Here is a 264,868-nt window from a genome sequence, read left to right as displayed (position 1 = left end):
CTAGGCTTAGCCTCTCCTGGTAACTTAGGAATTGTATAAAAAAGCAAAACAAAACAAAACAAAACAAAACCAGCAGAATTTCAACCCTTCTCTCCTAAAGTCTGAGCTGAAGGGATGGAGGTGCCCATCCCCAGTGCAGCCCCTGCCGTGGGGTTAGGCCAGCCTGGTGCCAGCTGCCCCCGTGCCATCCTGCTGTCCTTTCACCTGCAGCCCCTGCCAGCCCCATCCAGCACCTCCTTCCCCCCAGGCCCTCCTCTCTGGCCTCCCATCGCCCTCCCCAGTGTCCCCTGTCCTGATGCATCGGCTCCAGGCTGGAGAAGCTGCTGCTGTGCAGCATCCCCAGCTGAGGGCTGAGCTTGCAAGCCCTGCCATCTGCTCTCAGGTCTTGGTGTCTGCCTGTCTTGTCACTGTGTCAGGACTTTCTACCACCCACATAAAGACTGCAGGATGCCTGCTGCTCCTTGTGTCCCTTAACTTCTGCCCTGGACCCTCCTCCTTTCCCCATCACCTCATAAAACCACGCATCAGCGTGATATCCCACCTTTTGGGTTTGCTGGAGCCTTTATCCACCCCTCAAGGAAATATGGTTGGGAGGGGTCTCTGCAGGTCACCTCACGCAGCTCCCCCACACTCATGCCAATGCACACACCTATATGGGTTCCTCTCCCCACCACGCAGAGCTGGGGACAGCCACGGTGCTGCACCTTGCTCCTGGCTCATTGCAACTTGGCATTCACATCATGCAAAGCCACTTGTGGAGAGGGCTTGGGGAACCTGCTCTGGGAAAGGAGCTGATCCAGAGGCCAGCCCTTCCCTCTGAGGACAGGAGACGGAAACCCTGGCTTGGGCTTGGCAGCAAATAACCCCCGTCACGTCCCACAGCAGCCGTCAGGACTTTCACACCTTTTTAGATGTCTCCAGAGGGACTTTTATTCCAACTTGCACACTTGAGAACTGCTCTTGGCTCCTTTGGGAGCCCACTTGCACCCTTGGGAACCTGGTAAAGCAGTTTTCTTTTCTAGTCACACCCGATATTACTCCAAGCTACCAACAAGCCACCTCTGAAGCCTTTAATTCACAGCTGACCGTGCCGGGTTTCGCTGTGTCAGTAACAAGTGAGGCTCTGCGAGCTCCGTGTACCTGGAGGTGGCAGCCTGGGCTTGCAGAGCACCCGTGGAGCCCTGCACGAAGCTGCCCGTCTCAGCGCCGCACCCACGCCTGCTTTGTGCCAGCTTTGTGCAGGTTTGCAGGGGTCAGATCCACTCCGTGGATGGTGTTAACAGATGGCGAACTCGGCTTTGTGTTTCCTAATACGATTCCTGTCTGATCACATACCAGCTCAGTCTGCCAGGAAAGGCTGTATTCCCAAACCACTTTCTCTCTCTGCTTTTAGCACAGCCATTTAGCATCGTGTCCAAGCAAATTACTCAGGATAACATGAAGCAAGATAGAAATACCCTCTGTGGATGCCATTTTAACCCTCAGAAGGGTCACAGGTTAAGCTCTACATTGACTTTAAAGTGTCTCTTCGGTCACATCTGGGTTGGAAAGCACCGTGGAGGAGTGGGACAGCAGCACAGGGATCTGGGACTGGCCCCAGCACCATGTACCTGGCCTGGGATGTTTTTTTGTTTGTTTGTTTGTTTTCTGTGCAGAATGTGAACAGGATCCTCAGTTCTGCACCCTTGGCAGCTTAAGGGTCTCATAGCCAACAAGCCAGGCACTATTACACCTGCTTTGCTGAGCAGGCTGTCAGTATCAACCAGGTTCAGGAAAACAAGAGTCTTTCAAGTTTCCTGGTTAAAATCCCCTGGCAGTCGTGTCTTGGGAAATCCCAGGACAGAGTTACTGCGTCTCTGGCCTATGCAGTCCTTCCAGAAGGGAATTGCAGACCACTTGCAGGTAGGTGCCGGAAAGATTTCTGCATACAAAGCTGGCAACACTTCCTTTACACAAACCGCTGTTTATTCCTGAAATTAAAATAAATAAACAAATAGATCACTGAGTTTAAAAAGTTGCACACGACATAGGAAATTTCTGAAGAGGGTAAAGGCCTTGAAACTTGTTGATTCTGACAATCAGCCACGGCACATTGTAGATTCTCATTTTACTGACACTGAAAATGAATTATTCCCCAGCATTCACTGGCATCTTCCTCAGCCAAGAGCCTTTCACTCCTGTAGATTTCTTGTTACTCCCTGCTTTACCACCTTCCCCCAACAAATTGTCCAGAAAAGTGGCCCTTGAAGGGGCAGACAGTGGGATGGAGGGTGTGGGTGGGGTGGCACCCAGTGACTAAATGGGAAGCAATCCTGTAAATTCACTGCTTGCAGCACCAAGGAGAGGGTTTGCAGCTGAGCAGTGGTGGAGGCCTGGGAGCAGTCGGCAGCTAGCGAGTGAGTCCTAGTGCTGGGCTCTAAATCTGTTATCAAAAGATGAGGTTCCTCAGTGCAATTCCTTTTTTTCTCTCACATTCAGAGCTGCCAGTGAAGGGTCAGCAGCACTTACGAAATTTTCAACTCTCGCAGGTTTTGAATTTACATGTTTTTTCTTTTTTTTTTTCTTTTTTGTGTCTGAGATGGAAGAAGATTATGAATAAAAGATTAAAATTTGAGGTCTCCCAATCATTTAAGAGCAATGCAATGAGTGTTTATTATGGGAATGATCACGAGCCAAAAAACTGCTGCATGCATATCAAAAATTAGCAGCCAGCTTTGAACAGGGCCCAAGCAAAAGGCCCCCCAGCTGTGAACAGCGAGGACGTGCCACATCCCTGGAGAGGTCTGAAGGGAAGGTGGTGCTATGGGACAAACCATGGCAGGTGCCAGCCAGTCTGTCTGTGATGGAGACAGCCCCACCACGAGCGTGGTGCTGGGCAGAACAACCCTCAGGTCCCTTCTGCCCGCCCGTGAAATGTCCAGGCGCTGAAATGTCTTGAGACAGAGAAACCTCATCAATAAAAGTTCTGCATCAATTGCTGAAGTGTTACGGCTCAGCTTGCTGAGACATTTCCAGCCTTTCATCTTCTTTTACTTGGTCATGAGCTTCTCAGGACCATCCAGGGCCCTGCAGTGCGTGTGCCTGGCCCCATCCTGCGGCTCCTTCCCCCTCCTGGAGCCGCTGTGGGTTTCAGCCTGACCCGCCAGAGGACAGCAAGCACGGAGCAGTTTCCATAAGCCTGTTTCTGCAGGCTTTATGGAAATAGATGACAGCTGGAGAAGGAGCGTGTGATGTAGCAGTGCCCCCACAGACAAGATGGCGGCAGCCCCAGCTTGCACATACACATGTCCAGAAGGAGGCACGAAGGAGGGATCTGTGACAGCTCCCTGTACAAAAAGCTTTCCTCCAGGCTCACAACGAGCCCTGAGACACCATCCTGAATGAATGTGCTGGGTTTCAGCTCCCTGCTCACGTGCTGGGGCAGTGCCAGGGGGGACAGCTACAGTGGGACGATGCTCTTTGAATTTCCCTGCACACACATCCCGGGGAGCCAGGAGGGCGCTGATCTGGGGAGCCTGCATTTTGTTTCCTCTGCAGAGCAGCTGTCAGAGATGCCCAGATGCAGGCAGATGGGATGGATGGATGGACGGATGGACGTGGCTGGGCTGAGTGATGCTCATGGCATCACAGGGAGAGCTCCCTGTGCTTTGACAAGTCCTCTGGCGTCGGTGCTGACAGCCACAGCCGCTGATTCTGCCCTCTCAAAGCAGCGCCTTCACCTCGATCCTCTCCCAGGGCTGCTGCCATCACTGACAAAATCTATTCCTCAGCTTTTATGCTCTTTTGTGTCCTCACTTTAGCAGGAAAGCCCCTGACACTGCTCCTCTGGCAAGGGGACTTGGTCCTGCCCTTGGGGAGAGCCCTCCTGCTGCCCACCTTGCTCTCCTTAAGCATCACGCTGCTGATCCTGCTCTGTCCCAGGGCTTTGGTGCAACCTGGTAAAAACTTTGTTCTCTCAGAATACATTTCTGGGACGAGGGTTCTCTGTCAGAGGATGACAGGCAGCTGGGGGTGATGAGCATGTTGTTAGTAACAAAAAGATAAATCCTGAGGATGAGCCATGGCTGGTCCATCCCCGTGTCTCCACCAGCCTGGCTTCTGTAAAGACAAGTGGGTCTGTGCTGGGTGCTCTGCAGTGTCCTGCAGCCTTTTGTTTTCACACAATTTGCCAGGCCTACCACCATATCTATATTCAGGTTTACTTTTCAAGCCTTGCTAAAATCCAAGTGCCTTGCACAAACTGAAGTGTGAAATTTGAGAGTGCTTGGTGGAAACCACAGCACCACAGGCTGCTGGAGGCACATGGGGCTGGCACCTGGGACTGGCTTGCAAGGGTCAGGATTACAGCTGGGGTGGTATTTCCTATATTTTTAAAGATGTTTAGCATCCATTCAAGGCATTTATGATGACTGCCCAAGGCTCTTACTTCTCCCAGGTGGCTGGTGTAGGTGCTGGCATCTGAAGCATACGACAAGATCCAGGCAGAAGTGCCATGCGTCTGTAGATGCTCTGCAGGGAATTGCAAGCATTTTGGCTTGTTTGTCCCAAATCCTTTTCCCTGTTGTGATTTCAGCATCTTCCCATGCAGTGTGAGCCTGCAGACTCGGGGGGCAGGACAGGTCCAACCCTGCTTCGTTCCCAGGAGGTGGGGTCTGCCCTCGGGGAGCCCCTTGCTACAGCAGGTTAAATTTGGGGGGGCTGCTCCGTGGGTGCAGGTCCCTCCTCGTGCACAGGTCCCATCCTGTGCCCAGCTGCCCGCTCAGATATCCTGGCCCTGGCAGGAGGGTGAGGAGTGCCACAGCCTCGTGGCATTCCCTGATCATCCCCAGCCTTGTCAGCCGCTGTTCCCAGTTCTTCATTTACTCTTTCTCTGCTGGGACATTGTTTCTGCACAATTTGGTTATCCCTACCTGGGGGAAACTGTCAGCTTTCCTGGTCAGTGCTAAGCCCACGGATTAGCTTTATTCCTGCCTCCACTGCCTCCTGGGGCAGGAGACCCCACAACAGCTGGGTCTTTGGCATCCCTTACAAAGACAAAGCCCTTGAAGAGCCACTTCTGGGGGCAAGGAGCAGCCACCCTGAAGCCAGGCATCAGGAAAAGCCTCCAGCAGGCACGGAGGATCCTGAGCAGAGCCCCGTGCAGCTCGCTGCTCTGCTGACCCCCAGAAGCCAGAACCTGAGAGCAGGTGAGTGCTGACTTCATCTTCCCTGGGATCCTGCAGACTCCTTGGAAAGACTCAGCCAAGCTCCCTGTGCCAGCCCATCCTCGATGCAGCCCTCGGTTTCTCCCCTCCGTGCTCTTCGGGTTCCCACCCTTGCTGGGCAGGGCTCCCCCACCTTTTGCACTGGGCTTTATCTCGCCGAAGTGGAACAAAGCATGAAATATGAATGAGCCGCTGTGGCCTGTCGCGTGCTGCTGGGCTGTACCCTGATTCGATTAGCGCTGATGTTTCTTTCATGAGCAAGAGGCTTTCTCCTCCGCGGAGCTCTTTGCTGCAAACGCCGAGCTCAGTCACGGAAGCAGACGGCTGATTAACCACCCGCTGCCTGCCGCGGCTCCTGCCTGCTGCTCCTGCCTGCCTGCTGGCCATCCGCTCCCTCCCTCCTGTCCCCGTCCCCGTCCCTGCCCGCTGCCATCCCCTGCCACCTCCTGCTGCTCTGGAGCAAGCCCCGCTCCCTGCAGCCTGCTCTCGCTGCTGCTGCCAGCATCTGGCTTTCTTCCTCTTCCTAGCCCGGTGTTTGCTCTCTGATGCCAAAGGTGTTTTCGTGACGTGGTGGTGTGATGGGGCTGGACGTGGAGCAGCAGCGTGAAGGGAAAGGGTGATGGGACCCTGCCTGGTGCAGGGGTTACGGGACAGGGCGCACGGCCAGGCACCTCCTGTATCGATGACACAGCATCTGCTCCCGCTCTGGGTACACAGGGTCAGCTCCCAAATCCTGATCCGGCTGATAAATGTTCTCTCTTTAGCACGATCTTGATGATTTTCCTAATGACCAGGCCTGAGAAATAAGCCTGGCTCCTGAGAATTCAGCTGGGCTATTTCAGGCAGTTAATTGTACCTAGCAAGGACATTCCTACTGTTCACATTTTTTCAGTTATCTGGGACGATGCGAGTGCTAACGGGCTTCCCCTGAGCTGCTCTGTGGGGCAGGGAGAAGGGGACACAGCAGAGACCACGGTGTCTCTGTCTCTCTCTGTCCCTGTGCTGTAAGGTAACCTTGAAGCTGGCGTGTACCATCGGATATAAAACTTTGTGCATAACAACGTCCCTCGGCTTCCTTTGTGCAAGAACCATTCCTCCCTGGCTCCATCCACACGGATAGATGAGCACGTGGCTGACGCTTGGCAGGAGCTTGGTTGCCTCTTTCCCACAGGAACAGTTGCAGGAGGCATCAAAGGCACCAACATTTTGCACAATTAAATGCTTGAGTACCTGGAAAAAGCCTGGCCGAGCTCATGGCTGAAAACTTTGCCTCTGCCTTTTGCGTCTCTGAACTGTATCCACGCTGTTAATTATGTGTATGCAGTACAGGTGGGGGCTAAACAATATCCTCCTGTGAAGACTTTCAGCACTCGGTTGTCCAAGGACAACCTGATTTTGACTTTGCAGTCAGCCGTGCTTGGAGCTGGGGGCTGCACTGTCAGCCCCTGGAGAGCCCTTCCAAACTTCGGCTGAGCCTAGCTCCGTGACAGCACTGGCTGCTCAGACACGAGGGGCTGTGCTTTCACATCCTTCCCCTGCTGGAACAATCCTCTGTGCTGTTGCTTTGCCTGACCTTCCTTACGTGTTGATTTTGATCACAGCCATGCACCAACTGCACCGCTCCCTGCCAGAGCCTCGCTGACCTGCTGGAGGTGCGGTGCAGCTGGCTGCATCGGTATCCCAGGTGCAATTAACTCCAGAGCTAATTTCTCTGTCTGCCCACGTGCGGTGTGACTCAGGCACTGTTAATTGGGTGGACTGCATTAGCCGTGCCTCCCCTGCTCTGCCCAGTGCAGCAGGTGCTGCTTCCAGACCCTTTCTGCAGCTCTGCCCTCGCCTCCAGCAGCGAGCAGCGATCCCACGGCCCCGGGGAGCGCTCGACACGCGAATCCTCTCGCGCAGACAGCGCTTTACACGCTATTGCTGGCACAACACAGCAAGCAGCCAGGGGTTTCTCTGACACACACGCTCCTCCCCGCAGCGCCACGGGCCCATCCTTGCTCCCACCATCACGCCAAAGCCAGCAGCTGCTGCTCTGGCAGCGTGAGTAATCCTCGCCCTGCCTCTGCTGCCTTTGCTCTGCTGTCCTCCCCGTTCTGCTCCTTGCTGCCCCAGGACACCGTGCATCCCCTCTGAGGAAGGGGATGGCTCTTCCAGTGCGCTCTCCGCTGGACTGGAGTCACTGGTGGGCGATGCTGGGCCAGCTGAACGTTCACCCATGCCATAGCAAGCAAATAACACCCACCCCACCCACATGGTACAGTTAATTGATTTTTTTTTCCAGTTGGATTTATTGTTCTTGGATTTTCTGGTTGATCTTCATGGTCCAGTCTTCTCCCAGTTCCAGTTGCCAGTAGCTGTGTGCCTGCCCTGGGAGGTCCCCGGCAGTGAGGGTGGCCTCTGACCACAAGCCGAGGTCCCTCCGGGTGACTCAGTTCCAGCTTCGCCTCCTCAGGGCCCTCCTCAGCCCTGCTGTGTCTCACTCCTTGGTGAGCAGGAGGCTGCGTGTGCAGGACTTTCCTGCTGTGTCACCAGATGTCACTTTGCTCCTGCGTCTGGGTGCCTGGAAGCATCCCAGGGGCTTCTTCCTGCCTAAGGGGGGCTCAGACCCTACGTCAATCAAGGGATGGTGACACCCCCAGATTTTTCTAAATCCTGTGCCATTTCTCCAGATCATGCAGTCTAGTTTAGGGCCATTTAAATGTACAGAAGGCTCTACGTGTTTGCACAGAGGTTTGGACAGCTCTGTACATGGAGGAGGAGGATGAAGGATGTCTGGGCTGCTGCTGCTGATATACAGCTACCCAGATTTATGCTGCCAGCTTGTCGGAGCCGTGGGACTCTGAAAGAGGGCTCAACTCAGGAGTGAGGACAACACCAGGCTCCCCTTCTGCTAACCTGTGGGGTATCTGGTTCTGGCATCACCCTGCGGGGAGCTGGGGCCAGCAGCAGGCTGTGTTTCACTGCTGTGGCTTATGGCTTCTGACCAGGTAGAGACAGAGCAGCAGGGACAACCTCGGGACCCTGAAAAGTTCAGTGTGACACGGAGATGGCCCAGAAGGTCCTACCCAGGTGGGAAATCCAGGCTCTGAGGAACAGGGAGTATCCTCACCGTCCTGTACTGCTGCAGTCTGTACGGCAAGGGTTGGCTTAACCTGGGCATGAGGACGGTGAGGGGCTGCGATGGCTCCTGCTGGGACTGCCAGGCTGAGGTGGAGGCCGTCGGCGTGTGCTTCTTCTGGACTTTGGGCTTTGGACTCCATCTGCTGTAATAAAAGTGGAATTTCCCCAGCTGGCACCAAGCTGACTGCACAGTGCTGCCGGCGCGCAGCGGTGAGCGGGATGAAACTAGGGCACGCAGGGAAAAACTAGGACGTGGCTGCAGCCTTTGGGAATCCCGGGTGTTTCCCGAGGAAGCTGAGACCTCCGCTCAGCTTGGTTAGAAAAGATGCCAGGAGTGGTCTAGCTCAGCAGCAAGAGGACGTGGGCTATTCCAGCTGGTCCTTCTAGCAATGCTCGTGTGATTCGGGGCTTTTGGGGATGTCCCCGTGATACGGGGGAACTGCCTGTGCATTTGTGCTGCCCAGCACTGGGGCAGAGATGTCCCACACCAGTTTCCCAACTGGGAGGGCTCCATCAGGACCTGCCCAGCACCCTGCTGCTGTGGGGCAGGACCAGGCTGTGCCTCATGCTGGGGGCACGATGTGGGGAGAGGAAGGCTGGTGCTCGGGCATCTGTGGGGCAGGAGAGGGCATCTGATGGATGGCCAGGGGGGCACAGGTTTGTGTGGTTACACACACAGCAAAAAGCTGCTTTTGCAGAGCCAAAAGTGTCTCCAAATGAGAGGATCCTGCTGGTACCGTGCCCAGGGCTGGGTCTCTGCCTGCCCATGCCCCTCCGGCACCCCGTGGCGCCCATACAAAGGGGGAGAGCAGCACCCTGGGGAGAGCAGCACCCCGTGCTGTGCTGGAGCCAGCAGTGACGGGGAGGTGTGGGCTGCTCCTGCCCATCTGTGTGTGAGGAAGACGAAAATACAGACCGGTGATTTTCTCTGGGGGGGCTGAGCACAGATCAATCTCACTGAGCGCTGTGAAGCCTAAAGGGCACCTTGAAAACTTCTGTGCTTTTGTCAGGAAAGAAGCTGATTTCTCTCTTCCCGGGGCTCCTTGGGGACTTCCCCACAGATTTTCAGCATCAGAGAGAGCAAATTCCCTACGCCCACCCCGCTTGGCTCTGCGCCTTCCCCTGGCACCTCGGGGCAGGTTGTGCCTGGGGGCTGCCGCAGACCCCCGGACACGGCCCCCCCAGGATGGGATGGGGCACAACAGGCACCACGGATCCATTGCCATGGATGCCTGTTTTCCCTCAACAGCAGTCTCTGGTCTCTGCTGCTCTTGCTTAAGAGACCTCAGCTCTCCAGGTGGGCAGCATGGACCCGTCTGTGACCCCCAGCCTGGGGAGAGAGCTTCACCCCAGCCCCACGGATCCTGTCACAGCGGCAGAGCTGAGCCTCCTGTGCTCTCTCCCTCTCTGGCTGAGCTGCACAGGATCAGGCATTTGCTCCTAGATGGCTAAAAGTGGTGGGGGCATCCCCCCCACTCATCCATCCCACAGGCCAAGGGAGTTGTGGGGTGGCAGACCAGGTCAGGGCATCGGTGGCATCCTCGCAGCTGGTGTCAGACCCCGCACACGGGGCAGATTCAAGATGTTTCCATCCAACAAGAGCTTTTCCTCCTCCCTTCCCATCATTGCTACAACCTCTTGTCCCTGCTGACTTGTCCAGGTCCCAGGCCTGGCTGTGCCTCAGCCTCTTTTCTTGGCACAACAGAGGGGACAGACGTCCCTGTGATGAGACGGGAGCAGAGTTTTGGAAATGTTGTTGGTTTTGGGGCAGCAAAAACTTCAGAGACCCCCCCCTTCCCTTTCCCTGCCCCAGCTGCTTATGGCAGGGCCAAGCTAGGAATGAAAAGGTGACAGGACAAATCTTCATGAAGGCCATAAGCAGCACTCCAGATCTTCCAAGAAAAGCCTCCACCACCCCGTGCCCCAACCCCACGGCAAACTAGGGTCACCCCTACCCTTACCTTGCTCCAGGTGGGAAAGCTCTCCACACGAGTGGAAATGTCCCCGTGTCCCATAAGCTCCAGTCAGGGCTCCTTGCCTTGATACTGTAATTTAGCAACATGCAAACAGTTGTGTTCTGAAATTAAGCATACGAGGAGCTCTCCTTAAGCCAGAAGAATTATTTCCACATCATTTCAAATTTTCTGCTCTATTAATTTCCCTCTAGCCTGTCATTTTCTTCATTTGTCCCAAGGCTCCTGGGGTTCAGCAGAGCCAGCACCAGGCATGACGTGCAGCCCCTTCTCCTCTGGCCACGTCCTAGTAGCTGTTGGGGCAACTTTTGGGGATCCCCAAAGGTTCATCCCGGTCCTGGTCTTGCAGGAAGGCTCCCACCTTCACCCCAAGGGTGGAGGTGGCTGGGACCAGGCTGCCTGGCCTTTCTGCAGGGATGCTGGCAGTGGTGGGGGCTGCTGCCATCTCTTGTCCCCTCTTAACACTGCACCTGGTGGGATGATGCTGGCAGGAGGGTGTCAGTGCCCTGGCACCATCTCCCTCTGCCACAGCCCAGCTGGGAGCAGCTCAGGAGCACAGCCCCGTGTTTCACCCACCTCCGGACTAAAGGCTTCCAGAGGCCCCTCTGGTTCCTGCTTGGAGCCAGTCAGCCGGCTCTAAACTGCACGCTGTGATTTCCCAGTGAAGCAGCAGCTCACAACAGCTCTAATTTAACCTCCTGGACTGGCAGCTCCACCTTCATGGGTCCTGCTCGCAGCGCTGTCACTGCAGAGGGTCTGGAGATGGGTGGAAGAACAGAGGCAGCACAGCACACACCTGCTGCTCACCTCATCCCCAGGCTTTTTCTAGTTTCTAGTGACTCTTGAAAACATCTTACTTCAGGTCTAATGACCCACTGGGCTGGACAGCTCTGCTTCTGTGCTGCAGGTGAGCTCTGGAAGCGGGATGCTCTCTAGCACTTGGGGCTGGATTAATCCCCCTTCTCCCCAGTCTTCATATATTTACTCCCCCGTGGTGGTCTCTCATTAGCATCCCACGGCTGTCCTCCAGCTGCTCTCCCTGTTTACACCATTTCCAAGACCATGGTAGGACTTTATGAATCATTTATCTTAAGCAGCAATTATTGTACAAACAACTTATTAATACCGTGGCTATCAGCTTGCTCTCGACATCAGAGGCAAAGCGTGAGGCATAAACATTGCAGAACGGTGATTGAGAGAAGGATTGTTTCAATTATGTGAGCCCCCCCATGCTCTCCCCCCTCACACAAGCAATTTCAGGGATACCTTCAGGGTACCGGGCTGCAGCAGCTCTCCAGCATTGGACTCGAAGGCAGGAATAAGGCAGCAGTGAGCAGGAAAGGCAGCTGAGCATGATGCCAGGTCATACGTGCTGGAGTTTTGCAGGCAGGGCCAGGAAAGGAGACTGCGTCTGCACTGCTGCTCGCAGGGGCGATGGGCGAGGAGGCTTCAGAAGTCATCGCATGGGGTCTGGGAGGGTGATGCCAGCATGGCCACGTTCTGGATAAACTTGCAAGCAACCCAAAAAAGGAAGCACCAAGGTGTCTGCAAAATGATGCCTTCCTGCACAGGATAAACAACACAGCCCTCTGCCTTTGGTCAGTGGGGAAAACTTCAAAGCTAAAGACAAAGTGAGTTTAGTCACAGCTGTGAATCCTGCTAGGACCAATTGCGTTTGCACAACCTCCATTATTTCGGTTAATTTGCAATATAATGTGCAAGGCTTCCTGGTGACAACTGGCACAGCAGCTTTGCTCTGTCCCATCCAGCATCCATCAGCCAGAATCCCATCTGAGCTCTGGAGAGCTCAGGAGTGCTCCGAAATGTCCCTGGAAGCAGCAGGCACCCTATGGGAACACCCTGGGGCTGGCCTGTGCTTTGCTGGGGGCAAGGAGATGCTCCAGCCCTTGGCACCGGTCAGCTTTGCTCTGGCCGTGCTGGATGAAGCAGCCCACTTTGGGGGAGAGCTTTGGCACAGGAAAATATTTCAGGGGCAGGGTTCAGACGGGGCAGGGTTCATTGCAGGGGCAGGGTTTGGGCTGTAGAGAGAGGCACGTGCAATGTGCAGGGTGAGCAAGGGGCTTCGCCTCACCTTGCACGGAGCAGGCAGGGAGTTGAAGCTGCAGGAACGCAGGCTGCGCTGGGGTTTGCAGTCACGGGACTGGCACGAAAGCTTTTTTAGAGACTTCTTCAAAGCTGGCGTGTTTGAGGCTGGGGTCACGGCGAGGCCATTCCCTGTCGCTTCTCCACGAGCTCTTTCCCCGAACACACAGAGCTGTTTTCAAATGAATTAAAATGAATCACCTCTACTCCACCGACAAACTTTTCTCCTCCACGTTCTCCTTTGAAGATGCTCAAAACATGTTAGACTTATCAAGAGTAATTTTAGAGAAAAACAGAAAAAAAATATGCAAACTACAGACTCAGGCCCCTGAAGACTAAAGCACTGTCTAAGAGCTCTTCTAAGGCGTGCGGATGCAATAAGGCTGCCTTATCTCGGAGTCAGTGCTAGAGTAGAGAGCCACGTAACGAGGGACTATTTCCCATCTGCTGCATAAATCTAAAGTTACTTCAGGCAGAATGAGGAATCAGAAGGTACTTCAAAGGCATTTTAGCTCTGTATCTGTGTCAAACTGCAGCTCTAAGCACTCTGTGTTGCCCTCCTATTAAAGATGAACTTTTGTACTCTGTTAGACATCTTAAAAAGCATAAAACATAAGTTCATTTGCTTTTCAAGTACTCCCCCCACCCACCCCCTGCTCGGCTCCTTTGCAAGATACGAGACTGTTAGGGTATTTGTGAACAAACAACCTTGGTTTTGCTGCCGAGTTTTCATCTCTCTGCCAGCACAGGCGGGCTGGGCTGGGTGCAGCTGAAGTTCTCCGGGCTGCCTGGCCCCAAGAGGAAATTGGTGGCACTTTGGTGGCACGGCAGAAGTGGCTGTCCCAGGACCAAGTGCTTGTTGCCCACCAGTGTGTCCCCAGCTTCTCCTGGGCTGAAAATATTTTGGCCAGGGGAGAGGCAGCTGTGCCTGGGAGGCACCGGGAGAGTTCAGTCCGGGAGGAGAGCGGATGGAGCTGACTGTCCCAATCCTTTTCCTTGCAGAGTTTGTGGCTTTATTAGCATTTCCTACAAAAGCTGATGACTTATGGAGGCTTTTCGGCTGTGAAAATGAGATCACTCTAAGCTGGCACTAAGGCCCATGGCCTAGGTGGCACCCCGTGGCGAGGCATCCCCGTGCACCCCCCTGCAGCACCATGGGGCGTGCTGCCTGGGCAGTGGGGAAGGGAGAATAAAGTTTATGTTACTGAAACAAAAGAAAGGGCTTTGTTTGTTGTATCCCAGTCCTTTTCCCACTTTGGAGGGGAAGAAGGGGGGATCTGAGAGGCCACAGCCACCTGCCCAGCCTGTCTTGCACAAGCAGGGGTGCAGAGCAAGCCCAGGGCCAGCACATGATGTTGACCGTATCATCCTTCTCCATGTCCTTTTTGACTTGATCAAAGATTCAAAGATTTCTCCAAGGTCTGAGAGACCTGAATACTCTTTACGTAATGTCTTAGGACTTTCTTAATAAATTATATTTATCCAGGTGTCTATTAAGTCTGTTCGTCACTCTAGTTTGGACCAATTGCTTGATGTGGCATTCAGACCTGATGGCCATGTGCTTTCCAGATGGCCACAGAGCTTTTTCCATGGATTGCTGTCACATCTGTCACCTTTCACACCAGTTTAAGCAATACATTGGAGATTGTTGCTGATTTGATTTCTTCTAGAAAACTGTGTGAGTCCCACATGGTCCTGGCCATTCGTAACTATGCAGGTGCTCACTTTGCTCTAAAAACACTCCTCTGACGCCTTCCTTTGAGGCAATTTCTCAGATTTATACCCTGAAAGAAGCCCTTATGGTGTGGGACATTCCTCGATGGGAGGTGTGCAGAATGCCACTGCAAAATTTAATTTCATTTTTCTGTAAATCTGTCTGTTCCTCCTGTCCTCGTTTTATGCACTGTCATCTCTCATCCCCACCAGCCTCCTGATGATATGGGCTCATAAAGTGTAGGAAAAATGGCATTCCTAAATTTTAAGCTGCTAGCAATTTGTTCTTCAAAAACATTTAATCTGATTCATTATTGTTTTGCACTTAATTTGCCGGGGTCTGTGCACTTTTCTGTTTTTCTCATTTGGACAGTAGTTTCTTTTTGTTTCTAAGATACGTTCACTTTGCAATTAAATCACAGTAGCATTTTAAAACCTAACAATTCTGCTGTACAGTGCTTAAAAGAGCATTTCTACTATTCCTCCAGCTCAATATACAGCTAATAGCAATGCGGAGGTTTCACAGATTTTTAAACACTACTATTTTTATTTTTATTTTTATTTTTATTTTTATTTTTATTTTTATTTTTATTTTTATTTTTATTTTTATTTTTATTTTTATTTTTATTTTTATTTTTATTTTTTGTATTTTATTTTATTTTATTTTATTTTATTTTTATTTTATTTTATTTTTATTTTTATCTTTATTTTTTCAAAATGCTTCAGTCTTTTAGTCTGCCCTAAAAGTATAGTTTATCATATTAGAAGGTAGCAGACGCAGTTATGGACTAACAAGTGTGACCAAGACCCCCAAATGGATTTACCTCATTTGAGAGGCTTTTCCATTAATTTGTTTCACTCCAGGCAAATTATATGTGCCTCTCAAATTGGGCTTAGTGAAGATCTTAGTCACAAACAATTGGTCTCAAACCTCAGAGATCAAGGGTAGTTGATATCTCTTTTTTCCTGTAATCTAATTTGATTCCCAATAGTCTGTGGCTAATGCGGGCATACAATGCACCAGACGAAGCGTTTGCAGCAGAGACAGGGACGTACAAGGCAGTGTTAAGATCTTACTTACATTATTATGTACAGCTCAGCTAAGCACAGCCAGGAAGGGATGACAGTTGCGACAAACGCTGGGAGGATTTGGGGAGCGGAGGCATTGCTTTGCACAGAGAGCTTGGCCTGACACAAGCAGGGCTGAGAAAGGAGATCGCAATCTTTGAAATATGCTTTGGGTGATAAATAATGAGAAGAGAAAGGAATTATCTGATTTCAGTGACGATTCTTTTATCATCTAAAATCTGCATAAACTGCCTGTGACCATGTTGACACGGAAAATTAAGAGATTCATAAACGCACAAAGAGGAATGGTTTCCCAAGCAGGGGGAAGGGGACAAAGAGGCTTGAGATTAATACCATAACGAAGGGTCAAGGCAGAAGTGAGCCGGGTGTTAGAAATGCAAGTACTCATGCAGCCAGAATAACAGCATCCCCCCAGAGAGGTCCATCACTGTCTGCTCGCATCTCTTTGTCAGCGTGGTTGTCCTTGCCTCAGTCCTGCTGACCACCTGCAGAGCCAGAAAGGATTTTTCTCCTTAATACTTTTTCCCATAACTCCATCTTTTGATTCTCTTCTCTGCAGAAGCACTGAAACAGCTGGAATAACCTACAGGATAAGACCAGCCAGGCCTTACTTGTCCATCAGCATAACTGGGGTCAGGAAGGAAGCTTCCCCAGCCAGAGAGGCTGACTTTTTTCTCTCTGTACCGTAGGTTTTATCCTCTTTCTCCTAGGATTAGCCGGAGTTTTCTCCAGAGATACTGCCTGCTCTCAGTTCTCTTCCTTGATACCTGCACAGAATTGCAATAGCAGCCTGTCTTTGCCTTCATGTGCTGTAAGTTTTGGGAATGTGCAGTGAATGTGCTTCAGAGCTAAGGCGCGCCGTTATCGTGCCTGTAGGGAGCTGAGTTTGACTCTGATTGTCCAGTCCCTCTTGGGCCCCCTGGCCTGGGTTTGTTGCTTTCTGCTGACAGCTTAGTTTCTGATGGAGGAATCTCTGAGGGCAAAGGGTGACTTGAATGCCTTGTGCATCAGTAGCAAAGAACTGAGTGAAGAGTTGAGCCTTAAAGGCATTATGATCAGCCTCTAGCCTGGGCTGTGTGGATATACATGTATATAATCTTTACATATAGATATTTTTCACATATATATAATTATATATATAATTTTACATATATATAATTTACAAATACAGACAGTATTTGCTGTGGTCTCTGCTGAAGAAAGATTGCAGAGGGATTTTTTGTCCATCTATATTCTGCACCAAGCACAGGTCAAGGCCACAGATTGTGCCCATGGAGATTGCTGAAGGCCTGGGTGAACCTGAACCTTTCTTCTCACCCATGGACAAGGGGCTACTGTGCTGGGAAGGGTCCCCTAGGGTTTAGAGAAGCTGATCTAAAGCAACATTGTGCCAATTACATCCTGCAAAGGATGTGGAAATCCTAAGAGGGGGCTGAGACAGGCTCATGGCAGCTGGTGGAAGTGGGGGAGATGCATTGCAATTCAGCACTTCTTTTCAAATTCTTAATTTAGCAGCACCCAAATCCTAACAAATCCTATCAAAAACTACAGACAGCAGTTCTGAAATGAGGGCATAGGTGGGATATTGGGGTAAGGAACCACACATCACCTCTCCTGCAGAGTTTGCCCCTACAACCTGAACCAGAGACAGTTTGAAGCATGGAGAAAGATGCTCAGATTCACTTGGATCACTGCAAACACGGCAGCACCTGCCAGTGCATGGCAGAGGGAAGTACTGCAGTTTTCCAGGAGTGCATAACAGTCAGGTAGCAGGACCCAGAGGCGTGTGGATAGTCATGGAGACCCCACCACCTGTCCATGACTGGCCACATGCCAATGTTGGCTCCCAGGTGTTTCTGACTGCTTCTGTTCCAGCAAAAAAAAAAAAAACCTGCAGAACCTGAGGAATAGATGTGCAGCCTCCATCCTGTTAGAAGCAGTCCATCATGCACCATTCTGGACCATCCTTTAGAGGCAAAGCACCTGGAAAAGGTGCAGTGGTACAGCTTGGGCTGTCCATTTGCATTCTGTGCTCCAAGATCCACAGCTCAGCCCACTGCAAAATCCCCATGGGGATGCCAGCAACCGTGGAGGGACCCAAGACTTTTGTGAGGACCAGCCAGTCTTTTCTGATTACCAGCAGATGGAGGATGCACACAGAGATAATTAATTAATTTCAACTTTCCCAGTCTCCAGACTTTGGTTTCTATTGATCTCAGTTTTATCTGGAGTAATAGAGACAATTAGGAGGGAACACAGCAGCAGAAGTTAATTACCAATGGAATGGAAACTGTGCCTTTCAATTTATTAAACTTTTATCACAAAGCAGCACTGCTGCAGAGGCACTGGGAGAGGCCGTGTGCCTCCCTGCATCCTCCGAGCCACGCAAGGCGCTCCCCACACTTGACGATCAATAATAAATGATAAACTCATCCTCCTCGTCAGCGGGGCCGGGGCTCCCACGCCAAGCTCCGGGGGGACCAAGCCCTCAGAGGAGAGCATCTGGGCTGCTTGGACAGGCAGTGCTCCCTCCTGATGGGAGCCTGGAGGCTGATGCAGCGCGCTGCTGCCAGCCCCACTGCGCCCCGCCGTGCTGACGGCTCCTGCAGGCAGAAGCGGCTCTGCGGGGACCAGGAATAAAACTCATTGCTATTCCTGTCCTGAGCCTTCGGTGGAAGGCAGCGCTGCCTGCCCACGGCATCGGCACGCTGCAGTGTGCTGGAGATGGAGAGAACGGTGGCCGTGAAGAGAGGAAGCAGCACGGGGTGAGAGAGGAGGAATTGGCCCAGCTCAGAGAGCTTCGCGGCTGGGTTTAGATGAGCTTGCAGGTGTGGGTTTCAGGCAGTCTCAGGAACACATCTCCCAGCTCTCCTTGCTGAGATATGTGTTGCCTCTTATCAAATAGAGCAGGGCTGGTGCTTCTGCTCCAGAGGCGCAGCTCTGCTGCCTCTGGGGAGCCCCTTCCCTTGACAAGAGGCTTGGGTGCCCCGCAAGGACCAAAGATGACCTTCCCTTCCTTCTGCACTGGCCCAGCTTCATCCTGCACTTCCCTCTGCACCTTCTTCTGCATGTCCTGGCAGTACAGCTTAGAAAATGCAAAAAAGACCAGTTCATGTACCTTGAAGAGATTCTGAACCATCACGGCTGCCCCAAAGGCTCACCCCACCACGAGCTGTGTGCCTGCCACAGCCACTAGCATCTGCCAGGTCAGGGATGCTGTGCCAATTCCTCTGTCACCTTCTGCCCCTGTGGCACAGCGTGGTGAGCATCCCGACCACCTCCCCAGAGCCAATCTGTGAGCTGCAGAGCAGGATCTGGCTCGGAAGATGAGCTCTCTCAACCCTTTCCAAGAAACATAGGGGAAAAAATGATTTGTAAATTATTGCAGAAGTTTCTGAGGGTGGTCGGCCAAGCAATGTGACATAAGGGGTCTGCCTCGGGCTTGGTTTTAACTATACCAGCCTACAAAAGGCCATGCCATCTTCATGCCTGGTCAGAGTGCCCCCACATACCTGCTGTCCCAGTGAACTCCCACACCTTTGTCTCCAGGGCATTATATTTCAATGACTGTGCAAGCAAGTCTCTGCTGATCGTGCACAAGCAGTAATTATGCTGCTGGTTTGCTCTTGCCTCTCTTTGCAACACTTCCCAGTACTGCTTTTGTTCCTGCTGAGTACAGAGCCGGAGCTGCCCAAGAGCCTTTACAGGGGCTCCAAGACCTCACCTGTATCCCACGAGCAGCTAACTGGGGCTGTAAAGGTGGAGTTACTGCCTCCCAAACACAGTGATAAAGTCAGATCACATTGCTGAGTGTCTTGTCCAGTTGAGTTCTGAAAACTTCCAAGGGTGGAGATCCCACAAACTCCCTGAGCTCTTGTCCTGAGGACGCACCATTCTCATAGGGAAGTTTTTGATTACGTCCCACTGAACTGAGTGCCACCTTTGTACCCCCTGTCCTCTCACTCTACACTTCCATCTCTAACTCCTTTAAAAATCTGCACTTAAGGGAGTGAAAGATGCAACATCTCCCCCATCTCTCCCTTGAGGTGGAACAGGAGTTCCCTTGGTGTCTTTTTTATGTCCCCTGCTCCAGCCTTTGACCATTTTGGTGGCCTCGGTTGGACTTGTCATCTGCCATGCAGTAGGGTGGCCAAAACTTCACACAGTGCTCCACTGAACGCAGAGTAGAGGGAATAATAACTTTCCTGGATGTGCCAGCTATTTTTTTGCTGATGTAGACCAGCCTCGGGACAGCTTCTGGTGCGGTGCCAGCTCAGTTTGGCCTGACCTGGCTCACACAGCATTGGCCAAAAACAGAGATTTCTGCATCACCAGAAAACTTTCTTGGGTCCTTTATGAACACATTGAATGCTCCCATCCCAGAATGCACCCAAACTCTATTTGTGATGCAAAGTTCCTGTTTATTAACATTTATTTAAGATGGCTCAGTTTCTACAGGAGTCTGTTTTGAAGCATTATGTCAAAAGGGTTTTTTTGTGCATCGTATCCCCTCGCTCAGCAGTACCACTGACTATTTCACAGAGGTTACAAATTTCAGATTCTTAATATGAGTCAACATTGGACTGGGTTGCAAAGGGAAAGGCACTCTGGAGCATCTAACTTGCTGATGGCTGTGTGTGCATGCTCTTAAAAACTAAGCATCTATGGGGCCTGACCAATATTTGACTAGGTTATAAAGATTTTAAATCCCTGATATGGTAGGCACAAGCTAATTAGTCATGTTTAAATACATGGGAGATTGCTGGAGCCCCAAGCCTGGGTGAGCTGTAAGACTTATTTCTACCCTGCTACTGAACTGATTTGCAGGAAAAATAGGGGAGGAGATATTTTCTCAAGGTGAAATAGATGTTCTTGGAGGATATGAGGTTTTAATACACGGCAGATTAACCCTCACAGCCTTGATTAGCCCTACACAGGGATTCACAGGTGAAGCAAATATGAAAAACACAAAGAAAACCATCTACAGTTAGAGAGATTTGGAGTATACAACTTTTTTTTAGCAGCTCTTAACCAGTTCTGGTGATGCTGCAGTCAGCTTATAGCAAAAAGGAACACGACTTTGGAGCCAAGGCAGAGGCAGAGCAGAGGCTAAGCCCTGAGCATCCTGGTAAAGCCAGTGTCTGGCTGCTGCAGGAGCCTGATGCAGGTGGCCAAGCTAGCAGAACTGACAGCCTCACCCTGCTCTGGTTCAGGGCCTTGGCTGGATGCCCCAGGCTCAGCACCTCGGTGCCAGGGCTCTTGCAGCATTGCCTGCCCATTTTTCTAACACTTTTCTTGGCCCTTCCTTGGGAATCTGCTCAGCAGTTGTGTCCCTCCTGACCCAACAAGCACTGGGTCAGCCTTCATTTACATGTCACTTGGCACATCCTTCTGCTCGCCCGAGAATCCTAAATTCAATCTGATTTCAGTCTGATTACTTTCCCCTCCACTTGAGAGAATTAATTAATCTCCGGCTCTGCTCCGGGCTTTTTTCCCAGTCGATGAAAGGAGGAAGGAAAGGGTGGTGTATATGTCATTAATCATCATTACATTAGTGACTCCAGAATTAGCTTGCCTTGAAAGCCAACACTTGTGCAGCAGAGGAACTCTGCCACATCCCTGTACAGTGAGATCTGGACCTCTGCAGAGTTTGTCCAGAGGGAAACCAAGGTGTGGGAGAGGAGTGACCTTCATGTGGATGCCACACAAGGGAAGGGAGGCAGAACCTCCTCGCTGTCAGAGGGACTACACCGCCGTGAAGCATCTCTATATGGATCAGTACTTACAACTCCAGGCACATCTAGTCAATGCTCAAGTCAAGCCAGAGCTTCATGGTCCTTGATCAGCATCACCAAACCTCCCCTGAGGTGGCCAACCTCATGCCCAGTGCTGCCTCCATGCTCCAATGCCCACACAAAATTTTCCTTCCACTCTGCATGGCACGTGGCCTCTATGTGCAGACGGAAGATGAAGGATTAAGAAGGCATTTCCCTGTAGCAAGCCTTGCCATCCAGGCATCTTATTTACCTTCAACTTCCATTTTCCTGAAGGAATAGTACGAGGAGGTCTTCAAGGTTCATCGTGGTTCCTCTGAGTACAAAGCCTGTGCACATCCTGCAGGGAGTGCTGAGTGCCTTTGTAGAGCAAGGGGAAAGGTCCCACCTCTAACAGGCTGTGCAGGCTGTGATTCTTGGTGACAGCCCTATCTGGCTTCATTCAGGGATTTAGATTAAATATATTAAAATATTACATATATTAAATTTATCTAAAGATAAGTATATCTATATTTGCATCCTATGGTTTGTTTTCCTGAGCACATTTTAGCTCCAGGTCATTGTGCCTCTTCCTGTCTGCCTTTTGCTCCAAACTCTGATAAATGAGCGTCTCCTTAGCTTCCAGAACCCAGACACAGGTTCTGTTTTGCTCTCCCATGCCCACTCCTCAATTCTGAACGAGCCAGTGGCCACATCACATCTTTGCAAGGGCTTGGACAGGCAGGCAGGGAGGTTGTGTCCCTCTGCTGCTCCCCTCCACACCTCAGCACCCCTCCACCTTGCTCACACCAGCTCTGCGTTTGCCCCCATAGCCACAGCACTGCTCTGATGGTGCCCCTGCCTGCTACGACCTCCAGTCTTCTCCCAAGGGCACTGCTTCCCAGGATACAGACCCCATCTGATAAATGTGACCTTCCTGCCTCAGCCTTTGATATGTGACCTTGCAACTGGCCTTGTTAAAATGTATGTCTCTGAAATGAGCCCACCTTAGCCAGGATGCAGCATTACACTGTCATTACTGATTGCACGTCTTGCTTTCTCTCTGTCTCCCTGTAAATAATGTATCTTAATAACCAAGCATGCAGAGCAGGCTTCCTTTAACAGACATTGCCCAGAGTAACCGTGCTGAGGAAGCACATTCACTCACGCTATGCCTCAAAGCACTTCATTAGTACATCAGAAAAGGCCAGAAAAACAATGCAAATATTCTGATCAGCCAGCGCTTTCAGAAGGATTTACTGTCCCCGCCTGGCTGTGCTGAGTCCAGAGCATCTCCTCGCACCCAGCTCTGCTGCAGCCTGCCTGGGATAAGGCATCTTGACAGAAGGCTTTTTGGGCACGAAATCTCCTTCCAGGAGCTGCTGGCCTGGAAGTGTGACATGAAACCCTGCTGCTGCTTTCCACAACCCTGCCCCAGCAGCAGGCAAGAAGTGTTCCCAGAGCTGCCATGCCCTGCGGGCAGGCCTGCCATTACATTTTCTCTCCACAACTTGCAAGCCATCATCAAAACTTGCTCTCCTTAGCTGTGGCCCTGTTGGCAGAGAAGCAAGAAACGGTGAGCTGACTGAAAATATACCTGTGCCAAACCTACCCACTGTCACAGGCACATTTTCCCCGGTGTAAATCTTTTTACGGAGCCTTCGCAGGGTTAGTGTCAGGGGTGAAGTGCACACTGTGTTAAGTCACCCCCTCTTTGCAAAAATAAAAAAGAAGGCTGTGCCTCTGGTGCAGTCCCTGAACAGAGAGCTGGGCAAAGCTCTAAGACTGGAAGAGGTCCAGGTGTGGCACTCGCCTCCCAGTGAAGGGAAAATCTGAGCTATCCCTGGCTACTGGGTCACAGCGAGCACCTCGGTGACTCAAGGCACCCTGCCCACTCTCAGGAAAGACAGAAGAAAGAGAAGTTGCCCAGAGAAACCGTGGGTGCCCTATCGCTGGAAGTGTTCAAGGCCAGGTTGGATGGGTCTTGGGAGCAACCTGGTCTGGTCCCATAGCAGGGGAGTGGAACTGGATGGTCGTTCAGCTCCCTTCCAACCCAAACCATTCGGTGATTCTACGAAACTTTGTGAGATGTGAAGGCTGATAACCAGCAGAGCCACCAGCACCACCAGGGTCAGGCCCCTGAGCCCAGCACAGCCAGTGCTTCGATGAACACTGACTGCATCGATGAGCAGTCCTGAAGCTGCACTTGCACAGCCAGTGTGCTCCTTTGTACAAGCTCCTTCCCCTGGAAAGACCCTTGCTTGCACCAAGTGGTTAACACCAGATGAATTTGCTGTGATTCAAGGTGTTATTACAATGAATGTGAGCGTGAATTAATAATGGCACTTTGAAGCCACTCTCTGTGCTCGCCTCAATCCCTCCTGCTGCATGAGCAGCTCAGTGCTGCCGAGGAGCTGCAAACACGCTGCTTCATTTTGCAATAATAACAGCCTTGCGCTAAGAGAGATAAACAGCATGCGGAGGTTTTGCTGGCAAAACACAATCCTAAATGAACTGCTAAAAATGGTTCGCAAAAGGCTATTTCCAGCTACTCCACCCAGCTGGAGCTGCCTCTCCGCCCTGTCTTGGAGGGGAGCTGTTGCCATCGCAGAGGATGTGTCCCTGTCCATTGCAGGGGGGTCACTGCCCTGGGAAAGGCAGGGAGAAAAGAGAGATGCATGCAGGAGCTTGGTGTGTAGGTACGGTAACTGGTCTGAATGTTTTTGTGGGGTGTAATGGGAGCAGTACTAAAAGTCCTGTTCCACGATAACTTCAGCTCTGGAGAAAAGCAAGGTCTCCAGGGATGGAAGTAGAGGACTGGAGCCAACCTAAGGCTGCACCTGTCCTAAGGCTGTGCCGGGAGCCCCACTGTGCAATGCAATGAGGGAAGATGATTTGCAGAGTCAGGACTTGGTGTAATGATGTGCCTGGATGTGCCTGCACAGCATTTTGTTGCCAATTGTATGTAAGCTGCTACAGCTTTTAGTGGGGGTCTCTCTCATTTTCCTAATGGAGGAGGGTTCTCATGATCATGACTAGCTTCAGTAAAACTTTGGAAATTTGCCCTTAGGTCCTGCTCCTTCTCAGTCAGGGAATGTCCCAAGTCACTTTTGTGACAGATCCCCAGGAAAAGCAGGTTGCAGCAGCTCGTCCCCTGGCTGCTGCTGCTGTTCGCTCACTCTCATCGAAATGCAGAGCATCCTTTACCTCTGGCCAGCTTACAGTAAGCAGTTGTCAGACACTTCTATAATCCCAGGTATAATAAACCTTCCCTGGCTGCCTGATTCCTATATCTGTCATGTGAGCCAGCTGTGCGTGAGGGAAACACTTTGCATGCAGATTATTTATCCATTCTCAGTCTGATCCAAACAACCGCCCCCAAAGCACAATCAGACAGCAACATTTCCTCCTTTCCAGAGCCTGGTTTTAGGGCACTGGACTGAGAGTTCGCCCTTAGTGGGGACATCCCACAAAGGTCCATTTAGGTCCTGTTCCTCTGCACAGCTTTCCAGCCACTCTGCCCCCAGCCTGTAGCGCTGCATGGGGTTGCTGTGCCCCAAGTGCAGGACCTGGCCCTTGGCCATGTTGAACCTCAATCCCATGGCCTCTGCCCATCGACCCATCCTGCCCAGGTCCCTCTGCTGGGCCTTCCTGCCCTCTGGCACATCGACACGTCCCCCCAGCTTGGTGTCATCTGCAAACTTACTGGGGGTGCACTCAATTCCCTCATCCAAGTCATCAATAAAGATATTTAAGAGAATGAACCCTAATATCAACCCCTGGGGAACTCCACTGGTGACCAGTTGGATTTCACTCCATTCATCACCACTCTCTGGGCCCGGCTGCCCAGCCAGTTTGTAACCCAGTAGTGTGCCTGTCCCAGCCATGGGCTGCCAGCTTCTCCAGGAGAATGCTGTGGGAAACTATGTCCGAAGGTTTTGCTGAAGTCCTGGTCACAGGAGGAGATGAGGTTGCTCAGGCAGGATTTGCCTTTCCTGAACCACCCAAGTCAGGTGTCTTAAATATAAGACAAAACTTTTTCCCAGTGAGGGTGATGGGGCACTGGGACAGGCTGCCCAGGGGGTTGTGGAGTCTCCTTCTCTGGAGACAATCAAAACCTGCCTGGATGCGTTCCTGTGTGACCTGATCTAGCTGTTCCTGCTCCAGCAGGAGGATTGGACTAGACGATCTTTCAAGGTCCCTTCCCAAATCCCTAACATTCTGTGATTCTGTGATTCTATCCACAAGTCTGTTTCTTACTCCTCTATCTCCCAGCTGCTGCCTTTCACTTTTTTTTTTTTTTTTTTTTTTCTTTTTTTTTCCCCTTTCTTAAATACGCTCTCACAGAGATGAAAACAACATCACTTATTATCTCAGCTCTGGCCAGCAGCAGTCCCCTTATCTAACATGGGGCAGCTTCTGGATTCTTCCCACAGAAGCCACCCCTATGCCCCCCTGCTACACAAACCTTGCCACATAAACCCACTACACATGTCCAGAAGGATGGCATGCAACATGTTTGCACCCCATGTGCTCCATCACCCTTGCAGCAGTGAGGAAACCACTTTGCAGGGTCCTGAAGTGCAATTTGTTGCCCGGTTTGCACAGCTGTTCTTTGCAAAGCCTGCTTTTCATCAGCCCTAGATACTGGTATGCATTGCTTCCGTGGTTGCACAGAGACACCCTGGGTTTAAATTCAGGAAGGTGCCCTGTCTAGCACAAGGTGTGAATTGTCAGTAAACAATTTCTGAAAGGTGACCTCTGGATCTGAAGGAAGCAGGCAAGGGGAAAGCAAGGAGGATCAGTGCCCACATCCCCACTGCACAGCCAAGGATGCTGAAGGACCAAAGCACGATGATATAGCCAGCTAGCTATCATCAATCACGGGGCCTTAGCAGAGGCTTCTGAGTATTTAAATCATTAATTAAGATTAATGAAATGCACTTATGCAGTTTATCTAAGTGCATGTTCCGAAACTGAAACCCAGTCATTAATTAGTGAGTGAGACAATTTGAAGGGCTCAGTAAAATCCCCTCTTAAGCCCCAGCAAGACACAACAGCATGGCTCCATGTACAAGGATATGGTTTTACCCAGGAGACGTTACACCAAACGGGATAGTCACAGCTTGAGAAGAGACACGGACTATTTTCCACCAATCCTACCAGTGTGCATTTTTAGTGGATTTGGGAGTCTGCCCAGCTCAGGACTGGGAACAGGAGACACAACGTACTAAACTTGTACAGTTGCAGCAAATGTGAGGCTCCATTTGGCTTCCTCAGATAAATTAATTTGAAAAGCTCAGGGCTTACCAGGATTAGAGCTACCAGGAAATATTGTTGCCTGATCTGCCCATCCCCAGGATCCTGAAACCAGGAGGTAGGACGGCAGCACCTCCCCATGAAGATTAATGTGGATAAATACATCCAATTACAGGATGAATCTGAACTGTAAATAGCAACATCTGTTCCACATCATGCAAAATGCCCAGCTATAGGGTCTTACATGTGTTGGATTGTGCTCGTCCTCGTGCTAGGGAATCTGTGTTCACCAGGCTCAGCTCTACAAGACCAAGGCCCACTGCCCAAGGCCCTCTACCAGGCCATGCTCCCCCCGGTGCCATGTGTGGGTCCCTGGTACCTCCTGTGTGAACATTTTGGTGGTAGGGCACAAGACCGCAGTCTTCTTCTGTCTCCTGGTACAAACTTCTACCCAGATACAGAGCCTGGAGATGAGTTTCAGGACATGTCTTACAGCCACTCACTAGGGCATTCGAGAAAATAGTGTTACAGAATGACTTTCTTCACAGCGCAATAAAATAGATAGGTTGGCAGTAAATTGCATCAATTACGGGGAGCTCAGTAATTAATTAGAAGCCAGGAGTCTTCCCATCCCTCAGTGCAACTCTGAAATTAAGAGCTCGAGTGAAGAATAACTTCCAGGCCAGACCATCCGTGCCGGGCCCACACGATGGCCTCCCACGCAGGCTCACCGAGGAGTGCAATCGCATCCTGGAAGATGCCAATCGATTTGTTTCTGAGCAAGGACACAGGTCTGACCTCTGCCTGCAGAGAGGGGGAAGAGGACTCGAGCAATGCCTGTGGGAGGGGATCCAGAACACTTAATACAATTTCAGGTGAAAAAGTGGCCTCCTGGGCCGGGAAGGGGCCCTCTCCTCATCGGAAAGCAATGGGGGTAGTCGAGCAGAGGAGGGGGGGAGCACAGCAGAAGCAGAGAGGCTGGGGTCTGCCTGCAAAGGCTAACGAGCTGTCAAGCTAATGAAAGAGCCTTACAGGGTTCAACACACGAGGATCACACTGGTGCTGCTATGCCCAGGGAGCCAGAGCCCAGATAGAAACAAAGAATAAACCAGAATAAAGCTCTGTGTCTGCTGCAGAAGAGCTCAGTTGTGGCCCAGAGAGGACAATGACAAAGAGGCATCCCTCCAGCCCATCATAGGCTGCTTTGAAAATACCAGGCCATGCTCTGCCCTGCCCTGCTGTGGCTTGGTCGGGATATTCCTCAGCAAATCTGCTAAGCCGGAGTTTTGCTAATGGTGCCTGCAAGGCACCAGCCGGGGTCCCACCAGCCAGAAGCAAAAGCAATCAAAGCCTCCGAAGCAGCAATCAGACGCCCTCCAAATTGAGCAGACGTGAGAAGTGAGTTTGTAACTTCAGATCGATCCAGCAGCCAAGGTCACTTAGAAGGAAGCTGAGCTCCTGGAGAAGCTACCGTAGTAAGCGAGTTGTAATAGAAATAAGTTGTAATAGCCTCCAGCTGGCAGGGACCTCCAGCTGCCGCTGACCCAGTTAATACTAACACTAGCCTGCAGGAAACTTCCACTCCATTTTCGAGGCATTATGTTAGGGAAGCCAGACACTGGCATAGAAAGGAGCCTGGGAAGGGCACACAGTATTTTGCTGTGTGGGCAGCAGAGCTTGTGGCAGCAGCGGTGTCTGGCTGCGCACAGGGAGCAGAGGGGTGCAAGGAAAGGTGCCACTGCAAGTGTCACTGCAAGCAGGTGCATGGCGATCCCCATTCCTCTGGGACAAAATTTCTGTGCCTGGTATATTTTCAGACACTGTCAGACTCGCCCAGGCATCGCCCTCCACTCAGGGCACATCAGGCTTTGCAAGAGCCAGACAAGCACCTGACATTTCCCTGCCTTCATCTCTCTGCAGCAGGTTGTGGAAGGATTCAGGATGGTCCTGCCTTAGACTGACAGCCCCAAAGAGTGCAAAACCCACATAGTCAGGACTGGGGAATCAAAACAAAGCCCAGAGACAAGGACACAGTGCCCCCTCCCACACACCCCTCCCTTATGTCCATCACTTTGGATTTGGAAGGGAACATCACGCTGTCCAGTGAGTCTCCGAGAGAGCCTTGTCTCCTGAGTCCATAGCATCAAGCCAACAGCTGAAACAAGGAAGGAAGGACTAGGGTTTGTATTTCTCAAGCCAGTTTTTAAATCCTTGAGGATGTTTAGAAGGGCTGTGGGCTCTCTCTTCTTGGCCTACACTAAGCACTGCCTTCTGCACATGGGGTGGGAAAAACCCCAGACTACAAGCTGGGAAATCATTGCTGGAGCAGGGAAGGGTTGGTGTGGGAAGCAGTGGACACCAGGCTGAATGTGAGCAAACCACAGATAAGACAAACTGCACTTTGGGCTACATTAGGAGGGTTGTGGCCAGTAGGTCAAGGGAAATTATTAGTCCTTATTACCAACAGGGGGGTGGGAGGTTGGCGGGGCACCCCTCCTGGGTTGTAGCCAGCCAGATGAGGTGGAGGATAAGGTGGGATATAACCACAGCTGAAGCTACCTGGGAGCAATTGCAAGAAAGATGGAGCCAAACACTCCACATCAGTGCTAAATAATGTAGCAATGAGCAGTGGCCACAAATTGGATCTTAAAAGATCCAGGGTGGACATTAGGAAACAATTCCTCACTGCTGTGTGGTTCAGCCTTGAGACATGTGTCCAGAGAGGTGGGTGATTTCTGTCCTTGCAGGGTTTTAAAGAATTAGGTAGGCAAAGCAATGATCACCTTGATTTAGTGTTGGAAATATTCCTGCCATGAGCAAGCAGCTGGAAATGAGATCTCTCAGGTCCTTTCACAAACCTTAATGGGACTTATAGCACTATGCCTGGTGAACATGTGTGCATAATTCTCATCATGCCAGGCTAACCAGCCCTCTTCAGAGACCAGTGCAAGTAATGCTGGGTCAGAGGCCAGCTCCCACCATTTTGCTTCATCAATTTTCCCTTTGTCTCTGGGGAACCAGCCCCAAAGCAATGCTAGCCCTGCCAGTCACACTTTGGCACTGCAAAGCAGGTACTCCTGTTGCATGCCCTGGGGCTCCTGGCGTGTTGACAGTATAGCTCTGGGCACCCTCCTCTGATCCCATCTTATTTATGGCACATCCTGCCCGTCTTCTCCCAGCTATTAGTGCCTGAAACGTCGTAATTTAGATTCTGGCTGTGTTTGATTGCAAACTCTTCCAATCTACAAATTTCAGTGACAAGCACTAGAGCAGCTCATTTACATGCCAAAGTGCTCAGTCTGAAACTGCTTGTTACACAAGTGAATAAATAAATAATAGATACATTAAAGATTGGTAAACAATCAGACAAATTATCCAGTAGAGGTCTAGTAATGGAAAACGCTGATCCATAGCATAGACCAAGAAGAGGAGGGATGGGACAAGCTTTCCCAGCATTGCCCAGGGCAGCTCAGCATTGATCTATCTCCCCTCATCCCATGAGCCAACTAGGATGTGCAACAATGCCAGGAGAAAAGCAGCAAGGGCTAGAGCATGAAATTCTGGCATTTAAAGGCTATACCTGTCTTTGTCCCTCACATGTGCTCTGTGTAAAGCAATCTGTCATGTTCTCCTGGAACAGCACTTGTTACACATTGAGTGTCGAGTACCCGTGCAGCCTGACTTTCAGCTGGCATCTCAGGAAATCCTTCCAGGGCACCTGAACCATTTCAGCTTATTTTTTTTCATTGTTTGAAACGTGGGACACTTCTGAATCCACGCCAACCTCGTAACACCTTGCAGGAAGTTTATCTGGTGGTCAGCAGGGCTGGGCATTTTGGGACAGGCCAGCTCAATGACAGCAAAATCACAGCTTTCCAGTGAAAGGGGCTCGGTTATTCAGGCATTGTGAAGCCATCAGTGGCTGCAGACACACAGATGCTCTGAGCAGTCCCACGCTCCCGGCGGGTGTGGGAGGCAGATCGGGATGCCAGTGACTGAAAGTGGTGATGTGTGCGGTACCTGGCAGCGCTAGTGATTGCCCACCACCTGTCTTTGTCACTGCCTCCTGCACAGTGACAGGTAGGTGCTAGCTACCTGATTTATCTTCCTCCAAGAGCTCCTGCCCATCACTGCTCAGCGCTGCGGGGGATCCCCAGCAGGGAAGGCAGCAGAGGAGCATCTCTCCCTGTTGTCTGCTGTCAGGCAACTCGTGTGCTTGCCAGCACTGGGAACACAGAGAGGAGGCTTTGCAGGGGTCATTTTTCTTCCGTGAAGAGCTGCAAGGGTGGGCTGGCACTGCCCTATCTTGCCTGGCACCACCAGACAAGAGGGCAGCAAGAAGGCAAAGGGGGGCACAGATCTGTCCTCTCTGGGGTTGGGTGTGGGATCACCAAGTGCCCTGCAGAGCATTTTCATCCTCTAGTTTCTCCCATGTACACCTATTTTCCTGTCTGCCTTGGGCATGGAGCCGTTTCATGTCCCCTGGGGTTTCCCTCTGTTATCCCAGCCCCTTCTGCATGCCAGAGTCTGTTGGCAGTGGTGCTACACCACCCACACGAGGCTTCTTGTCACTCCAGAAATAACCTGCCAGGGCTTTGCTACCCCTCACAGCTCCCACTGGCCTGGCCCTCACTGAAGGAAAAACACTTTGGGGGTGCCAAACTGCTCCCAGTCTCAGGGAAATGCATTTGTGGACCTACCAGGGAGCTGCTTTATTCTGGCTCTCGAGCTGTGATTTATCGGTGCTTATCCCAGACGTGCAGTCGGACATCCTGAGATGTGGTCTGTGGGATCTCGGGCATCTCCGGGGCTACGCCGCCACGCGTGGCTGAGACAGCACTGCCACCTCGTGGCTTGCTGAAGCCACCAGGACTCAGCCATTCGGTGGCCACCAGAGCCTGCAGCTCCTCTGGGCCACGGGTGTCCCAGATGCAGATCAAGAGGAGAGAGGCGCTCAGAAGATGGGCAAGGAAGACCTGGCTTAGCCACAAAATACCCCAAACTCAAGCGAATGGGGCTAAGCACTGCTCAGGGGGCTCAAGGACCTGGAGGAGGTGCTGTCAGGCCCAACACCAGCTTCCACGAGATGCTGGAAATCCATGTCCAGTCCCTTGTAATTCAGCATTTAAGTGAGGTTAAGGGGACAGTCAGGGACAGAGGACACATGAGCACCAGGACATCCATCAACCCTGGACGAAATGATGGAGTGGTCTCATTTTGGCTGTATATTAACAAAGGGCAATAGGGCAGAAATACAATTACTGTCCAGAAACACCATTTTTTGTAAGGCAGGTGTTTTCAAACTCACCTGTCATCTTTTCTTGACACAATTACAGGCCTACTTGACAGAGGAACTATGTTGATAGAATAAAATTGCTTTTTCTTCTGGGCATCTGATTTATTATGGGCTTGACATTTTGATTAAAAATGTGTATTATATTGCATTAAGAGGGGATGTGAATTAAAGACCAGCTCAGTGATAGATCTCCAAAGGTAATTATTAATGGAGATATACTGATGAGCAAAGTTTTGTGTGCACGAGTCTCCATGGTTGATTTTTTTACTAGAACAGCATAGCATAGCACAAAACAGTTCAGGTGGAAGAAGCCTACAAAGATCATTGAGTCCACCTGCCTGACCACTTCAGGGCTAACCAAAAGGTAAAACATATTATTGAGGGTGTTACCCAAATGCCTCTTGAATACTTACAGGCATGGGACATCAACAACCTTACTAGGAAGCCTGTTTCAGTGTTCGACCATTCTCAAGGCAAAGAATTTCTTCCTAACCTCTTCTGGCACAGCTTTGTGTTATTCCCATGCATCTGCCATCCAGAGGGATCTGGACAAGCTTGAGAAGTGGGCCCAGGTGAATCTAGTGAAGTTCAACAAGTCCAAGTGCAAGGAGCTGCACCTGGGTCGTGGCAATCCCAGGCATGAGCACAGACTGAGAGAACTCATTGAGAGCAGCCCTTCAGAGAAGGACTTGGAGGTTCTGGTGGAAAAAAAGCTCGACATGAGCCAGCTGCATCCTGAGTTGCATCAACAGAGGGGTGGGCAGCAGGGGAGGGAGGGGATTGTGCCCCTCAGCTCTGCTCTCGTGAGGCCCCCCTTAGAGCCCTGTGTCCAGGTCTGGGGCACAAGAAGGATGTGGAGCAGTTAGAGCAGGTTCAGAGGAAGGCCATGAAAACAGTCAGAGGGCTGGAGCATCTCTCCTGTGAAGAAAGGCTGAGAATACTGGGGATGTTCAGCATGGAGAAGAGAAGACTCTGGGGTGACCTCAGTGCAGGTTTTCAATACTTAAAAGGGGCTTATAAATGGAGAGCAACTTTTTGCTAGGGCAGATAATGACAGGACAAGGGGAATGGTTTTAAATTAAGCTAGAGGAGATTTTGATTAGAGGTTAGGAGGAAATTCTTCACTCAGATGGTGGTGAGGCACTGGCACTGGCTGCCCAGAGAAACTGTGGATGCCCCATCCCTGGAGCTGTTCAGGACCAGGTTAGATGAGGCCCTGAGCAACCTGATCTAGAGGGTGGCATCCCTGCCCATGGTGGGGGGTTGGAACTGGATGACCTTTAAAGTCCCTTCCAACACAAGCTGTTCTCTGATTCTGTGATCCTACCATTGGTGAGCAGAGAGAGGAGACCCCCTCTATTTCTCCTCAGGAAGTTGTAGAGAGCCATGAGTTCACTTCTCAGCCTTTTTTTCCTCCAAATTAGACACACAACATGTCCTCAGACTCTATTCATAAGACATGCCCTCCAGCCTTTTTATCAGACTGGGTACCACTGGATGGATGCCACCATACACCATATCCTGACCACCTGAAGGGGATGGCAGTGCCAGCAGCAGGCAGCACACCTCATCTCTATCAGGCCAAGCCAGCAGGAAAAGGAACAGGACTGCAAAAAGGCAGAGAAGCATTATCCTGAACAGGCTGGGGGAGAAGATGCTGGATCACATCCAGGGGGAACCCAGGGAAGTGCTGGCAAGAGAGGAGAGGCTGGGCATCAGGCAGCCGTGCTCTGCCTGCCGTCCTGAGGGGGGCATCCCTTGCGTGAGCAGCCACCTCCTGCAGCAGCAGGGCTTTGCCCTGCCTTTGGGCCTCCTCCACCTTGGTGTTTCCCCATGCTGCTGGACTTCTCTGAGGTCCCAGAAGGCGCCAGCACTTCTGCTGACCAGGCTGTTCCCTGACTGTGACCGGCACAGCCAGGGTCGAGGGCAGAAAAGAAACTGTGGAAAGAAGTGAAACTTGGCACTTCTGCAACCGTGTAAACCTCTGTGCATGCAAGGACATCCCGCCCTCCCTGCTGCTCTTCCCCCTTGCTCCTGAGGAAGAGCTGCCAGCAAACAGAGCTGCCGATTCTCACTGCTCCCTTCTCACCCCTGCCAGGAGGTAAGTCATCCTGGACAGCTGGGGACACATGCCTCTTCTGCCACCTCTCTCCCGTCTTTGCTCCTTCTTCCACTTGCCCCCCAGCCTCCATGGGCATCTGAAGTAGGAAAAGGGGGAGGAGGTGACGCAGAGGGGTAAATCTGTTCTCACTCCACCATGTGGATGTGGACACTGCTGGGTTCTGCAGGCCATTCCCAGACCGATTATCCCAGGCTTTGGTGTGTGTTCAGGACATCCTTCCCCTCCTCCAGGTCTGCGTGTTGGGGATCTGCATCCCTCGTGCTTTTTTATCCCTTTACTGCTTATTCCTTTCCTGTTTCTCTCTCCTCCACTGTGTCTCTTTACACCCTTTCCTCACCTGTGCTCTCCATCCCATGGGAGTGCTTACTCCCCAAACACGGGAGGAGACAATCTCTTCATGCACCAGAGGCTTTATGCCCTGCCCTGTGTCCCAGGCTCTCCCACAGCCCTGCCATGGGCACGCGTCAGGGCTTTTCAGTAACATCAATGATTTCAGATCACGCAATGAAACAGGGAAATTATTTTCAACATTCCAGCGTGGTGTCTGGCTACCTGAATTAGACAACACGTAGGTGGCGTAGTGGGTCTGTGCATGCACACTTGTGTCTGTGCACTGCACATCTCCACAGGTCTGGATGAAAACCCACGTTTATACTTGCATGTCCGTGTCCAAGGTGCATCTGTCACTGCATGCACCACGTGCATGTTTGCTGTGATCTTGCCTCCACCCCAAATTCCCCCTCTCCTGTGCTTGCAGGGACTGCAGGATGCGTCTCGGCCTTTGGCTGGCAGCCAGCGCCCTAGCAGCAGTGCTGGGCACAGCCCTGCCTGAGGAGCAGGTGTGTCGGGCACCGGATGGCAAAGACGGATTCCCTGGGGTCCCTGGCCTCAATGGGAGGCCAGGGCAGAAGGGTGACGTGGGAGAACCAGGTAAGGGGCAGCCAGGGACGCGCAGTGTGGGTGGCCTGGGAGCCTCGAGCCTCTTGGCAGGAGCAGAGCGGGCTGCACGAGCCGCTCGGGTGATGCCAGCCATGCCAGCTACTGCATGAACATCACCTCAATGTCTCTCCCCAGGGAAACCAGCACCAAGGACAGGCATCCGCGGACCCAAAGGGGATGAAGGTGAGCCAGGGCCTCCTGGCAACCCAGGAAACCGGGGCTTCCATGGTCCACCCGGCCCCCGTGGGATGCCAGGGCAGCCAGGACCGAGAGGGGCCAAGGGGAAGGCTGGCAATATCCTGGAGCAGCCACGTCCTGCCTTCTCTGCCTCACGGAAGTCCCAGACGAACCGGGGCAGCACGGTGGTGTTCGACAACATCATCACCAACCAGGAGAACTCCTACAGCACCCAGAGCGGGGAGTTCACCTGCCGCATCCCCGGGCTCTACTACTTTGCTTTTCAAGTGGTCTCCATCGGAGACCTCTGCCTGAGCATCACCAAGAACAGGGAGCACGTGGTCAGCTTCTGCGACAACAACAGCCGCAACATCCTGCAGGTGAACTCGGGCAGCAGCGTGCTGAGCCTGGCCGTGGGTGACCAGGTCTCAGTGAGCTTTGACCCCGTGAAGGGCAGCCAGATTTACAGCGGCTCCGAGGCAGACAGCGTCTTCAGCGGCTTCATGCTCTTCCCACAGACGGGCTGACGGGCCGTCAGCCTCAGGACTTGCCAGCCCATAGCTAAGCTGCTTAGTGTCAGAGCACTGCTGTGTGTGTGTCTCCGTGTCTTTGAGCCCTGCGAGCGTGTAGGATGGCCTTATAGCACAGCAAAGGCCTCAGCAATGGCCTCAAATTTAACAGCAAGCCAGGCCCTGTGCTTCTGCCAGAATCACCAAGCAGCCAGGCCGCAGTGACCACTGCAGTGCTGAGACCTCCCCAGCAGTTCCCTCCAGGCTGTGATGAGCCTGCTCTTGTCTGTGGGATGCAGGCAGGCCGTCCCGCTGCCTCCTGGAGGCCCCGGTAGCCCTTTCTGCTCCCAACTGCTCAGACCCTACACCAAAGGGGATCAGTTGTCACCGGGGCTGTTCTCTGGTGCTGTTCCCAAGTGTAAAATCACCATGTGCCACTGCTTTTGCTACACTAACCACTGTAAATGCCTTTCTGGTGCAAGGCCACTGTTATCTCTCACATCGTCCACATTAGTACAAATAAACCTCTTCTTCCCTGACAACTGCTCGTGGTTTCTTTCCTACTTGCAGCAAACTGTTGATGTCCTGGGCTGTCCCAAGCTGCCCAGGGAGAGAAGTGATCCCAGCTTGTCTCTAGATAAGACAGGAGGGACCTGAGTGTATGAGCAGAGCCTTCACTTATGGGGAAGATCGGGGGAAGTCTCTGGGCCCGGCCGCCCAGCCAGTTTGTAACCCAGCAGGGTGCCTGTCCCAGCCATGGGCTGCCAGCTTCTCCAGGAGAATGCTGTGGGAATCTATGTCCAAAGGTTTTGCTGAAGGCTAGGCAGACCATGCCAACAGCCTTTCCCTCATCCACCAGGAGGGTCACCCGAAGAGATGAGGTTGGTCAGGCAGGACTTGCCTTTCCTGAACCCGTGCTGGCTGGGCCTGATCCCTCGATTGTACCACGTACATTGCGTGGTTGCATTCAAGATGACCTGTTCCATCACCTCTCCTGGCACCAAGGTCAGGCTGACAGGCCTGTAGTTTCCTGGATCCTCCTTATGACCCTTCTTATAGCTGGGCGCCACGTTAGCAAGTCTCCAGTCATCAGGGACCTCTCCAGATGACCATGACCACTGATAGATGATGGAAAACAGCCCAGCAATCACATCCACCAGCTCCCTCTGCACCCTCGGGTGGATTCACTATGGCCCCATGGACTTGTGACAGTCCAGGTGAAGCAGCAGGTCTCTGTTTCCACCTAAAATGTGTGGGGTTTCTTCTGCTTCCTATCCCAGACTTCCAGGTCAGGAGGCTGAGTACCCCGAGTATAAGTGGTCTGGCTAGTAAAGACAGATGTAAAGACATCATTAAGAATCTCCGCCTTTTCCTTATCCTCATCAGTCATGTTCCCCCTTGCATCCAGGAAAGGATGGAGATTCTCCTTGGCCCTCCTCTTACTATTAATACATGTATATTTGTAAAAACATTTTTTTGTTGTTGTCTTTAACCACAGTGGCCAGGTTGTGCTCATGCTGGGCTTTAGCCTTTCTGATTTTCTTTCTGCATATGCTGGCAACTTCCTTGTACTCTCCCCGAATTGCCCGTCCCTTCTTCCACTGAACATGAACTCTCCTTTTCTCCTGGAGACTCAGCAAAAGTTCCCTGTCCAGCCACGCCGGTACTTCTGTTCTTCCAGCCCCTGCTGCTGTGGTGACAAGGCCTGGCACAAGCACAGGTCTTGCAGGACAGCCAGGGAAATGCTTGCTCAGAGAAAATAACCAGGCAGGAGGATGTGAAACTTGGATGGGGGCCAGCCAGGGGCTGAGTGTCCCTATCGGGCTCTTTCCTAACTGTGTGACTTCCTCCGGGAGGGTGTCGCAGAGGGAGACGCAGGTCGCGCAGAGCCAGCAGGCAGTGCCCTCGGCACACAGGGCTCCACAGCGCAGGATCCCACACCCTGCTGGAGGTAAGAGGTGCTGTACAGTTCCTTTGGGGTGGGCTGCACGGGTCCAGCAGCACAGCACAGTGCTGGGTGCTGTGGAGGAGGCAGGAGCACTGCCAGGCACTCCAGCAGCTCACGTCTCGTGGGGGCATGCATGCCTCTCCTTCCCGGGGGAAGACGCATTCCCCTGGGCCAGGCACTGTGCTGGGAGATCCCCAGCGGATGGGAACTCGATCCCGTTGTGCAGAAGTCAGGCTGCTGCTGGAGGATGGGTGAGATCAGCTCGGTGCAGCCTGGAGCTCCAGCCTCGGGGCAGCGTGGTGCACGGCTCTGCAGTGCTGTGCATGTCTGCAGGGGGCTTGGGGTGCTGAGCCAGCAGAGCTTGGGGCTGGCAGCGGATACCCCAAGTCCTCATGGCTCTGTCCAGACTGAAATTCTAACCCACCAGCAGCTGCCCTGGGGTTGGTGATGATACCAGGCTCTTTTTTCACATATCGGCCTCCCCACCACCCAGCAATGGGCATGGGGAAGGTAATATTGAAGGCTCCAGCTGCTGTGACCCTCATAGCACTGAGCCTCCTTTGCTTCATGGACTGAAAGCCACCCTGCCATGGCACCTCATCCCAGTGCTTTCTTTCCCTTTTCCACCATCCAGAGCTCCAAAATGAGGCAGAGCTTTTGGGAGCAGTTCTGTCTGGCCTTCACTCTCCTACCTCTGCACCTGGGGTCTGCAGTGACCGGAGATCCCTCCCACAGCTGCTATGGGGCTCCAGGCCTGCCAGGCATGCCGGGTGTGCCAGGCAGGGATGGCCGAGATGGGCTGAAGGGAGCCAAAGGAGAGCCAGGTGAGTGAGCAAGGAGGGGAACCATGAAGGCTGTCAAACCACAGGCACTGAGCCTGCCTTAGTTGCCGGTCATGGAGAGCAACATCCCTGCACTTGGAGAAGTGCTTGATGTTCCCAGAATCTGCAGATGGGGCAGAAGGAGAGGAAACAACCTTCTTCTGTCTGATGGAAAGGGTCTGGGGGAGTCTCTCCCCATGTCCTTTCATTGTGGCTAACTCCTTCCCTCCTCACCGCTCCACAGGCATCCCAGCCATTCCTGCTACACGAGGTCCCAAGGGTATGAAAGGGGAGCCGGGCACTCCTGGTTTGCCAGGCAAGACGGGCCCCGCCGGTCCCCCCGGTCCCCCTGGAGACCCCGGGGAGATGGGCAGTGCTGGAGAGCCAGGCATGCCAGGCAGCTACAAGCAGAAGCACCAGTCGGCATTTTCGGTGACAAGGCAGACGGCTGAGCACCCCTTAAAGAACATCCCCGTGATCTTCAACCACGTCATCACCAACACCAACAACGACTACAACACCACCACCGGCAAGTTCACCTGCAAGCTCCCCGGCCTCTACTACTTCGTCTTCCACAGCTCACAGACGGCCAACCTCTGCGTCCTGCTGTTCAAGAACATGAGAAAGATGGCCAGCTTCTGCGACCACAAGACCAACACCATGCAGGTCAGTTCAGGTGGCATCCTCCTCCACCTGCAGGCTGGGAACGAGGTCTGGCTGGAGGTGAATGACTACAACGGCATGGTAGGCATCGGTGGCTCCGACAGCATCTTCTCAGGGTTCCTGCTCTTCCCAGATTAGAGGAGCATCAGAGCTCAGCCCAGCACACCAAGCCCTTTGCCCTGCCCTGCAAATTCTGTTGCTCACTGCCAGGCTGTTGCTCATGCCCCAGGTTTCTCTGCTGGGTGGGAAGCCCCAGCAAGAGAGTCCGCCCCAGCCACAATCCCCTGGCTTGGGGTTTGCGTACAGACAGTCCCTGAGCAAGGGGGCCGGGCACATCCAACTGGATCTGTGCCTGCAGTGACAGCACCAAGCCCCTGGAGTCCTGCTGGCACTGCCTCATGCAGCAAAACATCTCCACCTCCCACACACTGCCCTGATAACACCCCGTTACCTTGTGCTGCTGGAGCCAGGGCTCAAGGGTCTTTCTGTGTCTCTCCCCTTCCCACACTGGATGCACCAGGGACAGTCAGGGGTCCTGGAGCAGGCTGGAAGCAACAGCTTTGCCATGAGCTAGCTGTGGAAAGTGTCAATAAATCCTTCCCCAGTACTCCTGGCTGAGCATCTTTTTTTTTCTTCGTGATTTGCCTTTCTGCAGGTGGAGCCCATGTGTGGCTGGCTGGCTGTGGCACGCACAGCAGCGCGTGTGTATGTGAACTGGCTGCTTGCCTGCACCACGTCTGGACGTCCCTGAGCCCTCGCTGGCTGGGCTGTGCTCAGCACCAGCCTCACAAACCATTCACAGCGCTGGCTTTGCTCACTCAGTAGGGTCCCCAGCTGCACTGACAGCAGGAAGGGGACCCTCCCCTTGAGCAGTGCTCACTTAACAGGGACAAGACACCCCCAGGAAGGGGCTCTGATATTCCCCTTCCCACCCAAGTGGATGCAATTCAGCTGCCCACACAGCAAGCCTTGTAGCCAGGTGTCAGGCAGCTGGGACATCCCCAGGGACCCTGCCTCACCAGGCACTTACCCCCTCCCCATTTTCAGATGACAGCCAGAGGGCTCCGCCACCTCCGCACGCACAGTGCAGGCACCAGAAATTTATCTGGGGACAAAGACGTCGCTGCTAACTGGGAAGAAATGGCCAAGGGGTGCCCGAGGGTGTTGCATGATAGCAACAGGGAATAGCAGGGGGTTGGCAAAGACCAAACTCAGCCTTGGGCTGAACCCAAGAAACTCCTTCAGAGGGGCCGTGGTTTTCACAGCAAAAAGGTGCAGGGCAGCCAGCTCTTGGCCAAAAGGGGCTGAGTGGACGTGGTTTTGGGAAACAGCTCTTCCCTGGTGACTTCTGCTGTCACCCTCAGTGACCGCTCAGCACTGCAGTGACCCTCTGGGGAAGGGATCTGAGCCACATCCAAGGCCATGTGCCACCCCCACCCGGTGTGGTAGGACAACAGTGAGAGCTGCCCCACTGCAGCAGGCTGGTGTGTGGCTTGGTGCCACCAAGCAAGGCTTCCACGAGGGGTAGTAAAGCCCAGAGGTGCAGGGTTAGCTCTGCAGGGACCTGGACCAGGATGGGTGTTACCCATAGGGGACATGGAAGGACAGGGCAGGGGAAGCACAAGAGGCCTCCCAGAGATAGAGAGAAGGAGCTGATGTTTGTGGAGGCTACAGAACCACCAAAACCCAACAGAGCTTTTTCTTGGTGGCACGCTGCACACTGGAGCAGGAGAGCTCTTCTCCTCCCAATTGTCTCCACTTCACCTCCACAGGGCATCAACAGAGAGTGGAATTGGAAATACTTTTATTGCAGGGCAAAATCACTTCCCATTCACAACATTTAGGAGAACCTGGGGGCCAGATTCAAGGTGATAGATGCTCAGGCCATGTCACACCCTCTGGGCTGGTGTCTCCTCCCAGCAGAGCTGGGTATGTGCAGAGAAGCCTGAATGAAGCCAGCAAAGTGAGCGTGCAATGCTCCTCTCTCCCGAGGGACTGCCCTGAATTTGCATCAAGCTCATGGCAGTGTTCCCCAGAGCAAGCAGAGCTGAGCAAGGCACGGAGACCCCCCAGGGCATGGCGAACATCTCCCTGCTCCCCAGGGCGAAAGCTGTTCACCTGAGGGACCCCGGGTCGCTGTTTGAGGACTTCACGTTCTGCTGAGCTGGCAGATGGCATTCATAAGGGATATGAAAGTGACAATGAACTAAAGATAAAAAAAAAAAAGGATGTGGCCAGATTCTTTCACAACAATCCTTGCAGCAAACTTCTGCTTCCCTGCAGGGTCATTTCCAAGCAGGACGCTGGTGTGTCCTGCTCTGCTTCCCGGTCTGTGCAACGAGAAGCTCGGGGTAAGAGCAAGCTGCCTGGAAGGCTGAGAACCAGCTCCCTCCTGCAGGTAGGAGCACATGGGGGACCCAAAAGCACAAAGGGGGGCAACCAGTCCTTGTGTCACTGGCACTTCTCTGTGCCCGGTGCTTACCCCAGCCCTGGCTGCACCAGGAGCTGGGGGAAGGAGCCGAGCTGTGGGATGCAGGGAGGGCACAAGGAAGATGAGACCCCAGGGAAGCCCAGGTGACTGTCCCATTTAGGCTAGTTAGATACAGAAATACTTCTGGGATGGAGCAAGCAGGACAGAAGGGGAAGCCACGGGGGTTAGGAGGGCAAGCTGGGTGATATCTGTTCTATCTGCAAAGACTGAAGGTGTTCCTCAGACATAGTGGTGGAAAGCAAGGGCTTGAAACTGCTCTGGCCTGGGGAAGGATTTGGCCCTGCACTTTGTGGTCCTAAGCTGGGATGAAGAATCTCTCCCCTGAGGGAGCAGCAGGGCTCGGAGCAGGGAGCTGCAGGACATACCTGTGTGTCCCTCCTGTGCAGCACGGCTGTCTCAGGCATAGACTCCTGGCAGCAGCACAACGAGGCTGGGCATCAGTCCTCTGGGATGGGCTAACTTGTGTGGATGTGGCTGGAGCTCTGGACACTTGTTGAAGTGGAAAGAGACTGAGAATCCTTCCCAACCTGCCCAGAGGGGTTGTTTGCTCCAAGGTGATAAGAAGAGTGGAATTAGATCCACAACAAGATGCTTTCCCTTATTTGTGGTTATCACCCAGGAGTGCTTCTAGGCATCTTCCTCCAGAGCAGCACAGAGGGGCTTCCCCATCCCTCCCACTGCCTGGGGCTACGTAGCACCTCAGCATCCTTTTGTGCTCCAGCAGGGAAGACAAGATGCAGACCATGTGGGTGATGTTGATCTGCTTAGCCGGAGGGCAGCTGGCGTGTGCCACACTCTGCAAGACTTACGGCACCATCCCGGGCATCCCAGGGGCACCCGGCCAGCCTGGCAGCAATGGCAGAGATGGACAGAATGGCCCAAAGGGTGATCGAGGTAAGGGGTAGGGGCTGCAGGTGTGGAAAACATCATCTTACAAACACCAAGAGGAGAAAAAAAAAAAAAAAACGTGGTGAAAAGCACACGGCTGGGGGGAAAGTGGTGCAGCAGAAACCACTTTATACAAGGCCCTTTGAGGTGTTATCAGGCACGGGTGATGCTCAGGGACAGCAGGGGATGGGCAGACAGGAACACCATGAAGAAAACACCGTGAGGGACCTGGGGATGGAGGGTGTACATGGGCAGAGAGCAAGGGGAGCCATGCCTGCTTGGTGGGCAGGGGTCTCCCCTCACCCACTGCCCAGCACAGGTCCCTGTGGTTTCCTTCACAGCATCCCCTCTGCAGACCCACGGGGCTCAGCTGTGACCACAACACCTCTTCCTCCTGCTTTTTAGGTCCCCCTGGCCAGGCAGAGGACGAAGGAGAAACTGGGGAGAAGGGAGACCCAGGAGCACCGGGGTACCCGGGGAAGATTGGCCCCAGGGGTCCCATGGGTTCAAAGGGACTGCAGGGCCCCACGGGACCCCCCGGCCCCCAGGGAGACTCTGGGGACTACAAGGCCACCCTCAAGTCCGCCTTCTCAGCGGCCAGGACGATCAGCATCTTCCCTCGCCGGGAGCAGCCCATCCGCTTCGACCGTGTCATCACGAACGAGAAGGGTCACTACGAGAACCGCTACGGCCGCTTCACCTGCCGCGTGCCGGGCATCTACTACTTCACCTACCACGTCACGTCCAAGGGCAGCCTGTGCCTCAGATTGAAAAAGGGCCGGGGTGGCAGCAAGGGCGACGTGGTGCTGACCTTCTGCGACTACGTGCACAGCAGCTACCAGATCACCACCGGCGGCGTGGTGCTCAAGATGGCAATGAACGACTCCGTCTGGCTGGAGCCAACGGAGAAGAACGCCATCGTGGGGATCGAAGGGTCTGACAGCATCTTTTCCGGCTTCCTGATCTTCCCTGAGGCTTAGCCTGCTGAAGACATCTCCCCAGACGCTCTCTGCAGCCCTTGCCCTACCGCTGGCTTCCCCTGCCAAGGAGTAAGGACTCCCCTGGAGATGACTCTTTGCTCCAGATTCGGTGCCCTCAGTCTTTTGTTGCCAGTCTTGCACATTAAATGGCAGCGCGTGCTGCTGCTGGTCCCCTCCTGCCTGGGGTTTGCTTCTTTCCCTGTCTTTGAGCCTTTCCCAGCCCTTGGGTTTGGTGTGGGAGGAGGGGACGGGGAAAGCAACCTCGAAAATCACACAGCACACCCACTGGCCCAGGGACCTAACAGGCAGGACTGGGGCCACAGGGCACCCATGTCAAAGCTGGGGTGCAAAATGGGCACTCTGTTTGCTGGGACACAACGGGTTGGGTCCAGGGGGACTGCAGGCAGGGCCCTCACCCTGCTCTGAGCAGGAGGCTCCAGGTGAAGCTGTGCCTGGCCTCCAGCAGGCATCCTGCTGCTGCACCACAAAGCTGACACCTCACACAGCACCCAAATACCCAGGCCAGCCCCACTGCTTCCCAGGAGGCTGCTCCCTGCGCCCCAAGGTGCAGCCTGCACTCATTAGCATCTCACGGCTGGTCAATTAATGCTGCAGACCACACTGCCTCCTTACGGAGGCCTGCAAATTCCCTGCCCAGGGTTAAGAAAAGCGAGGAAGCCTGGTTCCCTGGGCAGAGATGTGCCTGTAAAAGTGGGTTGCCTGCAGCCCCCAGGCCAGTCACGCCATGCAGCGACTCGCTCAGGATGTGTTTTGGGGGGGTTCTGTGTGATTTGAAAGGGGCTGGATGTAGGGGAGGGTGTGAAGGGGTCTCACGTGGGAGGGGGATATAGATGAAGCGTTGCTACTGAGATTTTAGGGCTTGGTTTTAGGGCCCCACAGCTCTGGTCTGAGCGGATCTGAGAAGAAGGAGCTGCCTGCTCCAGCCCCAGCACAAGACGATGCCTCCCGGGCCCACACGGTGCCGCTGCCACCGATTTGAAGGCTCCCATTTCTGTCCGAGGTAACGAAACAGCAAGTGGCACCGGAGGCTGGTGCCCCACAACCACATCCCTGTCCCACTGGCTGCAGGGGCAAAGCCTGTAGGGACCGGGCAGAAGTGTGAGGCTCAGCTCTGTCTTGCCTTGTCTTCCCCACGACAAAGTCGGGGCAGAGGTGTTCAGTGCTGCAGCCCAAATCTCCCTTTGTCAGGCTGCTTTTAAAACGCAGCTGGGATGCACATGGCATATTGCAGCTGGAGACTCAGCAACCCAAACAGAAGCAGCCTTACAGGCTGGGTCAAGGCACCTGCAGCTAGCAGCATGGGTGGAGGTAAAAGGGTCAGTATTCACCCCAAAACACAGGCATGGCAGTGTACACCTACCACATCTCCTGAACCTTCAGCAGAATACACCAAACACCAAGGAGCAACCAATATACTGGAGGACAGAGCTGCCATTCATAGAGGCTTGACAGGCTGGAGAAATGAGCTGCCACGAACCTACTGACATTTAACAGAGACAAATGCAAAGTCCTTTATCTGGCTTGGGATGACCCCAATGCAATAGGACAAGCAGGGGGCAGGAGGAAGCTTTGCAGGAAAGGATCTGGGATGCTGATGGACAAGAAGTTGAAACTTTCTGCCTTTCTGTATAATTGATATAATCCAATAGGACTTTTGAAAAGGTCTTTGTCCGGGCCCCTCTGGAATGGAGCTATTTTTCTTTTAAAAAGTAATGTCAGACCTAAACCCAGCATCAGCCAAATGGTTTCTGAGATCTGGGCTGTAACCAGAGAGGGTTAGAGGACCGTGCAGACACCAACTATCTCTAAAATGAAGCTCTGTGCTTATGTGGTTGGAAAATAGTTGCAGAGGGCTATGCTTCCTCCTGTGGGTCTCAGCCAGCAGCAGCCCAGCTTTCATCAATGCCACCTTAGGAATTAGCTTCTCGGGAGGACCGTGTGCTGCCTTCTCCCCATCGGCTGCCTCAGCACCTCCCTCAGGCATGCAGTTCTGCTTAGTGCTGAGAAAAGAGGGTTGGGGACCCATAGTAGCCAGGGTGGGCTGTGGGCTGTGCAGTGACACTGCTCAGTTCATCTAGGGCCATCCAGTAGGTTTATGACCCTGCAGAAAGCCCTAAAGCCACAGAGAGAGTTACCACCCCGGGGCAGCTGGAGAGGACCCCTTCTCTGTAGTTATCCCAGTGCCCCCCTAGGCAGGAGCTGCAATGCAGGTACCCCTTTCCTAGGGGATCCTCCCACAGCAAGAGTCTAGATCACTATCCTGTGGGCAAAGACCTCTGTAAGACCTCTGAAAGATGTAAGTGGCACTCAGGCCACAGCAAAAAGCTAAATAAATAAAACAAAACAAACAAACAAACAAAAAAGTAGCTAAGCACTGCATTGCTCATTGCTGACTTGATATCAGACGTCACCCAGTAAAGGCAGGACTGCTACAGCTGTGCTGACAGCCCTACCTGCACACACACACACCAGTAATAATTAATTATGTAATTAATTATTCCATGCAAAACAAATGGACCTTGGAACAACAGGACAATTAGCAGGAGAGCTGGAGAGAAACCCGGTGCAGGGCCAGGTGCAGCCTGCTGGTGGGGATGCCCACAAGGGCAGCTCCACTTTCAGAGTCTCACAGGGAACGGCCAGCTCGCACCTGTGATTAATTCTGTGATTAATTTAGGGGAGCCTGTCACACAACACATTTTAACCCAGCCACTTCTGCACTGAATGCATTGCAGGGCTTGTTCTCACCTCGGAGCTGACAGAGCCATCCTAGTGCCCTGTACCTGTGCTCACGCTCTGCTCACACCTGTCTGTGCACACTCACACTGCTTTGTGCATGCTCACAACATTTTTTTTCACGGCACCAGATATAAAACTGGGGCAGCAGCATCTCCTCGTGGCCAAGCCAGAGCTTAGGCCGTGGAGCTGCACCAGGTGGAGCTGTGGCCCTCGCCTATGGAGGCTGCGCAGCCCGGCCTGCAGCGAGGCCTGGTGCCTTTCCAGGCAGGTGCCCGGCAGATTCCCCCTTCAAAGCCGAAGCAGGAGGGAATTTTAGGCGACTTCAGAGCAGGAGTGTTAGGGATATAAGTGTCATAAGTGTTCAGGGACACCAAAAGGCACCCAAAAGCACTAAGGTCACTTTCTGGGGACTCCCTGCTGCCAGGTACCTGTCTGAGCCAAAGCTCAGTGGAGCAAATGTACTGATGAGCAAAGACGCTGACAAAACACTGGCAGGATTTTAAACTAAAATCTCCCTATTTTGCGGCACATAGCAGCAGGGATCAGAAAGAATATCATGTTTTTGTTTTGTTTTGTTTTCCTTCATTGTCCAGGAGTAAGCAGGCCTCTGGCAGGGTATGATGTTGTGCAGCATGCTAGGAGCCTACCAGATACATGGAAAGTGAAGCTAAGCTAGAAAGATCAAAGCACATCACAGGTTGTGTTTAATGTGGGAACTGTGGCTGCGCTCTCTGTCAGTAAGACTGTGCCAGGGATGTTAGTCCTGCAGCCTGGCCAGGTGTCGAACTTCCCCAGTGAACACTGTGCAATTTTAAACATGTTGATTCCTTTGCATTGAACCCAGTCAGTCGCAGGAGCCTCGCAATCAAGGAGGCACATGAGGTGCACAGGCAGCAGACAAGCACGAGGGTCCAGCACCCTGTGCCAGCCCCACTTCTGGCAAGGTTTCTGCCAGCTCCTCGTTGACCCTGTGCTGTGCACTGAGGCACGTGGCGGGAATAGACCATGCTCTCCAGCTGTCCCACTCAATTCCCATTCCTAACCCACACTCAGTTCACCCCAGTCCTTGCTGGAAACATCATAAACCATGGATGTGCTGCTTGGAAGAGCCTTCTGGAGTCCACAAAGTGAAACCTCCCATGCACATCCTGCATAACAGCCATTCTCCCACCCAGCTCATGGCTCTGCTCCTAGACACAGGGATGCATTTTCCCTGAGAGCAGTGCCCTCCTGAGCAGCCCCCAAGCATTTCCTTCCCTTCAGCCTCCCAGCTGCAAAGGAAAGTCACTGGCACCAGTCTGGTGGCTGATCTCCTTTGTCTCTTCTGCTTTTGGGCAGGTTTGTGTCTCACCGAGCTGTGCCTGTTGCCAGCATTGCCAGATTCGGATGGGACACAACGAGATCAGCTCACATTAGGTGGACATGGAGGCCACACACAGACCTTCCCTGCCAGCATGGTAGGAGCCATCTGAAGGGCCGGGGCTCTGTGGGGCTCAGTCTTCACCCCGCCACGGGTCTGCTGGGCTCCCCTGTAGGACAGACATTGCTTGCAGCCTCAGTGGGCCTCCTGCAGGGAATGTGATACAGCACTCAGCAGCACGAGGCAGGGAAGTGAGGGCAGAGAACAGCTCCCATCCCAAATCTAACCTTGGGGTGTCTGAAAAGTTTTTTTTTTTTTCCCTATCCTTATTCAGGCTTTTATTTGGGTATAAATGGGAAGGAGCAATTGCTTCTTTTGGATCAGTTGCTTCTTTTGCCTGGAACAACACCGACTGGCTTGCCTCCTGCTTGGAGCTGCCCAGGGAGCTCCCACTTCTCCCGGCCCCTTTGCAGGAACTGGGAGCTGTGGAGGCTCTGTTCTGGGCTGGCCACCAAAGGGTTAAGTCCCAGCCCCTTTTTTCTGCTCTGCCTCCTTATGAGGAACAGCCTTCGAAGGGCTGCAGAAAGGCTCTTTCTTTCCCCAGCAGATCTCTGGGAATGAAAAGTCTGTGTTCCAGATATTAAATTACTCATAAAATAGTTGGCCTGTCCCCGAGGCGGCTCAGCAACCCCCAGCCCCGCCGCCCGCTCTGGCGGGCTGCTGATGTGCATCTGCATGTCACCTCCTGCTACAAGGTCAATCTCTCCAATTTAAAGCAGCAACGTTGGAAAGCAAACCAGATTTCAGCCGGAATTAGCTTCAAATGGAGCATTCAGGGAACTCATGCTGGGAAGGGAGCACAGGAGGGAAGGACCAAGGGAGCGGGGGCCGAGAGGTGATGCAGCACAGCCTCTGAGCACCCCTGGCATGGCAAGGCACCCTGATGGGTGCAGGTCGTGCTGCCTGGCCCTCATCGAGCCCAGGGAGGATGCTCAGCAGGCAGGGAGCTGGCTGGAAAGGGCTCACCCTCCAGGCCCACAGCAGCTCTGGGCTGCGGAGACACAGCGTGTCAGTGTGGGTCTGGGAGAGCCTCACGTTGCTCTGCTCTCCTGTCTGGAGGTTTTCTGAGTTTTGTGAGAAAAAGGAAAGGTAGTGCTTCTTATTTCTTCCACTATTGCCTCCTGAGGGTGGCCAGGGGCCAATCAGTGACCCCCCGAATGCCTCAGTTTCCCCACTAGTAGCAGACCCTGCTATGTCACATAGCCTGTCCTACCCACCTTGCTGCAGAGGTCTGGGGGGTTCGGTCCTCATTTTTCAGTATGTACCAGGAAGATGAGCCATGATCTCAGCTGTGAAGTAAGACTGAAGCCCCATCCTTGTCATATATACAGCCATGTGCCTCACATGACATGAGGCTAGAGGTGAGCACTTGTGAATTAATACACAGGGCACGTAGCAGGCACATGCACCAAATGCAAGCCACACAAACACCATGCAAAGCAAAACACGCTTTCAGCACGCAGCATGAGAGCAAGGCATGGCCAGGCTGAGTGATCTGTACTGGGCCAGACGAGTCCAGCAGCGATCTCCACAACCTCCTGCTGTCCTAAATCTTGCGTTTACACGCAGAGAAAAAATATGCCAGACAGCTAGGAATACACTGTGCAGCAAGACACTACCATGTGCAGCCTTGCGAGGGCTGCTAAGCCACAGAAAGGTCCCCGGGGAAATGTGTGTAACACACATGGGCACATACCTGAAATACCCATCTGGTTTTTGAACTGGAATTATCTGTGAGTCCACAGTCCTGGCTGAAAGAGTAGGGCTGAAAGCTGGGGGGGGGGGGGACTGCAGAGCAGCCCCCAGGCTGAGCACTACGAAAGCAGCCCCGAGGGCTGAATGCCGCTGCCCAGCACTCCCTCTGTTCCCATTATGTGCCAGGAGAGCTTTTGTCTGGGGATGCTGGCATGTGCAGTCACCAAGGAGACGGGAACAGCGGCAGGTCAGCAGCAAGCTTGCAGACAAGCTGGGAGAGAGCTGGACAGCCTGCGCAGCCCAGTGTCCTCTGCTGGGGCAGGAGCGGGTCCTGTGTGGGTCCTTTCTGCAGCCTGGGGCAGCTGGAGGTCAGGCCCTGGGAGCACGAGGGTTTTGGAGACTGTCTGTGAGAGTGCAGCAAACGACATGAGGCACCAGCAAGAGGAAACACCAGCATCCACTGAGACCTGGATTTTCCAGGCCCTTTTCAGCCCTGGGGTGGTCTGAAGCTGGGAAGCCCGGAGCAGGCAGGCCTCTCTTTCTCTAACATCCCTGCAGATCCACCACAACCACTCCAATGCTGTCCTCAGGCTCAGGATGAGTCCTGACAATTCCCTCTCAGTCCTTTGGTCTCCGTTTCCAACGTGTTTGTCCCAAGCCTTGCTGGAAAGCAGGTCCTGGGAGCTCCAGCTGCAGGCCTAATGCAAACATTATTTTGCAAAGAGCATTTTCACACCTAGTTTGTTTGATTCAGAGAAGGGCCTGTTTCCTGGGTGAGCAGAGGGAGAGGGGAACAAAAAGCCTTTCTGAAGGACAAACAAATGCTAGTGGGGTTTGTGAAACGCCGCAGCACTCCCCTGCCTTCCCAGCCCCAACAAGCAGCCACAAGCAAGTCTCCTAAATGGCAGTGGAAACAGCAGCTCCTGTCACCAGCCAGGCTGGGAACAGTAGGATGTAGAGAACAAGTGAGAAGGAAAAGGTGGGCTGGGGGATATCCAGGAGCCTTGTCCTCCTCCTCCAAACTTCTTCATTGTCCTACAGCTCCCAGCAGGGTTTGGGGTCATTCCATCTAAATTTACAGCCTCTTCCCTTGTATTTTTGTTTTGTTTTGTTTTTAAAAGTAAAACGTATTACAGAAAAATCAGAAGTGTCTGAATATTGGGCTTTCATGACCCCAAGAACCTTTGCATTCAAGCAGCCTGAGCCCAGGCAGACTGAAGCATCACACATTTATTATTAACGAGTTTGGGTGTTTGTGATTCTAGATTTAATATATATATATTTTTCCAAATCAGCTTCTGTTCTGCATCTTGCTTACTTTTTCCTGCCAGCACTAAAATGTGGATGCTGTCAAATAACCATAATTTCCCCAAGTTGCATTTCTTCTTAAATGTCCTTGAGTCTAGTTTTGCTGCAACATCACTTGTGCTAGGAGCACTCAGCGAGACTGAAGTAAGCGTCACAGGAGACAGGCAGTGGGCCCCAGATTTCCTCCAGCAATTTGCAGCCTTGGAAGAGCCACTGCCAGCCAAACAAACTGGGTTCAGCTGCAAGTCTGGCTGCTTGCAGTGTGTCACAACCACTTGGCACAGGCTCACATCACAGCCTCGGGGAGGTGGTAGAGTCACAGCCCTGGGGGGGGGTTAAGGAAAGGTTGGACACGGCGCTTAGGGACGTGGTTTAGTGGGTGACATTGGTGGTAGGGGGATGGCTGGACCAGATGATTTTGGAGTTTTTTTCAAACCTTAATGATTCTAGGATTCAGCAGAGGCTACAGATGCTCTGACTCTGCACAGGACCACTGAAATGCCCATCTTCACCCTCACTTCTGATCTCACACGCCTGATGCATCTGCAGGCCCATCTTTCCTGCGTACCCCTTCTGCCAAGTCAGGGTGATCTGCTGCAGGCTTAGTGGCCTCTTGTGGCCTAGGACACAGTCCAGCAGCTATCAGCAGCACACGGTACAAAGATTTTTCCCCCAGACCCTGCAGCTTTTCTTTCCTAAGCAGACTTTTAATCCCAAAGCTGCTGGTGGGGTGTCTCTAAATGAAGAACAGAAGCGATGTTCCCAAAATGAGCCTGGAGCATGGCCCAGAGAGCATTAGCTATGAGATCCCTTAAGGTTACTCAGGAAATAAACAAGTCAATAAGTTACATTCCTTAAACGGATAATTCTACAATTAAATTTTGATCCAAATGATTTCCTCTGACCACAAAGAAAATGAACGTGCCTCGGTATAGTTAGGTTCCTGCAAGTTCTGTAGCAGAGTGTGTCAGGTAAAGGACAGAGGGAGTGTTAATGCAAGGAGTGTCTGCACTCCAGGCTTACAGGTTACCAGTCTTCAGAGTCCCCATGGACAAGGGCCCTTTAGGAAAGGCTCCAGCCTGAGCCCGTGACAGTCACCGAGTGGTGTGGATGCCCTGGTGTGCAGTAAGTCAGAAATTGCACTGAAACCTTATAGTGGAGACTAACAATTCACCATTTAGTGCACACTCTCCAGAGTGGATTTTCCATCATCTAGTAAAGTATTGGAGGTCTTGCTGTCACCTTAACTTAGTTTGGTTAAAAAATGAGCAGCCAAGGCTGTTAGTCAGTGCCCCAGCCAGTCTGTTCTCCCCATGCCCACAGGCTGTCCCCTGAACATCCCTCTCCAGTGAGCCCCCATCTCAGGCAGAGCTGTACCCACAGCGTCAGCATTGCCAGAGATGCAGCACAGCATCCCACGGGAGCAGTGCTCGGGGCAGGCAGCTCTGCTGTAGTTAAACTCTAAGCAAATAAAACGTTTCACAAGACCTGAAGGCAGACACCCCACAGGTAATGGGCCTGGCTGTGCAATTTGTGCTGGAGGGTGCTGTGCAGACGTGCTCTTGCACTGGGGATGGTGCCAGGCAGGGCAGAGGTGCAACCCCAGCTTCAGTTTCCACTTGGCCATTCCTCTGCTTGCTCTGCTGGCAGCATGGCCTTGCTCAGCACTGAAGACGCATGCAGTGAGCCCTGACAGGACTGTGCATGCTTGGAGGACACCTTACCTTGGGCAAGATGCCCTGCTAGCTCCCTTACCACCGCGTTTTGTGGTGCACGGCCACTTCGCCTCGTACCCCTGAACGTGTTTTTCTGCTCGGTGAGACACAGTGCACGCACTACACTCGATTGGAAATAATCTTGGGCCTGACAGGGATGTCACACTGCTTCCTCTGAGCGGCGGGCAAGCCGCCAAGGAGGGCACGTTGGAGCACGAAGGGCTGCAGGTATGCTCGTGCGTACTTCCAGCCCAGACGCACGCTTCAGGGCCCTGTTCCATGCCCTGAAAATGCAGCCACGGCACCGGGGCTACACACATTTCAGCGAGGGTGGACTGCTAGACATCCCAGAGCTGCCAGGGCTATTGTGCAGCAGGATTTTTTTTTTTTTTTTTTTTTTTTTTTGCCTCCCTGCTAATCGGGGACCGTCTGCTCTGTAAAAGGCCGGAACACAAAGGGCAAAATGCCGCAGCAGGAGATGACTGCGCCCGGGCCAGGAAAACCCGTCCGACATTTTCTTTCTTCCCCGCCTTTACCACTAGATGTCAGAGGAAAGGCAACGATGCGGCCCCGCTCGGCTCCGGGTGGGGATGCGGGGCCACCAGCCCCGTGTCCCCCCCTCCTTGGTCCCCCCCCCCCCCCAGGGCCGGTCCCAGCCTCCGCCTCGGTGGCCCCGGCTGCGCTTTGTCTGGCTGCAGAGCCCCTGAAAAAACCTAGCGCCTTGGGACTCTGGGGGTTCAATGGGCATTGAAATGCAACTGAAACCTTTTTTTTTTTTTTTTTTTTTTTCCCAGCGCCTGGCTAAGCCGCCCGCGGACCCTCCCAGGAGGGAGCCGCCCGTGTCCCCCCCCCCTCTCCGGGCTCAAAGGGGGCGACGCCGTCCCGCCGGGACCCGTGGCACCTACAGCAATATGGTCCCTTCAGACCGAGTCGGACAAACAAGGCCTTTATAGGCACTTTCTTTTCTTCTGGAGGGGAAGGGGAGAGAGCCGGGGGAGAGCTCGGGGGGCGTCCCAGCGCAGCGGAGCAGCACACAAAGGCGTGCAATGAAAGGGGCGCCAGCAAATCCTCTTATAGGGCCTGCGCTGCGGGCGCATTCACAGCCCGGCCCCATCTGCTGGGGGGGATCCCCGGGCTCGGGGGGGGGGGGTGAGGGGAGAGGGGCTCTCCCTGCCCTGCGCCGCCAAAGCAAGCAAAGCGCATTCAGGAGCTGAGAAAAGGGATGAAAAGGAAGAAAGGCTGGGCCACGCCGCGCAATGCAGCTCTGCGGCGCGGGGAGGGGGCTGCAGAATGGGGGGAGCGGCTCATGGGGGCCGTGCGACCACTGCCCCGGCCTTGGGGATGAGGTGGGAGCTGGGGGAGCCTTCCCAGGGGGGGAAATGATCAATATCAGCACCCACCGGCTCCCTGGGCACCCGGAATGCCCTCCAGGGACCTCCACGGGACCCTCCGTGAGCTTAACGCACAGTCTGGCTGGTGGGACTTGGTGGGAACCTGTGGGGCTGCAAAATACTCAGTGCTTCCCATGGGAAGCCAGTCTGGTCGTGATGCCCAGTCCCATACCTGGGGTAGTGGGTGCACAGCTCCCAGGACATTAGGGAGCTTGGCAGGGCTCAGGGCAGGGACATTGGTGTCCAGCATCACACAAACCTCAGGAACTGGAGGAGTGGCATGTTTTGTGCAGATGAGGTCAGAAGGATTAGGTCCTGCCAGCCATGTCACCATCACAGGGTGAACAGCGTGGTGCTTCCTCAAAGCCAACAGCTGGCAGGGCCAGACGAACTGTGGGACCACAGCAGAAGGTGGACAGCAGCTTCCAGAACCTAGAACCATGGGCACTCATGTAGAGCAAGGACATCTCCCCATCTCTCAAGGCAGTGCTCATGTTCACTGGGGCTTTCAGCTCCTAAAGAGACCAGGCAAAGCTAAAAGGACTGTATTTCTGTATGAAGCAGGAAGAAGCCAGGGCTACTTTTAGTCCACTGTGTGGAAACCATCTGTTCCTCCCCAGAAGCAGTTGATGGTGACTCAGTAAACAACTCACAACGATACAGTGATACCCGCTTCTAAATGCTTCAGGACAGCAAACATCTCATCTCCCATGGATGGACTCACACGCATTGGGCCTCTGCTTTTTCCTGCCCATCCTGCAGTCTCAACTATCAGCGTTGTGCAGTGGTGAGCACAAGAATGTGTCAAAACAGGGTCAGTCTACACCAGGGATTTGCTCTCTGCTTCCCCAGGCTCAGGGCAGGCGTGGGTGAGCAGACCAGGAAGGTTCTTCTTGACCTCCAGAAGAACATGGAGCTTCTCCAGAAGAGCATGGGTTCTTCTGGAGATGCTGCCCAGAGGAGCCCAGAGCTTGGATAGAAGCAACCTAACCCCATTCGAAGTCTTCAGCCGCTTTTGGGAAGGACTGTACAGTAATGCCAGTGGCTTGCATATACTGCAGCAGTATGGAAAGAGTGGGGGAGATGTGATGTTCTCTCTCATATGGGCTGAGGATTTATTTAATTACTGCAGCTAAGGCAGCTTGCGTCTCTTTCTAGCCTGGCGCTGGTCCAGTCCAGGGAGTGGTCCTTCCTCTCTGGTGGCCTGGAGCCAGTGCTCCAGGAGCCCTTCCAAATCTGTCATGATGTGGTTGGGTCATGCACGGGGAGAACATCTCTTTCCTGCAGCTGGGTGGAGATGTCAGGGAAAGGGAACAAAGTGCTGGAGAAGCAAAGAGGATCAGGGCACCCACGTTCCATTAGGCTTTTCGAGAGATGGTGGGGCAGAGAGATGTGGGGCTGAGGTCAGGTTATTACTGTTTTGGACGATGGAGGAGCCCCTGGTGGAGCAGGTGGCTGTGGCCTGGAGGAGGCCACGGCCTGTGGAGAGCCCCCGCAGGAGCAGGCCCCGGGCTGGAGCTGCAGCCATGGAGAGGAGCCCACGGGGAGCAGGGGCAGAGAGGGACCGTGGAGGAGCCGCAGGTGGTGAAGTCTTAGGGACTGACCCCAGCCCCCATTCCCCGTTCCCCTGCATTGCTTTTGGGGAGAGGAAATGGTAGAGGGTGTGTGTGTGGGGAGTGGTGGTGTAAGGTGTTTTTGTTTGCTTTTAGTTCTTACTGCTCTAGTCTCTTATCAATAGGCAATAAATTACATTTATCTCCTTTATTGGTGGTTGGTGAGTGATCTCCCTGCCCTTATCTCAACTCATGAGCCTTTCTTCATTGTATTTTCTCCCCCTTTCCCTTCTAGGAGGGGGGGTAAGAGATAAGCTTTGTGGTGTGGCTGCCCATCAGCGTGAAACCACCACAAGCATGCGTATCCTTGGTTTGTAGCAGCACCTCTCAGACCCTGGGGACTGCCTGTGTGGCTGCCCTGCTAACCAGCTGCTTCACCAGCACAGCCTGCTCCATTCAAGTTGTGGAAGGAAAGGAGAAGAGAAGGAGAAGAAGAACTGGCAGTGCTCTATTTAGCCACTGAACATGACCATCAGATGACCTGGCCTGGATGCATTTGGAAGAGCCAGCTGGAGCAGTTCTTTCCCACGTGGAAGAATACATCAATTTTGTCCAGCCTTTTAGTCCAAAGATGGTGTTTGAGGCATGTGAGAGGAGGAGTGGGTACAAGAACATTGCTGGCGTCTCTTTGTGCTGAGGATCCAACATCATCCAACTTCAACGGGCCCGGTAAAGTGAAGTGAGTGAAATCAGAAAGAAACAAAACAAAACAAAACAAAAAAACACATGAGGTATTCAACTATAACAAGGCCACTTGTTAAGCTGCAGATAGAGAAAATAAGTGTTTTCTTTTCTCCATCTAGCAGTGACAATGAGAGACACCTCGCAGATAAAAGTCCATTGATCCAGGAGTCCTGGGGAGTGAGCAGGGAGGGAAAGTCTATCCCACCTCTGCTGCTGTCCGAGTTCAAGACAAGCCAGCCCTGACCACTCCAGAGCTCTCTGCTCCTCCTTCCCCACTGCTGCAATGCAATCCTGGGCTTCCCTCTGTAATAACACAGACTTAAAACACACCTCCTCTGATCCCCTGCTCAATTCCCTATCTTACCTACTGAACCTGAACTTATCTTTCTTAAATTACTGATCATTTAGTTACTACAATCTCTGGAATACCTTGCCTTGATAGCCTGCGTGGTGCTGAGCAGCTCTTTCAGAGGAGCTCTCCTTTGAGAACCAGAATTGCTGGAGATGACTGAATGGGAAATTTACATTTCTTCAAGACTTAGGCTCAAAATGAGGAACCCTTCTCAAAAGGCAAGAGACGTTTCATTGCAGGTGCTCACAAACACTTGTGAGCAGTGTCTGGGGCCAGGTTCATGTGAAGGTGCTGACTGCCTGCGGGAGCAGACAGAGACAAGCATTGATCAGGGAGGGAATGATAAAAAAGGAAAAGAGGAATGCATGGAAATGGCCCTATTTCAGTGTGTCTGGCTGTCTCCAGTTATCTACCATACTTGTCCCCCTCACCACAGCTTCCTCAGCAGGTAAGATTTGTGATGCCTATGAAGTGTAACCACATATTTATGAAAAATACCACCGGGAATTTATTTTCCAGTGTAGGGTCCATTTTCCATGTAGGTGTCCAGGGAAGCCTCCTTATTGCAGAGCTGTAGGACTGTGAGTACTTTGCTGGTGCTAATTCCTTGGGAACACGTTGGTCAGATGTACACGTGCCTGATGCACGCTGCACTCTGCAGAGGATGGTGTTAAGTGCTTCGGAGTGGTACAGTTTTTGGCACAACCCATTGCCAGGGGCAGTTTCCAGCCTGTCAGCCTAGGTACAAGTCCTTACCACACGGGCAAAGAGGTTCAACACTCATCACAGGTCAGGGTTGTTTCTTCTTTTTGCCTATGATGGAAAGAAGGGTCTACACAGTTTTTTTGTTTGTTTGTTTGGTTGGTTGGTTGGTTGGTTTTTTCACTTCTATTATTCTGAAGAGAACACCATGGGTGTCCACCAAATGCAGACACACTTCTGCAGGTCCTGCAGTGCTCATATCCAGGGGCAGCAAGTTCCCTGGGCAATCTCACAGGGGTATGAAAGCACATCCCTGATGAAAAGGACCAGAGATTGCATCAGAAGGCCTGCAAAGCCTCCGTTCCCCTCCCAGAGGCCAGCAAAGCCTCCATGAGAGTGAAAAATGTTGATGATTGTGTCCTATATTTGATTCTAGCAGGACGTGGGAGGCTGAGCACTGGCCAGCACACCAGGTGCAGTGCTCACTGACACACACGCATGGCAGGCACCGCTTCCCCCAGGCAGGATCGGAACGGGGCGCGTAAATCTGAGCCGGTTGCTGAACGCGAATTGCCTGATGTTTTCCGACAATCCCCCTTGCTGCCCTCGTTGCAGACAGTATCTGTCTCCCCCTTCACCCTGCAGCTCTCACAGCCTCCTTTCTGGCTGTTGCTTGGATTTCTCATCCTCGCTCTCCTCCCTTTCCTCCTCCAGGCCTGGCTCTGCTGGGAGGGGCAGCGCCTTCCCGAGCCCCCCAAAGGCCAGGGATGGGCTCCTGGAAGCAGAGCCAGGGCTCTTGGCTGCCGAGCGATGCTCTCTTTCCACACAGGGATGGACGCAGAGCGGGGGCCGACGAGCAGCAGGACCTGCCAACCTGCCTTGGCTGCAAGGCAGGAGCCCTGGGAGCCTGCGGGGCTGGGAGGCTGCAATCTGCCTCCGATCTGCTGGTATCCACGCCGCATTCAGGCCAGGCTTGCAGCAGCTCACTCTTGGCAGTGCTCCTACGCAGGGCTCTGGGGCTGCACTGTTTGCTTATCTAGTGCCGTGATTTAACACAGACGCAGGAACTCACACACTCTTTCCCAGTCTCCTTCAAATTACTTTATTGCTTCCTGTCAACTAGCCGAGCATATCCTGTTAATATACAATCCCCAATGAGCGGTTTTCACAGCATAATCCCCCTTTGTCAGATAACGCAGCTCCCCTCCCAAAGGACGGCCCGGTGCTGGGCATCTAAGGATGCAGGATCCCAGGACAAGGTGGGTATTTTTCAGTTGAAGATAAATCCCAGTGCCGCAAAAAGACTCTGGCTGGCCGCCAGTTTTGTTTTATTTCCAGGGCTCCATCCATAGGTGACTCTCAGTGTATGCCAGCGCTGAGTGCTGTGATAGCAGGGAGGGCCCTGCTGCTGGAGCCTTCCTCCCAGCTCTCGCATCCCTGCTGGGAGAAGTGTCTGCACCCCGAGCAGAGGGGCAACAGTGACTCCAGGCACTGCAATCTTGGAGCTGATGGCACCCTACCACCTGCTCTGAGGACTGCGGAGCTCCCAGCAGCATTCAGTGATGTCCAGCCAGCATATCTGCCAAAGATTGTTGTTTTCTGGGCACCTTCTGTGTTCCTCCTCCATGCCTCAAATCCTCTATCCATCATGCTTGGGTCCCATGCGAGGACATCCCCGTCTCCAGGCTTTGCATCTGCAGAATGGTCGCACTGCTCTGCCCTGCCTGGTCTTCTGTAACCTCCGTGTGGGCTTTCTCCATAACCTCGATGTCCAGCTGATGTGCCACTTGAGACCATGCCACTCTTTTCTCCTTGATGTAAGACTGGGGAGGTCCCTTTCAGGGAACACCCTAGTGATTTTTTTGATTCCGTGAAGCGAAAGCCTCCTGAAGACCAGGTCACTGCAAAGCCAGCATGTCACCTTTGCCTTCCCCGTGCCTGTGCATCCCCTCTGTTCTTGTGGCAGGTGGCACCGAGGCCCAGCTGCTCCTGGGCTGCCTGCTCTGCAGCGTGGCAAGCAGGCAGCGCTGCTGCAATGCAGAGGACAGATGGAGGAGCTGGCTGGGCCCTCCGCAGCCGAGGGACGGAGCACAGCGCTGGTGAATGCAGGTGCAGCCGGGCTTGGTGCTCCAAAGGCAAACAAAGCGGGGAGGTGATAAATCTGCCTTCGGGGCTAGTCCTAAAGTTGTTCACCTACAGCACTTCTGACACTGCCAAAGGGTCACGGCTGAGGGCAAATGGGGGTACGTAGCCCAGGCCCTAACATCTCGTTTTTCCTAGGGAGCAGATGCCTCCGCTAACACTGCTTGGCATAATCCACCAGATCTTTTCTTGGGGCCATTTCTTCAGCAAACTTTGGTATTTCAGGGCTCTGGAGTCTGTTCCCAGTAGATCATTTGTACTCTGCAGGCTGAAAGTCGCTGTTTGTGTCTGCTCCAAACGTGCCCCTTGTCATCAGACTTCCCCTTTGGCCCGAGGACAGGGAACACACGCAGCAATGTAATGCAGCTGTAGCAGCACATGCTGACTTATTTTTGTGGTTGTATTTCCCAAGTTTCTCCTTGATCCTGGCCCTAGGACAGTTTCGTTCTCTGAAGTCATTCCTGGAAGTTGGGGACAATAGTGGTACTAGTTGTTGTTTTTACTAGCAGCTGGATCTGCCCTCGAGGCCACCCCATGAAGTAATCGTGATGCTCTATACACTTAACACCTCTGTAGCTGGAACATCCTCTTACAGAGCACAGTTCTGCTTGTCACAAAAGGAAAATCCCGTCTGACCAAAGAGCAACACAGGTCACTTACATCAGTGACATCTGAATAGACAGTCCTGGAAATAGACTCCAAATTAAAAAAACAGATGAAAAGGAGTATCTGTCCTCCCAGGTAAATCAGAAGCTGATTTATTTCCTCTCTAACATGCCTGCTGAGTAATGTAGTCAACACAGAGCCAGCCCAACACACCCCAAGTTTGGAGGACTCTGCTATCACTCTGCCTCCAGGGGATGGAGCAGCCACCTGCCCCTGCCCCTGCTTCTGCTCCTTTGCTCCAGCACCCTGCACTCGCTGTCCTCTTGAAGCCCACAGCCTGGCACCTATGCAGCAGCTCTGGCTCTTGGTACCCACAGCTCTCCAGACAAAATGCAAAGTACCTCAAGAAAGCAAAAAAGCAAAGAGCTTTTTTAATTAAAACCAAATTAAAGACCTATCTGATAGCAGCCTGGAGATGAGTAATGGGATGCAGCAGCCTTTGTCTCATGAGCTGAGCTCGGAGCAAATGGGGCCAGCAGCCAGGCAGCGGGGACGTGCTGGAAGTCCCCATCCACCCGCCGGTGCCTCCTGGTGCCAGGGAACGTCTGCTGCTGATCAGCCTGGAGGCTGGGGTCATCTGGTGCAAACCTGCTGCATCCACAGCTTCTCCAGGGCCCAGGAAGGGTTTTAATCACAGAAAGGAGACAAACTGGGGCTACTTGAACCCTGAGAGACCTGTATTGAGGACTTCCCAATTCTTCATTTCCATGGGCTTCCTGGTGTGTTATATACACCCAGATCCCTGTTTCAAGAACTTGCCCCATCTCCACTTGAATCCCTTTGAATTTCTTGTGTCCACAGCACCCTCTGCAAAGGAGTTCCACAGTTCGTCTCCCACCCAGGTGGAGAGTTACCTCCCTCTGAACACCACCAGTCTTTTCTAATCTGACCCTGAGCCTCATACAGGTTTCATTTGACAACCTTGGCTTGTTTACAGGAAAAGACAGAGAGCAGCCAGCTTGTTGCTGTGCGTGTGAGGTTGTCATTGTTGTCCCCATGTGCATTGTTTATCCTTTGTCACCTCTCTATTTGTCCCTGTTCCTGTCACTTTGGGCCTGTTGAAAAGTATGGGTCCCAGTCCAGACCCTGCAGGACTTCTCCACTTGCATCCCCTACTGCTTGCTCCAACTCCCTGCTGCTCTCTCTAAATCAGTTAAAAAGACAAGGAGCTTTCACCGTACTGCTTGGTTGCTTATTTTCCTTAAAAATACCTTTGGCAAGAGACTTAATGGAAAGACTTTGGGAACTCTAGCAGCTGACCTGCACACCAATCTGCACGTGCTTGGCCTCTGTAAACCACTCCAAGGGGCTGTGAAGCAGGACTCCCCTTTGCAGAAGCCCTGTAGTGTTTCCCCTAGCAGTTAGCTCTTAACCAAGCATCTTTACCTCTGTCCATTATTACAACCCCTGTCTTGTACAAGCTTCAGGCTGCAATTCTCTAGTTCTTTGTGCTTTCCCAGGACTTCTCACAAAGGCTGGCATCATGCTAGCCACCACAGCATCCCTCAAGACACCTGTTCCTCACACTTTCCTTGGGTGAAGCAGGGGTCAGCATCCCCATGTGCTCACAACAGGCCCCTGAGGGCACATTCAAGGAGCAGAAGTTTCTCAGAGACCAGCCAGGATGCTGATGCCAACTGGCCAAGGGGGTCTCAGCACTTCCAGGCCCAGTGTCGAAAAAAAGCAATGTGCCTCCTCCATCAGCAACGTTGAAGGGCTCAGTGAGAGGATGGAGAGCGTGCCATGGCCCTCCTGAGCATCGCAGCCCACCGGGTGTGTGGCAGGGACCCATGCAGCAGCCTCTCAACCAGCTCTGCTCCATCCCAGTGGAGCCGTGGCAGCATTTAAAGGGGAGGGGAGTCCCCCGAGTGCTGTTTTGCTGGTGGATCCCTCGTGTCGCCAGGGCAGCAGCCCAAAGAGCAGATGGATGGGCTGTTCCAGGGGCAGCCGTGCTCCATCCGTCTTTGCTAATTGGGCAGCGTTTCCTCTTGCTCTTTGCCAGATCCATCTCCTGTTGGCGGACAAACGCAGAGCAGGTATCTGTTTCTGCACCAGGGCCAGTGCTTCTTGAGTCTGCCGGGATGCCTCCTCTCACTCTGCCCTGAATGGACCCTGACATTTCTGAATTTTCAATGTGAGCCCCTGCCTCTCCTTCCTCGAGGATGCGCTCTGCCTCCCCACCGCATCCACTGTGCTGGCCCAACACGAACATTGCGCTGCTCTCCTGTGCTGTGTGCTTCACCTCACCTTCATCTCCCAGGGCCAGAGCTGTCCCTGAGCAGGAGTGGATTAACTCATCATTAGAGCTTATTCCTCTGATGAGTCTTACAAGAAAAAAAAAAAAAAAAAAAAAAAAGAAAGAGTAAGCAAGTTAAGTGTTAGAATGAAAAGCGTGCACATAAATTTGCCAGGGAACAGGGGCACCCAGCAGCTCTCTCGCTTGCAGGACTTGCTCCGGCTCCGTCACATTTCAGCCAAAACCTTACGGAGTGGATATTCCTGCAGCCAAAGAGAAAATGTGAAATGCCTGTTATACAACATGCGGCGCTGCTCCTCCTCGTGCCTGACCTTTTGTCTGCAGACCTTGGAGGGCTTTTGTCTGCACACCACACCGCTTGTTCCATGCTGCTGCCTCACCATTAGCTTGCTCCTCCTTGGAAAGACCCAGGCAACCCGTTTCTTTTCCACCCTCCTGCTGTGAAAGATGTGGCTGCCTCCTTCAGGTCTGTGCTTTTATAGTAAGCACCTCTTAGGAGAAAAGAGCCATTTCACAACACGCCGGTGTCTTTGATCCTATATGTGCTTTTTCGTCAACCTACGATGTCTCAGGGCACCGGAGAATTTTGCTCATGAGAGCCTTGAGCATAACACATAATATTGCATTTTTTTTTCCATAGTGTACGTAAGCATTTGCAAAACTCCTATTTTTAACACTGACAATGACAAGAAACAGGTAGTTTTCTCCCCAGTTTCCTATTAAATGCCATTTCAGCATTTTCAATTTCAAGGATGCCACCCTGTAATTTTATAGTATTAAACAGAGACCCGAGTTTGACTTTCCAGCTTTTCTAGTTTCCTTCAAACAACTCCAAAACTATTTTCCAGAAGAATTCTGGACTGTGGTTGCCCTGCCACAGAATAGCATGGGTTACATCCTTTATTTTTACAAATCTCTAAAAATTACAGCAATTAAATGTTGCGTCCTTTTATGTCATTTCCTCTGCCAATATGCAAGGCCTGGCAGTTTTGTTATCAGAGATTAACTACTGGGCAGTTTTGTTCACTAACATAGCTCTTTCTGGTTAACTGTAAAATAATCAAGGGTTGAAAAGAAAATATTTTCCAGAATACAAAAACTACCTTCTGCCAATCATGACTCATGGTTGTAAAATCTTCTGGATTAGATTTACATACATAACATTATATTCTGGCGATGGCTCCACCCGTTCTTTGCTGTGTATCTCAATCCCCTTTTTTATTTATGTATTTTTAAAAACTTAAAGTAATAACTTATAATCTTGATCACTGAATTTCTCTACATTCTGGGAAATTAGGGGTTCCTTGTTAATTCTATGTTTTTATTTAATTTGGCCTTCTTCTATCTAAGTTTTTTTCTTCCTACCTCTGTAAAATCCTACTCATTTATGATGCCCACTTTTCCAAGAAGACTCGACATATTTGTAGCCCTAAAGGAGCTTTATTCTTCCAAAAGTTTCTTTTAACTCTGCAGCCAGTTAACATGCAACCACAATCAGATCATTTCTACAATATCTAACCTGAGCTTTGCATGCCCATGTTTGTCTCTGACTGTCATAATTTGGTGTCAAATTAGCTGTTGAACAAAATATCCAATTTTTCTGCCCAATTCTAGATTTCTAAATCTGTTTTAAATGCTTCAAAAGTGCCTCTTCTCTTTAATTTGTTCCCATGGATACCATTCAAAAGTTACATTCATTTTCGGAGTGCAATGCTCTTCAAATCTTTAGAGCAATCTACCAGTTGACTTTTGCTTCCTAATTTAGCTGAAGGCTCTGAAAATCTAAGACTTCAGATATTGCAACGGCAACAAAAATAAAGCTACCTTTCACTCCTCGCTCCTCTCTGCAGCCACACTTGTCTCCCTGTAGAGATAAAATCCTTGCCTGAAGCTTTTCTAGAGCTCTGCAGCATTCCTGGGGGTCCTGGCACGGGGCGATGTTTGCATGACCCGTGCCATCCACTTGCCTTCCTCCTTGCTGCTTCTCTGTCTCAGCCCCGCTCCTGGCTCCAGGTAGCATCAAAGTGCACGGCAGGCAGGAATCTTTCATTTACCAGCGGAGGAGCTCAGAAATGCTGGAGGAAAGAGCTGGAGGGGAGAGGGAGCTGCTGCTCCCTCCGTTAGGACCCTGTAACAAGCTGAACGGGTCGAGCAAGGAAGGCTCCGAGTGTCACATTTCAGCACGAGCCACCCAGGGCCAGGTATCTATCTGCACAAAGCGTAAGGGGATGCAAAAAAGCCTTATCTTGATGCAGCTCTGCAGAGAGAAACCTCCCTCCCCACAGCCCCAGCGGGGCGGGGGTGGCTGCGCTTGGCAGCCTGGCCACCTCCTTTGGTTTGGCGGCCGTAGTCTGGTAAATCTGGGGAAAAATGTGGCCTGCTCTGGGGGAAGGATGGAGAAGGAAAGGGGTCTGAGCACCCTGAATAATGCTCCTTTCCCATATGGATTGGGAAGTGGGGATCTTCCTCGCAGAGGTGCTGGGTAGCCCTGGGGCATCCCTATTGCTCCCTGATCTCCTCCCCAGGGACCCCGCATGGTTCTCCGGCAGCCTTTTGGGCACTGGGGCGAGGAGAAAAGGCAGGGAAGGACAGAGAAGGGGCTCTGCTCGGGGTCTTGTGTCAGGCTACAGCCATGTCCCGCTGTGGGGTCTCTTGCTGGTCACACGCCCTTGACTGAGGCTAGGAAAAAATGCTATTGGGAACAGTTCCTGCATCCCTGCTGAGCTGGGGAACATTAAGTAGGTGATAATAAGTGGCCCCTGAGCAGGAGGGCCTGCTCTCCTTTGGATAGTGCTGCCCAAGACAATTTATCATTCAGACAAAGTATTCGGGGAAAAAGGGTTAAACACTGCCCAGCCTCCCCAACCAGCAGTGACTTGGGTTATCTGCAGCATGGCTGCAGGGCTACATGGTGCCTGTACATGTTCGGGGATCAAGAGTTAAGTGTTTAAATGATAAGTGATATCTTAAAAACATAAGTTTAGCAACGAGTCTTTGCCGACAATACTACACTATTAGTTAATAGGCAGAATTAACTTACTGGCCTGGGGCCAAGCCCGTCACAGCCAGAGCCAGAACAGCTGAAGCTGCTTTTCACTTGGGTTTTGCTTTTATGGGATTTGCTGCTGCAGGGAGACTCCAATTTCTGTAAAAATATGCTAGTGTTTTCTTCCTCCCAACCTGCCCCTGGAAGCTCAAGGCTCCACAGAGCCCGAGGGACTCAGCCGGGAGCTGGAAAGCTTTCCTTACACATGCAGGGACGTGAGCAAGGGTGCTGATTTCCCGCAGGGCGCCTTGCCACAGGCCCCGACCAGCCGCCTGCCTGCGCTCGGTGGGTCCTCACAGGCAGATTTACTGCTCCAAGTGCCACCAGGGGACTCGTTCCCCATCCTCGCCACCCAAACGAACATCTCTCTTCCTCTTTTGGGGGCCTGAGTGTGATTAAGTAGCACTGGGGGAAAGGGTTTCCCTGGGCTGTGAGAGGAAGCTTCTCCTGGGTCCTCGTGGTGGCCAGGACTCCTTGGTAGGTGCCACCTCTGGCTCTGGCACGGCCCCACTGAGCTTAGAGCCCACGCACGACAGCTCCACAACACCCACTGCACAGAGCAAGGAGCAGGTTTGCTCCCACCAAGCTGGCAGAGCAGAGGTGGATCCCTCCCTCCCGTAGCAGCCACATCAGTCACTGCAGCCACGAGGCCCTGCACAGTGCCCCGAAGAGCCTGCAGGACCTGCGATCACCCTACCAGCAGGCTGGAGAGGGCTTCGCCTGCCCCATCACCTCCCACAGCATCTCCCTCAGCTCCTGTCGGCCTCCTGCTGCTGCGCCTCTTTAACCTCGCAGGGAGAGACACGAAGCCACTTCCTCCAGGTGTGATGAGCCAAGGGCTTCATGTGCAAATACAACCTGTTCTTCCTGCACCAGGAGCTGTGGTGAGTCACCATCAAACCCGTTTTAATGTCCTCTAGATGCCATCTCTTATGGCTCTGCCTGGGAACCAGCGCGCAGTCGAAGCTGTCCCATTTCTGTCACCCCAGCGCTGCTGCTTTCCCAGACTAAGCTTCACCTAGCGCTCCTTGCAGCGGGGTTTAAGGATCCCTGGGCGGTGCTGCACGGGCATTAGTGCCCCCTGTTCTGTGTCCTTCATTTATGGAGGCCGCCGAAATGGACTTGGGGTGGAATGAGAGGAAAGGACACTGGGGGAGGTCTGGTGTCCATCCCCATGGGGTGGCATTTCACGGCACTTGCGAGACCACTGGGAGCTGCTGGCTTGCTCGTGGGTTGCAGGACAGAGGGTGGAGGCTGGTGGCACCCCTTGTGCAGACTGCAAACTCCTGAGAGGCCTTGAGAGGCCATTCCATGAACGGCACAGGGATATGACAGTCACTGAAGGCCCTTCCTGGGAGAAGAGAGAAGACATGAGACGGGACCAGAGCTCAACAGTTCATGACTGACTCTGAAGAGCATTTTCTGGGGACAAAAGAGACTCCAAAGAGTACATGTGAGCTTCAAAGTCACTGCAGCGGTCAGACAATAAATATGTTTGGTCCAAAATCCAGTCTCTAGGAGTCTAAGGGGATGCTCAGAGAAGGAGCTGAAGAAGACAGAAGGTCTCCAGAAGACAGAAGGCTCCTCTGGGACAAAATCCCCACCACCCCTGATGGTGCAGGCCTGGAGAGCTGTAAGAAAATCCTGAGGGTCTCAGACTCCAGGCTTGTGGGGTTAACTCTGGAGATCTGTGGTGGATCCTCAGGGACATACCTGAGGGCATCGCACTGCACAACACCAGGAGAGGTTGAGGATATGGTCTGAAGAGTTTGGAAATGAACAGACCATTTCCTACCCGATGGGAAATGTTGGGTGCTCCGGAGCCACGGGGAGCGAGGGGTGCACTACAGAGCCTGGGAGCAGACAACACGTGAGGAAACCCGGACAAGTCCCTGAGGACAACACGATGGAGCTGGCCCACAGAATCCTCAGAAGGCTGCTGCGTTGAGCTTGGTGCCAACCTCCAGATGTAGGATCTCCCAAAGGGGACTGCCCTTGGTCATGTTGAGTTAGGGGAGGTCATCTGGCTGACGCACATGCCTTTGGCCGCCACCACCGGGGAGCCTTGACCTTCTCCAAACACAGCTGCAGCTGGCAGGAAACGAGTTACCTGGAACCGGTCAGGGAATTCAAGAGGCTCCAGCTTAGACATTTTGGTGGCTTTGGCTCACGAGGTTCCCCGTGGGCAGATTCGGCTTCCAGGCGCATGGGGAAGTTGGGGATGTCGCGTGTCGCGACGGAGACACGGAGCTGGGCCTCATCTCACAGCTTTAAGGAAAATCTCACTTGCCCCAACCCTCTACGAGGGCTTGTGACCAGCTCCCAACCCCCCCAGCCTCGAAATGGGGGAATCCCTGCTCACGCCCCAGTGGGGTCGCTGACCCCTGAGGGTCTCCGGGTCAAAGCCAGGCTGAGCCAGCCGGTAACGAGGCGCTGCTTTGGGGCCGGCTCCGTTTCCACGTCCCTCCAGACGCTTTCCTTTGGCTGCCCGGGGGTGCAGGGGCCCGGCCCCACGGCGTGGGGGGGGGGCTCGGGGCGGGGATGCCTCCCCCGGCAGCACCTCGGCGGAGCCCCGTGCGGCGCCCAGACCGGAGCAGAGCGCATCTGTGCGGAGGGGGGGACGGACGGACAGACAGACCTCGCCTCCCCCCCCCCCCCCCCACACCCCCCTTTCCACTTTCTCAAGCGCTCGGTCAACCCCGCCGGGAAGATTTGGGCTGAAATCACGGCTTTCTCTGCATGATCGACAGCTCCGGGACAAACCATCGGCGGCCGGGGGGGAGCCTCCTCCCTCCTCCTCCGCTCCTCCACCATCTCCCGCACCTCCTCCGCTCCCCGCCGCCCCCATCCCCGCCGCCCCCTCCCCAAAATCTCCGCCGCCCGCCGCCCGCCGCCCCCCGCCGGCTGCGCGGAGCCCGGGGCCGGGGCGGGGGGCGCTGGGGGGCTCTCCCCGGAGAACGCCGGCGGTGGGCTCGGCCCGGCCGCGACGGCGGGGGCCGGCGGTGCGCTCCGTGCCCGCGGCCGTGCCCGCGCCGGCGGCGGCCCCAGCGAGGGGCTCGGCTCGGAGCTGGGCTCGGAGCTCCGCCGCCGCCGCCGCTCCCCGGCTTCCATGGAGCGCCGGCAGCGCCGCGTCTGATGCCCGGCCCGGCGCGCACCATGGGGCCGCTGTGGCTCTGCTGCCTGCCCCTCGCCTTGCTGCCCCTGCTCGCCGCCGTGGAAGGTAAAGGCGTGTGTGTGTCTGTGTCTGGTATATCGCGAGCTCCCCTCGCCCCTTTATTTCATTTTTTTTTTATTTTATTTTTTTTTAATATTTTTTTTCGGGAGGTGGCACTTCGCCCTCCCTCCCCCCCCTCTCTCTTCTTCTCTTCTCTTCTCTCCCGCCGCACCCCTTCCGTGCCGCCGGAGGGGAGGCGAAGTTTCGGGGAAGTGCTGCCCCAGGTGGAGGTGCCGCATCCGGAGCCCTTCGGTTTTGGGGTGGGTGGGGGGGTGTGGGGGCTACCCGGACCCTCCCGGTGGCTGCGTGGCTTTCTCCTGCCCCTTTTCTCCGCCGTCCCTTGTTGCCCAGGTTTGGGCATCCCTCGCCGGCACCTCCCCGGGTGCTCGCTGGGCACGGCGGAGCCTCTCCCCCCAGGGATGCCCGGCTGGCAGCTCCGCCGCACCGTGCCTGCTGCCGGGGCGCACACAGCCAGGCCTTGCCGGCATCCAGGAGCTGGGAGCCAGCTCCCCGCAGGCGTGCGCGGCTTTCCCGGCCTCCCCAAGAGGAGCCGGGCTCCCCACCGACTTCCCCAATTTCCCCCGTGCCGAGACAAAGCAGAGGCAGGCGGCAGGTGCGGGCAGAGTGCGGGGTGGGTGCGTGGAGAAGGCACCAGGCAGGAGCCCCCATCTCCCCAAAGGGGGGTTTTGGGGGTCCTGTGCCCGAGCGCATCTCAGCAGCGCCTTGGGTACACCCCAGGAAGGACCACGCCAGGCTGGGGGTGAGCTCCAGACGCCGGGCTGAAGGCTGGCCAGGCCCAACGCGTGGCTGCCCTGCATGGGAGAGCTGCGGGGAAGCCAGCGAGGGGGCTGCGGAGGACCCCCGAGGTTCGCCGGGTGCTCGCTGCTGGCCCTGGGCGTGGAGGCGCCGGGCGGTGGGAGCTGCGCGGCCGGTGTTTGTCTGGAACATGGATGAGGCACCATTTATTAAGTTGGAGTTTTGGGAGATGACTCATGGGTTGGCCAGCTATACGTCGTGATATTTACAATATGGGAGCTTGGCATAAATAGGACTATTTACGTTGCATCGGAGAGCGCTAGCCAGCTCTGCTATTCAAATGAGCCTTGTATGGTTTTAATTATGGGGGGGGGTTGGTGGTGGTGGTGGTGATGAGCATGTTTGTGGGAACATATGTGTCCACATGGGATGCGTGGCCCGATCAGCCGGCAGCATTGCCACTTACCACGGCGTTTGCTCAGCCAGCCGGGCCCGGGAGGGATCGGCCACGCCGAGGTGGTGCCGCTGACTATGGACGGGGAGGGATGCGGGTGGCCGTGCAGGGATGGGGTGACACGACGGGGTGATGCCGGGTGGTGTGGGGCTCGTTCCTGGCCCTGGGGCTGCTGTGTGCTTGCTTGAAGATGTGAGGAGCATGGGTGGCCGTGGCAGGAGCTGGGTGCACGAATGCTGGTTCCAAGGGATGGGGAGTAGGCACCTGGGGCAAGGGGACAGTGAGTGCTGGGGGGAGGTTGAGCCCACCCTGGAGATGATCGCTGTGAGATGTGTTCCCGCAGAGGTGGGGATGCTCTGGGGAGAGGGCTGCTTCTGTGCTGGGCTCCAGCAGCCATCCCCATCCGGGGCTGAACGCCTCATCTAAGGTTTGGGGGGTTCCCCTCAGTGCCCTTGCTGCTACCTTTGTCCACGTTGTGTGTATTCTGGGGTTGTGGTTGCTTGCAGCACTGGTGTGGGCAACCAGCTACCATGTCCTGGCCTTTTTCGCCTTGCAAAGCCTTCTGGAGAGCTGGTGAGGCAAAAGAGCATGGGATGCAGCCCCCGTGGTGCACTTCTGCTCCTTCCTTCCCTCTGGGAGCTGCTGTTTCAGGCAGTGGCTCATCCCGGTGTTCCGTGCCATGCATGGGCATGGTGTCCATCTGCATTTCCTGATGCTCTGGGCCCTGTTGGTGCATGCAGACTGACCCGATGGTGCCCGATGACCAAGGAGATGGTGGCTGGACCCTGCTGGGCACCTCCGCAGTGGCGATGCCCCCTGCGTGGCTGTCACTGGCTCTGGCACATTCCCCGGTGTGTCCAGGGCCAAAATGGGGAGAGCAGGGCACATTCAGGGAAAAATGAGTTCTGGTTATTTGCCCAGGGATCCTGCCTCCTGAGTCCTGTTTTCAGCTCTGCTACAGAGCTTTTCTGTAATGCCGGTAATTTCACTTGTCTCCTCTGTGCCTCAGTTTTCCTAATTACAAGGCGTAAAATAATACAAGCGTCTCTCCCAAGGGAGCTGCGAGGTTTTGTTAATGAACATGACAAAGTGCTTTGGGATCCGTGGTTGAAAGTGCACTGAGAATACAGTCTTAGTCAGTGTGTGTGTGTGTGTGGTGTTTATTTATCTACATGCTTTATATTTCTCTGTACACTATATATTCACTTGCATTTAACAAACCTTAATTAGAAACAAAGCCGATAGGGAAGGAAATATAAACAGGAGTGTGCATGAAAATTGGAAGTTGATTACTCACTGGCCAGCAGAATGCATGTCTCAGGCTCAGGAGGAAAGGCTGTTTGGTTAAAGAAGGCTCTGTTAAAAGGAAATGTGAAAAGAACGTAAAACATAAATCAATATGGAAAACAGGGAGGTGGATGACAATGTACATAAAGCAGAGGTTAAGAATTGCATACAGTTGTTAAGGCAATTGCAAGGTAACGTATCTGTGGCTGAGAAAGTTCAGGCTTATAAAAGGAAAGCTTTTTTTTTGTGTGTGTGTGTGTGTTTTTAAAGAAAGTCAAGAACAAAGGAGTCCTGGAAGGGTCTGGATCCCACACCAGTGGGTAACAGTACTGCTATCACTAACGGCTTCTCTTTGTATTCCTGCTCACATATGCTGCTTGCATGGTGTGGCATATCTGGAGTAGTGATACTTCCAAGGTATTTGGGGGGGGGAGCCGAGGATGGGAGTTATGGATTTCAAAATCAACAGCCTGGCTAACTCACATGCAAGAGAAAAAAAATGAAGGCACTCTTCACCCCTTTGGAGTTAACTTTTCATAAACCTTGCAGCGCTGGCAAGTTTCCCGAGGGCTGGAGGAAAGCCAACTGTGTACCAAAAAATGTGAAAGGAGAAACGAGATGGTCCTAATATCTACGAGGGCACAGCTAACCTGGGAGCTGCACAGAGGCCCCGGCAGCTGGGCCCACAGCAGGTTGGACCCATGCAGGCTCTGCAGGATGGGCAGCGGCAGAGTCTGGAGCGGGCGAGGGGACTTTCTGCTGCTGCTGCTGCACCCCGTAGGGCTGCTGAGCATCCTCCCGCTCCTCTGCAGGGCTGTCGCTGCTCCAAGCCTGGTATCAAGCAGCAGGAGGCTGGTGCAGGAGGGCTGTATCCTCTCCTGGAGGCATACCTGGGGCACACCGTGGCCGAGGGGCTGGGGAGAGCTGCACCTACACCCAGCTGCACGCTCCTGCGCCCGTCCTTTGAGCAAGCTGGAGATGGGACCTGCTTGTTTGTGTTTAATTTAATAACGTGTTGTAATGTACATAACATGCATTATGTATTTATTGCATTGCATACATGTGCATAATACACGGCATGTTGTGTTTTATGTATGCGGTGGAATAAGGTGTTAAAATATGGTCCTCTCTTGCACCCGCGTGGCCCAGGGGTGACTTGGTCGTGACCTGCTGCTGAGCACTCCTACCACCTCCCCCAGGCCCAGAGGCGGTGCAGGGAGATGCCAATTAACGCAGCACTCAGCCTGTGCTTCAATCTATCTGGTGCTGTCGCTTCTTCTGCTTCCCGGTCTCAGTCAAGAAAGGCTTTGCCCACCTCTCCATGGCTACGGGCTGTGCCAGGGAAGTTGCTATGCCCCAGTGCCCCAGGGTAGGGACATCTGTCCGGGCTGTGATGTGACCGCAGGAGCTGTGCCATGGTCCCGGTGATCCCACCTGCTTTTGGCTGCACTGGGGCAACCTGGAGCAGCAGGTCCTGCCGTTCAAATGTGGGACCTGCAAGGCACACACGTGCGCCTCTCCCCAGGTGGGAAGCCCATGAGGAAAACCTGGGAGCTGTCACAGAACTGATCCAGATGACCTGCTCAAACCCGTGCTGTAAATGCTGTCCTGAGACTGGGCTGATACCAAATGTTTGAAAAGTTGGGCTGGGATGCAGAGCAGAGACCTTGGTTTTGGGTCAGTCCTCTGCTCTGACACAAACCCCTCATGCTGCCTCCCTCTGGTTCAGTTTCCTGGGTTAATTTTTGATGAGATTTATTTCTTGGGCACAACTGCCCTTCCCATTGTTGGGGCAGCTAGGGCGAGAACTTCTTTTGGAGACCAAATGATTTGGTGCCCGATTTACTATCCATGTAGTTGTAGCTGCAGTCTCAGCACCTAGCACATTTGCTTCTATGCTTCTTGCAAGTGGGAACACTTGCTCCTGATCCCTGCTGTATTTCTAGATTCTCTGGCTGATACAAACCCAGGGAGTAGGTGCTGTAGGGAGATGCCATGGGGACACTGCACCATCAGCTCCTGGGGACACCCCAGGGAGGGACCTGGGGGGCAAAAGGGATATGGCTGTGTCTTGGAGAAGCGTCCGAGGGGTGTCGGTGCTGCCACACCGCGGCTTCCCCCCCGAGCTGGGAGCAGAGGTCTGCTTCGCTGATGTGCAGACGGGCAAAGGATCTGTCTGCACTAGTCGGTGGGCGGTTGCCGTTTGTGTACACATACCTGAACTGGCTGAAAAGAGGGGTGGGCACCAGCATAGCTGGGAAACCTGCCTGAGAAGCTGGGTAAATACTTGATGCTGAGATACATCCCGGGCTCTCTGGTGAGTGAGGCTAAGCTCGAGTGCTTTTGTGCAAGTGCAGCCAGAGCAGTGATAGATGAGAGGCTGAGTCCGCTGCTCCTGCCCTAACATGTGGCCGGCTGCACTGCATGTGTGTCTGAATGGGACTGTGGAGGTGGGACATGTGCATGGAGTGGGCACGCGGTTCCCTTCTTGGAGAAAGTCGATTTTTACCAAGAAAGACCCAGTGAGGTCCCATCCACTGGTTCCTGGTTTGCCGAGACACGAGAGCAAAGCACGACTGCCCGTTCCCTGTGTGAAAAACCCAGCGTGAAGGAAAGGGGGTAGGTAGGAGGGAGATCCTCGAAGGCAAAAGTTCAGCAGTTAGATAAGGGGGTAAAGATGGGGCCTCCCGTGATAACAGGCTGGCGAGCGCCCAGCGGCATGTGCAGGCGGGACCAGCAGCATCCCAGTGCTGTGCTGGGGGGGTCAGCGGGGAGGGCTGAGCCTCCTGGCACTCAGAGCAGGGAGCTGCAGGGATGCGGCCTTTCTGGAGCCGGGAGGCAGCAGAGCCCCTGCCACAAGTGTATGAGAAAGGAGGGGTGCCCCAGCGGCTTGCAGAGATACGTCGGGTATTTTATATTGATACCGTGGGTCTTGGGAATGTGCCGGACAGGAGGTTTGTGCCAGGGTGTAGGCACCTGGCACCCGAGCTGAGCAGCGTGGAGGTGAACGAGTAAGCTAGTATCATGCTGTGCCACGAGCCCCTCTCTGGATTTCCATGCTCGAAGATGAAGGGAGCAGCATTAGATCTCTGTTACCCATCTGACCTGAGTTGTGGCACTGATTGCCAAACGTTAAGGGAGGTTAAACAGGCTGCGAGGGCAGAAAACACAGCTATAATTGCAGATGGTACTTGCCTCGGTGTAAACTGGGTAAATGTCACAAAGGGGCGTTATTCAGAAATTACAGTTTTAGTGACTGTGAATAATTGCAGCTCTTCAGAGAGCCCACGAGAGGAGGATCTCTTGATTTAGTCCCGAGCAGCACTCACGGTGCCGTGCAAGGCATGAGGCCGGCTCCATGTGAGCAGCTGTACTGTAGCTCTGTCTCCAGGTGGGAAGGAAAAAGGGCTCGTGAGCTCCAAAAGTTTGTGAAGCTTTATCGGTTGGTCCCATAAATTATGTTCTTTTCACTTCAAGCCTGCACATCCATAAAATCACCAGCACTTGAAAACGCTATACAGTAACATTTTAAGTCAAGCAAGGGGAACGACATAAAAATGAAGCTAGCTGAGGGAAGCAGCTGAACTTGAAAAATACTTGCATGTCGTGTGGGAAACTCAGAATGTGCATGGCTGTTTAAAGTATGGGTTGAAAAAGACAAAAAACAGCCATCTTGATTAAACATCAGATTGAAGGAGGTCACCAGTGGTAAAAAGATGTTCTTTAGAAAACGGAAATGATGTCTAAAAGAGGAAAATAGGAAAAAAAATTATAAACTATGGCACTGTGAATGTAAACCCATATATGGCAGGCTGAGAGGAGTTTGAAGAATAGTTTGTGAAAAGAAATGAACCCTGCACCAAATAAAACAAACAAACAAAAAAACACACACAGAATCAGGAAATCAGAGAGTGCAAGGTTAAAAATAATCAGAAAGGAACACCTTGGGGAGATGAAGTCAGATTTAAATGTGTCTCCCCCAGAACGGCCATGGTCGGGGGCTCTTGTGGAGGAACTGAGACTGCCCTGCAGTGAAGTGTTAGCTTAGGAGGTCACTTTTTATACAGTAAATCAGGAAAATAGATATTGGGGCTGGAGCAAATGGGACACATGTGCTTTAAGAAGAGCTTCCTGGGTGATCTCAGCAACTCCATGCTAGTAATTTTAGAGGAATTCTTACGGTTTAAAATCTGCTCAAAGGAGTGGAAACAGCCATTTTTCCCAATGGATGGGATTCGGCATGAAGCTTGTGCTGTGCAACATATCTATAAATGCGCAAGAAAGGGGTGGGAACTCTTAAGTTTGGAGATTATACAAAATTATTCAGGATGATAAAAACAACAGTTGTCTTTAAAATATTGTAAAAGGATCTCATGACACTGGATAACCAGACTATAAAATAGCAGATTAAACGTAGTCAGTGATGAATGAAAAGGGATTCACATGGAAAAAAATTACCCTAAACCCATGCATGCACAGTGGCAGTCTTTAAATTACTTATTAGCATTTTACGAAAGAGATCTTAAAGTCATTGTGGATGGCTCTTTGAAAGCATCAACTCAGAACTGGGAAAGGCTGGGAAAGGAGGACGAAGATGGTTGTGCAGGAGAGGTAGATGAACCCAGGGGAGGGTCTTTGTGAAAGATGCAGCTTGTGGAGAAGGAGAGGTGTGCCAGACACAGGAGGTGTGAGGAAGGTGGTGATGAAGCGGTGACGATTCTTTATGTCATTTTTTTTTTTTTCACTTGGCCTTGTGTTCTCAAGGGACGGGTTTAAAATGAACAGAACCAAACGGGTTTAAAACAAGAGGCAGTGCAGGGTGGGGGCAGAAGAACAGTATGAAGCCCACCACTGTGTGTCCCGAGTCCAAAAGGACATCGGGAAGCCCTGAGTGCTCGCCTGCAGAAAGCATCCTCCTCCCTGAGTATCTATCTGCTGATTCCCTGCTGGAGGTGGCAGGGAAACCGGGAGGCCCTTTGGCTCAGCCTCGTGTGATAGATGTGGTGGCCAGGGAGAGGGCAGGGCCGGGCAAGGCTCCTTGTCCCCGCTCTGCTGGGGGATGCCTGTGCACAGCAAGGCCCTGTTGCTCTCTGCTCTCAGCTTGGCTCTCAGGACTGCCTGCAGCCACCGAGGGCTTCATGTCGCTCCGTTTTGGCCATTGCTCTGGCTGTAATCATGGACCCTTGTGGCCCTCCGTGTCTTCAAGCCTTATGCAGGGCTTGTCCTGCTCTTTGGATATCACTTTCTTTGCTGGGGAGCTTGGATGAGGCTTTGGCGGATTTGTGCCGGGTTTTCCCAGATTAACCTGGCACCGAGGCACTGGGGGGGGGGTTCCCTTGGGTGCCAGGCTTTGGATGCCCTGCTCGGCACCGAGTGCCACCTGCCAGTCCCGAGACCAGCCCAGGGTGTGCCACCAGAGCCGTTAATTCCAGTAGAGCACCTGGGCAAGGCCAAGGTACTCCGGGCGAGCAGCCGTTAGCGCTCACCTTTGCCCAGCTCGGCGTTTCAGAGGGTGAAGACGCCTGGGGATGCTCACACCCTACCAGGGCCGTTGGGGCCTTGAGGGTGGGAGGCGTTAAGCCCTGCCTGGGGCCTGCTGGGGAGCGCAGGCTGGGTTTAGGCCAGCTGCAGGAGAAGGGGGGGAAGCCCGGTGGTGGCTGGGCCGGGCTCCCTGCTGCAGGAGGAGCCAGGCCGCAATAGGGTTGCTCCCATCCTCAGAGCCCCTCTGTGGGGGCCATGCTCGTGGGAGACCCCTGGCAGGGTCAGGGCCTGGCCTCAGGGGTGATGAGGGCGGCCGAGCGTGTGAACATGCCCGAGGTGGAGGGGATGCCTCGAGCCACGCGGGCTCGTGCTCCCAAGGCCAGACAAAGGGAACAATGGGCTCAGCGGCCAGGCTCCTGGGCCCGCTGCTTGTGGCTGGCTGCCGAGGCTGTGGGGTTGGGAGGGGAGGGGGCAGCTGGCGGGCAGGCTGCGAATGGCTTGGCCTCCCTCTGCTCCCACACAGGCTTTGAGGGTCACAGGGCACCCGGCCTTCAGGAGAAACCGTGTCCCAGGGGACCTTCACGGTTATCCCACGCTGAGTGGCTTTGCTGCATGCATCCAGCCCAAAATGAGCCCATGCGAGGTGCCACCCCAGCTACAGGTGGCTGCCATGAGACAGGAGGCTTTGCAGCAATAACCCAGGACTGATCACAGCTTGGACAGGATGGGAATTCACCTCATGGGCTGCACAGCCTTGCTGCGGCTTGCAGAGACCCCTGCTCTGGTGCTGCTGCATGCAGTGAGACAGAGGAGGGGAAGAGCTGGGGGGAAAAGGGGGTGAGGAGGGTGGAGCAGGGGCCTCTTTGGATCACTTGTCCAGACCCTCTGTGAGTTTGAACAACTTCAGCAAAGGGATGCAGGAGGGAGAAGACATCTCCATTCTCCACAGCACTGATGCATGGGGGTTATAGGAGGCCTGCTGTGGATGCGAAGCCTCACATGTATCATCATGTGGCAGTGCCTGTTCTTCTTAGCCCAGAGTCTCCTGGGGCAAGGGAAGACTGTAGCACTCTGCCATGAAGCTGGGTGGTCTTTGGTCTGCAGAGAAGATCCTGCTTTTGTGTATCTGCTCTCCCTCTGCCTTTTTGAGCCTCTTAGGAGGCCACTCATTTGCACAGGGTGGCCACAGAACTGATCTCTTTAGGCTTTGGCTTGTTCGCTGAGACCAGTGTTGAGTGTGATGTCTCTGAGGACAAAGCAGGCAGGAATGCCTCAGATTTCAGATGCCTCCAGATTTGTGGTTTCTTTTGTCTAAGATGCATGCATCCAGGCCCATATCTACCTGGATCTACTCTTACCTGCTCCGTCCAGGTGTGGGCCAGTGGCTCGTGCTCCTAGGAAGGAGATGGCAGCATCCTTCACTGCTCTTGGCTCCCATGACTGTAGCTCACCCTCCCTGTGTATGGATAAGGTGCTGCCTCTGGGAATTTAGCTTCAAGCCTTTATCACACAAGATGCAGCTCGTTCTTGCAAGCTCAGCTTTTGGGGTAACAGAGCTTGTACACGCTGCAGCAGCTTTTTTGGGGTATGCTAGTGAAAAGTCCCTGGTGTTTGTGTCCAGTGTTTGAGTCCTGTGGTGGGCTGTGTTGGGTGAGGGTGATGTGAATCACCAGTCTGACCGAGACAGATGTCTCGATCCAAGAGACATGCCTGAGGATCACACAATCATCCCATATCTGCTGTCTATTCTGAGAATGGATCCAAAGAAGTTGTTTATGATCTTGAATACGAGCTAGGAGTGCTCTCGATTGACAAATGCTGGTTTGCATTTTGGTGCACATAGCAGCAAGCATGGTAGAAAGTCACAACCTCCCCCAGGCCAGGATTGGGCCACCTACACGAGGTGGTTGCAGTGGAGGGGTGCTTGAAGCATGAGGCATGAAGAGAGGCCCCGGTGCACACGTGAGAGGTTTGTGCGGTGGTGCGAGCCTGCAAATGGGCTGGCCGGCCTTCCTGGCCTGTGCACACCACATGGCCGGGTGTGAGATAGGCTGGGACACGTGAGGGGTCACATCTCGCTGTGTAGAGGTTATAGTCGCGTTTTATGATTTGCTTTGCTTGTAATCCTGTTTCCAGGCTCCACAACTGTAACTCAGAAACCTTTACCGTGAGCCTCACTTAATAAATCTTTGCCTTGTTTTGCTTTTAAGCCTATCTGGTATCAGGGGACAAAGCAAGCAGGAGAAATGCGCGAACTGGGGGCAGTGCGGATGAAATAAAACAAGGTGTACGAGCTGGCTGGAGCACGCTGCCTGCAGAGAGAGGGGGCTGGCCAGGCTGCAGAGAGTTAATTGTGGTATGCCAGCTTTGGGGAAAGCATTTCCTGCGGCGTGTCTCTCCTGCAGGATCCTGCTGTCTCCGAGGTTGCTTGTGGAGCGCCCTGTGAGCTGTGCGCAGAATGCAGGTGGCTGAGCACTACTTTTGTGCCTGTTTCCAGCCTTTGTATGCACGGCCCAGCCTGCGAGCTGCAGGCATGCACACCAAGATAGCACCTGCATGCTGAGTGTGGGCAGACACATGGCTTGCTCAGCTCCAGGAGGAAAAGCAAGCTGGTGATTTTTATTTTGATTTTTATTTTTTCTTGTGGAAGGGGAGCAGAGAGTGGCAGGTAGTCCCTCTGGAAGTGGGGCTGGCCTTGTGGTGTGTGCTCCTGGCACGACGTGGTGCTGTGGCAGCAAGGGGCAGCTCAGGGCAGGCGGAGCAGAGCAGCCCCACCACCAGTCCAAGGGGCATTTTGCAGCCAGGCTGAGCAGTGTGGCAGGACAGGCGAAGCTTGGAGTTGCCCCATCCTTGCAGACATTCGGACAAAGCCTCACTCCTTTTCCCTAACTCATGGTGTGCTTAGATAGCCCCAGTGTAACTGGGACCCTCCCGGGCTTTTCCTGTCCTTGGCACATGTTAGCACTGCTTTGGAGGCTTGGAAAGGATAAACACAAAAGTGTGCTTGATGCCGCGTGGAAATCCCTTGACAGCAGACACATAGCAGAGCAGCAGGGCCACTGGTGTGGGTTGCAGGAGCAGGCTGTGCCAGCTGCTCTGAAGGGGAAGGGGAGCCCAGCACCTCTACGAGTTGCTGTGCCTGTCTGCTCTACCCTCAGAGAACCTCAGAGAGTCCTGCACCGCGTCCTCGGACAGACGCAGAGCAGCCGGGAGCAGGGTGGGCACAGGGAAGGCGCTAATTAGGACGTTGGCAGCATTAGTAGGGGTTAGTGTCTGCCTAGTGGGAAGTGCTGACTGGGCAGTGCAGGGTCTGCTCTGTGTCGCTCTCGGCGTCAATCTCCAGGCAGCAGCAGCTAGCAAGTCTGCGGGTGGGACAAGGCCAGCTCGTGTGTGTGATGGAGCCGTGCAGGGGCAGCTGGGTGACAGTGATGTGGCACTGGTGGCCAGATCTGCTCTGAGCATCCCCTTTTCTCCTCCTCCTGGCTCCTCACCGTTCTTTCACCAAGGCTGTAGAAGAGATGGAGAGCAGCAGAGGGGAGCGCCTTCCTGGCAGAGAAGTTGCTAACGATGCTTTTTTTTTTTTCTTTTTCTTTTTCTTTTTTTTGGTCTGATGTCAAAGTCTGTGCCTTCAGATTGAATAGCTGCCATGAGATTTTGCTGTGACTGACACCTGTTCTGGCTGGAGAGCGACAGCTTTTGATAAACACAGATCCTCTGGAAACGCTGAATTTGCTGGCAGCTGCTCCCATTTGTCGTCTGGGTCTCTGTGCCTGGGTCTGGCTGATGCAGCCTTTGCGCCGTGCCGGGAGGTTGCCGATGCTCCTTCTTGCGTGGCTGGGAAGGTTTTGTGGGCTCTCCTGGTTTAAGCTGTGGCCAGGTGCAAGTAAAGCTTTGCTGGGGAGGGAGTCCAAGGTGGTTCCTTCCACCTGGCTGAGCACTGGGGCTGAGCGAGTGGCTGTCTCCATCCTGGTGGGATGCGGCTCATGGGTGCCGGGTGTGTGCACAGGGGGCAAATGGGCATGGGCCAAAAGTTTTGCCTTCCAGCTCGTCCCCACTGTTTGCTTTCATCACTCAGCATTGCAGAAGCCCATCCCTGTGTAGCCATAGGGCTGAGCGTGGTGGGAAGGAGAAGGAAAGCTGTTTCGGGCTTGGCCCCGTGGTGCTGCTTTGCTGCTCCCCGCTGCTTTGGGTCTCTGTGGCACTGTTTGAATAAGAGGCAGGGGCGTGTGGGTGGCTTCACATTTTGGACTGCACTCCTGGAAAGCAAGGGGTGCATGGGGGATGCTGCCAGGGGCTGCAAGAGGTTTGGGAGAGGTGCTTTTGAGGAATAACTGGCGACAAAGAGGGACCGGCAGAGCCTGTGCTCCCCTGTGGTGTGCCAGGCGGGGTGGCGGGGACTGCCCGTATCGTGTGGTGCCAGAGGAAGTGAAGCAGGTCACCCTCCAGTAGAAGCCTTGCCCTGTAATTTGGCTGGCCTAAATATGACCTGAGCTCCTGTCTGTGGGTGCTGAGCCCTTGGAAAGCTGACCTGGCATTTCACCATGTGTTTGGGAGGTCCTCGGTGTGTGGGCTATGCAAGGAAAAAAAAAAAAAAAGAAAAAAAAATGGGATTTACTTGGCGGCTTGGGTCTCCTGCCGATGTCAGCCCTGGGTGTGTCCTCCATGGGCCCTGTACTGCTGGGTGGCTGGGGGTGTTGAGAGGGGCTGGGCACTGCTGTGGGTCTCCTGGGCCAGCAGGGATCATGGAGCCTGGCCTGTCCCCATCCCGTCCCCCAGCAGTGTGCCTGCTCCCTGCTCCCCTCCCTTGTGCTCTCCTGGGTGTCTGGGTGGTGCCCCGTCTCCCTTGGCCACATCTGGCTTTGGGTGTGCAGCCCCAGATGTCTGAGGGTTCTCCCTCCTGCTGCTGCCTTTCCCCTCCTGTCTTTCCCCATCAGAGGACGCCTCCGCCTCCTCCAGCAGCGCGTCTGACAGCACCCAGCTGCAGGCTCCTGCCAGGGCTGTGTCCTCCCCAGCACTGCGTGGGGCTTCGCAGCTGACAGGTTGTCCCTTGTCATCTCTCATCCTCGTCCAGGACGCACTGGATGGATTTCCATCAGAGCTCCGTCTCCCTGCACGCTGCGTAGCTGGGGGTCCAGCCTGAGTGCATTGCTAGAGGGAGAAACCACGCAGATGCTAATGGCATCAGGTGATAGCATCGGAGAGCACTCCCCAGCCTCCTCCCTTTGGCTATAGGAATGTGCTGCAGGCTTGCGCCGGGCTAAAATAAAACTGCTGGCAAAGTCCCATCCCACATAAAGAGACCGGCTGTACACTGAAGGACACGTTCCTCTTTCGGCTGCTACGGGTGGGGATGTTCGAGGCAGGGTTTCTGAGGTGACCGTGTCTTTCATTTGGGTATGGTCATGCAGGAAAAGGGTTGGAAATCAGCGTGATGGTAGTGTTTAGTGCTTGGTGTGGTCTGGAGTTGTAAGTCTGAACGCCCACCTTCCACGGCCAGGGGTCAGCGGGAGATTTGGGAGCTCACCTGGTGAGCAGCGGGTGGTCCTGAGGGAGATGCCACATCATGAAAGGGAGCCGTAGCTGGGTATCATGAGGGCAACCAAACCGACGTATGAGTCAATACAGCAAAAAAAAAATGAAGTCTTTGTTCTCTTCCTTATCTATAACAATAAAACAAAACAAACATTGTGTTCAAATTGCCTAAAGACGCTGGTGCAGTGCCTGCTGGATCTTGTAGGTTCCATCTACCAGCCGCGCTGCGTTAGACCCCACTTGTCTGATGTCAAGCAGTCCTGCTCCCCATAACCCACAGGAGTGTGGAAAGCTCAGACCATGCACAATACATGATGGCAGAGGGGAGTGAGGTGAGGGGTCTGCCTTGGATTCCTACCCCTTTTCGTCTTTCCTTCTAAGCTGAGCTTAGCACAGAAGCAGAGCTTAGCACAGAAATGTTTCTGCATCGCTCACCGGTGCCCTGTGCTGAGCCCGGGCACGCTGCTGAATGGGAGGTGCCTGCTTCTCCAGTCTCTCCCCTCTGATTTTTATTTCCTTTTCAGGTGGCCAGATCAGAGCATCTTGGGGTTGGTTTGTCCCTGCTCTGGCAGAGGCACTGGGTGGCACCCGTGGGTGGCAGGACCCTGCCTGTCCCTGATGCTGTCCCTGCCTGTGCGGGACAGCAGGGACACAGCTCAGATCATCTCACCTTCGTGTGAGATTGGCCCAAAAGGCAGCTTTCTAACCTCTGAAAACATTTTGCTGTTGGATTTAGGTGGTGTCTTAGGAGGGTGACAGAGGGCCCTTTGCTGGACCTGGGGCTGCTGCTGGGAGAGGACACTGGGACACTTCTGAGTGCCTGTTTTATGCAAGAGCAGCTGCATCTCCTGTATCCAGCCTCTGGGACCCAAAAGGAGTCCTTGGGGGTGCTCATCCATTGACTCTGGACTGCAGCAGGGATAACTGTCTGCTTGAGATCAGCATGGTGACTGCCATGTAGCTTTTATTTTGGTCTCTGAGGATAGGGAAGCCTGCTGGAGGTGCGAGTGGCGATGGCCTGCGGCAGGGTTTGCAGGAGCAGCCGTGTCACTGATACGGCAGCAGGGCCCAGCGGGCTTTAATGCTTGGAATAGTTTTGCTGCTTGCATTTGCAGGGCTCCGACAGGGATGAGACTTGCTGGTCTCCATGGTTTTATGTGCCATGGGACTGTGCCAACAGTTTAATCACAGCTGAACCCTCATAGAGCAGCATAAAAAATGTTGTAGTTGGGATTAGGTTACCCATCCTTCCTATAAAAGACTCTATAAACAGTCCATCAAGCCCAAGAATTCCTCTGTTGGCTGTGAGGTCCTTTGCTCTTAATGGGTCTGGCATTTGCTTTGACTAAGTCTTTTGGCGGGGGGGAGGAGGCACGGCTTTCAAGCAGCCCCCAAAGCACGGCTTTTCTGCTTGCATTAGTGGGGGAACCCAACTGGGCTGCCTTGGCAGAGGCGGTGTTGGATGTCAGTAGGTCTGGCTGAGGAGGCAGGGGGTAAGAGGCAGTGGTGACAAGCCCAGAAGGCACTGACAGCAGCAGCTGCTCTCTCCCTATTGCTACGGGATTTTTTTCGGGATGGATTTGCCATTTGCTGGGGCACTGGGGAGTGCTGCCTATCCTTGGGGTGGGCGAGGGCCTGAGAATTTCCTTTTCACATTTTCCAGAACACCTCCGACCTGTCTTGTCCCTGCTGTAGTTTGAGCGAGTTCCCCACAGCTCCTGAAAACCCTAAAATTCAGGCTGGGCACCGAGTGGTCTCTTTTTAGCCGTAGGTGCCCTGCCACTATCACCTCCACACGTGACGCCTGCCGTTGAAGAGCCCCCAGGTTAACAGCACCTCTGAGACTTTCTTGGTGCACTGGGCACTCCTGCTCACCCCTTCCAGAGCCACGGGAAGGTGATGGATGAATGCACGTGGTGCCAAGGCTGGTTGTGGTGCCAAGGCTGGTTCCTGTCCCAGCTGCAGCATCCCCTTTCTAAAACCATTCTCATACTCCTCCTCTCAGAGCAATGGAAAGGAAGAGAGAAATCCTGGGCATCTCCTGCGTACAGCTGACAAACAGGCTGGGTTGTCAGCTGTGGTCTGCTCTGTGTCCACTTTTCCAGGTAGATGAACAGGGGGAGCCCCAGAGATAAACCCCAGGTGTTAAAGAAGACAGTGCTCGTTTGCACACCCGGATTTAGGGCTAATCCCTCACACTCCCAAGGAGGGCCCTGGCTGTGTCGGCAGGTCCTGTTGCGGACACCTGCCTGCTTGGACGAAGACCGAGGCCGTCCTGTTGTTTCATGCCCAGCGAACGTCTGTCGGGTGGGAACAGCTTCTGTCCCGCTGTGCCAGAGCTGGGCAGGGGGTGGAGGCGTGCAGGGAGGCGCTGAGCTCCCGGGTTCCCCCAGTTCACTGTCACGGAGTCACTTGGGCCATCTGGAGCTTTTCCTGGCTGGTGCCTGCATCTGCTGACCCACACCAGCAGCCCCGTCAGGGGTGTTTGCTGGAGGAGTTGAGGCTTTCCAAGGCCTTTCCCAACATAGTCTGAATTATCATCAAGGATTGTGCCCCCGGCCCTGCCCCAACTTTCCTTAGAGGATGGTTTGATCACTAGAACAGTAATGGGTTTTCTACAGTAAGCTGTTAGCAAGAACCTCTCGCACAGTATCCTGCGGAGAGCAATTCAGCTCACCTGGCTAGGATGGCAATTGTAGATCTTTTGGCTTGTCTTCAGAGGCCCATCTCTCTCTGTCGTTACTATCTGTAGAAAATTAACGACTACATTAAAGTCGAAGCATTATTTTTCCATATGGCTAATGCCAGGCGAGGTGAATCCCACAGCCTTCACCTGAGGATGCTCTGCGGGTCTGGGAGACCATTAGATATTCCAGCGTCTGTTTCCTTCATCCCTCTCCAGCAAGCTGAGCGTAAGGCGAAAAGCAACCTGGGGCCGGCTCCTGCCGAGCCCACTGAGGTCTGTGGGGGCTGGCAGCACTGGGAATTGTTACTTGAAACCTGCCTGCTAATCAGCTCTTAATCCCTTTAGCGTGTTTTCGGCGATACGGAGCAGTGCTGCTTTGTACACCCGGGCAACAGCTCGCCTGTGGCTGGCAGCGCTGGCTCTGCCTCGCTGTGCTGCCGTCACGCCTTCTGGCTTCAGCAGCCTCCTGCATGGGCACGGTTACTCTCACCAATCAAACTTGTAATCTCAGTGAAGAATGAAATCAGATTTGTTTGACAAGACGTGTTTCCCGTAGAAGTATGTTGACTGGTGCTAATTATGCTCCTGTTCTTTAATTCTTTATGATTTGAATTGCATCAGCATTTTCATTATTTTCCCAGAAGTGATTTCAGGCTAAGCGAGACCTTGAATGCCTACGGTTTTACTGCATTATAATCATAGTGCATCTACTAAACTTGATCCTTCTTGTGCACTGAGATGCTTCTGTACTATTGTCTTTAAGGACTTAGCAGCTTTCCTTAACTCTTCTTCTCCTGGGCATCCTCTCATAAAGTCTTACTTGCTGATTCTTGAAGCCTGTTGAGTCTTTGCCTGTGAAGTGATACTGTTTGATTTGTTATTTTTATTTTTTATATTTTTTTTAAGTTCTCCCTCTCCCGGTTCCAGTCCTTGAAGTATTATGAGCTCAGTCAGAAGTTGTCTCCTGCCTTGTGTTCCCCCCTGACTGGTGGGGCTCATGGTTGGCACCATCTTTTCCTCACCTTCCTGTTGCAAGTGGCCAAGATCTTTCAGAAGTCTGCTCCTGCCTTCCAGAGTGCTTCTGGGCTCATCTCTCCTCCTTTTGGCAGAGGAGACTGGGATGCTGTCTGGAAGCATGGGACTGGAATTTGCTGTGTAGGTTTGCTCCACTGCCCAGTTATTCATGCTAGTACTAGAGCCAGTCTTTGGAGCTTTCTTGTGGTTTTATTCCAATTTGATGTTCACGGCTAGTCCCAGAATTTGATTTTTCAACCTGTTGTGGACGTGTCTTACAGGAATTACATGTGGCCATGGTTCCTTGGGCTTGTTTATGAAAGTGTCAGATCGGAAATGCCCAGAAATGAAAATAAACGATGGCAGTGGCTTCTCATAGCTGCACAGGGCACCTTGTCCATGTAGAAATGAGCTGAGTTGCTTGGTCACCATGTGGTCTTGATGCATTTAGTCAGGTCTTGGCCAAAGGCTTAGTTATTTTCTAGGTGCTTGCAAATGGTGTGTGTGATTTTTAAGAGAATTACAGTCAAAGAGTCCCTAGGTCATTACTTATGTATGAGCTAAGGAATCCTTCTGCTAACAGGAGGCAGCAGTCCTGTCCTCCAGGGGCCTATGGAAATAAAATCCTACTTTCCTAATAAACACACGGACTGTGGTCATCTTTTACAAACCTTTAGAAAGAACTACAGCAGGGGAAGATCTGATTTCATATAGAGCAAAACCAAACCAAAGCAAAGCAAAACACCCTGAAGGTGGTGCAGCACTGAAGGGTGGCAGAATCTCCATCCATGGGCATTTTCAATACCCATCCAGACAAGGCTCTGAGTAACCTTGTCCGCCATGGAAATTAGCCCAGCTGAGAGTAGAAAAATGAACTAAACATTCCCCAAACAACTTTTCTTCTCTGTTTCTACAAATTCTGAAATTTTTACTTGGCATTTTGCCTTTGTGCTTACAAAAACAACACATCTTTTTCTTCATTCAGCCATGCCAGATACAGGTTTTTCAGGGGTTTTCCTTAGGAACTTGTTTCATTTCATTCCAGTCACAATAAAATAAGGGTTGCCTGCTAATTCTTCTTCCGTTTTTTTTGTATGTCGCCTTTGTATGTGCGGTTTTCACCAGAGTTTTGTTACTCTTAGGTTGGTTCTGGTTGAAGTTGCTTTCTTCATGGATTGTCAAACAGCAGCCTTAAAAATAGAAAAGGTAGTATAAACTCTCTTTGAAAACCCCTCTGATTTTCATTTGTGCTTTTTTTTGTTCTTGCTACTGGTTGACTCTGCCTGGAAATATTCTCAGATCTGGTAAATTAGTACATTCAGAGCATCTGGCCAATTTTGGGTTTGGCCTGTCCTCCCTTTCCCCAGTGCAGGCTGCGATCACCAGCGCTGGGGCAATTACTTGCTTCCAGTCCAGCGATTCAGCTCTCTTTCTGTGTCATTAGGAGGTACAAAATTGTAGACCTCGGGGTCTTTAATGGACTTCGTGCATTAAAATTATGTAACAAGCCTGTCCTCACCGATCGCAGGGCACGCTATAGTGTAATGATGACAGATATTGACAGGTACTGAAGGCAGCAGAGTTTCAAGGCAGTGTGAGAAGCAGAAACCTGATGGTGAGAGCTGGGTTGCTGGGTCTGTGTCCATCACACGTTGGCTTTCCATCGTGTGTTGTTGCCCCATTTAAAACCCTGAGCATGTTTGTGATTTATACTGGTGCGATGTTGGCTCAGCTGAACCAGTGCAAATTGAGATGTCTTCTCTGGCATCCTGTCTGGATTAACTGCCCTGTGATGAATTTGCAGTGTAGACCAGTCCTGGTCCTAGCTCTGTCTGATTGGCACGTGTACTGGTTTCATACTGGTGGCTGGCTAAACTCTCTCACTACCCCTCCTCAAAGGAACAAGAGGAGAAAATATGATAAAAAGGGCTCCTGAGTTGAGATAAGAACAGAGATCACTCTCCAATTACTGTCATGGGGAAAACAGACTCAGCACAGGCAGTTTAATACAATTTATTGTCTATTGATAACAGACCAGAGCAGTAAGAACTAAAAGCAAATAAAAACACCCTATTCCCCTTTGTTCTCCCTTGGTGTTGTGCATGCAGGGGTTAGGCATCCTCTAGGTATGCAAGTGTCTCAAATGAACAAGAGGCAGGAGTTTCAGTGCAGAGATTGTTTGGCAGCTGGTGTTTTGGGGTCAGATCTTTATGTTTCATCTGTGCCAGCCTTAGGCTTTGATGAGTAGGTGCTTGATGAGGTTGCCACCTCTCAGCTCAGAGTCATCTATGTCTCCTGAAAGCCCCCCTCTCCCCAGGGCATCTGGGAGCATGGAGAGGAGAGTCTGAGACTCCCCCAGCTTCAGGAAAGGCAAAGGATTAGGAGAAGTGAATGGGATGCTTTGGGACTGAAGAAAGACCACTGGTGGCTGGATTTGAGAAGACATGCAGTGGTAACCTCTACTTTGTGACCAAGAAGTAACCTTTGTTACCCTATTTTGCTGATGGGGAAGGAAGGACCATCAGCAAAAAACAGCCAAAACCAGCTTTCAGACGAGGAGTCCTGCCTAGATATTTGGTGGTGTCTCACCAGGGAGAGTCTGTTGGTTTTGGGCTGTGAGAGTTCAGTTGTCTTGATGTACTGCTGCTGGTTAAGGAAAATGAGTAACTTTGGCATCTGCTGAAAGGTGGGCGAGCCTCTGAATTTGCAAGACAGATGCCAAGGCACAGAGACTCACACTCATAGCCGTGAGCCTGTTGTTAGGCTAGGAGACCCCGTGTTATTCATGCCTCACTGACTTTGTGCATCTACTGGATTTTTGCTTTCACAACACAATAAAGAGAAAGCAATTTTTTTTTCCCCCCACTAAGTTGTAATACTAAACAGATGGCCACTGTGGAGTAGGCAGAAAGGATTGTGTTGTCAGTGGGATGGGGTGGCTCCTACATCCTTGGATGGTTAAAGTGGAGATAGGTCTTGATGACATAGGAGAGTGTTTCCCAGACCGTATTTCCAGCCAAAAACTCAGAATTGTGCATTGTAGCTCAGCTTGTCAGAAGAAAAGGACATTGGGGTGGCATACTGGGCTCTGGATGAGACAGTGGCGTGCATCATTATGTGGGGAGACATTGTACTGGGGAAGTGATTGGAAATTACATTTGCTTACCTTCTAGGAGACAAAAGTTTTTCAATGCCATCAGTAAAACAGGGCATCTCTGACTTTGATCAGAGTAGGAAATGTTTTCCAGCTGCGGTGAACCCAGTTCCTGAGGGTTTCAGTTTATTTTTTTCCAGTTTTCTGACTGGGGACCCCTGCCCCATTCAAAACAGCGATCAGGATGCCTGTGGATTTGTCCAGTCAAGTCCTGAAAACCTCTAGTGCTGAAGATCCGCCACCTCTTTGGTGGCCTGCCTCAGGTCTGTACTGCCCTCCTGAGGAAGCGATATCCTAAATAATCCTTTAATATCCAACCTGCACCTCCCAAGTCACAATTTATATTTTGAAAAGATCTCTCAGGGGTCAAAGATGCTCCTGCTGGTGTCACCTGCTGTTCTCATTTTACGGGATGACATTAGTCACTGTTGTCACTTTATGATATCATATACCTTCAGTGTAGCAGGGGATCTGTCAAAACCGTGTTTTCCCTTCTTTCCTTTCTCCCTGTTCTTCAGTAAACCGGATCTGTCCAGGAACAGCCAGGTTTGTGGTTTAAACCATGTCTTTGTATGTTCTTCTGTTACTCTGCCCCACATGATGATGGTACATAAAATGCATTGACCAATGGATTTGGCCATGATCTTCAGGGCCCTGGGGACCCTGTGCTGGGTGTCTGAGAAATGAAGCTCCTAGGAGGTGGGAGAGGAGCTAGCCCACGAGTAGCTTTGTCTGTAAGGCATGGTACAACACTCCTGCTGTGCACGAACTATAAAAGTCTTCAGACATCTATGAGACTTTGTAGGAGTGGTGCTGAACTAAATACCAACTGTGTTCCAGAGTTTCTCTTTCCTTTTAGGAATAATTTGCAATCATACCAGAGCTTCAAAAAGCATCTGAGTCAGATATGGGTGAATTATTTGCAGACAGCAGAGCTGTTTTCTCCTGCACAGCAACAGCTTGAATAGTCTGGAGAGGGAGGTTTTGCTTCTTGCAAGTGGAGGATGCAGCACCATGCTCCAGAAAAGGGCTGCTGGCTGTCTCGGTGAGACACCCAGATGTGCCCAAGCCCTACCCGAGCAAGCACAGCCGGACCTGAAGGGTCCTGAAGAAATGCTCCCCCCATCCCTGTTCCCACCTAGCACGCTGGCCCCTTCCCATCAGCTGCAGTGGCTTTTTAATAGCCGTTTCCCTGTGAAATCGGAAGGATTGCTGGCTGTGAAATACAAACGGTATGTACTAAATGCTGTGTAATGGATTCCTCTTGAATCATTTTGTGCCTGCGTGTTTCTAATAAAAGGTTTCGGGAGCGGGGTGGTTTTGCTGGCTGCCAACAAGGCTGAGCAGTGAGGAGGCTGGGTCCTGCTGTAGGGACAGCAAGTGGACGACCCAGCCCCTGGATGAGCACTGGATGTCTGCAAGCCAGCCAGCTCTGAAATGCTGTGGGGGCGATGCCCTTTGATGGGGGCCGTCAGTACTCTGCTTTGCTAGGGAAAGAGTGCTCTTTGAGGGAAAAGGGCAGCAACAGGATTTGCTTTTCATTATTGTGGCACACAAAGCTACCCATGAGGACGTACCCCATCTCCTTTTGCTCAGGCTGGCAGTAACAATGCAGAGATCATGGGGATGTGCGGCACGGTCCTTTAGTGTGGAGGAAAGTACGTGGGCAGCACACGGTGCTTTCAAACTGAGGGGCAGATGAGTCACCCTAAGAGTTTTTACAGAGGTAAATGGGGTTTTCAAGCCATTTATGTGTAATTCAGCATCATTATGTGTATGGGGGGAGGTTCCCATGGTATTACAGCAAAAAAAGGATTTTATAGGCCTTAGTGCAGCATTTGCTGAAGGGGCTTAAAGCTGGCTGGTCAGAGGAAAATACCATAAGTGGGTCATCAGCACTTTTTGGGCAGCACTTCTAATGAGATCCCTGTCTGCAGCAAGTACCAATGTTGCAAGAGTAGTAAAGATTGGAGAGGATAGATTAGTTACACCCAAGGCAGTTTGGTGCGTCATGGGAACAGAAGTGTGTCTGAATCCATCCGAGCCCCACTGTGTGCCTGGGAGCAGAAAGTACAGCCCTTGTCTGTGGGGTAGAAGATGCTAACTGGGATGTCTCAGGCTCTGGAAGGACTTCTGAAAAGTGTTTTCTTGGTCTGAAAGAGCTGATCAGATACTTGCTTGATAATGCAGGACATATCAGGGAGTGCTTTCTTTGTGAAATGGAGGCTAGACCTGGGTCTGTTTCTGGTATTTGCGTTCAAAGGAGAATCCAAATGAAAACAAAACAAAACAAAATACCTGCAGTCATGACTCAAGGACTCAAGGTGTGGAAAGCCTGCCCATCATTTGCTTTATCCATCAGATTCAGGAGTGTCTTCTGCCTTGTCTGCTGGTCCCGGCCTGGAGGAACGGTTGTTAATAGTGAAGGTCTGCGTAATTTAGCAGGGCAGGACTCTGTGGCTTGGAAGCTGGACTAATTCAGATGAGTAGAGGAGCATGTTTTTAATAACGTGCCTAATTAACTGTGCAGCAGTTCACCCAGGGATGTAGTCGATTCGCTATTGCTGGTAATCTGTAGATCAAAGGTGACTGATTTCTCATAAACAGTCTTTGACCCCCATGGCTCTTCCCTCTGGCTAATACCCCTCTGTCTCCAGTGTCCTCAGGCATGTGCTGGGCCGGATGGCCATGCAGACAGCCTGACCAGTCCTTTTTCTGTCTTTGAAATGTGTAAGCCTATGTTCAGGGGCAGCAAAAGCCCCTTCCTTTTGTTAAAGCTCCTCTGGAACTGTTCAATGGAGGTGTGTGCTGCGTTGCCTCTGCTCACCCCAGCCTGTTGGGTGCTGCACGGAGGGGAGTGGGGCCACAGGGAGCAAACATTTCCCTGATAATATGTACCCTACAGCAGATTCAGTCTGCAGGGATTCGGTAATAAAAACAAAGATGGCTGGACGCAAACCTAGAGAGCTGCTAACAGCCTTCGGTCAGGGTTACCCTGCCGTGTGACAGCTCAGAAGGCCAAGGGGGGACATCTCCTGTGTGCCGTGGCCTTGTTCCTTCATGGGAAGAGCACCCTGACAGCCCAAAGGGAGCTGACAGGACACAGTGTGGTGCTGTCCGTGGCTGTGGATTTCCAGACAGGGCCCAAAACGAGCTCCTGCACTGCCTGTGGTTCTGCGCCTTGCTGCCCTCGTTCCCCTCAGCGGATGCCCACAGCCAGGCTCTGTGCAGGGCCTCCAGCAGCACTTAGATGCCTGAGGCGGGTGGCACAGGTCTCCAGCCACATCCACAGCCCCGTCACGAAGCAGGCCGGGGACGGCTTTCCGAGCGGGGAACCTTTTAAAAACACTATCGGGTGCTTCTTCCTGAAAGGCTCATCCTTGTCTAGATAAATGTAGGGAAGTCCTTCGGCCCATGCTGGGCAGTGTTGGACCAGATGTTCGTGCTTCACCCAGCTGACCTCCGGATCGATGGAGCCGGGAACTCTTCTTTGTTTGCCTGCTGCCACGCTTGGACGCCCGCTGCCATGTCTGTGACGGCTGGCTTGGCCTCAGACAGCCACCGGCCCGCAGGGCTGGCGTGGGGGCCCTTCTGCCCCCAGGAATTGGGATTTTTAGTGCGTGGCGGGGTGTTCCTCGCTCAGCCCTCCCCAAAAAGGGGTCAAAGCATTAATTGCAGGCATTCGGTGTCGTGTTTTCCAGGGCTGGATGTTCCCTTGCTGTATGCAGAGCAGAAACAGCATGTCTTTTAGGGGGACAGCCAAAGCAGGAGCTGCCCCAATGCATTACGTGTCTGTTTGCAAGGACTGTGCCATCCCTGTAGTGAGCACAGCCGTGCTGTGCTCCCCAGCATGTCACTGAGCGCTCTGCCCTGTTCCTGGTGCCATCTCAGAGAAGCTGAAGGTGCCACGTGTTTGGTGGTGGCCGAGTGGTGTAGGTGCTCTGCTGTCACCCGCTCCTCTGCAGTGTAAAACCTGGCTGTCCCTGAGGCCTTTGCTGAGCTGGGCACGCTGGGCGGCTCATTTCACAAGGTAGGGATTGTTTCAGCACTGAGCAATTGGAGGGCTTTTTCACGTGAGTAACCCCATCAAGCAAATTTGTGATATTTGAAGAAAGAAAAGTTATCAGAGGGAATCCCAGAACTGTAGGGGTTGGAAGGGACCTCCAGGGATCATCAGGTCCAGCCCCCCTGCCAAAGCAGGTTCCCTAGAGCAGGTTGCCCAGGTCCAGATGGGCCTTGAATATCTCCAGAGAAGGAGACCCCACAGCCTCCCTGGGCAGCCTGTCCCAGTGCTCCGTCACCCTCACCGTGAAGAAATTATTTTGTATGTTGGTGCGGAACTGCCTGAGCTCCATTTTGTGGCCGTTGCCCCTTGTCCTGTCCTCACAGCCCACTGAAAAGAGGTTGTCCAAATCTGTCTGTCTCCCACATTTCAGGTATTTATAAATAATAAAACACCAGGTTTAAGGACAGCTTTACCAAGTTCTTCAAATCCATGTACCGTGAGCCAGAACTGCATCAAGAGTTAATTATTTTCTCTGAGAGGAGTAAACAAAAGGTCAGCCAACAGATTTTTATTCATCTATAAATCTCCGGCAGTGTGAGCAGATAGAGGGGGTGAGCAGCCCTGTGCATCCGCCAACGTCCATGCAGCAGCCCCGGGGCCTCTGCTCTCCAGGCAGGATACATCAGGAAATGACAGAGGAGCATTGTGTCCTTCCCTGGTGGGAGGCAAGGGAAGGTATTCCCTTGTGAATCAAGGTATTTTTCTCTCGAAGGAGACATTTTTCACTCCAGAGCTGGCCACTTCTCTTAGCTCCTGGCTCCTGCGTGCACTGGGGTTTGTTCACACACAAGAGCACAGGTACTGGTGTGAGCTGCAGCTGCCCACACATGCACAGGTCTCCTTGTGTATGTGCACGTGTGAGCTTGTGTCTACATGTGTGAGCTTGTGTCTATGTGTGTGAGTGTGTGCTGCACTGGGTGCTGGGCCCTGGGCATGCTCCTGCAGAGCTGGCACCATCTTACCCCAATTGCTGCCCTCCAGGACACAGGGACAGATCCTGGGCCACTTGTCTCACACATTGATTTCACACTGGGAGGGCAGCGTCCGGGCTGCAGATGTTGATGATGAACAGCCAGGTACGTGCCATGACAAGAAGGAGCTTACTGGAGCAGGCAGCACCTGGCTGTGGGTACAAGGGAGATCTGGAGAGGGGTTTCCAGCAGGGTGGGAAGAGCACAGAGCCCTGTGAGGCTGCCCATGGCGGCAGGCTGTCCACGGCGCTGTGCTGCCCTACAGCTCTGCTGTGCTGGGGATAGCAGGAGCCTGGCAGTCACCTGAGCTTGAAGACCTGCAGCCAGGGCTCTCTGCTCCGTGGGAGGATGTCAGGAGCTCTGCTGCAGCTTGCTGCCCCTTTCCCTCTTGCTGGCAGCTCTGCCTGTCTCACTCCATGTCCTGCAAGGGGGAAGAAAACCCAGCTACCCGAGCCCTCCAGGTGATGAGGGGGTAAGAGGGAGCTGCAAAGCCCTGGCTGGTGCTCCAAAGCACTGCAAGGGAATGATTCATGGTGAGATGGGCCTGAGATGGGTGAGATGCGGTGGCTCAGCAGCCTCCAGGCTCCCCATGGCACTGGTAGCTGGAGGTAGCTGGGAGCAGCCTCCCTGGTGTGCAGCAGCATGCTGAGGCACGCCGGGGTCCCAGGTGCTCCCGAGGAGATGCTCTGGCCATGCACAGAGCTGTGTGTGCGAGCTCACGCTCTGGCTCACAGGCAAGTCTGGTCTTGAGGGTATTTGAGGCTGCCCTGGGCCCAGACTGCACATGTGCCCACTGAAACATGCTGTCTGTTGTAACTTCCCTGCATGTCCCAGTCTGGCAGCCCAATCTCCTCCACTGTCAGCGAGGGGATGGCAGCAAGACCTGGTAGTCTGCGGTGGCTGCAGCTCCTGAAAGGGCTTTGCAGGTGGGTGAGGCAATGGGGATGACAGAGGAATGAGTACAGTGTTGGGAAGAGGGAAAAGAGCAGAGTCCTCTTCATGTTGTGCTCTTGTGGGTCTGGTGCATCCCTCAGCAGGAGATGGGACTCAGGCCCTCCAGGGATCCCTTCCCATCACACTTGTGGGATTCAAGGATCATCTGCAGTGCAACAGCAAGGGGAGGATGAACTTGCTGCTCCCTCATGTGTCTTCCTGCTGCAGACATTGATTTATAAAGTCTGCTTTGTGCTGAGTTCGGGGAATTCAGGGGATGGTGCATTCTCTGCACAACACTTTTCGCCTGATTTCCCGTGTCAAGGCTGAGGAGGCTGTCAGGTAACGCCTCGGTCACTCTGTACACTAAATTTCGGAATTGTGTTGCTTTTAGGAGGCTCAGGCAGCAAGTGGTAAGCTCTGCGAGTGTGTGTGTTTTGGCTGGAAAGTGCCACGGGTACGGCCCTGAGGACACTGCTTCCTCACTTCATTGTCATGTGGAGGTCCAGAGGTGTCGATCAGTGTCAGGCCAAAACCAACCTCTAAATTCGCCAGGCACTGCTGCTCCCACCATACCATCCGTCCTGCTGCTCTCCTGGCCCCTCAACTTTTTTTTCTGTGCTGTGCCTCCCTCAAGCGTGATCACCCAGTGAGCTCAGGTGTTGTAAGGGGCCAAGGTGCTCGATGCTCACTGATTTTCTCTGAACCAGCCCTCTCCTGGGGCAGGTGGTGAGGAGGGCTCCCTGCTTCCAGCCGTAGGAGAGGAGCAATACCTCATCCTGGTGCAGGAGCTCTGGGGGAGCTGAGCAGTGCTGCGAGGTGTGTGTGTGAGGAAAGGGAGTGAAACAGAGACCTTCCCTGCTGGAGATCCTGGGGCTGCACTTCTGGGATGAAGCAGTGTGTGCTGCTTCAGAGGCACAGCTCCAGGATGTCTGTCCTTCAGGGATGTTTGTCCTTCCCCACCCCAACTCCTGCCCATGGGTTGGTCCATGTGGCTTGTGCTGTCCCATCCTGCTGTATACAGTGGCTGCACACAGGCTGTGTCCTGCTCAGTGCACTGTGAGTTTCCAGGCTGGATTTGACACTTAGGTAATGCTTGTGAATACCTGTGCCGATAACTCTTTTTTTTCTTTTATCCTCAAAGCTTTTTTGGGGACAGGGATCCCATTGCTGCACCCACTTTACAAGGCATCTGAGACATAGAACAAGTGGAGAGCACCGGGCTGAGCTGCTGGGCTCCTTCTTTTTGGTCTGCAGAGCTCTCAGCCCCCCGTCCTCTCCCTCCCTGATGCTTGCCGTATTGTCCTACTTCCCGGCTGCTCAGCTGATGCCTCAGGCGTCTCTCTGGCGTGCTGCTGTGAGGCCGCTTTGGTTTGACTCGTCTCATGCCAGGTCCCTGTATTACTTTACAGACCTCACCCCTGCAGGTCTCCCTGGCTCAGCTCAGCAAAGCCCTTGCGGCCCCGGTCTCGTGTTGGGGCTGAGGTTGGACCAACAGCCCAGGCTTCCTTTCAATAAGCCCCGTGGGATGCTATGACAATTTTCCCAGATCTTGGACTGCTCTGTCCCTGCTTGATGCCTGGCTTCGTTATAGCAAAAGATGTCAAAGGAGAGAGGAGTGCTCTCAGTGCTGGGGGCCGTCCTCTCCCCACAGGTCTGCAGGGGATGTGCTGATGACACGAGGGGCTCCTTGAGAGCAAACATTTGCCCTGTGCACCGTGGCGCTGCCAAGAACCTCCTCCAAACTTGCTAATAAGGCCCTGACACCATCACTCCTGGTTGGGGCAGGGTCACAGCGACCTTGGAGCAGCATTTAGGGCAGCAGGGAAATCCCACAGCACAGGAGCTGGGTCCCCCGCTGCCCCCCCGGGCACAGGCAGTGGGGTGCGCCAGGAGCTGGTGCCTTTCCTGCAGGAGTTCACACTCAGGTGTCTCTGTGAACTTCCTTCTCCGTAGCTCTGATATCTTTTGCTTTTGATGTATTTGAAAATTCCCCTTTCTCTCCTTTACCTTCGCCGACAGTGTATTTTTCACTGATACGTTAACTTCCTCTAGCAACCGTCTGCATTTTATAGCTGCTAATTTACTGCTGCCAACTTCCCCCTTTTTTATTTATACAATATGTTTATTTTTACTGCATTTTTTTCTTTTATTCAAAGCCAAGACAATTTTTAACTAAGGACGCCTTCTTTTATAATTGCAGATTTACGAGATTTTGGCCAAGCCTTCTTAAGCTAGCTGTAATTACTCTTCATTGTTTATGTTTACGTTTTCTCCCTAATCAATTTTTGCTAATAATCCCTTTCAACTTTTGGAAATTGCCCCTTTTCCACCTCCAAGTGTGTTTCTTATTGGTGGGTGCAAAAATCTGTTCCCACATATGTGTGATCAGATTCTGTTTGCCTGTACCTAGGCAACTGCTCATCTTTGGTTCATTGATCTGCTCGTCTTCAGCTGTCAAAATGAGGTCTGCGTTGTGATTGCCCACATTGATTGCGGGTTTTCTGTGTGTTGGAAAGGAGCCTCTTTAAGCAGTAGTCTCCAGGAAGGGGAGGGAAGCCTTGTGGGACGTGAGCACAGCCCCTGGTGCCAGGAGGCTGCTTGGAGCAGCCCAGACAGAGGCCAGCGCCTGGGGGCAGCGGGGACCCAAGCAGGACAGAGAGAGGCCGAGGAGGAGGATGGAGGAGGAGGAAGGAGGCACTGGATGGGGCTGGCAAGGACCTGAGGGTGAGCTCCTGGGTGTCATCTATGCTGTCCCTGTGATTCAGACATGCTGGACTGAATCAACGTGCTCTTTTCCTGGGCAGGTAGAAGACGATGCTCTGCCTGCTCATCCACAGGTGCTGCTGCTGGCTGAGAGCATCCAGGGAGCACTGTGCTCAGAGAGCAGTGGCTCAGAGAGAGAAAAGGAGTGCTGGTGAAGCGAAGACGAGGCTTTTCTACGAACGGTGTCCATGCTCCCCATCCCGTTTGCTCTGCTGTCTCCTGCCCATGCAGGACCAGCACCAGCCTCGTGCCATCCGCTGGCGGGGTGGCCCCTTGGTTCAACGCACTGACAAGGGAGGTTAGACGAGTGTGTAATGAATTACCCGTGCATGAAAGAGGAATCCCTCTCCGTGGTGAGGTATTGAAGATAGAGTTTTCCCCGCGGAGGAAACATTTGCAGCTCACTAAAAATACCCACTGTTAACAGCTGCCGTCTCCATCGCAGCTTTAGCTGTGGTGTGGGGCCTGCGGAGATGCGGGGTTCACATTTCTGGTGTGGCTGAGCGCTAGCCCCCAGGGACACCAGGGGGGCTGCAGAGAGATGCTGCCTTATTCTCTAGCCTCAGGACCTGCTAGAAGGAGCTCAGACGGAGCGCTGTGCCAACCCCTTGCCAAGGATTTTGGAAGCTCCTGCGTCTGTCCTGGGGAGAGGCTCCCCGTGGTTTGGGAGCCCAGCCCGGAGGCCCCTGCTGTCGCAGCCAGCTGGGGGGCACGGCGCACCCCTCTGCAGCTTGGCACAGACGAGCCTGCAGCTGGCCATGTGGTTCCTCTTAAGCTGTTCCCACTTGGGGCTGCCAACCAGAAGCAAATTTACAGCCTGTCAGTAAAAACAGTGAAAAGCAGGAACGCTTGGCTGGCAGGTAGGCGCACGGCGCCAAACATGCGTCGGAGAGCATCCCCGCTCAGCTGCATGCCCTGTGCTTCGGCTGGCTGGGGCTGGGAAAAGGCCCGGGACCCCCTCATCACCCAGGCCTTTGGGCTCCGTGCGGATGGCCCTGGCAGTGCTGGAGGAGTGGGAGCGCCCGCAGGTGCCAGTTTTTGGGTGCTCAGGCACAAGTCAGGTGCCTTTGGGTGTTCCTTCTTTGCTGGGGGGCTCTCCAGCCCTGCTATCCGTGCTGCTGTCCCGGGCAGAAGCAAGAAGAGGTGCGTGTGTTGTGGGCATTGCACTGCAGCTCTGCTGGTCCCCTTGCTCCTAGTTGCTGCTGCCAGGATGTGGGGAGCATGGCAGGTTTCTCCTTTCCAGGCTGTGTGCTCTCGGGAGCAACTCCTCACTGTGTCTGGGCTCATCCTGCCCGCTGTAGGTGGCTGGTGGGGGTCCGTGGGTGCTCAGAGCCAGCTGGACCCCTCAGACAGGGGCTGGCTCTGCTGGGATGGGACCACCAACGCATCCCCTCCAGCTCTGGGCAGCAGCACTGCAAGGAGAGGATTGCTGTGGGCACCCCCTGACATCATTTGGCAGGATCTGGTCGGGAAAGAAGCTAACCAGGTTAATGTGCTGGCACTGCCAGGCTTGCTGGCACACACCAGGGTCTAGGCTTGGTCTTCAGCTCTCACTCACTGGGTCCTGGTCTCCTTTCCCCACTTTCCTTGCCCCCGGCGTGCCTGTGCTCAGTGTGGCCCTGCCTTTACAAGCCAGGCACGGGGCTGTGCAGCTGCGTGTCACTGTGTGCTGCTGGGGCTCTTGCTGGAGCTTTGGCTGTCTTTGGAGATGATATCTTTTCTCCTGTAAATGTTATTACCCTGTATATGTTCGGGTGGGGGGGAGGAGGGGTGACCATCTGTGTTTTCCAATAAAAGCAAATTAAAATTGAAGCCCATTAAGGACAGCTCAATCGGGATGCTGAGCAGGGCTCCGCAGCCTGCTGGGAAGGAGCTGCTTCCAGCCTGCACCACCTTTTGTCATCCTGGGTGGGTGACAAAACCTCGTTTAGTGCCAGGGGTGCTGGGAGGTGGGATGGGGATCACCGCACGCACCTGAGCCGTGCGCTCCCCCCGCTCTGCGTAGGGCGATCGGGGCACGGCCCCATGGGGACGAGGAACCAGAGCTATGCAAAATCCATGCCCCGTGCTCATGCTGCTCCTCCTGGTCCTGTCAACACTCGTTGATTCAGATGATGAACGAGGTTGGTGAGGAAAAGGGATGGATGTCGTGCAAAGGCCCAGCATGTGCTGCGTAGCTGGTGATACCACTCAGCCTCTGGGCTTTTTGCTTCATCCCAGATGTCCTAAGGTCCCCTCACCCCTGTGCCCAGGCACAAATGCTTGCCTGGGACGGAGGATCCTGTGGGGCCTGGGAGTCGAGGAGCAACCTGGGCAACCTGCTGCAGGGAACCTGCATTGGCAGGGGGGCTGGACCCGATGATCTCTTGAGGTCCCTTCCAACCCCTCCAGTTCTGTGATTCTGTGATGATGGTGGGAGCAGGTTATGATCTTCTAAAGCTTCCTCTAGGGCCGAGCTGCAGGAGCAGCTCATGGGCACCAGGCCTCCAGCCCCAGGGCTCTGCAGCTGCTGGTGAGGAAGAGGAGCCCAGCGCTGCTGGGGGGACATGGCCAGGCTGTGAGACCCCCAGAGGGGTCTCAGTGTCTGCTGGATCCATCCTGGCAGGGCGGATAAGGCTGGGTGCGGGTAAGGATGAGGCTTTTTTAACCCCTGGGCCTCCCTCCCGCAAGGTGTCCCGCAGACAATGGGGTTTGTGTGACTGCAGAGACTGAGTCATTAGTGCTGACAGTAGCAATGGCTGTTAAATGTCTGCATCTGTGTCTTCTCTGTGTGGCTACTGCATTCCCGGGAGCAGCAGGAGGGCCCCTGCTCGCTGGCATTTAGCATCTGCATTGTCTCTGCTCGGCAGCCTGCCCTCGGCTGAACTCAGACCACCTACAAACCCCGGCTCCTCTCGGGGCAGGCGCTGCCAGCCGGGGCTGCATTCCCTGGTGCTGCTGGGGCAGCTTTCTGGGGTCCCCCGGTGGGGTTATCGGGTTTCTGCTGACCTCTGGGGCAGCCAAAGTCGGGAAACGGAGTGGCCGGGACGCATGTGCAGTGACAGCCCGGGGCAGCGACAGCCAGGCCTAGCGTAATCCTTTCTCTCAGCCAGCCTAAACTGCATCTTCAATAGAGTCCCAAGCCTGGAAGATCACAAAATCGGAATTCTTTGTGGAGCCCCAGCCCCTCTCAGTCCTCCTAGGGGCTGGGGCCGGGCTGTTTCCCTCCTGTAAGGTGGATGGGGCAGGCAGCGCGCTCTGCCTGGCAGCGTTACTGCGTGTGGACGGGCTGATGGTCGGCTGGGTGGTTAGAAAGGAAGACACGTGCTTGGGAGACTTGCAGGACCTAGAGCTGGGCTTGATCCCTCTTTGTGCTGGTTTTAAGTGTCCTGGCAGTGCCTGTGATGGCTTCCAAACCAGGAGAAACAGGGCTGAGCTCACAGGCCCTGCTGCCATCCCTGAAGGAGCCCCTTGCAGACACTCTTCAGCCTCTTGCGTGGGGCTGAAGAGCTGGCTGCGTTCATGCTTCAATGCTGGGGAAGGAGCACAAATGATCATCGAGCAGGACAGGAGGCAGGGTCCTCGTCCCTTGCACCTTCCTGCCCACTCCTCCCCGGGGTGACGTCCGACCTAGGGTGGTCCCAGAGCTGGTCCCAGTTTGCTTTGGATGCCTGAGGCTTGAGCTCCAGTTCTCCATTAGAGCTGGGTTTTTTGTCCTCCCTCCAGTACTAGAGAGACGCAGAGGGAGCTTGCTGTGGGGCTCCTGGGTTGCAGTGTGACCTTTCCCTTCCCAGAGCTATGTAATTTCTCTGGGGTTGGGCCTCCCCCTTCTTGCCTTGTTCGCCCCCAGGAGATCAGATGTGCTCTGGAGGGTGAAGGTGCTGGACGTTGCCCCTGTTTGTAGGTCTCTCAATCTGTCTGGACCCTATTTTCCAGGCCAAGGGGTTGAACAACCGGGTACCTGTCTCCACCTGGTTTCTCACCGTGCTGGGCCTGCCGGCACAGACCGCTCCTGCAGCACGGGGTGGCCTTGGGGGCTTGGGGCTTTGGGCAGGATGCGGGCAGTTCCCATCCCAGCCCAGTCGTTGCTTCTCCTCACTCCCTATCAATCACTCTCCCTCTTGGAGTTTAAGTGGATCCCTGAGTGAAGTATCCAAAATATCCTGTAGCCGCCGGCTCACAATGCAGCGTGCTGTTACCGCGCCAGCGGGTCGGCCGGGGGGGGATTGGGTTTCAGTTTGTTCCGCTGGCCACCGGCCAGGCAAAGCAAAACTCGGTGCTGCAGGGAAAGGCCACTGGGTTTGCTCAGCCCCTCTTAGCTCTTGCTGGCAAAAATATTATAATAAGGCTCCAGTAAAGCACGGGAGGCAGAGAGGAGCCTTTCAACTGCTGGAAGGATAAATAGATCTGCAGCGAGGGCTCCGTGGGGCGGGGGACAGACGGGTTTCTCATTAACTGCCCCTCCTGCGTGGGGATGTGGTGGCTGCACCTGAGGCCGGGCTGGAAACGCCGTTCCACGAGCACATGTGCCCGTGCAGAGCCGTTGGATGTTTTGCTGGGCTCCAGCACGGAGTCTCGCTCAGCGCCAGGGTCTTCCCTCCCTTCAGTGTCACTCCAGCGTGGATTAATCTGATGAGGTGCATTTGCTGGGCTTCCAGGCCCTCCTCTGGTAATGATGCACAGCCTAACCTGTGTCTGCCTTGGCTGACTCGGGGTGACTTTGCTCCATCAGTGAGGTCTGGGTAACTTCTTGCCTGCACATCCAGCCTTGGCCACAATCATTTTAATTCTGGGTCAGCCTAGGAGCTTGTACCTTGCGTTAGTAATGTTGTACCGGGGTTAAAACACTGGCAAGTGCCCTACTCTGCGAGAGGAGCTGACATGCGAAGTGAAAGGTGAAGGGAAAAAGCTGTGGGTGGAAAAATGAGGGTGGAGGCCTCAGCTATCTGTGGGGCTATTTATTTGTCCAGCTGTTTCTTTATCTGGATGAGTTTGGAGCCTGCAAACGTCAAGGATTTGCCAGGACTTCTGAGAAACCCAGGTCCAGATGTTCTAAATTGGTCTGAATTGGCAAAACTCCATGGAAGTTATTTTTCCGGACATGGAGAAGTGTGTCTGCAGAGCGCACAGATCCCCTGCTAATCCCTTGCCCCTCCAGCCTCTCTGCCACTGTCTCCTGGTCCTGTCACTCTCCATCCCCAGCCCTGGGCATCCCGTGGTGAAGGGCCCGACCCCAACCAGCACCCACCGTGATCCTTGTCCTCTCCTCCCAGCTCCCAGGTCTCGGTCCTGACCTTCCCAGATGGACCGAGCGGGTACAGCCGAGACCCCCACACTCATTTCACCTGTGGCTGAGCAGCAAGGAGGTGAGGCAGGAACATAGGAGCCCCTCTCCCAGGTGATTGCTGTGAGCGTGGGGGCCGTGGCGTGGTGGCAGTGATAAATTTCTGCATGCCAAGGTCTCAAGCTGGGATCCAGCGTGGGGCAGAGGCCGCAGACCCCGACGTGCTCCTGTAGCAAGCTGCAGTGCCTCCCCTGGTAGGCCGTGACAGCAACGGGCCCCGGCGCTGGCAGAAAGTTGCTTATTGAAAGCATCTTCAAAGTGAAAAGGACAGGCACTTATCTCCTAACCGTCCCGCGGGGAGCAGTGCGGTTTCTGGTGGGAAGCAGGCCAGAGTTGCGTCTGCTAGTTTCGAGCAGCTGCAGGTTTATTTATAATGCTGTGGGTAGCATGTGAATCTGCAGATAAACACGCGGGAGGGAATAACACAAACAACAATATTGAGAAAATACTGCTCCGACAAGAGCATTTCACGGCGCTGCAGCTATCGCCAGCCACCAGAGATGGGCCAGGGGCCAGACACCCACCCGTGCTGATCCTGGGGGGGTTTGCTCTGCATTGACACTGTTGTTGGTGCTGGGTCGCTCTGTGTAGGGTGCTGGGGGTCCCGGAGTGCCTGGACCTGCTGCGGCACCTTCCTGCAAGCAGCCCCCAGCTCTTGGGTGTCATCTGAGCTGCCAAACCAGGAGGATGGTGTTGGGGAAGTGTCGGCAGCAGCAGCAAGCTAAGCTGCTAAATCTGCTAGCCAAAGCAGGCGACTTCCCCCCTCCGTGCTTTGCAGGGCACTAGGGGTTGGTTTTGGGGCTGCCCATCCAGAAATTGGTCCACCCATGTAGTCTGAAGGATGCTGGTACAGGAGCTGGGCCTGCTGGCTGGCTGGAGCAGGGTTTGGGTGTAGGGACAGCCTTTGGGACCAGAAGAGCTGCTGGGTTGCCTTGCCAACACACCGTGGGTCACAACGGGTGCCAGGGGCTGAGCACGCTGTGGGCTGAGCCCCGCTGGGACTGCTGCGTGTGGAGGACTTGCTTCTGGAGGACAGTAGGCTCCTGCTCTTTGGGGTGTATCACACCTTGTAGGAGTCTTTCACCTGCAGCAGGCCTGTGCACAGCTGACATCTTGGGACCTGAAGGTGAGTCACTGATCCGCTCAGAGATGTCTGTGCTGCCAGCATGAGCATAGAATATCCTGAGTTGGAAGGGACCCTTAAGGATCATCAAGTCCAACTCTTGACACCGCACAGGTCTACCCAAAAGTTCAGACCATGTGCCTAAGTTCACAGTCCAATCTCTTCTTAAATTCAGACAGGCTCGGTGCAGTGACCACTTCCCTGGGGAGCCTGTTCCAGTGTGCAACCACCCTCTCTGTGAAGAACCCCCTCCTGACGTCCAGCCTAAATTTCCCCTGCCTCAGCTTAACCCCATTCCTGCGGGTCCTGTCACTAGTGTTAATGGAGAAAAGGTCTCCTGCCTCTTGACAACCCCTTATGAGGAAGTTGTAGACTGTGAAGAGGTCTCCCCTCAGCCTCCTCTTCTCCAGGCTGAACAGGCCCAGTGACCTCAGCCGTTCCTCGTACGTCTTCCCCTCAAGGCCTTTCACCATCTTCGTAGCCCTCCTCTGGACACTTTCCAACAGTTTCATGTCCTTTTTATACTGTGGTGCCCAGAACTGCACACAGTACTCGAGGTGAGGCCGCACCAGCGCAGAGTAGAGCGGGACAATCACCTCCCTTGACCTACTAGCATCTCCCAGGTTATCACACCTTGATGGGCCAGGAGGAACCACGGTGGCCTCCTGCCCAGCTCCTGCTCCTGCAGCACGTGCTTGCCCAGATTCTGCCTCACCCGGGATGGGGAAGGACCCAAATGGTACTAGGACTGCATCTCTTGATGATTGGTTTTCAGAGGTGAATGCCTTCCCTGCTAGAACAGAATATTGTTTTCCATCTGCTTTACTGGGCTCAGCTCCCAGGCAAAGCGGTAGCTGCAATTTCCCTCATGGGCTAAGGAGCTCTGCGTGCTGCTGCTTTCTTCCAGTGTAGATCCTTACAGACCACAGTCACCTTCCAAACTCCTCTTTGGTGATCTCCCACAGACCTGCAACGGCAGAATCCCACCTAGCTGAAGGAGAAGTAAGCCCTGGCAGCACCACAGCCTTTTTCTTGAGCAGCTGAGCTGGACAGCAAGGCCTCATCTCTCCATGTTAAGCCTTCCTGGTTTATTGATCATTAGCTCACACTCAGTGCCAGCGTTTTCGGGATGAAATGACAGAGCATGGCTTGGCTGCATCTTCCCAGGGCCTTTGACCCCCCAGAGCAGTTTCTTGCCATGGAGATTTGAAGTGCTCTGAGACTGGGAGAGAGGCAGAGAGAAGCCACTGCAGATGGGGAACACACTGGGTTATTGGACACTGCTCCTGATTTAGTTGGCTGGAGAAAAAAACTAATGTGCCTAGAAATAAGCAGCTTCTGAAGGATGAGACAGTGAGCTTCCATGGAGGATTGTACAGCCTCTCCGAGCTCAGGTGGAGGGTGTGAGGAGCTTTTGTCCAGGTATACAGGTGAGATAACTTGGTGGCACGCCATTGTTAGTGTGTTTTGAGGTCAGCCAGCAATGGGTGGTGGATCTAGCCCACCACCACCCTTGAAATCCAGCCTGGCTTCACATGCACGCTTGCTGTCAGTGCAGCTAATGAGGTTTGCTCGAATTTGTGGGGACCAGTTATTTGTAATTTTACGGAATTCAGGCAACTACTGCCAAATGCTGACGTGTCAACTGATCCCATAATGCTTTCTGGACATTAGCCAGGGAGACAATTTGCTGGAAGAGATGTGTAAAAAGGGGCACAAAGAGATGTTACAGCTGTGTGCAGTGGGGACTACGGTCCTGGGGTCCACCCTAAATGAAGGTTGATAAAGAGAAGCCTCAAAGAAAAGGAGCTGTGTTAGAGTGAAAGAATAAGGGCGCTCGGTTAATCTAGTTATCTTCAGGAAGGCTGAGAGATGATTCATTTGGCACTGGTAAGCAGCACAGGAGGGAAAGGAGGTTTTGGGTAACAGAGTCTTTGTGAAAGTAAAAGGAAATCTAATAACTGGCAGCGTAAGTTCAGACTAGAAGTAATGGAAGATAGATTGTTTTAGGAGAAGATAATTGACCTTTGGAAAAACCTGCTTGAAACCTGCAGTTTTCTACTCCGTGTTAGCTTGTGTTGGACGTGGTGCTTAGGGACGTGGTTTGGGGGTGACGTTGGTGGTAGAGGGATGGTTGGACCAGATAATCTTGGAGATCTTTTCCAACCTTAATGATTAATGAAGATGAATGTCCTTGGGCCAGCTTGGGCAGATGCATGTCCCAGAGGAGATGGGAAACTCTTCGGCTGTGGGTTAGGGGCAAGGGCGAGGACTTTGGACAATGCTCTGCATTAATGTGCTGGGCACATTTCCACTGCACCAAGTTTTCATAAAAGAAAAGGCTTTTAAAAATGCAAAATATTTCAGAATATTGTTTTTATTTGGGGAATTACTTTTACTGTTTTAGAGCGTATCTTCTCTTACATGAGTCACTGCTATTAATATATTTACTATGCATCATTGTCATTGATAGTTACAATAAATTAACAAATACGGTTTTTTATTTTTATTTTTTTAAGTAATGCAGATTCTAGCTAGCACTGAGTGAAAAATGCTGTTTTCCTTCTAGATCAAAGTGCCACTGGTGTTTTAATGAAAAAGCCAGATACTTTGATAAAATAAACACTATTATTAAACTATGTAAACAAATACCCAGTTTAAAAAGAAATTTCATAAATCTGAATGACAACATTTCTATGCTAGCTATTTTCCAGAACTTTTCTGAGTGGGAAAAGGACTATTTTTGCTTTCCACTTTTGGAATAAAACCAAATTTTGAAATGCTGGTTTCCTGTGAACTGGAAACCGCTGGCTCTAACCAGGAGTAACGAACAACCCACAGCCTGAAAATGATTTACTGCTAGAAGTAGGTGCAAGTAGCATATCTATGCTGAGGCATTTTTTAGCTCACTTATGGGAAAAGAGAACTTACGTGGACTGCTCAGCAGGCTGAATAACAACCATTTTGCCATTTCTGCATCCAGCTTTGTCTGTTCAGATGATGGATTTGCACAAGGTCGGTCTTTTCTTCCTTTGTGTTCAGTGAAAGTGGAAAAGGTGGAGATGCTTGGTGGGAATCTGTGGCAGGATGCTCGTGGTTTTTGGTGGCCAGGAGCAGCAGCAGGACACGGTTGCAGCCAGAAACTCTCCAACCCTCCTTCTGCTGGGGAACAGGCACCATCTTTTGGGTCTGTAGGCTGGTGACTGGAGATCCCTACTAATGGGGTCTGTCCTGTTGGAGCGCTCTCAGCGAGCAGGCTGTGGCTGGGTGGGTGTACACCTGGCACATAAAGGGCTTTTTCTTCAGAGCCAGAGAACCCTAAAACTTCAGCGTTTCCTTGCCTGCTCCACAGTAATTGGGAGAGCAGGGGAAGGGAAGCTGCAGGCTGTATTTCATGTTCGTGTCTTGATTGTGCATGCAGTGGATGCTTTCCAGCATCCGTGCAAATGTAGTTGGCATCCCGAACGCGTGCACTCAAATCAAGAGCTGGTTCATGTTCTCCATGCAGAGCAGAGAGAGATGGTTTCTTCCGTGGCCATCACCTGGGGCTTAGCCACAGAAGCACTGGCTGGCCTCTGTCTTGTACAGTCTCTCCTGCAAGCTTTACGCTTTCCCCTGGCTGGGGAACATTCCCACACTTTACCCAAAGTATTGGCAGGGCATAACCCAAGCATCCCTTCTCTTGCCATCAGCCTGGTGTAATTATGCCAGCCAATAGCTAATTAGGATGAAAAAACCATCAGTGCAGGAGATACGACAAGTTTTAGGAAGGACGAGGAGCGTTGTCCAGAAAGTTCCCTGCCTGCGTGGCTTAGGAAGCCACCCTCTGCCTCTGTTCAGTGCTGATCAGCTGTAGCAGCATCTGCCTTACTTCTGCCCAAATTGCCTGGAAAAATGGCTTTAATATTGGTTTAATTTTTATGTATGGCAAGTCCTTGAAGTGCTGTTCCTTCCTGTCGGCTACTGCAAGGCCAAGGATTCTGCCTGCCATGCACAGTGCTGAGAAAAAACATCTCACTTTTGCAAATGGGAATGAAAGGGGATGGAGAGAACCTGTCCGGGCCAGGGCTCCTCCTCAGCCACCACTGCAGAGCTGCTCCCAGGCTGTGATTTTGGATTTTGAGGAGGAAACTGCAGCTGGACACTGCAGGGAATGAGGGAGCCAGGTCCCTGCAGAGCAGGGAGACACAGTGCTCCGGTCCCTGCTGCCTGCTCGCTGCCTGCACCTACCTGAGCGCAAGCAGAGGGGGAAAAGCAATGAAAGGGCTGGAGCAGGGGGATGGAGGGAGGGTGTGGAGCAAGCCCTGGAAGACCTCCTTTCTTCCTCCTGCCCCTTCACCATCCTCAAGCCCCAGATCAACACTGACTCCTTGTTTTTCCTTCCTCCTGCAGAGACACTGATGGACTCCACAACGGCCACAGCAGAGCTGGGCTGGACGGTGCATCCTCCCTCAGGGGTAAGTCATCCTCCTGCTGTACGGGAGCTGTGTGCCAGGGCTGTGGTCTCTGGGCTGCATTTGGGGTTGCTCAGTGAAAGGCACCTGCTGAAGTGCTTTGGCACCTATAAAAATATATAAAAAATATAAAAGAGTATAAAAACATGAAGACAATTTTAGTTTCTGGTAGCTCTCTTTCTACTTCCCCAGACTATCCCATGTTCAAGAAGGGCAGTTCTCACCTTACAGCATCAGGCTCACGTGATGTTGGAGGACTTACACTCGCTGTGAAGCTGCCCTGTAGTCAGTTAAAGAGGAGGGAGAAGGAGGAATGAAACGCGAAGGCCACCATCATTTGTCCCCAGAATCTCACGTGTTATCTTATTGCTCATCACCTGCTGCAGGACAGGATCAGGGCATTGGCCTGAGAGGTTGCACACTTTGCAATATGGCCCTGGGATAACATGGGCCCAGACAAGGCTGTTAAGAACACCCGGCAACTCACGGCAGGACCTTTGCTAGCTTGGTGTTGATTCTCTCCACTTTACTGTCACCAGGAGTCCCCTGGGCCCCATCCCAAGGCCACCCAGGACAAGCTCCTTCAAACCAGAGCTTGGCCAAGACTACATGTCTTTGGAAGAGGCCCCGGCCACCTCTGTCTCTCAGAGGGTTTGTGTGGGGCACTGAGATGCTTGGAGCATCCCTCCCCTCTCTGCCCGCGGTGGCTGGGAGCAGCTTGGGGCCGTGGTGCCCAACACCCCCTGGCTGGGGTGAAGGTGAGGCTGGCAAGGGACCCTCGCAGCACCTGAAGCCAAGCTGTGCCCCCTCACGCAGCGTTGTGCTCACCCTTGGGTCTGGCAGCTGAAGCCGAATTCCCTTCCCCACGCATGCTGAAGGCTCAGCACCCAGCCCCGGCCAGGGCCAGATGAAGACATTCCTTTGGGCCTCACCCCGGGGCTGACAGCCCTCTCCCGGAGCCAGCTTGGCAGAAGAAAAGAAACGGATGAGAAAAGCCTCTGTGGAGGAGATTAAACCCTGCGAGAGCGGCCTCCTCGGTCTGCCTGGCCGACCCGCGGTGCCGGGGCGTGGGGGGCTTTCGGCACCGGTCCCCCATCACCATGATAAAGCCCCGCACCCGCCTGCCAGCCCGACCGCCCCACCAGCTCCAGCCCGGCCGCCGAGGGGGGATGACGGGCACACAATGGGCAGGAGCAGAGGTCAAGTCTTTTTCTCTCCTCGCCCAGCCTTTCTTGTTTGCGGTTTTTCCATATGTAAAGCACGCCTTGCTTCCAGCTCGCCAGCCCCGCGGTAATGAGGCCTGGGCCTGCTGGAAGCCGTCTCTCCGTATTATTGTGCTGCCTTCTTCTTTTGAGTTCCCGGCATGTTAATTAGAGAGCGAGGAGAAAGGGAGAAGCTTCTAATTAAGCGATGAGGGGCTGATGCACAGGGGTGACTTTCTCTCCCAGCTGGGAGAAGGGAGCTCGGGAGTGGGGCGTTGCGGGATCGGCTCGGCCAGCGGTGCCAGCGGCCCCACACAGCCCCTGCTCGCTGTGCTGGGCACCTTGAGCTGGCCCTGGGCATCCTGCTCGGTTCCTCATCCCTTCTGGGAGCCTCTTAGGAAGAAGGCTTTCGGGAAGCCCAGCACGGTGCTGGTGCTGCTGGTGGGGTCGCCTCCCGTCCCCACGGATGATGCAGCTTCATTAAGATTGGGTGCAACCAGGGTCACCTGGAAGAAGCCCCTGATTGCTGCTCTGTTTAGTATTTTATTTCTGATTATTAGTAGGCTAAAAGTAGGGTTTTATTATTATTATTATTATTAGGTTTTTTTCCCTTGCTGTGGAGCTCTTGTGCTGTTCGTAGCTCTCCCTTTGCCCTGCCTCCACCATCCACCGTGAGCCTCAGGCTGCAGAGATGCCTTCCACCACCTGCTCCTCCTGCCTCGCGGTGCTGAGCTCTTCAGGCTGTGTCCTGAGCCCTCTCTGGGGCCATGCAGGAAGGGATGAGGGGCAGGTCAGGTGCTGGGCATCCCTGTGCCCAGGTACTGTCATCCCTGGTGGCTGACGTGCTGGTTTGGAGTGGTCCAGGAAAGGGAGAGCCAAGTCAAAGGCAGGGCAGGGGAAGTAATTGTTTTCTTATGTCTTGCCCTTGGTCCTTTCACCCCAGCAGTGCCCTAAAAAGCAGAGAGAGCGTGCATTTTTCCACTAGCATGCCAAATTTGTTTCTGGAAAACAAAGCAAAGGCTTCCCCTGCATTTTGAGAGGATGCTCTCCTCCCCTCCCTCCCCACAACGGGAGCAGATTTGCAGCCATGGCCAATCAGCAATGGTTGGAGCTGTTTAGGGATCTTCCCTGACAGCCTTCTGTTCAGCTGTTAGCCTTGATGTGCAAAAAGCAATCTGTCTCTCATCTCGGGAGCCTCTCTCTGCAGTCCTGAGTGCCCTTGTGAAGCTGTTTGCTGGCCACAGGGCGGGGATATGGGGACGGCTCTGCTCCCGCAGGGCTTTTACTGCAGCCCTTGGTCCTGGCACAGATGCTGGATCCGAGCACCAGGAGCATCGACTGTGTGCTGCTGTCCTGCCCTGGGTGCTGCAGTGCTGCCAGGGCAGGGCTGTGCCATGCACGGTGAATTTCGGTGGGAAACAGCTCGGTTTCCACCTGAGCAGGTTTACGGACAAGTTCACAGAGAGCTGCTCCAGCTGGCTGGGGTTGTGTCACTCTAGCTGGACCCCAATCCCTATGGTGGTTGGGCCCTTGCTCACCCTTGCTGCCATGGAGCCTTGCCAAACCCGGGACAGAAAGGGATTTTCCTCCTCCCTTCTCCTTCCCGGGGTCACCTCTCTGGTGCAATCCGCCCAGGGCATTCAGCAGCACGGTTTGGTGGGGTCCTCAGTGACAGGAATCCTGCTGGATCCCAGCGGGTAAATCCCATCTCTGACCTGCTCTGAAGTGTCTCCCCGTCCTACAAAGGATGGAGACAGCAACAAGCCCTGAAGGACTGGACAAAAGGGCAGAGACCTGGACATGGCCAGCCAGGAGTGGGTGCAGGTAAGGGTGGTGGTGTAGCTGCCCTGAGCAGAGCTGGTTGCTGCTGTTAGTCAGCTGGGACGAGCTGGGCTGACCTTCCCATGGGGAAACCCAAGATTATTTGCAGGGAAAATACACTGGCTGTGAACTGTGTTCCTGGGAAGGGACCACAAGCCGTGGGACATGCCACAGGCCCACTTTCAAGATAGAGGGCACTCCAGCTTGGGGCTGGCCCCTGTGTCACACCAAAAAAAAGTTGGTCCTTGTAGGATGAGGGCCACCAGAGGGATCGAGGCCAGCATGTCCCCTGTTCTGGATACGTGGCGAGGTCAGGCAGGCTCCCGTAAACCTTCCCACTGGCTGCTGGCCAGTCTCTTCCTGCACATCCTGAACCGTGGGCTTGGTCGAGGAGGCAGGGTGGGATCCCACGGATGGTGAAGTGCTGGAGGGGGCCCTGCACTGCCCTTTCCATCCCCAGTCCCTGGGGGGGATGCTGAGGGGTTTTGCCAGCCCGCTGGCTGCCTGCACCTTGCGCCGTGCTCCAGCTGCAGCCTGGAGGAGGTTTTGCAGTCACGTTGTGAACTCCTGAGAAAGCAGAGTCTGTCTGCCACGTTTGTAACCGTAGCGGCACTGGGGGGAATACATCTGCTAAAGGCATCGTGTTACTTTGCCGGGAGGCTCTGCAGTTGTGAGGCCTCTGCAGCGCCGCGCAGCCACTCGGGGGGAGCCCCTGCTAAAGCCATTACCGCTGCCGGCGCGCTGCGTGGCCCCACCATGCCCCGACGCACCCAGGCCATGTGCGGGGACGTTTTACCCAAAATGGTTGGGATTGGGATTGACACCGGCATGGGCACGGTGTGGCACAGCTCGTACGGAGCCAGTGTGCCCGCTCAGCGTGCGAGGGGACTGGGAAGAGGCAAAGCAGGTGGGAGCCCCATTTAATGCCGTGTCTTTTGGTTCCGTGCAGCCCACTGACTTTCTTTCTGTCCGCAGTGGGAAGAGGTGAGTGGATACGACGAGAACATGAACACAATCCGCACCTACCAGGTGTGCAACGTCTTTGAGTCCAGCCAGAACAACTGGCTCCGGACCAAGTACATCCGGAGGCGAGGAGCACACCGCATCCACGTGGAGATGAAATTTTCCGTCCGGGACTGCAGCAGCATCCCTAACGTCCCAGGCTCCTGTAAGGAGACTTTTAATCTCTACTACTACGAATCAGACTTTGACTCTGCCACCAAGACTTTTCCCAACTGGATGGAAAACCCTTGGATGAAGGTAGATACAATTGCTGCCGACGAGAGCTTCTCGCAGGTGGACTTAGGTGGGCGGGTGATGAAGATCAACACCGAGGTGCGCAGCTTTGGGCCCGTCTCCAAAAACGGTTTCTACCTGGCCTTCCAGGACTATGGAGGCTGCATGTCTCTGATCGCAGTCCGCGTCTTCTACCGCAAGTGTCCCCGTGTGATCCAGAACGGGGCTGTCTTCCAAGAAACTCTTTCAGGAGCGGAGAGCACCTCCCTGGTGGCGGCTCGGGGCACGTGCATCACCAACGCAGAGGAGGTGGATGTGCCCATCAAGCTGTACTGCAACGGGGACGGCGAGTGGCTGGTGCCCATCGGCCGCTGCATGTGCAGGGCAGGCTACGAGTCGGTGGAAAACGGGACCGTCTGCAGAGGTAACTGCTTCTGTTCTTGCTTCAGGTGCTCATTTTGCTGCCGCGGTGGGCTCTGCTGATGTAGGTGCTTGGGATTTTCAGCCGTGGTCTGCTCATCCGTCCCTTGCAGAGGCTCTGCCTTACCTCTGGGTCCTCTGAGCCTCCAAGTCCAGCGGTGCCATCAAGTCCCTGGTGCCTTTCGTGCTCCCCAGGCCTTGGAGGGACGTGTGTTCAGCTATGGTGCGTGTGCCACTGAGCTGTGCCTCTGGTCTGCAGCCCCCAAAATTCTGGGGCTAGAATGGAAGAGGGAGCAAGAGGAGGTGTTGAGGGTCTGGAGGAGAGGGAGGTTCCCCCCTGGTTGCACAGAAACAGGTACGGGGCCTTGCAGGAGGAACTGGCTGAGTTTCAGTTTTCATCCTGTGGCTCGGTGTGGGCTGAAGTGCTCCTGGGGTAAGGGGAGCAGGGCTCCAGGCATCCAAACATCGCGCAGTGTGAAGGACCCAGCTGCCTGCAGCATTCTGCTGGGGAGGTGCATACAGCCTAGGACTGGATGTGTTCATGGGGTGCTGGTGGCCAGGCTCACCTCTGCAGGCTGAACATGGCCAAACCTGGCCCCCGAGCTCCCTCTGTAGCCAGAAGATTCCTGCCTGAAGGTCAATGTCCAAGCAGATTTGGGGAGCATCTGCTTCTCCCATGGGGCTCAGATGCATCCCACGGTGCAGAGAGCCCCAGGCAGGTGCGATGGGGCTGCTCAGGGCTGGGTGGGAGAGGAAACACCCCGCACAGTCCCAGCCACTCAATCCTGCTGGCAGCTGATCTGTCCCATCTCAGTGATTATCTCTGTAGGGGTAGGGATTGGGGTGATCCTTTCCCCACTTTCTCCACCACCTTGTCTGCACCTCCTGGGAAGGGGTGCAGGACATCCACCGTGTCCTTCTAAGTGGAGGGCTCTGCTTTGATGGAAATTGGGTCATGGGCACCGAGGATGGGTGAGGAGAAAGTAGCCAAAACGATGTGCTTAGCAGTGTGCTGGGTGGGTGTGCTCCGAGCTGCTGGAGTTAGGAAGACAGGGAAGTGGGAGAGCTGCAGAAAAGGAGCAAGAAAGCAAAGCAGAGCAAACCGTGGCGTTTGGCAAACCGATTCTTTCTTCCTTGTCCCAGCCAAACATCAAAATCCCATTACAGTTTTGATAGCATCGGCACACTGAGCAGAGCTGGAATTTCTCTGAGATCAATTATAGATACGTCAGCAGGCGGTGCAGAGCCTCAGGTGCTGTGCAGGGAAGGAGCTGCTTCCCCTCCCTGCTTGCTGCAGGAAGGGACGGGTTGCAGCTCCAAGCAAGCATGGGGAAGGTGCTGATAGTGGGGAGATGGCCACGCCAGAGAAGGGGGAGAGTCTCTGGCAGCATTTGGCTGGGCCTGCAGGCTGAATAGTCACAGCAGTCCCTCTGCCATAGGACTAAAGGTGGAGTCTGGGGAGGGCATGAGGAGAAATTCAAAAATCTGGAAGTGATTTAGCAGTAGTTACTTGTTGAGGCCAAAGGTTCAGAAGTGAAGCCCTTCACGGACATCTTCATTTTGCTACGTGGCTTCTCCTAGGAATGCTCACCTGGAGGATAGAGCACCTCCACTGCTGGCCTGCTCGTGTCAAGCTACAGGTCCTGACGTGCTGGGGCATTCTTTAATTTCCTTGCTTTAAACCCCTGTCACGGGGGCACTGAGCAGCGATTCCCACCAAGCTAAGAGGAGATCAGGTGCCCTCCAGCTGTAGCAGGGACGGTGCTGGGGACGGGAGCACTGCTGCAATGTGAAAAGGGAGCCTCGATAATCCCAGCCTCAGGGGGAGGCTGGATGCTTTGCTGTGCCCAAGGGAAGCACTCACAGCAACACAAGAAAGCCAAAATGATTCACGTGAGCTTTTCCATCTCAGCCCTTTTTTATTATCATTATTTTTTGCCCAAGCAGCCCCAGCCCTGCGCAACGCTTTGCTCCGATGCAGTTTCAGTTTCTGAGCTTGTGCTGCTCCTTCAAAGCAGCTCCCCAGCCGTGGAGCCAGCCCAGCCACGGGGCTGTCCCTCTGAAGGCAGCAGGGTGCCCGGCTCCTCCATCGCAGCATCCCCTCCTGCAGCCTGGTGCAGCAGCCGGGGGCCGAGCTGGAGGGAGCGAGTAGGAGAAAAGCCGGGTTCTCCGCTTTGTCTGTGCAGCAGCAGCAGGATTTTGGGAGGTCCGGTACCTCGGCAGCTGTTTCTCCAGCCGGTGCTGGCGTGTGCGTGGCCCCACGCTCCCCACTGTCATTAATCACCTGGTGGCCGGCAGCCTGCCCTCGCCGTGGGGCAGCTGCCTGTGGGGCTGCGAGCAGGGCTGGAGGGGGCCCTGGGGGTCCTGTGGGATCGGAGCATTTCCTACAATTCCCCCACCAGCCCCAGACAGAAAAGCTGGGGTGAGCGGGGGGCAGGAGCGGAGCCGTCCCACAGAAGTGGTGGGACACAGCCATAGCATTCCTGTCTTCTTCCAGATCCTGGTGAGGCAGTGAGCAGACTGGGGAGGGGGCTGATGACCCCAGCTGGGTCAATAGGGCTGTCCTGCCCTGCTCCACGGGGTGAGGACCCACGGGGCTGCAGCCCTGTGACCCTGCCCTGCTCCCATCACATCCCGGTGCCAGCACCCACAGTGTGAGCCGTCTGGCTCGGGGGGAGCCCGCTGATACATGTGGCCGGCAGGTTTCCTTGTGTTTTCAGGGGCGGGAGGGAATCTGGGCCCTTTTCCAGCAGCAAAACAAAAGCAAATCCGAGCTGGCTTTCGGCGCGAAGTGCTCTCACACGGCTCGGTAGCCCGAGCGGGACGTGGCAAGGAGCCTGGGGGATGCGGCCCACTCGTGCTGCCTTTGGGTCTTGGTGGAAAAGGGCGCCCCGAGCAGCGGGCAGCCTGTCCCCGTGCAGCTGCAAGGGGCTGGAAGGAGCTGCTCATTTTCTCCGCCGGGCTTTTCATCTGGCCAACGCAGCGCAAGCCGGCTCGCAGCAGCAGCAGCAGCAGCGGCAGCGTACACGAGGGATATTTATGGGGGAAGTTCATGCATCTAACAGCTTAAGCTCCTTTAAGCTCGCAGCCCCAGCACAAAAGGATTTGGGGGCAGTTAACAATTCGGCGTGGTTAAGAGATTTTCATTTCGCTGGGCCTTGCTCGCCGATCCCGCAGGGCCCTGCCGGGGCTGCCTGGCCCTGCCGAGCATCGCCCCGGCTCCGTCCCGCGGCATGGGGCTTGTGCACGCTCCTGCCCTCACCACCCCCGTGCCCATCCCTGCACGTTCAGCCCCATCCTCCTGCCTCCCTGCTTCACCTTCCCCTGCTCTCCGCCTGCCTTTTTTTTCCTCCATCTCCCTGTTCTTTGTCTGGCGGCCTCCCCCCTCCTCCCCCGCCTGTCCCTCCCAAGCAGCATATTAAGCGCATTTCTGTCTCTGCCTCCCTTATTCATTGGCTCTGCTCTGCAACAGAGGAGGCAGAGCCATTGTGCTCCCTGCTCTCTCTCCTCGGGCTGGACGGCAGCTGAACGCTCCCCGTGACGGTCTCTGCCTGCTCAGGGATGGCAGCCACAGGCTGGTCCTGGCCCTTGAGCCCTGCTGCCATCTCCAGCCTCTCTTCTCCTCCAGCTTCCACTTTCACGTGCCCGGCGAAGTGGGCAGCCTCTTCTTTGTTGCATTCGTGTAGTATTGAGTGTGGGGAGCCCGAGCCTTGCCGTGGTGACGGGGTGGTTTTGGCCTGCAGGAGCTGGAGGTGGTGCTCTCATGCTGTGAGGCGCACGGCATCGCCCCTTAGGGCCACGGGCATTGCCCAGGAGAGGAGCTCAGGGCAATAGTGAGGTGGGGAGACTGGTGATGTGCTGAGGAGAGGAGAAACCTGGTCACTTAGGTGGTCTGTAGAAGATCCAGGTTGCCATCTGCCTTCTCCAGCTCAAGGTTGAGCAGCGGGCTTGGTCCCACTGTGCTGCGTTGGGTTTTGGTGTGGGGCCAGGCCTGTGCTGACGGTTTGGAGTAGAGTGCTTGGAGGGGCAGCGTCTTCCTGACGTGCCGAGGAAGGGTATGTTCTTGCTGTCTTGTGATCACGTCCCATATGTACGTGATGTTTTGAAGATATGGGGCTATTTATGGCTCCGTGCCTGTTTTGGTTCTGGGCCTCAACTGATAATGCTGGACCCAGCCAATAAATTGCAAGGCCCTAGGGGTAATTAAGTTCTTACAGGAAGCATTCCTGGTTGAGCTAGAGCAGATACAGCCAATTGTGATGTAAATGTTTCCAGAGAAGGAGAATTACCCGTTAAATGCTTCCAGTGGTTGTTCCTGCTTTCCCCCCCTTACCCATCCCTCCCCCCTTACCAGTGCCCCTCAGTCCTGACTGTGCCTGGCCCCTGGACCCCAGGTCACGCATTCCCACAACTCTGCCTCCATCCCTCTAAGAGCAATCCTCCACCCCCGAATGCCAGAGAGGATGGCACCTCCCTCCCTGTGACTTCCCTGTCCCTATTACCCCAGGTTTGCTTTAACCCTCGTGGCAATGACTTTGCAGTGGGGTGTTCTGGCAGGATCCTCGTCTGTCGTGGCAGGACCCCCAGCAGAGGAGCGGGGTGCCCTCGGTACTGAAATGCACACTGCTTGCTTGTGCCCAGCTCACCGAGGCACACGTGCATCAGTAACCCACCACCTTCACTACTTACCGCACTGCAACTCCCATGTCATCGGCTAACTTTATTAGGAACACTTTGGGCTTTCTCCTGGGTCATTGATAAAAATGCTAAATAGCCCAGAGCCACGAATCAAATCTGCTGGCTCTAGTAGAAACAGACCTGCTCTCCGCGCATTCCCTGCTTAGATCTCAGACCGTAGCAGTATCAGCTAGCCAAGTTTTAATGCATTGAATATGTCCCACGGTGTCTGCAGACCCTCTAATTTCTGAATCAAAATATCGCATGTTGCCGAGGGAAACGCTCTTCAGAAGTTTGGGTGCGTTGTGCTAACGCTGTTACCTCTCCAACCAATCTTGTAATTGCATCAAAAAACATACAAGGCTAATTTGCCTTAATCTGTTTCCCATATATGTTCATAGATTGGCACTGCTCTCACTACCTTCCTTTAATCCTTCACCGACCAAATCCCCCAGCTGGCACATCCTTATTTGACTGGTCCTGATGTTGCGGTGGCAGTCCTAAAATAGCCACGAGTGCCTCATTTAACAAATGGCTTTTTCCTACCTCTCTGAAGCATTGCACTATTTCACGGCATGTGGAAAGTGAACATTAGCTGTCAACTGGTTCATCAGCCAACTCTTTAAAAACTCTTAGGTAGATGCTATCCTGACATACTGATTTAACAATGTTTAACTTTAGTAGCTGCTATTTAACATCTTGAGTTACTGCTGGAATGGAAAGTATTTCACCATCATCCTATAAGATGATTACATCACCTGGCTTCTTCACAAGTACAAAACAGGAATTTGTCTGCCTTCTCTACAGGGCTGTTGACAATTTAAATGCTCCCAGCCTGCAGTGGCTCCATGTCATTGTGGATGCTGCTCTTTGGGCTTCTCCCTCTCCTCCCTTTCAGTCTGGGGAGCAGGAACCCAGTCCCTTCCACCTCTTTGATTCCTCTCCCTCCTTCTTGCTGACCCCCCCATGTTGTGAATCCAATTAGGGCTGTGGTGGGGCTCGCAGCTGCTCTGCATTAAATACACCGAGCCTGTTTGGTGCACCGTGGAGCCAGATGAGATGCCAGCCTGTTCTCTGTAAATTCCTGGCTTGTGTTTAGGTTTCTGGAGGTTGGAGCAGAACAAGAGGGTGTGAGATGAGGGGGCTGAGGCTTTTTTTTTTTTTCCCTGGTGGTCCCAAACTCCAGGAAATGCTGACCTGGCAGGGAGGAGCACAGGTGGCCCAGGACAGGGGAAAGACAACGCTGCTGAAGGAAGCAGGTAGACAACTCACTTGGAATAGGAAAGGCTGCTTCTGAGGGACTAGACTTCACCAGCCAGCAGCATGTAAAGGAAGTCAAAGGGAAGAAGAGGTGGGCTGAGACCTTCCACAAGAGGTCTTACTGCTCAGGGAAGAGGAACAGACTCGGTTTTCCAGCATATGAGCGTGAGCTTTGAAGGTCAGGATTGCTTCAGAGCACTCCTAGCCCTGTTGTGAAGGGGTATGAAAAGCCCCACGCTGAGCCCCAGGGCCAGAAAGTTGGGTGCAGAGGCTGGAGCCCCGGCGTAACACAGGGGCTTCCGTGGCGCTCACATCTGTGCAGATAACAAAACTCCCCCCGATTTATTTTTACACATGAAGCAGCGTTTTGGATCTAATACCACATTCCTCTTCTTGCTACACCCATGTGAGCTGGGAATAGCTGTGCTCACTCCTCTGGAAGGACCCAGGGGGAGAGCCTGATTTCTTCCTGCTTTCCCTCTCTCGCCCTCATAGACCTCAGATTTTTATTTTATTTCATTTTATTATTTTTTTTTTTCTGGGAATAGTGGTAAACATTAATAGGAACTGGAATAAACAGCTGGGATCCCAGCCCAGGCCTCCAGGATTTTAACTCATTACTAGCATAAAGTGAAGGTGTTTTTACTGGTAGCCATTAGTTTTTAGTTTGGATCGAGGTGCTGAGAGATGTGGGAGGCAAGAAGGGCGTTTTCCTGAATTTAGAAGAGTGCTGATTCTTCATTGTATGTAATCTGAGGAAAACTGGAAAAAAATGCTGCTTTTAAGGATGGTGTTCTTCATTTGAAAATTTTCTGAGTTGGGCCGAAACCAAAGGATTATTTTGAACGTTTAATTTTGGGAAATGCCTTCAGACATTCTCCCTGGAGAGAGCTGCCAATTTAAAGTCAGTGCGATGTCAGATGATCATTCTATAAGATCACGGTTATTTTATTTAATTTTAGCAATGCAAGGTAAAAAACTTACAGAAAATTTAATCTAGAAGCCATGATTAGCTTAATTAGCTCCAGGGAAACACTTTATTGTTCCCCATATGCCTTAGAAACATAGTATATCACTGGAAAGTATGCATAAAAGTCCCCATAAAGGTTAGGAAATGGAATCAAAGCGTTTCACAGCTAACACGATGGCTGTGTTTATGTAGAACAAACAACATGTAATTAGTTTGGGCCAAAGTACACATTTTTGCACGCTGTACTTTCGGAAGGAGACCTGAGGCACGGTGACACCGACCAGCAATATGCAGACCTTGTGTGAGCGGGGGCTGTGATTTCAGCACCGTGGGGAGAAGGGGCGCAAAGGACACGGTGCAAATGCCCTCATTTTTCGACATGTAAGGAATGAGTGTCAAAGAAAAGAAGAAGAAGAAAAAAAAAAAAAGCAAGCAAAAAAACACTATAATGTTTGAAAGGTGTTATAAAGAGAACAAACAGGGAGGAAGGGCTGCAGGACCTGGCCACCAGGTGCTGTGGGGCAGGAGCCCAGAGTGCTGCCATGTGCTCTGGGTGAGCTGTGACTGCACTGCAAGCACATTTGTGAGCAGAAGAGTCTCTGAACCAGCACCTCAGACCACTTCCATGCTGGAAAGCATCAGCAGAAGTCCTTCCCCAAGCACAGGGAAGCTGCAGTGCCTGCATGGCTTGGGTACTTTTCAAATCCCAGCTTTGTTCCCAATGGTGCCCACAAGAGTATGTGGCGCTGCAGGTCAGCACCCCACAGGCTTTAGCATTGTTCTTGAAGGAGTTTGTGTTTAGGATGCTGTGGAAGATCCCACATTAAGCAGTGGGAGTCATGGGTCAAACACTCTTCACCCCATTCTGTTTTTCCTGACATCCTGATCTCGGCCATCAGGACTGCACGGGGGCTGGCAGAGTGCTTGTGTCTGCCCCCAGAAATGGGGAAACTGCCCTTAGTATGCAAAAAAAAAGGTAATTTATAGTCTTACAATTGGAAAAGGAGGAAAGGGTATCATGTGAGCAGGAAACTGTAAGGCACAAGGTCTTTGAAAGCAGGGTGTGAAGGAGAGAGAACCCTACAGAGACCAGGAGCTGCCAGCTCAGTGCACTGTCCTCCTGCATCCAGAGAGCTTGTCCTTAGAAAGGTACCCGACATGGGGACCTGGTGAACACCACGTGTTCTGCAGGTAGGTGACTCCTGCAAAACCTTTCCATATCTCCGAAACGAGGTCTTCAAAGACAGAGAGCTCTTCCTTGATTTGGTGGGTTGAAACGACACCTGCCAAGCTTCAGGTTACCATCATCCTGGGGTCCTTTGCAGTAAATTGGATTTTTGGACTTTGGAGAGTTTACATCTAATTTACCTTGAAGGTAAACTGGCGTGTTAGCTCTGCTCCTGGTGTCAAAAAGCCCATGCTCATGGCTCCAGCAGGCCAAAGGGGCTCTGACCCTTGCAGCCTTTGCAGAGCAGAAAGCAGCTCTGAAGTTTTGTTTGCACCAAGTCAGTGCAATGAAATTTGTGCACTGCAGGGAGCCGTGGGGCTGCGGGGCAGTGAGGGATGCCCTCACGCTGCACCAGGCCCTACCAGCTGCAGGTGTCCGGGGCTTTATTCAGAAGCATGTGATCCTGTGTCCAAGCACATCTCATTTTTCTGACAGCTGGAATAAATTTTCAGGTGACTGCAGTGCTTCGTCCAGGGCCGGAGGTGCAGGGCTGGGGAGGAACACGAGGTGTGCGATACAACCGATGCTGTGAGATGCAACCGATGCTGTGGTCGGAGACAGATTGCTGGTGATTAATTAATGGTGCTGGGGGGTGGCTGGCATCCCCTGGCTGCAGTCACATCCAGCAGAGCCCACTCACCCCTCCAAGGGGTTCTGCAGAGGCAGACAGGGGTCGGTGGGGAGGAGGTGGGCCTGGAGGGAGCATGCAGGGCAAATCCAGAATGCCCTTTGAGGCAGGGTCTGGTTCTTCATTAGATGGGCACTGATGGTTTTCAGGGATGGCAAGCTCACGCTTGCAAAGTCTTTTTTTTTTTTTTCACTTCGAGGCTATTGTCACATTCAGAGCTCATGGAGACCCTGTGGTCAAGAAGACAGTTTTCAAGTCTGAAACCAAAGCTAGCAATTTCTTTTCAAAACATTGTGATCCCAGAAGCACCGTGGTTGTTACACCCGCAGCTGTGACAGGAGACAGGAGTAGTGAAAATATATGGGCACATGATAAAGGCTTTATTCATCTCAAACTATCAAAATGCCCAAACCCTCAAGATTATTGAGAATTAAAGTGCAGCCTGAAGTGGAGCCCATAAAATAGAGTAACATGGATGCTTTTCTCCCAATGGCAGTTCTTCCAGTCTGGATGGCATTTCAAAAGACCGTAGTGACTTCTGAAGAGGCTGTAGCAACAGATAATATTCGTCAAACAGCAAACAGCACCATCTATTAAATGCACTATATCTGCCTTTTTATGGCATCATCTCTCCAGGAGGCTTTCTGCAGAGACATGGGAATGGTCTGTGCAGCAACGCAGGCTTTCAGACACCAGCCAGTGGTTTCCATCATGCTGTTCCACCTCTCTCCCGGTCGTTCACGAGAGAAAATTGTGTCTTTTCTGTCCTGGACTGTGCAGAGCTCACAGATTCAGGCTGGTGCCCAGTGCAGTGGCCCGAAGTACCCACAGAATGAGCTTTCCTCTGTCCCCTTCTCTCTTCTCCTTTCTTTGTCCTTCCAGTCTTGCGCACAAGTGACCATTCTCCAGACACGTATCACTGTGACCATGATCAAGAGCATTGCTTGGGCACATAACCTGCCTGTTTCTTCTAGTGCTGAAGCGTGCTGTCTTCCAAATGGCTCAGGAGCCTCCGGCACAGAGTTTGGTTTGCAGGGAGGTGCGATGAGGGAGAAGGTTACAGCTCAGGCTGAGCAGCAAGAGAGATGCTGGAGCTGCTCTCTTCTGCCAGCCATCACCTGGAGGATTCCTGGAGCAGAAGGCATGAAGGTTTCCTGTAGGGAAAGCACTAAAGCTTTAGGCCCTTCCTGGTAATACTTTGTGGGGCAAGTAAAATTAATTCTGACCCTGTTGGTGTGTGTGTGCATCCCTAGTTAACAAGCCAGAAGCAGAAGATGTGGGGAAAACAGGAACAAGAGAAGCACTTGGGGAACAGCTCACACCCGGATAAGCTTCTCGTTCACCTTTACCTGCTGTGCACCCCAATTATGGACTAAAAAATGCCTTCATTTACCACTGCATCGCCTTTGCAGAGCTACCTGCAGTCCACAGCATGCCCTTCATGGTGCATGGTGCCTCACCACCCTTCCTCTTGTTCAGAGGAGGTGACTGATGCCCTTGCTGTAATTTTCAATCACCTTCACCAGCACAGTGGTTATGCCATTACTGTCGCCTCTGTCAGCTCAGACGTTGAGCCGTGCAGTAATGTTAGTGTTTTACTCTCAATTTTACACCTGTGGCATTGACTGAGGAATAAGAGATGCGGTAGCTGTTGTAAGAAAAATATCTCTGGACTTTCTCAGACATGATCTTCCATCTGTGGCTATGTGAATCCCAGCCTTCGGACCTGCAAAAGGTCTGGAAGTGGCACTGGAAGTGGCAGGGCAGGCCACTTTGCCCTCTCTTATTGCTTACACTGTTTCTTCTCATTTCTAAAAAGGATTAGGAGGCTGGAAGAGGAACTTTGTCATGCCACTGCTTAATCACGTTGCCACCATGAGTATGGTTAATTTGCAAATAGAGTGAGAAACCTAAGTGTATGTATCTACAGGATAGCCTATAATTAGAAATGGTCTTTTTTTTTTTTTTTTTTTTTTTTGCTTCTGGAAAGGTTTCTGCTGTCTGGCTCAGATGGAACCGATCCCAGTTTGTTTTTGTTTCTCTTGAATTAGAGCACGGCTGCTCTTTCCAGGATTTCCCAGGCGAAAATATATGCATGAGGACCGCGCATGGTTCTTCGTCGCGGATATGTCAAGCCGAATACACAGGCACTTCACATGCAGTCCGTGCACACTTTGATGACTTTGGGGTTCACTTGGCCCTCCAGACCTTATCAGGAGCCCTGGCAGGGATTTGCCCGTACTGCTCATATGTTCCTATGGAAACCAGAACCAGGATCTCCTGCGCACTGCAGTGCTGGAGGGGCAAAAGCAAACATGGGTGGGAGGGAAGAAACCAGCGGGGTCGTGGGCAACGTGTGCCCTCCCTTGGCACCCTCAGCGGTGTGCTGAAGCTCCCTGAGAGTGGGAGAGAGGGAAGGAGGCAATTTCAATAGCCTGAGCTTGCCTGCAGCATCCCCGCAGCTCAGAGTGGCCAGGAGCAAGGTGGGAGCTCAACAGGCATGCACAGCCGGCAGCTTGTGGGTGTGAGGTCTGCTTAGCCCAAGGTGAGCTTGCAGGGTGCCGGATACAGCACAGCAATAGCACTGCCCACCTGTGTAGCTCGCTAACGAGCAGGTTTAATTACCCTGGGAGGAGCTGTAGTGATATCCTTGTGCTTGGTCCGTAGCCTCTGCCGCACCGCCCTGCGCATCACAGCTTCCCCGAGGAGGGGGCTCCTTCAGGCAGCTGCTGGCTCCTGACACAGCCACGGATCTCAGATGTCCTACACCGTTCAGGAGCTGTGATCCCAGAGATTTCGCCCTTTTGTGCCCAGTGGGTTTGTGGCACTGCCCTGGCCGCATGCTGGCACCAGCACATCCACACCCTTTGGTCGGCGTGCCCACATCCCCGCTGTCCCGCGCCGCATTTCAACCTGTGGGCCCGGTGGTGGCTGCAGCAATGATGAGTGCTGGAGCTGCTAGCAGGCTGGGAACGTCTTTTGTCAAAGCTTGAGATGCCTCCAACCTCCTTTAATTAAAGACAATTACTGCTTTCAGCCCCTCTTCACAGCTCAGCTGGGTTGTTTGCAAACACACAGCTGCGGGAGGCTTTGTGCCCCTCTCCGAGTCCCGCTTCCCTGGAGACGCGCGGAGGTTTCCTTATTATCGGCATTACGGCTAGAGCAGCTGAAGAGGGGGGGCACCCCAGGCTCCCAGGCATCCAGGGTGTGTGGAGGTGCCTGCTGAAAAGCTTGCACGGCCTCCGCAGGGCAGCCTGGAGCAGCGCTGCCTGTCCACGTCCAGCCTTTCCTGCAAAACCTCCCGCGGGGTAAAGCGGCACGCGGCGCCGTGGTTCGCAGCGAGTGGCTTCTGACAGAGGTGTGAAGAGAAACAAAGGTGAATGACAGACGGTGGAGGCATTGGAGCTGCAGTGAAGGTGGCTTTTGCTCCAGCTTCAGAGACAGGGCTGGTGGGACCACGGCTGTGAGCTCTGAGTATCCGCTTTTACACAGCGCTCTGCTAAGTTAGCCGCGACTCTGCAGCCTCATCTCAAGAGGCTGCTTTGCCTCCCTGCAGGAACCGCACCAGGCGGGCCAGATTTGTGCTTTCTTGACTGAACTGTGCTCAGAAAAAAAAAAAATCCGAAACCTCCTGCAACCAATAACCCCTGTTTCTGTGCTTGAATAACTCAGAGGCAGCCAAGTGGAGCTTAACCAAACTTTCCAAAACAGTCAGGGCTGGCTCAAGAACAAGCAGCATCCACTGCAGTCCTCGGGGATGCTGTTTCCAAAAATATGAGCCTCAGCACAGTGGCTGTGCGTGAAGCTGTCTCATAGCCCTGGCTCTCCTATGGCTCTAGCATTGCTCTGCAGAGAAGCATCCAACCCCAGATGCCGCGGCCAAGGCCACGGCTTCTCCGTTTTCAGGTGCTAATGGTCTCCTCTGGGAGGAATCGGAGCAGGAGTTCCTAGCAGGCAGGCCACTGCACGCCTTTGAAGCATTTCGTTGTTAAATCCATCGCTGGGGCCTGAATGGTAAGTGCTCAGCATTCAGGCTCAGGGGAGCCAAGATCCTTTTTGAGCTACTAACAGCCTGACACTGCTCTGTCTTCTCGGATTCATTTTGCAGCTCTGATTCCCTGGTGAGCACTAATCACTGGGCTGAGCATGAAGGGAAACATACCCCACAAATGGGAAGCCCAGAAGCTATTTCCCCTTAAACAGCCTCTCTGTGTACATCTTTGATCTGTTTTGGGGTGGTTTCTTATTCAATAGAAGGCTCTTGAAAGCCAGCAGGAGAAATGGTGCTGAAGAGGTAGAGCAGCCTCCTGGAACAGGTTTAATGCACATGCAGGCCCCGTGCTGTGGATTTAGGATGGATGGGGGGAGATGTACGGAGTCAGACGCCTGTTGCACGTCCAAAGGTCAGGGCTTCAGAGCCAGCCTGGACTTTGTTACACACCTGTAGCTGCCGCATTCACGTCTGCGAGGTGATGGAGTTGCAGGTTCACAATCCATGGGTCCGTAGTGCTACACCGTGCCGTGGTTCCTCCTGCTGGCATGGGAGACCGTGGCTGTCCTTAGCCCACGGTCTGTGGCTCAGCAGAGCCAGGCACCTCATTTGGCAGCACCTCTACTTTCTATTCCAGCTGCTAATGTTGTTTAACTTGGTTAAAAAATTATATTTTTGGGGGTGGCAGAGCAGGAGGCCGTGCTGGATGGTGGTCTAGAGGTGGGCATCCTTCAGGCTGCGTCCCCTGGGTCTGCACATCCAGGAGGGTGGTGCGAGGGGTGCTGTGTGCTCAGCTGTGTGGTGAGCAGAGCTTTCCAGAAATGTCCTGGTGTTTATCAGTCTGTCAGCATCTGCACAGCTCTGATGGTAAGAGAAGCAAGGTGTGGACGGAGGGCTGCTGCCTCCCAGCTTCTGGCATGCCGGTGGTATTGTCGGTGCCGGTGGTGTCTTGTGGTAGTAAGTTATGCAATTTAATTATGCACCGTGTTAAAAAATACATCCTTTGTTTTATGCATGAGGGATTTTCTTTTCTCTTTTTTTTTTTTTGGACTCTGCATTCTTATATTTTAAAAAATTGAAAGCAATCATTTCTCATTCATGTCTGCTATATTACTGATGGCTTTGTGTGCCTCCCCGAGTCGGCTCTTTTCAAACGGAAGGTCCTGATTTGATAGACTCACCATATGGAAGCTGCTCTGTATCCCTAATCATTTTTATCATCTACCTCATGACCTTGTCTAAGGGTGACCACCACTGCAAACGCTGTTCAAAATGTGGCTCCATGCAGCAGCTTAATAGCGTTCCTGTTTTGTGCTGGGTTCCTTTCTTAATAATTCCTTACATTTTCTCTTTTTTTTTTTTTTTTTTTCTCTTTTTGATGATGGATGAGCTTTGAACTGGTGTTTTCAGAGAATTATCTCTGGTGCTGCCGAGATCTCCTCCCTGCATGTTAATAGCTAATTTAGTGCCCATCATTGTGTTTGTATAATTAGGGCTCTTTTTTACCCAAGTGCATTAGTTTCCTTTTGTCACCACTGAATTTCAATTGCCATATTATTGCCCAGTCACTCAGCACCCACCCTTGGAGGGTGGTAAACCTGGCTCTTTTGGGGATGTCAGGGGACAATGCCGCATCACCCTTCGCTCCCTGCTGCAGCCTGCAGGTGGGTGTCCTGCACAGGGTGCTGGGAGGGGGCTCTTTGTCCTGCCACCCCAGTGAGCAACATCCTCAGCATCTGTGTTCCTGCCCAATGCTGAGGATATGTGTGCTGGGGAGGACGTTACCCATTCATTAAGCAGTGGCTGATCACCCTTGGCTGGAGCTAGGCACAAGGAGACTTCAGTGAGGTGGAAGGAGCGGAAAGGATCTAATTGCAGCTATAGCTCTTTGCAGGACAATTAAAAGAAGATGGAGCCAAGGCCACGTTAGTAGTGCCAGATGTATGAGAAGGGACAAGCACCACAAGCTGTAGCTTGAGAGGCTCGGGGTGGACTTTGTGAAAAGCTAAGAGAGTTCCCAAGAGAGGTTGAAGGTCACCATCCATGGGGACTTGCAGGACTTGGCTGCGCACAGCCACAGCTGCCCTGGTTTATGTTTGGGCATAGCCCTTGGGTGAGCCTGAGGCTGACCCGGAGACCTCGGAGGTCTCTTCCCACCAGCCCTGCCAAGACACCCTGAAAAATCCTTCCTCGTGACGTGCAGCACTGCCACTGCACGCCAGCTGCAGCCTGCTGCCAGCTCGCCCCAGCAACACCCTGTGACAGCTGGGTCTGCTCTCCGTGGCTCAAGGGGGAGATGAGAAATAAACCTGCACAGAAACACAAACAGGGTCCTGAGAGCCCTGAAAAATGCCCTTCCACCAGAGACTTGAAAGAGCTCAATATGCTCAGCTTCTCAGAAAGAAAATTAAGAGGGGAGATGATTACCAAAAGGAAATACCAGACTCTAAAGTGCTTTTTAATCTAGCAGGGAAAGGTATAACAAGAATTGGTAGGGTTAAACTGGAGCTAGACAAATTAAAAAATTAGGCATGTGTTTCTAAGTGATTAACCACTAGAGCAAGCTAATGAGAAAAGAGGGACTTCTCCGTGTTTTGGAGGATGTAAAACAAGATGGTTCATTTTCTGGGCACTTGGCCTTAGCCAAAGACAAGCGAACAGGTTCAGCAAAGCACAGCTAGATGAAGCTCGGGAGCTCAGCTGGGCAGAGTTTATGGTCCCCAGGATGCAGAGCCCCCAGATTTGTGCCAACCCATGGAAATATCAGTCGGTGCATGGGTTTGAGAAGGCCCACCACGTCTCTGTATCCGTGAGAGCTGCAGCAGTTTCACCTCAGCAGGAGGACCGGCGTGCAGGCACTGCCTGGAGCCGTTCCTGCACCTCCTGTCCACTGCCAGCGCCGTGGGTGCTGGACTCGTGAGCTCTCAGTAGGAGAGCTGTTCCCTTAGACTGCATGAGCCACAGGACTCCTTTGGATGTGTTGTCCATTGTGTTTTACCCCAAGCCAAGCCCACAGCATCTGCCAGAGCACCTCTGAGGGTTTGCAGCCTCACCACAGTGGCAGAGAGGCTCTCACCATGGCAGGGACCCCTGCAAACCCCCCTGCAAGCCCCCCTGCTGCTGCTGCATCATGATTGCTCCCGTTGAGCTCTGCTCCTGCTGCCCTGCAGTCCCCAAAACAATTTTCCTACTGCAGGTGAGGCCCAGGGCCACGGCTCCATGGGGTGTGATGAACCTGGCTGATCACCTCCTGGATGAGCTCGGGGGCAGGGACCAACAGCTCCCGATGAGCCCCGGGCTCGGCCTCGCACACCTTGCACGCTCGAGCTCCCGGTGAGCCACCGACCCGTGGCGGAGGAGCGCGGCTCGTCGAGGCTGAGCTGCTTTCATTAACTAGATTAGCTGCTTTAATCTGCTGAAAGTGAGAAGCAGTCGGTCCTGCTTGAGGAGGCCACGGAGGGTTTTTTTTGGTGAGAGGTAAGGGCAAGCTGCGGGGCCGCGGTGGAGGCAGCTGGGAGCCAGCTGGCTGCAGAGGGACTGGCTCCCGCTGGCCTCCGCTGCCCTTCCTGCGTGCCCTTTGTGTGTGCAGATTTACCCCCTTCTCCTCCCACCTGTTCTCCACCCCTTTTCTTTGTACGGATGGAAGAGTGTGCAAGGGATTAGGCTGTTTCTGTGCCGGCCCCGAATCGATCGCCCCGTTGCAGATGCACGTGACCGTGCATACACACTTAGCCCGGACGTGTTTGCATACACGCACAGCCACCCTCCGTTTTTTTGCACTGAACAAAGAAACGTGGCAGCAAAGGAGTTTGCAGTCCTGAAAAGGAGGCTGTGGGAACGAGCCTGGCCTCCTGGCCCTCGCCAGCAGTGCAACGACCCTTCTGCAGTGCTGTGGGATAGCCAGCGCCCATCCCTGACCCCATAGCTCTGGGGTCTGTCAGGCATCACCACTCCTGCTCTCCAGCGTCCCAGCAGCCTGGCTGGCTCAGCCCCCCTGATGTCCCCCCCCAGCTCTGTTCTGCCCAGCAAAGCCAGGAGACCTTCCCTTCCAGGGCTCCTCACTGAGCCAGAGCACGGGGAGAGGTCTCCGGGCCTGGTTTAAACAGCTCAAGTGACAGAATCTCTCCCTCGCTGGATTAATTCTTTCAACCCCTCTGCCAGAAAAAAAAAAAAAAAAAAAAAAAATGCTTTCTCATCTGGCTGCATTTGTCCAGCTCCAGCAAGTGACTGTGCCACCATCCTCTGTGCACACACGCAGCTGCTGTCCCCTGGCCATGCAGGACTCTTCCAGGAGCGATGTTTTTGTGCCTTGACTGTCCCAAACTTTATACCACATATACCATAAGACAGGACGCTTGAGGCTGGTGGACCAAGTATGCTCCATCACAAAGGACGAAAGCTCCTCGCTACATTTCTCTCCAGCTGCATATAAAAAATCATCTTTCCTACGTTTCTTTGCTTTTTGTGCCCTGCTGTTACCCCTGCACTGAGCAGGGGGTGACTCGCCCAAGGACACAAAGAGTCAGGGGCAAAGTTGGGACGCCGAAGTTGAAATCCCAGCCCTGGGTTTTAGCCACTCCACCTGCTGTCTCCACTCTGCATCAGTGCTTTTTATTTCTTGGTGCACTCCGGCTTTTTGCCCAAGGAGAAAAGGATCATGCAAATGATTTGCCCCAAAGGATTTGTGGAAGCTGTTTAAGCCGGCAAATGCTGCCTTCTCCCCAGCTGTGCCATGCAACTCAGTATGCTCATGAATTTTCCCCTCCCCTAAGTGCAGGAAGGGGCTGACAGATGTTAACACACGATCAGGGTCTCAGGAGAGAGGAATTAAAGCCACACTGGACCCTTCGAAGACACACATTAGTGTCAGAAATTTCTAATCAATCAGCTCAGAGCCTCCTGGGGTCAGAAGCCTCTTTGAAACTCGAATGGGGAATGGCTCCTAATGGGTTTTATTTTCATTGCTATAAATTGATTAGCGTTAAGATAAACAAGTTTTGTTTCCTTCTGAAAGCTCTAAATATGCTCTGGGGGAGGAGAACCAGCGGCGTCTGATTGCTTCCCATTAGGACGTCTTCACTTAGCTCCTACCCCAGCACCAGTTCGCACCAGACACGAGACCCTTTTTTCTGCAGAGCTGGCTAAAGGTGATGAATGCATCACACAAAGAGGCTTCGGCATTGCTGGAGCAGGATGCAGGGTAACGTAGAAGGCGGGAGCACCCTCGTTGTTTCTTCCAGGTTGAGATGTGAAACACAGCTTGACCCTGGAGGGAACGTATTTGCGTGGTGGAAAGTGTCGCTGTGTTTGGGGAGCTTGGAGGCTGGATGGCTGCATGTTTTCGGAGCTGCCTGGCAGCTGCGATGCATTCGGGAGACACTTTGTGTGGATCAATGCTCTGCTGTCACAGAGTTTACCCTGCAGGGTAGACGAAGCCATCTGCAGTTGTGCTGAGGAGCTGGGGAACGAAGGGGGGTCGGGTGCTCAGGGCTGAATTGTGCAGGACCTGGGTGCCCAGCTCCTTGGCGGGCACAGTGAATAAGACTGCTTTGCAGGAGTGGTTCCCCTGAGTGGCTGCTCAGCACTCTGCTGAGTTAACTTTGTGCTCTCTGTGGCTTTTGGGCTCACCCTACAACCCACCTGTGCTCCCTGTGGCACTCTGTGTTCCCTATAGCTCAGTGTGTGCTGTGCACAAACAATTGTGTGCCCCCTGCAGCCCTGTGTGTGCTCCCTGCAGCCTGTACAGCCCATTTGTGCTCCCTGCTGCTCCCAGTGTATGTTCCCTATAGCCCAGCACGCTGTCTAGAGATTGCTGTGTGCTCCCTACAGTCCCACGTGGCTCTGTACACCATGATATATGCTTACTGTAGCCTGCATGCTTGCTGTCTCACAGCCTTTGCTCCCTACAGCCTGTTGGTGCTCCCTACAGCCCCGCTTGTGTTTCCTACAGCTTGTTCATGCTTCCTACAGCCTGTTCGTGCTCCCTGCAGCCTGAGCATGTTTCCTACAGCCCATTTGTGCTCTCCACAACCCACGCATGCTTCGTACAGCCTGCTTGTGCTCCCTACAGCCCCAATGGGTGCCCCCTTCAGCTCTACCTGCGCTCCCCAAAGCCTGGTCTTTGCTTCCTGTAGCCTGTGTGCTCACCCTACAGCCCTGCTGAGCTCCCTTCAGCACTGCATGCGTGCTCCCTACAGCCCAGGAGTGTGCTCCTTATGCCCCACGTTTCCTTCTGCAAAACCTGTGTGCTCCCTGCAGCCCTTGTGTGTGCTCTTGGCCCCTTGGGGAGCAGCTCTTTGCTCCTGCCGTGCCCAGCTCCCTCACACTGAGCAAACATCACACCAAGCTGCCTCGTTAGTTGTCTTGGCTTTGCTCACATGTCTTCAGTCCTGGTTCTTTCTCCCAACCAAAGGTGCAATGGTGAAATACGGGCAGAGCCATCAACGTTGTAGTGGCTTTGCTGATGGTGATATAAAGCCAGGATGGTCCTGCCCATCCCCTGCCGAGTTATGGATGTGGAAGACACTGAGTGCCAGTCTCAGTGGTAAAAATGGATGTTGTCCACCGCTGGGCTCCCTGGCTGTGGCAGGGGGATGGTGGCCAGTGATGAGGGACATGGCAGATGCTCCCAGGCGGTGCTGGGGTTTGGGGCTGCTTGCGGTGGCAGCGTCTGCGTGCTGGGTGGTGATGGCTGGCTGGTGACACAGGATGGTGACAGCACTTTGCTGTCAGTGGTGATGATGTCTCTGTTCTGGTTGCTGGCAAGGGGCTCGCTGGGGTGATGTGGACACTGGGCATTCCTCTCCTCCGAGGCGACCAAGCGGTGCTCGGCTGTGTGGTGAAGCCCAGGAGATAGGCAGTTCATATTTCTGTACTGAACAGGGAACTGACATTAATGAACAGCTAATTAACAACACAGGGCTTGATGGTTGCAGTGTCAGCGTCCCTAATTAGTCTCACACTAATCTGCTTTAATTAACTGTCCCTGTCGCAGTTTTAATTTAATTTTCAGCTCTAGACCAGAGATAGCAGTCTTGTGAGTGGGTTCCAGCACCACAGCACTGTCTGTAGTGGGGCAGACTGGCAGGGCACTGGTGGCCAGCAGAGGGGAGAAGCAAGGTGGTTGTGCACCACCTGCTGATGCTTTCCCAGGGATGTGCACACCACTGCACAACCCCATCAATCCTGGTCCCCGGGCATGCTGCTGCCACCAAGAGCCTGTGTTTTTTGGGCTACAGGTAAGCCAAAATCATCAGCAGTTGCCCCCATGCTTTTTTATGCTGCTGCATTGCCTGGATCACCCTCATTTTATGGTGCAGTGAGCTGCCAGCCCTGCTCTGTTCTGGAGCAGGGGGGACTTGGTGTTGCCCACAATGCCTGTGCCTGCTGTTGTGTTATTCATTGCTCGTTGGGGTCTGTCACCAGAGATCACAGAATTGAAGGGGTTGGAAGGGACCTCCAGGGATCATTGGGTCCAACCCCTCTGCCATAGCAGGTTCCCTAGAGCAGGTTGCCCAGGTGGGCGTCCAGATGGGAGATATTCAAGAATAATTTGTTTTGGAAGCAACCTTCAAAGTGAACTAGTCCAACCCTCTACTCAGAGCAAACCCAGTTGCATCAAGATGCTTGGATCTTTGTCTGGTTGAGTTTTCATTATCTCAAAAGCTGCAGATTATGTTGGCAACCAGTTCCAGAGTCTGATCACCTTCACGGTGAAAATGTTTTTCCTTAAATATGTAGTATCATATATGGGAGTTAAATAACAGAGGAAGTTTTGTTACAGAAATTTGTCTGTAAATTGGCAAGTGAATCATTTCCTGCACAGCACTGAAGTCTGGATCATTCAAATTCCTGAGAAACCATAAGACACCAGGTCTTAAAACCTCTCTCAGGTAAAAGCAGTGCTGCATTGTGTGAGATCTCGAGACAAGGACACAAGAAGGGACTCGGGGCAGCTGGAGGACAAACTCCCTGCCACCACCTCAGGGAGACACTGCTCTTTCCTTGGCCGATAGGTTTGGAGCACCTCGGCCTGATACCTTTTTGTTTGGCTTCAGTCTTTTCTCCACCCTTACTAGTCACTGAACACTTTCTGCCTTGTCACTTTTGTGGATTATCCCCGAAATGAGTGCTGGGCAGCAGAGCCAGCAGGAGGGTGCTGGGGACCAGCATGGGGGGGAACGGGCTCCATGCCTCCCTCTGACAAGTGCAAGTGTTGCTGAGATCCTTGTGTGTGATGGTGGGTCAGGGAGGGGAGCAAGCTGGGTAGATGCTTCATTATGGCTTCTCCTGGGAGTTGATGAAATTACAGGAACAAATTAAAGGTGAGAGAGAGCAGAAGTCTCTGGGCAGGAGGAGAGAGCTGCCTCAGCGGCCTAGAGGTGCTGCGAGGAGCCTGCAGCCAGTCGTGGCAGGACTGCCCTTTGTACAACAGAGTCCTTGCCCATGCTGTGACCTTTTCCATGGTTTTCCATGGGAAGGACCAGCAGCCCCAATGCCCCCAGGCAGTTTATTGCCCAGGGAGCTGGAGAGTGGGAGAGGGGAAAAGGCAGAGGCCTCACCCCGAGGAGCACAACAGCTTGAGTCCTGCTCACGTGGGCCCAGTAAGAGCAATTCCTTGGCACCGTCTGTAAGCCACAGCATGCACCCTGCTGGGATGAAGGACCCAACATCACACAGCATTAGTGAGGGCTGCACCAGGAGTGGGCTGGGAATTGCACCCTGTGCGGTGACCCAACTCTGCTTTCCATCTCAGGTTGGCCTCCTTCATCAGGCAGGGCATGAATCTTACCGAATGCTAACCGGTCCCCACGGGACCTTCTCAGGGGCCACATTAACCAGTAAGAGCAGTAGGGCCTTTAAAGTAAGAGTTCATGCTTGGCAGCATCCCAGAGAGCTATGCACTTATGGGTTTGGTTTGCCCGTGTAGATTAATGGGGCTCTGCCATCTGTCCTGCACGTAGGCCTGCCTGGAATTGCTCCAGATGCCTTGAGCTTCGAAGAAAACCCTTCTCCTGCCACAGCCCCTGCTCTGAATAACCCAGCTGCTTCCCACCTAGGCAGATGTGTTTTTTCCCCCCTTCTCTGCAGGCAATGGAAATCCTATCAGCCACAGCCATAGCCATGCTGTGGGCTTCGAAAGTGGCTTAACATTGGGGAAAATGCAGTGAAGGTCTTGCAGGAGAACTTTCAGGACCCCTCACAACCAAATGAGCCCTGGGCTCAGGCACTCTGCTGGCTAAGAAACCTGTATCTATCTACATGTATATTTTTATATCCTGCTGGGGCACGAGGAACCACCAGTTGGTCCTGTGCAGCTCTCACATCCTATCTGAGTCTGACCCAACGTGCTGGGTGCTCTCCAACTCCTTCCCCTGAGGACCTTCCTGATCATCTGCTGCAGCTTCCAGCTGGGATGTCGCACTCAGCCCATTCTCAGCAGCAGCCCCATGCTTTTTGGCCTGTTTGCTTCAGTGTGGCACTGCAAACTAAAGGCCGCTTTTTGCAGGACGCAGCCGGGAGGATGGTTGCTGAGCATCTCTGATCCCCCTCTGCAAAGTGATTGGTAAACCAAGTTCCTGTAAACGAAACCCTTTAATACAAAGAAAATATTTCAGGGGACTTTCTTTAGTATCGTTTCCTCCACTGACTGCCCCTGTCAGCGGTGGTGTTGTCTCGACCAAGGTCAGTGTGAAGCTAAGCATCTCTTACCCTTGAAAATCATATGCCACGATATTATTAGTTTGGCTGGTCCCCTGAAACATTCTCTCTGGGACTGGTTTAATAAACATCAGTACTCACATCACAGTTTTCCTTGGCTGACTCTTAAAGCTCTTGGGTACTTAAAGCTCTTGGGTACGATTTATCTAATCCTGCCTAGCACCGGGAGCTGATCATTGATATTCTTCCTACTTTAGGGGAGAATGGAAAGTTTTAAGGAAGTGTCAATTTCGAAATGATCCTTCTCTTTCTCTGTACACTAATATTCATTATATATCACTTCCTTTATGTGTAACAATTCACGATTTCAATGTACGTTGGGGGCAGGACATACCTTTTAACTATGGCTTCATTTTTCTTGCCTTCTTGGTTTCCACCTTCTTGCTGTTAATCTTGCCCTGTTCTTTTCACTGCCGTCTTAGCTACATTATCAACCACTTATACTTCCTTTATGTTAACTTAAAGCCAGTGCTGCCAGTTCATGATATTTTTAAAACACATTTTTACTCCTTCACTCTTATTTCTTGGCCAGAATTAATTTTTGCTGACAAATCCGTCTTTGCATTAGGAAATTGCATTTTCCTGGGGGCAACAACATACTTGAGGCAATCTTGGTTATCGTTCTTGGTGTGTTGTTTGTCCTTCCAGGCCTTGGTGGCTTTGCTGACAGCAAAACAGAGAGGTGGGGAAGACTCGTGATTTATTGACAGCTACTGTTAACTGCACGGAGGCAGGAACTGAGTTCAGCTTTCATACAGCTGAAACCATCCAGCACGCTCCCGAGCTTGTGTTTGAGCAACCTCACAATTTTCCATCTCACGTTGCTTGCAATTTCTTTTCAAGGTCTCTTCGTTTCGCAGTAAGAGTACGAAATCTGGCGGAGAAAAGCTTTCAGGCGTGGAAGGTGCATTTTGATGGATGCAGTTAAAACCCTCCCAAATAAGGGGAATTACAAGCTGTTGAAAATTACCTCTTCCTAATCTGTGTTTTCTCCACCAATTACAAACATTCTGTGATCTTGGCCTCAGGTCCTGCCATGCAACACTGCTCCTGATGGATATAGACAGATAATTATTTGGTGCTGCTTTTCCCTCATCAGAGCATCCTTACAGAGAAAGTTATCAGTGCAAGGGAAACCAGGGAACCTAGGGTTCAACCTTCTCCTTCTAAAGACTGATGTTGATCCCTTGCACCCCTCAGTACTGCACAAAAACTCCTAACAAATGGATGCATTCAATGTAGAGACAATGCCAGCAGTGGAAATTTCTCCTGGGTATTTATTCAGTTACAGGACACATTTTCATTACAGCTGTGCAAAACAGGGAGGTTTTCAAAAGGATTTTGTAGAAAATGATACGTAAGAGCCCTGCCAAGGGGATTTCTTTGCACTTCATGAAAGCAAGCACGTCAGGATAATGCTGGAGCGAGGTTGCTCAAACTGCTTTAACTCTCCTTGCATGCAGCGCTGTGCCATGTGGTGATCTTGGCATGGCCGTGCTGCTTTTTCTCAGCATCTTGCTCCATCCAGAGTACAGGATAGTCAGGGCTGTTGTCTGGAGAGACGTGGAGAGCCTCACCCGCTGGGGCCCACATTTTCCCAGTGGTTTGTCCTAAACATCTGGCAGACAACAACAACCAATGCAGAGGAGCCAGCTATGTTATTTTTCTTCTACAGGAGGAGACAAGGAGGCTGGAAATTAGAAAGGAACATTAACCGTGGGTGAAGTGAAGCTGTAGCAGATTCACATTAAGCTCGTGCTGTCTCCTGGGTTGTGTGATGACACAAGACATGTTGACCTCACATGTGTCTGTGAACACACAGCAGTCTGGGTATCCCTATCAGGCCCCAGAGCTTCCCAGGCATCTGGGGACCCTGAAGCTGGTGGCAATGCCAGCAGAGGATAATCATACCACACAGCCATCCATATTGTGTAAAACATCTATCAAATGCAGGAAAAGAGCTCTCCTAGTCAGGTTTTGCTTGCCTTGCTCTTCTCTCTCTTCCTGCTTCCCTCTCTTGTGCTCATTGATACCCCACGTGCACGCAGCTGCCTGTTCCTGCAGAAGCCAGTGTGCTCCCTCCCATGCCCTGTCTGTCCTCTGCACGTGGGGAAGAAATGGCACGTGATTGTGTGCTGCAGATGCCTTGGTGACGCACACACACGAGAGGGCTTGGGGGCTGGGGAGGGCCAGGAGGGGGTGTTTGAATTGCTTTAATCCTGCTATTTCCAAACATTCCAGCACTCAAGGCTGCGCGCTTTAAAAATTGTCTCTCCCCGTCGTGAATCTTCCTGATTAGAATACTTCATGTGCTTTATTTCACCTGCAGTGCTCAGATAGCAAGCTGACTGCTCCTAAATAATGCTTCAGCCCTACAGACAGTCCATATAAACACAGATGGATGCAGTGACAGACACCGGGGTTCCAGCCATGCCCTCTCTAGGGGAGGAGCCGTGACTCACAATCAGCCTTGCTTTCCCAACACTCATCTTTCCTCCTCCAACCCCTCAAAGCTCAAAGCTGATAATGCTGCTGTAGGGAGAGACTTTTCAGAGGCTGTCTGTAGGATTTCCTCTACTTTGGAGCATGAGGTTTCAGCTGAGGAGGCTGAGGGGTGACCTTACTAACGTTTGTAAATATGTAAAGGGTGAGTGTCAGGAGGATGGAGCCAGGCTCTTCTCAGTGACATCTGATGCTAAGACAAGGGGCAATGGGTGCGAGCTGGAACAAAGGAGGTTCTGCTTAAATAGGAGATGAAACTTTTTCACGGTGAGGGTGACAGAACAAGGAACAGGCTGCCTGGAGGGTTGTGGAGTCTCCTTCTCTGGAGACTTCCAAAACCCACATGGATGCATTCCTGTGTGACCTGATCCAGTTGTTCCTAGGGATTGGACTAGATGATCTTTCAAGGTCCCTTCCAATCCCTAAAATCTGTGATTCTGGGATTCCAGGCTGGCACCGTGGTCCACGAGGTGAGTGTGTGTGATAACAGTTCCAAGGGACTTTGCTGTGGAAAAGGGGACTGTCATTTTCAAGTGTGATTGATTTAGCAAAGCCTGTGACTTTAAGGAAAGTGAAGATGCAAGTTTGTTCCCTGCATTTCTACAAATGACTGTTTAACCTTTGCGCTCTGGTTATAAATGGCTGGTTTTGCCTTCAGGCCACCAGCGTGTTTGCATAATCCCACTCACTGTGCATGTATCCCTACAGCCAGGAAGTGGTGGTCCATTGAGCAGGGGACAGAATGAGTTTTGTGATTATTCTCACAAGTGCCAGAGTGAGGGAATCCACTGCTGCATCATTTTATCAGGGTTGCTGCTGATAATCCACCCACGTTGCTGAAGGACAGAGGAGCTTTAGGATCTTAAGTCTAGTCTCATGTCCTCTGTCTTGTTTCCTTATTCTAAAACTTGGCAATGTTTCTGATTTTCCCAGAGGAGCACACCCAGTTTTCACGTCTGAGCAGTGAGCCTGTGTTTTTCTGGTCTCATAAATGAGAAATTGCCACGAGGAAGATCGCTGGATGCTCCCAGGCTTCATTTTCTTGGGCCGTGTTGGGTTGAACTGCAGGAGGACAGGGGCACTGGGGCAGTTCCAGCTCCTGGGAACATGTTTTGGAGGAAGGCTGGTTCTCCTCAGGTTTCATACTTCATAAAAAAGCAGACTATAAGGTGTTTTTGGAAAGCAGAGGTGGATGGCGTGCAGCTGCCCTGGGTGGTGTGTGACCTCCCTCCCCATGTGGTGCTGCCTGCCTTCAGCTTCTCTGCTCACTGCAGGCTGCAAAGTTACTGTGCAACTACATCCCCCGTGATTTAAACCACCATAACTAACCATTTTTAATCAGCCCTTATGCCAGCTCCACTCAGCACCTAGTGCTGACAAAGAACAATGTTGTCATCTGGAAAGTGGCTCCTGGCACTTCACCAGCTGGCTGTATTTTAAGCTTGTCTAAACTGGGTGCTAAGCGGCGTTAAAACGTAATGATTAAATGTGCCCACTCCAGGTTTTCCTGGCCACTCCCGTCTCCACCTGGAAAAGCTTCTTGTGCCCTGGAAAGGCTCCTTTTGGGAACTGCACCTAGGCAGGGTCTGCAGAGTGCCAGCTGGAGGTGGAGAGGAGAGCACAGGGATGGGGGCCACTGCCCTGCCCCTCTTGCCATGGAGAGTGAAGGCAGATCCATTTGGAAACGGTGCTGCCAAAAATTCTGAATGCTGGCTGTGAGGGATTGAGTCAGGCAGAGATGCCCCTAAAAGCCCTTGTTTTAGGCAAAGTCTCAGGCTTTGCACCCCTGACCCTGAAACAGATTTCCTTCCTGCTCCTTCAATATCCTTAATAAGGGAGATGGGTAGGGACAGGCTGCTCACAGCACAGATATCGAACAGCCACAGATGCACTTGGAGCCTCGGGAGCTGGAGGCACACGTCGGAGGCCTGATCCTGTCTCTGCTCACATCTGGAGATGTGGAGTGACTCCGAACTGGGACCAGGCAGCACCCGCAGAGCTTGGCCAGGACCTCCACAGACCCGTCTGAGGATGCATCTCGTGGAAAGGGCTCCGGGGGGAAGATCAGCCTGGCAGGCTCCGTGCAGGCTCTCCTGGGCTCAGGCTGCTCCCCAACGGGGTGGGCAGAGGGTCCACTTGAAGGGCTCTCGTCCAGGAAAAGCTCCCTTTTTACTTTCATGTTTCCTTTAGGATTAAAGTCATTCTTCTTGAGCTCTAAACATGGAATGTTTGTCAAGTTTACGAGAGCTTTTAGAGAGGCTTTTAGAGAGTACATCCTATCCCTTCTTTTATAGGGCTGAGATAAGATTATCTTTGTTTTAACACCAATTAAAGCAGGAAGGGTTTATAGGATTAGGGGTTTTCCATCAGTGCAACTTTGATGTCACCACTTGCTTGCTCAGTTTGCTTCTTCCCTATGTTAAAAGGCTGGGAGCTGTTCCTGTTAACATACCACCCTCCGGAGGCAGAGCTCTCCCGGCAGAAGCTTTGGGAAACATTTAAACAAGACCAAACAAAGGAACAAAATGTGAAAGTCTTAAATTCTTCTGGAGACCACTTGGAGAAAACTGGCTTACTGCTTAAGCAACCACTCTGCCAGTGTGTAGCACTGCAGTGTTTACATTTATTGAAAAAGGTCATGCTTTCTGCCCTGAAAAACATTTATTTTTTTTAAATATCAAAATAAATTGCCATAGTTTAAGGAATCTACAGTAAAACCAAAACAACCCCACAGTTTTGCAGTCAGAGGCTACAATACATGCCAGTGCATTCTCTGCAGCGCGTGAAAACTGGAGGATGAATAAGGAGAACACGACATTTTGTACATCTCTGAGCACGTATCTGCACAGAAATAACTCTGTGGCTCAGTACCTCGTCTGGCCCAGGCTGGCATCACTCCATGCAAATAATCCCTCGACTCCTGGTGCGATGCTGTTTTCTACCTCAAGCTCCGGGTAGTTTGGCGCATGCCAAGCTGCTGAGACAAGGTTTTGGGGTTAAAACTGAATTACCCGGTATGACAAGGCTGGGAGCACTCCTAGACCAGCATTGTCCAATGTTCCTGCCCTGGTGGACTTCCAAGAGGCATTTGGACAATGCCCTCAATAATATGCTTTAACTTTTGGTTAGCCCTGAGGTGGTCAGGCAGGTGGACTCCGACCTCTGTAGGTCCCTTCCAACTGCACTGTTCTAAATACTCCAGCTCTGGGCAGGAGAGCACCACTAGCTGCTGAGCTCTGTCTTGCAAATATGGATTTGAATGCTCTTCACACATCTTCAGGAGCAAGGAGGCACAAAGCACTTCTGAATTTTCAACCCTCTGCTTGATTTCAGTTTCATGCGGGAAAGCTCGCCTCTGCAAGTGAGCTGTGAATTGTCTTTGGGGCTGGCCCTTGGTATTCAGTGCCCTGCAGAGCATACAGATCCTGAGAGGTTTAGGGCTGAAGCATGTCCTCTGCACAGAGGAGGCTTCTCTCGGGTGTCTGCTGAACAGCTCTAGCAGGATTCATGCTCAATTATGGTCCCTGCCATCTGTAATCTGAGGATGCTGGGAACACCCCGGTCTCTTTGTGCTCAGGCAGGGATGGAAAGCTTTCCCTTTCTCTTTAAGATCCCCCGTGACAGGTCAGGGAGGCTGAACCACCATCAGGTAAGAAATTCCAATCATTTCTCACTGACAGCTGAATCCCCTCACGACTGATGGATGCGCCTCGACTCGCAGGTGTGCATGCCCACAGGTGCGGTGGTCTAGCCAGATGCTTGAACTTCTGCACAGTGCTAGCAGGGAGATGACCTTGTGAACCCTGCAGAGGCAGAGGACTCCAGCTACAGGAGGGATTTGCTGGCAGGCACCTCCATGAACCCTGTCCGAGGCAAGGGCTTGGCCGTGTTGCTAGTGTGTGGGCACCGGGACAGAGCTGCTAGGGTGCCTTTGGATGATTTGTCCCTCGCAGGGCATTCCAGTGTGCTTCTTTGGAAAGCCTCCCAAACAGGGAATCACTCTACCCTGGCTGGGCCTCTCCGTACCTCTGTGACAGCCCATTCCCAAGGTCCCATCACACTCCCACAGTGACTCAGTGCTGCCTTCTGCACATGTCCACGGAGCCAGTGTGTGTGTCCCACTTTCACTCTTGCACACTAAGCACTGTCCCTCTGCATCTCACAGCGCCCTGGTGCTGTCCCTGGAGTGGCTGTGAAGAGGGCTGAGAGATCAGAGACAAAGGGGTGGTCCACATTCCTGTTTGTTTTGTTTGTTTGTTTGTTTGTTTTTGGCTGAATGTGTGAGGATAAGAAGTGACCTCTTGAACTGTGCACCCAGTGGTGAGCTGCAAGCATGCAGGGTGCAGCATGATGGAAGTCCTTGCTGGAGACACCTCCAAGGGAGTTGTCTGACGGTGCCCTGGGCTGAAGCTGGGAGGCAGATGAGGTTCTCAAGGGAAAATCTTGGGAGTAGTATTGTGGAGGATGTGGGTTTTGGAGTGTTGGCACCTTTGCTTGGGAGGCAGGAGCAGGAGTACTTTGGGGAGATGATGTGGTCCATCGTGATCTCCTTGAGGTGCAGGATGCCGTTCAATAACAGCATGGTGAGTTATCTAAAAGCCGTTAGCAGTGGGAAGATACTCTTGCAGGCTTGTGCTGTCAGCTTCTATTTCTGTCCTATGGAGAATGACTGGGTTAAACTGGAACATTTGCATTGTGGATTCTTCCTTTATTGACAACTCTTTAATCCACATCACAGAGGTCGGCTGGGCTCCACGTTCCTCTTCAGCTAATCTCATTTAACCCTGTTTTCCTTTTTGCATTTCTATCCTCTGCTCTCCAAGTGCTGTCACTGTCATTGCCAGTGACAGCACCTGGCAATGGTATTAATTGCTTATCTCGAGTATGAGGTAGCAGTGTGGGCTGCTAATTACATTTATCAGGAAGGAAATGGTAGGACCTCTGCAGTACGTAGAGGAAGGCTGTCCCAGGAAGGATGAGTGTTGAGAGCTGGCATCTAGAGGCTCAGGATCCTGTCGTTTTCAGAGCCAGCAGCCAATGCAAGGGGGTAGGTGATGCTGCCTGCCTTCTGCTCTGCAAGGCAGAATTGAATTCTTTTCCCTATGGCAGTAAGATTTCCAGGAAAAAACATAGGTAGATCCAAAGGCAACATTGCTCTTTTGGTTTGTTTAGAGGCCATCATTTCATTAAGGTGACAAACACTGTGAAGGCCTGAGGACAGGAACAAGCAGAGACTGGGCAACTTTTGCAGGTGAGGCAAAGAGTTTTTGTGTAGTTTGGTCCCAAGGTACAGACCCAGCTAGGGGAATGTGCATTTAGAGCTAATACACCTCTGAGGGGAACTGGGAGACCTTTGATCATGGCTCAGTGCTTTGAGCACCAAGCAGCGCATGAGAGGGCAGGAGGAAGGATGTGGCAGAGGGGACCAGTGCAGGCTCTCTGGGCCACGAAGTGCATCATCCCTATGGGGTCCTGTAGGTCGGGGGCTACAGAATCACAGGACTGTGGGGTTGGAAGGGACCTCCAGTGATCATTGGGTCCAACCCCCCTGCCAAAGCAGGTTCCCTAGAGCAGGTTGCCCACGTAGGTGTCCAGACAGGCCTTGAATATCTCTGGAGAAGGAGACCCCACAGCCTCCCTGGGCAGCCTGTCCCAGTGCTCCGTCACCCTCACCTTGAAGAAATTATTTTGCATGTTGGTGTGGAACTGCCTGGGCTCCATTTTGTGGCCATGGCCCCTTGTCCTGTCCCCACAGCCCACTGAAAAGAGGTTGGCCAAATCCCTCTGTCTCCCACCCTCAGGTATTTATACACATTGCTGAGATCCCCCCTCAGCCTTCTCTTCTCCAGGCTGAACAGCCCCAGGTCTCTCAGCCCCTCCTCACAGGGGAGATGCTCCAGGCCCCGTATCATCTCTGTGGCCCTCCGCTGGCCTCTTTCCAGCAGATTCCTGTCTGTTTTGTGCCAGGGAGCCCAGAACTGGGCACAGTGCTCCAGGAGAGCCCTGGCCAGGGCAGTAGACCAGGCAGAGGCCTGCCTATCCTCCACCCCCAGCCCTGGATGGGGACGAGAGGCAGCAGGGAGATAAGGCTGGGGATTTAAGACTCCTCAGATCCTAACTGACAGAGCCCGGGCTGCTGCTTTCCATCAGCTGTTAAAAAAGCCTTGCTTGAGTGGAAGAAGGCTGCCAGGAGAAAAAAGGCCAGGCAAAGGGAGCTGAGGAAGGCCACTCCTCAGAACCATTAGCATGGATTTAAGGTGCCATTTTAGAAACTTCTATTATAAGAGAGATGTGCTCGTGCTGAGCTGTTTGCAGAAGTGGTCTATGCAATGCTACGATGGACTCTAAAGTCCAGGGCAGTTTTCATGCAGAGGTACCTATGTGGAGCCTGTTCAGCGCACACTGAATTAGTTAAAAAGGAGGTTAGAGAGAGGCAGTGGGACTCGGGGCTTGCAGACATGGATCCCCTCTGTGGCCTGACCTGCACATTAGTCTGAAGGCTTTTTCTTCTACCCTGGCTGGGTAGGAAATGAGAACACTGGGCACTGCAAAGGTCTTTGTGCTCTTAAGAGAGCTGCAGCCCCTGTTCTTAGCAAACCTGCTGCTGTCTCATAGCCATACTCCAGAGAGGCAAACATCCATGCTGGTGTGCAGCAGACAGGCAATTAAAGGTCCATGTATTTGCCATGAACCCCTATTATCAGTCCTCCGGTTGGTGCTAGAGGTGGAGGAGCTCACCACGTGGTAAACTGCAAAGCACTCCTGCTTCAGTGATGGGCACTGTCAAGCTAATAGCACTCCAGGGATAAAGGATGTTCTGATAAATAAAGCAGTTCTGCCATAGGAATCTCTATGCTTTTCACAGTTTCTGCTCCTCTCTCCAAGCAGGAGTTTCTAGAGAGGCTCTGCCCCTAGCTCCCATTGCAAGCAGAAGGGAAAGCAGCAAATTCCACAGCTTCTGTCACTACCCAGGGCAGAAAATGGGTGACCTGACGTCTTCCAGCAAGTTAGGAGAACATCCGTTCTGTCCTAGTGGAATTCGTTTTAGCCCCTGTGTGAAGACTTGTGTTTGGATTTGCTATTTACTTTGGAAACAGGGAATTGGGTGGATTCCAAATTAAAAGCTGTTTTCTCACTCAGGAAGACCTGGAGGGAACAAAACAGTTTTGAACAAAATAATTAAATTACTTTTGGAAGGTGTCATTACTTGGCCAAAAAAAAAAAAAAAAGAAAAAGGAAAAAAAAAAGAAGCTTTGCATCAAATTTCAGTGATTTTGCTGTCTTTCAGCACGATTTCAGAACATTTCAAACAAGCCATACCAAAATGCTCTCATTTTGCAGGATTATTATGTCCCAAGTATGTAGGGAACACTTCCTGGAGAGGAAGATAGGTGCCAAAAGCAGTAACCGTGTTTTTAGGGCACATGAAAGGAATTTTAGCAGTCTACTTTGGTATGTTCTGTTGAACAATTGTTCACTCTCTGAGTTTTGCCCCACTCCAGGAGCAGCACGTGCAGAAGTGCTGATGGCAGCTGGTGGGGAGAAGCAAGGCACTCGCTTAGACCATGCAGTGTGCAGCCAGCCCTGCTGGGACCCCCAGCCTTTCACCCTATGCCAGTCCAAACCTTGGGAATGTTTTTACCTTTGTCCCTTGGGTCACTTAATCACAGCAGTGTAGGTGTCATTTTGAGGTATCCCTATCCTGATACAAAAGAAGTTGTACAGAAAAGTTGTTATTTTTAAAATAAGCCTTGGGAAGGTGAAAGAGGCCCATGTCTCAAAACTTCCTTGGTCAAATGACCCTATAATTCACCCTGAATGTCAGGCTGGAGTAATTATATGTGCTGTTTTTATCATGTTTCAAAAATTGGTATTAGTACAGGGGCCATGTTATCATTTCAGCCGCAGAGCCACCATCACTTCTCTGTAACAGAGAACTGGCACGTGCAGTCCAAATGGTCTGGTCTTGTTCAACATCTTCATCAATGACCTTGATGAGGGAATAGTGTCTGCCCTCAGCAAGTACGCCGATGACACAAAGCTGGGAGCAGTGGCTGACACGCCAGAAGGCTGTGCTGCCATTCAGCGAGACCTGGACGGGCTGGAGAGATGGACAGGAAGAAACCAAATGAGGTTTAATAAGAGTAGGTGTAGAGTCCTGCACCTGGGAAGGGACAAGCACACACATCAGTACAGGCTGGGGGCTGACCTGCTGGAGAGGAGCTCTGCGGAGAAGGACCTGGGGGTCCTGGTGGACGACAGGTTGGCCGTGAGCCAGCAGTGTGCCCTGGTGGCCAAGAAGGCCAACGGGATCCTGGTGGGCATTAAAAGGAGCGTGGCCAGCAGGTCAAGGGAGGGGATCCTCCCCCTCTGCTCTGCCCTGGCCAGGCCTCACCTGGAGCACTGTGTCCGGTTCTGTTGGTGATCTAATTGAAAACTCAAGATGATTTTGGAGGAGGGAAGATGAAAATTGGCAAGCCTTTTTTATGTTGTTTTCAAAGGAAAAAAAAAAAAAAAAAAGTACTTCTCTGTACTAACTCTTACTTACAGAAACCCCAAGTATATGTTTTTCCCAGGCTGTTTTTCTGATCTACCTCATTCCTGACAAACTTGGCAGTGAATTGAAGTAGAAGTTGGTTTAACTTGTTTCAGTGCAGAAGCCACCTGCCACCCCCCAGGCTCTTCGTTCTGCACAAGAAATTAGCAGTGGCGGAAAGCTGCAACCAAGAGTAATCACCGAGAGCCATGATGATAAATAGGTACAGCCAAGCTTTTGCATTGGCATTGGTGATCCTTTGAGTTGGAAAGGATCTTCTGGTGGTCTTTGCAGTGATATTTTTAGCCGTATGTACTGTATCTGTTAATACTGTATTTCACATTGTGGTCCAGCCTTCAGCAGCCATCTGTTGCAGGCACCACACACTCCCTGAGCCACCCTCATCCGTCATGCCTTGCTCAACACAATTTTTTTTGTGGCTGTTGCTAATGGTGCATCTTCAACAGTGGGCAGCTTAGAGGTCAGAGCCCCAGCAGGGCTAGACCCCTTCATGCTGCTGCTTGTGTGGCAGAGCCCTCTAAGCAGTGTGATGGCATGATTAGCAATGGCATTGCTAATTGCAAAAACAAGAGGAAAATAAAGAAGAGCAGAAATGGTGGGCACTAGCATGAATGTAAAATTCTTCGGAAGAGTGGAAGAGTCAGCACTGCTTTGTACAGGTCAGTTCTGCCTCCTCTAAAAGGAGGACACCACCCTCTCCCCCCCAAAGGCTGTAGAAGAAAGTCATTAGGCAGAATCCCACGCTGAGAGTGAAGATGCTCTTGTGGCAGAAAGGACTGGTTTAGAGATGGTAGCAGAGGGTAGGAGTAAGTGGCCTATTCTGGCAGCAGAGGGAGGTCTCTGGTCCATCCTGCAAGGTTTGTTCTGAGATTCATCCTCCTGAGTGTATGTGCAGAAGTGACTAACCCAAAAGTAAACAGACAAGAACTGACTGTGGAGAGCTGCAAAAGTTGCATGCCATTATGAGATGGCTTGACTGGGGAATGAGAGAACAATTGTCATCCAATTCACATGAAGTAATATCAGTGGGAGAAAACTACTCCAACTACACATACACACACTGTGACAGGTTGTGAGCTGATCTCTAAAAAAAAAGACCTTGGGACTATGATGAGTAGTCTGGGTGGTACACTGGTGGTTAAAAACAACTCAGAATTTGCTAATTTTGAGAAAAGAGTAGAGAATAAAATAGTGAATATCATGCTTCTAGCACTGGACATGACAGAGGTTTGTACAATCCTAAGGGGAGGAGGTGGATGACCACTGAGTGTGCATTGCCAATGCCAGTGTGAGTTTACATCAAACAACTCGGCAGCTTTGAAGCAGAGGACAGCAGTTCTTCACAGCACATTACTCCACGGAGCTCCTTGCTTCTGCATGTAATGGGTGCAAAAAAAATTTACGTGGAATAAAAAAGTGACTGGGTAGCTTAGTGAAAGAATGCAAAGAGCCTGCCTCTTAGGATGTCCCTGAACCTGTTGGAAGGTAGGAAGGTATTCTGGGCAATGCATGTGCCCAGCCTGTGCCATCTTCCCTGGGAGGCTGCTGTTTCAGGGAGGACTGTGGTGGCTGAAAGACACCACTCTGAATATCCTACACGACTGTGGATTAAAATCCCCTTTGTAGTGCTGAGACTCATTGAGAAGACCCCATTCTGCGCTTGCGGTTGGGAACACAGTGGGAGGGACATCTGCATGGGAACCCCATCTCTGTAGGCGGTACGAGCAGCAGTGCCTGCCTTTTCAGGGCCTTTGGACCAGCTGCTCTTTCTCCAGTTTGTTTATTTCAACTAGTCAGGTTTTGGCTTTGGACACTGCAAAGCCCCAGGGGTATTTTCTGGCAGTGTTACCAAGCTCTGGGCATCCCCGTCAGCCCTCCTTCCTTGCTGCTCACTGTTGCTCTTGGTTTCCTTCCAGGCTGCCCATCAGGGACTTTCAAGGCCAGCCAAGGGGATGAAGGATGCATCCACTGCCCGATTAACAGCCGGACAACTTCGGAAGGGGCCACCAACTGCGTTTGCCGAAATGGATATTACCGGGCAGATGCTGACCCTGTCGACATGCCATGCACCAGTATGTGGGCTCTGGGCAACTGGGGAGGGTGGCACACAGCTGGGAAAGGAGACATCAGTCAAAGCACAAAGGTCTCTGTCTCAGTGGGATTTTGGAGGAGATTTCCAGCCGGCCACTGTCTGAAAGGTCAGGGTGCTCAGAGCCCCTCCTCTGGAGTGCCCTTGCAGTGGGGGCTTTTTCTTACCATGGGCCAGTTCATGCTTGTGAACATTGCACAGGCATACAGAACAGAAATTTGGGCTGCCCTGTGCTGCTCTAGTCTGTGGGATGTCTTCAGTGTAGGGCTGCACCTGAATGCAAAGACCTGTGTGTAGGCACTCAGGAGTTCAGTGCAAAGGCTCGGAGCCAGAAACTACAAGAAATAACTGGTGAATTTTGTCACGGGCACTGTGCGGTCATACCAGCAGGGGCTGGCCTGGGTTAAGTAGGCAGGTTTTGTTCCCACTCCTGCTTTTGGCTGTTCAGTTAGCTTCACACACCTCTGACACTAAGAGAAGCAGCAAGCTGCACATTGTCTGGGTCTGGGGAAGAGGAGGTGGTGCAGGACAGACTGCGATGGCACAGGTCCTGTAGCAACGAGCAGGGTTCCGGCTCTCACACCTCTTTCTGTCTGTTCCCTTCACAGCCATCCCGTCTGCCCCCCAGGCCGTCATCTCCAGCGTGAACGAAACCTCGCTGATGCTGGAGTGGACCCCGCCGCGGGACTCGGGGGGCCGGGAGGACCTGGTGTACAACATCATCTGCAAGAGCTGCGGCGCCGGCCGCGGGGCGTGCACGCGCTGCGGGGACAACGTGCAGTTCGCCCCGCGCCAGCTGGGCTTGACGGAGCCTCGCATCTACATCAGCGACCTGCTGGCCCACACGCAGTACACCTTCGAGATCCAGGCGGTGAACGGCGTCACCGACCAGAGCCCCTTCTCCCCGCAGTTTGCGTCCGTGAACATCACCACCAACCAGGCTGGTAAGAAGCAAACCCCTGTCACCCAGCGGGACCCTCCAGGCTGAGACCCTAGGGAAGGGAAGTGGGAGGCAGAGGATGATCCCCTGGGTAAGAGGTGCTGGGTGAAAGCCTGTGTGGTGAGCAGGACTTGATGGGGAGGGAAGATGTGGCATGGTGTCTCTTGCTCTTTAAAAAATGATGATAAAAGAACACGGGCAGATGCAGTGGCCTGGCAAATCCTGGATGAATCCCAAGTCTCAGATAAGAAAAATACCCCTTATTTCAGTGAAAAGCTGGAATGTGCTCCACGGCAGAGCTGCCATCCCAGCTACCACAGCAGACCACCTCATGTCACAGTCCTCTGGTGTCTCAGCATTTCCTTCTGGCATCAGACACGTAACTGCTTCCGAGGTGGTTTCTTTGGTGCCAGCAGGTGCACACACCGTAGGTGCCTTTAATCCTGGCTGCTGGCAGCACTGCAGACACAGCAGCAGCTTTCACAGCTCCTGGCAGGCCCTGTTGGTGTTCCTGCTTCCCGAGGAGAGAAGGTAAGATCAGCTCCAGCGTTTTGACACAAGCTGCAATCTCTGCTCAGAGAAAGCACAGCCCACAGCCCAAATGCCAGCACAGGTCCTGAAAGCAGAGGATGGGGAAGAGATGAGGAGCTGGGAGCCAGGTGTACAGGATAGCTGCCTGGAAAGCTTCTCCAGGTCCTGTGCTGCTGCAAGTCACTTGCCAGTGCTCACAGGCCCCTCTCCACTGCTCGTGGTGAAGAAGACCAAGTGGCAGAGCTGGAGAGGTTTCACTCAGGGCCACCAGCTTCTGTGCTGGCCCAGGAGGCTGCTCCCCCCAGGTTTTGCTCTGGAAGGGGTGCATCTGGGTTGCTGGCAGTGTGGCATCCTAGGAGAGCCACAGGTGGCAGCTGTGCTGATGGCAGAGCGCCCCACAGGGCTGCTGGTCAGGGGCTGCTCTCCCCATCCCTCCTGGAAGCCATCTGGAGCTGGAGCACCTCTTGGGGCTGGGTCCGTACTTAATCCAATTGCACAGTGGAAGTGCACCAATATGGTACGAGCGTGTGAGGGAACAAGCAAGTTTCTGTGGCCTGTCTGAATGCTGCAGTCTGTGTGCTGGGGCTGTGACCGTGCCCCAGGCTGCCCTGGGCACTGCATCACCTTCAAGACTGTTTGGGCTGATGTAGAGCAGCAGTGGTACAGGTGGGAATCTCTCAGTTGGACACGTGGAGTGCTGAGCCAGAGAAAACAATTTTCAATATGGAATATTCAGAATACCTGAAAGCAGAATTAGCACGGCTCCAAACCATGGTTTGACTGTGAGCAGGAACAAACGCTCGTGACACGGACGGAGGAACTGGTCTGGGACTGTGACTTATCACAGCATCCTTCTCAGAGCGGGCTGTGCCTGGTGGAGATGGGGTGGGACGCAATGCGAAGTGGCTAGGAGGGGTCTCTGCACTCCCCAGCACAGACCCACCCCGCCGAGGAGTTATTTAGCACTTGCATTTCACACTTTGCAATTATGTGGTGTACTGGTTACCTCAATGTATGTATAGCCTGTGACTTCTTCCAAATTGGCACAACTGAGAGTTGAGTTGAAGGCAAATCCTCCTGCAATCCCCTGATCCTTGATCCTCCTCCTCGTGTTTTTCTTGTTTGATTCTCCTTTATTATCAGGACTCACACTTCTCAGCCTGTGTGATGTCTCTTTTAATATATCTATTCATTAGCACTAAACAGTAACTGCTTGCTAATTCCTCTGTAATTAGAGGCTCTGAATTCTTCAGCTTACACTGCCTGGCAGCCTCCATGTAGATCATTAGCAGTTGGTAACATAAGCTGCAGACACAAAGGCAGAGTTGGGACAGGAGAATGGAGGGTGTTGTACCCGTGAGAGGAGGATTTGCAGAGGGAGGGGAGGGATGAGCCTGGGAATTGTGGCTCTTTGCACGGGGAGGCTCTGGCTTGGGCAGCCAGCTGGGGCAGAGGACTGAGCAGGCGATAGGGTTTTGCTCCTGTGGCAGCCAGGTGATGCCCACCACCATCACAAGAAGCGATTTGGGGTGGGGTGGCTGTGCATGGACAGCACGTGCAAGCCGGCAACTGCACGTGAGTGAGAAGGTTGTATATTGAAAGCTGGCCTTAGAAAGCAAAGCAAAACCACCCTGGTTCACCCAGGGATAAATGGGTGACTGCTGGGGGACAGGTGCAGTACCTGGGTTTGGTGCTTTTGGGTGTGAGCAGAGATGACATAGCAGCAGCAGCATCTTTAGCCTTCAGATACCGTAAATTCTTCAGCATCCCAGGGAAAAGCTGACGTGGTGGGAAAACAACCCCTGTAGAATGGCCAGGGCACAAACACTGAGTGGGACTGGAGGAGTGAAGCTGGTGGATGTGATGGCGTGGTGACAGCTGACCCTAAAGAGAAACTTAAGATCAAAGAAGGTGACACACCATTCACCTTCCTGTTCTCCCAGAGAGAGACAGCAGCAATCATCGCTGTTATTTCTCTCCCCAATGATTAATTGCTGCCATCATTTAAAACATGCACTTTGTTTCTGGTCTGGATTTCACTGACTTCACATCAACCGAACTTATTTTGCAGTTGTCTTGTAGGACATTTCTCTTCCTGCAGACACAGACTGCGAGTAGCTTCTCTCAAGGAAAAATAAGCAATGGTACCAAGATCAATCATCCTGTCTTACTATGAGGCGGCTTTCCAGAATGTGACTTTTCCTTTAGCTCTTTGTGGACACTTTCGTATTCTCAATCATACATTTTTTTTAAATTACATATTGTACCTAGTAGCAGCACTACTACAAATAATCTACTTCCCTTTCTCCACTCACTGTTTGCTTTCCACATTCAAGGACTGTGCTGTCACACTTAGCTGTGTGATGAGCTCCTACCTCCCTGGTAGTCTCTCTGACAACATCTTGGTCCCTTCAGATGCTGCTTCCTTGGATAAAACACCCCATTCTGCAAGCAGCATCTATATTTGGGTTTCCAGACCCAAACATCACCTTATAATGGTTTTCTTGGGCTCAGCCATCAAGTTATGACTCTGTAGAGAAGCTGTCCTCAATGCTGGCATTTTGATCACTTTATGAGTAGTTCGCAAGTGAAGTTTTCACATCGTCCCCTAGATCTCTGACAGTTTAATGGAGAGTGCTGCCTGCACTCTGCTGGACACAGTGTGAGACCCCACAGAGTGACAGTCTTCCTACAATAACCTGATTTGAATCTAATTTCATGTGTTGTAAGTGATGCTGATGCTGAGCCTAGTGTCTCACGTGTTTTAATTCCACCTAATCTGCTGAACTCCTGAGTTCATGAAAAAAATCAGGACAGTCTGACAAGAGCTACTTCAACAAAGTCATGCTGCCGTTCCTGATTTGGTCCATAGCCCAGCAAGGCTTGTGGTAGGGACATCTGAAATCTCGTGATTTACCATCCTGTTTGCAGCAGGATTATCACCAGACTGGTTTTCTTGAGTTCTAAAGAACTCCACCTCTCTGGTGAACTCCCAAGGCCAACATCACCCTCCTGGAACAGATGCTTTTCATAATTTCTACCCTGTCTCTGTGGCTCATGCCTCTTGTTACATCCTCTATCCCTGCTGAGAAGAGTTGATTCCACCCTTTTTTAGCTGCTCTCCAAGCAGTTGTAACCGAGATTAAATTCACCCTTACCATCTTCATTAGCTGGGGTTTGTAAGCCCTCTGCTCCAGGCTGCTGGCTGCCTTGGTCACACTTTGCTGGATCCTCTGCAGTTCCTCCTGGTCCATGGCCTTGTGTCCCATGTTGGCTGGTGTTGATATTGTGTTAGCTGGCCTTAGATTACCCAGGTTTGCCCTTTACATAGCATTATTGTCTTTTCAGTCCCATCAGCAAAGGGGCAGAGCAGAGGGGAGCCTTGAGGGTGAAGCCATCTCTTCCTAGGAGAAGGTTGGTCGAAAGAGAGCATGTGAGAAGGCCAACATCAGCCTGTGCTGGGAGGTGGCTTGCTGCATCTTTCTCTTGCATGAGTGGCTTAAAAAGATCAAAGGTATTTAATCTGCAGAAAGTCAGGTTTTGTTAGAACAGAAAGTACAATACTTCCCTTTTTAAAACGGAGAAAATTATGAAGGACCAAAATCAGCACAAAAGAAATAAAGAGGGCTTGGAAGAAATGTTCCCTTTCCACCACTGCTTGCTCCCTGGTCTGTTACCCAGCTCAGTGGATTTACCCATTCCAGCAAACTCTGCGTGATCCCCATATTCTGTCCCCTTTGAGGCCAGGTTGTGTTTTCTCTTTGCTCTTCTCAGCAAGCTTCTTCAGGACCCCTAAGCTCCACGCTGCATTTTTGCCACAGACTGCTTGCCCTCCATTTCCCTGCCTGTTGCACCCTGCAGCCAGATGGTACCTCTCCCAAAAAGCCCAGCAGCTCTCCAAGGAGGGAGGTCCAGGACTTTCCATCTGGCACATCCACTCCTGTCCTAAAGGACCGTGATGTGCAAAAGAAAACAAACACACCGTGTTTCAGATACGTGGTGCCACAAAAAAGAACCTTTTCTCAGTCATTCCAGAGCAAGAGATCTGTGCCAAGAGAGTGGCTGAGAGGAGAGCTGAGAGCCATGCCAGCATCCTCGTAGCGAAGGAGCAGGAGGGAAGCCAGGGGTCAAGGAGCTGAGCATGGCCCAGCGCTTGGGATAATGACACTTGACTAATTGAGGACCATGCTGTGTGTCAACCCTCTCACTTGTGGTAACACACAGCCTCTGCTTGCTAATTTGTGGCTATTCTTTGGGGAGGTCTTAGGAGGGGGAAAATCTTGGTGCTGGGAGGATTTCGGTATCCATTCATGCTGTGGACAAGCTGAGTGCCCTGGGAAACTCACAGAGGGAAAGGGCTCCTTGGGCAGGGATGTCTTAAGCACATGGGAAGGGCTGCTCTCAGTATCAGGCTGTGGCTTGTGCTTGTTGAGAAGGGAGGAGAAAGCGCTGATCTCCAGATCATACAGACAAATTCAAGACCTCCCAGTGCCTGGGGGAACAAGAACATCCAGAGTTTTGAGAACGTGTCCCTTTTGTAAGGGACTCTTTTATCATGCAGGATAAGAAGGGATGATTAATTCCAGTGTCACAGGCTCCTGGCTGCAAACAGAACCCAAATGAGCTGCAATAAAGCTCTGGGACAAGTACCACACTGTGAGTACCAGCTAGTGTTTGACATCAGAAACAGATTTTTGTTCCTAATAAACTGATCTGGAGAAGCATCCACAGCAGGCAGCAGAGCTCAGTGGCCCATTCTCTCCGTTGTCGTGTGGATACAGATAACTTGTTCTGTTTATTTGCATTATTATTATGGTTAGATCAGTATGTTGTGACATGGGGCCTTTGGCTAGGGAGATGTACAGCTCGTACCAGTGCACTAGATTCATGTCAGACGTTGTTAGGGTTTAGATTTCTGCATCATGGTACATATCACTGCCCGAATGCTTGCATCCCAGCCAGGTATTGTCTATAGGACCAGGATGTCCCGTGGTGCCTGTGAGCTCGTGAAAAAGTATCAAATGCAGGACTGGACTGTACACAGCAAGGTATGGACACCAGCTGTCATGAAATCTCACTGACATTTCAAAAATCAGGGTGAAACTTCAGATGGTCATTACATATACACCTGGGTACCCACGTTCAAGAGAGCTGAACTGTGCTGGTAGCAGGTACAGAGAAAGGCCGATAAGGTGAGTGGGACACAGGAGAACTCATGTTACGGAGGAGACCAACAAGGCATTGTGTCTCTAGTCTTGGAGAAGGAGATTTAATTGCTGCCTGTAAGGATACGGTAGGCTGGAGGGACACCAAAAAGGCAGAAGAACTGTTAAATCAGAAGGACAAGCAGATGGTACAAAGTGCTTGGTGATACTGTTTAGGTAGAAAAGCAGAAATTTCCTGAGCTGTGGAGCCATCTCCCATGTAGAGGAGCCAGGGTCAAAGCCTGTTTGCCTGTGTGACAGGGCAAGCAGGAGTTTTTAGGGTTATTCCTGAGGTCACTTTCTTCTTTGGGAGGCTTCACTGTATGTGCTTCTCTGACAGCTTGGCCTGCTCCCCAAACCCAAAACCACCTGAAAGCTTGGCATCCCCATGGCTACTTCCCTTATCTGACATAAACAGCCAGATCTTATGTTCTGTATGGAACCAAGTAGCCATCTATGCTAGCCAGGCCTAAACCCTTAGCAAGAACAGGTCCTCACAATGCTCTACACCTCAAGCAGTGAGTTGGCCTGTTTGCATATACCTTGTCTTCCGTTTCTCTTTGTCTTTCCCCTTGGCACAAACAGCAATTGAACCTTCTTGTCTGTGGACACTGCCTACACAGGAATGCCTCAGTGAAAGCAAAGTTCAACCACAGCTTGTGTTGTGGCAGCAGGACCACACCACAGCCCTGCAGCCTGCTGTCTTGGCTCTCCAGTCCTTCTCCCACTGCCCTTTACTACGGGATGGCATGTCCCATACCCTCCTCTTCATCCCCAACTCCCACCTTCACCCTGGCTGTCTCAGACACGGGGCCATTGCCACTAAAATCTGATTTGGCTTGACATTTGCTGCCCACCTCTGCCACTGGAGACTGCCTGGAGCCAGGGCTCCCAGATGGTAGGAATTTTGCCAGCTACTGGCTCTTCAGGACTCCTCTTTCTGCCTCTGTGGTGGACAGTTGGAGGGTTGCTGGCAAAGCAGGGCATAAGCTGCATGGCTAGTGCTGTCCTAGCAGATGCTCTCCTCCTCCCACTAGCAGCTCTGTGGGCTCCTCTACTTGCTGACTCCCAGGTTTCCCTGTTGCATAAATTACTTTGTGAGTTTGAGGATCATTTTTTTTTTGCACACCTACCTGGGGCTTCAGAAACCTGTTCCATAGCATCTGGATCTGACTTTGTGCAGGAAACAAAAGCTCATCCGTGATGGATGGGGGTGGAAAGTCCTCTCTGATGAATCAGTGCTTCCCTCTTCTGCAACGTGCTGCCATCCCTGCCGTGTGTGAGTGCTGGGAGCCAACAGAGAGTGGCTCAGGTGCTCACCTTTTGCTTATGTGTTCAAGGGGTGATTTATCTTTACTGCTCCACTTGGCAAACAATCTTCAGTGCTAATTGCTTGCTTGCGCACAAGGCACTCAGTGCCAGCATTCATGCAAGTAGAGATACCAGAGGCAGGTATGTGAAGCTACAGACACAGGCCAGACCCAGGAGAGGTGCCACTAGCAAATATTTCAGGATCATGGTGTTTGAACAGCTGAGCATACGCTTGGGGGCAATACTGAGCAGTGGGGCATTTATGTTGACCATAATAGATGGTTGTATCAAATTGGGTTAACGTAGCCACCTGGCTGTTTGTTCCTTGGCCCATCTCAGAGTCCCTGCGATGTAGGAGTCCCCTCTGTCTGTGTGCAAGATGGTAAGTCACTGCCTGACTCAGTTCAGGCAGGAATGTCCTCACTGTGCCTGTCCCACCACTGCCTGGTCCACGGTCATCACTGCCACTGGCAAGAGTAGGGGAGGCTGCTGCATTGGTAGGGCTGGGCAGGAAATGCTCTTTCCAGAAAAAAAAAAACAGCCTGGCATTTCCAGAATTTCCCAGCACATAGAGGGAACCCAACCTGGCAGTCGGCTGTGGAAGAGAGCAACGGAACAAGTTCAGTCTCAAATTAGCAAGGCTCAGTATGTCCTAAGGGATGCACTGCTGCAGGCATCATTCTTTCAAGCTTTTATCAGGAAATATTTCTCAGGTCTGTTTTCTAGTTTTGAAATTTCAGAATTAGTAAGTTCCTAATAACAGTTTAGGCTGCATTTAGGCGCTTTCTAAGAAAATGCCATTTTACTGAAGGTTGGAGGGGCGGCTTCTTCCAGCTTGCTTGCTTTCTGCCAGCCTTGCACTGATGCCATTGCCTTGATCTGGAACAGATGATGTTTCCACACGAGGAGTGGGCCAGGGAGGTGGGGACAACCTTGGCAGTGAGTGACCCCAAACCCACTCGCTCAGGCTGCCTGACTGGATGCTGGGTCCCCTGGAGTGCCGGTGGAGTATCTCCTCCCAGAGCTGAGAGCAAAGCCCAGCCCTCCTCCACGGGCAGGTTGGCAGCATGCAGATGAAGGCTACAAACTCGATTAAACAAAGGCCATAAAGACAGCCAAAAGCCTTCTTCTGCCTGAGCCAAGCTACTGGGCTTGTGGTATTAGGAACTGCTTTAAAGGCTATAATTCACACCAAAGGCTTTGTTGATCCAGATGGGGCCAGAGCCAGGACCCAGCTTTGCCCTGCCTTGCTGTGTGTTTAAGATTTTCCAGCGTTCACAGTTACAAACTTGGGAGGCTGAGAATTGGGCTTGCGGGGACATTTTTCAGGCACTCCACACACAGACAACGTAGGTATCAGCCTGGTAGGGCTACCTTGCCAGCAACAGGCCAGGAACTTCCAAAATAAGAATCTAACAAGCTATGAAATACTGGCCTTTTACACCTCTTGTGAGTCTTGTGCATATCCCAGTCCTTGGGCTTTTGGTGGTTTGAGGGTGAGTGTTGTTAATTAAAGAGCCCTACTGCTGTTGTCCCTCAGACATTGCATCCCTTTCCCTAACTTTTGCTGGAGGTAACTGATTGCAAAAGTATGAATATTTAATAGTTTGAGCAGTAATGAACGCTTCTGGCAGGAAAGAGTCACGAACACAGTAGTGCTGGTGCAGGGACTTCTGGAGTTCTCTAGCCAGACCTGCCATGCAGAGCAGGATCACCAGGGCTGCCACTGATACCAGATCAGGAAAATCTTCCTTTCCACCCTTCCTCACCAAGGTGTTACCTCACCATGTTGCTTTCAGTGCTCGTGTCAGAGGAAGGCATCTCAAACTCAGATCTGTTCTCCAGGAGGTCTCACAAGGCCCTGTTTTGGTACTCAGAGCAGACAATGTGAAAGCTTGTGGTGTTTAAATGTCAGGAGAGAGCAGTGAAAAATGGAGAAGGTATTAAGTTTTAGGTTTAAGAAGGCAGTCACTTGCTGGGAACCACATAGGCCTGGGACATCTGGGAGCAAGGAGGGAGATTTAGATTATATTCCCCTTTGGTGATTGTGGTGGTTTTACTCAGGTGGGCAGCCGAGCTCCACCACAACCGCTCTCTCACTCCCCCTCTCCTCAAAGAGGAAGGGGGAGAAAATACAACACAGAGAACTCGAGGTTTGAGATAAGAAAGGTTTAATTAAAGGGAAAGGGAATGGGAGGAAAAAAAACAAAGACAAAAGAAGCAATCAGTCCGCGCGGAAGCACAGAGAGAGGAAAAATTATTCTCTACTTCCCATCAGCGAGCGGTGTTCGGCCACGTCCTGGGAAGCAGGGCCCCAAACGCGTAGTGGTTGTTCAGAAGGAACAGCCCCCTCCCCCACGAGAGCCCCCCCTTTTATTGCTGAGTGTGACATCAGGTGTTATGGAATATCCCTTTGGTTGGTTTAGGTCAGCTGCCCCAGCAATGTCCCCTCCCCATCACTTGCCCACCCCCAGCCTGCTGGCTCTTGGGGGCTTGGAAGGAGTCCTGATGCTGTGCCAGCACTATGCAGCAATAGACACAACACTGGAGTGATATCAGTGCTGTTCCAGCTACGAGTGCAGAGTACAGCACTGTGTAGGCTGCTGTAGGGAAAAGGTGACTCCAGCTCAGACAGACCCAACACAGTGATACTGGTGCAAGACACTCGGGTCTATGGGGAAGCACCAAGTGAGTTGTCCTGGCTTTTCACTCTGTCCCGTTTAAGAAGTATGGGTCCCTGAAAATCTCGGAAGGGAACTGAGTTAGAATGAGGGGGAATCAGCCCTAGGTCTGCTCGGCCTCCTGCATGCTTCCATCTCAATCGCAGGACAGCTATCTTTTACAGTAATTGCAGGAAGATCATCCTTCAGACTTCACCTAAGCCCTGTGGGGAGGCAGGCATGCATACATATTTTACCTGCCTGCAGCCTTGCATGGCAGCATTGTGTCTTTCTGTCATTTCAAACCTTTTTGAGTGCCGCTAGAGCCTGGATCCCAGCCTAGATGTCACCAGGCCCTGTGGCTTCACGGTTGGAGCAACCCGTGCTCCATGACTGATCACAGCACCGTCCTTGTTGCTGCATGGCATCGCCCTTTAGTCTCACCAGAGTGAGCTGCTCAAGTTGTGCAGGGCACAGAGTGAAGAAACAGATGAGGCTTCTGGGCATCCCGGGAGCCCTGTCCTGGGGAACGTGCTGCTGTGATACTACGGGGGATCCCACTCCCCACATCAGAGGGTCTGTTGGCTGTGTTGGAGCTACCTGGGTCACCCAGTAAAGTTGCAGCCCTGGGTAAATGCACTAAAAGAGAAGCTATCCCACTTTTCCCAGTAGATTTTCCAAGTGTCTGCTTTTGTCGCATTTGCAGGGCAGTTGCAGTAGTTCAGGCATCTGCTGCCAGATGCTCTGTCAGCAGCCTTCTCCCCGTCTCCCCGTTTACTGCTCCGTCCCTTGGCCTCTGGACTAGCTGGTGCCTTGCAGCATCATGGTGCATTTCCCTGCCACTCTGTCTTCAGCTGAAGGTCATGCAGTTAATCCTGACCCCAGATCACAGCCGCTTCTGCAGGCGGGTAATTGAAAATGCCAGAATTCCCTGCTGACCCTCTAATAATAAAAGCAGTTCCCTGTCCAGTAACCTGACACTTCAGGGACCAAGATCTGTCAGAAGGGCTCCAAAGAGATGCTGGAAAACTCCCAGCTGTTCACCTCTTCTCTCCCCTGGGTAATTTCAAAGTGTTGCTGGGGAGAGGCCGTGGGCTGGGTTGGCTTTGCTCTCTCTCTGTCATGAGTGTTTTCCAGAGCAAATGTTGACTCTGTCTGACATAACATGGGTTAGTGGTATTAAAGTGATCAGAGATAGCGGTTTTGCTGCCTGTAACCTGACTCTTCCAGCTAATCCAGAAGAGGAATGGAGACACTTTGATTACACCGTGGTCTCAACAGTGCTGACCCACAAACAGGCAAGGAGTGGAAGGCTGAGCCTGCAGGCCTGGCGAGTGGAAGAGGTGGGGGGCTAGCTGCAAAATGGGTGGCAGGTCAAAACTGGCAGCATTTTAAATAGATATACAGATCACGAGGGAGGAAATGTGGAAAGATCCTGATGTTCCCCACCATTCCAGAGGCTGGAGCCACACAGTCATACCAAACTCCCCCATCAAAAAGCCACAAAATGCTGCCTGAGGAGTCTGAGCCTGTAGGCAGCTCCCTGTAGCCTTGCTGTGGCTGGTGGTAGTGTCCCATCCAGTTTTATTCCCTTTACAGCAGCAACCTCCCAGCCTGCACAGTGTGACTTTCTGTAGCTTTACAGCAGTGCTGAGGCTATGCAGGCTCTGAAGTGATGCTGATTTGCTGTGGACTTCATCAGCTTTGTAGCTGGCTTTTTACGCAGTGTCACATCACTGGGAGTCAGGCCTACTGAAAACCAGTGGCAACTAGGGAAGCTGTGGGCCCTCTCCAGAAGGAAACAGGAGACCAAGTCACCTGGGGTATGGAGGATGCTGAGGTACTTGATGACTTTTTTGCCTCAGTCTTCACCAACAAGAGCTCCAGCCACATGGCCCGGGCCCCAGAAGGCAAAGGCAGGGACTGGAGGAATGATGAACTGCCCCATGTAGGAGAAGATCAGGTTCGAGACCATCTCAGGAGCCTGAAGGTGCACAAGTCCATGGGACCTGAGTAGAAACATCTGTGGGTCCTGAGGGATGGTGGATGTAGCTGCTAAGCCACTGTCCATCGTATTTGAGAAGTCATGGCAGTCTGGTGAGGTTTCTACTGACTGGGAGAGGGGAAACATAAGACCACATTTAAAAAGGAAAAAAAGAGAGGCCAGGGGAACTACAGTCTCACCTCTGTGGCTGGCAAAATGATGGAGCAGATCCTCCTGGGAACCATGTGAAGGCACATGGGAAATAAAGAGATGATTGGTGACAGCCACCATGGCTTCACTAAGGGCAGATTGTGCCTGACAAACCTGGTGGCATTCTGTGATGGGGTTACAGCAGTGGTGATAGGGGAAGAGCAACTGATATCATCTACCTGGAGTTGTGCAAGGCATTTGGCACTGTCCCTCATGATGTCCTATCCGCCTGATCTAGTGGAAGGTGTTGGAATTAGATGGTTGTTAAGGTCCTTCCAACCCAAACCATTCTATGATTCTATGCTGTCTGTAGCTAAGAGAGACAATTAGTGGCTACTGAGATCAGTTTTGAGGTTTAGATTTGAAAAGGAGTTTAACAAAATATTGGAATAGTTTCAGAAAAGAGTTATCAGATTGATATGTAAGTAGATAAATCTGTGAAGCACTCACCAAACTCTATCTACTTAGGGAATAGAAAAGAAGATGAAAATGTTTTAATGATCTTTCAATTCAATGTCATGGTGACAAAGCTAGCACAAGAAGAAAAGATCCAGCAGTTGGAAGCTGAAATCCACACATTTCAACTTGAAAATAAAATATACATTTCAGAACATGGCAAGTAACCATGAGGAGAACCTCCCAAGAGGCACGGTGGACTTACCATTTTCAACAACAAGCAGATGTCTCACCCTTCAGCCTTCACAGCTCCACTCTGCTAGGTGAGGAGGCACCTGGTTCCTCTGTCTCCTCAGTAAGGTCCCTTGAGCTTCAGCTATACACAAATAAGGCATGATAACATAGGCTAGAAACACTGCCCGGGGAGGTACCAAGCACCATGATGCCAGGTTTATTTCTTTCTCATTGGCAAACTTATTCCACAGCACAGCTATGGTACAAAACACAGAGGAAAGGAGGCCTTTCCTCACCCATTTCTCTTTTTCTAAGTTGGAGTGCTTATGCAAGATGTCTTTCAGACCCACCTTGACACTGGTGGGTCTAAGTCACAAAGACTAAGCTTTGCATATGTGTGAAGCATTGCCTTCTGTATTATTGAAGCTGCTCCACTGCTCATGTAAATGTTAAATACTCATTGGACTGAACAGCCTTGTGGTTCTGGTGCTTCTGTTGACAAATCAAGTCATGACTTTATGTTTCCGCCCCAGCAGGCGTTTGACTTTTCTTTGGAGATGGTCAGTCAAGCAGGACGTATGATCCCAATCCTTCCATGAAGGCTCCTAAGTATGCCAGTGCAGTTGTCCTGATATGCTGTGCGGTGAGAGCTCTTTGTTTGGGCTACAGTCCAGCCCACTGCTGACGAGGAATCCAGTTCAGATCCTCCATCCAGACTTTGACTCCAGTCTCAGGTATCTCCAGCCAGTAAAGGTGGAAGTGAGAGGGGCAGAGCAGTGAGGGAAGGATGTCCTGGCCTCAAGAGACACTTCACCATGGGACTGCAAGGGGCATTGCTCAAGGCAGGAGGAGCTCAGTGGTCCAGACATGCTCTTGGAGCATTAGACCAGGGTAGCTGGTGAGGACAAGGTCTGTTTAGCTGTCATTACAATGTTGGCAAAATTCAGTGATTATACCTCTCCTTCGGGGAGGTTACAGGTATGTGGCTCTGCTGTCAAGACCTGAGAGTGAAATATGTCTTGAACCCTGTCCTTCTCATGTGTTTCCTGCCTGAACTCAGGCAACTGCTTGCACTGTGTGTGGGCCATAAAAAACAAACAAACAAACAAACAACAAACAAACAAACAAACAAACAAACAAACAAACAAAAAAAAAAAAAAAAAAAAAAAAAACACCACCAGAAAAAGACCTCTGTAGATTTATCCAGGCTCTTTTACAGGCAGAGCTGCCCCTGAGCCAGGGAAGCCAGTTCAGAGCCTATTGGATTAATTGCAAAAGCTCCAAGCCCCAGCCAAGACGAGGATCTGGCTGTGCTCGGTGTTGTGTGGCAGTGCAGATGCTTGGGGTGAAGTCTGTAGAAGTATCCCTAACATTCCTCCATGCTTCTGCACCAGGGAGGTTATAACGTGAGAGGTGCTTGCTGCCTCCCCTCACAATGCACTGCAGGTTTTGTTACAGCAGGGGACAGGTCATCTGCCTTTTTACATCAGTGGATTTTCATTAAGCGTGTTTTACACTCCAGCAGTGGTTTTGGCACGGTTTATTTCTCCAGCCACGGGGCTCTGCTAAGAGGCATCCAAAGAATCTGAGGCCGTACCAGATAACGATGATGTAGGAAAGTGCCTTTCAGGGACTTGAATTATTCATTTTGCCTCACAGTGATGTGGGGTCCAAGGGTTTCAATCGAGCAAAGAAACGTTCCCTCTCCTGTAGAATTGCAGCTCTGTTTATATTTTGGATTGTTGCTGTATGCATACACCTGGAGACACCTTCAGGATAAACCTGCCCCTGCTTACAAAGTGATGGTGGCTCTGAGACCTGGGACGCTCCAAATTTGATCTGCTTTATGTGTCACAGGGCAGGTCCCTTCTGCAGCATCCACATGGATTCAAACCCCTCCCATGAGTAAGGGAGAACCTTACAATGGTTAAGGGAGTGTCTGGCACCGGGCAAAGCTTGCACCTGGAAGTGGTCACTCTGTTGTCACAAGGCAACAAAGAGAAGTCACTGTTTGTGGAACAAGGTGATGGATCCCTCCGTGACAGGTTAAGTGCTGCCATTGAATCTTTGGCATTAGCAGCTTAGCTGTGCTCTGGGCAGCACTTTGGCACAAAGTAGGCTTTGGCACAAAGCAGGCTGAAAGAACAAAAACTTTTTTTCTTTTTGTCCTTCTCCTTTTTGCAGTTTGTTTTATCTTCCCTTTGAAACACTCAGAAACCCAATGGAAGTAACCTGTGTGCAGCTGATTCAGAAACAACAGTTCAGGAAAGTCAGCTTAGATATTTTAAGTCTTTTGCCATCTTTGCTCAACCTCATAAAAAAGATCAGGAGGGACTCTGCTCAGTCAGATAATGACAGGACAAGGGGGAATGGTTTTAAACTAAATGAGGGGAGATTTAGATTAGAGGTTAGAAGGAAATTCTTCACTCAGAGGGTGGTGAGACACTGTCACAGGTTGCCCAGAGAGGTCGTGGATGCCCCATCCCTGGAGGTGTTCAAGATGAGCTTGGACGAGGCCCTGGACAACCAGATCTAGTGGGTGGCATCCTGCCCATGGCAGGGTGGTTGGAGCTGGATGATTTTTGAGGTGCCTTCCAACCCAAGCTGTTCTATGATTCTATTATACTCACCACCCATTTGGACTAGAAACCTCCAGAGGTCAATCCTGACCTAAATATTTCTGTGATTTTATTATCGGGCATTTTCCTGATGTCTCTGAGAACAAGAACAGTTACTGAGAAGATGCAATGGTGGAGGAACAATCCTGCTTATCCTGAGATGCCTTCACCCAAGGTGTAGGAAAAGAGCTGAAGTTGCTGTAGCCATTCATCTCACCTGCCTCCATCCTAAGATGTTGTGTATTTGCCTCATTAAGGCTTAATTCATGGCATCCTGCTGTTGGGTACAGTTTTTCTGTTCTTGGGTGTACTCCCATATATGCAGGAGGCCAGCACAGGGACTATGCATTGCTGTTCCCAAAACAGAGCAGAGTTAAATTTCAGGGGTGCTTTTGACACTGTATTTAAGCTTTGATTCCCCATTTGCAGCACCCTCTATCACAAGCTCCCGGGGCATTGTGTGAAGCGTCTCAAGGTGTGACAGCATTTGTGGTGCCCTTTTAGAAGTGGCTTTAAATGTCTTTTAACTGGATTAGGCAAGCACTGAGCCCCACCGTTTAACTCTGTGAGCCAGGCTAGGTGTCCTGGTTTCAACTGGGACAGAGTTAATTGTTCTCCTAGTAGCTGGCATGGTGCTGTGTTTTGGATTTGGGATGAGAACAGTGTTGGTAACACGCTGATGTTTTAGTTGTTGCTGAGCAGTGCTTACTCTAAGTGAAAGACTTTTGGTTTCCCATACCAGGCTGCCAGCGGGGGTGCTGGGGGTGCACAAGGGGCTGGGAGGAAGCACAGCCAGGACAGCTGGCCCAAACTGGCCAAAGGGATGCTCCACACCATGTGGCAGCATGCTGAGCAATAAATGGGGGAAGTTGGCTGGGGGAGTGCTGCTGCTGCTTGGGGTCTGGCTGGGCATTGATCAGCAGGTGGTGAGCAATTGCCTTGTGCATCACTTGTTTTGTACATTCTATTATTTAATTATTATTATTATTATTATTATTATTGTTATTATTATTATTATTATTATCCTTTCATTTTCTGTCCTATTAAGCAGTCTTTATCTCAACCCATTAGTTTTACATTTTTCCCCCCCAGTTCTCTCCCCCATCCCACTACAGGGGGAGTGAGCAAGCAGCGGTGTGATGCTGAGCTGCCTGCCGGGTTAAACCACAACACTAGCACATGTTCACCAAGTACTCAGGCATCTGGGCCACGGGTGGTCACAAATGATTTACACACATGCTGCTCTAGCTGTTATTGTTTTTAGTGTCCTCAGCATTGCCTGGAGAAGCAGGAGCAGCATTGCAAGAGCCATGCCTCTCCGTGTTGGCAGCGAGTGCATGGAAGTAGAAGAGCGCACCTTCCCCAGTTGCGAGGTCAACTATTGAACCTGTGTCTGATTCCTGGGGCATGGTCACCTCCTGGTTTTGTGGTGGGACAGCTCTGGGTACACATGGCTTCTGTCCTGGAAAAGCGTGTGCAACTGTGGGATCAGTCCACAGAGCACGTGCAGTTCAGATGTATGAGAGCCCATGGGCTGTGTACCCATCCCCATCAAAACCCAATCCCTGCTGTGGGGCAATCTGTAGCTTGGTCACATCTTTCCAAAGCCTTTCTCCAGCAAGAGAAGTGCTTTTCTTGGAGGTTGCAGATATCCTATGAAATCTGTGTTGTTGTGAAAAATAAGAAGTTCTGGCAACAGCTGGCAGGCCCCAGAAACGCTACCTGTGTTTTATCTGAGCACCAGCGTGAGAAACTAATCCCAGGAGTTTGTAAATGTGGGCCTTGAAGAAGGAGTGGGACTGGGGCAATAAGGAGGGAAGAAAGATGAGTATATCAGGAGAAAGAGAAGGTGTGAGATGATACAGAGAGTATCATCTCTGAGATGCATCACTAGAGACTGGTGAGCAATGAGTTTGTGTCTCAAAAGGCTTGGCTTGACCAGAAAAGGATCGAGGGGTTGGAGTTTGGGAGGTGATGCTGTGCAAGAAATGTGCTGTAGCCACGCTGGTCGAAGCAGCACAGTCCTACTATTGCTGTGAATGCACATCCTCAGCTGGCATGGTTTCGGTCACTGCTCATGATGCCAAGGAAAACCAGGCTGGAGGTGGGTGAGCTTTACTTTCTGTGCCTCTCCTCCAAGCTGTTTCTCAGAGTGGGTGTCACGTGGGTCATTCTTCCGTGAAATATTGAAAGGTTTGGACCTGGTAAAAGCACTTCTGAGTGCAAGCCTCTCTGCATCCATTTGTAACAGGCCAGGAATGTGAGTGATGGGGAAGTTTTCTCACTTCCACTTTCTAGTCCTCTCCCACCCCTGAGGCTTCCTCTCTGCCCTCAAGCTGCTGATGCAGTGAGTCTGCTCTGTCAGGCTTGCCAGGGCTGACACTGTGCTGGAAGTATCACTCTCCAAGTCCAGGTTTGCTGCATTTTGAGGTCTGGAGTAGCCTCCAGTCTAACGTCAGTGGAGGCTGTGTTGGAAGTGCCACCAGCAGTCTGGGTGCAGGGTGGGCAAGGACGCTCAGCTCACCGGTGTCAGCCACAGAAGAGGAGTCATCACAGGCAGAGAGCTGTAGGCTGGTACCTGCAATGCTGTGGTATCTCCGCAATCGACACCCAAGCTAAACAGATCTGAAGCAGTCCTGGCTGCTTGTTCACCTGCCCTGGTCCACAGCAAACAGGATCAGAATGGCTCAAATGTTCCTACCTGGCCGTGTGTGCCTGCCTGCCTCATGGGCAGTGCAGGGGTGGACAGCTGGCTGGATTGTCTGAGGAGCTGCTGGAAGGTCCCGTTGTGCTTGGTGGGAAAAGTCTCTGGGTGTACTATTTCCAGGGCATTCTGACGGGGAAGAGAACTTACCATTGTCAGCATGTCAGGTCAGGTTTATGTTGCATGCTCAGGCTGCTGTGTGCACCTCCCTTGATTGGCATGTTCAACTTGCAGACCCAGCATACCAACGAGGAGAGAAGCTGCTTGCTTCCTGCATCTGCCTGTGCCTTATAAACCTTCTCTGTGCAAATTTCAAAGTATAAAACCTCCTACTGCTCCATGGCAAGCAGGGAGGATTGCATATTGCTGGGCTTGTAGAACTTTTCTAGGGAAATAAGGCTCTGTTTGCCCCAAACCTAGGCTCATTTTGCCTGGGAGTTGTCTCTCTCCAGTTTTGCTGTTAGAGATGCTCCCCAACATGGTTTCTAATTATGAACTCCTAGTGATCAGTGGAAACCCTAACTACTCCCTTTAAACAGCAAAATTCAGGATCTGCTGACCCTTGGAGAGCCCTGCCACTGCTGGAAGAAAATTCAGTAGCTCCAAATGGCAATAACACGCCTGCCTGCATCCAGTGAAGGGATATGGGTCATATCCAGACCAGCATCTGACTGAGGCCTCTCTCTCTCTCTCTCTCTCTTCCAGCTCCTTCAGCTGTGTCTATCATGCACCAGGTCAGCCGCACCGTGGACAGCATTACCCTCTCGTGGTCTCAGCCTGACCAACCCAATGGAGTCATCCTGGATTACGAGCTGCAATATTATGAGAAGGTACTGCGGGACCTCGGCAGGGTTCAGCTGCAGGGTTTGGGGAGAGGAGGTGGTGCAAAGGGCATACCCTGGCTGCTGCATTTGTCTAACCACTACTGAGGAGGTTATTTCTCTCGCTGCAACTGGCCAGGTGGGTGGCACTGGCTGTCAACCTTTTGGAGCCCAGTGTGGTTCCAGGGGACCCTGCCTGATGCTTAGGCACTGCGTGTAAGGAACATATTGCACTGCTGATTTGATTCAGTGGGAGGCTGATGTGTAGGGTGTGTAGGGATCACACAGCTCTGAATCTTTCCTCCCTGAGGAGCATGTCCCTTCCACCTCCTCCCAGTGGAGGAGTGGTGTCCTATGGGTCTGGAGCTGTGTGGCTGCTGAGGGACCTGAAGGCCATGCTGATGTTGGTCCCAGGACCTGCCAAGCTCTGCATGGCTGGTGAACTTCATCTGTGATACCCAGGGGAAGTGGGGACTGGTAAGCAGGAGATTTCTCCTTCCAAGAGTCTGCCCCTTTGCACAAGAGCTTATAAACTATATGTTAAAAACGCAAACTAACTAATTAAAAAGCTTTATGATTAAATGGAACTGATTTTTTTCCCAGCAGTTGCTGGAAGAAATGATTAATCCCCCCCACTGCCTGCCTGTGACCTATTTTCTCATCACCAAGAGCCAGAGGGAGAATGGGGAGGTGGGGGAGCTTCTTCGTAGGCTGTTAAATAGGTCCTGACCTATATTGCATAAATCACAGCCTTTTATTTGACCCTTGGAAATGATCCCAGAATATGTGGCAAGATGGATGAGAAAGTAACAAGACAGATCTGGAAAGCAAGAGGGGTCCTTTCCCTGGGGACATGCAGAATGATCTCAAGGAGTTCTTTCTCCCAATCTTACTTTCTCTTAATCTCGTCCTCTTTCTTTTTTCCCCTTCCCCTTGGTTTTCTGGGGGAGGCTGTAAACAGAGGGAGTTTTTGACTAAAGGGGAAGCTGCTGTTCGTAGCCTCTCTTGGCAGCCAACCACAAGGTAATCGTGTATAAGGTAATCCCCCTGTTGCCAGAGATTTGGACACAGTTTGTCCCTGATCACATGGACAAGCAGCCCGAGCCACACTTGTGCAATGGTTTTCTTGGCACTCGATTCCTGGGAGGGTGCTGGCACTGGCAGAGAGGACAGCACCAGCTGCCCCACGTACTGTTGCTGCAGCTCTCTCTGCCCTGGTATTTGAACATCTTGATATATATATTTATTTATTTTTTGCCAGTGCTTTGGTTGAAGAACAAAAGTGTGTCTTTATCTCCACAAAGTTCTATGTCATTCTCAGAAGGCATGTCCCTAAACTACTCTTTGTTAGCCTTTACTCTGAAGTCCCAGTTGCACACACAAGGTTTGATCTGGTAGCAGTCAGCAGCAGCCAATGTATTGAAGTGCTTCATCTGATCAGTGCTTTGGATGCAGGATGTTTTACTACGGATCAGTTTTGGATTCACTAACTCTCCTCCTCCTTTGCCATCCCATAGTGTCCTGAGTGTTGAAGAGGCAGCTTCATTAGAGCCACAACCTCTCTGCTAACACCCAGACTGCTGCTGTCCATACAGACACTCTTTTCTCACCCCAGAAGAACCTGGGAGCTATGTGCCCCATGGATCCATCCCCAGAGTGGCCAGCAGGGCCCTCCTACCACCTCTGAGCATCCTTTCTAATAGGGCTGAAATTCAGACGTGTTATTAGTTGGTATCCTAGCTATGGGCTAGCTTTGTATGTGTGGCACTGTTTGCTTCAGGAACCACAGCAGATTGCTGCTGTTGACACGCACAGAGCAGCTGTCTGCCAGATTAAGCTGGTTGACATTTTATTTTTCTTTGCTTTCTTTTTTTTTTTTTTTTCTTGGCTGATAAAACATGAAGCCACTTCTGCAAATTCTTTGGGCATTTCACAGACTACGTGCGTTTCAAGAAACTCTTTGTAGATCAGCCTTGGGTTTCGGCTTAGATTTGGCTTAGAGGAAGGGGAATCAGATGAGGACTCAAGATCAAATCTATCAGGAAGTTAGAAGTATGTTATTTTGAATTAGGATTTCCAAGCTCAAACCAAAATCAGCAGGAAAAGCCTTGCAAAAGCAAGGTAGGAGAAACAGCCAAGGGGCTTAGCCTTTAAACCACTTGGGATGTCCTGGACATGCCAGAGAAGCTCAGAAGGGTTAAAGAGCAGTGTCTGAAGTGAACAAGCAGGTTGCTGAAGTGATGATGTCTGAGCAATATGCTGAAGGGAAAGAGTAGGTTTGATAAGAGATTTGGCAAGCCATTCTAAAGTTTTACCCAGCTAGGCTTCATGGAAGGTGCTAGGGAGGTTTGAGGAGAGTGATTATACTGGAGTTACGCTCACCCTGGTTCCAGCTATGGGACTGTGGAGACACATAAATGCTGTTTCCTTGCAAGAGGTGGATTGAAAGAGAGCACAGGCATGAACACAGCTTCCTGAGACAGACAGATGTCAGTTTCCTAGCCTATAAATCATCCTAAGCGTGCCTATGGCATTCAATTTAAAGTCCTCCAGTATGAGGGTCTGTGGGGATGAGGTTTCGTCGAACAGTTGGACAAAAGATTTTAAAACAACCACGTTAACGCCATCCAAAGGCCTGGGAGGTTTCATCCAAGCCCTTGGGCACTATAACTGTAAACACTTGCTGACCTATTTCTCTCCTCACCTCCCTGGGAAAAGGTCCAAGGGAGTGTTGAGGCCTGCTCAGGCAAACAAGGCAGTAAGTTTTCTGTGAGAAGATCTTTTTATCTAAGTACCTGTACTGGAGCTTTTCACTGTCATTAGTCTTAAGTACCAATCACCCCAGTGATACCCAAGCACCTTCAGTGCCAGGCCTACATGGATAAAACTGTTCCTGAACACTGTAAATGGTGGAGTCTCAGGCATTTGCAGAGCTGCTGTGTGTTATGCCGCAGTGATATGCCATCAGCAGTGCCAAGCCTCCAAGTTTGACTGCACACTTGGAGAAATTCATTCCTGCCAGACCACTCTCTTACCAGCTACCCACACCAGAGCACTGCTGAATCAAAAACTTAATACAAGAAGAAGTAAACTCCCTGAATGTTCTCTTTGTCTGCTTTCCAGCTATAGTCTGCACAAACCAAGGTCATGAGTGTAATCTATCTCGCAAATGCCAGTGCACTTGCAATTCTACTCCAGCATGAGCCACCAGACTCACCAATGAATGTGAAGAGGATACTGGTGCAGCAGACTGCTGTATGCAGCACCACAGGGAATGACTGTTCTTTGTGGGCCTCTAATGCTGCTCATACCCCAGCATCTGGCTGCAGAGCATCCTCTGGAACAGCTTGTGAGTGAGGGCACCAGATCTGTTCTCAGAAGTGGCTGAACATGAAAACAAAGTCAACAGTGTGCAGAGAGGAAAAGAAAGGAGATCAGCTGCCCTAAAGGCAAGCTCCATCATTCAGTGGTGGCTGAGACAATCTCTGACTCATCCTGTGCTCCAGCAGCTGAGAGGGCTAAGACAAGAGCATGACACAGCCCCTTCCAGGCAAGGAGCAAACAAAGCTGAGTGGCTCTACATTGACTTTTGCTTCATCAAAAGCAAAGGCAGCCAAAGCAGTATGAGAGCAACAGAGTGCACAAGTTGCACCACAGTGTGAGGAAATCTCAAACACAAGAGGGCTTGTGCCTGATTGCCTATTTAATACCTTCTGTCCTTTGAGAGTCCATTGCTGAAGACACTGGTGAGGAGGAATGGATGTGTTTCTCACTTTCCTTGCTGAGAGTCTCACTTTGATCTCATAGTAGCATGAAGAAATTCCTCCCTGTCACCCCAGTGGAGTTTCATAGCTGGGAGAAGTCCCTCAATCACAGGTCCCACTTGATGGGGTTGTGCAGACCCTGTCTGTGTGACTTCTTTGTCAGTCCCTGCCTGCTTGCTCATGAGAATTGAGGTTATCTCACCTCGCTGGCAAGCCTGTGCTGTGTGGGATTTGTTGGGCTTACCGAGCCCTTTGCAGTGACTTGAAGTTAGTAGTTCTCAGTAACTCCCTTGTGAACTTGCCAGCGCAGATTTTGAGCTGTCAGCTACTGATCTGTTGCAACCAGTGATCCTGCCAAGGCAACCTGACCTGCCAGATTGGAGGTGTTACCGGAAGGGATAAGCACTTTCAACATAGTTACAGAAATGTCATTTAGAAATCGGTGGCTGTGCGTGTGTGTCCTTTTGTGGGGGAATCATACTCACAGCTCGTCTTCTGTTCCTTGGGTTTGAAATCTTAACCATGGTTACTGGTGAAGCAGGCCTTGTGCGGAGGGGTGGTCGCAGTACTTCTCCTGAGGTGCCAAACCCTTTGCTCAGGTGGGCTTTACCTCCATCATAGGCCAAAGAAAGTGGGGAAGATCAAATAGACAGGGCTGGATGCTGGGGCTGGATCAGACACAGCACAGGGTGAGGAATGGTGCTAACAGAAAGTGGGTGCAGAAAAGGGGAGCAATTCTTATTCCCATTGAGCTCGAGACTTGGAGACCTGGTGTTTGAGGCTGACACCTTTATCAGAGCATTTCCTGAGATGTGGCATTTAGCCAAGTGATGTCATTACTCACATTCCTTCTTCTGTAGTTCCCTGCTGGCAGATGGAGTTGGAGAAATGAATGTTTTGCTAAGGTCTGTGGTTTCCCCAGTCAATGAACCTGTGCCACCCATTCTGTCTCATTCTGTGTTTCCTTCTAGACATGCCATGCCTGATTCTGGAGCAGGGTCTAGAGCCTGGGCTCTCCCTTCTGATGACATGTGTGTATTTTCTTGGCAGGATCTTAGTGAGTTAAATTCAACAACAGTGAAGAGCCCCACCAACACTGTGACAGTGCAAAACCTCAAAGCTGGCACCATCTACGTCTTCCAAGTGCGGGCACGTACTGTGGCTGGGTATGGCCGGTATAGTGGCAAGATGTATTTCCAGACCATGACTGAAGGTAAGTCTTCAGCTGTCACTGCATAAATGTGAAATAAGGTCTACAGAGACTTGAACGAGATGGAGATACATGGGTAGTGGTGCTGGTCCCCTTCCTGGTAGTCCCATCAAGGGTGCATTGACAAGTCACATGCATTTATTCAATCTGGCAAGAACTGGTGAGGGACATGGGTGCTCGGTGGGACATGCAGGGAATCACACAGTCTAAGCCAATTTCTGCCATGCTTTTCTGGCATGAGGACCTGTCCATTCAGTCGGATTTAGAGGGAACAAAATTTATGATGTTCATCTGCAGAGATGTTGATGACAAATACAGCTTTGGGTCTCTACTTGCCAAATTTGTGCAGCTACAGAAGACAAGTCAAGCCAGTTTTCTGGCCCTGAGGCCAAGTAGCAAGGCACAGCATGCTTCCACAGGACTGACTTTCCCACCCAAAAAGGATAGCTCCATCCAGCCTTCCTGCTGGGGAGCATCCCCCTCACAGCCAACTTGAGTCATGCTTGGGACAGGGCTAGCTAGCACAGAAAAAATCCATGCCAAGAAACATGTTAGCAATAACCATGCAAATAGAGGCTCAGGCCTGGACTCTGGCCCTGATGAATGTATCAGTGTCTACTCACCCTGTAACCAGTGCAGTAACGCATTCTTTCTTCCTTGCATGTCAGCTGAGTACCAGACCAGTGTCCAGGAGAAGCTGCCGCTCATCATCGGCTCCTCTGCAGCAGGACTGGTGTTCCTCATTGCTGTAGTCATCATCATTATTGTGTGCAATAGGTAGGTCAGTCTGAGTGCAATGCCTGAGCTCGCATGAGCCTCAGGGCTGGGTACCCAGAGGCTTGCTGTGCTGGGGCTGTGTGAGGGGACAGCAATTAGAGAGGAAGGGTGGCAGGGGTAGACGTGGGGATGATGGAAACAGGAAGGGAAAAGATTCCCCCACAGCATGTTTCTCAGCCTCGATCAGTCTGTGCACAGTGCTTAGGAATGCCTTTCTTTCCAGAAGACGGGGCTTTGAACGTGCCGACTCCGAGTACACTGACAAGCTGCAGCACTATACCAGTGGCCACAGTACGTACCGTGGTCCCCCACCAGGCCTGGGGGTCCGCTCTCTCTTGGGTTTGTGTTCCTGTTCACTCATTCCTTGTGTTGTGTGGGAAGGGCTCAGGGTCTCTAGCCAGGCACGTGTGTGCATGTGAAAACAAGAGGACCTTTGTGCTGGCCAGGGCTCCAAGAAACATGTCCAGATCATTTCTTTGATCCTTGCCCTAAGAAAGCTTCTGCCCTTGGGGTCTAACAAGGTGGAGCTTCTTCAGGAAGCCACTGGAAAGATTTGGACTGCATTATGTGCCTTTGGCTTATGTCCACTTACCCTCCTTTCTTCTCCTCATTTCAGTATGCATCTAATGAATTACTGCCTCTGCTTCCCTATGCCCTTCCTAGACGCGTTCTGTAGCATGCTGTGTGCATCTCTGAACCAGTATATTGCATCCCCCAGAATGACATTCATAGCTCAGAGTGACATTCATAGCTTGGATCCCCACTTGCATCATCTAGATCTCCTCACCTGTTCCCTGTGCTCTAGGTCTCTGCCCTGCTTAGTAAAGCTCATGCTCTCCAGACCTGTGTGCTTTTGGGTGCTGACCATGAAGTGGGAACCCGTGCATGTTCTACAGACCTCTGCAACATCAAACACAAACCCTTCTGTGTGCCCCCAAAACCTCATTCTCTTCTGCTGTGCAGCCCCTCCCAACACACCCTATCTTGCTGCTCGGATTCCTGAGCTTTTCCCAGTTTGTGGGCAGCAGAGAGACCCTTTCCCCAGCTTGCCTACATCCTGTGGACCACTGTCCTTCATGGTGCCTTTGCCACAGCCCATCCCAGTGTTTCCAGGATCCTAGTAGATATGATTTATCCATCTATATTTTTACATATATATATGCCATGTTATGCATTGTATCTGTCTATATAATAGATATTTTTATACCTGTAATGTTATATATCTGTATCTGTAATAGATACAATACAAAACATGCCCTTTCTTGCAGCCTGCCTCTTCTGATATACCCATGCACTGCAAGACACTCCTCACACCCAGCATTCCTGCTTTCAACCTCTCTGTGCAGCCTGCCTCACCCTCGTTCTCCTCATCAACCCCTGGCGGCATGCCCTCTCCAATGTCTTTTTCCTCCCTCACTAGAGATCACTGAAATTCTGCTTTGTCCATATCTCCGTTATTGTTTACATTATTATACTTAAAGCTTCAGGATTTCTGTCCTTTTTATACCTTGTTCCTGTACAGACCTGGGCCTTATTCAGAAAATGGTTATGCATGTAGTAAATGAGTAATGTTTCTGCACAGGACTCACTGCTGTTTCTGCATTTACCTTGGAAAAGTATTCTGAAAGGCAGGGTACTGAAATGCAACTCTGTGCCTGAACAGCAAGCAGTGTTCTGGCTGCATTGCTATAACTTACCAGTAAAAATGACACTCTTCAAGAAAGATTATGTAAATGCAACTCTCAGTTGTTTGTCAGTCCTTGCTGCATGTGTAAACATACATTCACACTTTCTCCCAGGGTCTGGTGTGTAACATGACAGCTTCAGGCTGGGATGGCATTAATAGCTGTGCCTTCACAACTGTTGGAATAGGCTAGATGCCACCAGATGAACTGTTAACAGGCCTGGGGTGCATTTTAGCCATATCGTCATTCAAGACACCGATACAAGGCATAGTCCCTCCTCAGATTCCCAGCAGTGACTGCTGCAGAAAGGCTACAGCTTTTGGTTAGCAGATTGCCAAGGCACAGCGAGTCTGTAAGCCTTTACATTGCAGCAGCTTGCCTGAATGGGTCTGACCAGCATCCTACACGTGGACCTGGGAGCTGTGCCTCTGATTCTGTGCTGGGCTCCTTATTTAGTGAGTTGTGGTCTCTTCTCTACAGGACTCCCAATTTGGGGGCTGGCCAGAGCCCAGAAAAGTGAGTACAGAAAGGCCAATAGCTCCATGCTGTGTGCCAACTGTGGGCCCAATGTTTATTAGAAGCCAGGCCTGTGCAAATCTGGCTCTGCATGTTCTTTCTCAAACTTCTTTGCTGTGTCTGCTTCACACCCTTGATTATGCAACTTCCCGAGGTTAAAAAAAAAAGACCCTCATCATCAACAGCATTTTGGTCCACTTCATGGACACGCATCTTTGTGCACAGAAACACACACACACACACACAAACCTGCCCACACGTGCACGCGTGTGCACACAACCCCATGTACACAAACAAATAGGTTTCTCTTGTCCTTGATGCCAGCCGTTTGTCCATTTGTGCCTGTCTGTCTGACTCTCTCCCTCACCTTTATGCAGTGACTCCAGGGATGAAGATTTATATTGATCCATTTACCTACGAAGATCCCAATGAGGCTGTCAGGGAATTTGCAAAAGAAATCGATATCTCGTGTGTGAAAATTGAGCAAGTGATTGGGGCAGGTAGGTAAACTGTGCATGTCTGGCTGCCCCTCAGCAGCACAGTCTCCTTTGTGGTCTCAGACTTCGGTGAGGATTTAGCCTTACATTTAGTGGGAAAACTACTGTAAGTAAGGTCTTATACTTAGCCTGCCTGGACTAGCAGCGACATGGCGGTCTCCGGAGGACACCCGGTGCTGGAGACAAGGAATTCCTGTGTGTGCACAGTGTCCAACACTCCTCACCAAAGGATGGAGGCCTTTGCTGTGGCACAAAGGAGGAAATCCAAAGCAGTGGTCAGCTCAGGGGTGTTCCTCACGGGGTCCCTTAGGAACAGGGTCCCTTAGGGAGGAAGGCAGAGATCCAAAAGGCCAACAAGCCCTACCTGTTTCTCTCTGTTCACAGGGGAGTTTGGTGAGGTGTGCAGTGGGCATCTCAAGCTTCCCGGCAAGAGAGAGATCTTCGTGGCCATCAAGACGCTGAAGTCTGGCTACACAGAGAAGCAGAGACGGGATTTTCTGAGCGAGGCCAGCATCATGGGGCAGTTCGACCACCCCAACGTCATCCACCTGGAGGGGGTAGTAACCAAGAGTTCACCAGTCATGATCATTACTGAATTCATGGAGAATGGCTCACTGGACTCCTTCTTGAGGGTATGAGATTGCAGGAGCACACAGGCCCAGAGAAGGGCCAGAGGAGACCTTGACTGGGGGGTCCTTCCCTGTGCCACTATAACTATGCCCAGAAACTCCTGGCACTGAGGCAGCTGCTGCATGCTGCAGAGGTCTGTGGTCTCAGGAAAAGAAGTGGCACAAGAGCTGTCATGTTACATGTGTTTATCCACTTGTACTAAAGAAGTGCTGCTCAGTTTCAGAGGGCTGTTACATAAATCCACATACAAAAGACATGTGGAGCATGTTGGAGCCTGGTGGCCCCTCTGCAGGCAATCTAGCCTTTCAGATCTTTCTGTGCATCTTACACAGCATCGCCCTAAGGAAAAAGCTGAGCACCCTGTTTTGTGATTGGTGAGGGGTGAGGTGTACCCAAATAAAAATGCATGCCCAAAGGCCTTTGTAACCAGGCCACAAAACAAGAATTACCCTGATTATCAATAAAAATGCATATTGTTCCCAGGGTGTGAATGTGGGTGGATCAGGTTGTGTGTTACAGTATGACAAAATGCAGCACATTGGTAGATGTACAGCTGGGGATACAGCACATGCAGCTGTGCCTACATGTATGCATGCCCACAGATACATTTACAAACTCTGCCTCTGTGGGCATGGAGGTGAGTTCTGCCAGATCTTTTACACAGCAGAGCTTCAACTCCAGCTGCTTTGTCTAAATATTTACACGTCTGAGTCTGAGATGAATAAATCACTGTGTTGACTGGATGTTGAATTCACCTGATAGGAATAGATTGCCTCTTCTGTGCAAGGTGTGGCAGAGATCAGACAACAGCCGTTGGCAGTGATGCTTGTAGGACATGAGGGTGACTTCCAACCCCTGTGAGCTCTTGACTCTCCACACTCTTACTTTGAGAAGGAACTTAATGGTGCTTGTGATATAGCTGTGCCATAATGGGGTGTAAACAAAGGCTACTGTCTGTTTGCCTGGCGGGCTGTGAATTGCTCCTCTCATGCAGATTCTTTCCTTTTCCCCTAAGCAAAACGATGGGCAGTTCACCGTGATCCAGCTGGTGGGCATGCTGCGGGGTATTGCAGCAGGCATGAAGTACCTGGCCGATATGAACTATGTGCACCGGGACCTGGCTGCCCGCAACATCCTGGTGAACAGCAACCTGGTCTGCAAGGTGTCTGACTTCGGCCTCTCCCGTTTTCTGGAGGATGACACTTCTGATCCCACCTACACCAGTGCACTGGTAAGGCTGCTTTTAGAGCGGGAGGGATGGGTGAGGAAGGAAAGAGTCAAGGAAAGAGAGAAAGGGGACATCTCCTGTTGACATTGAGAAGGCTTTTCTCAGGGTGCCAACAACAGGCATAATGTGCCAGATGGCAAAGATAAATTAAATTAACCAAGAAAGATTTTCTCTTGCCAGTTGTCATTCCAGTGGCTGTTGATGGGCTCTGTAGCCATGTCTATGGATAACTGAACCTTCTTCCAAACGTGTCTGCAAACACATCCATGTCTCTGATAAAGCCTTTAGATGTGGATAATGAAATATCCCGTTCCAGCATGGCCCAGCTTGGGGTCCTGTAAGATGCCACCCTGACAGATTTGTTGCTAGGGCAGCAAGTCTCTGTATTTTTACCATTACTGTCCAACTGTGCTGTCCTGCTGTCTGGGAAGCCATGATCGTTTTTCATGTCATGTCATGGGCTCAGCCCCAGAAATGACAGACTGAAGTGTGAATGCTTGCTGGGCAAAGCCATGCAGTACTAGACACTGATCTCACAGAAAATCTTTCTAAATTAGAGAGAGAAATAATTTCAAAAACAGCTTCACGATCACGTAACTGCTTCCCAGGAACACCACAATACCAGTGACACAAGTGCCACTGAGGACTCATGGCCTGTCTTGGAATACAAAATGTGTACCAGGACCAAGGACTTATTTGAAGACTTTCATGTTCAGTTAGATTGCAGCCAGTAGTTTTCCCACGTACCTTTTTTTTTTTTTTGCAAAGGCATAGAGCATCACTCCAGTGCAATGCCTATGATAGGACTTCTTGGAAATGAGTGTTGATATAGCTGGAGCAGGATCTGTAGGAAATCATCTCTCACCAGTCTTTTGAAGCTGCTAGTGGTGAGATGTCTGGCATAGCTCTTTTGAATTTTAACAGTGTTTGAATACCTAAAAGCTAAAGTTTTAATTCTTTTTATTCTGCTCCTGAGGTAGCTAGGTGACAGCAAAATGATGGAGGGAGATTCAAAGAGAAACAGTTTGAATTTTTCTAATTTCATAGTCATTCATTTTTCTACAAAAGACTCTACCAGCACAATAGGCATTTTGGCATGATGAAGATAACTGTACAGCAGTAGGCAGATGGAAGGAGCAGGGCTTATTTAATATAATGAAAAGGAGGCTGAATGGATGCCTAAAGGTGACCTGCAGTACTTGAAGAGCAGTTATGAAGAAGACAGAGTCAAACTCTTTGCAGTGCTACCAGATGATATCATATGGGGCAATAGACAAAAATGTAGCTTGGGATGTTCAAGTTGAATAATAGGAAAAGCTTCTTCCCTGAGAGGGTGGTACGGCCCTGCAACAGATCACCAGACAAACTGGGGGGGATCATCATCCTTGAAGGTTGCCAAGACCTGGTTAGACAAAGGCATGGCCATCCTGATTTAGTGTTTAGTCCTGAGGTCCCTTCCTTCTAGGATTTCACCAGTTGGATGAAAATATGTTGGACACATCTTTTTCAGTTGTTCTTTCTTTTTCTGCTACCATTCTCTCTCTCTTTTTTTTTTTTCTTTTCTTTTTTTTTTTTTTTTTCCTGCAGGGTGGAAAGATCCCAATACGGTGGACAGCACCTGAGGCAATTCAATACCGAAAATTCACATCAGCTAGTGATGTGTGGAGCTATGGAATAGTCATGTGGGAGGTGATGTCGTATGGAGAGCGGCCTTACTGGGATATGACCAACCAAGATGTGAGTTACTAAGAAACAAGGAGCAGGAATACTGAAATCAGGAGCAGAATGCAAGGCCAAAGCATGGTTATATCTGGACTCAGCTGATGGCACGTCCAGAACCTTCCCTGTTATGGGAGATGTGTCCACCTTTGGAAGAAATAGTGGGATTTTCTTTGACCTTTGTTCTGGTCCCATTGTGCTGCTGTCGCAGAAGTTAGAGACTGTATAAACCCTACTGCAGTAGGATCAGATTAATGTGAACAATCTCAGTTATGGCAGACAGATACCTGGGAGGAAAGGGAGGAGACAGTTAAAAAAATAAAAGTTTCCACTGACATGACAGCTCCTGAAGCACCTCCAAGTCCATCCATCTGTGGACTCTTGAATTTGTAGGCTTCTCTGCCTTACAGGAAAAGAGAGTAAGACCCAAGCTCCCACCCAGTTTCACAACTCCTCCCACCTGAATGGCAAATTAGACATTTTGCAGGTCAATACAACTCCACCCACACCATGTCAGGTTTCTTCAGAGAAGGGCAAATTCCTCAATTTTGTGGTGCTCTAATTGCTCAAGTGAGTCCCTAATGCCTGAAGCAGATGATGTTTTAGCACCTTTTGCTGTACATGGCCTTGTCCCAGCCCCTGGCATACTTGAAAAGTTTTTTGTATCAATTCTCTGGCCACAAAGAAGGGTGTTAGAAGTTATGCCCTTCTCCAAAATGCCAATTTCCTTCCCATTCACATTAGGGTTTTCATTACCACTTGCAGTTTCAAGCATTTACTGCAGACAAATGTTATTGCTCTTCTCCCTACCCTGGTATCCCTCTGTATGCTCGGCACTCTGCTGTCCCCTCCTGGAGGCCTCCCCAGCCTCTTCTCCCGCTGCTTGTGCCACAGAGCATCGTGCCCCAGAGGCTGTCACCACTTAATTGCTGCTGGTGCACCCTGCACGTTAGCACATGGCACATACTCACTGTAGTTTAGCCTCCTGACCCTATGGTGTGAGTGCCTGGGGTGGCAGGATTGAGAATAGAGAGAGCAGCCTGTGCCCCCTTGCGGGATGTGTCTTCTGGCTGCAAGGCAGGAGGTTTCTTGGGAAATTATTCAGTCAATGTCAGAGCCAAGTGCTTGATGTCTGCATCTCCCCAGAGCTGCTCTCCCCTGCTCTCCCTCCCCTCCTGCCTCAGATGGATCCACCATCCAGAGGGAGAGCTGGGAGAGGAGACAGCTTGCACCTCTCAGGAGAGTCCCTGAATGGGAGCCAAGAGCTTCACAAACCACAGCAGTGATTTCTCAGGTTAGGCCTTCACAGGCCCAGTGGGTCACCTTCTTATCCAGCCGGCGCTGCCTCTTGGAGGAAGGAGAGGCAGAAGGACTCATTCCATCTGGCACATGTGGACAGCAGCAGTGCCAGCCCCAAGCTGTCTTGGATCAGCCTGCCCAGCATCCTGGCTAAGCACAATGCATGGAGCACTCTACTACTCTGTCCTCTTCCTGAAGCCACAATCCATCTTCAGCCCTTCAAAATACCCCATTTCTCACCCCAGACTGCCTGCCGTGGATCTTCCACTTACCCTCCCTTGGAGTGGCAGCTTTCTACTGCGACAGCACTCTCAGTATCACCCCTTCCCTGCTCCCATCTGCAGTATCCTCCACTTTCTCTATGCAACCTTCCTGCTCGACAACATATTCATGCTGCTGTATGGATATGACTGTCCTTCCATGGGGAGGCATTACAGCCTTGGGGTAGCTCACCAGGCAAGTAAGGAGATTTCTGTCCTTAGTAGTATGCAAGACATATCTGAACAAAGCTGTGGCTGCCCTGATCAAGTAGTGAGACTAGATAGAGACATCAAGGTCATTCTACCAGCCCTGTTGGGGTTCTTTCAGTTCTTTCCCCTTTTTTATCATCCCCATGGAGAGTTCGTCATTTCAAAGTGTTGTCCCTGATTTCAGTTACTGAAATATCCTCAGTTCTGCATTTTATCCTTGCTTCTGTTTTTTGTTGCCATGAAAAAGCCTGTTTCTAATGTACGTGTACAAAGTTTCTGCTTTTCTTTCAATGCCCGTTCTGTGTGTATGACCCTATGATGCATAAAGCCAGGAGGGAAGGGAGTTGAAGGTCTGTCACATTCCTCTGTCAAGAAATCATATGCCCCTGGAAGAAACCATGGACTTCTGTCTTCCTTGATCACCCAGGGGAGGTTTTGGGCTGTGTATGCAGAATAGGGAGCTGGGGTTCCTCTTGAAGAAGATCCTCTAATCTTGTGCATGTGCTATTTCCACTGAACATGGCAAGACCATGTATTTTCCCAGGTCCTGTAGGAAAGATCAGACAAGTGGCAGGCAAAATCTTCTTGTGTTGGCCCACAGAGCTGTAGCTTGGCGTAGGCGAGATGTGCTCCAACTCTTCCCTGCATGCCATAGCAAAGTTTCTCTGCATGTGGCTCTGCTGACCCAGGTGTCTGTCCTACTCACCTGCGTGGATGAAGCTACGCTCCAGTCTGTTGCACAAAGGTCTGTAGAGAGATCCAGCTCTCATTGCTGGTTCAGTGCACTCAGCCCAGGGATATGACACTGCTGCGTGGAAAGGTTGGAGTGTATGCAGGAGCAGAAAGCAGCAGTGGAGAAAGGAAAATAAGGACGGCTTCCCTGGTCCTTAACTCACTTAAGAGCAGCCCCTTCCCTAGGTAGGGTTGTTCTCCCTGTGAGTTACAATGGTGTGCTGTGCTGTACCCTGATATAAACATGGTGCTTGGCCACAGAGTGCCCACCCAGATGAGAACATGAACTCTCTGTCATGAGAGGACATGAGGAAGGCTGGGAGTTAGAGGGTATTGTGTTGCTACAAGAGGAGTTTGCTGAAATAGGCTACAGTAAGTGTGTGCAGAGCAGCCCTGTTGCACTGTGGTTGGCCATGACAGTCACCCTCAGGAGCTGAGAAAAGGAACATCATGAATTAAATAAGTGCCTCTTTGGCCACCTCCTCCATTCAGGGATAAAGATGTTATTGCCACTGTATTGATCTCTTTTTCTCTTGTCACAGGTAATAAATGCAATTGAGCAGGACTATCGGCTGCCACCCCCTATGGATTGTCCAAATGCCCTGCATCAGCTAATGCTTGACTGTTGGCAGAAGGACCGAAACCACAGACCCAAATTTGGGCAAATTGTCAACACTTTAGATAAAATGATCCGAAATCCTAATAGCCTGAAAGCCATGGCACCTCTCTCCTCTGGGTATGCATCTTATCTTGTCTTTTGACTTCTATTTGCAGATCTACCGTCCTTTGTGGCCTGGTGGGCACTATCCCCGCATCTCTCTGAGCTAGCTATTGTAGAGGCTGCTTGACCTGTGTAGTTTGGACCTTTATGGGAGGATGTCAAAGTCACTCTTGTGTCTCTCTGGCCAGCTTAGATTTCTGGGAACACAGAGAGTTTATTGAATGGGACAAGGTCCTCTGCACAGTTAGAGGAGCATCATGGTTTCATGTACATGTGATTGATGGATGGGTATGGGTGCTCTGGTAGCCCAGTCTTGCATGCAGTGGAGGCAAGTAAGGCCTCATCAAACAGTATGATGTTTCCCAAGAACAGAGGTGAGGACTGCAGCAACTTATGGGAAGCACTGTCGCAATTCTGGGAGTGCATTTACCCCCTTGTGCAGCCACAATTTGAGAGTTGTATCCCATGGTCTTTGAAAGCTCCATACTTTCCTTTACAAACTGATCCAGAAACAGACTTCGCTGGTGTTCTGCACAGTAATTGGTTCAGCAGGATAGCGTGGGTGGTACTGCTTACTGCAGTGCAGGCACTATGAATGGTGCTGGTCCACATCCTTCTAGCTGACGGAGGGTACAGAAATACACGTGCTTATCATTGCTTGTTTTGATTGTTCTCTATTTCTGTGTTTCAGGATTAATCTCCCTCTACTTGACCGCACAATCCCAGATTATACCAGCTTCAACACTGTGGATGAGTGGCTGGATGCCATCAAGATGAGCCAGTACAAAGAGAGCTTTGCCAGTGCTGGCTTCACCACCTTTGACATAGTATCGCAGATGAGTGTAGAGTAAGTGCCCAGGCTTCAAGTCCCAAAGTACAAGGAAAAGTCTAAGTAGTTTAACAACAATTGGCCATTAATAGATTTTTTTATTATTATTTTTATATGATGTAGTTTTACTTTTATAGAATTTGTTACCCTGTGGACCCACTTTTCGTCTGTTCTGTTTCTGCAGAAATGTCTGTGTTCTACACACTGTCTTGTGTCCAGACTGTGTGTTGCTTTATATCTGCAGAATTCATTTCCACACTGCATGTCACCATTGTGAAAATGAAAACAGTAATGAGGGTCTGCAAAGCCCCCACATGGGACAAATGGAGATTTCAGGCTGGCATCAGGCAGTTCTGCAGCTACTGGAGAACACTTTAAGACCCCAACATCCTCTTGCATGTTTGGCTTATTGGCAATGAAAACAAACATACTGCAAACAAATTTCTCCTTAGGAAAGGCCTCTGAAATTTCATGTGGTTTCACTTTGGTCTAAATTGTCTTGTATCCACTCAAACTTTCCTCAGTGGCAAAATTTTAGCAAGTTCTTCAGAGGGAGCAGGCAATTGAAATCCAGTTGTGGTGGTTTTTGAAATCTCTTGGGATTAAGTGGGGCTTTTATGCCTCTGGGGAAGATTTGTAGTTGGTTGCAGTTAGATTTAGAAATCCTTCCTGAGAAAGCGCCAAGCATTAAAGGCATCAGTAAGTGCTACGATGTCTCTGTGCATAGTAACTTGGAATGTTTATTGGATTTGGTGCCTATTTTCACACTTTAAAACTACCACTTGATCAGAATCCATTCACAGAAACAGCCAAACTGATCTTGTTTTGGCTTTCTGGTCTTATTTCCTGCCAGGAAATTCACACGGCAATTCTGGCTGTTTCAATGTATCTGTGGTACAGCCCCAAGGCCCTGGGGGTGGTTTTGGCACAGTATAGGCTGCGTTCATACAAGAGGAAGAGGGCCCACAAAATCTGAAGAACTTTGATCGGACTAGGACATCACACCCACACCACAGCCCAACTCTGCTGAATCTTGTGGGTTCTATTTGTGATATTATCTAATAGACATATTGCAGGCAGCCCAGCTAATGAGGTCTGCATCCTTCATGGACATGATCAGTGTCCCTTAATGCTATTTCTCCCAGTACCTCACCGTGTCCTTCACAATATCTTCCAAGTCTGTACCATGTGCCTTCAACACAATCAAAAGAGGACCCTCAGCTCCTTCCCTTGTCTCTTCCACGTTTGTCACCTGCTTGGATGGACATAATAATAGAGATTATTAGAGTTCCAGCTGTTCCACCTGGACTGTCACAAGTCCATGGGGCCAGATGGGATCCAGCTGAGGGTGCAGAGGGAGCTGGTGGATGTGATTTCTGGGCTGCTTTCCATCATCTATCCGTGGTCATGGTCATCCAGAGAGGTCCCTGATGACTGGAGACTTGCTAACGTGGTGCCCATCTGTAAGAAGGGTCATAAGGAGGATCCAGGGAACTACAGGCCTGTCAGACTGACCTCAGTGCCAGGAGAGGTGATTGAACAGGTCATCTTGACTGCAATCACGCAATGTATGTGGTACAATTGAGGGATCAGGCCCAGTCAACACGGGTTCAGGAAAGGCAAGTCCTGCCTGACCAACCTCATCTCCTCGGGTGACCTGCCTGGTGGATGAGGGAAAGGCTGTTGGTGTAGTCTGCCTAGGCTTCAGCAAAACCTTTGGACATAGTTTACCACAGTATTACAAACTGGGTTTCCCACAGGGTTACAAACTGGCTGGGCGGCCAGGCCCAGAGAGTGGTGATAAACGGAGTGAAATACAGCTGGTCACCAGTGGTGTTCCCCAGGGGTCGGTGTTGGGGCCCATCCTCGTTAATATCTTTATTGATGACTTGGAGGAGGGAATTGGGTGCACCCTCAGTAAGTTTGCAGTGACACCAAGCTGGGGGGACGTGTTGATGTGCAGGAGGGCAGGAAGGCCCTGCAGAGGGACCTGGGCAGGATGGGTCGATGGGCAGAGGCCATGGGATGAGGTTCAACATGGCCAAGGGCCGGGTCCTGCACTTGGGGCACAGCAACCCCATGCAGTGCTACAGGCTGGGGGCAGAGTGGCTGGAAAGCTGTCCCCCGTGCTTTGCTCTGGTCTTTGCAGAAGTAGCTCGTCAGGTAAATGGAGCTGCATTGCCATGAGACACAGTTTTCTTGAAATTTGGATGGCCAGCAAAGTTTAAATAGGTTTTAACTTCCTATCTCACAAAACAATAGAGAAAATCCAAGCATGCAAAGAAAGAAACAAAACGACACAAGGGCAGGAAAGCCTAAGACTTCTCAAAGACAAAAACACTTAAAAGGGCTGCACAGAGCATGCACTATTTGCTTCTACACTCTATATTGAGGCTTCCAGTACTCTAGGGGTGTTGCACTTCTATAGAAAATGCAAAGATTGGGAGATTCACCCAGCAAGACTAAAGACAAAAGAACAGAGGTTTCACCAGGTTTGCATACGTCCATTGCATTTGTAGAGTGTTACAGATGTAGGCTGGAGATTTCAGCTCCCAACACACCACACTCCAAGGGGGTGCTATACATGGGCTAGTTCTCATGTACTTTCTAGTTTGTTCTGATATTTATGCTGTGTCTGTTTCTTTCCTCCCAAAGGGACATTCTGCGAGTTGGGGTCACTTTAGCAGGACACCAGAAGAAAATTCTGAACAGTATCCAGGTGATGAGAGCACAGATGAACCAAATTCAGTCTGTGGAGGTTTGATATCAACGTGTCCTCATGCTCCACTTCCTTGAAGCCCTGCTCCCCTTTGCCCCTGTATGTCTGAGCTCTAGTTCTTGAGTGTTCTGCATGGATCAGAGACAGGCAGCTGCTCTGAGGATCATGGCAACAGGAAGAAATGCCCTATCATCAACAATGAATAGTCTCCAAGAGCTTCTAGAATTTAAACAATGGAAAAAGGGAACAACAAAAAAAAAAAAGACAACTATTTTGAAAACAGACAGACAGACAATTATTTTTAAATAATAATAAAGCAATTGCATTCTTGAAAAGGGCTCCAAGACCAGGAGTCTCCAAAGGAAGAGAATAGAGCAGCTTCATCTATTTCCTCTTGCACAAAGTTGCTGCAGCTGGGCCCAGACACCTCTGGAGCAATGAGACGTTTTCAAGAAGATGAATATGAGGATAGATCCCGAGAAGCACTTCTCTTTCTCACATGGAGTGGCAGCTCTGGGGATGTCCTGCAGCCGGCAGTACTTTCTGAAAGCCCCTGTTAGCAAATCAAAGAGGAAAGAGAGCAGAGCTGAAGCTCTCTGGTGCTGTGGAACCAAGTGCATCTCAGAAATTGTTGGACTTCTTTAGAAGCTGAAGACATTCTTTTTTTTTTTTTTTTTTTTTTTTTTTTAAACAAGTAAACTGAGACTAGAAGAGGCTGTTTCCGACAAATGAGAAGGAATCTGTAACACTTGGGTGGGGGTGGGGAATGGGGAAAACCAGTCCTTTTTACATCTCTTATTTTCTCTTGTCATGGAACAGTTTTGTGAGTGACAGTTTCCTAAGGGTCCGTCCATCCACCCTCCAATGGCATCATTGTTTCATACATATCATATGCACAAGACTTTTAGTGATGTCCTCACTCGATGCCAATGATCTTTTCCCAGAAGACTTCCCAAGTACAGTATGTAGTAGATTTTGATTACAAATGCTGACGTGTACCTTTATTTTTTGGTTGTCATTGTTGGGAGAATTGTCCTTTTACATTGCTTTGTTAACACCAATTTGTGAGTTTGGGGTTGGATTTTATTTTTATTTTTTTTTTATGAGAAGGAAATGACATTTCCAAGCATCATATCATTCAAGAACTTAAATCCTTTCCTTGTGGAAGGAAAAAAAAATGCAGCTTATTGACAATATGCCAGGAGAATAAGTTTTTTATATGCACATTTCCTCATGTTTGCTTGTTTGTTATTTTGCAATTTGTCGCGGCCTGACAGATGTTTCTAACTGTTGGGTTTCCAGTTGTTCACCGATATGAAGTGACCACCTGCTCAATGCAAGGTTGCTGGTGCAATGATGAGCAGCATCACAGAAGGGTTTTTGTTTGTTTGTTTGTTTGTTTTTTTGTTTTTGTTTTACAGGGGGGAGGGAAAGACGGGGGAGGATAGATGTGTGGTGGGAGGGAATGGTGACTCCACAGCTGGCTGCCAGAGCCCCTTGGAGATGTCTGACTGCTTAGAAAAGTGTCAGAAGTGGGTCGGTGCATGTACCACAGAAAAGCAGGGTAAGCCTGGTCCTCTAAGAGGAGCTTAGCACACAGTTTCTCCGAGCCTGAATTGTATTAGCTGCTAGGTTGTGGATGCCTCACTACAGTAACCAAACTCTGTGGATGTGCTCTGTGCACTTTGGACACGCAGTCCCTTCGCTGGACAATGCACTGGGGGCTCTGAGACGTCTTCAGTCTCAGCCAGTTGCCTCTTGGAGAACCTGGGCGAGCAAAGGAAAAAACTAATCTAGTAGCCCAGGTCTCTGGAGGAAAATGCCACGGCTGAAGCTGAATGGCCAGTCAGCGGATTTATAAATAACTGAAATAAATACTTTAGTTACTCAACAGGTCTTTGGTATGTGTAAATACCACCAACCAAGTGCAGGGGAAATACAAATGAGAATAATTGGACTAGTTATCCCTGTTCAGCACCATCTCATATCTTCTGAAACATGCCTACCACCACCCACCTTCCCCTGGCCATTTGTGGCATACTTCCACACATCTCCTGGCCATATAACATGAATTTACAAACTCTTGTCTGCCATTGCCGTGTCATTCGTGGGGTTCTTCACTCAGTTTCAGCAGAATGGAGTGTTTGAAGGCATGTTCGTTGGGAGCTGGTTTGCTGTATTTTCCAGGAGCTGAATCCAAGAGGAAGTCTGTAGATGAAACTCCCAGGCTGTCTAGACCTCTGTGATCAGATATCATCTCCCTAGACTGCTTGCAATATGTGAGGCCATTTATAAAGTACTTATGATTTTCTTCTTTCAGACCAGATCAGATGATGAAGCACATATGAGTAGCAGGAGACCATTCCCTGCAAATGAGTTACTTCTCTGCTTAGCGTTTTCACTGGCCAAATGTTTGGTGCACAGCTTCATCAGCAGGGGCCTTAACTGAAGGAATTTTCCACCCAGCTCCTATTCGTGTTAGATCTGTACTGGTGGATTGCATTTTCTTTTGTATATTGTATTTCCCTGCTCTTGCACCCAAAAGTACATCTGTAGTCATCAGATGAACATGAGCAGCAGATGTGTGCTGGGGGCTTTGGGATGTGTTCTGCTCTCAGTAACTACATTGCATGCCCTCTGACAGCAATGTTATATCCTATTATCTGCTTTAGGGCAGAAGTGGAGAGAGTTCAGGGTGAGTGGGCAATAGGTGTGTTGTATGCAGGTGGTGCCTGGACATTTGGGCTGCCTGTCCTATAGCCAGTCTGCTTTAACGTGTGTATCTAGCTGAAGGGATGCTTCGAATGCCCTTGTGTTCAAAAACCACTGCTCCTGACCAGGAAACAAACTCAGTTTTAAAGTGCAGCATGCAAAACATTGATAGTGCCAACTAAACTACAGTGTTGTCAGAGGGCACACAGAGGAAAAAAAAAAAATTCTTCTCCACACCCCCTGTCCCACAGAACTGCTCTCATGGTGTGCCTCTTCTACAGCGTAGCTGCTCTGTTTTAACAATTAACAGCTGCCAGTTCCCCAAGGCATGTCTTTCCCCAAGGCACGTTTGAAGCTGCTTGGTGGCAGGCCAGGCTGAGGGAAGTGCGGTGCTGCGCCAAGCTGCCAGCCCACAGCCAGCCAGCTACTTTTTGTGCGAGGGAGCTCTGCAGTACAAGGAGAGCTGTCTGTCCAGAAAACTCACCAGCAAATTCCTGTGGGGCAGCCATGTGGAAGGAGTGCACGATCCCCTTCAGTTTTCTTTCCCAGACAGCTCCTGACTGCTCTGCTCCCTCTGTTACATGCTTGCATGCACCAAGGACAAGCAACGGCCAGGCAGGATCCCCCTTCAGAGCCAGCCACTATCAGACAGGGCTTGGAAGGACACTTCAGGTCATTTGAAGACATTTTTTCTTAATGCACTGAATCTCCTCACTGGCTAGCATCATACACATCTACCTACCAGACCCAAGCCACTGTGAAGGATGGGACCACACAGCTCAGTGCCACAACGCACCAAAGCCATGGCAGCTGCCTGCGGGACAGAGAGAGCACATCTTTTATCTTGTCCTCTGACCAAAATCACATGTAACGAGTAACACATTCCATCTGATTACCAGGCACTGCTAGCATCATATCAGTCTGTATCTGATTGTGAAGGACTAATGGTGAATTGGACCTAAAATAGAAACGATCCATAAAATACTTCAGTTTTCTGCATCCTTCCAGCTTTCCGGAGAGGATGAGGAACCAAGCTCCTGTAAAGTGCTCTGGTTGTAAATGCTTCTGGTGGATGCCGCAGTTGGTGGCAGACACCAAAATGACTTTAATGATTTTATTTCATGAGTATCAGTTGTGCTGCTGGGAAATATGAGTCTAATGGCAAAATTCAACTTCATGTGGAGAACAAGTAACAAGGGGAAGACACATGACATTTACACTGTGAAATACTATGGTGCATGTGCATGTAACAAAAACCATCACAATGAGATTTTTTCAGGCATCTTGTTGCAGTTTTCACATTTTCCTTCCACCTTTCAAGCTAGCTTCAAGACCTACTCTTCTCCCCTGTTTTCTACTGCCATCTGTTGCTGAAGGTCACCCATGTCTTGTGCTGGCATCCAGCAGAAGAGCTGAGCAGGCCATTAAGATGAAAATACTGTGTTTGTTGGCCAGTGATAAAATCAAATCTTATAGAGCATCAGGGAGCAGAGTGAAGAAAGCAAAGCATATATGGATAATAGAAAGGTAAAAGAATCACCACAGTGCTATAATTTATGGGTCATTTTCAACAGTTGCCACCAGCCCTTTACCTGGAACTAGCAGCAAAGTTGTAAGCCAGGCAAAATGAAAAATGAGTTTTCAAGATAGAGCACTGCCAGGAGTCACGAGCTGTGGGGACACAGGCACAACACACTATGTACTGCACTGCCCCTCCACAAATTATCTTCTACCACCACCACCCCTAAAATCCCAGGTCTACCCTTCACAAACTTGATGGCAATTTGTGTCTTACAGCAGCTGAGGATCTGCTTGTTATGGTCTGGCTTCTCGTCTCCGTGGTATTCCCTTTACCAAGCAGTAGCTTCCACTGGCAGTAACCTTCTGTGTAATCTGTGTAAATGCTGCTGTCACAGGGTTTAGCAATTCTACAGTTATTACCTCAGTATTACGATTCAAATGTGAAGAGTTTTATCCCACAACTCCATGGCAGTCATAGTACAGCAGAGCCTTGTTTGTGCTGACATCATCCACCCGTGTTTCCATGTGCAGGGAGATATACACCGTTGTATCCTGTATAGGGCTAGGGAGAAAGCAGGGCTACACCTTCATGGAACTCTGGCTTCAAAAACCTCCCTTAAAGTGGCTGCTGTCCAGTGCAGAGATGGCTCCTGATCTGGCATTTCATGAGCTAAGGAGAGAGGTTTTGTAGTAGGTGCTGGCTACGCGAATAATTTTTTTTTTCCCCACACCCCTTGAAGTCATTCTTTGTATTGGTGTCCAAGGAAAGATTCTTCCCAATAATGGTCATGCTGCAGGTTAGCAGAGGCCTGTAGAGAAAACCTCTTGGTGCATTTGAGCAGCTTAGAAAACATCTTGGTAAATTTTCTAGGCTGATTTGTATGAAACCTGCAATCAGGGCTTGAATTCTGCTGCATCAGTTGTATCCTCTAACAATATAATAAATCTGTGGCTGTCTTGGATTTATGAATCCAAAGTGCCTGGAAGTAACACTGTTGTCCAGTTTATTTTAGTTGAGTCTATTTCTTTAATGCATTTCATCTTCTTTTCTGTGTGTCTAGCTTGAGACTGATTTAACATAGGTCTTTTCCATCTTGAAAAATTTTACAAGTTCTTCACATATAGTATTCATCATTTCCCCCTTCAATGTCTTAAGAACAACTAACATTGCACCAACTTCATTGTTACAGTCTGCTGGCAGTTATCCAATGTCATAAAAGACATCCTAAAATTTAATTTCTTTTCTGTGTTCCCCTCTTTCTATGCTGCGATCTCTTAGTGAAGCTAGTGCTTGACATGCCTTCAGCTCTAGGATCAACAATCCTTTATATCAGACAATTGAACTAAATTACATGTCATCAAAATTTCAGTCTGCTTTCTTTCCATGATTCTGCCCTGGATCTTTAGTCTGTGACTTGAGCACCAGTCCCACCTGCTTATGCTGTTGGTGCCACCGTGTTCACAATTCAATGCACTGATTTCATCTTGTCATTGCTGAGAACTACTGGAGTTCTCCTACTATGCAAAATATTTATTTTTTTTCTCGCTTCAGACTCATTTTGGCCTAATTTTTAGAATTCTCCAGGATGATTTTGCTTATTGCAGCTATTGAACCCTTCCCAAAGACACGACGCCACTTCTGTGTGTGTTTACTTTCATAATGTGATGCATTCCACAGTCCTAGAAAGCTCCCTGCATTTTGCAATTATTTTCTGAAATTTACTTTACTATTCTCTCTCTGTGTTAGTCCTACCCATTCTACTGTCTAATGTTAGTTGCAGAAATTTAGGGATAGAATCAAGAGGTGTTCGCTCCCCTCAAATCTGTGTTTGTCTTGATTTTCATTCCGTGCTGTCCTACAAATAATTCAGCAGTTTCTGTTGTTCTCCATTCTGTAAGAATTTTGCACTTCTCTGCACTCGTGTGCTTTGTAGGAGAGCAGCAGCAGTCCCACTTAAGTAATATGGTTTGATCACTGAATCATTTTTAGTCTAGCCATGGACTGTTTTTGTAGTCCCCGACTGCCATTCAACAAGCCAGAGGACTTAACCTCATGTGCCTCATATTTTTCAGAAGCTCATTTTTTTTCTTGAAAAAAAAAAAAAAAAAAAAAAAAAAAAAAAAAAAAGATTTGCTTGATCCTTTTCCCATTGTTTCATTCCAGAAAATTTCAGGAATTTATCAGTTGTCTTAACTGTAGCTTCTGCTTCTACCTCTAGGGCCAGTCTTGAGTTCCTGCACAGATAGCATACTGTGTCCTTTGATAACTCTACGAAGTCTAAGAGGTAAAGAAATAATCTTTAATGAGTCTTTAATAGCCAAACAGCTATGTTAGCAAAACTAATGGAAGGAGTTCAAGGAAGCATGTTATCCTAGCCTGGGGTTAAAAGAGACAGTCAAATCCCACTTTTCCCCCAAACTAATTCTTCTGCACTGCCCCCTTGTTGGCTCCAATCTGTGGTCTACAAGCTGGCTTAGGAGTTTGTAAAATAGAGGATGCCAAAAGCACCATACCCAACTGAAGAGGTCCTCATGCATTGTGGACACCACTCTGAGCCAGGTAGTGTGGCAAATCCAAACCCTTGCTTGGTCTTTTCTGAGAATGAATGCAAAGTCTCTGCTAACAGATATTAGCACCCGATGGTCTTCACATAAGGATGATGTTATGAGCCAGTACTGAATGTACTGATGTACTTAATTCTCAAAGGGATACACAGAAACTAAGAAATATGCAAAGAAGGGCCACAGGAACAGCCAGAAGACTCTGGAAGTATGAGAGGGGACTAAATAGATTTTGATTCTAGGTGTGACAGAGGCAAACAGTGATATGAAATTTCATGCCATTAAATCAGGGAAGATGTGAGAAAGGTGAGTAAGAAGTAGTCACTATTTCTCACAATAAAAGAAGGGCCACAGGTGAAGTGAAATATGCTGTGACAAAGCACAGTGATTGAATGCTGGAACTCACTGCTGCAGGATGTTGATGCTAAGCATTAGATACTTTCAAAAGAGGATTCGGCAGATTTGTGAAAGTAAGATCTGTAGTAGCATCCTCAATGCAAAAATACCTCTTCTGTTTGTTTTTTTCTGGGTCATGGATGCCTGGGGGCATGGAGTGTGTGACACAACTCCTACTAGCACTTCTGTTATACCATCTTGTGACTGACACGTTATGGCTTTTTCTGGTGAAGGATTTCCACATGGGGCCAGAGGGGTACTCCCCTGTCAGGGGAAACCACTCAATTCCTCCTCCTGGTTCCCTGTGTAACGAGGCATCCCTGGGATTCACAACTGCAGCGTATCATCAGTGCTCCAGACAGCAGTAATGGCACAAAAGGGAAGGCTTCTTGGTGGCCCATCATGCTGAATGTGGAAGCTCCCTGTGGAAGCATCCTTGTCTCAACTTTCTTTTCCGGTTCAGAGAACCTGAGGCATGGAGACAGATGCTGGAGGAAGAAGTGTTCCCTTTCCTTCTAACATGGTCTGTTTTCTGACAGTGAGACTGTTGCACCTGCATTGGAGATTAGCTCAGCTTGCAGGAGCAGTCTCTGCTGGTTGCATGGATATGAGTCCAAATAAATACATGAGAGCTGCCTTAAGGATGAAAATTCAGGAAAGAAGCCTGGGACAAGCTTCTAAAATGGTCAAACATGTCTCAATGCAATTCAGAGCTGGGCTAGGAGCCTGCAGTGAAAGCCAAGAGGCATCCCAGAGCACAAACCAAGCGTTGGGGCCTCCAGGACAAGATACAGTCGGGTATTAAGTGCAAGGTTCAGTTGTGAGTGCTGGGCCAGTTCTGAATTTATTCTCTATGTCCTGGGGACAGGTTAGATCCAGACAAAACTTATGTTTCTTATGATACCTTGATAGCATAAATAAAAGCTATCTGATACAGGCAATGATTCATTTCCCTCTTCCAAGTAGCCCAGGAATGTGGCAGAAGATCCTGTCTGAGGCAGAAGGGACGCTGGCTGTGTAGTCCTAACACCCTGCCGACCTCTCTAAGCTATGGAAGATGAGGAAAGGGACACACTATTTGTATTTTCTTCTGATCTATCTTGTTTGGCCCCCTCTAAGTCTGATCTCCAGTATGACTCTCTGTTCTTTCCTCTGCTCTGGAAGGGAAAGAACCAGGGTACTTCTAGCTGATGGTTTTATAAGCTCTCTGATGTTGTTTTTTTTTCTTCTCTGAAAATCCCAGCTCCTGTGTTTATGGTCCTGGGAGCACTGGGGTCATATGAAAATCACAGCCTTTATTGTAAATGGGGTAGCCCAAGCCTCATATGAGGAAGCAAAGTTGTATGGCTGCAGCTTCCATGCTGGCAAGCCCTGCTTCTACAGAGCACTGTGTCTGTCCTACCTTACCTGAGTACCACACAGCCCGTAAAGCACACATCCTAGAGAGAAGCTAAGGCTTGCCACAGGACCGAGGTACAGAGAAATAAAGACTGACAGACACTGCAGAAGTCAAGGGTTTGTAGAGACATGAACATGGACTGTCAGACAATTTAAGTGTCTTGGTTCCCAAACATGTGCCCTTCTTGCAAAGAGAGCAGTCCATGGCACGCACAACTCTAGTATGCCAGTCTGTGCTCCTTCTAGAACCTCCAGATGCTGAGGTCATTGCTTCATTTCTCCCCTCTTCATCATGGCCTTCCTCAAACAAGACCATACATCTCATCACACCCCTTGTCCCAGTGCTGGAGCAGGGGTGGGACAAATCAGGGACTGGGGAGGTTGCATCTGCTCCTTCACTTGTGATCCAAAAGAGAGACCCAAAAGGATATGCTCTACTGGATCCCCTCCTTTTGTGACCTCATCCATTTTTCACACCGTGAACCTTACATCCCTTTTCTTTCTTATTGCTTGCCCCCTATCAGTTGCTGTCTCTTCTCTACATTGCTTTGTATATTCATTGTGCAGAATCATAACATCTGCTTGAGTTGGAAGGGACTTAATCCAACCCCCTGCCATGGACAGGGACACGTCCCACTAGACCAGATTGCCCAAAACCCCATCCAGTCTGGTCTTGAACACTTCCAGGGATGAGGCATCCACAACTTCTCTGGACAACCTGTTCCAGTACCTCACAACCCTCACAGTGAGGAGTTTCTTCCAAATATCTACTCTAAATCTATCCTCCTTCAGTTTAAAACCACTGCCTATATGCCCTTGTAAAAAGTCTCTCTCCAGCTTTGTCCTCTGTCCCTCTCCCAGGACAGAATAACAGGATGGATTTGTCAGGTTTGGGCCATCTCCAGGTACTCTTTTCCTTGGAGCTGGCTCAGCACATCTCTGCAGCAAACCTATATTCAGTTACATTTCTTTTAACGAAACATCCCTCTCTGCCTGTCCTCCCTCAAAACATCAGCCACTTCACATCCCAGGTCTTTCTGAAGAAGGGTGAAGAAATTTATATGAAACTGGGGCAGGAGTGCCAGGATCCTTGGTCAATGTTCCCATGGAATAGTTCAAGGCAAAGGGTCCAACCCTACCCCTTACCAACAGGCAAATGAGCACAACCATCAGTCTGAGCTTCAGAGTTCTCTACCAGTCTTTCATAAAACACCCGTGCCCCCAACTTGTAATCCTGTAGGACTGAGATATCCATAAGATCTCTGACAACGTAGTTATGTCGTGCCTCATCCTAGGGCAAAGGAAACCTTCAGATTGGTACTGGGCTGTGCAGCTGTAGGTTTGTTTTTCTTCTGTTTCCTCGTGAAGAGTTGGCTCAGCACAGAAACCCTGCTAAGTTTTGTGGGAGTGTTCAGTTGACTGAAGCCAGAGCCAAGCAGTAACAGGTCCTGCTGGAGAAACAATCATGGTGTTTCAAATTGCTGTCCTAAGTAATTTTGTGATGGTTGGACTTGATAATCTTAAGGGTCTTTTCCAACCTAAATGTTTTCATTCTACTCTGTGATCACCACTCACTTGGCCAAGCTATTCTCTGAGATGTGGTGGGTAGCAGGACACACGTGAGTTGTAATTAGGACCTCAAAGACCTCCATGCAAGCTGAGCTGGGAACAGATAGCCAAACTACCCTCTGCAGCCTCAGCTATTGTGTATCAATAGGTTTCTGAGGAACTGAAGAGCCAACATAGCTGCCAATGTTTCTAAGACTTGCAGGAACAACCCGTCCCAGCTCAACAACTAGACCCCAGGTTAGCAAGGCAAGGGAGAAAGAAAGAGAGTCCTGTAGGGAAGGCTTATGCTAAAGGCTGAAAGGTGATCTGGGGAGGTGGCAGTACTGTAGCAGGAAAGAGAGAGGTTGAGCATTGTGGCAAGAAGTCCACCTGCTTGTCAGGACCTTAGATTACTGTGGAGTGCTTGCATGGCTCCTCCAACACAAAGTGGGAAGCAATCAACCTCGAATGGAAGAGTTGTGGAGAAACTGACTGTATCGTAGGGAAGTTTATAGGGAAATTTTGCCAGGCTCTGAGCTCCTCACAGCTTTGGGCAGTGTAGGATGGGGGAATTTCGTGGAACTTCAACTACCCCAAAACAAGCATTTCTAGTGAAATTCTCTTTTTATCACCATTGGTCCAAGGATCCATCAGCTGGGCTCCAGGAGTATCCCCAGCCTTAGTTTCCTACTGTTCATCGTCCCATGTGTTGGTCATGGCCCTGTGGACAATTTAACATTTTTCATGACAACATTTGTATTTTTTTTTAATTGTGAATGGGGAGATAGTGTGCAGGTCCTTGTTACACAGGGATGTGTCTTCCATTCAGATCAGGGCTTCCCCTGGCTTTGTCAGATGTCTTTCAATGTTACTGAGAAAAATAAATAAAGAAAGAAATCAGATGTATTTATAAAGGAAACAGAAACCCGCTGCTCCAATGCCTTTGTAGGAGTATTTTTAACAAAACATTTTTTCAAAATAAATGTGAATTGTAAAGTTTAAAGCGTTTCCTTGTGGCTTTCTTTTCTAGGTGCTTTGTCTTTTACCCTTCCCAAGATTCCTGCTTGAGTGTAAATATTGTGTTAGACAAACATATGGGTTATTGATCTCTTAGAGGGAGGAAAACATGCTCAGAACCTGCTTAATGGGAAATGACTTCAAAATAAACACACATCACTCTTAGCTGGCTTACACGATTTAGTCTGAATAATTAATCAGCAAATAAAGTCATTTGCTCCACTTGTAAATTATCCAAAAGAACACTTTTTTTTTTTTTTTTTTGCATTAACTTGTGTTTTAGTTAAAAAGATACCACAAAATCATATGTGCACATATTAAGCATTTATGTAACTTCTTTGAACTTACAACTTCGGTGATGACTTTGCTTGGATGACATTTGTCAAGGAACAAGAGGTATGTTAGTCCAACAACATTTCAGCTGCCCAGTACAGTGACATGCATTTTTAAAGAGGATAAGGAGAGAAGGCAATTCATTATCTAAGCAATCACATTCCTGCTTAAACCCAACACTGAAGGTAAATCATAGCTGTTTTCATGAAACTCCTGCTCCCTTCACAGCCCTGCATGTTAAAATAAAGTAAATAAATAAAATCACCTACATAAATGATCACTGCAGTTCAGATTCTATGGAAATGAACTTGATGCTCTTAATATAATTACTACCCCTAAATTCTTCCCTGCAATAATACTTCAGCCCTTAAATTCACACACAATGGGAGAACTGGGTGTAGTTTAGATGACCAATATGAATAATATAGCAAATAGACTCTATAGAACATTAAATATTATAATCTGACATTCAGCAGCAATAAAGAGTTTGACTTGCAATAAGAACATCAATAATTTAGTTCACAATCACAGGTCTGTGATGTCTGTTTCTGTCACCCTCCTACTTCCTTTCCTAAGGAAAAAGATATTTTTGCATGCATGTCTCAGGAGAACTGTAGGTTTGTTTGCTTGTAACTTTGAGGTAAATATTTCAGTAGTCATAAAACACTTCTGCACAGCTACATTTAAAAAGCAGGAGCTGGATGTACATCTAAATTTTTGGATCTGGACCTGAACCTGCCAGCTCCAGTCTCTGCACATGATCACTACATGACAGTTCTGAAATGACTTGTCAACCAGAAATACAAATGGAAAGCAACAGAACAAAACTGATGAACTAGGCAAGTCTTTCATTTAGGTATTACTCAGCATCATTACTTCTGGCAGGATAAATCTTGAAGTAGCCAAACAAGATGTAAGTTTGCTTCTTTCCATCGGGTCTTGGAAAGGCTCTAAAGGTGCTTGGGTCCAAAACATTTTTCCTGTGGTGACAATTCTTCTCGAGGCCCTGGAATTTATGAGCAGCTAGGGACAGAAGCCACTGGTTCAGTGTGTGTGTGGAGAAGGAGGACTATAAAAATTGGGAACAAGGTAGTTCTGAGCCATCTGGAAGTGAGTACATCCAATGCTTGTCCATCCAGACACCAGCCCTCAGTCCATATGCAGAGCAATCACAGAGGAGGGTCTTGGCAAGACAAAAAAGGCATTGCTTGTCTTTCCTGTCATGAAAACTTATATCTCATCTCACTGGCCACTTCAGTTCACCAGGGAAGAGTGCTGTCTCCACCTAAAGCAAGACCTGATCTCTATTGGAAACCTATTGAATAAATGATAGGGTCAGCATTAGCTACCAAGGGCTTCTGGGGACAAACCTGAGGTTCTTCCCAAGTAAGTCACATTTTCAGCAATATTGGTGTCAGGTTGGTGCATTAGTCTGGGCCTGTCTGCTCCTGACTTGCCCATGACCAAGTCTTTCTCCATGAACCATCTCAGCACCCCATTTCTCCTCCAAGCATTACTTTCTGCATCAGGTCTCCCACTCTCCCAAAATATCCTTGTAATGTTGAGTGTTGCAAGACCCCAGTCACCTGGGTTCTTCCATGTGAACTGCATCTACAAAGCACATGCAGAAAATTAGTGGAAGGTCCTCACCCCACTTGACAAACATGAAACTGGTCTTACCTGGGCTGCTTCCAGTCTGCTTCCTTGCTTTCAGAGCAAACCATTAAAAAGGAATCTCAGTTGGATGGGTCTCATGTATTAACCTGAAATACCCACCCTATAAGCTTTTCCTTTCCTGACCCAAGAAGGGAACTTTACAGGATAATGCTGTTTCTGTCCTCTGTCATCCATTCCCCAAGTAACTGATTGTTGCCTGGAGAGCCAGCTGGTAAGAAATTATCAGTGAAATATATAGCTCACATTCCCCTCTCCTTTCAACAAACAGCAGCACAAAATCTCCCTCAGAGCTTCTCCGCTACACTCCATGGAGACACCCTACTGCTTTCTGGGTGGTTTATATTTTTCTTCCATCACATTGATACAAATCATGCATAACTCAGTGAGCTTGAGTGGAAAAACACTTGATGAAAAACTGCTGCATAACCAGAATCTACCACGGGTGTCTAGGGTTCCAAAAATGATATTTACCTAAAGAATGACATTAGAGGGAGATCTGTCATTACATCTCAGCTCTCCCTGCAGATGCCACCTGGTTCAGACAAACATGTGAAGTCAGGCTCCAAAGGGCTAAATCATGATGTCTAAAACTGTGTGATTATTTAAGCACTTATATTTCTGCCCCAGGAGACATAGATAGCTCCAAGGTTTTCTGGATTGAACAGGAGATGCTGCATAGCTCGAAACCTGTTTAATCGCCTCTCCCGCCTACATGTGTGTACTTCTGGGGGCAGAATGGCAGCTCACTTATTCATATGCTAAGTGTTTTTATACTCTTTTGATAGAGCAGAATTACAGGAGGCACAGCTGTAAATTCTTTCTTGTCTCAGGGAAGGCCTGACTTCAGTTTGTCAACCAAGTATGAAGCATGAAGGCCAGGGACCCATTTATGGATTTGGATTTACACTTCATAGTCAAGTTCATCTTGAAGGAAACCTTTAAATCCAGAATGGTTTCCCTGTCCTCTCAAGAGAGTCTCTGTTCCCAGACATCAGGATTGAGGGATCTGTCTGCTTTCAACTACAGCACTAGCAACGAACCTTCGACATACCTTATATATTTGTGATAGTCTTAGGTGTGGTTCCCTGAAAAGACCACAGATATGGCCTGTTAAGTACTTACAGGATTTTTTAAGGACCTTCTTACATCTGCACAAAAACTGATGTGGTTGATGCTCTTCACAGTATTAATTTGTCAGGTTCAAGGTCTTAACAGCCTCATTCAGGATCATGCCATCATTGTGCAAAAGAAAGTGCATAGGAGGTTGGTAGCCCCTGAAGCTTAGCATACACTGAAACTGCTAGCTCCAAAACTGCAACAATGTCTGCAGCAGGAATGCACAGACTGGGTTATCATGAAGGATTTCTCTTTAGCTCTCAGATGCATCACACTGTCTGCTCTGAATATTTTATGTTTGTTTGCCCATTTCTCTCCTATGAATTTTTTATGGATTATTTCTTTCTGATTTCATGTCATGATTCTTGTAATTTACTGCTGAAAGCAATGATTCCTGTGTTGTTGAGCTGATGAATATCCTTTCTGGTATAATGTTTGTTTCTGACACTGCCTTACAGCCTTCATGAAATTTTAATTTCTCTTTGCTTAGCTCTACGTTCGCTTTCTCCCTTGGTAAAATGCAGTGAAAGTCTTTGTACTTCTGCTTATTCACAGATGCCTTCATGTCTCTTTCCCATTCAGCTTCCTGTTTGTTTATGTGCTTCTGCCCTTATCTGGAGCTAGTCAGCGCTAGAAAAAAAAAAAAATACCTCTACCATTTTGGAATATGTTAGTACCATAAATGTATAATACATGATATTTTAAGACACTGCTTGTATCCCAGGTATGATGTTTTGTTTCCTTGGCTTTTTCTGGTCCAACTTTCTTATAATGGTTGATTTTACTATGATTACTAGATACAAATCTATTGTGAGATTTCTTTGAAAGGCATTACATTCATTGTCTGCACATCTATTTTGCATATTTATCTCCCCTCTTCTGTATTTCTTTATTTGCTTTTCACAGTTTTGAGACATTTTTGCTTCCTAGTTTTATGTTTTCTTTGCTTACCTCCAGGTATGCTTCACTTTGTTTATTCATGCTTACCAGCTTTGTTCATACCTCTGCCACCAAGACAAGTAAGGGTGTGGGTCTTGGTTGTTCTCATCAAGGCTTTTTTTACCCCTTATCTCGTATGTGACTATTGTCAGGACATTTAGTAGCCAAACCAAATATAGTATATTTCTAACTTGTTCTTGGGACGGTTCCACTGAGAGCTCAACCTTTCTCACTGCTACATCTCTGCATTCATTTACTCAGGGACGGGAGCTACCACACAGTTGTATTTTTTTATTTTTTTAATGCACTGCAATAGCTTTAGGATTTGCAACTCCTTTCTAACACACTTTTTAGTAGCAGAACATGATAAAAAGTTTGACATTTCAGATCTTTTCAGAGACATCTGTAGTGAAGATTCCCATATGTTCCCAGGTATCATAGCATGATGAAAGTCTGGAACGGCATGGGGAGAACAAAGACTGAGCTGACGCTGGGCTCAGAGGAGTGGCAGGACATCAAGTACACTGCCAAGCAGTTCGGCTTTCCTGGAGTGTGCTACTGGGGGACCCTGGAAGGTCTAAAGGACCGTGGAAGTCTAAAGGTCTAAAAGGACCTTGGAAGTTTTTATTTCTGTGCATACAGCAATGATGACACCACGCCAGAAAATGTGTCCTGCCATGCATCCATTTCTCAGGTTGCCCAGGGTTAAGGATTAGCAAAAGAAAGCTTCAGCAGAAAACCATCCAGAAAGCGAAGTGGATCTTTGCTCTGCTGTCCCCTCGTCTTCCACATCACCCTGTTATTTAGAGACTGGAGGGACTGGAGGGACTGGAGGGACTGAATGGAGGGACTGGAGGACGGAACCTCTGGTGTCTCTGGTCCAACCTCACTCTCACAGGAGAGCTGTCCCCAGCATAAGATCACAGCAACAACAGCTTTGTCTAGATGAGTCTCAGAAATCCCAAATGGAAATCCCCCACCTGCCTGGTGGCCTGTCCCCATGCTGTGCCACTCTTCTGGGAAAGGAGCTTTGTCTGGCATCCAACAAAGAGCCTTCAACTTGCAGCTTGTGCCACAGGTCTTCAAAAGATGCATATATGAAGAGACATCATCTTTTCTTCTCAGCTGTTATCTGAATAGACAGAATGATCTCTTTTAACCCTCTTCTGTCCAAACCTTCACAGACAATTAGTGCTGAATTTGGGGTTTTCTTTCTTTCTTTTTGTTTGGGGGTGGGGCGGCGGTGTTTATTTATTTTTTTTTTTATTTATTATATATATATTATACAAATTATTATATAAAATTATTATATATTATTATATTATTGATTATTTTTGAATCCTTATCTGTGCTGTTTCCCAGTTTTGAGAACTGTTTTTTTCTTTTTTTTTTCTTCCTTTTTTTTCTTTTCCTGGTGTCTCAAATCTATCTTTGTCATTGTTGATTTACATCTGTTTTAATATGATTTAAGCAGTGTGGTTTTGCATTTCACTCTCTTATTCTTTTATGCCATACATGTATTTTGTTAAAAATTAGAATGTATACAGAAGGTGCTTTGTTGTGATCGTGATGGAGAAATTCATCAAAACAGAAAATACAGCACTACTTGAATGAAGATCCAGGCTGACTACAAGCACAGTAAAAAATAAAACTCCAGATATTTGGATTTCTTGATAAAAATCAATTACAAGAAGATTTCCGGTCAATCTTATATATAAATGGCCAGGATGAAAATAACATCTTAGCTAACCTGATCAGGACACATATACAAAGATGACACATTTATGCTAGTTAGGACATTATTCACCAGAAGTTATGGAGCTCTGAATGCTAGGGGAAGATTTGCAGAGAAAAAAATAAATGCAGTGTCATTATTCTTACAGTGGAAACCAAAGGATCAGTCACTAATTTACCAAACCAAGGAAAGGGTGGGGGGTGGGAGGGCAGTATGTTCAAATCAAAACAGAATTTTTGTTATTCTTTTGATGTTTTGTTGTTTTCATTAGGTAAAATGAAACATATATACGTGCAAATTCCCTGAAGAATTTCATGGTACTGAAAACAACGCTTTCTGCTTTTTCTTTGGTTCCACAAATTCTACGTGTCTTTCCTTTTTGTTTTATGAATACAAATGCTTACAAGTGACATTTTGAACCAAAGGTAGGACTGTTTTATTTTAAATATGTCACAAGTAAACAGCCTAACTGTTCAGTAAATATGCAAAAGTCTATGGGTAAATGTTTGGCATTCAAAAAAACAAACCAACAAACAAACAAACAAAAAAAAACACAAACAAACCAAAACAAACAAAAAACCTCACCCCATTCTTTGTTCTTGAAAAAAAAATTGCCAAACATAAAACAATTTTTGACTCTTTTCCATCTTCCCTGAAATCTCCCTTCTTCGCAAATTTAGGGTTATGAATGTGAAATATGTTCATCTGATTCGTAACACACGTATACATATATGTATATGTGTATTCTTGTGTAAGTGTGCATATAATTGTTCAGCTCCACTGGCAATTAGCCCTCAGTGAATGTAAACCCAAATGGCAGCAATTCTGATCCTATTGGAGAAGAATAAAATTCTGATTTTATTGGAGGATAAAGCTACAATTCAATTCAAAACAAAACAAAACAAAAAAACAGTGTGAATTTATATAAAGAATAAATAACAGCATAAATCCATGTGTTTGAGGAAAAGACAATAGAATGTTACAGATAAAACATTCTCTGAACCCTGGTAACAACCAGCAAATCTCAGTGTACCATGACAATAAATACATATGGACAGCACAGCCTAGTGGAATGAAAAAGGGGAAGAAAAGGGGAAGATGAACCAAGACATTAAAAACATTTTTTAGAGGTCAAAATCTCTTTCTCTCTCTCTCTCTCTCTTTTTTTTTTTTTTAATGTTTATTGGAAGGGAAGGAAGATTAATCAATAATTAAATTGTTTCACTGGAAAGGTGTAAACTTTATTCATTTGTTTTATTGTCACATGGAAAGAAAGTGCATTTGCACTTTTTTTTCTCAGTCAACACAAGTTATCTAGATGTCAAATAGTCATTTATGTACATTCTCTAGTGTTCTTTCCTACTGACTTTGGGGCTGGAGGATGTACTGCTCTGACTTGATTTCCTCCCTGACTTTCACTCTGCAACTTTTGAAAACTTTGAAAACAGCAGTCTCATTTTATACCGGGCAGAAAGAAACTGGTTTTCTCTCCCAGAGATCTGTTCAGTTGTTTTTCTACCTTCCATCAGGCATAATCCATTAAGGTATTTTTCTTTCCCTTGCTTTGTGTATGATAAAACAATATTAAACTACTTCGATGAGGTCTGTCCCTGCCCTGTCCTGTGTCATGTGCTTCATTTGCTGAATGTCTTTCGAATTAGTCTCAAATAATTCCATAGTACTTACAGTTTTCTACACTGAGCCTCTTTCTCCTGTATTTGCATTTTCTTATTATTATCTCTTTTTCAGTAGCATTTTTATGATGTTCTGAATGTTACCTGGGTAGCACACACCATTTTCGCAGACATGCCATTTGTCCCTCTCCCATAGCATTATTGCAGATCATTGAAATGGATGTTAGCTGCCTGGTCTATCAGTAGTGGCACAATGCTCAGGCTAATGACAGTCTCCTGATGACCCAACACTATTTCTGATCACACGCCTCTTCAAATTAACATGTTGACAGTCCTGCAGGCAACAGTGCTGGTAGTTATTCCCCAGCATCCTTTACAGCTACTGTCCTGCTGAAAGCCATTAAAATACTTGATGACTAAGAAACGTCCAGAAATTGAAGACTTATAGCTTATAAGCAAGATTTTGTTGTGTTTTCCATTCCCCTACCAACTAGTTAGATTTTGCCTAAACTTAAAGTTGAGTCTGACAATAAGGAGTATGCTAACATCAATAGGACAGTAAAGTGTTTTCACCAGCTGTGACGGATCTCTTACTTTCTACCTCTGTTTTCATACAGGTTAACATGAAGAAATTTAATGCACAAAGAAGAAATGTCTGTCTTCACTCACAAGAGTGTGGCAATATTGTTCACAGAGTGAGCAGAGTTAGAGAAATGATCCCACAACATGCAATCAAAGTAGTACAAAAAGGAGGGAATACAGTAATTTTAGCTTTCTTTGAATTTCGTGTGACAGTGTATTATTCTGATTAACTGATGGACATACATTAGAAAGGAATAAAGGACCATGTCCATGAATTATGGACTACAAAATATTTATTCTGCACCCACAATCCATTTTCAGCTTCAGGCTGTAAAAATCATCTCTTCCTTAGTGCAAGACCAGTGCATGGTCTGCATCCCCCTGTACATTTTTCATTATCACTGCCATTACCTCTGGTAACTAGAGGTAACTAATAATAAGAACTTAATAATGGTAACTGATCTCTACCTGTCCAGGGTATCTGTAGGCCATAGTTTTGCAGCATCTTCCTCTGTGAGTCTTCAGAGACTCTCCCACCAGAAGGCATCTTTATGAGTTTGTAGCCTGATTTTCTTCATAGCCCATGCCACAGGTTATTCCTGATTAAATTACTACTTATAGAGGCAAAGATGCTTCAGATAAATTTATTTCCACAGCCATTGGTAATGGCACTTACTTGGCAGCCCTGGGTTCCCATTAGATGGAACACTTGAGTAATTAGTATATCTACTTTTTTTTCTGCCTGTCCTATCTGAAGACTTTCTTTAATCAGCTTTTGCCTTACATAAGTGCACACACCCGCTACTCTGGTTAAAGGAAAAGCTAATGCTTGGCAATTTCAGTGGAGATTTTTCCATCCAACTTCTACTGGCAAAAACATTTCAGGGAAAAAAAAAATCAAGGTCACAGGAAAGCTTGCCAATTCAAACTGCTCAGTGGCCTGGATTTATGATTTTTTTTTTTCCAATTAAATTCACGTTCCCTAAGTGGGGATTTCACACCCCTTGTGTTAAGTAAATTGGTGTCTGGATTTTTATGAGCTTTGGCAGGAAAAAGTATCCAGTGAACCAAGAAAAATACCGAGCTTTTGGATGGAAGCACCCAGGATTTCAGGCTTACATCTGAACCAAAGAAATGATTGTGAGAAGTCCTTTGATGAGTGAAGACAATCATTTTGATGCAATTTATAATTAAATATTGTTGTGTATCTCTGTTCTTCCAGAACATCCTCCTGTCACTGGAGTTTCATTTGGTTTATTTATGCATCGGTGATGTATTTTGAATGCCTCTCTAACATTGATGGATATTACACTTGATGTTTTTCCTTATGTCCCTTTGGTGGTGCAAATGTGAGAAAGGGCAATGAACTTTCGGTGACTCTCTTGTATAACTAAAAAAAAGATTTCTTCATCGGGTTCAAAAGTTCAGCGCGTCAAGAGAAATCATCTTCTTGGTGCCATTGCACACAGGGTGGGAGAATTTTGGGGGAGGCTCTATCTTACAGTAAAAGATAATTATTCTGGGATGCAAATTTGGTAATTCTCACCAATGGTGGTTTTCAAATTACCATGTTGATAAATTGTTTGTTGTGTTTTTATTAACCTCTGTGACCTAACAGAGTGGGTTTGCGTACTGCAAGCTGCTTACACCGAAGGACAAAAAGCTCTTGGCACACCATTCGTTGTGGTAATAGCGCCTCAGGGTCCCTTCAGTATCTGCTTCGCTGAGGTTGGTAAAGTCAAAAAAACAAGGCCTTTCGATTGACAGCAGCGGAAATGATGGTAAGGGAACATGGAAAAAGAGCAAAGAAAAAAAAAAATACCACCAATTTCATCCCTCTTCACAAATGCTCACTGATCTTGGGACTTGGGCCTATCCATATACAACCTTTCTTCAGTGCACACTCATCTGCAGGACTTTGAAAGCCAGTTAAGTCCAAAACCAAATGTGTTGGCAACAAAAGTCCATTCTGGAAAAGGGCCACCACAGAAAAACCTGGTAAACTTCTGTGCATGGGAAACATAAACAAAAAATAAACAAGACCCACCCCAAAAGAAACCAAACCAATCCAAAACCAAACCACCCATCAAAAACAAAACAAAACAAAAAAATAACAAAACCCCAATCCAGCAACTTTGACGTAGTTAGTGAGAACAGCTTTTTATAGTAAATAGCTTCTCTAGGTGAGAGGTTATAGACCCAAATGGAGCATCAAGTCACTGAACTACTGGGCAAAAAACACTAACGGAGGACACCTTGATCATCATACAATTTTTCCTTAGGACGTTTATGTGCTCTGAGGCAGACAAGTAAAACAATTCAACAGGATCCTCAACAGAGAATGGCATTTTCTCCATGAAGCAGGGTGTTTTCAGGGTGTAGTTTTTGACCAATAGCATCTTTCAGCTAAACATCTCTTCCCTGTGGAGTATAGAATCATAAAATCATTAAGGTTGGAAAAAACTTTCAGGATCATCTGGTCCAACCGTCACCCTACTACCAATGTCAACCATGTCCCTAATCACCACATCCAACCTCTCTTTAAACACCGCCGGTGACGGTGACTCCACCACCTCCCTGGGCAACCCATCCCAATGCCTGACTGCTCGTTCTGAGAAGAAATGTCTCCTGATCTCCAACCTGAACCTCCCCTGGCACAACTTGAGGCCATTCCCTCCAGTCAATGGTAGGGCAGAAGTGCTCTTCTCAAGCCATCCTGATGTCTGTGTGGCTAATCATCGCTTTGAGGGCCCTGCCACTGACTTTTCGTGAATCCCAACTCACATGGTTGCCAGTAGGACTGTGTACACAACAAGAGAATCCTGGAAAGCTCCCAGAAACAATCATATTATGCTGTATGCACATCTCCAAGGTTGCACCTTCCTGGTCAAATAAAACATGTGGCTAACATATCCTTCTGTCCTGGTTTCAGCTAGGATAGAGTTAATTTTCCTCCTAGTAGTTGGCATGGTGCTGTGCTTTGGATTTAGGATAAGAATAATGTTGATAACATGCTGATGGTTTAATTGTTGCAGAGCAGTGCTTACACTAAGCCAAGGACTTTTCAGCTTCTCATACAACCCTGCCAGTGGGGATGCAGGGGGTGCAGCAGGAATTGGGAGGGGACAGGACCAGCACAGCTGACCCAAGCTGGCCAAAGGAATGTCCCATACCATCTGATGTCATGCTGAGCAAATAATATGGGGTGGCTCTCTGGGGCGGGGGGGACTGCTGCTTGGGGATATGCTGGGTATCAGTCAGAGGGTGGTGAGCAATTGAGCTGTGCATAACTTGTTTTGTACGCATTATTATTAGTAGTACTATTATTATTATTTCTTTTCTGTCCTAATAAACTGTTTTTATCTCAACCCACAAGAGGGTTTTTACTTTTTTCTTATTCTCTCTCCGATCCTGCTGGGGTAGGAGGGTGAGCGAACAGCTCTGTGGTGCTGAGCTGCCAGCTGGGTTAAACCACAACACCTTCTGAAGAGTCTCAAAGCCTTGAACTAACTTCTAGAGACAGCCATCTGCCTCTGCAGCAAGTGGCTGGGAGTGAGCTTCACCACACACATACTCATGTGTGTGCAGAAATGCACGTGTCCATATCTACATACATGTAAGTAACAAAGTTTTGCAATGGTTTGAGTTTGCTTAGTGAACCCCAGAAAAGGAGCAAGGTAAATTACCCTAACGGAGCTCCACCCAGAGACAGGACTCTTCTGGTATCCTCTCTTGTGTGTTTGCAGCAGCTCAACAGTCTTCATAAAACACCATAATAGACAGTGTAGGAAAAATAAATAAATGAATAAATCTGGAAAGTGCCTTACATTAAAGACAGAAAAGCAGTGTGACAAATACCTTACTACGTCCAATGATGTGAGCATCAGAAAATGCCTGCAGAATTTTAGCTCAATCTTCTTTGTAACAGCTTTCAAATAGATGCAGCTGCAATTAAATCTTCCTTCAAATCCTTCTCCACCTGGTTAACCCAACCCCACTCTTCACCTCTCCTTGTGGGCCCTGTGACCCAGGTCTGACTGTCTTCATTAGCATCAGCTGGTCTTTCTCTATTTTATCCATACCCTCTTGAAATAGCCACAAACCTATTCACAAGAACCAAAACAGCCACAAGAAATCCTATTTGTTTTCACTGGTACTGACTGGAGAGGAAATTCCTTTATTTGGCTTGCCACAATCTTCCTAATGTTGCTTAGGTTGTGGTTTTCCATATCTGCAAGGAGGGCAACCTCTTGGCAAATGTTCAGACTTGCATCCATAATTTCCTCCAGGAGGACTTGTGAATTTTCAAGATAGCTGAAAACACCCACTGCTGTCAGACAAGGGACTTGAGCTGATTTGGAATGACTCTGGGATGTTGCAAAGCCTGAATTGGCCTGAACATAATGGAGAACACTGGTCAAGTGCATCTTGCTAAACCCTTCACTTTAAAACACATGTACATGTAGGTTGGTGTTTAACCAAGATACCTTTATTTGGGTAAAAGTTTGTCAACTGGTTTGAGTGCTTCCCCTTCAGCAGAAAGTGTCAGACATCTCCCCAGAATGACTCTCCCTACCTCAGATGATGTGATGCTCTTCATTTAGAGAAGAAGCATGCCAAGAGAGAGTTCAGAAAAACTCAGACACATGGAGCTAGCAGAATTGTTCTTACCGCTGTTGGCCACCAAAACTCAGATTGAAAGCGTATTTGTTAGTGTCTCTAGGACACATGCACCGCACTGGACTGTTCCCCCTGGTTTGACTGGGCAAAGGAATCACTTCCAGTTGGGTACAATATCATGTTTCCTCTGTAATGAGATCCATCCCACTTGCAGCCTTCCAAGTGAGACAGCTCCTGTCCACAAACCCTCACGCACACTTCTGAGATAACCACTTGTACCAGCTCTTTTCCACGTAGGAAAAACTTCATCTTCTCTGTGATACCACCAGCCAAAAACATTTGTTTCTTCATTTATATTTACATGATCTACCCGGAAATATTAGATAGGAAGGGATTAAACTTTGAATTTCAGGAGGCTATTTCTCTGGGATGGTCTCTGTTAAGGTTGAGAGAGGTATTTCATGAGCAGTTGTGCATCAACAAATACGTTGCATGTGGAGACAATTCTTTGCTTGGGTCCTTGGCACACTGGGAAAAGGTTTTTTTTTTTAGAAAATAGCTTGAGCTGCTGACAGTAATGCACTGGTTCAGCAGAGCAGCAGATTGCCTCTGTTTGGAAAGTGGGAAAGTCACTCCCAGTGCTTGCTGAGATGTTTGCAAAATGAACATGCTCATCTTTACAAACTGAGCTTAGAAGAGTGTTTTGGCTAGAATGTAAATCAGATGTATGGGGTGTTCATGCCAGTGAAGGAGATGAAGCTAAAATTTTCAAAAGGGTGACTGTGGCAACTGACTTATTGTGGAAAAAGAAAAACAAAACAAAACAAAATGATGATGTGAATTGTTTTTGCAGTCTCCAGTATGGAAGGTCAGCAGGCAGTTTCAGCGCACCCTTTGTTACTTGTTTGGGGGCCAGCTCTGTCTCTGGTCATTTTTTCTTCTTGGTTAGTGCTCCGTGACTGATGAGGATCTCAGTAAAACACAAATTGATTTGCTTGGCTTTCGTGGTCACCTCTGGACTGTAATTACTCAGGCAGGAAAAATTAATTAGTCCAGTGTGGGCCGACTGCTGCTCTCCGAGCACTGCTGAATCTTAATTGGAGAGCTCCAGAGAAAGGTGCTGATTCACAGCATTGCACGATGGGGTGGGGATTTTAGTGAAGACACAAGGTGGAGGAGAGAAGGGAGCTGAAGGTCAAGATGAGGTATGTTTCCTGCTCTGCCTTTAAGTGTGGTACCTTCTTCCCTCTGTTTCGCTGTGATAATGAGAACATTAAAGCCTGCTTACCACAGTAGTGCCTCTAATAATGCCACTGTATATCAGCAAATGATACAGCAACAGTGAAGACAATGGAGCCAGCTGTAGGGCCCATCACAGGGGTTAGAGGGGTTGCAGAGAACATCACAGGGGTTGCAGGGGCTGCAGGGTGGGCCATAGGTTTGAATCAAGTCAAGATGCATTTTCCTAGAACCATACATTTCCTCCTGAAGGGGCTGAATAGCATTGAATGGTCTTCAAAATGCACAGAGCAGACCGAGCAAACGTACAGCTGCTGCTAGGAAGTAGTTAATTATTTTTTTTAACTTTGTTAACTTGCTTCCCCATCATCAGACATAGGCCAGCCCTTAGAGGTGAAAAAGAACAAGAAGAAGAAACGGATTAAGGAGAAACAGGTAAAAAAAAAAAAAAAAAAAAAAAAAAAAAAGACAGAAAAAAAAAAGGAAATGAAAAAAATCAACATTGTGACAAGCAACTAGCAAACTCAGAGAAAGCTTCTAAGAAATCTTCTTTGAACATGCTCTAGTCAGACACGATGCTAGATAAACACTGTGCCCAGCCTGCCTCCCAAAAAGACCCTTGTACTTTAACACAGCAGGCAGCACAGCACCATGCAGCCGTTCGATCACGTCCTGAGTGAATCCAGAAAGATTCAGAAGGAAAAAAAGTACAAACCAGTGCATTGATAGAGAGTTAAATAGCGTACAAAAGAAAGAGAAACTGAAAAAATGCTGTACAGTACAACACAGCCAATAAAGAAAATTTAATGACATAAAAATAAAACAAAATTTTTCCCATTCTAATGAAATCCTATCCCCATCATCGCTTCCCATCCCACTGATCATTTCCTATCCCAATAACCTCCCAGTTCTGATCCCAAGGCTGAATTCCCAACTCCCACCCACCCATCCATGCACCCATTTTCTGCCATCCGTGCTGGCCATGCCCACATCCATGCCCGGACTGAGTATGGGCAGCGGGAGCGGGCTGCATGAAATCCCCTCGGCATCCCACTGCAAGAAGAGCTGCAGGCAGAGGCCTAAGTGAACACCTACACTAGACTAATCTGCCTGCTCTCAGCACCTCTAAGCAGCAGCACCTTCAAGTCTCCTCCTGCAGCAGCAGCACATCAGTGTCTCTTGTCCCAGCAGCAGGACATGGGCGTCTCCCATTGCACCATGCCAACCTCCACGCCTCGAGTGCCAGCAGCAGTCCTCAAGGCGAGCTGGACGCTCAGGGCACTTTTGGCCACCCACCTTTGTGAGCTCCAAAGCTGACAGTGACTCTCTGCTGAGCTGCCACGGCTCTCGGGCGCCCCGATGGCAGAGCTTACAGCGCTAAGCTGACTGCCAGGAGAAAAGGCTGCTGTGAAATGGCTGCTCCACAATGCCAGGAGCAAGGTCTCCTGGGCTGGGGGTTTGCAGGGGAGCTCGGCCTTGGGCCTGGCAACTGCGCCTGGGAGCCAGGGACGGCCTTGGTGTGCAGCTGGACACCTGGGCCTGAGAAAGCAAGGTTTCTTTCCAGAGACTTGGCACCATCGTCACCTAGTGGCTGTCTCGGGGGGACAAGAAAAATGCACAGCATCTCTTGGTGCCCTGCAGTGCTGCTGTCCTACGCCCTTGGGTGTCTCTGTGATAGAAAAGGGGACAGATTTTGACCCTAATCCCAGCTCCTCTCTCTCAGAAGCTTCACGTCCTTGTCTTTTTTTAATATTTAGCTTTGACTTTAGGCTTGTTCTTGCTACTCCTTAGGCAGACTGATGCTTTCCTGGCACATCACCTTAACTGATTTTAACTACCTCTAAGTGGCTTTGCTCCAATTCTCCTCTAATTAATTAGTGCTTCACACCTGTTACAGAGGTATCTTTCCTACCTGGTACAATCTAGATGAGCTTAGCAGTATCCATGCATCTCTTTCCTTTAGTCGTCACAGTAGACTTGCTGGAGGTAATTTGTGCTGGGCAGTTATCACCAGAAAGCATCCCCAAGCCAAGTCTGCATTTGCTTGTGTCTTCTGAAATCCCTGCAGCTGTGTCCCCTGCCAGCTTCTTGTGTGCCCCAAGCATCCTCGCTTGCAGGGCAGTAGAAGATGCAGAAAAGGCCTTGCCTTAGTGGCAGCACTGCCCTGCAAGAGCTCCAACTTCCCTCTTAGCAGCACCCTGTAGCCCCGAAATGCCCCCAGAGGGCACCTGGCAGCTACTGGGAAGGAAATGAGCTCGGTCATTGTGAGAGACCCGCTCAAGGCTCGGCTCTTTGGCCCAGGTGTCTGTGAGACGGTGTTGGCAAGGAGTCCTGCTGTGTGACTCGGTTCTTTATGGGTGCTCCGTCCCCACTAGGCTTGCTTTGGAAGGCCCAGGAGAGTCTTGTGGGCACTGGCCTGGGTTCCCAGGCTGAGCCAGCTGCTGGCAATCAGGGAGGCTCGCCCAGTGTCTTGGTTTGGGTTTGCATGGCCAGGCTGTGGGAGCGGGGGGCTGCAGGGGTGTCCTCTGTGAGGAGAATGCAGCAGCTGCCCCATGGGAGCTCAGGGCCGCTTCCAGGAGGCTCCAGAGGGAGCTATACCCTTTTCATACCCTTTTTGATCTGGGTGGAGAGAGAGGGCATTGGAGTTGAACATACAGAGACAGAGTACTTAGGATTGGACAACAGAACCATTGAATATATGCATATGATAACTTCTCCCTGCTAGTCACAGTCCTGTTTCCCAGTCTGCGGTTTCGCTTATTTGCCATTAGAGTGCACTGTTGACTCACATTTAGTTTGTCATCTATCACCTCCCAGTTCCTCTCTGCTGGGCTAACCAGTTGCTTCCCAGTCTGTACTGAAGTCCAGGTTATCCTGGCCCAGGTACAGAGCATGATCCTTCTAGCTGCAGAACTTCATGAAGTTACTTTTGGCCCAGGCCTGAGGTTTGCTGTGGTGCTTCTGGACTGATGCTCTGCTGTGTGCTGGCTGCTTCCTTGTATTTAGTGTTCTCTACAAATTTGGTGAGAGTGCATCAGAGTCATCATCCAGAAAGCATATGAAGATATTGAGATGTGTGAGGCCACTGCTAGACCCCTAGATTCTTTGGTTGTTACACAAAGTCAATGAGATGTCATTCTCCTGCCTTTTGAGATAGGTGGTCCATTACTACAGCCTTTAACCGAAAATATATTTCACTATATTATTGTGCCCAATCTTCTGTTCTACCACCTTCATGCTACCTCCACTGCCTCCCACCTCCTTTACTTACCACCTCAGTTAGCTCCCCGACAGTGGGATGAACCCATTGGCTTGAGTGACCGTTTCCATCCTGGGATCACTCTCACATTGTCTGTGGCTCTGAGATCACTGCCTCTTGTCATGATTTGTAATAGTTTGTTGTGACAGGAAGTAGGCTCAACAAGCATCCTCTGTAGCCTTCCCCCTGGTACAGTTAGGTTAGGTGAGACGTGTTGCTCGCCCACATGGGTGTGTAGTCAGGGTTTGGGAAGCCTGAATGCATTCCTAGGTGAGTCTGTTTTCTCTGGCCAGGCAGTATCCCAGATGCCTGTCACCTCAGAGCCAGGTACTCAGCACAGGGTAACACGGACCTTACAGTGTGTCTGTACGCTGGCTCACATGCAGTGATTAAATGCTTGAGGGAAAAGGCAGGGGCCACCCCAATGTATTTGCATGTGGCATATTAGCTAATGCTGATAAAAAATATAAGGGAAAATCTACTCTAGTGACTGGGGGGCTATTTATAGTCAGTGGAATAGAGGGAAAGAGATCATAAAAGAGATGCAGAAATATTTTTGACCTTAACTAAACTGAGTTGCTAAACAAGAACAGAGTAATACAGCTATACTTTAGCTAGACAAGGTTTAGGTATTAACAATATTTAACAGATGCTCAGAGTTAGTTTTTCAAGGTAGGTACCTTTTAATTATCTAGTTGCTCAGTTAACCTTTTGAAACTCTAGGATGGCAAATTGTAAATGTGATCTCTAAGAAAAAAAAAAAAACAAACATTATTTATAGTCCTACTCATCTCAGAAAATCTGTTCTTCCTCCTATTTGGAATTAGACTTTTTTTTCTTTGTTTTACATTAATTTACTGGCTTTTACCTGTTTCACCTGCAGAGTTACTCAGGCTATTAGCAATCTGGTGTCTTCCCTCATGTATCTTACAGCAGACGGTATATCAAGAGGGGTTAAAAAAGCCTGCATGCGTCCACAGACTCAACTTTCGTTACTGGTCATGGCACATAAAACAGAGAACTCAGCATGTCCTCTTTAAGGGAAAATTGCATTCCTCTATCTACTTTGACTGTGTCAGCAAACCAGTTGTGAAGGATGCAATTTACTTACTCTTTCAAAAGCCTTTGTTAAAGTTCCTCACTAAAGTCACAGAGAACCCAAGTCATCTCCTGAAACTCAGTCATGCAACAAGCTCCAGGCACCCAGAAGCTACAACAGGGAATTCCCTGAGGTGGTTCTGAAGACTCACATGTAAGCGTAGAAAATGAGGGATCGATCTTCAGATCAAATACTTTCTTCCAAACGCCACCATCTGTGGTATCCTTCTTGGCTTTGCTCAAAGAAGAGTTGTACGAGCTGTCTTCAGGTAAGCACAGGGTGATTAAAAGAACGTGGCAGACAACAGAAAAACATAAGAGTGTTGCTTTCACAAAGGCCACAGCTCAAATGACTTGTCAGCAGAAGACCTGTGCAGTAGTAGCTGTGGCAGCCATACACCACAATTTCTTCTCCTGTTATGCCAACAAAGAGACCAGATCCACAAGAGAACAAAAATGAGAAAACACAAGCAACAAAAAGCAATCTTAGTTAAAACTTAGAGAGGGCGAAGCAAGTAAAATTCTAAAGCAAAATATTATGATGCAATAAATGTTGACTCCCAGGTGGCATGACTGTGCAAAAAACCTTTTTCTTCACCAATCAAAAGGACATACTTTTTAAGGACACAATAGCTGGCATACTTTTACTTCCATCTTGCACACGAGTAATCTTATTGAGACTACCTGGACATATGTTTCACAGTGTTTGTAAAGATGCACGTAGAAATATAAGCAGGCAGTCAAGTTACTTGGAAGGTTAAATTAAATCAAATCCTTTTCTGATACCTTAAAATCTCTCATTGAGTTTTGGTACATTAATCCCATCACTCAGAGCATACAGTGAGCTCCTTCCCAGGCTCTGCATTGGATTCCAGGACAGAGCATTCACTTTTGCATTCTTGTAAAGGTATGATGCTCCCTGGGGCAAGTTTGCCTCAGCAAAGGAACATATTTCCTCTACAAAAATGTTCTGTCCCTCTTCCTGAACCACAGGGTGCTTGTTGCAGCTTGCATGCAAATATCAAGAAATATGTATTTCTGCAGATGTTTTCTGTGAAAAGCAGAGAGGTGAGCAGGCCCTGGGCCTCCCAAGGGGTTAGAGAAAGGCCAGGATGTCTAGTCTGAATGTACCTGACAGCAGAGAGAAAAGAACTAGGTTTATATGAAAAAAATATCAAGCCTCCTGCTTTGAAACTATTATTTGCCTTCCTCTGCTGGCAGACAGAAATATTCTGATAGGGAAGATGAGAGGCCAGGACTTGGAGAGAGACAGAGGACCTGGGCAGGGATGGAGACACTGCCAAAAATTTGTTTCTTGAGGCAGCAGGAGGGGAGCAGTTCAGGCCTGAGTAAGATCATTATTTTTCCATGATAAGGTAGCAGATCATCAGGGGGCCGAATACTACAAGTCATAGACCCAGTGACATTTAATTGCATTTCCCAAAGCATCTGCAGTATTTACTTCCTCAAAGGACTTGGTCTGCTCACCCCATGTCACCAAGCATTAGGGGTTTATTTTTTCTCTTAATGTAAGTTTTCATAGCGTCCATCACCAGGAGGATTTGTTCTTGGGACTCCACGATGACCAGCTGGGGCTACATGACCATTCCACCTCTGCGTCCTTGAGCACATGCCTCTGGCCGTTCGGAGTCTCCACTCTGCAAAATCCTACATACTCCACCATTGTTTTAGTCAGACAAAAATAGCATGGGGCCTGCTGCATGGTAGGAAAAGTCAGCAGCAACATTGTTAAATTACTGGGCAGATTAAGGTTTGGTTCCTGCTCTCCTGTACTTTCCTTCAGATCATCACGTCCTTCAAAGGCCAGAGGGAATCTGACTCAATGTAGCCCAGCTTTGTACTAGTACAAGCTATGGCATTCTACCAAAATGTCATGCCCAGAGGTCTCATCTTCTCCAGACAGCAAACTTCTGTGCACCACAGAAGTAGAGCAGAGACAACATCCAACAGTGAGGCCTTGCTACAGCAGAGAACAGCTAAGGGACACAGTCCTGGCTGACCCCAGTGGCCATCAGTCTCTGTGCTGCATGGCAAGAGGTAGCTCATAAAGTCCCAGCAAGTACAATACATTCATGAGAGCAGCACTAATTATAAGGAACTCCTTCTGATCCGTCCCTGCTGGCAGCACTGGCCTGTGGAGTAAGTCCATACGCCAGAGCAAGATACACAATGCTCTGCTAATGAGAAGGAAGCTGTTGTCCATGACACACACCTCATAAGCGGTGGTAGTCTTGTAAACAGCTGAGTCCTATAAAACCTGTCAGACTTTTGCCTCTAAATCCTCTCACAATTGTACAAAGGATGCAGAGCATTGAGAAGGCTGGAGGAGATCATCAGAGATTACCAGTCATTTTAACTCTGCCTACACTTCTGTTCAGGAAATGTCTCCCTTTCCTGCTTCAGCACGAAAATACTCTTTTTCTCATGGCTGGGTAATTTTGTCTTTGGCATACAGTGATGGCTGTCCATAGATAGTCACCAGATGCTACCCTGGTTTGCCGGGGAACTGATGCTGACATTTGTCTCCACACTAAGCTTTACCACTGACACCAGATCACCACCTTCCTGCTGCTTTTCTCTCTGCTATCCTTTCCAACAGCCTCCTGTTCCCTGGGATGGCCCTACCTTGGGGGAGCCTGCCTCGCCTTCCTCTTGTTCCTTCCCCTTCTTGGCAGGACTTTCTGCCCTTCCGAAACGAGATGCCTTCTGCATGCATTTCTTCCCCTTGTGTGTATTGGCACCTGAGACAGCAGCGGGGTCGTCTCCGCAGCCAGCTGTAGGGCTTGGAGTGGCTGCAGGGAACATGCCAGGGGCTGGAGTGGCTGCAGGGAACATGCCAGGGACCATGAAGCCCAATGCTGGCCAATGAAGCCCAGCAGAGAGGAACTGGGAGGTGATCGATGACAAACTAAACGTGAGTCAACAGTGCACTCTAATGGCAGATAAGCGAAACCGCAGACTGGGAAACAGGACTGTGACTAGCAGGGAGAAAGTACCATATGCATCTATTGAGTGGTTCTGTTGTCCAATCCTGAGTACTCTGTCTCTGTATGTTCAACCCCAATGCCCTCTCCCTCCACCCAGATCAAAAAGGGTATGAAAAGTAACCAAAAATGTCTGCTGGAGGGTGACAAAGATGTCAGGGATATCAGATGCAGGTCTTCATGCCTGTGAAGACAGGTAGAAGGAGTTGATTTCTTTCATCAGATGAAGAGGATGCTGAAGGGGAGGTAATCACAGCCCCCAAATACTTAAAGGGCAATTACAAAGCAAATGAAGCCAAACTCTTCTCAGTGTTACCAAACTATAAAGCAAGGGAGACAGAGACCCTATACTGCAGCTTCATAGGTTCAGATAGGATATTAGGAAAAAAGTCCAGCTCAGTCAGGTCCTGCAGTGATTTTTAAGACCTTTCCCAAAATGTCTGCTTTACCCCAGTCCCACACTGCCCCATTCAGCCCTGACATTCCTATCTATGATCTTAGACAAGGTTCTCTTAGCAGCACAGCAAATGCCGATTAGGATAATTTTACATCAGTATTTATATGTGTGAAATTCTGCTTACATGAAACTTGTCATCAAGCAGATTTAAGAAAGTGCTTGAAATCTGTTTATAAGGAAATGAAATGAAAATTTAAGAGAAAATTTTTGAGACCTGTTAGGAAAAGGTCTGAGAATACCCATCTGACCTCATAGTTGACTCTTCTTTTTCTGAAATTATCAGCTATTTTCAAACTTACTTTTCACTTTGTTCAAAAATTCATAGACTTCGTTTAATCCTTTGGTTACCTTATTTCCCTTCCCTTCCTTCTCTTCCTTTCCCCTCTTCTTTTTTTATTTATTATTATTATTTTATCTCACATAATCCAGCTCATCTTCTAAGTTTATTCTCTGTTCCTTTAATTTTATAACCTGTTGACTATCTCCACAATCTGAAATACCCATCTCAGATAACCTTATTGGTCCTGCCAAGACAATAATTCAGCTGTCATCCCTGACCAAGGAGTTCCCATGTGATAGTCCATGGGCACACAGTGCTATGTGAAGGCCAGCTTTGTTCTCTGTTTATCTCCAGAAACAGAGAGATTTTCATCGTCAGGCTAAAACTTCATAGTTACAGACATCCACATGTGCTGCTGGTCTCTGCTGGGAACAGAGGGAGCACAGAGAAAGGCTTTTCACCTGCTCCCCAGTGATGGGGTGGCACCACCACGGCTTGTCATGGTCTGTGATTTCTGTCATTTCTGGGAGATGACAACATCCTCCTGATCTGGTTGGTGATGCTTTGGGGCAAGGCTGAACAAGCATACGGTACTTGAGGAGTTAATAAAAACTGCTGGATTAAAATCATTACATTGCCACTGAAAGACCCCACTGTTAGCCACAGGGAAGCACCTCATCTGCAGCTCCCTTACAATAAAATGAAGGGCAATTTCATCCAGTCACCTGCTGCTGACCTATTTAAGGTAACTGGAGGCAGGGCAGAGGCAGTCGCTGCTGTCTCAGCTGTTTGTCCCTCAGCGAGCAGCCTGGGTCCGGCTGCAGGTGGTGCAGTCCCAGTGCCACCTTTTTGGGAACTGGGTGCTTGCACGACCTTCCCAGACCTGACAGTGTAAGGAAAAGCGGGTTCTGCCTGCAGCAGATGCTGTGTCCCTGGCAGGCCCTATGCATTTGGTGTGCTGCTCAGCAGAGGCTGTCAGGGCCTCGGCAGGCTGTGTGAGCCTTGCCACTGGTGGCTTTACCAGGGCTTGGCACGGAGAGGTCAGGCTGAGCTAACGACAGGCAGCAGCAGGGCCCCATCAGTAGTCCCTACACTCTGAAGCCTTGGGGAGCCTTGCACACTCTTTCTGGAGCATCTCCCCTATGAGGAGAGGCTGAGAGACCTGGGGCTGTTTAGCCTGGAGGAAAGACTGAGGGGGGATCTTATCTATGTGTATAAATACCTGAGGGGTGGTAGAGGGATTTGGCAAACCTCTTTTCAGTGGGTTGTGGGGACAGGACAAGGGGTAACGGCCACAAAATGGAGCCCAGGCAGTTCCGCCCCAACATACAAAATAATTTCTTCACGGTGAGGGTGACGGAGCACTGGGACAGGCTGCCCAGGGAGGCTGTGGGGTCTCCTTCTCTGGAGAAAATCAAGGCCTGTCTGGACACCTACCTGGGCAACCTGTTCTAGGGAACCTGCTTTGGCAGGGGGGTTGGACCCGATGATCCCTGGAGGTCCCTTCCAACCCCTATGGTTCTGTGATTCTGTGATTCCTGAGGGCCTGTCCCCAAACCCCCAATGCTTTTTCAGGTTGGGAAGTGGTAAGGAGAAGTGCCTGTGCTGCCTCCCCAGCATGAAATGAGTCCTGCCTTTGATATTAGTTCTCCTGTTGTTTCTTGCAAGGAAGATTAGAACTTTTCGATTTTTACAGGGCCTCCAGAATTCCCATAACTTCACTTGACTACATTAAAAAAAAAAAAAAAAAAAAAAACATCACGATGTTAACAAATGCACTGCAAGGCCAGGCCAGGCTATGTCTCTTTAATATACTTGTAAATGCATGTATTTCTGTCTGCTTTACCTGGGAGGGGAAATCATTTCTAAGGAACGTTGCTAGATATAAGAGGTGGATTACTAGAGCTGTGTCCTTCATTTAGGAATAACAGCCATTAAACTCCTTGTTGCCATGGGGCTGCAATTTCCAGAGGTGATACCCATTATCAGAGAACTGGCTGCTGGCAAGCAGTTAATGAGAGAGCTTTGAAATGGCTCAGTAAAAATCCATCATCCCTGCAGATTTCTGGGACGTGTATGAAAGAGGAAAGGGAGCCAAAACTGGATCCAGCTGTGAACTGCACAGACATGGCTGCTTTCTTATTGCTCCACAGGCTGAGGGAAGCCCCTCTAAGGTTGCAGACCTTTAGGGGCTATGCTGGCCTGTGGCAGGCCAGGGCGCTCCACCCTGAGCCCACAGCTCTTCCCTGTGACCCAGGGCAACCTCAGCAGCCTGCAAAGACAAGGAAATACAAAAGTGTCTTTAAGCATTGAGGGAGCATTTGAGAGCTAGGGCATGGGCATGAAGGAGCTTTTTACATCACAGAGATGTTCTTCTACTTGTGCTGGGTTTTGGTCTCTTCACTATGTCTTCCCAGCCCTGTCTTCTGACCTTGTGGTTGTGTGAAATTATTCCTGATGAAGAAAGAAAGAAAGAAAGAAAGAAAGAAAGAAAGAAAGAAAGAAAGAAAGAAAGAAAGAAAGAAAGAAAGAAAGAAAGAAAGAAAGAAAGAAAGAAAGAAAGAAAGAAAGAAAGAAAGAAAGAAAGAAAGAAAGAAAGAAAGAAAGAAAGGAAGGAAGGAAGGAAGGAAGGAAGGAAGGAAGGAAGGAAGGAAGGAAGGAAGGAAGGAAGGAAGGAAGGAAGGAAGGAAGGAAGGAAGGAAGGAAGGAAGGAAGGAAGGAAGGAAGGAAGGAAGGAAGGAAGGAAGGAAGGAAGGAAGGAAGGAAGGAAGGAAGGAAGGAAGGAAGGAAGGAAGGAAGGAAGGAAGGAAGGAAGGAAGGAAGGAAGGAAGGAAGGGGGAGGAAGGAAGGGAGGAAGGAAGGAAGGATCAAACAAATGAACAAACAAACAACGACAAAAACAGAAACACACTCAGGAGCTATAGCAATAGAAATATGCTGGCTGGGCACCCCAAAGATCCAACATTATTCAAAATACTCCATAGGTATTGTAACTAGCCTGGAGGAGAAGGGGAGGGGGAAGAAGGAGGGGAAGCTGTCATTCTTTGTCTCCTCCACAGACTGACTCTCGGAGGACAATAGTTACAAAGCATGATTTTTAATAGTTTTCAAGAGATTATTCCAGAAATACATGAATGAGGGCAATGCTGAAGCGCAAATTCCAGATTAGGCTCAGAGCCACTGCTTTTATCACTGCTTTCATAAGCAAGTGTTACATAGTACAACAAATTGACAAAACCCAAAGCAACCTTCAACCAGCCCTCAGAGATTAGAAAGAGCAAAACAGGGACTATATACAGAAAGATATGCATTAAATTAAACAACTTGGAGAGCAAATAAATCAACATTGTGACCAGCAACTATAAAACAAATATAATGGTTATAACAAATCATAAACAAATTTATTAGGACAGAAAAGAAAGGTGAATAATAACAGTAACGGTAATAGTACTACTAATAATAATGTGTACAATCAAGTGATGCACAATGCAATTGCTTACCACCCGCTGAACGATGCCCAGCCCATCCCCAAGCAGCCAATCCCCCCACCCCGGCCAGTACCCTATATTAATTGCTCAGCACGACACCATGTTGTATGGAATACCCCTTTGGCCAGTTAGGGTCAGCTGTACTGGGTCTGTCCCCTCCAGCTCTTGCTGCACCCCCAGCCTGCCTGTTGGCAGGACAGAGAGAGAAGCTGAAAAGTCCTTGGCTTGGTGTAAGCACTGCTCTGCAACAATTAAAACATCAGCATGTTGTCAACATTCTCATCCTAAATCCCAAACACAGCACCATACCAGCTACTAGGAGGAAAATTAACTCTATCTTAGCTGAAACCAGGACAACCATCTATACAGTTTAGCTGCAGAGAGTCTGCCCGGGGCTCTGGCTCACTGACCGAGGAACAGAGTGCAATGGCTGTGCCCAGCCTGCCTGCTCGAAGTGCCTGTGTCTGCACCGTGCAGGTCTCTGCTTTGCAGCAGTGCTTTGCTGGCTGCAAATGAGCCAGAAACAGAATGGGATGCAGCCAGACTGCCTGCCTAGGTGGTCCATGCCATGTGAAGATCTTTACTGGAGACTGGAGAGAACTAAAAGGGACTGGAGAGAACTAAAAAGCCTTTGGACAGCTCTCTGTGGTAGTCATTCCATACCTGTCTGGGCTCCTGGGTGCTTCCAGGTCAAAGCTAGTTATGGACTGACCTGGGGCTGTGTCACTTTGCTGTAGCTGGCATTATGAAAGACAAAATCTTTTATGTGCAGTCACTTATGTGCAGTATAAATCTGAGAAACAGAAGGGAGGAAAAATGCTCTTTCCCATTCTAGTTGCTGTTCTCTGGATCTGAGAGACTGCTCTGAAAAGACCAAACAGAAAGGACCCAGCAATACTGCAGAGGGTGAGACTGATGAGAAGAGGATGGGGTTAATGAGCAAGCAGATTTCCGAGGTGGCAGGAAAAACATCATCTAGGAACTTAGAGGTACTGAATACAATCTGTCACAGCCCAGAGGTCCAGTGAGTAGTTGGGCTGAGAGCAAACCTAAAAGAAAACTTTCAGCAAGGACAGAGTGGGCACAAACTCTTCTTACTTCCCTTCTGCCTCCTTTTTAGAGGTTTATTGAAGATGGAATCCCTCTCTGAGTCAGTGGTAGGCCATTCAGTTGTAAGTAAAGTAGTGATTAATAAACTTGAAAGAGAAATTTAAGAAATACTTCCAAGTCAGGAAATACTGGTACCCTGCTATGGGTATGCAGGCCTGTTTTTGTGCTGGGGAGAACCACAGAGCAAATGGATTTCAGAGTGAAGGTCAAGAAATATAGAGATAATGAGTGAATTACTACAGATCACAATGAGATGGAGATTGTAAAACTATGTTTTTATGAACTCTACAAAAAAGGAGGGAAATGGAGAAAGAATGGGATGACAACACGTAACATGTAAAGAGCATGAGTTACCTACATGTGCACTTCTCTTTGGCTTTGATGGAATATTTCTGCACAGATTGTGGAGGAAGGTGTGGGGAGATTGTAACAGGGAGAGAAATGGTGATCAACAAAACTGTGATGAGTTTGATCACTCCAATTAGTGAGGAGGTTGTCTGCAGCCCTGTTCAGAAAAACTTGGGAAAAAATCTGGGGCACAGGCACAGAGCTGAATAGGCTTCACTGGAGTATTTTGAGCACCATCAGAGGGTGGACCACCATCAGAGATACTGAAATGAAGTGATGGTATTGAAGAGAATATCCTTATCCATGGACATCTGAAGAAAACAACAGGATGACAAGATCCATGAGGTTATTCCTGACATAGATTTGGTACATAAATGAGAGCATGATCATTCCCTCCTCTTCACAGAGCATTTGTAATGTACTTTTACACGATAATGGCAGTGCATTATGAATATTTACAGCTTACAGTGGGTAACCCCTCCTGCTTTTGCAGCCCCCTGTTTTCCACTCTGCTGTGTTGTTTGAGCCATGAAATCACCAGTAATACTCCCTTTTGGCTGCATCCCTGGACAGATGCTGCATTGCTTGAGGAGGCATGGCCAATAAATAATCTGTGTTCAGGGAGGCTGATTGTTGGGATTAGTGCATCAGATGCACTTAACATCTGGAACTCCAAACTCATCATCATTGGAACCCGGAGGACAGCAGCAAGGTTGGTAAGAGCTCTCACACAGGGGGTTTTGCCTATTGAATTGCCGCTGACAGGTAGCAAGGCAAGCGGGGGCTTGTGGGGGGCAAGTGACAGCTATGCTAGACTTCCAAATCTGTGATACAGTTTCTTGTCTGTGTTTGTGATTCCCAAGACTTAGTAGGGGCTTCAGGTCTTCAGGGACTGGTTATGTAAGAGGAAGCATGGCTGAGAAGGTGGAGAGAGCACTGAAAGTGTCAGCCCTAAAGGTCTCGAAGTTCCAATTCATTGTGTTTGGGAGGTGGGATGAGGATGGTTTTGCTACTGACAAGTCACAGAACATGAGTCCAGCCCTTGCACTGAATTCAAGATGCTGCCAAACAAGAGATAGAGAGAAGGCATTACTGTGGATTGGTCTTTGGTTTACATCCCTGTCCAAAACCAGTCCTTCCCTGTTAGCAGAAGAGCTTTCCTTGACTGGGCTTTCCATAATGGGGCTTTCCTCCTGGTTCCAACTCTTTTTTTATTATTTTTTTTACACTGCACTAACCTTTCTTTTCCCTTCATCACAGGGTTTTATGAGTCTTTTTTTTTGTAGAGACAGACAGCACAAGGGATGAGAAGAGAATTCTCAACAGCCATGGATGGGTTACAGCTGCGGGTAAGGCTTACCTCATGCAAATCACAACACTCCGCTTTTCTTCAGAGTCTCCAGCAGCTAACGGGAAGGAAAACACCAGCCACATCTATATCTAGTAAGCCTGTTAGCTAGGAATGACCCTCTTGTTTATCACTGCAGGGAAACTATAGGAGACTGTTCAGCATTAAGTCCAGAGGGTACCTGAGCTCCTGGCTTAAGCTTCTCTTCCTCCCTTGCCTGCAAACAGCTCAGCCTGCCCCCTTCCAAGCCTGCCCCGGGGACTGCTGGCTGGAGCAACTCAGGGGCTGTCCATCTCATGAGTTAATCGCTTCCTGTTCTGATGCCAGAAGGAGATGAAGCTGCTATAAATAGATTGTGAAGCCCTCATGGTTTCAGCTGTGACTCACACACATGGCAGAGAAGCATTAGAGAGAATTAACATTCAATCTCTCAGGCACTTTCCTGAGAGCAAATTCCATTCTGTCCCTGTTGCTTAATCTCCTTGCCCGGAGGAGATCAGCAGCACTTTCTGGAGGGTCTGAATGGGTCAGATGGACAGGTAAACCTGGAGCAGAAACATGATGGAGCAAAGGCTACTTCAACTGGAGTAACTGAGCAGTGCCTGTCTGACAAACAGCTGCATTTAGGAGCATGGCAAGGAGCTCTGCTTCACCTTTGCTGGGGCTGAGATCAGAGAGTCTGGATTTGTTATGGCACACACACACTGAGATGCCTGACCACATCTTCTGGGACTGAGACAGCTTCGGCTGATGGTATGTGCTGGGACTAGATGAGCATGGGGAGAGGGCAGATACTGTACAGCTGAGTCTGTGTGCAACTCCCATTCCTTCCCCTCCATCATAAGTTTTCAAAGCTCAGGGGAAAAAAATGGAGCATGCACCTAACTTAACTTTGCGAAGCTGGGTGATCTTGTTTCCATATGTTTTTGAATTCATTTTCATGTATCTAAGTGCTTCGTACCCTCACTCGCCCTGCCTTGTTGTATTTATGCGATTAGCAATGCAGATCGTTGACCAATGTACGTGAGATGGAAAAAAAAAAAAAAAAAGTAAAGGAGAGGTGAGATCACACAGATCTTGGGGTGGGAAATGTGAAGAGTCTATTTGCAGGTATCTATCCACCTTTTTGTCTGCCTGCCTTACAGGCACGAGGAAAAAGCAGTAAGAGTATTTTTTCCTGAAAGATGGCTGGAAGAGTAGTTCTTCCTCTCAGGATGATGAATATTCCTCACATCTAGAGTTGCACTTTGTGTATTTGGTGCCCAGTGGACAGAAGAGATATCCATGCCTGTAATTTCATAGTATTGCCATGGTTTCATAGCATTTCATCCACAAGGAAATAATAAAAAATAATAAATAAATAAATAAATAAATAAATAAGAGTTTAGACTAACGGATGAGAGTTCAATGTCAGTATCTCTGGGTCCTCAGTTAGTGGTCTGGGGAGCCTGGTATTTGTGAGATGACGTATGTATCGGAAAATCTTTTCCTTTCATGCTCTTAGACCCAGAAATCAGGATTTCTCAGTAAAACAGGGAAAAAGGCAGAAAAAATCATCTGAGAAACTATAGGTTGGTGGTGAAATCACCTTATTTTGATGGAGATAGATTCAAGGAAATCACCCCATGACTACTCCAGGGGAAAGAGGGTTTTATCCAGCTCCTTACTGCAGGAAAGTAGCATCTCATTGCAGCTCTAGGAAACATACTCCAGCATAAGCTGAAGCCTGTCAGTGTGAGGATGGTTAAAGAGATATTTTACAGGCTTCTCCTCAGTGCCTGATAAGGCACTCTATGAATTGTAGAACAGCTTGGGTTGGACAGGACCTAGTTCCAACTGTTCTAGATTGTTTATATCTAAATGAAGCTCTTTATGGTGTCCGAACAGATTCCTCTATCTAGGGACATACATGTATGTGACTTAGACTGATATCTAGAATATGGACTGCATGTGTGCTGTGTCAGGCTAAGGCTTGAGTGGGTCTATCTGCTGAGTGGGTCTGCAGGAACCTGTATAGTCTTAAGGCATCCTTGAAGTCCTAATGATGTTATGGAAGAACCTGGAGTATGTTGCACCTTCAAAATGTATGTGATAATGCCTGAATTGACTAAGGGGCTTCAGAAATAACTGTGGCATCTTTCTGTTCTCGTACAGAAAGTATGCCACATTTGCAACCCAAAACTGCAACCCAGAGTTTCATCAGGGTCTAGATCCCCCAGAAGGATCCTTACAGAGCCACAAAGCCATGTGCAAGTGGCTCTACAGCTTACCTTATTGTAGGTGATAAGGCTCAGTTGACTGCAGAAACTCTTGCATGAAATACCCTATAATTCACAAAAAAAAAAAAAAAAAAAAAAAAAAAAAAAAGAGTATTAGATGTAAATGGCAGGCCATTTGTTATATAACATTAATCACCAAGCTTTCAAAAGCAACCTACTGATGTCTCACAGTAAGTGAAAGAGCAGAGCTCATGCTTAAGGACCTAATCACTTGTCATCTGTTCATTGTTTTGTTTTTCTTTAACGTTTATATGGTGGTCTCCCCAACCCTGATGGTCTCCAGTATTGTGAGATCTGCATCAACCTAAAATATTAGCCAGTTTTCCAAAACATGACATTTGAAAATGTCAGGATTATGGAATATACATGATATAATGGGAATTACACATGCAAAATAGAAAGTGAAAAAGTTTCATCATTCATGGTACGTCGTGAAATGTATATCATTCTTTTATAAAAGCTGTGTCTGGCTGGTGGCTGCCAAGAACAGATGCTGGACTCTGCAAAAACAGGGATGGGGTGGAATAGATAACCAGGAATAAGTCATGGTGGTTGAGAAGGTATGAAATGAGAGCTAGAAAAAATACTGCCAGTCTGGGCTGATGAAATTCACCTGCAGGAATGAAAAAAAGCAATCTATCAGCTGGTGTGTGGGTGTTGTTCTTCTGTAAGAATCAGTAAGGCCAAAAAGGTGAGGAGAGTAATGTCTTGTCAGTGAAAGACAAGATTTCACCTCTGGTTCTAATTATAAATTACAATAATTACAACGTGATCTAGAATGCCAAGCTAGGTGTCACAGGAGTACTGGGATTAGTCTATGTCCCTGCAGTAGTGTTATTGTTTGATGTAGTGTGCCTTTCACCTCACTGCCATGCATGAGAGACCATTTTCCTCTCTCTTTTACTCTGAGATATCTTTTCTCCCTACAGCAGGAATCCACCAGCCGGGGCCTCCTCAAGTTCATTGTTATGGAAGTGAAATGGATTCATGTGTTGGCCATCTTCTTCTTTCTGCTGTCTGTAGCTATGACAGGCTGCTTCCTGTGGCAGTACAGCCTCCCCAAACTGGATCCCAGTGAGTAAACAGCTTTAAGCCTGACCAGTAAAGGCCTTTTTCACAATGGACATTTTTTCCCAAAGACCTGACAGCACCCAGATTAACACATGCTAATTGGTGCAAGAACAGAAAATTGGGTTGATGGGGTGACATTTAACTCTTCTGGTGTCCAGAGGAGCTCATGATCACAAGAAAATCTAGCTCATGGTTGGATTTGCCAATACTTCTGACTTTGACATAGATTAATTGATATACCAAGGAAAAAGACGTTTTATTTCACATGCATTCCCTCCCCCCCCCCCCTTCATTTTTTTTTTGCATCTTAATGTAAACATCACTCCAATTTAGAATGGATTCTGTTTCACACCTTACCATGTCGTTCATCTGATGGGTTTGCTTCCTACCATATTCCTCTAATCTTAGATCTTTGAACTGGTTCAAGTCCCAGGGTCATACTACATACTTCATACTGCACTGAATCAAAAGATCTTTGCTTGCCCCCCCAAATTTAAGATATGTCTCTGCCCCATGCAGGATACAGTTAATTCAGAAGACAGCAAATACACTAGTTGATATAAATGTATTCTATTAACCATTGAAATTGTATTCAATTTTGGGTGGCACTTACAATTCACTTCTACATCCAGTTTCTGAGGTTAAAATATGCATGGGACAACACTGTCTTCCTTAACCCAAACACAGACCCACCTCTAGACAGTGACATGGCACTTTTACTGCTTCTAAATCCAGTAACAAATAGTTTCCACAGTCATTTGTAGACCCAGCCTCTTAGTCATCCAGGTTGCAGAGTCAGTTGCAGTCCTTTGCAGATCCTGTTTGTTCCATGTGCTATATCACATTGGAACGAGCAATAACAGAGCACAATGATCTCTTCACGTCCTGTAGTATCCAAGATAGAAACAATTCCAGATTCTCTTTTTCTATGCAGAAGTGTTTTTCAGCTTTGGACAATGCAGTCAATAAAGCTAGTGCTGACTGTTGGATGAGGTTAGAGATTCTTGATGACTCTATGATTTTCGGTATGTCTATTCAAGTCACGTATACTATCTGTGAACTGTTTTCCAGACCCATCTGTGATGGAAGTAAGATCAGAAGCTGTGCAGATGTGCCCCCGCTATCCAGAACCAGTACCACTGGACCACCCAGTCCCCATTCTGAAGGATGCATTGGAGAAGGTCTGTGAGGAGAAGGGAACTGGGGGAGACATATTTCATGACTACTGTTCTGAAGGGTATATAGGAGCCAATACGCATTTTGCCTCAGAGCATCACTGAGGAAGGAAGTAGGGGACAGAGAAAAAGTATATCACATGAATCTACAAATGGGTATGTAAAACTCCTTCACTGGCCATACAGAACAGGTCCATAGGCAGATAACTTATCCAAATAACAAGCTATGATGAATTTATCTTATTGCTTGCCCATCAGAAGTTCTGGTGAGCATACATCAGCAGAAATGACAGCTGCTCTTGTTCTTGGCATCTTGTCACTGCATCATTCATGTCCTGAAAGCAGTTGACTCATGTAACTAGTGCCTATTAGCCAGTGACCATCACTTCCTGATTTTATTGCTTTACTGGCTTTCTTACATGCCACCATTTAAAAAAACAAAAAGCTCTTGTAGCTAACTTCAAAAAAAGGAGTGGAGGAAAAGGGAAAGGGGAAGAGGAAGGGGGTAGGGAAGGGGAAGGAAACCTGCATCTGAATGAAGGAGAGACCTGTTTTTTCTCAGTATGATATGCTTTCTCTAACATTGTAATGCTGTTTGAAATTCTAGTAGGCTCTATTTGACATGAGGAAATCATATAGCATTGCCTTGCCTGTATGAAGTGTAAGGACAACCATGCTTTGACAGGACATGCCTGATTTTGTAGACCCTGATCATATGATATAGTCTTCCATTTGTCTCTTTTTCCAGGCTGCAGAGTCCTAGCCTAATTAGTTATAATGAGGAAGCTGTCCCACAGCTGTGATTGCTGTTTTCATTCTTCTTTGAGTACTTTCCAGTTCTAGCATACTCTTGTGGAGATGCAGGAAATCAGAATCCTAGACAGTATTCAAGGTGCAATTGGATCAGGGATTTATACAATGACAAAGTACTGTTTTCTGTTTTACTTTTTGTTGCATTTCTAATAAGAGCTAATATTTGCTTTATCTCTTTTTCTGTCACAGAGCACTGAGAAAATGTTTTCATAGGAACATCCATCATAGACCCAAGGTCTTGTTCCCAAGTGCTAACAATCAGCTCATTGCCCATCTCTGTGTATGTGTGGTTAGGGTTGTTTTCCTACATGCACATCAGTTTGTCTACACTGAATTTCAATTGCTATCACTTCACATTCAATTTTATTAAGTCTCTATTGTTGTCTCTGATGTTATTATAGAATGGTATTTTATTACTCAATTAGAACTAAGTCAGAGAGGTTGTAGGACACCGAGTGACCAAGAGTCACCAAACCTCCCTTCTATATCCTCCTCAGAAATAAGGTATCCAAACACCTCCTAACTTCTTTGAAACAGACTAGTGAAACTATTTCTATTTTGTAAATTAAATAAAGAGGAGAAATTTCTTCTCAGAAAGAGTGGTCAGGCATTGGAACGGGTTGCCCAAGGAGGTGGTGGAGTCACTATCTCTGGGGGTGTTTAATGAAAGGTTGAATGTGTTGCGTAGGGACGTGGTTTAGTAGGCAATATTGGTGGTAGGCAGATGGCTGGAACAGATGATCTTGGAGGTCTTTTCCAAACTTAATGATTCTGTGACAGCTTTGAGAAAGTCATAAAAGAGTAATGCATTCTCTTTGTAGGAGGTGGGGGGAGCACAGTGGCTGATTAAGTCTATATAACCCTGGAACAATAGGAAGCAAAAAGCAATCACAGCCTTCTGTGTCAGCACTGTTCCTCTGAGTGCAGTTTAAACAAGACTTTTAGCTCTAGCATGTTTGATGGCATGTAAAATATCATGGGATATTTGAAAGGTCTGGATCTTTTTCTCATACATATTTGAACCTATATATTAGTGTAAATAACAGGTACACCATACAATTTAAGAAGAAAGAAATTACAATTTTTAGAGTTTCAGCATTTTTTTAAATCATATAAACAGCATAGAATTATCAGAATGAGCACCATATTCCTCTGAACAGTGGATGTGTACACTTGAAGAAAGAAACTGCATAATTCAGCATAAGCAATTCAAAGGAACAGGACAGATAAAATATATTCTTTTGGCAAAACACATTTGAAAAATCACCAGGCTGTGTATACTCTCAGTTGCTTGACAGTAAGTAGGGCTGATTTTCTGCATCTAGTTCTGCCTGTTACAGAGTATATGCATTATAAGACTCTTCACTTGGGTATTTGTCATTTCCTATCATTTTCCAGGTAGATATGATGCTGCGGCAAAAGATTCATAGCTCTGGTCTCCCTGCCATGTCAGCCATTGTTATCTACAATGACACTGTACTGTGGACAGGCAACTTTGGAAAGAAGAATGGCTCAGATCCCTCCTCAGTGGTGCCGAATGAGTATACTATTTACAGGTGAGACCTGTTTCTACTGTGTTATATATGAAACATATGGGTTGCATGCTGTCAAATGTTATCCTCAAAGTGAACAATTTTGAAAAGTTTTAGTAGCTGTGATTAACAGATATGCACACATACACACACTCCCCATATCATGATACAATCCCTGCATAGAGGACATCGTGCTATTTCTTCCAGAAGACCTTTTCCAAACTTGACTGTTCTGTCACGAGTGGTTTTCCCCAGGGATCACTGTTGGGGCCCATCCTTTTCAATATCTTTATTGATGATTTGGATGAAGGAATTGAGCACGCCCTCAGCGAGTTTGCAGATGACAGCAAGCTTTGGGGATGTGTTGATCTGCCGGAGGGTGGGAAGGCCCTGCACAGGGACCTGAGCAAGTTGGGTTGATGGGCAGAGGATGAGGTTCAACATGGCTAAGTGATGGGCCCTGCACTTTGGCCACAACAACCCTATGCAGCACTACATGCCTGGGGCAGAGTGGCTCAAAAGCTGTGCAGAGGAAAGTTCTGTAATCCAATGCACTATTGGGGTTGCATTTAATCATGTAAACATCATAGATACTACAAGACTTTGCACCACGTCTTCTACACAGTGGACATGTAGACTGAACAAAAGAAACCACATAATTCAGCATAACCAATTCAAATGAAGAGTGCAGTTAAAATATGTTCTTTTGCCAAAACACATTCAAAAAAGCCTCCACCCTGTGCAGACTATTCCAGAATGTTGAATAACAGACCATGAAGGCCAGAGTTAAGGATATTAACCTAACCTACTTTCCAGTATGTTAGCCATTCTGTTCTGAATAGAGGTATTGGCATGCAAGTCTACAGGTAGTGGGTCAGTTTGGTACTGAGTACTGCTCGTACTGAGCATCTGTTTTTTTGTTTCATGGGTTTCTCAATACTTTTATGTTTGTTTCTTAACAGAATTGCCAGTGTATCCAAGATCTTTCCAACCATTATGTTGTACAAGATGTGGGAAGAAGGGAAAGTCACATCTCTGGATGACCCTTTGGAACGTTATGTCCAGAACTTTGCCATTAAAAATCCTCTGGGAAGGTTCAAGGAATCAGAACAGAGATATACAGCAGATGGGCTGATTTTTTTGGAAAAAGGCTCAACACCTCTTAAGCCGTCTCCTGTTACCTTGCGTAGAATGGCCAGCCAGCTGTCAGGTGAGGCATCCCTACTTGCTCTCTGCAGAGCACTGTGCCACTTGAAAGAGACCACAGAGACAACAGATCATGGGTCAGGGATTAAAAAGACAGCTCTCTAGGCTATTTATCAGTATGACATCTGCACTTCTCAGAGGTCAGGAAAGACCCTTGGAATCAAGCCGTCAGGAGCTTCATGAAGTGATTAATGGAAACTCCTCCAGGCCACCTGTTCAGAAAGGGGCCAAGCTGCTTTGTGGGCAGGGGAAATTTTTTTTCCCATAGAAGATGAATATATATTTATTTCAACGCTGTAGCCTGACCTGAAATCAGTCTCAAATTGCATAACAGTTTTTGTACTCCAGCCCGGAGTGCTCTTATTTTTCTGAGATGTAGAGTTGAGGGTCAAAGTGGCACCAAACATTTCTACTTTGATCAGATAGACCTCGATTGCTGAGCTAAATTTAGTTGTCAGTGTGCTTTCTGATCCGGGATTCCTGAGCTATTAATAGCTTTGTACTTGCTGGCAGGCGACTATTAATCTGCTGCTACTTTCATACCTGGGAAAATCTAATGTTAAGGTGGAAAGATTTCACAGGACCCAGGAGATAAAGATCCTCTTGAAATAAAGCTTTTAATTGACTTGGGGATTCCAGTATATACTGGTCAAAGACACCATGCTGAGATCTCCTGCAGCAGTTTCATTGAACTCTGTAGAACTTGCATTATTGCAGATTGGAATAAATAACCTAAATTAGGACCTGTGATTAAAATAATCTGTAGGCAAATTGCAGTACCTCAATACAAAGCAGAGCATCACCTGAAGCCAGCCAAATAAGGGTTCTCCAAGGACTAATGAGACCAAAGTCTGGAAATACATCTGTTTAAAAGACAGAAAACACAAATTGGCCTGTAGCAGTAGGAGACTGAAAGGGAGGTCTTTGCACAAGGCTGCCCAGCTCCTGGCCATGGTGGTGTTGCTCTAGCCATGCTAATTATGTCTTGAGGAGCACCAACTCTGCCTGGTTCTATCTGGCTCTCAGGAGTGCCCAAAGCCAGTCTGGCTACTTCTTGCAGGAGTACACTGTGCTGGGGCTGCAGCTCCCTGCCTTGTTGTAGTTCCCCGTCATCTGGTGTCTTGCATCTCAAGCTCACGCAATGACTCTCCAGCAGAAGTGAGACCTGTCCTCCCAACCCCCTTGGCCCAAGACACTCCAGAAAGGAAGAGAAGATAGTATAGAATCATAGCATCATGTAAGTTGGAAAAGACGTCTAAGAACATCAAGTCAAGCCATTAACCTAGCACTGCCAAGGCTACCACTAGACCATGTCCCTAAGTATGTCTTCTGAATAACTCCAGGGACGGTGACTCAACTACTTCCCTGTGCAGCCTGTTCCAATGTCTCCAAACTAAATCTCCCCTGATGCAACTTGAGGCCATTTCCTTTTGTCCTATCACTTGCTGCCTGGGAGAAGAGACTGACACCCACCCCACTACAACCTCCTTTGAGGCAGTTGGAGAGAATGATAAGACTGACCCTCCTTTCTTCTAGGCTAAATAATCCCGGTTCCCTCAACCTCTCTTCATAAGATTTGTTTTCTAAACCCTTCACCAGCTTCACCACCTTTCTTTGAACATGCTCCAGCACGTCCATGTCCTTGTTGTAGGAAGGGGCCCAAAACTGATCACAGTGTTTGAGGTGCATCCTCACCAGAGCCAACTACAAGGGAACATGATGGAACAGGGCAGTTTCCCACACACTGCCCATTGCAGGATGTCTGTTCAGTGCACACACAAACAGCCCAATAGTGATGTACTAGAAATATTTACGGGAAGCATATGTCAAAAGTGTACCTGGTCATAGCATAATTGCTTGTAATGATATTCCATTGCTTCTTTCACTGTGTTGGTTTTTATCTCCTTTTAAGTTCCTAAATATGTACATATATATATATATAGGATGTGGCCCAGCTTCTCAAACATTGTTATGTAGAGCACACCATCAGGGCACACCAGCCAACTTGCACAGTGACAATCTAATGGATGCAGAAGCACAATTTGAAACCCCAGCTGAAAAGTCAGATGAATGTTGAGGTCACGTGTTACATTTCTTGACTGACAAAAGAATGAAAAAGAAGTAGGTTCTGCTTAATATCAAGATCAAAGTCATCTCATGGCATATTGTAAAGTGTTCTTCATCTTAATTCTTCCAGTAGAATACATCCTCATTATCTGGACTTTTCTACATTGCATATTGCAAAAGTAACTCCAAAGATTTTTCTCTTCAACACTTGATGACCATTACATCACTAGAGTAAAGTTCTGGCTTGTTAAGACTGTGATTTTCAAATGTGTTTGAATGGCAGCTTGAGATGTTATTGTAAATTATTAACAGCAGGCTTGTCCCATCAATTAGCAGACCATGAGGTATAAATCAATGACTGTGGATTTTCTGTTACGCTCAGTAATTCTCTCGATTACCATTTCTAGTGAACCTCAAGAGAGAGGCTGCACTGCTGATGTGGTGCTGGTTGGGCTCTCCCAGTGGTGCAACGTTTTCTTTGCTGTGAGTGTGGCAAGTAGAAAATGAAGAAGCCCGTTGTCTACTGTAATATGCTCAGTTCATCTCTTATCTAGTCAGTGTGATACACAAGTAATCCTAAACTAGAAGAAAAAAGCATTTTTGTTTCAGTTCAAATCCCAAGGTCAAGTCTATTCAGAAAAACATGTGTTGCTGCTACAAAAGAATAGGGCCTCATTCAGATTTTCCATAATGAAGCACATGCTCACTGAGCAGATGATTGCAAGTCATTTTTCTGTCATGTACCCTTCCTGATTTTCTTCTAACCTCTAAATCAAAGTCATCCGTAAACTGCAATAAATATTTCATTCTAGATGTAATCCAAGTTCTGGACTTGGTGAGCCACAGATCTTGTGCAAAGGAACTTTAGGATTTTAAAAGTCCTGTCCAAATGTTTTTAGGGAAATTAATGTTCAGTGCTGTGGAATTAAAAGTGAAAAGAACTTCAATATTTCTATACTCAGAAACTCTGAATATATTTTTCTAAAGCTAAAAAAAAAATAGCTAAGTGTACGTTAGACCAAGATTGGAATATTTTAGAGATCAAGTCTTCTGTAGAGTGGCATAAAGAACAAAAGTCTGTTTAAAGGATCTGTTTAAAAATTGTTTTAAACTTCATAGGCAAGAGAATAATCATGTGGAAATACAGACAGGGATTTCCCCAGCAGCCAATGTGTTCTTCACTTCCAAAATACACCTGGGTATTTTTTATTTTATTCACCAAGGTATTTTTGTTGAATGTAATGGTCCAGAGTTAGAGTTGGGGCAGGAATTACATTACCCAAATTCAGTGGTCTATGACTTGAATTTTGTGGCTTGCAGTCCAGTACGACCAGGTTCTTGCAGCCCATTTGCTTTGTTCATATCTGCATCATTACTGTTTCCATCTTGCCATTAAATCTTGCCTTTTGATTGCTCTTCACCAGATTCAACATTTCCTGGATATCGTGGTTTAACCCTAGCAGGCAGCTAAGCAGCACAGAGCCACTTTCTCACCCTCCCCACACATTCCCAGTGCTATCCGCAGCTGTATCACGGAGGAGAATTAGAAGGGCAAAAGAAAACTGGAAATCTCTTGGGTTGGGAAGGGAAGGGACTGTTTATATGTTGAATCCAAAACACAGCACCATATCAGCTACAATGAAGAAAATAAACTCTCTCCCAAACCAAACCAGAGCATTGGACCATAACCAGTGTCAAACTGTGGGATGTTTCTTCTCCATGGTACAGGTCTGCCCAGGAAGCTGCGGTCTACCACCCTGCTGTGGAAAGGCAATACACAAGATGCTCTGGCTCTTCTGAAAGATGATGTCTTGGTCGCTGATCCTGGAACCAGGTCAGATGTATTCACCTATGGGCTTTTGGTTTGGGTTCATGTTCCATACTGACATTAATCTCACCTGTAGACTCCATGTCCCATGGAAAAAGACAGTTATTCCTAGAAGAAGCTTCAGTTTACCCATCTACAAATACACTTGTCTTAGGTTGGAAAGAGTTACTTTTAGAGTTGCCAGGTTCTTTTTTGTTTGAGTATAGAACCTGAGTGAGAAGCCTAGATGGGGCAAATTAAATCAATATACTCAGGTCCAATGAGCCTTAAAGTGTGAAAGATACCGATTTTCACATGTGACCTGGCAAGTTAAACCAGTGAATTTAAACTATCATAGATTTTACTGAAGGTTATGCTATGTCTGCAGAAATTTGCACATCTCTTATAAATTCTACTAACAGTTGTTTACAATTTATGTAGTCTGTTAAAAGTCTGTTACCTGAACTGCAGTAAAACAACCAAACTTATGAAAAAGAGCTAAAAGGCAGTGGATAAGGGAAAAGATTTAGACTAAAAAAAAAAAAAGTCTGCAAAATGTTTAGTGATTCAAATTATATTCTGAAATATAATTCTGAAATATATGTGTTCTGAATTCAATTATATTCAGAAATAATTAGCGTAGCGTTACTAAGGATTCTATATCACATGAAGCCTGTAAGCTTAGAAAACTCTTTCTGAAAACGAATTAATAGTTTGGTCTTGGCAACTTTGTGTGAAGTTCTGTCCAATATCACATAGGAGGTTAGAATACATGTACCTTTTAGGACCTGAGTACCAAATGGAAAAGTTATCTGCATTGGTATCTATGTATCATGCTCACCATTAAGATATGTGACGACATCTACTCACAGTATCTGAACCCCTTATTACTTCACGTATTGTTTATTTTAACTCTGTTTCACTGTTCCTGGATATACTCACAGCTAACATATCATTCTTCTGAAAGGAAATTTATAGTCATTGCTATGGAAAACTGAATTTTCCATCACACCAGGATGAGGATGATAACGAATTATTCTATAAGGTATTAAGGGATATCTCTAGATTATCTGACCTTGTCCATATGGGTGACCTCAACTTCCCAGATGTTAACTGGGAATACCGCACAGCTGCTTAATTTGTTGCTTATAAACAGAGAGGGTCTTGTGACTGCAGTGGCAATCAGTGGCCATCTTGATCATTCAGTGACCATGAAGTAATTGAGTTTAAATCTTTGATGATACAAGGAAAACTGCCAGCAAAACATCAACCCTGATTTCAAGCTGCTCAAGGAAGTAGGTGTAAGGTCCCCTGGATATCTGCATTTGAAGGTGCTGGGATCTATCAGTGCTGGTCACTTTTTAAGAGTCATCTGTTAAGAGAGCAGTAGCAGGTAATTCCAAAGTGTCAGAAGTCAAGCAAGTGGGGCAGAAGCCTGTCTTAGCTGAGCTTGCATCTTTTTCTAGAGCTTAGGTGCAAAAAGAAAGTCTATGGACACTGGAAACAAGGTCAGGCGACACAGGAGGACTATTGAGACTCTGTTCACCTTGTATGGAGAAAATTAATGCAACCAAAGCCCAATAACAGTTGAAGATGGCTGGTACAGTGGGGGACAAAAAAGGGCTTTTTAAAGTGTGTTAACAGCAAAAGGAGGACCAGAGAAAATGCTGGATCATTACTTGATGAGGATGGTCGCCTCAGAAATAAGAATGTAGACAAGACAGAGGCACTTAATGCCTTCTTTGCCTCTGTCTTCAACACTGGTGACAAGCCCTGGGACCCCAGATGTGCTGAGTTGGAGGACTGTGACTGTGGAAATGATAAATTCCCAGCCAATTCCAAACTCACGCAGAATTTGCTGCTCCAGATGGATGCATATGTGTCTATGGGGCCCGATGGGATTCATCCCAGGGTACTCAAAAAGCTGGTTGATGACATCACGAGACCCCTCTGAATTATTTTACAATGGCCTTGGAAGTCTGGAGAGGTCTCTGTCAACTGGAAGATTGCAAATGCCCAGTTTTCAAGAAGGGTAAGAAATTGTTACACGTGATCTGCAGAGAGGACTTAAATGTGTTAGAAAAGGGTTGCAGATGATACTAAATTTGGAGCTGCTGACTGCCTGGAGGGTGGAGAGGCCTTGCAGGGACATCTTGACAAATTAGAGGGCTGGGCAGTCACCAACAGCATGACATTCAACAAGAGCAACTGATGGACTCTGCACCTGAGACAGGACTACCCTGGGTATATATACTGGCTACAGGATGAGAGGCTGGAGAGCAGCCCTGCAGAAAAGTATCTGGGGGTTCTGGTCAACAGCAAATTGAATTGGTAGTCAGTAGTGTGCTCTGGCAGCCAAAAGGATCAACCATAGCTGGGGTGCATCACGAATGTCATTGCTAGCCGGTTGAGGGAAGGGATTGTCAGTTGCTAAGGGATTGTCCAGCTCTGCTTTGCATTAGTGCAGCCTCACCTTGAGTTCTGTGGAAGGACATAAAACTATTAGAGAGTGTCCAAAGGAGGGATACAAAGATGGTGAAGGGTTTAGAAGGCAAGATGTATGAGAAATGGCTGAAGTCACTTGGTTTGCTCAGCCCAGAGAAGAGGAGACTGAGGGAAGGCCTCATGGTGGCCTGCAGGTTCCTCACAAAGTGTGGCAGAGGGGCAGGCACTCACCTCTTCTGTCTAGAGACCAGCAATTAAACTGGAGGGAATGGCACCAAACCTTCTGGAGTTCAAGAAGCATTTGGACAAAGCCCTCAAACGTATGGTTTGTTTTTTGGGTGGTCCTGTGTAGAGCCAGGAGATGGACTCAGTGATTCTTGTAGGCTCCTTCCAACTACTTATTCTATCATTCAGTGATAATATATTTTTCTGGGAATGTTGAACTTCAGCCCATTTTTGACATAAACTTTTAGTCCTACGTGTATTTATTCCTGAGGTAAAATATGTATGTACACTTCATGCTTTTATTCATCTAGATGAGCTGGAAGTAGTTGAAGTGACTCCAAATTTATGATCCAAATAGACCTTATTGAGGTGTATCTTCACACCATTTAAAAAATATCAAATGTTAAAACCACAATCTCTGATTTATATATATTTTTTTGAAACAAAATTGTCCATTCATGTCTTTAAACTTAATTCAAGTGTAAAGTCTTAATGTCCTTTGTGTATATTATTGACTCAAGCACTTAGATGTCTTTAATCACTCACCTTTGCAGGATACTGCTTTAGAGATGTTTAAGTGCTTTTTAAGTGCTTTTCCTATCTTAAGATAGCTTAGGTCCTTCAGTGATTGCACCATGTTAAATCTCCTGAGGCTCACCTGGGATTTTGAGACCTTTAAGGTAAGCATGTCTAACTCTTGACTCTGCTCTTGGAGAGAATGAAGACATTCTTTATGTGAACAATTATTAGACGGTAAGTCAGGATATGCAAATATATAGGTTTTTGCTTAAAGGTTTGTTTGTTTGTTTGTGTTTTTTTTTGGTGTTTTTGTTTTTGATTTTGATTTTTCCATCTCTGGCCTGCTTTCGAACCTTAGAAGTTAAATAGCTCAGCTGATGTTCATGTAACAAATTTCTCCTTCCTGAATTAATCACAAATCAAGACATTAACACTTCTTCTCTGTCACTGCCTTCTCACTTCTTTCTCTTTCTCTAATAAAATCACAATCATTCCCCAAATGAAAGAGACCTAGCCATTGTTTTAACAAAGTCATACCTACACTGCATCACTGAGGTAAGGCTGATGCAGATATATTCCTTTCTTTTCAGATGCCACTACAGCAATTTGGCCTTCTCACTGATGGCGCATGTACTAGCTGACCATGCAGCTGAGGGACAATACCAGCGCTGGATCTCAGAGAACATCCTAGACCGCTTGGGCATGGAGGACACTGGCTTCGACATCACACCACCGATCCGATCCCAAATGGCTGTGGGTTTCTATGGCAGTCAGCAGCCAGCCCCTCTCTATGACCTCGGCTGGTACAGGCCTTCTGGCCAGATGTACTCCACAGCTGCTGACCTTGCCAAGCTGGCAATGGTCTTTTTAGGCACCTATCACCGTCGTCTCTTAGAGCCTGACACAGTGAAGACAATGCTGACACCTCTGTTTAAGTGCTCCACTGAATACTTCGCTAACAAGACTGGCACACCCTGGGAGATTAATGAGCAACTGGGTTATGATGTCATTAGGAAGGATGGAGACCTTGATGGATATTCAGCTACCTTCTCACTTATCCCCAAACTCCGCCTGAGCTTCATTGTACTGATGGCAGGGCCCAGGCCTCAAGGTGAAGATATTGTAACTCGGACATATGAGTATCTTATTACTGCCATGGAGACTGCATTCAGAGAGGCAGAGAAAACCTTGTCTCCTCCTCCAAGTCCAGTCCCTTATGTTGGCTACTATACCTACTCCAACTTGACTTTCTATGAGATCAAAGTTGGACCTGGTGGGGTGCTGGTCATGCAGCAGTTTGGGCCTCATGTTGAAGAGCTGATCCCTGAGAAATACCGGACAATCAAGCTCCATCACCTGGAAGATCGTGTCTTCCAAGTTGTTTTTGACAAGGAGTTCCCTTGTGTTCTGCATCTTGGCTCTGCTTCCATCTCACTGGAGACCCAGAATGGGCAGCTCTTTAATTTTTATCCATTTGATCGCAAGGGTTTGTCTCCTGGGTTTGATGCACCGGGCCTGAACACATACAATGTATTGCGTGTACTTCGTAAACCTGTATTCTATAGCTAAATGTCCCTTCTCCTTTTCTGACCATTCCCACGAGGTGGCTCGAAATCTGCATCTTAACAGACTCTCCTGTCCACGTGGCTTTATGGATGCCGCTTGAAAGGGAAAGATGCTGGCAAATGACTCCCTTGTCCAACAAATATGTCATGTATCACTTCTAAAATAACTGCAATGGTTTGCCACCCCTGGCACTGCATGACAGGCTGGCTAGCAATGGAGGATGCCTACAGAAACAATAAGTGGGAATGTGCTGGATGGATGGTGTTTGTGTGTCATAAAAAAACCTTGAGCACTTAGGTCTTCACACATCTACTGCCTGTATAATTACCGTTGTGGTGATTGACTGGTACCATCAAAGGGCTGGGAATTTCCTGTGTTTCTCAGAAAACATCTCTTCTTCAGTCCAGTGGTCCTTTCAGGGCAGTTAATGAACCCAGCTCCCATGAACAAAATTCTTCATCTGGGTTTGGTGGAAAATGGCACCAGCATGATACCAGGCTCTGCTTGTGATGCCTGAGAAGTGAGGGTTTATTTCTTTCCTGGTTCACCTCGAAAAAACTGTGAAAAACTGCAATATGGTTATGTCTTGTCTCCATGGATTTCAGCAAAAGTTGGGGTCACACTAAGGATATTATAGCACTTAATTATAGAAGTTGAAGCACACTCCTGTGAGCTGGGTCATATGAATACATTCTAGTATATTCCAGCTGGAGTCAGGTTTGTTACTGTCTCAGTACACAGGCAAGTGTCTGAGTGTGGCACTTACATACAGGAGTGCATGGGAATCTTTATGAGTATTTTGGGCAGGGTATCTGTGGACACATATCCATTGTGTTTATTCACATTTAAGTGAGGATGGTAGTTGAAAATGCATTAACCTGGGAGCACTACATTTAGGACAGGTGCATTTATAAGCATTCTTCAAGGCAACAGGTATATTCTCCTCTCCTTTCTTGTGCCCACACAGTGCCAAGGCAGTCATGATGGATGACATGTCATTAATAGCCACTAGGGGGATGGAGTCAGGCACCATGAGTTCAAGAGAGGGAAAGTACCACTGACTGAGGAGTTATGGATACTGCAGTCCTGCTCCAAGTTCAGAATATTGTGATTGCAGCTGTAACTGGAGCCTAAAATAAAGAAAAAAGAAAAAGAAAAGGGAAAAAAAATAGAGAGTAAGAGCAAGGTAACTGTTACCTTAATATAAATAGCCTAACTGTGAAGTATGGTAATGACTGTACAGCATGGAAATCCTGGAGGAAGTGCAAAAGGGAAGGCATACTAGCACAATCAAAGACTTTTCAGACTTCATCATTTTCCATACCATCACAGGTACTTGTATGAAGCTGGATCCTCTTGCAGATTGACGACATGCTCACGTTTGTTCAGTCTTGCAAGTGGATGTGTCTTAATAAGGATGAAAAAATAAATCAACCTGCTTCTCATCTCTCTTTTTGTCTCTCCCTGATTTTATTCTGTGTGTAGTTTTTCAACTTTAGTTTTGAGTAGAGAGACCATCACTGAAGGCCTATAAATTTGATTGGCAAACTCAGTTCCCTGCCTTTTTTTTTTCAGACAATTTCAGTTTGTTGGTAAACAAATGGAATTATGTAAGCTTTGCCTTACAGTCAGTCTTGGTTGCTACTGTATTGGTTTCCTCTGGACTTTGTAAGTGATCACATTTCATACCTTGTACATCCTCATATATGCAAGTATTTAATCTGGGCTATTGCAACAACAGTAAGCTCAATGCAAGTTCTCACTGCAGTCATGCATGATCATGACCAGAAATAAGGCTGCAGACAATTTTGTTGCACTATCATGGCATTTCCTAGAGAGGTGCCTAATCTGTGTCATGGCATGCCTGACACAAGAGTGCTCTCCAGGCTTTGAGCTCAAAAGATGCAATGTCTGACTACAAGATAGTTGCCCCATTTTAGCAGGTGTCAGTCCTTAACTGGAGCAGTTCCTACTCACTCTGTGACAGTCCAAAGTACTTTGTGCCAGCGTTGTCACCTGGAACACCGCTTCCTGACATACACATTACAGGGTTAGTAGAGATTTTCATGCAGCTCAGTGCAGGAGCTCTGTCTAAACTCTATTGCATTGTGGCTCTCTCAGTTCCAGATTCTGCCATCTCCCACCCACAAACTTGTTAAATACATGATTATTTTTGCCTCATTTTGAGGAATCCAGTCTGCAGTCTGAGTGCTAAGATAAAAACTGCTACTGTCACGACATCACTCCTGACCTAAAATCTTCCTGACAAGACAGCCCTTTAAAACATCCTTTGCTCCTAGCTGATGATGTATTACAACTGACTTCACTTTGCTTCAGCAAGAGGGACGTATGACATGAAATCAAGCCACAACACATCACTATAGGCATGGCAAGAGGGCATAAATTTACAGGCAGCTTGAAAAGTCTTGGTTGTAAATCTGTAAGGTTTCGATCATTTGTATCATACATCAACAAATCCCTAATTCTTTCCTTCTGCTTAAACATCTGTCATCCGGCAAAATGACAGCTGGTGATAATTGGTATTTGCTATCATTAGGACTCTTCTGCCATCTCCTGGGCGAGATGTGTAAAAACCCTCAAGACATTTTTGCAAGAGGATGCATTAGTAAACCCAAAGTTACAGATGTCAGGACCAGCAGAAGGTGACTGCCACCTTTTCACCTTTATGTTTGGCTCTCAGTGTTTGTGCCAAGTCATGCTGCTGAACAGTATAACCTGCCAGCAGTCCCCATGCATGCAACCCCTAACGCACCCAGTCTTCCACACAGAGTGGTGAGAGAACAGGCAGGACTGCAGATCCACTATGAACAAGCCATTGAGCAACTGCAGGGTGGAGAATACATGCAAGTGAGACAGATATTCTTTTTACAGTCCATTTTATTTAAAATGAAATATCTTTTCTGTCCTCAGAGCTCCTCCCTTGATTCTAAAATTATTACATAGTAGTAGTGAGTTCCCAATAAAGGCAGACCTCAGTCCCTCCACTCCATGCAGCTTTCGATTATATCTGTCATGTTAAGGTTTGTTCAGTGAATTTTCATCCCCTTGCCTTGACAATCCTCTCATTCTGAAGACGCTTTCACTGTGTGAGAAACCAGGCTGGACTAGGACTGGCCTCAGAGCAACATCTCTACCAGGAAGAGTCCTTATTTTGCCTCTAGGGTTCAAGAGGCTAGTAGGGCATCCCACTGTGCCCTGGGAGGCCTCTGGGGCATCCTACAGGAAACTGGGGGTCACTGGGAGGCTTTCTGGGGGAGCTAGTGGGAACTGGGTGGCCCTGGTTGACCTGTGGAGGATCTAGAGTGCAGGGGAGGACCACAGGAGGCCTGCAATGTGCCCAAGAGTGTGCTAGAGAGCCCTGAGAGGCCTTCAGAGGCCACAGGGTTCCAGGAACAGTCCGTATTTTGCCTATAGGGTTTAAGAAGAGGCTCTTAGGGCATCCTGGAGTGCCCTGGGAGGTCTCTTGGGCATCCCAGAGGAACTGGGGGTCAGTGGGAGGCTTTCTGTGGGAGCTAGAGGGCACTGGGTGGGTACTGCCGTGGTGAGTGTGACATTAGTTTTTAAGTCTGTGCAGCAGAAGGCCAGGTTTCAGTGTCTTGTAGTGTGTTTTGACCCATCAGCATAGCCTTTTGGTTTTCAGATAGCCTACTCAAGTGCCTAATTTCTCCTGTGAGTCATGTTATTACACTGAATTTTTTGTTTGTTTGTTTGTTTTTTGGCATGTAATCTGTTGTGCTCCTAAATTATTTTTGCCTATGGGAAGAAAGGTTTGAGCTAATTCCAGTTGAAATAGTTTCAGCTACTTGCTTGATCATAGTGTCCTTTCAGTATTCAAAGCTGAAGCAAAAGCACAGGAATTGTTGCTTCTAGAAATAACCCAGTCCTCTGTGTTGTGCTTTGCACACTGTTGAGCTGAGCCAGATAAACAAAAACAACACAGCTGCTGCTCATCCTGCTTGATTTCTTTTATTTATTTGTTTGTTTGTTTTCCTTGCCCCTCCTTTTCCCAGGTGATTGGTTGGGTGCCAGGTGGGGTCTGATGGTATATAAGCTGCAGGTGTCCCATCAGAGTGCTCTTTCTAGCTGAGCTGCTTTGTTGGGGGGTGGTGGTAAGTGCTTTGTTTTTCCTTCAGCCAATTGTAGGGTTCCTTAGGTGAGTCAGAGTCTATGGGCTGATGCATTTCCAAAGAGGTAAGCATGTCTTTTTGAGGTAACAGCTGGTAGGGTCTTTTAGAGTAAAGCAATCTGTATAAGTTGTAGGTGCCTGTATTGCAAGCAGCTCTTCTTCAGGTGAGTAATTTTTATAGCATGTTTATGGATAGGAAGATGATGTTACTGTGCGTGTTTGCCCTGTGATTCTAGGACCCTTATGATTTTTGCAGAATTACAGGGCTCACTGTGAATGTGCCCATATGCCTTCCCCTGTGCATCATATATTATCAAAGTTACAATCTTGGTGGTAAAGTGATGGAGCAGGGTTTAGGGGAAATGTATCATCCAAGTTCCCTGTGCCAGTATGTATCTGAAAACAGTAGCAGTAGGCAGGTAAGGTGTAGACTTTTTCCAAGTTAGGGACAATTTGTTATTTTTAGAACTTCTTCCTGCTGTTTTGCTGGCTGTAGAGTCTTTTGACCTTGTAGCCTTTTAGATTTTAAGTGCTTGGAATTCCTTTAATAGTGAGATATTTAGCAGAGGTTGCTGGCTAACTTGTTTTTGGGACACAGTGCAGTACACTTCTGTTTCTGGGTTATATTTTAATCTCCAGATATATCAAGCCATTTGTGTAACTCACCAGAGGATTCACAGAGAGCTTTGGTATGTACTGCAAGGGGCTTGACCATATAGGTGCAGTATTACCAAGAGACTGAGCAGGATCACCTTTTTCAGCTGTAAAAGATAATTCTGTGACTACCCCTGCTGGGACTGCTGTGCATTCATGTCCTGTTGGTGTTTGTGGACCTGAGGGTGTTTGTGTGTTTTTGTTTTTCTGTCTCTGGTCTGTGCTTGAATCCCCTGCAAGGAGCTGTACTGTTTAGATGTCCATCAGAGATATGTTCCTTGTAGCCCAGGTCACAGGCATGGACTAAGCTGGAAATTTGAGTAAGGCATGAGTGTGAGTGGATGCCACTCTGGGCCATGAGCTGGTCAGTTGGTTTTGTTGGTCTGTTTTGCCTGGCAGGCAGGCTTGGCAAGCACCTTGTGACAGTGTGCATCTCCTGCCATGTTCCTGTGTCACACCAGATGCCAACAGTTCCAGTTCCTAAAATGCCAGAGATGCTCAAAGTGCAAGAGAGGCAGAGCGTGATGCATCTATTTGGCATGTTAGGTGAGCGAAGCAGTGGCACATGGGTCTGGGGCTTGGCTCTCAGTGCAGCCTCCAGGCCTCCTGTGGCCCTCCAGTGCTCTAAGACCTTCTGGAGGCATCGCAGGGCCTTGCAGTGTACTCTAGCACCTCTAAAGGCCTCAAGGGACTCTCCAGTGCTCTCTACAGTATCTTACAGCCATCCCAGTGTACTCCACTGTGAGTACTCCTGTGACGGAGTACCCCAGGAGGAGCTGAAGGTCACTGTGTGGCCCTGGTAGACCTGCAGAGGATCCAGAATGGAGCGGAGGGCCACTGGACTCCTCCAGTGTGCCCTAGATGGTTCTGGAGAGCTTTGTGAGGCCTCCAGGAGGCAGTAGATAACAGGAAGCAACCCTAGGAGGCCTCTAGGGTGCAGGAGGATGTTTCTAGCACACCCTGGAGTGCATTGGTAGGCCTCTAGAGCATGCTGGAAGCAGCTGCCCTCGCTTGTACCAGGATGAGTTCTCCTGGGAGCCCATGTACAGCTCCTGCATTCATTTTCTTTCCTTGGACCTTTTCCTTGGATGCTCCGAACCAAATTTCCCTGGCCGTATTTGCAGGTGTCCAGGGGCAGAGCATACACACTCAATACACCTGGGCAGAGGTGCTTCCTGGAGCACTGGGGCATGCTGCACCCATTCCAGCAATTAAAATCTCACATGCAGTTGTGGTCTCCCTGCAGCTGGTGACAGCATGGGTTTCTCCATCTTTTCCTGCCTCCTGGCTCTTCAACAAAGCTCCCTTCCTTAGGAGGACACTACACAGCCTAAAAACATTACCTTGATGAAAAAGGTATCTCCATCCTTGCCAGGGTCTTTCTTTTTCAGTCCATCCCTTTTATTGTGGCAATTCCTACCTTAATACAGATTCTGCAGACCCTTTCCCACTCCAGTACCCAGAGAGATGGTCTCCAAATGTGAACAGAGCTTGGGCCTTAAAGAGAGGGGCAATAAAAGGCACTAAGAGCCACCCACTGGTATGGCATAGCCCCTCCAGGAACAGATGGGACCATCCCTCACAGTTATGTTCAGGAAAGGGAGCATTATCTGCTCGTTTCTGAGGGCATGACACTTGGTGGCCAGACTGGAGGTTTGCAAGGACTCTGCCTTGCCCAGGGAATGCTTGATGCAAACACCCTTGAAAATAGCTCACTGCTTTCCAGCCAAGGTACCTGGATTCCCTCCTCAATCACAAAGTCCATGTCCAAGCTCACATTCCTTCAGTCCAGAAGCAGTCCTGGAGGCCACGAAACGCTGGATCAAGGGTCACCTAGTGGCAACAGAACTGATGAAGGTTTGCACAACCCTGCAGAGACCCCACGCAGTACCTATAGGAGTGGGACCCAGTCTCCAGACAGGGGCACTTGAGTATGGCCAGGCCTGGGCAGCAGCTGCTGCGCAGTCCCCACTCCCACATGGGGCCCAGATGCTGCATCCTTGGGGTTGGTTTTCCTTTTAGCAGCTCTCCCTCCTCCTCCTAAATTGAACACAGCAGAAAGTTGAAGGGAACCATGGCTTTCCCATGCCCTGCACCCTCCTGCACTGATCTCTGGTTCGGTGTCTGGGTATAAACAGCCTCTCCCCCATCAGCACTGAAGATCCTACTGCCAAAAACCAGACAGCCATCAGAATACTGAGAAATGGAAGTCAGAACTAATTTATTTAAGAAAAAAAAAAAAAAAACTTGTAAAAAGGAGGGGGGCGCATCGATTACAAGCTTTGGAAGCTTTTGTCAGGACAGTGCCAAAGAAATTAGCTTTATACAACAGAGAAAGGGGTAGCAGGAGGGGCCCAGGGCCATTCCCCCACCCTGAGCCTCCCCAGACCTGCATCTGCAGCAGGGTCCACAGCAGTCCCCTGTGAGGGTACACCAGCATCCCGGGACTCGTCCCCTTTCTCCCTCCACCACAATTAAAGTGCAGCAGGGAAAGGGGGAAGAGGGGCTGGCTCCCACCAGACCACCCCAGCACAGGCCACAAAATGTGAAGCCCCAGTGCCCATGGCACGATGTAGCTCCCTCGTCCCTGTGAGCTACGTGGTGACCCTGAGGACCAGCAAGGAAAGGGTTCTCACCACCACAGTTCCCAGCAATTTCACACACAGCCCCAGAGGCAAATCCAGGGGAAAAAAAAAATACTCCCTACAAGCTTCCTAACACAAAGGCACTGGGATTGAATTAAGACCCAGCAAGTGCCAGGAGGAACAGCACTTCCCTGCTGTGCCCAGGTGTCCCTCGGCAGGCAGGGGAGGTGGGAGGAAGAAGGGACACCCCCATCCTGCGTGCCCCAAGAGAGATGTGCCTCTCACTTGGGGTTGTGGAGAAGCTGCATCCCTTCTTCCTCCACCTCAGGCAAGAGCCATTTGCAATAGAAAAACCCAGAAAACTCAGCGAGGGCACCACAGCAGGTTCAGGATCCTGCAGACAGCGCCTGGAGAGCCCAGCTCAGCTCCTGCTCTCAGCCAATGCCCCCTCTGCCGGGGTCCCCGGTCCTCTCAATTTATTATTACTATTATGTGCAAGTAGTTTTGTGTCAGAACCCCCCCAGCCCTCCTCTCTCACCCTGCAGCTCCAGCCCCACGCCTGCACCTCAGCCCTGCTTGTGCCCCAGAAGGTTCCTCCGGCCCTGGGGTGTTGTGGAGAGCAAAGCGTGAGGGTAGCTATTAGACAGGAAAGACTCCACCACCCCCCTCCCTCCCCAAACCCTGGCCCTCTCCCTCGCACGCACCCCCTGCCCGCGCTGCCAGCTGCAAGGACAGTCTGTGAGGGCCAGGTTACTCGTCGCCCTCCTCCTCGTGGTGGTGGTGGCTGGAAGCAGGAGGTTCTTCCACCTCCTGTTGGTGGTGGGCATAGTGATGGGGGCTGGGGCCCTCCGCAGGCATGTTCTCCTCTGTGTTCAGGTAGACGTTGAACAGGGCTCCCTCGTGGCTTGGCTCCTTGCCACAAGCCTGGCAGCTACAGTGAAGTATCTTCTCCACCAGCTTGTCAACCCTGGGGATTTCGTCATTGCCTGGGCAGTCCAGTGTCACCTGGAGAGAGGGATGAGGAGGCAGCAAGCCTGAGTGCACAGGCTTGACACCCCGGTGGCAATCCTGAGCCACACCGTGCCCTGCAGACTCGGGGTGTTTTAAGGCAGAAGCGATGGCTTGCTACCCAAATAAGCCTCCATGGTCAGTCTGCAAGGCAAGGGTGCTCTGGGAATGTCTCACAGATCACAAGCTGCACAGACCCATTTTACCATCCAGGAAATGAAATGACTCAAGTGGGACACTGCTCCCAGGCACAACTGGCACAGAAATAGCAGCAGTAGCTGCAAAGGCCACCCAGAAGACACATTGCTGAATTATCGCAGCTAAGTTGGCCAAAGCCATCTGCCCAAAGTCAAAAGCAAAGCAGAGAACTGAAGCCCTGGGTGCCTGGGCCTGCCCCAGAAGCAGGGTTTATGACCCTTCCAGGATCAACAATGGCATGAGATGTGCAGAGATGCTGGGATGTCTGAGGGTGACTGGCAGATGGACTGTGGGAAGCACTTCTGGACAGCCTAGAAGGTAAAAACTCCCAAGTGAGGGGAGGCGACAAAGGGAGTGGTGGAGAGAAGAGGCACAAGGGTTGAATAGTGCAGGGACTGACGGCAGAAGCTTCTGCAAACAGTGACAAATGCACCATTCATCACAGCAGCCACATTGCTTCCAACAGCCCCTTCCACCCAGGCATCTCAAGGAAGGGGAGAGTCACCTGAGAGATACCGTGGAAGGAAACTACAAGCAAAAAAACCTCAGGGAAGGAGAATGACTGGTCCCAAAGTGGTGGCAGAGCAGACCTCAGAACCCCTGAGCAAGAAGGAGCATAAAAGACCATGGGGCAGGCACAGATACTCACAATTTCCCACATGGACTGGGCTGGCATGCAGGAGTCGCAGTGAACCAGGGACTCTGTGGACTGAGGGAAGGTGTTAGGGACGCTGTAGCTGAAACACTGTCCCAGGCAGGCCCTGTGAAGACAAGAGGAGGGATGAGGGCTCAGGGTAGGTGCCTGCTCTTCCCAACAAAGGCAGAAAGAGATCTGACTTTCTGCTGAAACAGGCAGAAAGCATGAGGGCAGAGGCAGAACATGCTTGGCTTCCCGTGTGAGTGACAGTCCCCACAGCGATGATGGCAAATCATCAGCAAATGAAAACCAGCTGTTTCCAGCACTGTGCCGAGAGTGGAGCCATACCTGTTCTGGATGGACTTGGACTCGCAGCCGCTGTGCCCCACGATCTGGGTGATGTTCTTCGCCTCGCACCAAGCACTCTTGTCTGGGAAGAGGGCAAGCTTGTTTATGGGGGGCGGTGCAGCCAGAAGCAGCGCTGGGAAGAGGGCACCAACCACAAACCGTAGCATCATGGCCAGCTCTGATGAAAACCTACAGCTGAAGTCAGAGGAAAGCATTAGCAGGAAGGGGAATGGGCAAGCCAGCCCATTTCTCTGACCTTGTGACAGTTCCTGGCTGGGTTACACACAGGGACATCCTCCCAGTGCGTTGGTACACACATCTCCCTCCCCAGCACAGGGAGCAAGACACGCTGGTCTGCATCTCCCTTGTTCAAAACCAGCTCTGGGGCTGAGGCAGATGCCTGCATTACCTCTCCTGAGCCTTGTGCCAGGAGTAACAGCAGGCTTTTCACCATTTCTTACCCAAGACTGGGCTGGAAGAAGTTTCCAAAACAAAAGCATCACCACCACAGGCCGTGCCAGGTTGGAAAAGTCACGGACCACAGAAATGTTTGTATTTGAGGAAGGTGCGGACCTCCCCACTTCCTTTTCTCCCACCTTAAAAACCAAAGCTGTCCTTGCTGCAAGCCTTCCCAGAAAAAAAAGACTGCTTTCACAGGAAAGAAAATCGTTCTTCTCCTCACAGCGTGCAGCAGGTGTCGCTGCAAGGCAGCAGCAAGCAGGGAAATGTGGAAACCTCTCTCCAGAGGCAGGAAACCACAGAAATGACCAATACATCATTTATTTTTATAGAGCCATTCCAATTCAGCAGCAAGGCTGTCGAACCGTTACTCTGAGGACAGGAACTCAGTTTGCAAACAAGAAGGGGTCCTTCCAACACCAAGCATAAACCTCACTCGCAAAGGTGGTCGGCCAAGGAGGTTACTTACCACCCCAGAGAAATCCCACACAGGGTTTCCTTGCAGGCCAGCTGTATTCTCGAGCCAAGGTGCCTGCATTAACACTCCCAATCACTGGGGAAAGGCACATGGAAAAGCATCACAGAAATAGGGATTTTTTTTTTTCCTTTGTGGGGTTTGGATCAAGTCACAGTGAAAGGCAGACATTTATACTTCCGAAAATATTTGTTAGAACCGTGTTATTTAATTTTTCCTTCTATTTGTTTAACCAGACAAAGATCCAAAGCCCACAAAAAGCCCACACTGGAATGATTCCTGTTGACTCCCACAGCTCCTGGGCCCAGCCCTATAATGGAGAGGAAAAATGCCTTGTTTATCAGACACGGGTGTCAGGGGCAGCTCCGCACAGGGCACTCCCAGCCGGGCGTTCCCCAGTTGCTTCATCCGTCTGTCACTGCTGCCTCCTTGGCCAGAGGACCACCGTGCTCATCTGGACCCTTGGGCTGGCTGGCCTGCTAATGAACTCTTGCAACTCAGCTGAGGTGCTTTAAGGTCACTACGGGAGAAAGCGTTTTTCCCTCTCACTCCCTCCACTGAGCCCAACCTCCTGGGCCTGAAGCAAGAAGTGCTCTTCATGAGGGCCGCAGGAGAGAAATGCTTCCCTACCTTCCATCCCAACACAGGAAAGCAAAGGGCATCCCTCCTCTCTAGTCCCCCGATTTCTGAAGGAATCAGGTCAGGGGTTCTGCTAACTTATTTCCTGACTGTAAGGGAACCCCACTGGCATAATGCACAACCACCTTTACTGGCCTGGCTTCCTAACCCTCAGATGCAGCCCCGGCACTTGTTCATGTGAATCCCACAGATCCCTGGTGAGAATACCCACACAAAGCATGCTTTGCAAGTTTTGTTTGGAGACAAGCAGAGGGCTTTAGCCCCTGAACTTATATTGTTGTTAATGAGAGCAGTGTGGTTTGATACATTTGTCCCACAGACAATTCTTAGGGCTCCTTTCTGTTCCCTGCGAATTTTTTCCATTTCAGTAGGGAAATTCTGCAATTTCTGCTAAGAATTACACAGCAAAGCTGCATACACACTTGGTTTGTTTGGTTTGCTGAAATGAGCATCACTCATTCCTCAAATGCCAGCAGCTCTGTGCTGAGGAATACCACTCCCAAAGACAAGGCTGAGATCAGAGCTGGGATGTGACCCAAACAGCAATTGCAAACCCCCTGGGGAAGAGATGAAATTCCTCAGGAGTCAGCACACAAGTTCACTTCCACATGCCCAATTAGAGAGCAATTTCCTTCCTTCCAAAGAAGGTGGTGGCTGTTTTCTTTCCCAGGTTCCTCTGCAGCTATACCCGGTGGCAAAGAGCCGAGCGGCTCTGACAGCCCCGCTTCCCTGGGACCTTTCTTCCCCTGGAGGGAGATGCTCAGCAGAAATGTGCTGCAGCCCTGGTCAGCAGGCACTGAGGCAGAAAGGATCATCCCAGAGCATCCAGGCTCCTGTCTCTGATATCAAGAAGATGGGTGAGGCTGTGCTCTGCTAAGGCGCCGGCCCTGGCCTAGATTCAGGAAAGCACTTAAACATATGCTTAAGCCCTTTCCTGAGCAGGGATGTCTTGTAATTGGGGCCCCCAGCATCACGGAGCTGGTTTGGTTTGCAGAGGGGCTGCAGGAGCACGGGGCACCATGGCAGGGCTGGAGCAATCACCAGGGTACCGTGTGGCTGAGCCCTGCAAACTCTCACTGATCTCAGGCTGTTAACAGGCCACATCCGCGTGGTGTTTTCCTTCTCCTAAGAATGCCCTGGAACCCGCAGGCCCACATTTCTAGTAAGTAACGAGGTTTACGCCAGTGCCTAGGAAAACATCTGATGCAGCTGAATTTGGGAGGGAGCTGGGGCTGGAAACAGCCTGCTCGCGACTGCGGCGTGTTCTCTGGCATAGTTCGAACCAGTCATGTGAACAGAGCACTGCTAAAACCATTCATCTGACAGCAGCCACAGGGCAGGAGACAAAAGCACCATATTCCTTCTTCCCCCCTGGCTGGGAAGGGGAAGGAAAAAGGAAGATGAGGCACCCGAGCAGGTTTGCAAACTCCTGATTAAATAAAGGCATTGAGCACATTCCTCCATGACAAGCTAAATTACATGTTGCGGCTCCTCAAGGAACAAGTGTGTGCTCCCCGGTGCTGACCCCAGCCCCGACCTGCAGGTGGGAGTGAGCACTTCCCCACACACAGGAGCTTCTTTCTCCTCGCCCCAGGGCATTTTTTTTTTATTTTTTTTTTCTGGCTAGTCAAAGCTTTTCAAGCAGAAAGTTCAGCTCAGTTCCGGCAGGCCTATCGTCCCCAAGGGTGTCCTATCTTTGCTCTGCTCGACCTACACCGCAGCTTCCTCCAGTGTCCTGTCCCCAGCAGTTCCTGGGGCTATTCTGGCTCAGTGTCAGGCCCCTAACAGGGGATAGCTACCTGGGTCTCCCCTGGAGCTGGAAGATGCCACGTGCTTCACCTTTCTCAGGCCACGCATCGGTGTCATTCACCACCCAATAGGGCTGCATCCAGAAAAACAAACAAAAAGAAAAAAAAAAACACTCCTATCATGGCCCCGAGTCCTTTCCCAGATGAAGGAGAAGGCAAATGACTCAGCCCTGGAGCCTGGCACATCCCAGACTCCAGAGACAAACAACACGTACACAGCTGCAGCCCTGCAGTGAGCGGCCCCTGAGCCCTTTTCCAGCCTGTCCCTGTGCCCGTGGAGCTCAAGGAGCAAAATGTCCGTGGCTGAGAGGTCTCAGCTGCTAGCTTCACGTCCCTCCAAGTTCTGGAGATTGTGGCAGGGGACGTGCTGCCAGCTGAGCCTCCCATCAGCACAGCTCTGAGGCCTGGTGGCAGACGTTTGGTGTCAGCTCCAGTGCCAGCAGCCCCGGGGACACTCAGAGTCCTGCAAGGACAGTCGCCGACGATGCCTGGGAAAATCTACGTTGTACTGTCGGCCAGAGGACAATCACGGGAATTACCTCCAAGACCTCGTTCCCACCATCCAGCCCACAGCTGTTTCCAGCCACTTGGAAAACAAACACTTCTGGAGGAAAATAAAACAGATCTAATCAGTTTTACCCTCTTTTTCCAGAGGGAAGTTTACACTATAATACAAGACAAGCCTGCAGGTGGAAACGGGGAACATTTCATGAGTAGTTTAATATATTTATATGTATTTTTCTTATCCAGGATCTTGCAATTTTGCCAAATACATAAAAATATATACACGGGTATGTTGTGCTCATGGCCACACATGCAGCATCGCAGGTTCTGCGAGACAAGAAACCCCTAAGCTTCATAAATATTGCTTAGCTAAGGCTCAAAGCCCACAGATACAGCACAGAGAGTGTCAGCTCCATACTGTAGCTAAGGAAAATGAGGTACAGAGCAGGGAAGTGGCTTTACCTCAGTGTCTAACTCAGTGACTCAAGTCTTTGCATGAGATGCCTGAGACACCAGTCCAAATCCATGCTCTCTACAGCTGTTTGCTATTTCATGGCCTGCTCCACCAGCCAGGCACTCATGAGAGATGGACATGGGGAAGGTTTTGGTCCCTGGTCTGGATCAGAGCTGGGACCTCCACCTTCCTCTCCTGCTCCCTGGACAGAAGCCCCACAGCTGTCCTGCCTGACGGAGCCACTTCCCACCCAGCCTGGCTCTCGAGCTGCCAAGAACAACACCAAGTCGGTGTTAGACAGAAGACTTGAGACCCCCGTGAATCACAGTGGTACCGGGTCCTTCTATAAGTTGTTTGCGCCATTTCGCAGGGAAAAGCTGCTGGGTGAAGAGGAAGACCCAAGAATCGGTCTCTCAACGAGCATCTCCGTGCCTCAGTTCCCCTGCCTGTAACACCAGGGGCAGGGACCACCTTACACCGGGTGAACTGATGGCTGCAGAGGGAGTGGGAAAGCAGAGGAAGGCCAGCTGACCACTGTGCTGATCTGGCTGTCCCTGCTCATCAGAGAGGTTTATCTTGCAGTTTCTCCTTTCTTCGGGCTTGTTTGGTTTTTCAAACTGACTCTCAAAACCAGCAACTGCTTTTCTAAAGGCAATACACTTCTTTCCTCAGCCCCTTTGGTCTGCAGGAGAAGAATAAGCAGGAGCTCTCCTGGGAGATCTGTCCAGACTGGGTTGTTCCAGGAGCTTGCTCTCTTCTTTGGTAATTAAACATCAGGGCCTGATTTTCAGATGTACTCAAATCCCCAAAGTCCCACTAAGATACTTGTGAGCAAGACATTTTAAAGTGCGCAAGACTACGCTTCTAAAAAAGGCAAGAGATTATCTAGCACCTAAAAGGAAGCAAAGCCACATGAAGTCTCTGATTTGGTGACAAGTGGGAAGAAGCATGTATCAGTCCCAGAAAGAGCCCGTGTGGCTCTCCACTGACACAGGATTTTGTCTGTACAGTAACTTCTGCACACTGCCGGGAATTGCCTCATAGGAATCTCAACTCAAATAATATTTGCTTAAGCAGAACGAAAAATATTTTAGGCCAGCCTTAGTAGGAGAAGTTAAAATCTGAACTGGGAAAACCTGAAAGGTTTCTGTGAAAAAAAAATCAAAACAAGTGATTCAACACTTTCCCTTTAATTCCCCCCCCTTTCCTTTTCTTTCCTTCTCCTTTCTTTTCCTTTCTCCTTTCTTTTTTCTTTTCTTTTCTTTTCTCTTCTCTTCTCTTCTCTTCTCTTCTCTTCTCTTCTCTTCTCTTCTCTTCTCTTCTCTTCTCTTCTCTTCTCTTCTCTTCTCTTCTCTTCTCTTCTCTTCTCTTCTCTTCTCTTCTCTTCTCTTCTCTTCTCTTCTCTTCTCTTCTCTTCTCTTCTCTTCTCTTCTCTTCTCTTCTCTTCTCTTCTCTTCTCTTCTCTTCTCTTCTCTTCTCTTCTCTTCTCTTCTCTTCTCTTCTCTTCTCTTCTCCTCTCCTCTCCTCTCCTCTCCTCTCCTCTCCTCTTCTCTTCTCTTCTCTTCTCTTCTCTTCTCTTCTCTTCTCTTCTCTTCTCTTCTCTTCTCTTCTCTTCTCTTCTCTCTTCTCTTCTCTTCTCTTCTTTTCTTTTCTTTTTCTTTTCTTTTCTTTTCCATTTAGTTAAAACTTTGATATCTCTACATTTTAAAATTTAAAACAAAGTACAGGATTCTTTAGGCGGCTTCACTGTTGTGCCAGTAATATCATAAACTAATTTGGTCGACGTCATGATAATATCGCCAGGAGGGAGGGAAGAGAACTATGCACTGAAAATGTCTAGAGGTAAATCTTCAGGACAGCAAGATAGATGAGCGCTTAACTGAACACAGAAACCTCATCTAAACTGAGAACGTCAGTCTGGCTTTGCTGAGCTGCAAAATCTGGGAAGAAATCACAAAAAAAAATAAAAAGGGAACTACCATTGGAAGATGTGTGATATTTAACATGCACAAGAATCAATCCCAAAGACTTTTGATAATGGAATAAAAGCTGTGTCATTTCTCACTGTGAATGTCTGTCTCTGCTCCTTTCAAAGACAGGAGGTATTACAGCTTCTCTTCCCGTAACTTATTAATTTCCACTCAATCATAGTTGGATGATTTACACAAATAAAGCAGAAATAGAGAAAAGCAGCGCAGTGTTTTTAAACTCTCCCTTCCCCACTTTGACCAGAATTTCAGAACAGTTCACTAAATTGAGACTTTAAATCTGGCTTCTTGACCATGCACCGAGCACTTGAGAAACTCAATTTATACAGCTATAAAAAAAAAAAAAATGCAAGCTCCTATACCTATAAAAGTCATTGGAAAGCTACCTATGGACTTAGGCTTAGAACGGTGTCCTAAAGGAGCTCTGATGAAAAAGGGACATGCTAATGGCCTGTGGAGGAGGCAAGAGTAATATAAGCAATTTCTGGTAATTTATTTCAATTGCTCAATTTCTTCAGCATTAAGCACAATCACGGCCAGGAAAATGCATCAGCCTAAAGCACTGGAATACATGCCTCATACCACCCTCCTCTGCTCCCTTTTTTCTTCAAGCATCTGCTTAAAATGCAGCCCCAAAGAGCAGCGGGGTAAGACCGGGCTGTGCTGTGGGGCAAGGAAACCAGTTTTGGGGAGCAGCAGGAGCAGGATTCCCTGGAAAACCACAGCAAGGGAGCGCGTGTGGGCTCTGCCTATGCCCGTACCCGAGGAAGGATTGTCCTGCGACATGCTTTGGCTGGAAGAATCCCCCGTGGTAGGTTGTACTGCAAATAATACGAGATCCGGGTGCTTTCAAACACAGCTGTTTGCAGCCTTTTAGCCAGGGGCCTCGCTCGCATGCCCGGACCTGAGTGAGGCGCAGCTCCCTCCTGCGCTTCCCCCGAGCTGGTGTTTCCCACACAGCGTCCCACGCACGCACTGCCACCGAGCAGGCAGTAGGCAGCCGGCACAGGCAGCGCTTTCAGCACACACAATCTGGAGGCATCGGCCAGAGGTCTGGCCGTGCAGGAAGCCAGTAGGATCCCAAGTGCAAAGCGTGGGTCCAAACCCTTTGAAAATCCCATGAAATCCCCAAAATAATGTGCAATTTTTCAGCTTCAGCTGGGCTGCCCTCCCTGAAGGTGTTTCCTGCAAGCAGCTGGCATGGAAAGGGACTCCGTCCTCCCCCTTGTGCAGCATCTCCAGCCAAAGGCTGACCCGCTACCACTCGCCCTGCTGCACCTTCCCCAAGCCCTAGGCTGGTGCACTCACGCCGCTTCCCCTTGCAACCGATGCCACAGCCTCTCCCCTCTTTTCTCCGTGAAAACAGCATTCCCGAGGACGGCGGTGAAACCCGTGCTGCCTCTGGGAAGGGTCCTGCGCGTCGCTCACGTTTACTCGTGTTTGATTTGCAAGCCGGCACCAGCCATTTCCCCAGGGAGCGGCGCGGGAGTGCGGCTCCCAGCAGGCCCAGTTCTGCTTTCACTTAGAGTGAGGTAAACTGGGACTGGCTCCTCTGAATGACTCCACTGGTGCAAATGAGATCAGAATCTGGCACCGCTCGTCCTACTCAAAACAAGCCTAACTGGAACCAGATAAAACCAGTTCTAGTAAATAGTGGCCACCGGGATGATTATTTTTTTCATTTCGCACACCCGCAGCGTAAGGCCGCCTCGCAGTCGGAGATGGGAGTTGTCTCAAATGCCAACCACGCTCGCTTTCGGCTTGGTCAGTCATTCATTACCAAACTTGCATAAAAAATCAAGCCGTGTCCTACGCAGCAGGGCTGTGCTCGCAGGATCAGGTTCCAAGCTGCCAGAACAAGAGGTGGAAAGAGGGAAGCAGAATGGGGTTTGCGGCTGGAGCCATGGGTTTCTCCACGACATTCAGGAACCTTCCTCCTGTTTCCCTGCTTGGGCCATATCCTGGCCACAGCCAAACCAAGAGCACAAATCCAGCTGACTTCAGGGTTGCTGTTTTACCCACTTTTTCAATTTCTGTTTGAGCCAGCCTTCTCAGCGTTGATGACATTAAAACCAGCGCCTGCGCTATTTCCCATAGTACCGACTGCAAAATCTCTAACACCAAAAGATAAAAATATGAGGCACTCCAGAGCCAGAGGCTTTTGGGGGTAACATAAGAGCTCACAGCCCTGTTGCTATTTTCAATTACTCCCAGACGCACTGGGGGCTGACCTCACACTTGACATTTAGACAGTGTCTCCTAAAACAGCAGGATTGGGCCCAGTAACCACAGTGAAATCAAAGCACGACGCGTTTGCTGGTCTTTCCCCCTCTGGCCAAGCCATCTGAGCCCAGGATCTGTTCCTCTCTGCAGAGAAGAGGGCTCGAGACACATCTCAGCGAGTGACCGAAGCGAGGGCCTGATCCTGTAGCTGTTTCCAAAGCTCAGCTCCAAGTGGCTGCAAAACCGAAACAAAGGTCTGGGCAAACGGCAGGCGCAGCTCTCACCAGTGCTATCGGAGGCGCAGGAGACAGACAGACAGACAGACAGACAGACAGACTGCCCCTCCGGTCCTCCTCCAGAAGACCATGCAGAGAGCCACCCAGGTTTTTAACAGACTGGTCTGAGTGGCTGAGCAATTTCTCTGCCCCAGGCAGTGCTGGAGCCCCTGGGGCTTTACTTTACCGCAGGGGGTCTCTGAGCTCTGAGGCCGGGCAGCTTTGGAGGAATTTTTTGCAGCAGGGTATTGCTAGCAGTTTAACGGGAGCAGCGGGAGGCTCAGGGAGGAACAAGCACTCGGAGCTTCCCGAGCAGGCTTCCCGTGACTGTACCAGCTCCACACTGCCTCGGCAATGCCAACACACACCACGAGCACGGTTACTCCGATAGTGGCAGGTTTTCACGGCTGCCTGAAAAGCAGTTTGGCTTGGGGCCCAATCCTGCACCGCCTGGGCACCCAAAACTTGCTCCAGCTCAGCTACTTTCCCCACTGCGGAGAGACCGGGCACTCACGGAGGCTTAGCTCATTCACCCTCTTTGCAAGACCACAAATTCCCCAAGCGGGAATTTGGCTCCGAGAGGTCAAGCCAAGAGCCCGGAGACTTCTCAGGGCTGTTTGCAAACACTTGGGATTTTTATACCGAAGGCAAATTCCGTTTCCCATCCTGCGGTTTGCAAATTTGAGGCAAGCTGCCTTTTTTGAAATGGGAAACTGTCTTCAAAAAGCAAAAGTGCCCATTGTGTACAGCCGATTTTTGGCCAGTTCGACATTGCAAGGAGGATGTTAAGTTCTGATACTAAAAATACAAGGGAAAATGTGAGCCTCGTAATATCCTAGGATCTTCCCCACTCGTTTCAGTGGGGTGCAGATTTTTTTCAAGAGAATCTGTACAGCAAAGTTACGGTGCCCCAACTCCACGAACACTTCACGCAGGCTGAATTTTAAAGTTGATGGGGTTAATCCTATAGAAAAAAGCGAGATTGAAGGGCAGAACATAGGTTTCTAAAAGGACGATCCCCTTGTATGATATTAGGAGCCAAATTAAAACACGAGGCATTGTCCAGAACAACTTCAATGCAGGCTGAAAATGAGTGAAAGCATGTTCTGTCCCCAGAACATCTCAGAGAAAAAGAGAAATCCCCACTCCACATAAAATGGGGAGATTATTGTATTTTACAAATAAGAATTCCTGCAAAAACATATAGAAACTGAAAAATGATCTTATGATTCAAGAAACAGGTACAGATAGATCAAATATCATCCCTCATAATAATCCAGTAGGTACAAAATCTGTTTGCAGGATATGTGGATGTAAACCCATGTAAATTCTTTCTCGGCGCAAACTTTTCAAGTAACAAAAGTTGACCGCCTTGCCATCGGGACAATTTCCTCCCCTTACGCTATCTGAACTCCTACATGTCCTCTGGTTAAGCGATAGCAGCGCCTTCCCATCCTCTCCTCCCCACTTTTGTTTGAAACCCGAAGGAGATGGGAAGGACTCTGTCCCACAGATGTGCGACCCCAGCTCCCCATACCCTATTCTTTTATTTTATTCCAGCGGCAGTGGAAATAGCTGAACGGTTGCACAGCAGATCCCCCCGAAGTCCGCCTCATCTGCAACTGATTCCAACCCGTGGCAATACCCTCATCCTCCCGGCCATCAATCACGCACGGGGTTGGGGGGGGGGGGGGGGAGAGGAAGGGCGAGAAAACGAAGCAGAAAATCTCTTGCTGCTGGAGGGGGAGGAAAGCGAAGCAGGTCCGCTCGCTCCGGGGGGGGAATCCGGGAGGGAAAGGGAACCGCGGTGCCCCTCGCAGGGGTACTCACCACCAGCAGCACCCGGCCGACGGGGGGCACATCCCACGGGCTGCGGGGCCGCGGGCGGCTACAGCCCCGCGGTGCCCGGCGGCTGCCGCATCCTCGGCGCCGCGGCCCCCGGAGGAGCAGGGCGGGAGCTGCGGCCTCCCTCCCTCTCTCCCTCCTCCTCCTCGTCGTCGTCGTCGTCCTCCTCCTCCTTTTTTTTCCTCCCTCCTGCCTTTTTTTTTCCTCCCTCCCTTCCCCCGGTGCCGGGCTCCGGGCGGTGCCGCCGGCTCTGCCGCTCGCGATTGCACAATCGGGGTGTTGGGTGCGGGGAGGGTGGGAAGAGGAGGGGAAAAGAGGGAGGGAGGGAGGGAAGAGGAGGGAAGGGAGAAGAGAGGGAGGGAAGGGGAAAGGGAGGGGAGGAGGGAGGGGAGAGCCGGCGGCAGGGCGCACACAGCCCGCCCGCCCCGCCGGGACGCCAGCCAGCGCGGAGCTGGGGGGGGGGGCTGCGGCCAAACCTCCTCCTCCTCCTCTTCTTCCTCCTCCTCCTTCTCCCCCCTCCTCGGGTGGTGCTGGGGAGGAAGGAGGGAAGCGCAGGTTCCCCCGGCGAGCCCCGGGCTGTGCAGTCTCCGCAGCGCACCCGCTGACAGCCCCAAAGGGGTCCCTAACCCCAGGGGGGTGCCCAACCCCAGGGGTCCTCAGCCCCACGAGCACCCAAAGCCCCTTGTTCGGGCAGTGGAGCCCCGCTGAGGGGCTATAAAGCTGTGTGATGAACCCGCTGGCGGCTGTGGTCGTGGCCGTGGCCATGCGGAGGTGGTTTCCCAGCGTTTGCTCCTCCAGCAACATAAACAAAGTCTGGGCTTGGCTCACGGAGCGCAAATGCTTCCTATTAAAATACAGTTCTTAATGGAGAGGGCTTCGGGTAGAGTCCTTGGCATGGTGAAGTCTTTGGGAAAGTTCTTCAACACCAGCAGGGACGTTTTGCTTTTCTTTTTCATTTCCCTTCTTTTACCCTTTTTTTCTTTTCCCCTCTCCTCTTTTTTCTTTACTTCCTTTTCCTTCTTTCTTTTCTTCCTCCTCTTTCCCATTAAAACTCTAACAGCCGAATGCAATCCCAGTGAAACCCCATTCATCGCTATCTTTCACGGACAATAATTGTTCAAGACCAGAAGGGCTCTGTTTCTGTAAAGACGCAATTAATCTAATAGAGGCCTCCACATCAAACACTGGCACGGCGCTACCCAAATCAAAGATACCTGCAAGGCTTGGATGGGCTCTGCTGGCTCCTGCCTGGGTGCAGATTTGCATACAGAGATCAGAGAAGCAGGAAGGGATGGTGGTAAGAAAGCAGCAGCTGTGCTGAGAGGTGTGTTGGCTGTGCCCTGGCAGTGGTCCTGGGGAGGATCGAGGAGAGCCAGCGTTGGGCTTGGGTGTTGGTGAAGGAGGCTGGAGGCTGCCAGTGAAGGAACGATTGGTTTCCTGCTGCTTGGTTCCTTCCAACTCTGAGACAATAGGATTCTGTAAATAAGTAGGATGGCAAAATCCTGCTTCCATCATCGCTTTCTTATCCTGCTACCACAGCCTACCTGGCCCCGAACTGCAGTGCGCTGCTCAGCTCCAGAAGGACCAACAATGAACAAAGGAGCAGCCTTCCACCGCAACCGTGTTCTGCAGTCGGGAGCCTGAACTCAATTTCCCTGGCATTTTCAACGCTGCCTCATCGAGCTGAACGCGGGCTCCGACTAATCCCTACCTGCTTCCCAGAGCCAGCATGCCCATTAGTGAGCCTCTACCCAGGAGGCTGTTTTAT

At 49.9% G+C, this 264,868-nt stretch overlaps 6 protein-coding genes and 2 long non-coding RNA genes across 14 annotated transcripts; 6 read left to right on the top strand and 2 right to left on the bottom strand.

Annotated features, from left to right (window-relative positions):
- The first annotated feature begins 33,390 nt into the window (after positions 1-33,390).
- C1QA (complement C1q A chain) lies at positions 33,391-35,796 on the top strand. Its single transcript, XM_084495153.1, has 3 exons — positions 33,391-33,614; positions 34,393-34,565; positions 34,710-35,796. The coding sequence occupies exons 2-3, from the start codon at positions 34,403-34,405 to the stop codon at positions 35,276-35,278; spliced, it is 732 nt and encodes a 243-aa protein (XP_084351279.1). The 5' UTR covers positions 33,391-33,614; positions 34,393-34,402; the 3' UTR covers positions 35,279-35,796.
- Positions 35,797-36,894: 1,098 nt separating this feature from the next.
- On the top strand, positions 36,895-39,299 carry C1QC (complement C1q C chain). Of its 2 annotated transcripts, none has more exons than XM_084495154.1 (3): positions 36,895-37,211; positions 37,843-38,032; positions 38,274-39,299. In XM_084495154.1, the coding sequence occupies exons 2-3, from the start codon at positions 37,852-37,854 to the stop codon at positions 38,828-38,830; spliced, it is 738 nt and encodes a 245-aa protein (XP_084351280.1). In that variant the 5' UTR covers positions 36,895-37,211; positions 37,843-37,851; the 3' UTR covers positions 38,831-39,299. The 2 variants fall into 2 exon arrangements, with proteins under 2 accessions (XP_084351280.1, XP_084351281.1); XM_084495155.1 differs by having other exon boundaries at positions 37,095-37,218.
- Positions 39,300-40,936: 1,637 nt separating this feature from the next.
- C1QB (complement C1q B chain) lies at positions 40,937-43,228 on the top strand. Of its 2 annotated transcripts, none has more exons than XM_084495151.1 (3): positions 40,937-41,090; positions 41,908-42,077; positions 42,477-43,228. In XM_084495151.1, exons 2-3 carry the CDS (start codon positions 41,918-41,920, stop codon positions 43,049-43,051), a joined length of 735 nt encoding a protein of 244 aa, XP_084351277.1. In that variant the 5' UTR covers positions 40,937-41,090; positions 41,908-41,917; the 3' UTR covers positions 43,052-43,228. The 2 variants fall into 2 exon arrangements, with proteins under 2 accessions (XP_084351277.1, XP_084351278.1); XM_084495152.1 differs by having other exon boundaries at positions 40,944-41,090; positions 41,905-42,077.
- Positions 43,229-67,370: 24,142 nt separating this feature from the next.
- Positions 67,371-191,945, top strand: EPHB2 (EPH receptor B2). 3 transcript variants are annotated; one of them, XM_084495148.1, is made up of 16 exons: positions 67,371-68,022; positions 107,955-108,019; positions 112,015-112,699; positions 148,145-148,300; positions 148,926-149,261; positions 167,815-167,939; positions 172,745-172,907; positions 173,573-173,681; positions 173,908-173,972; positions 176,260-176,382; positions 176,764-177,011; positions 178,025-178,240; positions 179,825-179,974; positions 183,000-183,193; positions 183,870-184,025; positions 186,663-191,945. In XM_084495148.1, the coding sequence occupies exons 1-16, from the start codon at positions 67,542-67,544 to the stop codon at positions 186,769-186,771; spliced, it is 3,381 nt and encodes a 1,126-aa protein (XP_084351274.1). In that variant the 5' UTR covers positions 67,371-67,541; the 3' UTR covers positions 186,772-191,945. The 3 variants fall into 3 exon arrangements, with proteins under 3 accessions (XP_084351274.1, XP_084351273.1, XP_084351275.1); XM_084495147.1 differs by having other exon boundaries at positions 173,905-173,972; XM_084495149.1 differs by lacking the exon at positions 67,371-68,022 and adding an exon at positions 68,228-68,246 and having other exon boundaries at positions 173,905-173,972.
- On the top strand, positions 118,439-123,324 carry LOC311422271. 2 transcript variants are annotated; one of them, XR_014685247.1, is made up of 4 exons: positions 118,439-118,631; positions 120,663-120,793; positions 121,283-121,398; positions 121,658-123,324. It is a non-coding gene; the product is annotated as an uncharacterized lncRNA (long non-coding RNA). The 2 variants fall into 2 exon arrangements; XR_014685246.1 differs by lacking the exon at positions 120,663-120,793.
- A 16,223-nt stretch (positions 191,946-208,168) lies between the features above and the next one.
- LOC311422136 lies at positions 208,169-209,815 on the bottom strand. The gene is made up of 3 exons (XR_014685199.1): positions 209,755-209,815; positions 209,583-209,654; positions 208,169-208,317 (listed from the first exon to the last, which is right to left on the bottom strand). It is a non-coding gene; the product is annotated as an uncharacterized lncRNA (long non-coding RNA).
- A 16,723-nt stretch (positions 209,816-226,538) lies between these two features.
- Positions 226,539-243,161, top strand: LACTBL1 (lactamase beta like 1). 2 transcript variants are annotated; one of them, XM_084494851.1, is made up of 7 exons: positions 226,539-226,901; positions 229,357-229,501; positions 230,570-230,679; positions 232,885-233,042; positions 233,981-234,228; positions 238,020-238,125; positions 241,878-243,161. In XM_084494851.1, exons 1-7 carry the CDS (start codon positions 226,899-226,901, stop codon positions 242,854-242,856), a joined length of 1,749 nt encoding a protein of 582 aa, XP_084350977.1. In that variant the 5' UTR covers positions 226,539-226,898; the 3' UTR covers positions 242,857-243,161. The 2 variants fall into 2 exon arrangements, with proteins under 2 accessions (XP_084350977.1, XP_084350976.1); XM_084494850.1 differs by lacking the exon at positions 226,539-226,901 and having other exon boundaries at positions 229,123-229,501.
- Positions 243,162-245,733: 2,572 nt separating this feature from the next.
- On the bottom strand, positions 245,734-263,430 carry LOC311422124 (neuroblastoma suppressor of tumorigenicity 1). Its single transcript, XM_084494848.1, has 4 exons — positions 263,086-263,430; positions 252,431-252,625; positions 252,095-252,206; positions 245,734-251,244 (listed from the first exon to the last, which is right to left on the bottom strand). Exons 1-4 carry the CDS (start codon positions 263,115-263,117, stop codon positions 250,990-250,992), a joined length of 594 nt encoding a protein of 197 aa, XP_084350974.1. The 5' UTR covers positions 263,118-263,430; the 3' UTR covers positions 245,734-250,989.
- Between the last annotated feature and the right edge of the window lie 1,438 nt (positions 263,431-264,868).

This window comes from Aythya ferina (genome assembly GCF_964211825.1).
Source record: "Aythya ferina genome assembly, chromosome: 21".
NCBI classification, from domain to species: Eukaryota; Metazoa; Chordata; class Aves; order Anseriformes; family Anatidae; genus Aythya; species Aythya ferina.
The sequence above is the reverse complement of the archived record's forward strand: the minus strand, read 5'-3'. Positions and strand labels throughout refer to the sequence as shown.

Excerpts from the sequence above, each read along its gene's own strand:
- C1QA (XM_084495153.1), top strand. The coding sequence starts at position 34,403 with ATGCGTCTCGGCCTTTGGCTGGCAGCCAGCGCCCTAGCAGCAGTGCTG. Across the intron at positions 34,566-34,709 it reads GGGTGACGTGGGAGAACCAG|GGAAACCAGCACCAAGGACA; the intron begins GTAAGGGGCAGC and ends GTCTCTCCCCAG.
- C1QC (XM_084495154.1), top strand. The coding sequence starts at position 37,852 with ATGAGGCAGAGCTTTTGGGAGCAGTTCTGTCTGGCCTTCACTCTCCTA. Across the intron at positions 38,033-38,273 it reads GGGAGCCAAAGGAGAGCCAG|GCATCCCAGCCATTCCTGCT; the intron begins GTGAGTGAGCAA and ends ACCGCTCCACAG.
- C1QB (XM_084495151.1), top strand. The coding sequence starts at position 41,918 with ATGCAGACCATGTGGGTGATGTTGATCTGCTTAGCCGGAGGGCAGCTG. Across the intron at positions 42,078-42,476 it reads TGGCCCAAAGGGTGATCGAG|GTCCCCCTGGCCAGGCAGAG; the intron begins GTAAGGGGTAGG and ends CCTGCTTTTTAG.
- EPHB2 (XM_084495147.1), top strand. The coding sequence starts at position 67,542 with ATGATCGACAGCTCCGGGACAAACCATCGGCGGCCGGGGGGGAGCCTC. Across the intron at positions 112,700-148,144 it reads AAACGGGACCGTCTGCAGAG|GCTGCCCATCAGGGACTTTC; the intron begins GTAACTGCTTCT and ends GTTTCCTTCCAG. Across the intron at positions 184,026-186,662 it reads GTATCGCAGATGAGTGTAGA|GGACATTCTGCGAGTTGGGG; the intron begins GTAAGTGCCCAG and ends TTCCTCCCAAAG.
- LACTBL1 (XM_084494850.1), top strand. The coding sequence starts at position 229,303 with ATGAGAGACCATTTTCCTCTCTCTTTTACTCTGAGATATCTTTTCTCC. Across the intron at positions 229,502-230,569 it reads CCTCCCCAAACTGGATCCCA|ACCCATCTGTGATGGAAGTA; the intron begins GTGAGTAAACAG and ends ACTGTTTTCCAG. Across the intron at positions 238,126-241,877 it reads GTCGCTGATCCTGGAACCAG|ATGCCACTACAGCAATTTGG; the intron begins GTCAGATGTATT and ends CTTTCTTTTCAG.
- LOC311422124 (XM_084494848.1), bottom strand. The coding sequence starts at position 263,117 with ATGTGCCCCCCGTCGGCCGGGTGCTGCTGGTG. Across the intron at positions 252,207-252,430 it reads TCCAAGTCCATCCAGAACAG|GGCCTGCCTGGGACAGTGTT; the intron begins GTATGGCTCCAC and ends TTGTCTTCACAG. Across the intron at positions 251,245-252,094 it reads CCCAGTCCATGTGGGAAATT|GTGACACTGGACTGCCCAGG; the intron begins GTGAGTATCTGT and ends CCCTCTCTCCAG.